Source organism: Haematobia irritans, chromosome 4, assembly GCF_050003625.1.
Source record: "Haematobia irritans isolate KBUSLIRL chromosome 4, ASM5000362v1, whole genome shotgun sequence".
Taxonomy (NCBI): domain Eukaryota; kingdom Metazoa; phylum Arthropoda; class Insecta; order Diptera; family Muscidae; genus Haematobia; species Haematobia irritans.
Window position 1 is genome coordinate 212,898,633 of NC_134400.1, and position 243,104 is coordinate 213,141,736.

Sequence of the window (243,104 nt, forward strand, 5' to 3'; positions counted from 1 at the left end):
TTATGAAAAAGTTTCATACTTTTTATGAAAAAAAATCGCTCTTTTTATGAAATTGGTTCGTACTTTTTACAAAAATTGTTCATACTTTTTATGAAATTGTTTTTTATGAAACATTTTCGTACTTTTTGTGAAAAAAGTTCGTAATTTTAGAAAAAAAAAATATAGTCCAAAGAGCATTTGGTTGTAGTAACAAGTTTGTTTTAGTTTATGAATAATTTTTGGTTTGATTGCTTCCCTTTTATTCATAGCATGCAGTACATTTTCTTCGTAAAATTAACAAAGTGAATTCGTTCGGTGTAGCATAAATTACATTTTCAACTTACCCGGTACAACTAAGAGTTTGGTATATTTGAATCAAGGTGGTGATGGATATTTAAGGTTCGGCCCAACCGAACTTAAGATCGAATATACATGTTCCCTTTACTTTGAATGAGAAACCAAAGTCGAAACATTTCTTTTACAAAAAAGATAATATCTGCTATATAAGCTAAACAAACAAGCACTTATAATTTCTTCATCTTTATTATGCTAAATAAAATGTTTATAATCTACTTAAAACTACAATACATTATGAGACATATTCAGCTGTCAATTTATGCTTGAATGGAATACTCATTCCATATTCGATATTTAAAGATCCAAGTTCTCTTATTATTGGGGGCTCCCAGCTGATAATCTCCAAAGAGAAGTCGTAAACTTCCATTCAAATTCTTACATCGGACTTAAAGGCTAAAATAATACCTGTCTTATTAAGATGCAATAAAGCTGAGTATAAATATAAATAAATTAAATGCATATGAATTCAGGATATTCCAGAGGCTTTCTATTAATTTAGACGCTGAGTTAAAGGGCTCGACTGTATCTTTGATAGACTCAAATGTGAGGTTGCTGTTCGCTTAACCATTGGACTCATTTTCGGATCACTGTTGCATCGTTGACATCTGTAAGAAAACGTTGTGAAATATTAGTACCAAAATAAAATAATTGTAATTTTTTTTTTTAATAGCACAAAAGAACAAAACACAATAATACATGCCAAAGCAAAATGCAATAAATGAAAAATAATTTCTTCTTATATCGAAAAGAGCGTGCTTGGGAGTTACATGAAACATATTACTGGAGGTCAACGTGTATTACAAATGAGGCCTAACAAATCATACCGAATTTGGTAAAACAAAATAAATAAATAAAATTAGATTTCATGTTAGCCTGATACTGAAACAGGCAATTGACGTCCAAATGCATTATATCTAATTATACAATTATTCTTCGAGCTTTATGGACAGATATAGATTAAGGAACATGGTTAATAGAGCCATTGAAAAGAAAACGCCAGATACCAATCTATACACGCCTGGACTGTACATGTTTCGGTTCGGGCGAATGAACCTTTCCACAGCCTTTAGTATAGATCTGGCTGGGAGAGATAACTCAATTTTGGGCCCTTTATGCTAACTCCTTATGGAGAAAACATTTGGGAAATTTCCTCTTACAAATTTGTCCACAAAGCTCGAAGAATAATTGTATAATTAGAAATAAAATTAGTGTACACCTTCCAACAATTTGGCTTGAAAGAATGATTGTCCCATATATTAGTTTTAATAATCCGCTTGACAAAATTAATCGCCAACGAGGATTTTCCATTTGTACACACAAAAACTTAATTATTTACTCCGTAACGAAATTGTAGACTAACGAAGTTTTCTTTTATCAAAAAAATATTGGTTTATTATACCCGTTGCCACGCTTGTCCCCAACGAACTTTGTAACGACTGAAAAGATCAACTTTAACGACAAACGAAAACTTCGTTGGTCTAACATTTCGTTTCCCAGAAAATATATCATTTTGTTTTTTGCATACACAGAAAAAATATCAACAAAATTTTTCCAATTATAAAATTAATTGAAGCTGAAAATCTTTTCAATTATAGAAGTAATGCACGTTTTAATAAAACTCGAAACATTAAGTCAATTACGTTGACCTAATTGAAATTTTTATAATTCTACCATAGGATGGGGGGTATATTAACATTGTCATTCCGATTGTAACACATCGAAATATTACTCTACACAGAAAGAAAAGTTTTCTTTTCTGAGGATCGAAATTTTAAACAAACAAAGTTTTCTTTTGATGCTAAAAAATTTACCTTTAAAGCAAATAAACAAGTATATACAGCAGTAAGTTCGGCCGGGCCGAATCTTAAATACCCACCACCATGAACCAAATATTTGGGTTTCCTTTGAAATTTCAGGAGGGCTTGAGGACTTGAGGACACTTCCCGAAGATAAATTTAAAGATTTCACCTATGAGGACTATATCAGATTCTGGATTTATAAGAACCATTTTAGTTTGAGTTTTAGAGGAATCATTAACATCTCTTGTAAGTGTGCAAGAAAATTATAAAATAACGTCTTGATTTGAAATCTTAAATCTGTAGATGTAAAATCTGGAAATTTTACATTGATTTTCAAGCAATTTTCATGATCAGTACGCCTTCTACACCCTCAAGAAGTGAAGTCGGTCTATATGGAGGCATTACCAAATGAACCAATAAAAACTTAATCCGATACACGTTTTTGTGAGCCTAAAATACCAGAATATTTACAATTTCATGCAAATCAGATAAAAACTACGGTTTCTAGAAACCCAAGGAGTTAAATCGGGAGATCGTTCTTATGGGGCTATACTAAAATATGGACCGATACTCACCGTTTTCGGCACACCTCTTTATGACCCGAAAATACCTCTAGATTTCCAATTTCAGGCAAATAGGATAAAAACTTCGGATTTTAGAAGCCCAAGAAGTAAAATCGGGAAATATGGGGGCTATACCGAAATATGGACCGATACTCACCATTTTCGGCACACCTCTTTATGGTCCTAAAATACCTCTAGATTTCCAATTTCAGACAAATTGGATAAAAACTACGGTTTCTATAAGCCCAAGACCCCAAATCGGGAGGTCGTTTTATATGGGGACCATATCAAAACATGGACCAATACTCACAATTTTTGGCACACGTATTTGTGGTCCTAAATACCTTTAGATTTCCAATTTCAGGTAAATTGAATAAAAACTGCGGTTTCTATAAGCCCAAGAAGTAAAATCAGGGGATCGGTCTATATGGGGGCTATACCAAAACATGGACCGATACTCACCATTTTTGGCACACCTCTTTATGGTCATAAAATACCTCTAGATTTCAAATTTCAGGCAAATTGGATAAAAACTACGATTTCTATAAGCCCAAGACCCCAAATCGGGAGGTCGGTTTATATGGGGACTATATCAAAACCTGGACCGATATAGCCCATCTTCGAACTTGACCTGCCTGCAAACAAAAGACGAGTTTGTGCAAAATTTCAGCACGATTGCTTCATTATTGAAGACTGTAGCGTGATTACAACAGACAGACAGACAGACGGACAGACGGACATCGTTATATCGTCTTAGAATTTCTCCCTGATCAAGAATATATATACTTTATATAGTCGGAAATCGATATTTCGATGTGTTACAAACGGAATGACAAACTTATTATACCCCCGTCACCATTCTATGGTGGTGGGTATAAAAATACCAGAAACAATCGATGAATCGCTTATAACAACTTCGGGTTTATTTGCTCCAAAAGAAAATACATTATAAGAAAGGGGAATTTCGTTTGTCTAAAATTTCGTTCCGGAGGAAAGTATTTTTTCTTTGCGTGTAAGATATAACAGGTTGGCCATAAAATATATAACAGGTTGGCTGATAAGTCCCCGGTCTAGCAAAGAAAAACACATTTTTTTATCAAAAACATTTTTTTTCTGATTCAATCACCAAATTAATTGATCCAATTAATTTTTTAATTGAAATGTCTTCAATCACAAAAATGATAGTATCAATCACAGTTTTAATTGGGCATAGAAAAAATTCTTGATTAAAAAATTAATTGATTTTTTCAGAAAATTTCAATTAATTTTTTAATTGATTCAATTAAAAATTTAATTGATGTTGATTGCAAAACTCAATTAATGTATTATTTAAAAAATTTAACTATTTTTAATTACTTTCTGAATTGGCTTAGAGTTTTTATTTGGATTAACAAATGATTGTTTGAAATACATTTTTAATTAAAAATTTAAAAAAAATAAGCACTTTTTTAACCCTTTCACTACCGATGTCCGCTTTGAAGGACATTCGAAAAAGACACCAAATTCTATTTTTCCACTTAGTTTTGATTTATTTCTCAATGTTATTTTAAAGTAATCTAAATAACCTATAAATATTTTCCATATTGGTGAGGTCCAAAATACATTTTTGTAAACTTCTTTAGAAATAAACGAAAAATACGAAAATTTGAGACAATTTTTCTAATGTATGTTTCTAGTAAATGGACATTCATACGAAAACTATAGCTGACACTATTTCGGGTTCTTTTTTGTATTTTTGCTCACACTTTGAAGGACATTATAGGCCAAATAGCGCTTATTTTCGTAAGGCCACTTGGTCACAATTCAAGAATCAAATTTTCAAAACAAGCTCATATAGCTCTTGAAGTATTTGAAGTAGGTTTTCAAAATGGCAATTTTTGTTCTACATGCTGTTAGTACAAGTAAAAACAGAAGAAAAATTAAAGTTTTTAACATTAGGTTTATTTCGGTAGTGAAAGGGTTAACTGAATTAGTCTTCCGAATTTGATTAAAAAGTGAATTGTATCAATTAATTTTTTAATTAAAAATTTAAAAATTTTCAATCATTGACTTAATTAACTTAATGTTTCAATCATGATTAAAAAGTTAATTGTATCAATTAATTTATTAATTGAAAAAATTTTCAACTTCAATTAACTTTTTAATTGGAAATATTTTGGTGATATTTTTTTCTGTGTTCAAGAGCGATACAACGATTATAACGACCTTCCAATTTTTTGATACCATTTTGGTAGTACTCCTTCGGTTTTGCCTCAAAATAGACCTCAGTTTCGGCGATCACCTCTTCATTGCAGCCAAATTTGTTCCCTGCGAGCATCCTTTTGAGGTCTGAGAACAAGAAAAAGTCGCTGGTGGCCAGATCTGGTGGGGAAACAATTCGAAGCCCAATTCATGAATTTTTGCCATCGTTCTCAATGACCTGTGGCACGGTGCGTTGTCTTGGTGGAACTACACTGTTTTCTTCTTCATATGGGGCCGTTTTGCCGCGATTTCGACCTTCAAACGCTCCAATAACGCCATATAATAGTCACTGTTGATAGTTTCTCCCTTCTCAAGATAATCGATAAAAATTATTCCATGCGCATCCCAAAAAACAGAGGCCATTATTTTGCCAGCGGACTTTTGAGTCTTTCCACGCTTCGGAGACGGTTCACCGGTCGCTGTCCACTCAGCCGACTGTCGATTGGACTCAGGAGTATAGTGATGGAGCCATGTTTCATCCATTGTCACATATCGACGGAAAAACTCGGGTGTATTACGAGTTAACAGCTGCAAACACCGCTCAGAATCATCAACACGTTGTTGCTTTTGGTCAAATGTGAGCTCGCGCGGCGCCCATTTTGCACCGAGCTTCCGCATATCCAAATATTGATGAATTATATGACCAACACGTTCCTTTGATATCTTTAAGGCCTCAGCTATCTCGAGCAACTTCATTTTACGGTCATTCAAAATCATTTTGTCGATTTTTTTGATGCTTTCGTCGGTAACCACCTCTTTCGGGCGTCTACTGCGTTCACCGTCCTCCGTGCTCATTTCACCACGCTTGAATTTTGCATACCAATCAATTATTGTTGAGTTCCCTGAGGCAGAGTCCGGAAACTCATTATCAAGCCAAGTTTTTGCTTCCACCGTATTTTTTGCCCTTCAGAAAACAGTATTTTATCAAAACACGAAATTCCTTTTTTTTCATTTTTTTTTTCACAAGAACAAAAGTTGCTTCACAAAAGACGCTCTATCTCACAAACTAATTGACTAACAGACGTCAAATTTTGACACGAATAATTTGAAGGTTGGTACTATATAAAAATAATATGAATTTAATACTAACGACGCCATCTATGTGCCAGACCGGGGACTTATCAGCCAACCTGTTATATTCCGGGTCGTGGTGAAATTCTGAGTCGACCTAAGCATGTTCGTCCGTCTGTTGAAATCCCGCTAACTTCCGAACGAAACAAGCTATCGACTTGAAACTTGGCACAAGTAGTTGTTATTGATGTAGGTCAGATGGTATTGCAAATGGGCGATATCGGACCACTTTTACGTATGCCCCATATAAACCGACGCTCAGATTTGGCTTGCGGAGCCTCTTGGAGGAGCAAAATTCATCCGATCCGATTGAAATTGGGTACATGGTGTTAGTATATGGTCTCTAATGACCATGCCCAAAATGGTCCACATCGGTTCATAATTATATATAGCACTCATATAAACCGATCCCCACATTTGACCTCCGGAGCCTCATGGATGAGCAAAATTCATCCGATACAGTTGAAATTTGGTATGCGGTGTTAGAATATGGTCTCTAACAACCATGCAGGAATTGCTCCATATCGGGCCATAATTATATGTAGCCCCCATATAAACCGATCCCTAGATTTGAGCCTCTTGGAGGAGCAAAATTCATCCGATCCGGTTGAAATTTAGTACATGGTGTTAGTATATGGTCTCTAACAACCATGCAAAAATTCACATCGGTCCATAATTACATATAGCCCCCATATAAACCGATCCCCCGATTTGGCTTGCGGAGCCTCTAAGAAAACCAAATTTCATCCGATCCGGTTGAAATTTGGTACATGGTGTTAGTATATGGTCTCTAACAACCACGCAAAAATTGGTCCACATCGGTCCATAATTATATATTGCCCCAATGTAAACCGATCCCCCGATTTGACCTTCGGAGCCCCTTAAAGGAGCAAATTTCATCCGATCCGGCTGAAATTTGGTACATGGTGTTAGTATATGGTCTCTAACAACCACGCAAAAATTGGTCCACATCGACCCATAATTATATATAGCCCCCATATAAGCCGATCCCCAGATTTGACCTTCGGAGTCCCTTAAAGGAGCAAATTTCATCCGATCCGGCTGAAATTTGGTACATGGTGTTAGTATATGGTCTCTAACAACCATGCAAAAATTGGTCCATATTGGTCCATAATTATATATAGCCCCCATATAAACCGATCCCTAGATTAGAGCTCCGGAGCCTCATGGATGAGCAAAATTCACCCGATCCGGTTGAAATTTGGTATGTGGTGTTAGTATATGGTCTCTAACAACCACACCCAGAGAAGGAATATGATCACCTCAAACATGTTTTGAGAGCAAAATGTTATTTTTGGGTGGTGACCATGTAACATGTTTTTCGCACCCATGTTATTTTCTCGGAAATCATGTATCTGATTTCGGCAAGCAGGTTATATTTGACGAGAAAATACAATTTTAGTGACAAACATGTTACATGGTCACCATACAAAAATAACATTTTGCTCTTGAAACATGTTTGAGGTGATCATATTCCTTCTCTGGGTGCATGCATACCGGTCTTAATTATATATAGCGCTCATTTAAACCGATCCCCAGATTTGACCCTCGGAGTTATTGGAGGAGCAAAATTCATCTGATCCGTTTGAAATTTGGTACGTGGTGAAATTTGGTACATTGCGCTAGTATATAGCCGCTAATAACCATGCAAAAATTGGTCCATATCGGTCTATAGTTATATATAGCTGATCCCCAGAAATAATATACCAAAATTTTATTTCTATAGAAAATTTTGTCAAAATTTTATTGCTATAGAAAATTTTGTCAAGATTTTATTTCCATAGAAAATTTTGTCAAAATTTTATTGCTATAGAAAATTTTGTCAAGATTTTATTTCTATAGAAAATTTTGTCAAACTGAATTATTTGCGTATTTAATTGTTTAATATATACCCGTATGGACTAACTTACAATTGAGAAGACGCTTTTAAGACCCAAGAAATTCGATTGTGGATGACTGTCGTTAGTACAAGTTTCTATGCAATCCATGGTGGAGGGTACATACGATTCGGCCTGGCCGAACTTACGGCCGTATATACATGTTTTAACTAAAAAAAATAATTGATACAATCATTTGTTTAATCCAAATAAAAACATAAAGTCAATTACACAGCAAAAAAGTGTCCGTAGAAAAAAAAAATATTTGCTTGTAATTAAATTTTATTATTTTTATCGAAATTTTCCACAGCTTAATGAAATCTTACTTTTTTTAAGTATGTCTCAAAAATTTTATGAACTAAACGTGAGTATAAAGTTAATTGACCGTACACATAAGTTCAATATGAACTAACACAAATGAAAATTTTCGTACGATTCCCAAAAATAGTGAGAATGAACTACTCTATGGTTAAAATGGTCATGATTTGGCGCCAATGATTTTCTTCTTTACTTTTAGTTAATTTTTTCTTCTATGAGATGATGTAATTTCGTTAACTGCAGTTAAAAAGTACAACAAATTTTTTAATTGAGATCACCAAAAACCAATCACAAAAGTTAATGGTATCAAATAATTTTTTAATTGGGTCAATAAATATTTTAATTGACTTTCAATTTTTTAATTGATACTATTATTTCTGCGATTGAAAACATTTCAATTAAAAAATTTATTGGATCAATTAAATTCGTGATTGAATCAGAATTTTTTTGTTTTTGTGTATAGCCCCCATATAAACCAACCCACATGGTTGATTTGCGGAACCTCTTAGAGGAGCAAAATCCATCCGATTCGTTTGAAATTTGGTACGTGATGTCAGTATATGCACTCTAAGAACCTTGCAAAAAATAAGTCGATATCGGTTCATTATTATATAAAGGCCCGATTTAAAGCAATCCAGTGATTTGAATGACCTCCGGAACCTCTTGGAAGAGCAAAATCCATTCGATTCGTTTTGAAATTTGGTACGTGACGTGAACCTTGCAAAAATTGGTCGATATCGATCCATAATTATATATAGACCCCCTATGAAGCGATCCCCAGATTTGTACTCCGAAACCTCTTGGAGGAGTACATTTCTTCCGATCCAATTGAAATTTGGAACACGATGTTAGTATATGCCTTTTAAAAACCATGCAAAATTTTGGTCCTCTTAGGCCCATAAATATTTATAACCCCCATATAAAACGATCCTCAGATTTGACTTCTGGAGCCACATGAAAAAGTAAATTTCTCCCGATCCGATTGAAATTTAGAACGCGATGTTAGCACATGCCTCCTAACAATTGTGCAAAAATTGGTGGATATCGGTCCATAGTTACATATATCCTCCATATAAACCGATCCTTAGATTTGACTTCTGTACATGCAAAGAAAAAAAAAACGTTTGGAAAACGTGTACCGAAAACGTTTTTCTTTTGTTCGAGTTTTTTGAATTGCTTCGAAATTTTTAAACTTTTATCACCGAAAAAATTCGTTTGTTACAAAATTTTTATTTTTTCAATAAAAAAAGTTATTTTTGAAACAACAACACAGTCCATTTCGTTTATATCAAACACTGTTCTTTTCTGACTTTAGGTCTTTAATAAGACACAGTTTACAGTTCAAAATTTAAAATACTACAATGTAATGTTGAACATTTTTTCGGAATCTTCCGAACATATCTGGAATATATGTAAAAAAAAAAAAAAAAAACAAAACAAGTATATACGGCCGTAAGTTCGGCCAGGCCGAAACTTATGTACCCTCCATCATGGATTGCGTAGAAACTTCATCTAAACACTGCCATCCACAATCGAATTACTTAAGTTGCGGTAACGCTTGCCGGTAAATTGTATGTAAGTCCATACGTGGTATATATTAAATCAAAAAAGATCGATCCAATACGTATATTCAGTTTGACAAAGTAGACATAAAATTTTGACAAAATTTTCTACAGAAATAAAATTTTAACAAAATTTTCTATAGAAATAAAATTTTGACAAAATTTTCTATAGAAAGAAAATTTTGACAAAAATTTCTACAGAAATAAAATTTTAACAAAAGTTTCTATAGAAATAAAATCTTGGTAGATTATTTTTGGCTCGAGTGGCAACCATGATTATGAACCGAATAAAATTTGAACAACATTTTCTATAGAAATAAAATTTTGACAAAATTTTGTATAGAAATAAAATTTTGACAATGATGAAAATTTTATTATGAACCGAATAAAATTTTAACAACATTTTTCTCTAGAAATAAAATTTTGACAAAATTTTCTCTAGAAATAAAATTTTGGTAGATTATTTGTGGCTCTAGTGGCAACCATGATTATGAACCGATATGGACCAATTTTTGTGTGATTGGACCAATTTTGGTATGGTTGTTAGCGACCATATACTAACACCACGTGCCTAATTTGAACCGGATCGGATGAATTTTGCTCCTCCAAGAGGCTCCGGAGGTCAAATCTGGAGAATGTTTTATATGGGGGCTATATATAATTATGGACCGATATGGACCAATTCTGGCACGGTTGTTAAAGATCATATACTAACACCATGTTCCAAATTACAACCGGATTGGATGAAATTTGCTTCTCTTGGAGACTTCGCAAGCCAAATCTGGGGATCGGTTTATATGGGGCTATATATAATTATGAACCGATGTGGACAAATTTCTGCATGGTTGTTAGAGACCAGATACCAACATCATGTACCAAATTTCAGCCGGATCGGATGAAATTTTCTTCTCTTTGAGGCTCCGCAAGCCAAATCTGGGGATCGGTTTATATGGGGGCTATATATAATTATGGACCGATGTGGACCAATTTTTGCATGGTTGTTAGAGACCATATACCAACACCATATACCAAATTTCAGCCGGATCGGATGAAATATGCTTCTGTTAGAGGCTCCACAAGCCAAATCTGAGGGTCCCTTTATATGGGGGCTATACGTAAAAGTGGACCGATATGGCCCATTTTCAATACCATCCGACCTACATCGATAGCAATTACTTGTGCCAAGTTTCAAGTCGATAGCTTGTTTCGTTCGGAAGTTAGCGTGATTTCAACAGACGGACGGACGGACATGCTTAGATCGACTCAGAATTTCACCACGACCCAGAATATATATACTTTATGGGGTCTTAGAGCAATATTTCCATGTGTTACAAACGGAATGACAAAGTTAATATACCCCCATCCTATGATGGAGGGTATAAAAAAAACTTTGGTCGAAGTAGGGATCGAACCCACAACTCTTGGCATGCAAGTCGGACGTAGCAACCACTGCTCCACGGTGCCAAACTAAATGTTTGTTTCTGTTAAATAAACTTTGTTTATTCGTTTCGTGGGCGCCGCAAGCTATGCTATATAAATATTACTTATATGGATATTTATCTATTGATGACCATAACAGGTACATAGCTCAGTGTATAGTATGTTGGCTTACAAAGTGCATGGTCCGTGGTTCGATTCTCCGTCCAGACGAAAGGAAAAAAAATTTTAAAACTTTATAAAATCGTATTATTTCTTCTACATTGTTGGTATTACAGGAAAAGGTGTTAGGAACTAAAAAACCTCGAGGATGTGAGAAAGATGTGAGGGAAAATGCAATTAGCAAGAAAACAATGTTTTTTTGAGTTTGTCTTTATGAAATTGTTTTTACATCCTGGAAAAGAATAAACGTTCATCACAAAAGGTATATACTTTTCTTCCAAATACACTTCCTTACAGCGAAAAGCAAATGAGAAACGAACTTTGTTTGTCTAAAATTTCGTTTGGGAGGAAAGAATTATTTTTTTTTGCGTCAATTACAGAAATAAGTGATGAGAAGTAAATCAACCACGTGGAAGTGAGAAATATATAAGTGATAATGCAATTAGCCAGAAAATTAAAAAAAAAAATATGTGAGTTAGTCTTTATTAAATTATTTGCACATGCTACATAAATGGGAAAAGATATTTTGTATGCCTAAAATTTCGTTTGAGAGGAAGAATTAAATTTTTACCTGTTTATATATAGAAATATAAATTGATTAGTTAAGTAGCAATATGCACATATAGTTTTATAATAGGAAAAATTAGTAAATGGAAAACAGGTTAAACCATTGTTAGAAGTTTATTTTCTATGTAGTAAAAACAAATAAAAAAGTTACAACCATATACTTATTATTTTCCCAAACAAACAAATAAGTATCTGCAATTTATTGGAGAAATATGCAAGCCAACACCGGAATTTAATGCAAACGAATAGACGTTGTGTGTTTTTTTGTTTTTAATTTGTAAAACATTTAAAATTTTCAATACCTGACTCAATACCGTTTAAAGAAATTTCTTCTTCATTGCATTCAGTATGTGTGGTGTTGTCAATTTCATCACTTTTTGAGAACATTCTTTGGTTCGCGTGTATTTGTTTTAGGCCGAAAATGTTACGAAATTTCATTGAATGAATAAAATATATATAATTTTAAGAACATTAATTTAATTATTATAAAAAGAAATCTCTTCTATATATACATACCTTTTTCGAATCAATGATAGAACCTTTGGTTTCAGGACAAAACATACAAATATCAAAAGTCCCAATATGGCATTCATGAAATCCGATACATAGTACAGGGGATTGGTTAATTCAGGATTCAGTACACCCTCAATGTAGGACAATATATCAAGCAACCATGACACACCCATAATTAGGAAAAGACGTAGAAATAAACCAAAACTGAAAAAGAAGAGAGAAGAAAAAAATTAGAATCTAAATCAACATGGCCATATATTATTGGTTTACTTATTCTTATGAGTCCGCAATTTATGACGACCCTCGTTTGTGTCATTACGTATGATTTTATCAATATCATTTTGCAATGCTGTTATTTTGTAATAGGTCATAGAAAAGAATATAATATCGATTAGCACAATTACCAGATTTATTCCAAAGAAATATATCATTGCCGACCAATCATAAGCTGAAATGAGAAAATATATAATAAAGATAATTAATTTTTCCCAAAAGGAACATTTTCCAGCAAAAATCAATTAAATATTTAATTGAATAAATTAAAAAATTAATGGAATATGTCAAAAAATCAATTAATACTTTAATCAAGAATATTTTTCATTTCGAATTAATTCGAATAAGTTATACTATCATTTAAGTGATTGAAAATTAATTGCATCAAATAATTTCTTGACAATATTTTTTGAACAATACTAACAGATATTGTAGGCAAATTTCACGTCAGGCGAGAAAAACATCGGTATACTTTCCAAATAACAGGTTGGCTGATAAGTCCCCGGTCAAACAAAGAAAAACACATTTTTTTTTTTTGTCAAAATTCGTTTTGCATTATTCAACATAAAGGGTGATTCTTTTGAGGTTAGGATTTTCATGCATTAGTATTTGACAGATCACGTGGGATTTCAGACATGGTGTCAAAGAGAAAGATGCTCAGTATGCTTTGACATTTCATCATGAATAGACTTACGATCTGCCACAACGTCGAATTTTCAGTGAATGGGCCCTAGAAAAGTTGGCAGAAAATCCGCTTTTTTATCGACAAATTTTGTTCAGCGATGAGGCTCATTTCTGGTTGAATGGCTACGTAAATAAGCAAAATTGCCGCATTTGGAGTGAAGAGCAACCAGAAGCCGTTCAAGAACTGCCCATGCATCCCGAAAAATGCACTGTTTGGTGTGGTTTGTACGCTGGTGGAATCATTGGACCGTATTTTTTCAAAGATGCTGTTGGACGCAACGTTACGGTGAATGGCGATCGCTATCGTTCGATGCTAACAAACTTTTTGTTGCCAAAAATGGAAGAACTGAACTTGGTTGACATGTGGTTTCAACAAGATGGCGCTACATGCCACACAGCTCGCGATTCTATGGCAATTTTGAGGGAAAACTTCGGAGAACAATTCATCTCAAGAAATGGACCGGTAAGTTGGCCACCAAGATCATGCGATTTGACGCCTTTAGACTATTTTTTGTGGGGCTACGTCAAGTCTAAAGTCTACAGAAATAAGCCAGCAACTATTCCAGCTTTGGAAGACAACATTTCCGAAGAAATTCGGGCTATTCCGGCCGAAATGCTCGAAAAAGTTGCCCAAAATTGGACTTTCCGAATGGACCACCTAAGACGCAGCCGCGGTCAACATTTAAATGAAATTATCTTCAAAAAGTAAATGTCATGGACCAATCTAACGTTTCAAATAAAGAACCGATGAGATTTTGCAAATTTTATGCGTTTTTTTTTTAAAAAAAGTTATCAAGCTCTTAACAAATCACCCTTTAGTTCCCTTCAAGAGCGATACAACGATTATAACGACCTTCCAATTGTTTGATACCATTTTGGTAGTACTCCTTCGGTTTTGCCTCAAAATAAAGGGTGATACGGTCAAAATTTGGTCAAGGGAAAACGCGGGTAAATCGGTGAAATCGTTTATTTAAAAAATCAAATTAAATTTCTTTTTCAAGTTCAATTAGTATAAAATTCAGGAAAAATATTCAGTTAGGCTTCCGCTTTTCCAAATCCGAATTGCCGGGCCTCACGCTTGACACCTGCCATCAGATTTTGTACAGCCACCTTATCCACCTTCTTCGCCGCAGAAAGCCAGTTTGCCTTGAACTGCTGCTCATCCTTAGCAGGGACGTAGAATTAGCATTGTAACTATGCGTGCCAAATTTGGTTGATCTCGGTTCAGATTTGGATATATCTTCCATATATAGCTTTCGCCCGATTTACACTCATATAACCACAGAGGCCAATTTTTTGCTCCGATTTAGTTGAAATTTTGCACAGGGAGTAGAATTAGCATTGTAGCTATGCGTGCCAAATTTGGTTGAAATCGGTTCAGATTTGGATATAGCTCCCATATATAGCTTTCGCCCGATTTAAACTCATATGACCATAGATTCCAATTTTTTGCTCCGATTTAGTTGAAATTTTGCACAAGGAGTAGCATTAGCATTGTAGCTATGCGTGCCAAATTTGGTTGAAATCGGATCAGATTTAGATATATCTCCTATATATATCTTTCGCCCGATTTACACTCATATGGCCACAGAGGCCAATTTTTAACTCCGATTTAGTTGAAAATTTGCACAGAGAGTAGAATTAGCATTGTTGCTATGCGTGCCAAATTTGGTTGAAATCGGTTCAGATTTAGATATAGCTCCCATATATATGTTTTTCAGATTTCGACAAAAATGGTCAAAATACCAACATTTGCCTTGTAAAATCGCCACTGCTTAGTCCAAAAGTTGTAAAAATGACTCTAATTTTCCTAAACTTCTAATACATATATATCGAGTGATAAATCATAAATAAACTTTTGCGAAGTTTCCTTAAAATTGCTTCAGATTTAAATATTTCACATATTTATACCCTGCGCCACACTGTGGAACAGGGTATTATAAGTTAGTGCACATGTTTGTAACACCCAGAAGGAGACGAGATAGATACATGGTGTCTTTGGCAATAATGCTCAGGGTGGGTCCCTGAATCGATATAACCATGTCCGTCTATTCGTCTGTCCGTCCGTCCGTCTGTCTGTGAACACATTTTTGTGATCAAAGTCTAGGTCGCAATTTAAGTCGCATCGCCTTCAAATTTAGCACATGTTCCTAATTTGGGTCAGAATAGAACCCTATTGATTTTGGAAGAAATCGGTTCAGATTTAGATATAGCTCCCATATATATCTTTCGCCCGATATGGACTAATATGGTCCTAAAAGCCAGAGTTTTGGCCCAATTTGATTGAAATTTTGCACAGGGAGTAGATTTAGTATTGTAGCTATGCGTGCCAAATTTGGTTGAAATCGATTCAGATTTAGATATAGCTCCCATATATATCTTTCGCCCGATATGGGCTAATTGGTCCTAGAAGCCAGAGTTTTTGGCACAATTTGTTTGAAATTTTGCACTCGGAGTACAATTAGTAGTGCAGTTAAGTGTGCAAAATTTGATTGAAATCGGTTCAGATTTAGATATAGCTCCCATATATATCTTTCGCCCGATATGGACTAATATGGTTCTAATAGCCAGAGTTTTGGCCCAATTTGGTTGGAATTTTGCACAGGGAGTAGATTTAGAATTGTAGCTATGCGTGCCAAATTTGATTGAAATCGGTTCAGATTTAGATATAGCTCCCATATATATCTTTCGCCCGATATGGACTAATATGGTTCTAATAGCCAGAGTTTTGGCCCAATTTGGTTGGAATTTTGCACAGGGAGTAGATTTAGCATTGTAGCTATGCGTGCCAAATTTGATTGAAATCGGTTCAGATTTAGATATAGCTCCCATATATATCTTTCGCCCGATATGGACTAATATGGTTCTAATAGCCAGAGTTTTGGCCCAATTTGGTTGGAATTTTGCACAGGGAGTAGATTTAGCATTGTAGCTATGCGTGCCAAATTTGATTGAAATCGGTTCAGATTTATATATAGCTCCCATATATAGCTTTCGCCCGATTTACACTCATATGACCACAGAGGCCAATTTTTTACTCCGATTTAGTTGAAATTTTGCACAGGGAGTAGAATTAGCATTGTAGCTATGCGTGCCAAATTTGATTGAAATCGGTTCAGATTTATATATAGCTCCCATATATATGTTTTTCTGATTTCGACAAAAATGGTCAAAATACCAACATTTTCCTGGTAAAATCGCCACTGCTTAGTCGACAACTTGTAAAAATGACTCTAATTTTCCTAAACTTCTAGTACATATATATCGAGCGATAAATCATAAATAAACTTTTGCGAAGTTTCCTTAAAATTGCTTCAGATTTAAATGTTTCCCATATTTTTTTACTAAAATTGTGCTCTACCCTAGTGCATTAGCCGACTTAAATTTTGAGTCTATAGATTTTGTAGAAGTCTATCAAATTATGTCCAGATCGAGTGATATTTAAATGTATGTATTTGGGACAAACCTTTATATATAGCCCCCAACACATTTGACGGATATGATGTGGTATCGGAAATTTAGATCTACAAAGTGGTACAGGGTATAATATAGTCGGCCCCGCCCGACTTTAGACTTTCCTTACTTGTTTTGGTCTTCTTTAGGTTCCGCTTGACAATAGCCCAGTATTTCTCAATTGGGCGGAGCTCTGGCGTGTTGGGAGGGTTCTTGTCCGTGGGAACCACCTGCACGTTGTTGGCGGCGTACCACTCCATGGCCTTTTTACCGTAATGGCAAGATGCCAAATCCGGCCAAAACAGTACGGAACAACCGTGTTTCTTCAGGAAAGGCAGCGGACGTTTATTCAAACACTCTTTCATGTAAATTTCCCGGAAGCTATGAAAATGCTGCTTTTCAAGCCACAGGTACAGATGGCTTGCCAAACCAGATATTTCTTTGCGAACTTTGACTGTTTTATGTGCTTGAAAATATCTGCTACCTTTCCCCTTCCTTTTGCCGTATGAAACTCCTGTCCCGGAAGCTGCTTGTAGTCGGCTTTCATGTAGGTTTCGTCGTCCATTACCACGCAGTCAAACTTCGACAGCATCGTCGTGTACAGCCTCCGGGATCACGCTTTGGCCGTCGTATTTTGTTTATCATCGCGATTTGGAGTCACTACCTTCTTGTAAGTCGATTGTCCGGCTCGTTTTTTGGCTCGATTCACGGTTGTAGACGATACACCCAGCTTATTTGCGGCATCTCGGAGAGAGAGGTTAGGGTTTCGCTTGAAACTACCGGCAACTCTCTTTGTCGTCTCAGCGGCTTTCGGTTTTCGATTTCCCATCGATCCAGACTTCCTGGCTGTCGACAAACGTTCCCCAAACACTTTAATTACATTTGTAACGGTTGATTTGGCAACTTTTAGCGATTTTGCCAGTTTTGCGTGCGAGTAGCTCGGATTTTCGCGATGCGCGAGCAAAATTTTGATACGCTGCTCTTCTTGCTTGGACGGCATTTTGACAACTGAAGAGTGAATTCCAAAATCAAAATAGGAGCAACATTCTACACACACACACACACCTTCAAAATGAGGGGTGTTCAGGTTTTTTAAATGCAAAATTGAAAGAAATACCAAATTTTGACCGTATCACCCTTTAGGCCTCAGTTTCGGCGATCACCTCTTCATTGCAGCCAAATTTTTTCCTTGCAAGCATCCTTTTGAGGTCTGAGAACAAGAAACAATTGATGGGGGCCAGATCTGGAGAATACGGTTGGTGGGGAAGCAATTCGAAGCCCACTTCTTGAATTTTTGCCATCGTTCTCAATGACTTGTGGCACCGTGCATTGTTTTGGTGGAACAACACTTTTTTCTTCTTCATATGGAGCCGTTTTGCCGCGATTTCGACCTTCAAACGCTCCAATAATGCCATATAATAGTCACTGTTGATGGGTTTTCCCTTCTCAAGATAATCGATAAAAATTATTCCATGCGCATCCCAAAAAAACAGAGGCCATTACTTTGCCAGCGGACTTGTGAGTCTTTCCACGCTTCGGAGACGGTTCACCGGTCGCTGTCCACTCAGCCGACTGTCGATTGGACTCAGGAGTGTAGTGATGGAGCCATGTTTCATCCATTGTCACATATCGAAGGAAAAACTCGGGTGTATTACGAGTTAACAGCTGCAAACACCGCTCAGAATCATCAACACGTTGTTGTTTTTCGTCAAATGTGAGCTCGCGCGGCACCCATTTTGCACAGAGCTTCCGCATATCAAAATATTGATGAATGATATGACCAACACGTTCCTTTGATATCTTTAAGGCCTCTGCTATCTCGATCAACTTCATTTTACGGTCATTCAAAGTCATTTTGTGGATCTTTTTGATGTTTTCGTCGGTAACCACCTCTTTCGGGCGTCCACTGAGTTCACCGTCCTCCGTGCTCATTTCACCATGCTTGAAATTTGCATACCAATCAATTATTGTTGATTTCCCTGGGGCAGAGTCCGGAAACTCATTATCAAGCCAAGTTTTTGCTTCCACCGTATTTTTTCCCTTCAGAAAACAGTATTTTATCAAAACACGAAATTCCTTTTTTCCATTTTTTTTTCACAATAACAAAATTTGCTTCACAAAAGACGCTCTATCTCACAAACTAATTGACTTACAGACGTCAAATTTTGACACGAATCATTTGAAGGTTGGTGCTATACAAAAATAATATGCATTTAATACTAGCGACGCCATCTATGTGTCAGACCGGGGACGTAGCAGGCAACCTGTTAAAATAAAGTTCAGTTGGCATTAGAGCCCATTTTTTCTGGGTGCACTATGTGTCTATCACGTCACCATCTGGATGTTGCAAACATATGCACTAACTAACTAAATACCCTGTTCCACGGTGTGCGGCGCAGGGTATAAAAATGTACAGCTAAAACTACGAAAAACAAAGAATGTTTTTATATGATCTCAAACAAAATTCTGTGAAGTGAAAATTACATTAATCTATAAAAAAAAGGTTTTTTCGATGTACATTAAAAGTATTGACTTTGTAAGAACTTCCAAATGTGTTTACTGGGTTCTTGTTATAAGGACAAATTGCCGATACATAGCTACAATATATGTTTTTTTTTTTTAAATTTCAAGACAATCTATATCAAATAAGGAAACATCAAAGCAGATGTTATATTCAAATATTATAAAATATCAACATACTCACTTTTCAACCAACAATAGTCATCACCGATTCCAGGCTTATACAATTCATCGATATTCGAATTTTGCATGGCAATCACAATAAGCGTTAAACATGCCGGTATGCCCCAGGCATATGATGAATACAAAAGGAATCTCTTACGTTGACCAAAACGTATGGAACCGGTAAGACGGAAATTTTGCCATAAATCAAAACTGATTACACTTAGCCAAAAGAAGGCGCTCATAAAGCTATAATACGCCGTGTAGCCTATATAGAGGAAATAAGAAACATGTACCATCAAGAATATTACAATTGTCATCAGCAAATCATACCCAAAAAACAACATACAAAATTTGAGAAATCCACTTTCGATAAGGTAATTGTCGACAAAATTGTATAGCCAATTGCCAATGGTGTTAAATACGATATTAGACATTTACCATGGAGATTTCGTAGTTCCGGAATGCAAGCATAAACCAAAATGGTTAATATGATGAAGGGTACTGATATGGCCATTGCTGAAAGTATGTTTCAAATGTGTCATAAATTACAAATGTATAGCATAGTTTTAGGAGGTTTTATATTCTATTTTAATATAATGTGCGTGAAGACAAATTGTAAATTTAACTAGCCGAGACACAAACCAGGTAGTTTTTGCCTGCACGCCTAATGGTTTCATTATGTCCAAGAAAGTAGAATTGCCATTTTCGAATTTCGAAAATTTGAAAGTTGTGCTGGATTGTGCTAGGTTTGTGCCGATTTGTGCTGCAATTTGTTTTTTTTTTTTAATTTTATCAAATAGCCGAGATATTTGGAAAAAACATTTTTCAACAAAATTTTTTGCCAGAATCGCCATTTTCGAAATTCGACATTTTGACAGTTGTGCTGAGTTGTGCTAGCCGAGTACATTATTGAGCCGTTTAAATAAAAATTCTATATCTTCTAGTTTTCGGGAAATTCTAAAATTTCGAAAAATTTCCAGAATCGCCATTTTCGAATTTCGAAAATTTTAATATTGTACTAACCGTTGTCGACTTGTGCTAAGTTGTGCCGTTGAGATCACCTTTCTATCTCAAGCCGTTTCCGAGAAACAGCCAAATTAAATTTTTAAAAAAGTTCAACAATATATGTTTGAAAAACGCCAAAATTTAAAATTTTCGAATTTCAAAAAACTTTGTTGTGCCAAGGTTAGTACTCATTTGTACCGTTTGAATCAACTTTCTATCTCAAACCGTTTTGGAGTCGAAATTTTCGAAATTCGAAAATGGCGATTCTGGAAATTTTTCGAAATTTTAGAATTTCTCGAAAACTATAGGGGATAGAATTTTTATCTAATTATACAATTATTTTTCGAGCTTTATGGACAGATATAGATTAAGGAACATGGTTAATAGAGCCATTGAAAAGAAAACGCCAGATACCAATCTATACACGCCTGGACTGTACATGTTTCGGTTCGGGCGAATGAACCTTTCCACAGCCTTTAGTATAGATCTGGCTGGGAGAGATAACTCAATTTTGGGCCCTTTATGCTAACTCCTTATGGAGAAAACATTTGGGAAATTTCCTCTTACAAATTGAATCATCTTTTCTCCCACTGTACATCATCTTTTCATATAACTTACGAGTCCCTTAATCTTATTTTTATTTCGTTTTGTTACATAGTAATGCAACAACACGAAATTTATTTTTAGAAAGCTAATTTGTTAGAATTCACCTAAGTGGTGAACAGTCGAACAATGCTTATTGTTTCTACAGTCAACTACAACATATGACAATTAACAGAAACTGGTTTCCAGGATACAACAACAATTCTAACGCGTACATTAGTCGTGTTTTCCTAGTTTTACGACGGGCTCATCGTTGCTTATTATATTACATGTTAGCCTGATACCGAAACAGGCAATAGACGTCCAAATGCATTATATCTAATTATACAATTATTTTTCGAGCTTTATGGACAGATATAGATTAAGGAACATGGTTAATAGAGCCATTGAAAAGAAAACGCCAGATACCAATCTATACACGCCTGGACTATTAACCATGTTCCTCAATCTATATCTGTCCATAAAGCTCGAAAAATAATTGTATAATTAGATAAAAATTCTATCTCTTATAGTTTTCGAGAAATTCTAAAATTTCGAAAAATTTCCAGAATCGCCATTTTCGAATTTCGAAAATTTCGACTCCAAAACGGTTTGAGATAGAAAGGTGATTCAAAGGGCACAAATGAGTACTAACCTAGCACAAATTGGCACAACATTCAGTTTTTTGAAATTCGAAATTTTTAAATTTTGGCGTTTTTCAAAGATATATTTTTGAACTTGTTTAAAAATTTAATTTGGCTGTTTCTCGGAAACGGCTTGAGATAGAAAGGTGATCTCAAAGGCACAACTTAGCACAAGTCGACAACAATTTAATACAATATTAAAATTTTCGAAATTCGAAAATGGCGATTCTGGAAATTTTTCGAAATTTTAGAATTTCCCGAAAACTAGAAGAGATAGAATTTTTATTTAAACGGCACAATAATGTACTCGGCTAGCACAACTGTCAAAATGTCGAATCTCGAAAATGGCGATTCTTGCAAAAATTTTGTTGAAAAATGTTTTTTCCAAATATCTCGGCTATTTGATAAAATTAAAAAAAAAAAATGCAGCACAAATCGGCACAAACCTAGCACAATCCAGCACAACTTTCAAATTTTCGAAATTCGAAAATGGCAATTCTACTTTCTTGGACATCTTTCCAATATATTTGCGCAATATATTTTGATATTAAACGAAAGATCATGAAGAGCACTATAAATTCAAGTTGTTTTTATTATCGAAAGCATTCCAGAAATGTTAGTTTTGCTGCTATATTTTAAAAGTTAGTTTGTCCAACTTGAAATAAAGTGTAGCTATGCCCACTGAAAGCTCTTGACGAGTACTACAAATCCAAGTGGTTGCCATATTCGAATTCGGATAACGCAACTGAATGAAGCAAATAAATGAATGACAAAAATCTAATTGCAACAATTCATTTGTGCTTACGTCGCCCTCAACATATGTTGCACGTTGTAAGTTTAGACAAACACGAGATGTTCTATTTACAAACACAACAATAGAAAGAGCGGAATCACGACGAGAGCCAAGAGAGAAATGCATTTATAGTAACATACTCATCAAGAGAATTCATTTGATACAAAAATGTAGAGCATTTGGGCACGTGCTTTCGTTTTCCTCAACAAATGTTGCACGTTGTAAGTTTAGAAAAACACGAGACTATACGATGTTAGTCCATATCGGGCGAAAGATATATATGGGAGCTATATCTAAATCTGAACCGATTTCAATAAAATTTAGCACACTTGACTATAGTACTAATTGTTCTTCTTGTGCAAAATTTTAAGCAAATTAGGGTAAAACTCTGGCTTCTGGGGCCATATAAGTCCATATCGGGCAAATATATATATATATATATATATATATATATATATATATATATATATATATATATATATATATATATATATATATATATATATATATATATATATATATATATATATATATATATATATATATATATATATATATATATATATATATATATATATATATATATATATATATATATAATATATATATATATACATATATATATATATATATATATATATATATATATATATATATATATATATATATATATATATATATATATATATATATATATATATATATATATATATATATATATATATATATATATATATATATATATATATATATATATATATATATATATATATATATATATATATATATATATATATATATATATATATATATATATATATATATATATATATATATATATATATATAAATATATATATATATATATATATATATATATATATATATATATATATATATATATATATATGTATGTATATATATATATATATATATATATATATATATATATATATATATATATATATATATATATATATATATATATATATATATATATATATATATATATATATATATATATATATATATATATATATATATATATATATATATATATATATATATATATATATATATATATTTATTTATTTATATATATATATTTATATATATATAGGAGCTATATCTCAATTTGAACCGATTTCTTCCAAAATCAATAGGGTTCTATTCAGAGCCAAAACAGCATTTTTGTTGGCAGAGTCAAGAGCTACAACTTTGTTGAATTACCCAAAAATTAATTCACTGCATTTTTCGAGCTATGGCCATACGCAAATTGCAAAAAGTGCTCAAAATCGAATTTGGCGACAAAAATTTTGAGGCTCATAAAAGACGAACGGCAACCAACCTAGCAAAATCCAGAAATTACTTTTGTCCTCTTATCGAGTACTTTCGGCTGGGATAAGTGATTTTTTGTTTGGAGTCAAAAAGTTGAATTTTCCGTCACAGTGTTAGGTTAGGTTAGGTGGTAGCCCGATGTATCAGGCTAACTTAGACTATTCAGTCCATTGTGATACCACATTGGTGAACTTCTCTCTTATCACTGAGTGCTGCCCGATTCCATGTTAAGCTCAATGACAAGGGACCTCCTTTTTATACACGCAGAGAAGGAATATGATCACCTCAAACATGTTTCAAGAGCAAAATGTTATTTTTGTATGGTGACCATGTAACATGTTTGTCACTAAAATGTTATTTTCTCGTCAAATATAACCTGCTTGCCAAAATCAGATACATGATTTCCGAGAAAATAACATGGTTGCGAAACCCATGTTACATGGTCACCACCCAAAAATAATATTTTGCTCTTAAAACATGTTTGAGGTGATCATATTCCTTCTCTGGGTGTGGCCGAGTTTTACTAATTTTAACTAAATAATTAATTGGATCAACTAACTTCATGATTCCATAACTTCATGATTCACTTCTCTAAGTGATTTCACTGCAATGTGAAACGCCGTTCGGACTCGGCTATAAAAAGGAGGTCCCTTGCTTGTCATTGAGTTTAACATGGAATCGGGCAGCACTCAGTGATAAGAGAGAAGTTCACAAATGTGGTATCACAATGGACTGAATAGTCTAAGTGAGCCTGATACATCGGACTGCCACCTAACCTAACCTAACTTCATGATTGGATCAGTAAAACAAAATTCCAATGTATTGAGTACCAATGACTATGATTAAATTTTGAAAATCAAATAGAGAAGACCCTTTACCGATTTCTTTAATAATTTAGTGATTACAGTAAAACATCTCAAACATGTATACTTTAAAAACCGGACAAAATTGGACAATTGTTGTGAGACGTTTGCTGTATTAAAAATAACCTCTTATAACTGGCCACATCCCCATTTGAGAGGTTTCTGTGTAAATCACCACCTCCAGAAATCTATCCATACTCACCTATATTATTAATTTGCATTGAAAGCGATGCTTGTCTCATAGTAGGACAATTCATGGGATTCAATACCCATTGTCCACTTTCCACTTCCATTGGCATTAAACAATAATCTCTCTTACTCAAATAGGCCATATCAAAATGCCTCAGTATAGTACCATTCTCAAACAGGTCCCATGAATCTTCTTTATCCCATTCAGGGACCAATGAATACGCACCCTCACAAGGTACACCGTGGATGACATTAAATTCGTTAAGTAAATGCTGCCGGACTGAGGTACCATTTGCCAGAATCACATTGACATAGGCATCATATTGTAGTTCATTTTCCACGTCGTCATTGGAACATTTACGCGAATAATTTGCTATTAATTCTTTAGTGGGATGGCAGCAAAATCGTATGCAGCTTCTTGCATGACATGCACACCCCCGCAAATGTGGAGCCCTTGGCAAAAGCTCTCCATCGAAAATCTCTTCGTAGGCATATGTGGCCACCTGATCGGAATGTATTAAAATATTTTCATACAAATAGGAACCGTTGTTGAATTTTTTGGCATTTGTTAAGTCTACGGTATCTTCAAATGGGCAATTTGGCACTTGGGCAGTTTGGCATAGAACAATGTGGGCAAATGACACCAATATGAGCGGTATACATATTTTGGGTTGCATGTTTTAACTGAAAGCAAAAAAAAAAACATACAAACAAATTAACATAAAAGTGTATAATAAGGTAATCAAATAAATTACGATGAAGCCTCTCAAAAGTGGACACTCACGGTCGCCTAAATTTTGGCCACATTTGGGAGGCGTCCATTTATGAGAGAATTTAATTTTAAGGTTGATATATAGCAATCGTCTCAAAAAACTTGTCCACCTTTGCAGAGTATTCAAGTATGAGAGGTTTCACTGTACATGTAATATAAACGCAAAAAAAATAAATTCCTTTCTCAGAAACGAAATTTTAGCTTATCTGGCTATGTCGGTCCATGTTTCGACATAAAGATACATAAACCGATTTCCCCAATTGACGCCGCTAATTCCATCCGATTTTGCTAAAATTGCAAATCAAGAGGTAGTTTAGGTCTATAAGGAGATGTGCTATATCGGTCCATATTTTTATAAAGCCCCCATACATGCAAAAAAAATAGTTCTTTCCTCCAAAACGAAATTTTAGACCAACAAAGTTCGTTTCTCATTTGCTTTTCGTTGAAAGGAAGTGTATTTGGAAGAAAAGTATATACTTTTTGTGATAAACGTTTATTTTCTCTTCCAGGATGTAATAACAATTTCATAAAGACTAACTAAAACAAGTAAGGAAAGTCTAAAGTCGGACGGGGCCGACTATATTATACCCTGCACCACTTTGTAGATCTAAATTTTCGATACCATATCACATCCGTCAAATGTGTTGGGTGAAGGAAACTTCACAAAAGTTTATTTATGATTTATCGCTCGATATATATGCATTAGAAGTTTAGGAAAATTAGAGTAATTTTTACAACTTTTCGACTAAGCAGTGGCGATTTAACAAGGAAAATGTTGGTATTTTGACCATTTTTGTCGAAATCAGAAAAACATATATATGGGAGCTATATCTAAATCTGAATCGATTTCAATCAAATTTTGCACACTTGACTATACTACCAATTGTACTCCTAGTGCAAAATTTCAACCAAATTCGGCCAAAAATCTGGCTTCTGGGGCCATATAAGTCCATATCGGGCGAAAGATATGAATGGGAGCTATATCTAAATCTGAACCGATTTCAATCAAATTTGGCACACATGACTATACTACCAATTGTACTCCTTGTGCAAAATTTCAAGCTAATCGGGATAAAACTCTGGCTTCTGGGTTCATATAAGTGCATATCGGGCGAAAGAGATCTATGGGAGCTATATCTAAATCTGAATCGATTTCAACCAAATTTAAAACGCAAAGCTACAATGCTAAATCTACTCCCTGTGCAAAATTTCAACCAAATTGAGCCAAAACTCTGGCTTTTAGGACCATATTAGTCCATATCGGGCGAAAGATATATATGGGAGCTATATCTAAATCTGAACCGATTTCAATAAAATTTGGCACACTTGACTATAGTACTAATTGTTCTTCTTGTGTAAAATTTTAAGCTAATCGGGATAAAACTCTGGCTTCTGGGTTCATATAAGTGCATATCGGGCGAAAGATATATATGGGAGCTATATCTAAATCTGAATCGATTTCAACCAAATTTAAAACGCATAGCTACAATGCTACATCTACTCCCTGTGCAAAATTTCAACCAAATTGGGCCAAAAATCTGGCTTCTGGGGCCATATAAGTCCATATCGGGCGAAAGATATGAATGGGAGCTATATCTAAATCTGAACCGATTTCAATCAAATTTTGCACACTTGACTATACGACTAAGTGTTATGTTTGTACAAAATTTCAAGCAAATCGGTATAAAACTCTGGCTGCTGGGTCCATATTAGTGCATATCGGGCGAAAGATATATATGGGAGCTATATCTAAATCTGAACCGATTTCTTCCAAAATCAATAGGGTTCTATTCTGACCCAAATTAGGAACTTGTGCCAAATTTGAAGGCGATTGGATTTAAATTGAGACCTAGACTTTGATCACAAAAAGGTGTTCACAGACAGACGGACGGACAGACGGACATGGTTATATCGACTCAGGGACCCACCCTGAGCATTATTGCCAAAGACACCATGTGTCTATCTCGTCTCCTTCTGGGTGTTACAAACATATGCACTAACTTATAATACCCTGTTCCACAGTGTGGCGCAGGTTATAAAAAAATTTTTCCTGGCTAATTGCATTTTCCCTCACATCTTTCTCACTTCCACGAAGTTTTTTCGTTCTTAGCACCTTTTTCTGTAATACAAACAATGTAGAAGAGATTATACGATTTTATACATTTTTAAAATTTTTTTTACCTTTCGCCTGGACGGAGAATCGAACCGCGGACCATGCAATTTGTAAGCCAAAACAGTATACACTGAGCTATGTAGCCGTTATTGTCATCAATAGACAATTACCCATATAAGTTGTATTTATATAGCATAGCTTGCGGCGCCCACGAGCCGATTAAACAAAGTTTATTTAACAGAAAAATACATTTAGTTGGGCACCGTGGAGCAGTGGTTGATACGTCCGACTTGCATGCCAAGGGTCGTGGGTTCGATCCCTGCTTCGACCAATGTTTTTTTTTACATATATTCCAGATATTGTCGGAAGATTGCGTAAAAATGTTCAACGTTACATTCTACTAACATATCCCTCATGGGCTAACTTACAATTTAGAAGATGATGTTAAGAAGTTTCAAGATGCCTTGCCATCGGCCGCAACTCAAGTAATTTAATTGTAGATGACCGTCTTTAGTAGAAGTTTCTACGCATAAGATTCAGCCTGGCCGAACTTACGGCCGTATATACTTGTTTCGTTTTTATTTTTTGTTCACGTCAAAAAAATATTCAAATAAAAAAAATTTAACTAAAATCACATAATCTTCATGAACTAAAATAAAGCTTAGTTGGCATTAACGTCACCTTTTTTGAGTGTGGAACGGTCTTCCGATTTGGCTTCTTCCCCGCAAATTTAAAGATTGATTTTTCAAGTTTCACATTTAACTTCAGAAATCTGTCTTGAGAGAGTGGTATGTTCCATCAAATTTACTTGAAGTTATAATATTACATTTATGGCTTCAAATGTCCATAGCAAAATCCCGATGCCAACTGACTTGTTTTCAAAAAACATGTGGTGGTGGGTATATAAGATTCGACCCGACCAAACTTTTGTCACTGGTGTGGCATACTCATCAGGATGTACGTACTTTGTACATTGCTGAAGTATTTTTGTACACTTTCATGTCGTTGGCGATATTCACTTTTTTATTTGAAATTTTATTGTGCACATCAGTGTTGCCAGTATTTTTCTGGCTCTTGCCCCCAAATTATGATGTTTTCGTCCCCAAAAATCCCCAATTTAAATTTGAATTCCTCACAAAAATCCCCAATACATTTTTGACAATTTTTTGGGAAACAAAAATAAAGCAAAAGCTCTGCTGCAGAAAATAAGTACTAATAAGATTTCGAAACAAAACACCAAGAGACTGGTGATCGTTTCCAAATGCTGGAGACATGAAATTGCGAGTTTGGAGTTCCTTCTATTTATGAATGAATATAGAAAAAAATTGAAAAATTTTATATAGAAATAAAATTTTGACAAAATTTTCTATAGAAATAAAATTTTGACAAAATTTTCTATAGAAATAAAATATTGTCAAAATTTTGTATAGAAATAAAATTTTGACAAAATTTTCTATAGAAATAAAAATATTTCAAAATTTTCTTTTGAAATAAAATTTTGACAAAAATTTCTTTAGAAAGAAAATGTTGACCAATTTTTCTATAGAAATAAAATTTTGCCAAAATTTTCTATAGAAATAAAATTTTGACAAAATTTTCTATAGAAATAAAATTGTGACAAAATTTTCTATAGAAATACAATTTTGACAAAATTTTCTATAGAAATAAAATTTTGACAAAATTTTCTATAGAAATAAAAATATTTCAAAATTTTCTTTTGAAATAAAATTTTGATAAAAATTTCTTTAGAAAGAAAATGTTGACCAATTTTTCTATAGAAATAAAATTTTGCCAAAATTTTCTATAGAAATAAAATTTTGCCAAAATTTTCTATAGAAATAAAATTTTTACAAAATTTTCTATAGAAATAAAATATTGTCAAAATTTTCTATAGAAATAAAATTTTGACAAAATTTTCTATAGAAATAAAAATATTTCAAAATTTTCTTTTGAAATAAAAATTTGACAAAAATTTCTTTAGAAAGAAAATGTTGACCAATTTTTCTATAGAAATAAAATTTTGCCAAAATTTTCTATAGAAATAAAATTTTGACAAAATTTTCTATAGAAATAAAATTTTGACAACATTTTCTACAGAAATAAAATATTGACAAAATTTTCTATAGAAATAAAATTTTGACAAAATTTTCTATAGAAATAAAAATATTTCAAAATTTTCTTTTGAAAAAATTTTGACAAAAATTTCTTTAGAAAGAAAATGTTGACCAATTTTTCTATAGAAATAAAATTTTGACCAATTTTACTATAGAAATAAAATTTTGAAAAATGTTTCTATAGAAATAAAATTTTGACCAATTTTCTATAGAAATAAAATTTTGACCAATTTTTCTATAGAAATAAAATTTTGACAAAATTTTCTATAGAAATAAAATTGTGACAAAATTTTCGGTAGAAATAAGATTTTGACAAAATTTTCGATAGAAATAAAATTTTGACAAAATTTTCTATAGGAATAAAATTTCGACAAAACTTTCTATAGAAATACATTTTTCGCAAAATTGTCTATAGAAAAAACATTTTCGTAAGAAAGATTAAACCGATTTCTCAATAAAATCTCCAAATTTATGGAAATTCCCCGCCAAATCCCCAAGTCCCCAACTCAAAAATTTCATCCCCATTCACGAAAAAATACCCCCAGTTTGTCGAAAAATTCCTAGTATTTGCAACACTGCTGCACATTTATATCATCATTACTCCTCCTTTTTGGGATAGCTCATGGTTTATTGAAATATTTCTAAAGCAAAGTTCCAGCCATTTATAAACACCACAAACATTAAAACATCCCAGCAAAAAAAAGCATTGCCAAAAGCAAGCGACGATTTTCATAGGAAACTAACCCAAATTGAATAAGCTCATCCGGCCAGATCTTACCAAAGACTATGGGAATGTGTATTAGGCAACACTTATGTATATTCAGGGTTGTGAGATTGGTATCAGACATTTTCTTTTCAATAACTTAATAATACCAATTCCTTAATCTTCATGTCTAATAAGCTCGAATTCAAATGATAATGTTCATCATCATTTTTTTTGATCCAGAAGTTTTGCAATTCCATATTAAACTAAAAAAGGCCGATTAAATACGTATATAATTAAGTTTAAAGTTTCTATAGAAATAAAATTTTGACAAAATAAAATGTTGACAACATTTTCTATAGAAGTAAAATTTTCACAAAATTTTCTATAGAAATAAAATTTTGACAACATTTTCTATAGAAATAAACTTTTGGCGAAATTTACTATAGAAATAAAATTTTGACAAAATTTTCTATAGAAATAACATTTTGACAATGTTTTCTATAAAAATAAAATTTTGGTAGATGACTTTTGGCTCGAGTGGCAACCATGATTATGAACCGATATGGACCAATTTTTGTGTGATTGGAGATCGGCTATATATAACTATAGACCGATATGGACCAATTTTGGCATGGTTATTAGCGGCCTTATACTAACACCACGTTGCAAATTTCAACCGGATCGGATGAATTTTGCTCCTCCAAGAGGCTCCGGAGATCAAATCTGGGGAACGGTTTATATGGGGGCTATCTACAATTATGGATCGATATAGACCAATTCTTGCGTGTTTGTTAGAGACCACATTCTAACACCATGTTCCAAATTTCAACCGGATCGGATGAATTTTGCTCCTCCAAGAGGCTCCGGAGGACAAATCTGGGGATCGATTTATATGGGGGCTATATATAATTATGGACCGATATGGACCAATTCTTGCATGGTTGTTAGAGACCATATACTAACACCACGTACCAAATTTCAACCGGATCGGATGAATTTTGCTCCTTTAAGGGGCTCCGGAGGCCAATTTTGGGGATCGGCTTATATGGGGGCTATATATAATTATGGGTCGATGTGGACCAATTTTTTCATGGTCATTAGAGAACATATTCTAACACCATGTACCACATTTCAGCCAGATCGGTTGAAATTTGCTTCTCTTAGAGGCTCCGCAAGCCAAATCGGGGGATCGGTTTATATGGGGCTATATATAATTATGGACCGATGTCGACCAATTTTTGCGTGGTTGTTAGAGCAATCGCAAGCCAAATTTGGGGGTCCGTTTATATGGGGGCTATATGTAAAAGTGGACCGATATGGACCAATTTTTGCATGGTTGTTAGAAACCATTTACTAACACCATGTACCAAATTTCAGCTGGATCGGATGCAATTTGACTCTCTTAGAGCAATCGCAAGCCAAATTTGGGGGTCCGTTTATATGGGGGCTATACGTTAAAGTGGACCGATATGAACCAATTTTTGCATGGTTGTTAGAGACCATATACTAACACCATGTAATAAATTTCAGCCTGATCGGATGAAATTTGCTTCTTTTAGAGCAATCGCATGCCAAATTTGGGGGTCCGTTTATATGGGGGCTATACGTAAAAGTGGACCGATATGGACTAATTTTTGCATGGTTGTTAGAGACCATATACTAACACCATGTAATAAATTTCAGCCGGATCAGATGAAATTTGCTTCTCTTAGAGCAATCGCAAGCCAAATTTGGGAGTCTGTTTATATGGGGGCTATACGTAAAAGTAGACCGATATGGACCAATTTTTGCATGGTTGTTAGAGACCATTTACTAACACCATGTACCAAATTTCATCCGGATCGGATGCAATTTGCCTCTCTTACAGCAATCGCAAGCCAAATTTGTGGGTCCGTTTATATGGGGGCTATACGTAAAAGTGGACCGATATGGACCAATTTTTGCATGGTTGTTAGAGACCCTTTACTAACACCATGTACCAAATTTCATCCGGATCGGATGCAATTTGCCTCTCTTACAGCAATCGCAAGCCAAATTTGGGGGTCCGTTTATATGGGGGCTATACCATCCGACCTACATCAATAACAACTACTTGTGCTAAGTTTCAAGTCGATAGCTTGTTTCGTTCGGAAGATAGCTTGATTTCAACAGACGGACGGACGGACGGACGGACGGACATGCTCAGATCGACTCAGAATTTCACCACGACCCATAATATATACTTTATGGGTTCTTAGAGCAATATTTCCATGTGTTACAAACGGAATGACAAAGTTGATATACCCCCATTCTATGATTCTAAAAACTTTTTGTCCTAAAGGGTGATACGGTCAAAATTTGGTCAATATAAACTTGACGTATTTCTTTCAATTTTGCATTTAAAAAACCTGAACACTCCTCATTTTGAAGGTGTGTGTGTGTGTAGAATGTTGCTCCTATTTTGATTTTGAAGGTAGCGACTCCAAATCGCGATGATAAACAAAATACGACGGCCAAAGCGCGATCCAGGAGGCTGTACACGACGATGCTGACGAAGTTTGACTGCGTGGTAATGGACGACGAAACCTACGTCAAAGCCGACTACAAGCAGCTTCCGGGACAGGAGTTTTATACGGCAAAAGGAAGGGGAAAGGTAGCAGGTATTTTCAAGCACATAAAACTCTCAAAGTTCGCAAAGAAATATCTGGTTTGGCAAGCCATCTGTACCTGTGGCTTGAAAAGCAGCATTTTCATAGCTTCCGTGACTGTCAACCAAGAAATTTAGGTGAAAGAGTGTTTGAATAAACGTCTGCTGCCTTTCCTGAAGAAACACGGTTGTTCCGTACTGTTTTGGCCGGATTTGGCATCTTGCCATTACGGTAAAAAGGCCATGGAGTGGAACGCCGCCAACAACGTGCAGGTGGTTCCCAAGGACAAGAATCCTCCCAACACGCCAGAGCTCCGCCCAATTGAGAAATACTGGGCTATTGTCAAGCGGAACCTAAAGAAGACCAAAAAACTGCTAAGGACGAGCAGCAGTTCAAGGTAAACTGGCTTTCTGCGGCGAAGAAGGTGGACAAGGTGGCTGTACAAAATCTGATGGCAGGTGTCAAGCGTGAGGCCCGGCAATTCGGATTTGGAAAAGCGAAAGCCTAACTGAATATTTTTCCTGAATTTTATACTAATTGAAATTTAATTTGATTTTTTAAATAAACGATTTCACCGATTTACACGCGTTTTCCCTTGACCAAATTTTGACCGTATCACCCTTTACCAGCTTGCGAACTGCAAAAAGATCAAGAATTCGCAAAACTTCACCAGGAGACCGGTGATCGTCTTCCAAATGCTCGAGAAATGAAAATGGGAGTTCGAAAATTTGCCTCTAAATACTGAAGAAATAAAATTGGATGGTACCATCTTCATCACTTCATCATTATTTTTGGGATGAGGGTGCAACATTTATACCCGAGTCCTCATTATAGAAATTAAATAAAATCCGGCACCCTTTTGTACCTTGAAGTATGAAAAAAAAGCATGTAAACTATTTTTGTAAATCTGATTTACTATACCGCACCGATTTCTAAAAGATCTCCAAATTTATAAAACAAAAAAAAATTCCCACCAAATCCTCAAGTCCTCCATCCACAAAAAAATATCCCCAATATAGGGAAACCCCCCAATACTGCCATGGAAGATTATAAGGAACATTTAAGATTCTCTCAGGAACCCCAAAACAAGTATATACAGCAGTAAGTTCGGCCGGGCCGAATCTTAAATACCCACCACCATGAACCAAATATTAGGGTTTCCTTTGAAATTTCAGGAGGGGGACTTGAGGACTTGACGACACTTCCCGACGATAAATTTAAAAATTTCACCTATGAGGACTATATCAGATTCTGGATTTATAAGAACCATTTTTGTTTGAGTTTTAGAGGAATCATTAACATCTCTTGTAGGTGTGCAAGAAAACTATAAAACAACGTCTTGATTTGAAATCTTAAATCTGTAGATTTTCACCCGAGAAGTAAAATCTGGAAATTTTACATTGAGTTCCAAGCAATTTTCATGATCAGTGCGCCTTCTATACCCTCAAGAAGTGAAGTCGGTCTATATGGAGGCATTACCAGATGGACCGATAAAAACTTAATCCGATACACGTTTTTGTGAGCCTAAAATACCAGAATATTTACAATTTCAAGCAAATCGGATAAAAACTACGGTTTCTATAAGCCCAAGAAGTAAAATCGGGAGATCGGTCTATATGGGGGCTATACCAAAATATGGACAGATACTCACAATTTTTGGCACACGTATTTGTGGTCCTACAATATCTCTAGATTTCGAATTTCAGTTAAATTTAATAAAAACTGCGGTTTCTATAAGCCCAAGAAGTAAAATTTCAGGCAAATTGGATAAAAACTACGATTTCTATAAGTCCAAGACCCCAAATCGGGAGGTCGGTTTATATGGGGACTATATCAAAACCTAGACCGATTTAGCCCATCTTCGAACTTGACCTGCCTGCAGACAAAAGACGAGTTTGTGCAAAATTTCAGCACGATGGCTTCATTATTGAAGACTGTAGCGTGATTACAACAGACAGACAGACAGACGGACATCGTTATATCGTCTTAGAATTTCTCCCCGATCAAGAATATATATACTTTATATAATCGGAAATCGATATTTCGATGTGTTACAAACGGAATGACAAACTTATTATACCCCCATCACCATTCTATGGTGGTGGGTATAATAAATAAAAATAAAAAAATAAAAAAGATTAAGCCGAAGCCACTACTACTTTGTATACCCTCCATCATAGGATGGGGGTATATTAACTTTGTCATTCCGTTTGTAACACATCGAAATATTGCTCTAAGACCCCATAAAGTATATATATTCTGGGTCGCGGTGAAATTCTGAGTCGATCTAAGCATGTCCGTCCGTCCGTCTGTTGAAATCACGCTAACTTCCGCACGAAACAAGCTATCGACATGAAACTTGGCACAAGTAGTTGTTATCGATGTAGGTCGGATGGTATTGCAAATGGGCCATATCGGTCCACTTTTACGTATAGCCCCCATATAAAGGGACCCTCAGATTTGGCTTGTGGAGCCTCTAACAGAAGCATATTTCATCCGATCCGGCTGAAATTTGGTATATGGTGTTGCTATATGGTCTCTAACAACCATGCAAAATTGGTCCACATCAGTCCATAATTATATAGCCCCCATATAAACCGATCCCCAGATTTGGCTTGCGGAGCCTAAAAGAGAAGCAAATTTCATCCGATCCGGCTGAAGTTTGGTACATGGTGTTGGTATATGGTCTCTAACAACCATGCAAAAATTGGTTCACATCGGTCCATAATTATATATAGCCCCCATATAAACCGATCCCCAGAATTGGCTTGCGGAGCCTCAAAGAGAAGAAAATTTCATCCGATCCGGCTGAAATTTGGTACATGATGTTGGTATATGGTCTCTAACAACCACGGACAAATTGGTCCATATCGGTCCATAATTATATATAGCCCCCATATAAACCGATCCCCAGATTTGGCTTGTGGAGCCTCTAAGAGAAGCATATTTCATCCGATCCGGTGTTAATTTGGAACATGGTGTTAGTATATGATCATTAACAACCGTGCCAGAATTGGTCCATATCGGTCCATAATTATATATAGCCCCCATATAAAACATTCTCCAGATTTGACCTCCGGAGCCTCTTGGAGGAGCAAAATTCATCCGATCCGGTTCAAATTAGGCACGTGGTGTTAGTATATGGTCGCTAACAACCATACCAAAATTGGTCCAATCACACAAAAATTGGTCCATATCGGTTCATAATCGTGGTTGCCACTAGAGCCAAAAATAATCTACCAAAATTTTATTTCTATAGAAAATTTTGTCAAAATTTTATTTCTAGAGAAAATTTTGTTAAAATTTTATTCGGTTCATAATAAAATTTTCATCATTGTCAAAATTTTATTTCTATAGAAAATTTTGTTCAAATTTTATTCGGTTCATAATCATGGTTGCCACTCGAGCCAAAAATCATCTACCAAGATTTTATTTCTATAGAAAATTTTGTCAAAAGTTTATTTCTATAGAAAATTTTATTTCTGTAGAAATTTTTGTCAAAATTTTCTTTCTATAGAAAATTTTGTCAAAATTTTTATTTCTATAGAAAATTTTGTGAAAATTTTATTTCTATAAAAAATTTTGTTAAAATTTTATTTCTGTTGAAAATTTTGTCAAAATTTTATGTCTACTTTGTCAAACTGAATTATATACGTATTGGATCGATCTTTGTTGATTTAATATATACCACGTATGGACTTACATACAATTTAGAAGATGGTGTTAGGAGGTTTTAAGATACCTTGCCTTCGGCAAGCGTTACCTCAACTTAAGTAATTCGATTGTGGATGGCAGTGTTTAGATGAAGTTTCTACGCAATCCATGATGGAGGGTACATAAGCTTCGGCCTGGCCGAACTTACGGCCGTATATACTTGTTAAACTTGAATTATTACTGCTATTATTTTGACCACTACTGTGTCACATCCCATTTAGACAAATTTGGAAAAAATCACTCATTAAGTAAGACATCTTCTTTAAATATGATGTAGGTTAACATATATGGTATAGGTTATCATATATTCGATTCCAACTGCTATCTCACTCGTTTGTTAATGGAAGAATGATGGATTTCCCCCGACCGGAATCAAAATATCAGAAATGTATTAACTCATATATAAAGAAGTGTAATCAAATATTTCATACCACAATTGATCTGTAAAATTATACAATTAAATTAGACACTTAGAAACAATAAGATCTTTTTTTATTTTTGCAAATCATATTGGGGAAAACAAAAACAAATCATCTAAGAAATACTATTATCGTTTGATGTTATCATTTTAGGGAATTGACGCGAAACATTCATTGAAATTTCATTTACAATTTATTATCGCATTTTTAATTCCCCAAAAAAAAAACAATGATTTTTATCGATCCATATTGTTTAAATATTTCATCACTTTTGTTGTTGATTTTGCTGGTTTCACACATACAAATCAATGACTAAATGACTTTTTGGGGAGAACTCATCAGGAATTACATACTTTAAAAATTTGCTGAGATATTTTGTACTCTGTTTTTTTTATTGTTGATGGTGTTCACTTTAATTTTTTTTTAGAATTTTAGTTTTTATTCTTCACATCTGTATTATTTTCTCTGCCCTGCTGGGGTAGCTCATGGTTTACAATCAATTTAAATATTCGTCATCTCTATTTCGTTAATATGTTTTTTTATGTTTCAGACATTTTTCCATGCAATCATTTATAAGAATTTGAAAAATTATGAAGATGCATTTATGTATTTTTTTAATTTTTAATTTGGTTTAACCTTTTTTACATTTTTACACAAATTCTTTTAACCGCACCAAATTTCAGGCAAGACCGCACATTGTCGCTTTAAACGGAAAACTGACTCGATTTTGAAATATGCAATTGATCTGCAAATATGTGTTCTCTTAAACACTGTTCTCATGAATTTGGTTAGATATCGTATATGTCCATAAGATTCTCACCGTTTACGTTATTGCTCTCTATGCCAAAACAAAGATTTTCTTTCTCTTTTATGATATTCATAGGGATTGCAACTATTAAAAATTGTTTAATACTTGCCAATACATGCCAATGTATCTTAACATAAAACATCTTAAAAACAAACAAAAATGGTTACATATGTTACAGCAGTAAGTTCGGCCGGGCCGAATCTTAAATACCCACCACAATGAATCAAATATAATTGTTTAGCTTTGAAAACTCTTCGTCGTAGCAGGTTACTTGATAATACATAGAATTTCCGAGGTTTTGATGACAAATATTCTCCCAAGCAAACCAGTTAGGAGCCACCGTGGTGCAATGGTTAGCATGCCCGCCTTTCATACACAAGGTCGTGGATTCGATTCCTGCTTCGACCGAACACCAAAAAGTTTCTCAGCGGTGGATTATCCCACCTCAGTAGTGCTAGTGACATTTCTGAGGGTTTCAAAGCTCCTCTAAGTGGTTTCACTGCAATGTGGAACGCCGTTTGGACTCGGCTATAAAAAGGAGGTCCCTTGTTATTGAGCTTAACATGGAATCGGGCAGCACTCAGTGATAAGAGAGAAGTTCACCAATGTGGTATCACAATGGACTGAATAGTGTAAGTGAGCTTGATACATCGGGCTGCCACCCGATGTATTAGGCTCATGCTTTATGGTCCTAAAATACCTCTAGATTTCTAATTTCTGGCAAATTTGATAAAAACTACGATTTTTAAAAGCCCAAGACCCCAAATCGGGAGGTCGGTTTATATGGGGACTATATCAAAACTTAGACCGATATAGCCCATCTTCGAACTTGACCTGCCTGCAAACAATAAAACGAATCTCTGCCACATTTCAGGATGATAGCACCATTATTGAAGGCTGTAGCGTGATTACAACAGACAGACGGACTGACGGACATGCTTGTATCGTCTTAGAATTTCTCCCTGATCAAGAATATATATACTTTATATAGTCGGAAATCGATATTTCGATGTGTTACCAACGGAATGACAAACATATTATACGCCCATCACCATTCTATGGTGGTGGGTATAAATATACAAAATACCTACATATATAAACCACTTTAGTTCTTAGTCAGTTTATATAGAGGACTCCATAAATAATTATGAACCAAGGTCCAATTTTAGAACGGTAATTAGAGGGTCAAATTTCCGTTATGAGGTTTGGACCTGTTTTTGCATATTGGTTAGAGGACATAGATCAATTTAGCGTACCAAATTACAACCGGATCGTATGAAAATTATCAAATATGGTGATCGGCTTATATGGGGGCTTTTTGCATATTTGTTAATCGGATCAGACGAAATATACTCCTCCAAAAAGCTCCTGAAGATGAAATTTGGGATATGCTTATATGGTGGCTATATATAATATATATGGCTCGATATCGACCAATTTTTGCCCGCTTATTTCAATCGGTTTGTGTGATTTGTATACCCTCCACCATAGGATGGGGGGTATATTAACTTTGTCATTCCGTTTGTAACACATCGAAATATTGCTCTAAGACCCCATAAAGTATATATATTCTGGGTCGTGGTGAAATTCTGAGTCGATCTGAGCATGTCCGTCCGTCTGTCCGTCTGTTGAAATCACGCTAACTTCCGAACGAAACAAGCTATCGACTTGAAACTTGGCACAAGTAGTTGCTATTGATGTAGGTCGGATGGTATTGCAAATGGGCCATATCGGTCCACTTTTACGTATAGCCCCCATATAAACGGACCCCCAAATTTGGCTTGCGAAGCCTCAAAGAGAAGCAAATTTCATCCGATCCGGCTGAAATTTGGTACATGGTATTGGTATATGGTCTCTAACAACCATGCAAAAATTGGTCCACATCGGTTCATAATTATATATAGCCCCCATATAAACCGATCTCCAGATTTGGCTTGCGAAGTCTCCAAGAGAAGCAAATTTCATCCCATCCGATTGTAATTTGGAACAAGGTGTAAGAATATGGTCTTTAACAACCGTGGCAGAATTGGTCCATATCGGTCCATAATTATATATAGCCCCCATATAAAACGTTCTCCAGATTTGACCTCCGGAGCCTCTTGGAGGAGCAAAATTCATCCGATCCGGTTCAAATTAGGAACGTGGTGTTAGTATATGGTCGCTAACAACCATACCAAAATTGGTCCAATCACACAAAAATTGGTCCACATCGCTTCATAATCATGGTTGCCACTAGAGCCAAAAATAATCTACCAAAATTTTATTTCTAGAGAAAATTTTGTTAAAATTTTATTCGGTTCATAATAAAATTTTCATCATTGTCAAAATTTTGTTTCTATAGAAAATTTTGTCAAAATTTTATTTCTATAGAAAATTTTGTTCAAATTTTATTCGGTTCATAATCATGGTTGCCACTCGAGCCAAAAGTAATCTACCAAGATTTTATTTCTGTAATTTTGTCAAAAATTTACTTCTATAAAAAATTTTGTTAAAATTTTATTTCTGTAGAAATTTTTGTCAAAATTTTCTTTCTATAGAAAATTTTGTCAAAATTTTTATTTCTATAGAAAATTTTGTGAAAATTTTATTTCTATAGAAATTTTTTTTTGAAATTTTATTTCTGTGGAAAATTTTGTAAAAATTTTATGTCTACTTTGTCAAACTGAATTATATACGTATTGGATCGATCTTTTTTGATTTAATATATACCACGTATGGACTTACATACAATTTAGAAGATGGTGTTAGGAGGTTTTAAGATACCTTGCCATCGGCAAGCGTTACCGCAACTTAAGTAATTCGATTCTGGATGACAGTGTTTAGAAGAAGTTTCTACGCAATCCATGATGGAGGGTACATAAGCTTCGGCCTGGCCGAACTTACGGCCGTTTATACTTGTTTCTTCTTCATATGGGGCCGTTTTGCCGCGATTTCGACCTCATGAACATGCTGTTGTTTTTGGTCAAATGTGAGCTCGCGCGGCATCCATTTTGCACAGAGCTTCCGCAAAACCAAATATTGATGAATGATATGACCAACACGTTCCTTTGATATCTTTAAGGCCTCGGCTATCTCGATCAACTTTATTTTATGGTCATTCAAAATCATTTTGTGGATTTTTTTGATTTTTTCGTCGCTAACCACCTCTTTCGGGCGTCTACTGCGTTCACCGTCCTCCGTGCTCATTTCACCACGCTTGAATTTTGCATACCAATCAATTATTGTTGATTTCCCTGGGGCAGAGTCCGGAAACTCATTATCAAGCCAAGTTTTTGCTTCCACCGTATTTTTTCCCTTCAGAAAACAATATTTTATCAAAACACGAAATTTCTTTTTTTCCATTTTTTCACAATAACAAAAGTTGCTTCACAAAAGACTCTCTATCTCACAAACTAATTGACTTACAGACGTCAAATTTTGACACGAATCATTTGAGGGCACCGTGCCACAAGTCATTGAGAACGACGGCAAAAATTCACGAATTGGGCTTCGAATTGCTTCCCCACCCACCGTAATCTCCACATCTGGCCCCCAGCGACTTTTTCTTGTTCTCAGACCTCAAAAGGATGCTCGCAGGGAAAAAATTTGGCTGCAATGAAGAGGTGATCGCCGAAACTGAGGCCTATTTTGAGGCAAAACCGAAGGAGTACTACCAAAATGGTATAAAAAAATTGGAAGGTCATTATAACCGTTGTATCGCTCTTGAAGGAAACTCTGTTGAATAATAAAAACGAATTTTGACAAAAAAATTTGTGTTTTTCTTTGTTAGACCGGGGACTTATAAGCCAACCTGTTATATAGACATTCGTAGCCTTTTAAAACCAGTATTTATACCCTTCACCACTACTGTGGTACAGGGTATAATAAGTTTGTGCATTTGTATGTAACGCCAAGAAGGAAAAGTCTGAGACCCATCGTTTAGTATTCCGATCGTCTTAGAATTAAATTCTGATTCGATTTAGCGATGTCTGTCTGTCTGTCCGTCTGTCTGTTGATGTATTTTTGTACAGCTCGCAGTTTTAGTCCGATTGTCCTAAAATTTGGAATGGTGTCCTGTTTCGGCTATTGATTTTGGAAAAAATTGGTTCAGATTTAGATATAGCTGCCATATATATTTTTCACCGATCTGGTCATAATTGGCGTGTATATCAACTGATCTTCCTCAAATTCCGTACATCCCAATATTTTATGAGTCTCGAAAAACTTGCAAAATATCATCCAAATCGGTTCAGATTTAGATATAGCTCCCATATATAGCTTTCGCCCGATTTACACTCCTTTGTCCACAGAGGCCAATTTTTTGCTCCGATTTAGTTGAAATTTTGCACAGGAAATAGAATTAGCATTATAGCTATGCGTGTCAAATTTGGTGGAAATCGGTTCAGATTTAGATATAGCTCCCATATATAGCTTTCGCCCGATTTACACTCATATGACCACAGAGGCCAATCTTTTACTCCGATTTAATTGAAATTTTGCACAGGGAGTAGAATTAGCATTGTAGCTATGCGTGTCAAATTTGGTGAAAATCGGTTCAGATTTAGATATAGCTCCCATATATAGCTTTCGCCCGATTTACACTCATATGACCACAGAGGCTAATTTTTTGCTACGATTTAGTTGAAATTTTGCTGCTATGCGTGCAAATTTGGTTGAAATCGGTTCAGATTTAGATATAGCTCCCATATATATATGTTTTTCTGATTTCGACAAAAATGGTCAAAATACCAACATTTTCCTTGTAAAATCGCCACTGCTTAGTTGAAAAAATTACCCTAATTTTCTTAAACTTCTAATACAAATATATCGAGCGATAAATCATAAATAAACTTTTGCGAAATTTCCTTAAAATTGCTTCAGATTTATATGTTTCCCATATTTTTTTACTAACATTGTGTTCCACCCTAGTGCATTAGCCGACTTAAATTTTATGTCTATAGATTTTGTAGAAGTCTATCAAATTCTGTCCAGATCGAGTGATATTTAAATGTATGTATTTGGGATGTATACATAGCCCCCAACACATTTGACAGATGTGATATGGTATCGAAAATTTAGATCTACAAAGTGGTGCAGGGTATAATATAGTCGGCCCCGCCCGACTTTAGACTTTCCTTACTTGTTTTAAATATGTGATATTTGTTCATACTTTTTATGAATTCCATCCTGTTTGTGAATATTTATTATTATTTTTTTGTGTGTGTATATATAAGATATTTATTAATTGAATGTTTACTTTAGTGTTCACTCACTTAATAAAAATAAAATTTTTATCGAAAAGTTCTATAAAAGACTTTTTCTTCTTCTCCGTTATCCAAAGGTCAAAAGAAATCAAAAAGTACCACGTTAAAAGAATCCGAATGAAAACATTGCAAACTTTTTCATATTTTCTCGATGATTCATTTATGGCTATCGGCGTTTTATTGCCTGAATTGAAATTTAAAATGAATGTTGTTTTCGAGGCTTTGTGCTATGAATTTGTCGGACCACTCTCGCAGCTAATAGGACTTTGTGATGTCATCTGACGCCATCTAGTATATTTCATATTTATGTGATCATAATATGTTCCCTATTGTTTTTGCAGACAAAGAAAATATTTACTTTATTAAAGGATGATAAGAAAATAATGTTGAAGTAGTCTCGGAATGTGACATTTTTTTTGCAATATTATTTGTAATCATGACATACATATAGTGGAAAATAAAATGCAGGGTAGCTAACACTAAGTGTCAGCAAATGAAAATTGATATATGTTATTAATTATATTGTTTACAAACCACCAAGAGTTTTTGTATGAGATTGTGCAAAACGAAAGTCTCATTCTTCCTCGATCTGTATAAATTTTAAGAACGGACGTACGGACAGAGATCTACTCAGAATTCAACCATAATCCAGAATATATAGCATTTGCACTTGGGAGCCACCGTGATGCCCGCCTTGCACACACAAGGTCGTGGGTTCGATTCTTGCTTCGACCGAACACCAAAAAGTTTTTCAGCGGTGGATTATCCCACCTCAGTAATGCTGGTGACATTGCTGAGTGTTTCAAAAAGCTTCTAAGTCTCTAAGTGAACTTAACTTGGAATCGGGCAGCACTCAGTGATAAGAGAGAAATTCACCACTGTGCACGCGGAGAAGGAATATGATCACCTCAAACATGTTTCAAGAGCAAAATGTTATTTTTGTATGGTGACCATGTAACATGTTTGCCACGAAAATGTTATTTTCTCGTCAAATATAACCTGCTTGCCGAAATCAGATGAAATCACATGATTTCCGAGAAAATAACATGGTTGCGGAAACCATGCTACATGGTCACCACCCAAAAAGGTTATCATATTCCTTCTCTGGATGTGGTATCACAATGGACTGAAAGTCTAAGTGAGCCTGAAATATCGGGCTGCCACTATATGTAACCTAACCTAGCATTTGCACTTCAAATGAATCCTTTTTCAAATCAAATGAAACCTTTTGCAAATCAAATGAAAACTTTTCCCAACCAAATGAAACCTTTTTCAAATCAAATGAACCTCTAAAATTAAACAATTTTTTTTTCAAGCAAATGAATTTATAATCATCCCACAAAATTATTATCGAATAAATTGTTATATTGCTAAAAGCAAAAATATAATTTTTTTGTATTATGCGCCATCCAGACTATAAGTTTATCCGGAAGCATTACTTTCTTACATGTACCACTGCTAAAATTATTTCTGATCCAAATTTTTTTTTAAGAATGCTAGCATTTTATACCCACCACCATAGAATGGTGACGGGGGTATAATAAGTGTGTCATTCCGCTTGTAACACATCGAAATATTGATTTCCGACTATATAAAGTATATTCTTGATCAGGGAGAAATTCTAAGACGACATAAGCATGTCCGTCTATCTGTCAGAATGACGGTTGTAATCATGCTAAAGCCTTCAATAATAAAGCTACCCTGTAGGAAGACTGGGGTTTAGTGTCTCAAAGTCACCACTTTTGTCAACTGTTATGGTGACATAGTCAACAAATGGTCTACATTTGGTAGACATTTTTGACAGCTGTAAAAAAATAATATGAGCAAAAGAAATTTAAAAAGACTAGTGAACAACAATCGTATAAAAATATCGCAAAAAAAAAACTTCGAGGAGAGGACAGTGAGCCTAGGCAGAGTTCGGTGGACATTTTATTGCGTCTTTGATGGATAGGACCAACAGATATCAGAATTTTTAAGTTAAAATAGTGGTTATTCGAAACAGCATCAACCAGAAAGTGCCCAGAGGAACTACCGATTAAATTAAAGGAGGGAAGCCTAGATCTTAGCGGCTATGATAGGTAAAATCTGTATAAGCTACGTATTATATTATATATTATTAATTTTTCTATTTTCAGTCGTTATTGCCAATTCTGCGGAATTGTCAGATAAATATTTAAGAGATACATGCAAGTAAACCACTAGAAGCAAGTCACAAACTAAGAAAGATGGAAGCGATGTTGACTAAAGGAGCGACAAAGTACTACTGACTCATTAGTTTCAATGTCTCCATATGGTCCCATAAGTACCATCTAGTCAGTAGTTCTACTGTCAGTAGTGGATTTTCAATGACAAGCATATGTTAAATGTCTATAGTAAAATACATTGTGTGGGGTATACTTTGTCAGTAGTACTGGTGACATGGTCAGTAGTGATTCACTACAGTTTCACTATTGACATTTCCTACAGGGTATATTGTTTAATTTTTGCACAATCTCGTTTTTTGTCTCCAAGCATGTCAAGTTCGAAGATCGGCTATATCAGTCCAGGTTTTGATATAGTCCCCATATAAACCGACCTCCCGATTTTGGGTCTTGGGCTTATAGAAACCGTAGTTTTTATCCAATTTGCCTGAAATTGAAAATCTAGAAGTATTTTAGAACCATAAAAAGGTTTGCCGAAAATGGTGAGTATCGGTCCATGTTTTGATATAGCCCCTATGTATACCGATATCTCGATTTTAAATCTTGGTCTTATAGAATCTGTAGTTTTTATCTAATTTGCCTGAAATTGGAAATCTAGAGGTATTTTAGAACCACAAATACCTGTGCCGAAAATGGCGTGTATAGGTCCATGTTTTGGTATATCCCCCATATAAACCGGTCTCCCGATTTTATTTTTGGGGCTTATACCGTAGTTTTTATCCAATATGCCTGAAATGCGAAGTCTAGAGGTATTTTAGAACCGTAAAGAGGTGCGCCGAAAATTATGAGTATCAGTCCATGTTTTAGTATAGCCCCCATATCAACCGATCTCCTGATTTTAAAGGTTAAACTGGCAGCCCGATTAAGATTCAGGCTCACTTAGACTATTCAGTCCATTGTGATCTCCTGATTTTACTTTTGGGCCTCTAGAAACCATAGTTTTTGTCGAATTTTCCCAAAATTGAAAATTTGGAAGTTTTTAGGAGTATAAATAGGTGTGCAAGAAATTATATTATTTTTTGGGATTCTGAAATTGGAAGTCTAGAGGTTTTTTAGGACCATAAATAAGTGTGCAGAATATATTGCATATCCGTACAAGTTTCGATACAGCCCCCTTATTCTAGAACTACAATTACATGTGCTGAATATTCTTTGTATCCGTCCATGTTTTTGGCATAGCCCCCATAAGACCGATCTCCCGATTTAACTCTTTGAGTTTCTAGGTTAGGTGGCAGCCCGATGTATCAGGCTCACTTAGACTATTCAGTCCATTGTGATACCACATTGGTGAACTGCCCTCTTATCACTGAGTGCTGCACGATTCCAAGTTAAGTTCAATGACAATGGACCTCCTTTTTATAGCCGAGTCCGAACGGCGTTCCACATTACAGTGAAACCACGTAGAGTAGCTTTTTGAAACACTCAGAAATGTCACCAGCATTACTGAGGTGGGATAATCCACCGCTGAAAAACTTTTTGGTGTTCGGTTGAAGCAGGAATCGAACCCACGACCTTGTGTATGCAAGGCGGACATGGTAGAAACCATAGTTTTTATCCGATTTTCCTGAAATTTTAAATATCTTGGTATTTTAGACCCACAACAACGTGTATTGGATTTATAGACCGATTTCAGATCTTGTGGGTACAGAATGTGCCCTGATCATGAAAATAGCTTGAAACTGAATGTAAAATTTCCAGATTTTACTCCTCGTAATCATTTAAATAATTGGGGCAATAATCTACAGATTTTAGATTTCAAATCAAATCATCATTTTCTTGTACACATACAAGAGATGTTTATGATTCCTCTAAAACTCATCTAGTCTTCATAGGTAAAATCTTTAAATTTATCTTCGGGAAGCGTACTGGTTGAACTGATCTGCTTGGAAGAATGTATGTCATCATGCCCCTCTGAAATTTTCAAAGGAAACTATAATATTTGATTCATGGTGGTGGGTATTTAAGATTCGGCCCGCCGAACTAACTGCTGTATATACTTGTTAAAAGTAAATTATTTTTTTTATTGAATATACGTAAATTTTATTTTTAAATTTATTAGGGCTTTTAATTAAATTAAAAGCCCTAATGTTCTCATAGGAAATTTCATCCAAATATGGGTTTGCTGACAGTCAAAAATATCCAGTAAAAACTAGCAACAGAGTAAAATAAATTTAATTAATTATATATAAAATAAGCTTAATTATATATATATATACCTAAAATAAGCTTAATTATACGGCATATATTAGCTTAAGCAAAATCAGTACCGTTCTTATTTAGTTTTCAACAAACAACTGTTAATTCTTCCCGGTTTCAATGAAGCATTCTTCGCACTCTACTGAATTTAGGTTTCGGCTCGAACCGCCATAAATTTTATAAACGATATGGCCACACTCAGACAAAGAAATTGCAACTAAATTTTTACGATTATTTCTTATTTCACAGTGACCAAATTGCATGTAAATCAATTCAAGAAAGGGAGCAAACAAATCCAATTAAACACATGAATTGGCGAAAACAACAAAATGTATGAATGAATTTTTATACCCTGCGCCACACTGTGGAACAGGGTATTATAAGTTAGTGCATATGTTTGCAACACCCAGAAGGAGACGAGATAGACACATGGTGTCTTTGGCAAAAATGCTCAGGGTGGGCTCCTGAGTCGATATAGCCATGTCCGTCTGTCCGTGAACACATTTTTGTAATCAAAGTCTAGGTCGCAGTTTTAGTCCAATCAACTTCAAATTTGGCACAAGTATGTGTTTTGGCTCAGAATAGAACCCTATTGAAATCGGTTCAGATTTAGATATAGCTCCCATATATATCTTTCGCCCGATATGCACTGATATGGACGCAGCAGCCAGAGTTTTATACCGATTTGCTTGAAATTTTGCACAAACATAACACTTAGTACTATAGTCAAGTGTGCCAAATTTGATTGAAATCGGTTATGATTTAGATATAGCTCCCATATATATATCTTTCGCCCGATATGGACTAATACGGTCCCAGATGCCAGAGTTTTACCCCAATTTGGTTGAAATTTTGCACTAGGAGTACAATTAGTAGTATAGTCAAGTGTGCACAATTTGATTGAAATTGGTTCAGATTTAGATATAGCTCCCATATATATCTTTCGCCCGATATGGACTAATATGGTCCTAAAAGCAAGAGTTTTGGCCCAATTCGGTTGAAATTTTGCACAGGGAGTAGATATATATCTTTCGCCCGATATGGACGCAGAAGCCAGAGTTTTACACCAATTTGGTTGAAATTTTGCACAGGGAGTAGACTTAGCATTGTAGCTATACGTGCCAAATTTGGTTGAAATCGGTTCAGATTTAGATATAGCTCCCATATATATCTTTCGCCCGATATGCTTATATGGATTTGATATTTCGATATAGCCATGTCCGTCTGTCCGTGTACACATTTTGTAATCAATGTCTAGGTCGCAGTTTGAGTCCAATCGACTTCAAATTTGGCACAAGTATGTGTTTTGGCTCAGAATAGAACCCTATTGATTTTGGAAGAAATCGGTTCAGATTTAGATATAGCTCCCATATATATCTTTCGCCCGATATGGACTTATATGGCCCCAGAAGCCAGAGTTTTACCCCAATTTGGTTGAAATTTTGCACTAGGAGTACAATTAGTAGTATAGTCATGTGTGCCAAATTTGGTTGAAATCGGTTCAGATTTAGATATATCTCCTATATATAGCTTTCGCCCGATTTACACTCATATGACCACAGAGGCCAATTTTTAACTCCGATTTAGTTGAAATTTTGCACAGGGAGTAGAATTAGCATTGTAGCTATGCGTGCCAAAATTGGTTGAAAGCGGTTCAGATTTAGATATAGCTCCCATATATAGCTTTCGCCCGATTTACACTCATATGACCACAGAGGCCAATTTTTTTCTACCATTTAATTGAAATTTTGCACAGGGAGTGGAATTAGCATTGTAGCTATGCGTGCCAAATTTGGTTGAAATCGGTTCAGATTTAGATATATCTCCTATATATAGCTTTCGCCCGATTTACACTCATATGACCACAGAAGCCAATTTTTAACTCCGATTTAGTTGAAATTTTGCAGAGGGAGTAGAATTAGCATTGTAGCTATGTGTGCCGAATTTGGTTGAAATCGGTTCAGATTTAGATATAGCTCCCATATATATGTTTTTCTGATTTCGACAAAAATGGCCAAAATACCAACATTTTCCTTGTAAAATCGCCACTGCTTAGTCGAAAAGTTGTAAAAATGACTCTAATTTTCCTAAACTTCTAATACATATATATCAAGCGATAAATCATAAATAAACTTTTGCGAAGTTTCCTTAAAATTGCTTCAGTTTTCCCATATTTTCTTACTAACATAGTGTGCCACCCTAGTACATTAGCCGACTTAAATTTTGAGTCTATAGATTTTGTAAAAGTCTATTAAATTCTGTCCAGATCGAGTGATATTTAAATGTATGTATTTGGGACAAACCTTTATATATAGCCCTCAACACATTTGACGGATGTGATATGGTATCGAAAATTTAGATCTACAAAGTGGTGCAGGGTATAATATAGTCGGCCCCGCCCGACTTGAGACTTTCCTTACTTGTTTATCCTAATTTGAAGTAATGAAATGAAATACATACAGGCGATTGAATGAAAAACGATTCGTCGAGTCATTAAAAAAATGTGTAAATGGTCTACATGGTCTTATGGATTATTGACCTTCCGCGAATGGAACAAGTCATTACATCCATTCATACAATATTGTTTGGGGGTAAGGGTGCAAGTGCTTGCGGTAACCAGTGTATCATTTCAACAACTTAATGAGAGAGCAATTAACTAATTAATTACCACTATCCTTAACATCCTTTGGAAGGAATATAAATGGAATATGTCTTTCAATCAACAATTGCTTAGGATGAATGAAAATCCTATTTCTAGTTTCTCTGTTAAACATTTCTGACCCACAGTGCATGAAAATCCATTCTGATTTTTAGGATATTTATAGAAAAAAAATTCAGTACAAAATGGTTTATTGGATGGACACTGGGGTTATGGACGTAACGCCTCATTGATATTGGAATTTTCAAATCCTTGGTGATATGCGTATGCGTGGCTCACAAAAATTGTTCACTGTTTGATCTTGTATGCATTTCATATGCTTGATGTTCTTGGAATGCCGTGCTAAATTAAATAACATCTGGACTTTGAATCACGTCATTCGAATCACTTAGGGATAGTAAAAAATACACTAAAGTGGGTGGGCAATCGAAAAGAAATAAGCGAGTAAGGGAAGTATAATGTCCAGCAATTTACTTGAACAACAATATACGACCCAAAGTTCGAACAGGACGAACCATATATCCCCTCTACAGATCGCTTTATATGGCGCTATATATAACAAGTAAGGAAAGTCTAAAGTCGGGCGGGGCCGACTATATTATACCCTGCACCACTTTGTAGATCTAAATTTTCGATACCATATCACATCTGTCAAATATGTTGGGGGCTATATATAAAGGTTTGTCCCAAATACATACATTTAAATATCACTCGATTTGGACAGAATTTGATAGACTTCTACAAAATCTATAGATTTCAAAATTTATGTTGGCTAATGCACTAGGGTGGAACACAATGTTAGTAAAAAAATATGGGAAACATTTAAATCTGAAGCAATTTTAAGGAAACTTCGCAAAAGTTTATTTATGATTTATCGCTCGATATATATGTATTAGAAGTTTAGGAAAATTAGAGTCATTTTTACAACTTTTCGACTAAGCAGTGGCGATTTAACAAGGAAAATGTTGGTATTTTGACCATTTTTGTCGAAATCAGAAAAACATATATATGGGAGCTATATCTAAATCCGAACTGATTTCAACCAAATTTGGCTACAATGCTAATTTTACTCTCTGTGCAATATTTCAACTAAATCGGAGTAAAAGATTGGCCACTGTGGTCATATGAGTGTAAATCGGCCGAAAGCTATATCCAAATCTGAACCGATTTCAACCAAATTTGGCACGCATAGCTACAATGCTAATTCTACTCCCTGTGCAAAATTTCAACTAAATCGGAGCAAAAAATTGGCCTCTGTGGTCATATGAGTGTAAATCGGGCGAAAGCTATATATGGGAGCTATATCTAAATCTGAACTGATTTCAACCAAATTTGTCACGCATAGCTACTATGCTAATTCTACTCCCTGTGCAAAATTTCAACCAAATTGGGGTAAAATTCTGGCTTCTGGGGCCGTATTAGTCCATATCGGGCGAAAGATATATATGGGAGCTATATCTAAATCTGTACCGATTTCAATAAAATTTGGCACACTTGACTATAGTACTAATTGTTCTTCTTGTGCAAAATTTTAAGTAAATTAGGGTAAAACTCTGACTTCTGGGGCCATATAAGTCCATATCGGGTGAAATATATGTATGGGAGCTATATCTAAATCTGAACCGATTTCTTCCAAAATCAATACGGATCTATTCGGAGCCAAAACACATACTAGTGCCAAATTTGAAGTCGATTGGACTAAAACTGCGACCTAGACTTTGATTACAAAAATGTGTTCACGGACAGACGGACAGACGGACATCGCTATATCGACTCAAGAGCCCACCCTGAGCATTTTTGCCAAAGACACCATGTGTCTATCTCGTCTCCTTCTGGGTGTTGCAAACATATGCACTAACTTATAATACCCTGTTCCACAGTGTGGAGCAGGGTATAAAAATCTTAATTTGTCAAAATTTTATTTCTATAGAAATTTTTGATCTAATCTTATTTCTATAATAAATTTAGTCAAATTTTTATTTCTATAATGAATTGGGTCAAAATTTTATTTCTATAGAAAATTTTGTCAAAATTTTATTTCTGTAGAAAATTTTATCAAAATTTTTGTTCTATACAAAATTTTATCAAAATTTTAGTTCTATAGAAAATTTTGTTTATAGAAAATTTTGTAAAATTTTATTTCTATAGAAAATTTTATCTGAAATTTAGTTCTATAGAAAATTTTATCAAAATTTTATTTTCATCAAAATATTTCCAATTAAAAAATTAAATGATTCAACATTTTTTTTTTCATTTAAAACAAATATCAATTCCCAGAAATAATAATATGAATTAAGTTTTAATTGTATCAATTAATAAATTGATACTATCATTTCTGTGATTGAAGACATTTCAATTAAAAATTAATTGGATCAATTAATTTCGTAGTTGAATCCAAAAATTATTTTTTGTGTGTACGAAAGTTGTTTAAAAATCATTGCGTTGACTAAACTACAAGAGTAGTTTAACCAACAGAGGAAAAGAATGTTTGTCAAATTTATTTGGGCAAAGCCCTATAGACTGCAAGATGGTTGGATGGACGCACGTTTCGGAATTACCACATTCCTCATCAGCATCCTCTACTTGCAGCAAAACTATCAACCAATTATCAGAACAAATTCTGGTAGTTCACCAAACCCAAAGTGAACCAAACTTGAACATTCCGAAAAAAGGTCTATGATAGTCGGCTTTTGCCGAAATAAATATGTCTTAACATTTCTCTTTTCCATAAATTATTACAATATTTATTCGAGCTTATTGGACAGGAAGATTAAGGGAATTGACATCATTAAGTTACTGAAAAGAAAATGCCAGATACCCATCTCGCAAGCCTGACTATACATATATGTTTCAGTGTTGGCCACTACACATTTCCATAGTCTTTAGCGAGATCTGGCCGGGTGAGATGACTACACCCTCAAAAAAAATCGCTTCTCTAACATATGTTCCAAACATATTTCGCAGGAAGCACATATATTATTGGATACTGCCGAAACATTAATATGTTTGTTTTATGTGAGCATATTATATGTTTGGAAGCATTTTGAGTCCAAAAATAGTATATGCTTGGAAGAATTCCCCAGAGAAGATTGTGCTCATTCCCTCATATAATTTTCACTTCCACGAAATTTTTGAGTTCTTCGCATCTTTTCCTGTAATACAAATATGTCGGATTTTTTTTTTCAAATGTCTATTCTTTTGGTTCCGAATGTCTATTCTCTTTATTCCGAATACGCATTCTAATATTCAAATTAAATAATATTTAGACTTAAGCATATTAAATTTTTGGCCTTATCGTGAAACAGTTTTCCGAAACAACATACAAGCGGTTTCACAGAAATTGCTCTCATTTCATTCTCTCGCTGTGTTATGTTGATATCTTTTTATTCAACCCTCCCGGTTTCCATCTCTATTTCTTTCTCTATACTAACTCTCTCTCTCTCTCTCTCTCTGTCGCTCTCTGAATAAAGTATCACAACATATATATGTTTACTCGAAATTTGTAAATTTATATATGTTTACATTCACACATATTATTTTTATGAAACATTCATGCCCCAAACATAATATATTCTAACATATTAACATATGTGTTCCAAACATTTTGTGTTAGTTTAGGAACATTACATGTTTGCACTTGAATATATTGTGTTTATGAAAAATATATTGTGTATTGTATATATGAAAAACCTATTTTTCTAACAGTGTAAATTTGCTTCTTTTATGTTAATTTCTTATGAAATATACATACGAGAATTATTCTTCCCAAATTTAACCATTTTTCACCCGCACTGTGCATCATCTTTTTCGTATAACTTTACAATCCCTTAATCTTATTTTTGGATTTCGATTTCCTTTGCCAATTTCAAATCATCGATTTGAATCATGTTCTTTTAACTGCACTCAAGAAAACAGTGAGCCCACCAGAAAGGAAAATTTTGCTTAATTTTAGAAAATTTAAGTTAATAGAAAATTTTAAATAAACTGTATTACAAACACACATGTAATGCCCATTTCACATAACCAAGCAAATATTTTTTTTTCGAATAATTCAAGAATAGTATTAGACATAATTATTTTCCATCAACGATTGCCTCTAATCATATTTATTTGCTTTTAAAGACAATTTTTTTGCTTCAAAAGAAAACTTTGTTTGTCTAAAATTTCGTTCCTCAGGAAAAAAAAATCAGTCGTGCTTGCACACAACAATTCCATAATCTTTAGCCGAAATTTCATAATCGTGACCCTCGCTATTACACATTCTCCATTGTTGGTTTGCAAATACAACAAATCGAGTTTCCAAATATAACATGGCCCTACTAAATGGCAAAATGTTTCCATTTATTCATGGATATTTAAACATATTTTTTTGAACTCAAAAAGCATTTTGCATTTTTTAACTCAAAACTCATCTTGCATTATCTTCATCATTTCATAAGGACAATAATTTCAGTTCCGCCTCTCATATTTTCTTTTGATGATTTGCGTTTTGTTTTTTTGTTTTTCATATTCTTGCTCCATATCATGGCACCAAAATATTACTTGCAATTTAACTGTCTCATAAAGACGTCGTCTTTGGCTCCAATAATTTTTATGAATCTTTCTTCATTATTGTTCATTGTTTGCCAGTAATTTTTCAGTTTGGACGAATTTTATTCATTAAAAACATTGCCATTACGAGTAACAGTGCGAAAAAGAAATGTTTTAATCAACTCATAGAACGATCACAATGGGTGAATATTTGGCACATATTAAAGAAAAACAAGTATATACGGCCGTAAGTTCGGCCAGGCCGAAGCTTGTGTAGCCTCCACCATGGATTGCGTAGAAACTTCTACTGAAGACTGTCATCCACAATCGAATTACTTGGGTTGTGGTATCTTAAAACTTCTTAAGATCGTTTTCTAAATTGTGAGTTAGTCCATACGTGGTATGTATTAGACAATACGTAGAGAGCCAGAATTTAAATATGGGGGTCGCTTATGTGGGCGCTATATACAATTATGAACTTGATATGGACCAATTTTTGTGTGATTGGGGATCGATTTATTTGATGGCTATATATAAATATAGACCGATATGGACCTAGTTAGACATGGTTGTTAACGGCCATATACTAGCACAATGTACCAAATTTCAACTGACTCGTATGAAATTTGCTCCTCCAAGAGGCTCCAAAACCAAATCTCGGGATCGGTTTATATGGGGGCTATGTATGGTTATGGACTGATATGGACCACTTTTGGCATAGTTGTTAAATATCATATACTACCACCACGTATCAAATTTCAACCAGATCGGATGAATTTTGCTTCTCCAAAAGGCTCCGGAGGTCAAATCTGGGACTTGTTTTATATGGGGGCTATATATAATTATGGACTGATATGAACCAATTCCTGCATTGTTGTTGGATACCATGTACTAACTTCAGGTACCAAATTTCAACCGAATCGGATGAATTTTGCTCTTCCAAGAGGCTCCAGAGGTCAAATCTGGGGATCGGTTTATATAGGGCCTATATATAATTATGGACCGATTTCGACCAATTTTTGCATGGGCGTTTGAGGCCATATATTAACACCATGTACCAAATTTCAACTGAATCAGATGCATTTTGGTCTTCCAAGAGGCTCCGGAGGTCAAATCTGGGGATCGGCTTATATGGGGGCTATATATAATTATGGGTCGATGTGGACCAATTTTTTCATGGGCATTAGAGAACATATACCAACACCATGTACCAAATTTCAGCCGGATCGGATGAAATTTGCTTCTCTTAGAGGCTCCGCAAGCCAAATCGGGGGATCGATTTATATGGGGGCTATATATAATTATGGACCGATGTGGACCAATTTTTGCGTGGTTGTTAGAGACCATATACTAACACCATGTACCAAATTTCAGCCGGATCGGATGCAATTTGCTTCTCTTAGAGCAATCGCAGGCCAAATTTTGGGGTCTGTTTATATGGGGGCTATACGTAAAAGTGGACTAATATGGACCAATTTTTGCGTGGTTGTTAGAGACCATATACTAACACCATGTCCCAAATTTCAGCCGGATCGGATGAAATTTGCCTCTCTTAGAGCAATCGCAAACCAAATTTGGGGGTCCGTTTATATGGGGGCTATACGTAAAAGTGGACCGATATGGACCAATTTTTGCATGGTTGTTAGAGACCATATAGTAACACGATGTACCAAATTTCAGCCTGATCGGATGAAATTTTCTTCTTTTAGAGCAATCGCAAGCCAAATTTGGGGGTCCGTTTATATGGGGGCTATATGTAAAAGTGGACCGATATGGCCCATTTGCAATACCATCCGACCTACATCAATAGCAACTACTTGTGGCAAGTTTCAAGTCGATAGCTTGTTTCGTTCGGAAGTTAGCGTGATTTCAACAGACGGACGGACGGACATGCTCAGATCGACTCAGAATTTCACCACGACCCACAATATATATACTTTATGGGGTCTTAGAGCAATATTTCGATGTGTTACAAACGGAATGACAAAGTTAATATACCCCCATCCTATGGTGGAGGGTATAAAAAAAAACAAGTATATACGGCCAGGCCGAATCTTATGTACCCTCCACCATGGATTGCACTTGTACTAAAGACTGTCATCCACAATCGAATTACTTGGGTTGCGTAACACTTTCCGCACTGAAAAAACCCAAATTTTAGTATGCGAAATTTACAAAATATTAAGGACAAATTTCTTTAAAATAATGACATTTTAATTAAAATAAAGTTTATAATCTCTGCTTCAAAAATTTTTTCATGAAATTTAGGTCACAAATTTTGTAAATTTGCGTCCCTCCGTTAAAGTTCCATGTCTTTGAACTAAGGCTAATTTTCCTTGAAGTAAAGAAACACATTTTTGATTTAAAGAAATTGTCCTTAAATTAAGTGAAATATTGAAACTTTAGATTTAAGATAAAAACGCTTCATATATAGGCTAATACTTATTTTGAGGATTTAGCGTCTTTGGTTTAAAGTTTTTTTTGGAATTAAGAAAACATATTTTACTTTGAAGTATCCGTTATAATTTGGATTTTTTAACTGGCATTTGTTTGTACATGAGTACCTTTATTAATAAACCGCAAAACGACAATGACAACTTAATAAATGACATCTGTACCCTAATTTTAATTTTATTGGTCCTAGATTTAAAGCCAGATAGGTCGCAAACAAAATTTCTTTATTTTAAAGAAGCCGCATCTTTGGCTCGGAATCAATACCAAAATCCTTAAGGGGAAGTCAAAATCTTTGGATCCAAGTAAACTTTTCTTTGAGTGCGATGGCAAGGTATCTTAAAACTTCTTAACACCGTCTTCTCAATTGTAAGTTAGTCCATACGGGGACTAACTTACAATTGAAAATAAAATAAAAAAGGCCGATTAGGTTAGGTTAGGTTAGGTGGCAGCCCGATGTATCAGGCTCACTTAGACTATTCAGTCCATTGTGATACCACATTGGTGAACTTCTTCCTTATCACTGAGTGCTGCCCGATTCCATGTTAAGCTTAATGACAAGGGACCTCCTTTGTATAGCCGAGTCCGAACGGCTTTCCACATTGCAGTGAAACCACTTAGAAGTTTTGAAATCGTCAGAAATGTCATCACACTCAAAAAAAAGTGAACCCTATATTTCACTAAAGCTGATTTTATACTCTTTTAGTTCATGGAATTATTACGTTTTAAGAAAGTTTCCATGCCATTAACAATTTTTTGCGTACGTAAGTTAACTTAACTAAAGCAGAAGAAAAAATTATACACAATTGAAGTATAAAGATGAACTAAATTCGTGTCTCCCACAAAATAGTTCAGAATTCCTTAATATTTGTAAATTTTACCAATAATGCGTCCATCATGAACTTCGTATGGCACTAAAGACATTTTTGCAATTTTGAACTCCAATTTTTTCCTTCAAACTACGAAATTTTCTTTAATAAGTGAAAAATAATAATTTTGTCTGATAAATCTTCTCAAATTTGTCGAAATTTTTTTTCTTGTTTTTGCGAAATCGGAGCGACATCTGCGTTTATAATACTGTTTAGTTAAAATTTTCTACAAGTAATCAAATTTTTCAACAATTAACTAAAATTTTCTTTCCTGGTGGGTTCACTGTTTTTTCAGTGCAGCATTACTGAGGTGGGATAATCCACCGCTGAAAAACTTTTTGGTGTTCGGTCGAAGCAGGAATCGAACCCACGACCTTGTGTATGCAAGGCGGGCATGCTAACCATTGCACCACGGTGGCTCCCACGATTATGAGGATGGTTATGCCAAAACATGAACCGAGACACACTCCTGTTTATGGACCTAACGCACCTGCAGATTCCCAATTTTGCCAAATCAGCACGCACAATAACCCAGCAAAAAAAGCGTCGCCAAAAAAAGTAGTGAAAATTTTATTTTTAAATCCGGAAGTGGTGCAAAATTGACGCAGAAGCGATGAATTTAATATGGTTGTCATAGGGCGGATGTCCAGAATTTCAAGAGCCGTTGCACTGAATTTGCATCACTTCTTAATTCAGTGTTTTGGATGTGAATTAAAAATAAGATTTTAATATTTTGCCAAATAAAGAATTTTTACAATTTTTTACGATTTTTTGATGCATTCTAGTGCTTGTCTGAAACATTTGACCTCAAATATTTTATTTCATGGAATTATTATGTTATGAGAAAATTTTCTTGGCTTTGGTAATTTTTTGAGTACATTAGTTAAATGCCCCAAGGAAAAGGGAAAATTTATAGACAAATGATGTATAAAGATTTATTAAATTCATGTCGTCCACAAAATAGTTCAGATTTTTTACAATTTGTAAATTTTACCAATAATGTGACTAATTTGAACTTCTTATGGTACTAACGATATTTTGAACACCAATTTTTTTTCTTCACACACAAACAATAATTATGGCTAATAAAATTTGATAGACTTTGTCGAAAAATATTTACTTATTTTTATGAAATCGGCGTAACATCTGCGTTTCTAATAAATAGAGTTTATTTAAAATTTTCCAAAATTAACCTAAATTTTCTAAAATTAACCAAAAATGTCCGTCCTTGTGGGCTCACTGTTTTTTGAGTGTATGTACTTTATATAGTCGAAAATTAAATTTCGTTGTGTTAGAAACGAATCAACATTCTGTGGTAATGAGTACAAAAGTTAGAAAAAAACACCGTGGAATTAAGCCAACACCAACTTTTCCCTATTATGGATTTGTCGGGAAATGCAATTGTAGTGGATAACCGAATACGTGTGACAATTTCGATTTCTTTTCAGGCCACAATGTTATTTTGAAACAAAGTTTGCAGTGTTTAGGAGAACATATTTTAAAGCCCTTCCGTAAGCCCCGTCGAAAGAAATGTCTGGAGAATATCTTGACCTGCAATGACCATCAATGTAATTTTGCTGAAAATTTTACATTTGTTCAGTGTGACTGACTACTGACTACTTGCCCCATAATGTCTTTTATAAAGCCTCTCCAACATTGCCTTCTCCTATGGGGCTATATTCAATTCTATTTTAGCTCAATAATTTCCCATATGCAAGTATTCCCATTTTCAATAATACTTACCATATGGTATGACGTTATTGTTTTTTTATTTTATTACTTTGGAAAAATAACTTTAAAACCCAATGAATCATATTATCGTTATCTTTATTTTCATGTTCATGTAGGTATTTACTGATTATCATAACAGCATTGTTTTTAATTTTGTTTACATTTCAATTAAACCAACAATATTATTAAATGGTTAACTGGTCTGTACAGAGCAAATATCTCATTGGTTAGTATGCTCTTTATTTATCTCCTTGTGACTCTTTCATTTTCCATAGATTTGCCTTAATAATGCGATGTAAGAGTACGATTTACTCAATATTCCAGCAAAACTTGGCAATGAGAGTCCCATAAAACCACCAGCAGTGAATATGAATGGTCTTTGGGCATTGGTGAGAAAAATTAAAAGAGATTTACCATAACGACGATCGAAGAGATACCATGAAGAGTTAAAACCGCTCGTTCCAAGTGTTTTACTCTGCAAAAAAAAGATAACATAATATTAGGGATGCCATACGGGATATTCCATAGCAATGGGATTTAATTTCATTTATATAAATTTAAATTATTTAAATTTCGCTATACAATCAGATCAGTATCAACCAATCGGATCAGTATCAATTAAGGGTTTTTTGCCAGCGATTTTGCCATATTCTCGCTCTCGCTTTCTCAAGAATTAAGAGTGAGAAATCAGGGGATGTTTTCACAGTACTTTGCATTAGCACCAATAGGGGGTATTAAACGTAGATTTTTTATAGCCTCCACCATAGGATGGGGGTATATTATTATACCCACCACCATAGGATGGGGGCATATTATTATACCCTCCACCATAGGATGGGGGTATATTATCATACCCTCCACCCTAGGATGGGGTATATTAACTTTGTCATTCCGTTTATAACACATCGAAATATTGCTCTAAGACCCCACATATTCTGGGTCGTGGTGAAAATCTGAGTCGATCTAAGCATGTCCGTCCGTCCGTCTGTTGAAATCACGCTAACTGCCGAAAGAAACAATCTATCGACTTTAAACTTGGCACAAGTAGTTGTTATTGATGTAGGTCGGATGGTATTGCAAATGGGCCATATCGGTTCACTTTTACCTATAGCCTCCATATAAACGGACCCCCAGATTTGGCTTGCGGAGCCTCTAAGAGAAGTAAATTTCATCCGATCCGGCTGAAATTTGGTACATGGTGTTTGTATATGGTCTCTAATAACCATGCAAAAATTGGTCCACATCGGTCCATAATTATATATAGCCCCCATATAAAGCGATCCCCAGATTTGGCTTGCGGAGCCTAAAAGAGAAGCAAATTTCATCCGATCCGGCTGAAATTTGGTACATGCTGTTGGTATATGATTTCTAATAACCATGCTAAAATTGGTCCACATCGGTCCATAATTATATATAGCCTCCATATAAACCGATCCCCAGATTTGACCTCCGATGCCTTTTGGAGAAGCAAAATTCATCCGATCTGGTTTAAATTTGGTACGTGGTGGTAGTATATGATATTTAACAACCATCCCAAAAGTGGTCCATATCAGTCCATAATCATATATAGCCCCCATATAAACCGATCCCGAGATTTGGTTTTGGAGCCTCTTGGAGGACCAAATTTCATCCGAGTCAGTTGAAATTTGGTACATTGTGCTAGTATATGGCCGTTAACAACCATGCCTAACTAGGTCCATATCGGTCTATAGTTATATATAGCCCTCAGATAAATCGATCCCCAATCACACAAAAATTGGTCCATATCAAGTTCATAATTGTATATAGCCCCCATATAAGCGATCCCCATATTTCAATTCTGGCTCCCTACGTACCGTGCAAAAGTCCATATCGATTCGTAATTATTTGTAGACTTACATACACATATATTTTTTGTCTAATATATACCACGTATGGACTAACTCACAAGTTAGAAAACGATTTAAGTTACAACAGCCCAAGTAATTCGATTGTGGATGACAGTCTTTCGTAGAAGTTTCTACGCAATCCATGGTGGAGGGTACATAAGATTCGGCCTGGCCGAACTAACGGCCATATATACTTGTTTATTTTTATACCCTCCACCAGAGGATGGGGATGCCCCCATCCGATCCGGCTTAAAATTGGTACATGATGTTGGTATATGGTCTCTAACAACCATGCCAGAATTGGTCCATATCGGTTCATAATTATATATGGCCCCCATATAAACCGATCCCCAGATTTGACCTTCGGAGCCTTAGGAGGAGAAAAATTTATCCGATCCGTTTGAAATGTGATACGTGGTGTAAGTACAAAAATTTGTCCATATTGCTCCATAATTATATATAGCCCTCATTTAACCGATCCCCAGATTTGACCTCCGGAGCCTCTTGGAGGAGCAAAGTTCATCCAATGAAAATTAAATTTGGTACGTGGTGTTAGTATATGGTCGATAACAACCATGCCAAAATTGGTCCGTATCGATCTATAGTTATATATTGCCCCCAGATAAACCGATCCCCAATCACAGAAAAATCACTATTGCCACTGGAGCCAAAAATAATCTACCAAAATTTTATTGCCATAGTAGATTTTATCAAAATTTTATTTCTATAGAAAATTTTGTCAAAATGTTATTTTTAACATATAGAAAATTTATGAAGCGCCTCGTACAAGGGCGGTTCGGAAACTTCTTAGCCTATCAATGAAAGATTACCGCATAATTAACGATATGAACTTTTATATCGGTTCGTAATTATTTCTTTCCTACACTGTTAGAAAAATATGTTGTTCATATGTTCCGATATAAACAAAATGTGTTTCGTGCACAATTTTAAAACACAATATATTTAAGTGCAAACATGTAATGTTCCTAAACTAACACTAAATGTTTGGGACATCTATGTTAATATGTTAGAATATATTATGTTTGGGGCATGAATGTTTCATAAAAATCATATGTGTGAATGCAAACATATATAAATTTACAAATTTCGACTAAACATACATATGTTGTGATATTTTATTCAAAGCGACAGAGAGAGTATAGAGAAAGAAATAGAGATTGAAACCGGGAGAGTTGTCGAAAGATATCAACATAACACAGCAAAAGAATCAAAAGAGAACAATTTCTGTGAAACCGCTTGTATGTTGTTTCGGAAAACTGTTTTATGATAAGGCCAAACATTTGATATGCTTAAGTCTAAATATTATTTAATTTGAATAAAGAGAATAGACATTCGGAACCAAGAGAATACACACAAAAAAATTTTTTTCTGATTCAATCACGAAATTAATTGATCCAATTAATTTTTTTATTGAAATGTCTTCAATCACGAAAATGATAGTATCAATCACAGTTTTAATTGGGCATAGAAAAAATTCTTGATTAAAATATTAATTGATGTCATTAGCAATTTTCAATTAATTTTTTAATTGATTCAATTAAAAATTTAATTGATTTTGAATGCAAACCCTAATTAATTTTTTATTTAAAAAGGTAACTATTTTCAATTACTTTCTGAATTGGCTTAGAGTTTTTATTTGGATTAAGAAATGTTCATCACTTTTTTTAACTGACTTAGTCTTCCGAATTTGATTAAAAAGTTAATTGTATCAATTAATTTTTTAATTAAAAATTTTAAAATTTTCAATCATTGACTTAATTAACTTTATGTTCTATCTTGATTAAAAAGTTAATTGTATCAATTAATTTATTAATTGAAAAAATATTCAACAATTAACTTTTTAATTGGAAATATTTTGGCGATATTTTTTTCTGTGTAGACATTTGAAAAACAAACAGCATATGTTTTCGCCTTGAGAGCAGCATTTTATGTATGTTTGGACATGTGTTTTGTTTATCATTTTGGCATTATGGGCACAATTTTTTTCTTGGTTCGTTAAAAGAAATCAGGGGTCTTCATAAAAATAACGAAAGGGCACTATACTCTTTTTTTTAGAGTTGGGACAGTAAAATGAAATAAGAAGGAAATAGTGAAAAATTACACAGTAAAATGTATAAAAACAAAGTTTAGTTCCTCTTTATTAATACACACAAAAAATTCTTTTTCTGATTCAATCACCAAATTAATTGATCCAATTAATTTTTTAATTGAAATGTCTTCAATCACGGAAATGATAGTATCAATCACAGTTTTAATTGGGCATAGAAAAAATTCTTGATTAAAAAATAATTGATTTTTTCAGCAAATTTCAATTAATTTTTTTAATTGATTCAATTAAAAATTTAATTGATGTTGATTGCAAAACTCAATTAATTTATTAATTGAAAAAGGTAACTATTTTTAATTACTTTCTGAATTGGCTTAGAGTTTTTATTTGGATTAACAAATGATTGTTTGAAATACATTTTTAATTAAAGATTAAAAAAAATCAGCACTTTTTTAACTGAATTAGTCTTCCGAATTTGATTAAAAAGTTGATTGTATCAATTAATTTTTTAATTAAAAATTTTAAAATTTTCAATCATTGACTTAATTAACTTAATGTTTCTATCGTGATTAAAAAGTTAATTGTATCAATTAATTTATTAATTGAAAAAATTTTCAACTTCAATTAACTTTTTAATTGGAAATATTTTGGTGATATTTTTTTCTGTGTAAGTAGTCCACGAGGAGTTGACGGACACCTTCAAATATAAAAGCGGGCATTAAGTTCGCGTTTTGTAGCTAAAACAATTTAAAAAGTTTATTTTCTTTAAAATGAATTATTCACGCCTAATAAATTCACGCCTAAATAAATTTATGTTTATATTATACAATTATTTATGTATGTTTATACTCGACTCCACACCCTCACAAAAAATCGCTTCTGTAACATATACTCCCAAACATATTTTGCTTCAAGCATATACATTTTTTGGTATTGCCCAAACATTTATATGTTTGATCTCTTCCAATATATAATATGTTTGAAAGCATATTGGTCTAAACAATATATGTTTGGGTAGTCTAAGTTCCAAACATTTTGTATTTTTGCATCCAAATTCAATAATGTTGTCTTCCAAAAAACAATATGTTATTATGTGAACATATAATATGTTTGGAAGCATTTTGCACCCAAAAATATTATATGCTTAAAAAAATTTCTCCCAAACAATATTGTGCTCAAAATTTTATTTATTTATTTATATATTTACAATCATAATGAATTATGAAAATAAACAGGTAATATAGGTGCTAACAACATAGGTTTTCGACCTGAATGCTCAAAATTTTGTTTCTGCCTAATTGTATATTCCCCCACATCTTTCTCACTTCCACGAGATTTTTTAGTTCTTAGCACCTTTTTCTGTAATACAAACATTGTAGAAGAAATTATTCAATTTTATGATTTTTTTTTATTTTAATTTTACCTTTTGCCGGACGGGGATTCGAACAGCGGACCACACAGTTTGTAAGGATCAAAGAAGTAGCTGATCAATAACCCAAGGAAAAATAAAATGTTAATTTTGTAATAACAAGCAACAACCACCAACTTAATTCAATATCGCTCCCTGTTAAATAGCGCTCCAAGCTACTAAACACATATATGTTTATAGGCTATTTCTAAATTAATATATGTTTGCATCCAAGCATATTATATTTACAAACATTTTATGTCCCAAACATAATATGTTCTAACATATTAATATATATGTCCCAAACATGTTATGCTAGTTTATGAACATTATATGCTTGCACTCAAAAATATTGTGTTTAAAAATGTGTTTTCCAAACATATAATGTTTATAGCCAAACATATGAAAAACAGTCTTTTTCATCCGTGCACGTTCTTCGTTTGTTACAGTTTTTGAATTCCTTCCAAATTCTAAAGTTTTGTACCAAAAACAGTTTTTTTGTTACAAAATTGTTATTTTTGCAATAAAAAAATAATATTTTATCCAAAAATCAGTCAATTTCGTTTATATCAAGCACTGTTACTGACTATAAATCTTTAATAAACCACATATCGAAGTTTCATTATAAAAATTTAATATAGTATAAATATAAATGTGTAAATTAAAAAAAAAAAAGTGTTCGGTTGGTGTTGGCTTACAAACTGTATGGTCCTCGGTTCGATTCTCCGAAAAATTTATAAAAGTGAATAATTTCTTCAACATTATTTGTATTACAGAAAAAGGTGAAATATTTCGTGGAAGTGGAAATTACGAGTATGTTAGGCAATCGTCTTTGGGAAAAATTCTTCCAAGCACATAATATTTTTGGGCTCAAAATGCTTGCAAACATATAATATGTTCACATAAAACAAACATATTAATGTTTCGGCAGTATCCAGTAATATATGTGCTTCCTGCAAAATATGTTTGGAACATATGTTAAAGAAGTCATTTTGTTGAGGGTGTAGAGAAGCTTTGCAACCCTCAGAAATATCACCAGCATTACTGAGGTGGGATAATCCTAAATTTAGAGTTAGTTTAACTACAGAAATTTTTTTCTGTGTATATTTTTCGCCCGATGTGTACCTAATTGTCTCCAGAGGCCAAAGTTTCGCTTTAATTTGCTATATTTTAATTCATGGAATTATTATGTTTTGAGAAAGTTTCCTTAACTTTAATAATTTTTTGGGTACGAGTAATTTTTATTTTTAAGTCGACCGTTTTTTCTACAGTGTACATGACCACCAATTTTTTCCATTTTTTATTCATATACTATATATGCATTAAATTCAAATTGTTCTGGTTCTAATCATAGATATATAAACATTTTCTTAATTTTTGTACTATCTAATGGAGCAGCTATATTCAGCATGGTTTTCTTTCGAAATGCATAACCCATTTGTCTTCAGTCAAAGGAGGCGATACGATCGCCTCCATAGTCCATTCACATTAGCTTCACTTCCACAAAATTCAAACCAAATTGTCCAAAAGTGCAATGATGATATCACTTTTTTTCTTTTGTTTAAATTTTTATTTACTTATGCCCAAAATTGCATGCAGTCACTGAACTTTTTGGTGAATATTCATACAGTTTTGAGTATAACAGAGAGTAAAGTGTCTTCCACATATTAGAAGTATATGAATGAATGTAGTGCCACTCACGTTCACACAGAAAAAAAACGAAAACATTTTCCTATCTTAATAAAAAAAATGTATGTGATCTAAATAAACAAATGAAATGAATAAATTATGAATATTAAAGGGCAATGCCAGTTATGAATATCTGAAGCCATAAATATTGATAGAAAAATGAGTAGACCTTTCTGGTTTGGTAGATTGGTATAATTCTTTATGATTTCATAGTTTTTGCATAATATTCATCTCCAACTTTCACGAATTATCTACAAAACTACAATTTTGGCAAAACTTTTCTATAGAAAATAAAATTTCTATACAAAATAAAATTTTGACAAAATGTTCTACATAAATAAAATTTTCACAAAATTTTCTATAGAAATAAAAATTTGTTTATAGGAATAAAATTTCGACAAAAATTTCTATAGTAATACATTTTTGACAACATTTTCTATAGAATTAAAATATTGATAAAATTTTCTATAGAAAGTAAAATTTTGAAAAAAAAAATCTATAGAAATAAAATTTTAACAAACTTTTATCAAAAAATAACATTTTGACATAGTTTTCTATTTAAAATAAATTTTGAAAAAATTTTCTATAAAAACAAGTAAGGAAAGTCTAAAGTCGGGCGGGGCCGACTATATGTAGATTTAAATTTTCGATACCATATCACATCCGTCAAATGTGTTGGGTGCTATATATAGAGGTTTGTCCCAAATACATAAACTTAAATATCACTCGATCTGAACAGAATTTGATAGACTTCTACAAAATCTATAGACTCAAAATTTAAGTCGGCTAATGCACTAGGGTGGAACACAATGTTAGTAAAAAAATTGGGAAACATTTAAATCTGAAGCAATTTTAAGGAAACTTTGCAAAAGTTTATTTATGATTTATCGCTCGATATTGTATTAGAAGTTTATTAAAATTAGAGTCATTTTTACAACTTTTCGACAAAGCAGTGGCGATTTTATAAGGAAAATGTTGGTATTTTGACCATTTTTGTCGAAATCAGAAAAACATATATATGGAAGCTATATCTAAATCTGAACCGGTTTCAACCAAATTTGGGACGCATAGCTACAATGCTAATTCTACTCCCTGTGCAAAATTGCAATTAAATCGGAGTAAAAGATTGGCCACTGTGGTCATATGAGTGTAAATCGGGCGAACGATATATATGGGAGATATATCTAAATCTGAACCGATTTCAATAAAATTTGGCACACTTGACTATAGTACTAATTGTTCTTCTTGTGAAAAATTTTAAGCCAATTAGGGTAAAACTCTGGCGTCTGGGGCCATATAAGTCCATATCGGGCGAAATATATATATATGGGAGCTATATCTAAATCTGAACCGATTTCTTCCAAAATCAATAGGGTTCTATTCTATTTGAAGTCGATTGGACTAAAACTGCGACCTAGACTTTGATTACAAAAATGTGTTCACGGACAGACGGACATGGCTATATCGACTCAGGATCCCACCCTGAGCATTTTTGCCAAAGGCACCATGTGTCTATCTCGTCTCCTTCTGGGCGTTGCAAACATATGCACTAACTTATAATACTCTGTTCCAGTGTGGCGCAGGGTATAATAAAATTTTGACAAAATTTTCTATAGAAATAAAATTTTGGCAAAATTTTCTATAAAAATAAAATTTTGACAAAATTTTCTATAAAAATAAAATTTTGACAAAATTTTCTGTAGAAATAAAATTTTGACAAAAATTCAATAGAAAAAAATTTTTGACAAATTTTTCTATAGAAATAACTAAACTTTGTACAATATTTTTTATAGAAATAAAATTTGGACATGTTTTAAAGAAATAAAATTTTGGCAAAATTTTCTATAAAAATTAAATGTTGGCAAAATTTTCTATAGAAATAAAATGTTGACAAAATTTTCTATAGAAAAAACTTTTGAAATTTCTATAGAAAAGAATGTTAACAAACTTTTATATAGAAATAAAATTTTTTCAACATTTTTATACCCACTACCATAGAATGGTGATGAGGGTATAATAAGTTTGTCATTCCGTTTGTAACACATCGAAATATCGATTTCCGACTATATAAAGTATATATATTCTTGATCAGTGAGAAATTCTAAGACAATATAGCCATGTCCGTCTGTCTGTCTGTCTCTCTGTAGTAATCACGCTACAGTCTTCAATAATGAAGCAATCGTGCTGAAATTTTGCACAAACTCGTCTTTTGTCTGCAGGCAGGTTAAGTTCGTAGATGGGCTATATTGGTCCAGGTTTTGATATAGTCCCCATATAAGCCGACCTCCCGATTTGAGGTCCTGAGCTTATAGAGACCGTAGTTTCTATCCAATTTGCCTGACATTGGAAATCTAGAGGTATTTTAGGACCACAAAGAGGTGTGCCAAAAATGGTGAGTATCGGTCCATGTTTTGGTATAGTCCCCATATAGACTGATCTCCTGATATTACTTCTTGGACTTATAGAATCCGTAGTTTTTATCCAATTTGAATCAAATTGGAAGTCTAGAGGTAATTTAGGACCATAAAGAGGTGTGCCGAAAATAGAGAGTATCGGTCAATGTTTTAGTATAGCCCCCATATCGACCGATCTACCGATTTTACTTTTTGGGCTTGTAGAAACCGTAGTTGTTGTTCATTTTGCCTGAAATTTGAAATCTAGAATTATTTTAGGACCACAAAGTGATGTGCCAAAAATGGTGAGTACCGGTCCATGTTTTGGTATAGCACCCATTTGGACCGATCTACCGATTTTATTTCTTCGGCTTATAGAATCCGTATTTTTTATCCAATTTTAATCAAATTGGAAGTCTAGAGGTATTTTAGGACCATAAAGGGGTGTGCCGAAAATGGTGAGTATCGGTCAATGTTTTAGTATAGCCCCCATATCGACCGATCTACCGATTTTACTTTTTGGGCTTGTAGAAACCGTAGTTGTTGGTCAATTTGCCTGAAATTAAATATCTGGAGGTTTTTAGGACTATAAATAGGTGTGCAAGAAATTATTTTATTGTTTTAGGATTCTAGAAACCGTAGGTTTTATCCAATTGGCTTGAAATTTTAAATCTGGAAGTATTTTAGAACAATAAAAATAAAATTTTGAAAAAATTTTCTATAAAAATAAAATTTTGACAAAATTTTCTATAAAAATAAAATGTTGACAAAATTTTCGATAGAAATAAAATATTGAAAGAAATTTCTATAGAAATAAAATTTTGACAAAACTTTCTATAAAATAAAATTTTGACAAAATTTTCTATAGAAATAAAATTTTGATAAAATATTCTATAGAAATAAAATTTGGACAACATTTTGACAAACATTTCTATAGATATTTAAAAAACAATTTCTATATATATAAAAATTTGAAAAAAATGTTCTATAGAAATAAAATTATGACAAAATTTTCTATAGAAATTATATTTTAACAAACTTTTTCATAGAAAAACAATATATACGGCCGTAAGTTCGGCCAGGCCGAATCTTATGTACCCTCCACCATGGATTGCGTAGAAACTTCTACGAAAGACTGTCATCCACAAATTTCAACTCACTCGGATGAAATTTGCTCCTCCATGAGGCCCCAAAACCAAATCTCGGGATCGGTTTATATGGGGGCTATAAATGATTATGGACTGATATGGACCACTTTTGGCATGGTTGTTAAATATCAAATACTACCACCACGTACCAAATTTCAACCAGATCGGATGAATTTTGCTTCTCCAAAAGGCACCGGAGGTCAAATCTGGCGATCGGTTTATATGGGAGCTATATATAATTATGTACTGATAGGAACCAATTCCTGCATGGTTGTTGGATACCATATACTAACATCACGTACCAAATTTCAACCGAATGGGAAGAATTTTGGTCTTCCAAGATGCTCCGGAGGTCAAATCTGGGGATCGGTTTATATGGGGCCTATATATAATTATGGACCGATATCGACCAATTTTTGCATGGTCATTACAGACCATATACTAACATCACGTACCAAATTTCAGCCGGATCGGATGAAATTTGTTTCTCTTAGAGGCTCTGCAAGCCAAATCGGGGTATCGGTTTATATGGGGGCTATATATAATTATGGACCGATGTGGACCAATTTTTGCATGGTTGTTAGAGACCATATACTAACACCATGTGCATGGTGTTAGTTGTTAGAGACCATATACTAACATCACGTAACAAATTTCAACCGAATGGGAAGAATTTTGCTCTTCCAAGATGCTCCGGAGGTCAAATCTGGGGATCGGTTTATATGGGGCCTATATATAATTATGGACCGATATCGACCAATTTTTGCATGGGTGTTTGAGGCCATATATTAACATCACGTACCAAATTTCAACTGAATCAGATGAATTTTGGTCTTCCAAGAGGCTCCGGAGGTCAAATCTGGTGATCGGTTTATATGGGGGCTATATATAATTATGGACCGATGTGGACCAATTTTTGTATGTTTGTTAGAGACCTTATACTTACACCGTGTACCAAATTTCAGCCGGATCGGATGAAATTTGCTTCTCTTAGAGGCATCGCAAGCCAAATTTGGGGGTCCGTTTATATGGGGGCTATACATAAAAGTGGACCGATATGGCCCGTTTTCAATACCATCCGACCTACATCAATAACAACTACTTGTGCCAAGTTTCATGTCGCTAGCTTGTTTCGTTCGGAAGTTAGCATGATTTCAACAGACGGACGGACGGACATGCTCAGATCGACTCAGAATTTCACCACGACCCATAATATATATACTTTATGGGGTCTTAGATCAATATTTCGATGTGTGGAGGGTATAAAAAATTGATAAAATTTTCGATAGAAATAAAATTTGGACAAAATTTCCTATGGAAATAAAGTTTTGATAAAATTTTCTATAGAAATAAAAATTTGACAAAATTTTCTATAAAAATAAAATTTTGACAAAATTTTCTATAGAAATAAAAATTTGACCGACTTTTCTATAGAAATAAAAATTTTACAACATTTTCTACAGAAATAAAATTTTGACAACGTTTTCTATAAAAATAAAATTTTGACAACATTTTCTATGGAAATAAAAAAAAATTCAGTGGATTCATTCTCTTCTCATGAGTCGATTTAGCCTTTGGTTCCCCTCGTTAATCTGTCCATCCATGTCTTTGTATTTCGCAAGATAGAATCGCAGTTTATAACCGATTTTAATGATGTTTTTGCATTCAAAAAGAGAGAGAGGTATTTTGGAAATTTCCTACTTCTGTTTCAGAATTACTACATCTGTGATTTTTTTTATTGTTTTTTTTTTTTTTAGTTGAAGTTCAAGTTGAAGAATCGTGATGGTAATGGGCTGCACGTAGCATTTAACTTCGTCTGCAATGATTATTTTCCCCATTCCCTCCTATTCCTTGGAAATCACGTTTCAGTGAAAAAATAAAATAAAATGAAGAGCTAAACAAAACAGACAGAAAGTCACTGGTTACGATTGACTTTGAGCATTGGAGATTTGAGGCTTCCCGCTAAACTGGTTCTGGTCTGCAAAAATACAACAAAACTTGTTTCCATCACGTGTCCCATAGTGAAGATGAGGCAAGCTTTGATGTTCACACCTATTTTTTCCTGTTGCAGTTGTTGGGGGAAATGTAAATCTCCCCCTCTATAAAAATTCCGAATTCCACTAATGCCTGTTTGTCAAGAGTTGGGCTCATTAAAGTTAGCGATTTTGTTGTTTTCCTGTTAGTTCACACCTCCGCCCCTGCCGCCTAATCATCATCATGGTCATTAGGTATGGTGGGTAACTACTTACCTGTTCAAAGACCTCATTGCCAAACCAGCAATATACGAAAAGTTCACAAAAGATACAACCGCAATAGGCATAAATCAGTACAGCCGCACTGCTGCCACCCGTACGTACTGTGGCCTGGAAACCGGTCATTGCGAATATGATAACGGATGTCATGAACTGCCACAATATGGGTTGGCTAAATATGTCCTCGGTATCTTGACGTAATCTGTAAAACCAAACCAAACAAAACAAAAAAGAACAAGAAAATTCAAAAAACAAAAACCTTTGAGAAATAACGGCAGGAGTTCTACTCCCACACATGCTGACTCACTCTCTTAATAGGCCATGATGTTCGATTATGGAATTCAATCGCTCAATTGGATCATATTTATGCAAGACCAGACTTCCACTCTGTTGGGCCACCATGGGCATGGTATCAACGATGAGTTCATCAAAAGCCAAATTGAGGACATTTAACTGAAAACGAATTTGATTTATAATCGTTACATTTAAATAATCCACAGCAATGATTTGTATGGCAAAAACGATAACGCTTAGGCCCATATACAACAGTTGGATATGTTGAGGCATCCAGGTGGGCAGTACAACACGATAAGGAAATATTTTTCCAGCAACAGCTTCAGGATCTATAAAAGAAGTCATTGGAGTGGTGGGTGAGTAAGTACTGAAAACTTCAAACTATACACTGAAATAAATATATGTTGTTTTTTTATCGACAATTTTTAATTCGATTTTTTTCCAATTTTTTAATTCAAAATTGAATTTTTTTGAAGATTTTATTTGTACCAGAAGGTTGATGGGGCATTTAGTTTTAAATTTTAGCGCCAAGATTTTTGTATACCATCCACCATAGGCATAAGCGTAGTAAGGCCTCTGGAGGGAGGGCTTAGCCCTCCCCTGAAAAAAATTAGGCCCCCCCTAGAATGTGAAAACCTCTATATGATTTTCCATTATATATTGTTACTGTAATATAGATGTCTAGATACGGCAATGATTATAGGATGTGTTTTATCTGCAGGCGTGTTTAATTATTTTTTGAAATTTTGTGTTTTTATAACTTCATATTCTGGAGATTGTTGTTATCTACCCATATTTTGATGTGATCTCTATATAGCCTTGTGTCGTATTTTAATTTATTGGCCCGATATTAAAATGTAGAGTTCTATACACCCCTAAAATGCTGAGATTTGAAGACGAGTCGTATCAAAAATTAGAGTTCTTTTTGACATATACACACGTATGACAAAATAGAATACTTAAATCGGTCTATTTTTGGAACACTATGTTTAGTGTAGTTTTTCACCTTTTTATTTTTTATAAAGGAATTCTTAAAATTGAATTGTATCTCCACTTATTTCTAAGCTTTAAATTGAATTAATTGAATTAGTGAATTATCCTATTAATTTGAATACAACCATGAGTTGTAAAATTGTAAATGAAATCCAAACCAGTATTTTACTCACTACTACTTGCTGTAAGCACACCTCATCTCCTTCCACCTCTGTTGAATAAATGTAAGTTAATAAGAAAATCCCTTTACCACGTTACCACGTTAGTATTTTTTCACTCCTGAGCCTTCTCTGGCATGAGCCTAAGCTCCTCGTCACATCTTTTACACGGTGGTGTGACTCCCAATAGTATTTGAACCTAAGTTCATCTTCAATATTGGTCTTAAGCCAATATACGCAGACTGTCCTTTGGATGGAACCTAAGTTCCGACTTTTTTACTGTAGTATTTTCCTAAGGAGATACTATAGCGTTCAACTATGTTACACCTTAAAATTACAATTGGAATACTTTTAAAATGAGGTTTAGGTACACCACATGGAGTCGACTCCGGAGTCGAGCAAAATTGACTCGACTCCACAGCTCTGGCTGGGATGAGTGATTTTTTGTTTGGAATCAAAAAGTTGAATATTGCGTCAATGTGTATTCTTTCACTGGGTGCAACAACGGTGGGGTCTATGTCGAATATTATCGAGAAACTTCTTAAATAAATTATTGAAACCCAGAAACAATGAATTTTACTTGGCCTTGTCGTACAGCGACAATCTGAATCGATTTCGATGAAATTTTGCACATTCAGTTAGTACTATAGAGGACTAGATCTAGCCAACTTTGAATTAGATCGGTTAATAAATAAGAGTCTTATGACCAAATTTGGCAAAATCGGGCGACACATATATATGGGAGCTATATCTAAATCTGAACCGATTTCGAGGAAATTTTGGAGACATGAAGGGTGATGAAAAAGATTAGCTTGTGCCATATTCATTGCCGTATCTAGACATTTTTAAACAGGGGGCTATAGCCCCCCTATCTATGCTACATTAACAATATATAATGGAAAATCATATATAGGTTTTCACATTCTAGGGGGGGCTAATTTTTTCTGGAGGGGGCTAAGCCCTCCCCCAGACGCCTTACTACGCTTATGGCCAAATTTGACAACGATCGGTTTGTAAAAAAGTGCAGTGTGACCCAATTTGTCGAAATCGGGCTATAAAAGGTTGGCTGATAAGTCCCCGGTCTGACACATAGATGGCGTCGCTAGTATTAAATTCATATTATTATACCCTGCTACACACTGTGTCGCTCCCTTGTCATTGAGCTTAACATGGAATCGGGCAGCACTCAGTGATAAGAGATAAGTTCACCAATGTGATATCACAATGGACTGAATAGTCTAAGTGAGCCTGATATATCGGGCTGCCACCTAACCTAACCTATTGTGAAAAAAATGGGAAAAAAATGAATTTCGTGTTTTGATAAAATACTGTTTTCTGAAGGGAAATAATTCAGTGGAGGCAAAAACTTGGCTTGATAATGAGTTTCCGGACTCTGCCCCAAGGAAATCAACAATAATTGATTGGTATGCAAAATTCAAGCGTGGTGAAATGAGCACGGAGGACGGTGAACGCAGTGGATGCCCGAAAGAGGTGGTTACCGACGAAAACATCAAAAAATCCACAAAATGATTTGTGGATGCATAAAAAATTCAAGCGTGGTTAAATGAGCACGGAGGACGGTGAACGCAGCGGACGCCCGAAAGAGGTGGTTACCGACGAAAACATCAAAAAATCTACAAAATAATTTTGAATGACCGTAAATTGAAACTGCTATCTCGCAGAGGCCTTAAAGATATCAAAGGAACGTGTTGGTCATATCATTCATCAATATTTGGATATGCGAAGGCTCTGTGCAAAATGGGTGCCGCGCTAGCTCACATTTGACCAAAAACAACAACGTGTTGATGATTCTGAGCGGTGTTTGCAGCTGTTAACTCGTAATACACCCGCGTTTTTCCGTCGATATGTGACAATGGATGAAACATGGCTCCATCACTACACTCCTGAGTCCAATCGACAGTCGGCTGAGTGGACAGCTACCTGTGAACCGTCTCCGAAGCGTGGATAGACTCAAAAGTCCGCTGGCAAAGTAATGGCCTCTGGTTTTTGGGATGCGCATGGAATAATTTTTATCGATTATCTTGAGAAGGGAAAACCATCAACAGTGACTATTATATGACGTTATTGGAGCGTTTGAAGTTCGAAATCGCGGCAAAACGGCCCCATATGAAGAAGAAAAAAGTGTTGTTCCACCAAGACAACGCACCGTGCCACAAGTCATTGAGAACGATGGCAAAAATTCATGAATTGGGCTTCGAATTGCTTCCCCACCCACCGTATTCTCCAGATCTGGCCCCCAGCGACTTTTTCTTGTTCTCAGACCTCAAAAGGATGCTCGCTGGGGAAAATTTGGCTGCAATGAAGAGGTGATCGTCGAAACTGAGGCCTATTTTGAGGCAAAACCGAAGGAGTACTACCAAAATGGTATCAAAAAATTGGAAGGTCGTTATAATCGTTGTATCGCTCCTGAAGGGAACTAATGGGTGGTTAAATTGTAAGGGCCGATGTTGAATGTGAACCACACCTTTATCAAAAAATCAGTCAATTTCGTTTATATCAAGCACTGCTACTGACTATAAATCTTTAATAACCCACATTTCAAAGTTTCATTATAAAAATTTAATATAGTATAAATATAAATGTGTAAATTAAAAAAAAAAAGTGTTCGGTCGGAGCAGGGATTGAACCCACGACCCTTTGCATGCAAGACAGACATGCTAACCACTGCTCCACGTGGCAAACAAATGTATGTTTCTGTTAAATAATGTTATGTTTGCATGGGCTCGTGGGCGCTGTAAACTATGCTATATAAATGTAACTTATAACGATAATTATCTACTGGTGACTATAACAGCTACGTAGCCCAGTGGTAGTGTGTTGGCTTACAAACTGTATGGTCCTCGGTTCGATTCTCCGTGCAGGCGAAAGGTAAAATTTAAAAAATTTATAAAAGTGAATAATTTCTTCAACATTATTTGTATTACAGAAAAAGGTGCCAAGAACTAAAATATTTCGTGGAAGTCAAATTACGAGTATGTTAGGCAATGAGCACAATCGTCTTTGAGAAAAATTCTTCCAAGCATATATTTTTTGGGCTCAAAATGCTTCCAAACATATAATATGTTGACATAAAACAAACATATTAATGTTTCGGTAGTATCCAATAATATATGTGCTTCCAGCAAAATATGTTTGGAACATATGTTAAAGAAGCGATTTTTTTTGAGGGTGCAGTGATGAGGCACATTTTCACCTCAGTGGATTCGTCAATAAACAGAATTGCCGCATTCGGGCGAATGAGAATCCAAGAGTGATTGTCGAAAAACCAATGCACCCACAAAGAGTGACTGTTTGGTGCGGTTTATGGGCTGGCGGCATCATCGGGCCGTATTTTTACCAAAATGAGGCCGGTCATGCAGTTATTGTGAATGGTGTTCGATGATAACGAACTTTTTATGGCCCAAATTGGAAGATATGGATGTGGAAGATGTGGTTTCAGCAGGACGGTGCCACTTGCCACACAGCTAACGAAACAATGTCTCTTTTGCGCAACAAATTTAATGGCCGTGTTATCTCACGTAATGACGATGTCAATTGGCCAAGATCATGTGATTTGACACCGTTGGACTTTTTTCTTTGGGGTTATTTGAAAGAAAAGGTGTACGTCGATAGGCCAGCAACAATTCAAGTGCTAAAGGATGAGATAATTCGGCACATTAACGGCACAGAACCTCCATTATGCCTCAGCGTCATCGAAAATTTGGACCATCGGATGAAGGTGTGCCACCGAGGTCGCGGCGCCCATTTGGCCGATATTTTGTTCCATATATAATTGAGTAATACCAATATATCATAATAAAATAAAATTACAATAATTTCCTAAATAGTTTGTGTTTTATTCATAATCAACATCGGCCCTTGAAATTTTAACCACCCTTTATGTTGAATAATAATAATAATTTTGACAAAAAAATGTGTTTTTCTTTGTTAGACCGGGGACTTAACAGCCAACCTGTTATATATGGAAGCTATACGTAAATTTGTTCCGATTTCATTCAATAGCGTTCGTCCTTGTGCCAAATTTCATCAAAATCGGTTAATAATTGCAACCGGAATCCTGTGAACAGCAAATATGTACATGGACAGACAGACGGACGAACACCAAGCGCTAGATCGACTCAGGAGGTGATTCTGAGTCGATCGGTATATATTTGATGGGGTTTAAAATCAATATTTCTGGTAGGCCCATTTTTTAGCAGATCAAAGTTATTATACCCTGACCGCTATGTGGTTTAGGGTATAAAAAGCATTTTTGTACACAGCATGTTTCCATTTGTCGTAGAAAATAATCGCATGCGAAAGTTTTATTAGCTAAATGGCATGTTATTGCCAGATCACAATGTTATCTGCAGCGAAGACAACAATCTGCCAAAATGTGTACTATACAGTTATCATAACTCAATCGAAGTACTGTATGCACCATTCACAATAGGACTAACGTTGCTACACAATAAATGCGTCCATATAGGGTTGCCATAAGGTGTATTTGATGGTTTAGTATAGGCACCAACCATATTATACACGCACACAATTCATTTCCAAACTCAAAATCTCTAAAAACGTGTTAGCCTGAACAACAACCACCAAGGGGAAATAAAATCCCAACAAACACAAGGATGAGTATTTTTCATAGGTAACGCCATATCAATTTGATAGTGAATCCCATCTTAAACATTAATTCAAATGGCCTTGCAAATTGTTTGCTTTCAACAAATTTTCCAATAGGTTTGAAGCATTAAAATGAAATTTAGTTTGAAAAGTTGTTGCTAATAGGTTGAGAAATTGTTGCTAACGTGTTGAATTCTACTGTTGGGGGTAATGCCAGTTTTTTGTTGAGAATGCGATTTTCTCAACAATTTCTCAAATTGAATTTGAACAAATGTTTGAAAGCGTATTGAATATAAGCATTTCTCCAATGCTTGTGTTTATTGTGATCTTATGCAATGACTGATTGTACAACTTCATGTGTCAATCAACTCATTTTTAATACAAACATTTTAAAAAGCACGATGAATGGAATGATTTTCTTCAATGAAATGGAGATACAAATGTTTTAAACTCTGACATATGTACTAGAGGTGTGTACGTGACACGAAATTGTCATGACTCACGCGTTGGTCGTGATTCCGCAAGCCAAATCTGGAGGTCCGTACTGAACCGATATGGCCCAATTGCAATACCATCCGACCTACGTCAATAACAACTACGTGTGCCAAGTTTCAAGTCGATAGCTTGTTTCGTTCGGAAGTTAGCGTGATTTCAACAGACAGACGGACGGACGGGCATGCTTAGATCGACTCAAAATTTCACCACGACCCAGAATATATATACTTTATGGGGTCTTAGAGCAATATTTCGATGTGTTACAAACGGAATGACAATGCGGGGTATATCCTATGGTGGAGGGTATAAAAATTCCAGGCTAGCATTGTCTTATTATACTTACTACTGTACAACATAACCATTCCAAGACATCCGGTAAAGCCCACAAGACTCATGTATACACTAAGCACCAATTTATTTTCCAATTCACCATCATGAAATGCATTCAGCTAGAAATAAAAATACACGTATATTATCTTTAATATTTAAAAATTGTTATACCCTGTACCACAGTAGTGGTGAAGGATATAATTACATTCCGTTTCCGTTTTCAAAAGCTGTATTTGGTACATAGTTTGTATGAAAGGGTCAATAGGTTGGTGGTTTGTTTTCCCTAAGTAAAGTTTCTTTACAACGGATTGTGTGTACTCAACAATATGGTCTATAAAAAGCTTGACTGCTGCTTGACTGTATGTTAGTAGATATAGCCGTAATCGTCTGTTGATGATTTCGTAATTTGGAAATTGTTCTAAAGGCACAACTAAAACGCAATTCAACCGATGTCCTCTTAAATATGTTCTTTATTTTTTTATTACACTGAAAGTTCTTTTAATTATATTTTTTCATATTTTTAATGGGTAATTTTAACTTTTTTTTTTTGTTTTAAGGAATAAGAATTAATAAAATAGTAAAAATTATTTAAATTTGTCAAAAAAAAAAAAAATAAAAAAAAAACGAAAAGACCATTCTAGAAAAATTGCGAATTTTTTAAATATTTGAGGTCCAAAGTTTTTCGGAGCTTCTCTAAGTGGTTTCACTGCAATGTGGAACGCCGTTCGGATTCGGCTATAAAAAAGAGGTCCCTTGTCATTGAGCTTAACATGGAATCGGGCAGCACTCAGTGATAAGAGAGAAGTTCACCAATATGGTATCACAATGGACTGAATAGTCTAAGTGAGCCTGATACATCGGGCTACCACCTAACCTAACCTAACCTAATTTAAAAATCATGTATTAATTTAATCACCTCCTCCCACGTTCTCCGTAAATTTCAAGTAGACCGGAGAAGCTTAAATTTTGCTCTATTGTTTTGAAGGGACGTCACTTTCCCCGATACAATATCGACAAACACCGTGGGGCAAGGAAGGTTCCCTCCCCGTCCAAATACTCAAATGATCTCATAACCTTCCCCCACTGCATTTGTAAATTTCAAGAAAACTTGAGAATTTTTGTTTTTATACCCTCCACCATAGGATGGGGGTATATTAACTTTATCATTCCGCTTGTAACACATCGAAATATTGATCTAAGACCCCATAAAGAATATATATTCTGGGTCGTGGTGAAATTCTGAGTCGATCTAAGCATGTCCGTCGGTACGTCTGTTGAAACCACGCTAACTTCCGAACGAAACAAGCTATCGACTTGAAACTTGGCACAAGTAGTTGTAGTTGTTATTGATGTAGGTCGGATGGTATTGCAAATGGACCATATCGGACCACTTTTACGTATAGACGCCATATAAACCGACGCTCAGATTTGGCTTGCGGAGCCTCTTGGAGGAACAAAATTCATCCGATCCGGTTGAAATTTGGTACATGGTGTTAGTAACAGGTTGGCTGATAAGTCCCCGGTCTAACAAAGAAAAACACATTTTTTGTGAAAATTCATTTTTATTATTCAATATAGTTCCCATCAAGAGCGATACAACGATTATAACGACCTTCCAATTTTTTGATACCATTTTGGTAGTACTCCTTCGGTTTGCCTCAAAATAGGCCTCAGTTTCGGCGATCACCTCTTCATTGCAGCTAATTTTTTTTCCCTGCGAGCATCCTTTTGAGGTCTGAGGACAAGAAAAAGTCGCTGGGGGCCAGATCTGGAGAATACGGTGGGTGGGGAAGCAATTCGAAGCCCAATTCATGAATTTTTGCCATCGTTCTCAATGACTTGTGGCACGGTGCGTTGTCTTGGTGGACCAACACTTTTTTCTTCTTCATATGGGGCCGTTTTGCCGCGATTTCGACCTTCAAACGCTCCAATAACGCCATATAATAGTTACTGTTGATGGTTTTTCCCTTCTCAAGATAATCGATAAAAATTATTCCATGCGCATCCAAAAAAAAGAGGCCATTACTTTGCCAGCGGACTTTTGAGTCTTTCCTCGCTTCGGAGACGGTTCACCGGTCGCTGTCCACTCAGCCGACTGTCGATTGGACTCAGGAGTGTAGTGATGGAGCCATGTTTCATCCATTGTCACATATCGACGGAAAAACTCTGGTGTACTACGAGTTAACAGCTGCAAACACCGCTCAGAATCATCAACACGTTGTTGTTTTTGGCCAAATGTGAGCTCGCGCGGCACCCATTTTGCACAGAGCTTCCGCATATCCAAATATTGATGAATGATATGAGCAACACGTTCCTTTGATATCTTTAAGGCCTCTGCTATCTCGATCAACTTCATTTTTCAAAATCATTTTGTGGATTTTTTTGATGTTTTCGCCGGTAACAACCTCTTTCGGGCGCACGAAATTCCTTTTTTTCCATTTTTTTCACAATAACAAAAGTTGCTTCACAAAAGACGCTCTATCTCAGAAACTAAATGACTTACAGACGTCAAGTTGGGACGTTGGGAGCCACCGTGGTGCAATGGTTAGCATGCCCGCCTTGCATACACAAGGTCGTGGGTTCGATTCCTGCTACGACCGAACACCAAAAAGTTTTTCAGCGGTGGATTATCCCACCTCAGTAATGCTGGTGACATTTCTGAGGGTTTCAAAGCTTCTCTAAGTGGTTTCACTGGAATGTGGAACGCCGTTCGGACTCGGCTATAAAAAGGAGGTCCCTTGTCATTGAGCTTAACATGGAATCGGGCAGCACTGTGGTATCACAATGGACTGAATAGTCTAAGTGAGCTTGATACATCGGGCTGCCACATAACCTAACCTAACCTACAGACGTCAAATTTTGACACGAATCATTTGAAGGTTGGTACTATATAAAAATAATATGCATTTAATACTAGCGACACCATCTATGTGTCAGACCGGGGACTTATCATCCAACCTGTTATATGGTCTCTAACAACCACGCAAAAATTGGTCTATATCGGTCCATAATTAAATATAGCCCCCATATAAACCGATCCCCAGATTTGGATTGCGTGTAGTGGCGTGATTGGTGTTAGTATATGGTCTCTAACAACTACGCAAAAATTGGTCCACATCGGTCCATAATTATATTAGACCCCATATAAAGCGATCCCCAGATTTGACCTTCGGAGCCTCATGGATGAGCAAAATTCATCCGATTCGGTTGAAATTTGGTACATGATGTTAGTATATGGTCTCTAACAACCATGCAGGAATTGGTCCAAATCGGTCCATAGTTATATGTAGCCCCCATATAAACCGATCCTCCGATTTGGCTTGCGGAGCCCCTTGGAAGAACAAAATTCACCCGATCCGGTTGAAATTTGGTACGTGGTATTAGTATATGGTCTCTAACAACCATGCAAAAATTGGTCCATATCAGTCCATAATTATATATAGCCCCCATTTAAACCGATCCCCATATTTGACCTCCGGAGCTTTTGGAGGAGCAAAATTCATCCGATGGTCCATATCGGTTATAGTCATATATAGCCGGTCCCCAAAAATAATCTACCAAAATTTCATTACTATAGAAAATTTTGTCAAAATGTTATTACTATACAAAATTTTGTCAACATTTTATTTCCATACAAAATTTTGTCAAAATTTTATTACTATACAAAATTTTGTCAAGATTTTATATCTATAGAAAATTTTGTCAAAAATTTATTGCTATAGAAAGGTTGTCAAAATTTTATTTCTATAGAAAATTGTATCAAAATTTTATTTCTATAGAAAATTTTGTCAAAATGTTATTTCTATAGAAAATTTTGTCAAAATTTTATTTCTATAGAAAATGTTGTCAAACTGAATTATATACATATTTAATCGGCCTTTTTTTGTTTTTGTTTAATATATACCCCGTATGGACTAACTTACAATTGAGAAGACGGTGTTAAGAAGTTTTAAGATACCTTGCCATCGGCAAGTGTTACCGCAACCCAAGCAATTCGATTGTGGATGACAGTCTTTAGTACAAGCTTCTATGCAATCCATGGTGGAGGGTACATAAGATTCGGCCTGGCCGAACTTACGGCCGTATATACTTGTTTTTTTTTCAGTTTTAGAGGAGGTCCTCCTCCCCGACCAAATATCGAAAAGTGATGTAGCGTATCTTGCGTAAACGTCCCAGAAATTTTAAAGCAAATTATAAGCCCACACCCAGAGAAGGAATATGATCACCTCAAACATGTTTTAAGACCAAAATGTTTTTTTTTCGTGGTGACCATGTAACATGGTTTTCCCAACCATGTTATTTTCTCGGAAATCATGTATCTGATTTCGGCAAGCAGGTTATATTTGACGAGAACATAACATGTTAGTGACAAACATGTTACATGGTCACCATACAAAAATAACATTTTGCTCTTGAAACATGTTTGAGGTGACCATATTCCTTCTCTGCGTGCAATTTTAAAAAAAGCAGGGCAAAGAGCAGCCCCTCTTTCGTCCAAATATCACAAAATGAGGTATCCAGTATTAATTTCATAACCTCTCCCCACGTCATCTGTAAATTTCAAGTAACTTGGAAAGGTTTAATTGTTTCTCTGTATGTACTTAAGAAGCGGATGTCTCCCTATGTCCTTTTATTTTTCCCCGACCAAATGTTAGAAAATCCTGAACCTGATATGAATTTCATAATCTCACACACTTTTTTCCGTAAAATTTCAGTCGGAGGACTTTAGTTTTGTTTTCACTGTACTTTAAAAAAGTCGGGCAAAGGGGAGGTCCCCCTCCCCGACCATATATCGAAAAATAAAGTATCCGTTCTTTCTCTAGACGCCCCCTTCAACCTTCCCTGAAATTTTCAGCAAATCGGATAATTTTGTTCCAAGTTTCAAAAAGTCGGGCAAGGAGGAGGTCCCCCTCCCCGTCCACATATGAACACATCAGGTACCCCATATTAATTTCATAACCTCACCGCATGTTCTCTGTAAATCTCAGATATTTTAGAGAACTTTAGTTGTTCACTGTACTTCAAAAAAGTCAGACAAAGGGTAGGTCCGCCTCCGCAACCAAATATCGAAAAATAAAGTAGCGGCCAACTTCAATCTTCAATGAAAATTTCAAGCAAATCGGTCAACTTTGGTCCAATTTTCAAAAAGTTGGACAAAGGGGAGATCCCCCTCCGCGACCAGGTACCCTATTTTCACCACATGAGCGCCCCCAAGGATCTCTGAAAGTTGCAAGTAAATTGGTTCAGCTTCCGAGCTTACCCGGAACATACAAACATACTTTGAATTTTATATATATAACATAGAAATTTTGCTTTTCCAGCATGAAACACGAACATATAGTTTTTTTTTTACACAATTCAAATCTCACCTGCTTCTCCGATTTTATATAGGTTTTCGTAACGTATTTCAATTGTCCCAAAACTTTACGCAATTGCGGTAAATGAAATATCAAATTTACAGCCTAAAAAAGACATACAATAAAGTAACATTGAAAGATGATATTAGCTCCGTTCGAGAACCCGATAATTTTTGATAATTATTACAAATTTTTACTGGAAGTCGTTCGTTTACACCAAAACGCCAACAAAAGAGAGCCGGAGAGAGACTACATTTGACAGTTATGAGATAGAGAAATTGCAAGTTTTTGCTAGAGATTTTTCCCCCAGTAAAATCTTGCAAACCATAGCATAGTTTGTCAGCTGGTTTATGATAACAAACAAAGTACCAATACAATGTACATGTTCGGCAACTACGATTGGAAGTTAAATATACAGGATTTATTTTTTGTTTTCAATGTTTTAGCAGCTGAAATTTTCAATGTGCAAATAGTTACTGGATACCGTTCGTGTACTTTTCAGCAATTTTAAGCAAAGAGTGTAAAATACACTCTTACTCTCTTGCTAGTTTTTACTGGATATTTTTTACTGGAAAAGTACGCGAACAGACCTAATATTCTTCGGTTTCAAATACGAAATGAATTGATCCAATACATTTTTAATTGAAATTTCTTCAATCACGAAAATTATACTAGCAATCACCGATACCAATTCAAAAATAATTGTTTCAATTACAAATTTAATTGTTTAAATAAACAATAAATTTTTAAATTGAGTATTTTTTCAAATTCAATTAAAACTATAATTGAAAATATATTAACGATATGTTTCTCTATGGTGATTGAATTACAATTGGAAATTTCAAAAACTAAAAGAATTTGGTTCCTTTGTCCAACCTTCAAGGCCCCCGTAATGTGAGTTAACGATAAACAGGTATTTTGGGTTAAACTATCCAAATCATGCCAATTCAAAACCAAATCATAAATTTCAAATCCCGTATAGATAAAAGTCACCACAGCCGTAGTAAATATGCCATAGACAAGTACAAAAGCCTGTATGCCAAATGATTCTTTCTTAAGTCCTATTATGGGTACTCCGGTTATTTGAGCCAACCATATATTCAATTTGACCGAACCGATTTCACCTTCTTCAACTTTTGAAGGAAATATTTCCGTTACGATTTTTTTCAATTTACTCATCGTTCTATGATTTAAGATATACAAGGAGAAACTGTTTATGAAATTGTAGAACTCTTTTATATTTATATAGGTAATCTTTAGTGAACCCCCGAGAAAGGCCACTAGGTGATTAAATTACCTCTTTCGTCGACCACTTAAAACATATATAATCACAGGTTTTCAATTTTCTCAATTAATGACTTTGACCATTACCTAATCTAATAATAAATAATGGTATTGAAAATTCTCTTATGTATAATGGAATGGAAGAAATGGGCGTGTTTAAATGGCAATTAACTTCACTTAACCACGAACGTGTCAACTACACCTTGGAAGGATAAACCAATAATCATTGTTGTACGGTCTCAATTCTCATAAAAACATTGAAAGAGTTTCTAAAATTATTGTACGGTAGGCACAAACTAACTATCGTATAGATGGCAAAAGCGATTTAAAACAAATAGAAAAAAATTGCTTGAATCCAATGATTTTTACCTTTACTTAATGATTTTGTCAGAGACTCCAAGCAAAATATATTTTGACAAAATTACGGAATTTACAATCTTTATAAAAAATACAAATATATACGAATCTGTTTTATTGGCATAACGAAAAGTTTTTATTATAATATTATTTTTTTAATTTATTTAATATTTTGTTGAAAAACGTTGGTATTTTTTATGAAAAGGCTTCGTACTTTTAATGAAAACATTTCGCACATTTTACGGCAAATGTACTTTTTCGGATTTTTTAAGAAAACATTTTTATTGACCAAACTTCCATTGGTATGCAATCTAGCAACACCGACTCGATTTGTACTGATGAGATGTCCGTGATAGAACACCAGCGAAATGATGTTCTGGATAACACATACAAATGCTGCATCCAGTATCAAAAGAAAACTGGCCTATAGTTATGCATTCTAATTTACACTTTATCATTTTTATACCATTCACCACTACTGTGGTACAGGGTATAATAAGTTTGTGCATTTGTATGTAACGCCAAGAAGGAGTAATCATAGATCAACCTTTTAGTATACGGATCGGCTTAGAATTAAATTCTTAGTCGATTTAGCGATGTCCGTCTGTCTGTCTGTCCGTCTGTCTGTCTGCCTGTTGATGTATTTTTGTGTGCAAAGTACAGCTCGCAGTTTTAGTCCGATTGTCCTAAAATTTGGTATAGGGTCCTGTTACGGCTCAAAGACGATCCCTATTGATTTTGGAAAAAATCGGTTCAGATTTAGATATAGCTGCCATATATATTTTTCACCGATCTGGTCATAATTGGCGTGTATATCAACCGATCTTCCTCAAATTCCGTACATCCGAATATTTTATGGGTCTCGAAAAACTTGCAGAATATCAGCCAAATCGGTTCAGATTTAGATATAGCTCTCATATATAGCTTTCGCCTGATTTACACTCATTTGCCCACAGAGGCCAATTTTTTGCTCCGATTTAGTTGAAATTTTGCATAGGGAGTAGAATTAGCATTGTAGCTCTGCTTTCCAAATTTGGTTGAAATCGGTTCAGATTTGGATATATCTCCCATATATAGCTTTCGCCGGATTTACACTCATATGACCACAGAGGCCAATTTTTAACTCCGATTTAGTTGAAATTTTGCACAGGGAGTAGAATTAGCATTGTAGCCATGCTTGCCAAATTTGGTTGAAATCGGTTCAGATTTGGATATATCTCCCATATATAGCTTTCGCCGGATTTACACTCATATGACCACAGAGGCCAATTTTTAACTCCGATTTAGTTGAAATTTTGCACAGGAGCAAAATTCATCCGATCCGGTTGAAATTTGGAACATGGTGTTAGAATGGGGTCTCTAACAAACACGCAAGAATTGGTCCATATCGGTCCATAATTATATATAGCCCCATATAAACCGTTCCCCAGATTTGATCTCTGGAGCCTCTTGGAGGAGCAAAATTCATCCGATCCAGTTTAAATTTACAACGTGGTGTTAGTATAAGGCCGCTAATATCCATGCCAAAATTGGTCCATATCGGTCTATAGGTATATATAGCCGATCCCCAATCACACAAAAATTCATGGTTGCCACTCGAGACAAAAATAATCTACCAAAATTTTATTTTTATGGAAAACATTGTCAAAATGTTATTTCTATAGAAAATTTTGTTAAAATTTTATTTCTATAGAAAATTTTGTAAAAATTTTATTTCTATAGAAAATTTTGTCAAAATTATATTTCTATAGAAAATTTTGTAAAAATTGTATTTCTATAGAAATTTTTTTCTAAATTTTATTTCTATAGAAATTTTTTTCCAAATTTTACTTCTATAGAAAATATTGTCAAAATTTTATTTTGTCAAAATTTTATTTCTATAGAAACTTTAAACTTAATTATATACGTATTTAATCGGCCTTTTTTAGTTTAATATATACTACGTATGGACTACCTTGTAATTTAGAAGACGGTGTTAGGAAGTTTTAAGATACCTTGCCATCGGCAAGTGTTACCGCAACCCAAGTAATTCGATTGTGGATGACAGGGTACATAAGCTTCGGCCTGGCCGAACGTACGACCGTATATACTTGTTATGATTTCATTCTACTGTGCGATGGCTAATGACCGATTATATGTGGATATATCCTCTACATGCAACGATATCCCAGTTTTATATACATACATAACATATGTATGTATATGAATCTCATTCCGACGCGAAACCCGTAGTTTTTGTCCTTTAACATAGTACAAAAAAAAAAACAAATCATATAGCAGGGCCTAAGACATGCACGCAGAGAAGAAACATGATTGCCACAATCATATTCGAAGAGCAAAATAATATGATAGCAGCTATTTTTGCGGCGACCATGTAACATTTTAACCTGCAACCATGTTGGCTCAGTGAACATGGTTCTAAGAAAAATACAATTGTCCTCATCTAAAATGTTATTATATTGATAAAAAGAATTTTGTTTCCATTAAAAGACAATGGTCACGATCTAAAATGTTATGTTATTCGTCAAAAATGTTTTTCTTCTAGTTAAAAGAACATGGTCACAACCTAAAATGTTTTGATTTTTATGAAAAAACTTTTTTCGTCGTCGAAAAAAGGACGCCACTTGAGAAAAGAAACCACAAAATCAACTTTATTTATTTGTTTTTATTTATTTATAAACTAATTCATTGTTTATTTGTATTTATAATGTCGTGCAAGCAAACTTCACATATTTTTACACACTCTAGTTTGGTTCAATTTCAACAATAAGTAATCATTCCATATTTACTTCGTGCCCATCAAATGTACAAACGCAGACATCATGTAACTGCAAATAAAAATTATACCATATATCAAAATGCAGAACAAAAACCAGGTATATTTTTTTTCAATTACACTTTCCATTTTTGTATTCACATAAAACCACGTGCCATTTCTGAATAAATAAATTAACACAAAACACAATAATTCCGTATTCTCCGTCCATTCCAAGAAACAATCAACACACGACTGACGCGCAAAATGAAAATCGTGTGTACCTGCTCAATGTTTTTATAAAATTCTTGTCGCTGCAAAAAAATTAAAAAAATTAAATGGTCACGAAAACAATGTACATGGTCTTTATGGCCATGTAATGGTTGTAGACATGTCTATACGTAAACTATAAAAATATTTTTTTCTCTGCAAAAAAGTCAAAAAATTGAATGGTCAGATACATGATTTTCCTGACCATATAATGGTCTCAAATTCTATCATTTAAATAATAGAACATGTTTGCGGCATTTGAGAACCATTTAAATGCTTATTACCAACATATATTTTTCTCCGCTCGAAAATTATTTTTACAATGACAAAATACATGGTTTTCGCGACAATTACATACTCTAAATAAGCATTAAATGGATGCGGCAACCATGTCCAAACATGTTTTTTCTGTGCGTGTGGTGGAGGGTATATACAGATAAGAGTTGCGCCCAAACCCTTATTTGCTTATTTAAGATTATATATATATAACGCTGCCAAACGTGATTTTTCATGTAATTCCCATTCTGCAATTCCTTCCTATTTTAATCAACCATACACATAATTGCTCTACGTGATTTGATTAATTAACACTGCTTTGGTCAGCAGCATCACGGGGAAACCCCTACAACTCAATGGAATTATAAATTCCCAAGAGATTAGAACAAAGAATTCTCTCTGAGTATGAGACGAATATCCAACATTTCTTCTGATCTCAGCCTATGGCACCAATAAAAACAAAATTCAAGCTTACTTGCATGACACACACACACATAGGTGACAATGGAAATCATCGAATTTTTCTACACCGATATTTTCTATACCCGATCAGTTCAATTTTTTATCTTAAAGACTAAAGATCGATTGGCAAAAACTGCCGCGCTTTTAATTACATTGCAAACAATAAAATAAAATTGAATATTTAACGCATCAATTAAAATGAATTAAAATTGTAAAATTTGCATTGGTCATCGTTCTATGACGTTTTATAAAGGCTTTAGATACGGAAGGAAAGAAGATTTCATCCCATAGTAATTTGATTGTGATCGTTAACAAGTACCGGTAATTTGAGTTGGTTATTACATTATTTTATTATTGTAAGTGGCGGGTACAGTGACTTCAATCAGACTTGGATTTCAGCCAGAGTTTGATTTTACAATTGCGGATGAATGGATAATATAATATTTTTTTATCAACTTTGTCGTTATTTAAAAAGAAAAAAAAAATAGAAAATACAAAATTCACGTTTCAAGAATAATTTTCCCAATCAATTTAGTGATATGGTTCGAAGAAATGAAATTCGTTTGATTTGTTGGCACATAACAGGTTGGCTGATAATCCCCCAGTCTGACACATAAATGGCGTTGCTAGTATTAAATGCATATTATTTTTATATAGTACCAACCTTCAAATGACTCGAATTTGACGTCTGTAAGTCAATTAGTTTGTGAGATAGAGCGTCTTTTGTGAAGCAAATTTTGTTATTGTGAAAAAAATGGGAAAAAAGGAATTTCGTGGTTTGATAAAATACTGTTTTCTGAAGGGAAAAAATACGGTGGAAGCAAAAACTTGGCTTGATAATGAGTTTCCGGACTCTGCCCCAGGGAAATCAACAATAATTGATTGGTATGCAAAATTCAAGCGTGGTGAAATGAGCACGGAGGACGGTGAACGCAGTGGACGCCCGAAAGAGGTGGTTACCGACGAAATCATCAACAAAATCCACAAAATGGTTTTGAATGACCGTAAAATGAAGTTGATCGAGATAGCAGAGGCCTTAAAGATATCAAAGGAACGTGTTGGTCATATCATTAATCAATATTTGGATATGCGGAAGCTCTGTACCGCGCGAGCTCACATTTGACCAAAAGCAACAACATGTTGATGATTCTGAGCGGTGTTTGCAGCTGTTAACTCGTAATACACCCGAGTTTTTCCGTCGATATGTTTGGGCCTCGAATTTCTTCCCCACCCACCGTATTCTCCAGATCTGGTCCCCAGCGACTTTTTCTTGTTCTCAGACCTCAAAAGGATGCTCGCAGGGAACAAATTTGGCTGCAATGAAGAGGTGATCGCCGAAACTGAGTCCTATTTTGAGGCAAAACCGAAGGAGTACTACCAAAATGGTATCAAAAAATTGGAAGGTCGTTATAATCGTTGTATCGCTCTTGAAGGGAACTATGTTGAATAATAAGAACGAATTTTGACAAAAAAAAATGTGTTTTTCTTTGGTAGACCGGGGACTTATCAGCCAACCTGTTAGTCTCGATACACGCAAAGAAGAAAAAAAAAAAACGTTTGGAAAACGTGTACCGAAAACGTTTTTCTTTTGTTAGAGTTTTTTGAATTGATTCGAAAATTTTAAACTTTTATCACCAAAAAAATGCGTTTGTTACAACATTTTTATTTTTTCAATAAAAAAAAAATACTTTTGAGCCAACAACACAGTCCATTTCGTTTATTTCAAGCACTGTTCTTTTCTGACTTTAAGTCTTTAATAAGACACATTTTACAGTTTCATAGTATTCATTTAATATAGTAGTATGTAATGGTTAACACCTTTTTGGAATCTTCCGAACATATCTGGAATATATATAAAAAAACTTTTTGGTGTTCGGTTGAAGCAGGGATGATTCTTGACGTGCAAGCCGGCTCGTGGGCGCCCAGTGGATAATGTGTTGGCTTACAAATTGCATGGTCCGCGGTTCGATTCTCCGTCCAGGCGAAAGGTAAAATGTATAAAATCGAATAATGTCTTCTACATTGTTTGTATTACAGAAAAGGTGCTAAGAGCTAAAAAAAAAAACCTCGTTGAAGTGAGAAATATGTGAGGGAAAATGCAATTAGCCAGAAAAGATTTTTTTTTGAGTTAGTCTTTATGAAACTGTTCTGGAAAAGAATAAACGTTTATCACAAAATGTATATACTTTTCTTCCAAATAAACTTCCTTACAGCGAAAAGCAAATGAGAAACGAACTTTGTTTGTCTAAAATTTCGTTTGGGAGGAAAAAATTATTCTTTTACGTGTATGCAAATACCGAACCACAGGTTTGACTTCCGGACAACCCTGCATAAATCGGTTCATATCGGTCCATAAAGCGATACCCAGATTTGACTTATGGAAACATTGGTCCATATTGATCCATAATTATTAAGGGTGATTTTTTTGGTTATTTACTTTTTTTTTGGTAACGCTGGTTTAAAGAGCTGACGCACGTTTCGTGTCAAAGATTTTCAGTTTGGTCTATAGTTTAACCATGAATTAGTCTTAGAAACGAATAAATGTTTGCAAATTATTGTATTTTATTATCAAAATGCGTGCCCTGTTAAGAAAGTTTAGCACGCGCTTCTGTATTCAGCGACGAAGCTCATTTTTGGTTCAATGGGTACGTAAATAAGCAGAATTTACCGTGAGATGATATCCAACTTTTTTTGTCCAAAAACAAGAGCCGCTGCCAAATGCCATACAGCACGCGTGACAATAGAGTTATTGAGAGGCGAGTTCGGTGAACATTTTATTTCACTTTCGGGACCGGTCAATAGGCCGCCTAGATCGTGCGATTTAACGCCATTATATTATTTTTTGTAAGGCTATGTTAAAGCGAATTGCAAAGATTCTGACAAAATTGGACTAAGCGGATGGACCATTTGAGGCGCAGTCGCGGTCAATATTTTATGAAATATTCTTCAAACATTAACCCTCTAATGCCCCAATTTTTTTGCCACCTGATTAAATTTTCAATGTTAACGACACAAAAGCAAGAGAACTAAGTAACAAAAATGTATACGGTAAAATTCAGCATATGCTGCAAAGCCACTTGAATAGTTTCAATTAAGTTCTCTTTTTATTTTACTCATTTTTGTTGTCTTAAGGTGTGTTTTACTAAAAACTTCCTTATGGATGTTGGGCATTAGAGGGTTAAATTATATGAACCGTACTATCGACTCAAATAAAGATTTCATGCATGTTTTCTCTTAATTTTAAGGGTTTTTTTGTTTCTTAAAAAATTTCCTATAGCTCAAAAAAATCACCCTTTACTAACATTGCACTCCGTCCCAGGGCATTAGTCGATTTAAATGTTAAGTCCTGAGATTTTTATACCCTTCACCACTACTGTGGTACAGTGTATAATAAGTTTGTGCATTTGTATGTAACGCCAAGAAGGAAAAGTCTGAGACCCATCGTTTAGTATACCGATCGTCTTAGAATTAAATTCTGAGTCGATTTAGCGATGTCCGTCTGTCTGCCTGTCTGTCTGTCCGTCTGTCTGTCTGTTGATGTATTTTTGTGTGCAAAGAACAGCTCGCAGTTTTAGTCCGATTGTCCTAAAATTTGGTATAGGGTCCTGTTTCGACTCAAAGACGATCCCTATTGATTTCGGAAAAAATCGGTTCAGATTTAGATATAGCTGCCATATATATTTTTCACCGATCTGGTCATAATTGGCGTGTATATCAACCGATCTTCCTCAAATTCCGTACATCCGAATATTTTATGGGTCTCGAAAAACTTGCAAAATATCAGCCAAATCGGTTCAGATTTAGATATAGCTCCCATATATAGCTTTCGCCCGATTTACACTCATATGACCACAGAGGCCAATTTTTAACTCCGATTTAGTTGAAATTTTTCACAGGGAGTAGAATTAGCATTGTAGATATGCGTGCCAAATTTGGTTGACATCGGTTCTTCAAATTTCGCACAAGGAGTACGTTTGGTAGTATCGGTAATTGTGCCAAATTTGGTTGAAATCGGTTCAGATTTAGATATGGCTCCTATATATATCTTCCGTCCGATTTGCACTCATATGACCAGGGGGCCAAAGTTATACTGCCATTTACGTGAAATTTCGCATAGATAGCAGAATTATTATTCTAACTATACATGTCAAATTTAGTCAAAATCGGTTCAGATTATATATAGCTCCCATATATACGTACACCAGAGTTGGAGAAAAATATAGTAGACTGTTACACATTTTAGACCCATTTTCAATGGAAGTGTCCTCCAATTAACTGGATAGCGTTAGCCGATTTAAATTTTAATTCTAGAGATTTTGTAGAAGTAAAAAAATTGTCTCCTTTATGTTATATAGCTTCCAGCAAATGTGAAGTAGTTGAGATGGTAACACAAATTTTGGCCTACATAGGGGTGAAGGGTATAGTATAGTCGGCACCGCCCGACTTTAGACTTTACTTACTTGTTTTGATTTCTATCTAGTCCAAAAAGGTTCAGATTTAAATTTATAAAAAATGAATTTGAAATGGAAATGTGGATCTACACAGAAAAAAAATATTTACGTGGTATTAAAGACTACACAAACTAGATTTTAGGATGTGATATTTATTAAGGATAAACTTATTTAAAATAATGAATTTTTAACTAAAAGAAAGTTTGTAATCTTTGTTTCAAACAATTTTTTTATTAAATTTAGGACGCAAATTTTAAAGTAAATTAAATTCGTATATCTTTGAACTAAGGCAAAATTTCCTTAAAGTAAAGAACACACATTTTTGATCTAAAGAAATCGTCCTTAAATTAAATGAAATATTGAATCTTTAGATTTAATATAAAAACGCTTTTAATTATAGACTGAGACTTATTTTGAGGATTTTGTATTTGGTTTAAAGTTTTTTTTTCTTTTTTTGAAATTAATAAAACATTTTTTACTTTGAAGTATCCGTTATAATTTGGATTTTTAAACTGACATTTGTTTGTACGATAATACACTGAAAAAACAGTGAACCCACCAGGAAGAAACATTTCGGTTAATTTTAGAAAATTTTGAATATTTTTAGAAAATTTTAACTAAACAGTATAACAAACGCTGGCATCACGCCGATGTCATAAAAATAAGTAAATATTTTTCGACAAATTCAAGAAATATTATTAGACATAATTAAGTTTTTTTCATTTGTTAAAGACATTTTTGTAGTTTGAAGGAAAAAAATTGGAGTTCAAAATTGCAAGAATGTCTTCAGTGACATACGAAGTTCATGATGAACGCATTTTTGGTAAAATTAACAAATTTAAAGAAATTCTGAACTATTTTGTAGAAGACACGAATTTAGTTAATCTTTATCCTTCATTTGTGTATATTTTTTCATCGGTTTTAGTTAATTTAACTAACGTACACAAAAAATTATTAGAGTAGAGGAAACTTTCTCCAAACATAATAATTCCATGAACTAAACGACAGTTAAATTGGCTTTAGTGAAATAGAGAGTTCACTTTTTTTTGAGTGTAGCTTTATTAATATACCGCGAAAAGAGAAGGGAAATTCGATAAATGAGATCTGTATTCTAATTTTGATTTTATTCATCCTACACTAATAGAAACAATTAAGTTCCATAGTCGTGAACGGACGGTGACAAAATAAAACGGAGACGTTCACAAAAAAGCAAAACGGAATGTCCATGGGCGTTCACGATTTCATGAAGGGCATTCGTTTTTCTTTGGCCATGAAAAGTCTTAAAATAATCGTTAGACGTTATTATGGCAACTCCCTCGGTGGTGCAATGTGCTAAGGCGACTGTTAATACGTATGGTGCAGAAGACACAGGTTCGAGTCACGGTAACGGAAATATATATATTTTTTAATTTTGTTTATAAAATCGTAACCATAACGTTTTCAGATCATGAACACTGGTTGTTGTTTTGACACCGCCTGTTCTCCGTTTGACACCACATGTGTTTTGATTCACTTTCATGGACGAATCGTTTTGAAATGAGCACGGCGTGCATGATTTTTTCTATGAGTGTAGATTTAAATACAGATAGGTCTCTAAAATATATATTTATTTTAAAGACGCCGCATCTTTGTCTCGGAATCAATATCAAAATCCTTAATCGAAGGTCAAAATCTTTGGATCCGAGTAAAATCATTTTGAGAGTCTGTACACTCAAAAAAATGTACAAAAAGTTTAATTGCAAATAAGAAATGTTTCCTTTGCTTTCTCGATAAAAAAAAACATGTGTGTATGTTCCCATCTATGGGGCGAAAAGTACCCGATTACCTCATATTCAACATTATTAAAACGTCGCCTTTACAATTGAATGCATCTTTTATGAAAATTTTAATTCACTGTACAAATAGCAGAACAACCAAACTAATGCTGTAAATGCAGTCATAAAATTATAGACTTGTTTTAAAATTCTATAAAAGTTATTAACATAAAATTACTTTGTGATTTCCAGCAAATTGAACAAACAAACACGTGCGATAACATCATGAATCGGGACAAAATTTACGCGATTTTAGTTCTATTCACACTAAACATTGGATCAGTTCAGGAAGTTTATGGCGAGGAAAGCTGTTATTTCAGGGACACTGTAGATTTATCCAATGCCCAAAAATTCGCAAATGGCTCATATCTCTATGACAATGGCATTGTAATTAAACCCGAATATGTTCACATCTACGATTATGTGGAAGTATTTAAAGGAAAACGAATATCGGTCAACCCACATCCTCGTGGTTGTGTGTGCGATGACCAAGGACGTGTTATGGGCGAAGGTAGATTATGCCTTAAATTCTGCTGTCCGAATCCAGTAAGGGAAATAATTTCAAATTCCAGCAAACATTGTGAAGCAGTGAGAGAACACTTACCCTATAGTCCCTATCTCAATGTTACATTGACAAATAGATTATCTGTGCAAACTGATGTGACCAAAGATGCATTGATTATCTCTGGTATACCCTGTGATAAAGCATTTCCCTTGAATCGTATGGGTGATGAAGCACAAAACTGGCATTTACTCGAGAATGGATCTTTATCCCTATTCCATGGAGAAGTCTTACTCGATAAACGAGATTATTGTTTGATGTTTTTGCCCAAGGCAAATGGTAAGGAGATGATTCTGACACCAAGGATTTGTCCTGAACCAGTGGAAAATGAGGAACCTACTTTACATATCATCAGTAGCATATGTGAGTATTGATATTATAATGAGACATTCTAAATATAATTCTATGTTAATATCAATTTCTCATCATCCATTTTAACCGAACACAGCACAGATATATGTTTTAATTAACTATATTTTCACTAAACACCCTTTTCCCTCTTCTTTCAATTGATGACGCTTGTTTTTTTGATCAGCTGATACGACAACGACACGCCATCTTTTGTTTTTTTTTCTGAATCATACGACACGTCTACGTTGTGGAAACGTTAGGTAATCGTTTGTATGGGCTGTCGTATATCAAAACAAACAGCTGACACGCCATGCTATACTTACGTCCCGTTTTTGGATGCATAAACAGGCCTTGAGTCTGATCTTAATTTGTGAAATAGAGAGCCCACCTTGTGGAGGAATAGGTAATACAGAACTCAGCTTGGAAAAGGGGATTGGAAACAAATTAAGGAATTAAGATTTCCCGGAATAATATCAATGAAACAAATTAAGGAATTCAGATTTCCTGGAATAATATCAATGTACAATGGAAAGAACGGGTCTAGAGAGATTAACAAGCCGAATGCTTGGGTGTAGTCAACCGACATGGGACAGGGATACCTGGCTACTCTTTGTAACCTAACCTAATACATGCTTCACACACATCTTCTCCCTCCGAGGGAATTGAGTGTTACGGCCACTTTCTTCGAAACGAATGCTTTCGTTCGACTAGGATGTCCAAAACAGCTGAATTTATAATGAAAATGTTATTTTTTGGCGTTTAAGTCGAACGAAATTGTCCGTTTCGGATATGAAAATTGACTGTTAATCAAAATACTCTACCTATCGACTATGATCTGGGCTCTTATTTCCATATTTCTTCATTGTAAACGTTTAAATTACGCTGTCCACATACCAAGGAGTTGCGCTTGGCTATCGCATTTCTTCAGCATAACCTATTCGGAGTCCCAGTATTAATACTTCCTTCATAGGATAAGTTAGGTATAGTGGCAGCTTATTATGTCAGGGTCATTTAGACTATTCAGTCCATTGTGATACCACACTATGTTCTGCCCGATTCCATGCTCAATGACAAGGGACCTTCTTCTTATAGCCGAGTCGAACGGCGTTTCACATTACGGTAAAACTCCTTTGTGAGAGGATAATCCACCGCTGGTGTTCCGTCGAAACTGGAATTGAACCCAGGGCCCATTGTATGGAAGGCGGACATGGTACCCAATGCAGCGCAGTGGCTCCCATACTTCCTTCTTACGACTATCCCAGTTGTATCACATCAATGTTCCCCATAACTGGAGCAGACTCCTTAAATGTTTTCGGTATTATGTTCAGTTTATCCTTACCTTGTTTTGGATCGCATTGTTAGAAGCACGTATACTCTAATTGGACCAGAGCAAATAGAGTATAAGTTCTCCTAATCTGTTTCAATATTAATCCGATATCACAATTATTTATTTTCAGCCGATTTCATAACGACCATCTTTATCACTCTTACTCTTCTGGTTTATCTCTTCCTGACCGATCGAAAGAATGTACAGGGAAAATGCTTTATGTGTTTTTTAATCACCCTTGCCTTGGGTAGTATATTCCAAACTATAATCGCTTTACCGGATGTGATTTTTTCAAAATTTTCCTGTACTTTTATGGGTAAGTATATATGAATTGTTTATGTACCTGGTAGCCACTTTCTCATCCAATTCACACACACCTTTTATTTGTTATTTTCAAGTTAATGTTTGATTTATTGTTTTCAATTTACGAATGGTAATTATACATTTAAATTCTTCTATTAGTTATGCACAAATATTTAGGATAATTCAATGACTGATTTTAATTTGTGTTCACTAGATTCGCACGTTGACACTTGTTTGCCTCTTGCCTCTTTCAACGATTGCCCTTTTTACACTGACCTACCGCACCAATATATGGGGCAAAGAAACAAAAAAAAGGGATAGATTCCACAATTTGGAATTAGAGAACAAGAGAGAGAGTACGATCTTCGAAAGAGGCAAGAGGGGAGACATAGCGGAGCGACAGTCCACAGACACGAGCATACATACAGATTTCTTGTTTTCTTTTCATGCATTTCTGGGTAATGCTATCTTTGGCCCGTGGCGTGGACATGCCGCCCACCTTGCGACAATTCGCAATGTAAAAATAAATTAAATAAAATAATAAAAAAAAAGGAAAATAAACTACTTTGATGTCGATAAAATTCAATGTTCGACAGAAATTACAGTACTATAATGAGGATTCCTAAGGGAAATAGTAGGCAATATAATTGCGTTAATATAAATACAAATATAAGAAAAGAGTGGTTTAATATAACATGACATTATATAATTCAAAATTTAATAGAATTTAGAAGAAATATTGTTGGTCCAGATTTTTATCAATGGCCATTTGTCCGAAGAAAGCCGTGCCGAAAATTGTCTCTTGGGCAAAAGGAAGGCCATTCTCCCTTTCAGGCAAACCCAAATATGCTACTGCCGCCACATCTGCTCCCAAAACGACTGAGCACGGGTATGGTATATGGAAACCGTGGTCCGCTAAACTTTCAGCTCCATATCTAGCTCTTATGGTGTTAGGCATAAGGTGCATCCCTGGAGATTTTATTGCCGGTTGAACTCTGCGGACCAGGTCAACTGATACAGTGCGCACGTCATTACGCAAGCCCCACAATCTTACCGGCAATATCTCGTTGCATTTTTCCCATTCAATGGGAAAGGTAGCCGTTGGGGTGTAGTAGCTAGTCATGACGTTGGGGTCCAGCAAAACACGGATATGAGAGTGTACCTGTGGTGCGCGGGGTGTCCACATTACGGCCCATGCCGTCATTTGGATCCATGCACTAGTGCCATTGGCTGGAAAGTCATGTAAAAGGGTATGGTGGCGTTTATCGCACTCCCGGCAGACAGCCTTGCTGGTACACTTGATAAGCTTGTGGGACAATGCGAGACAGTTGGTACACCCGTTCTTAGCTCTAATAAACGCTTGCTTCTCAAGCGGAGGCAAAGTGAGGAAGCGTCGACATTTCCGTAAGGGGTGCCGTGAAATGCACAAAGGGCACAGAAAATCATCGTTAAAATCCATTGCTGCGGAGAAAAAGAGACAAACTTAGTGGGAGACAAAACCTTTTGTTGGCTCGAACCATACTGGACCAATAGACATAATTGAGTGTTTTGATTATTCTGCTCGAGGTAAAAGTACTAACTTATGTACTGGACGAGTGACAACCCCAGCTTGTGTTCTAACGTCTACAACCCGTATCTGATTATCTTTTCCCCGGTACAACTTAACTACCCGGCCAAGACGCCAATCGGTGGGACAAATACTTTCGTTTCGTAAAACTACGAGATCATTTAGGGCCAAATTTTCCTTTTGAGATTTCCATTTGAAACGCTTATTGAGTTCAGACAGATATTCAGATTTCCATCTGCGGCAGAACTCTTGTTGAATAATTTTAATTTTACGCCACCGATTTAGTAGAGAAGTTTTCGAAGGAGCTTCTTCTAATTCTGCGGGTAATAGGAGCGAAGAGCCAACTAGAAAATGAGCAGGCGTGAGCGCTGCGAGATCATCTTGACTTCCAGATAGTGGAGCTAAGGGTCGAGAATTCATACAACCTTCTATAGAGGCAAGTATAGTGGCAAATTCCTCAAAGGTGTGTCGTATTTGACCAGATATTTTCTTCAAATGGGTTTTACAGCTTTTGACGCCGGCCTCCCACAGCCCTCCCATATGAGGAGCCGCTGCCGGTATAAAATGCCACTCTATTTGTTGATACCCGTAACGCGAAACAATTTCATCGCGTAGCTCGGCAACAACACGTTTAAGGCTTGTATTTAATTCTTTTGCAGCGCCAACAAAATTTCTGCCGTTGTCCGAGTACATTTTGCGTGGGCATCCTCTTCGCGAAACAAAGCGAGTAAATGCTGCTAAAAATGCCTGTGTCGACAGGTCAGAGACTGGTTCCAAATGAACCGCTTTTGTTACGAAGCAAATAAAAAGGCAAATATATCCCTTAGATATTCGACACCCTCTACCCTGGGTAATTTTAATGTCGAACGGGCCTGCGTAGTCTACCCCAGATGTGGCAAAGGGGCGACCAAATGTTGTCCTTTCATCTGGTAACGGAGCCATTATTTGGCCCTGGCGTAATTGACGCGAAACCACGCATTCCTTGCACCGGTTAATTCTTGCCTTTATAAGATTCTTTGCCCGAATAATCCAACACTCGAGTCTAATTGTCGCTAGAGTCAATTGCAATCCCCCATGCAGAGTTAGGCGGTGTATAAAATCAACGTAAAGTTGAGCAAGTCTACTTTTGCAAGAGAGCACAACAGGGTGTCTCTCATTGTACGTAAGAGCCATTGTAGAACCAAGGCGACCGTTGGCACGAATGATCTGATGTTTATCCAAAAACGGAGTTAATGTAAGGAGGCAACTATTTGACGACAATGTTTGTCTACGACTAAGACAATTGTACTCTACCGGAAAATACATCTTCTGGGACAGAATCATAAGTCGGTACTTAGCTTGTGTCAATTCGGTCGACGACAATTTGAGCGTTTTGTGATCGAAATATTTCCGATTAGAAGGATGAGTATGAGCCAGAAAACGCAAGATATATGCTAACACATGTAACGCTCTCGAGAGACAAGAGAACCGCTCTAGAAAATCTTCCATATCGTCAGACCTAGCAACTAGAACCTGCACCGGTCTAGATTCTAAAGATGTATCAGGAATGGTTTGTGGCGAGGGCCAAAATTGTCTATCCATTTTCAACCAAGGTGGACCCTGCCACCATAAATCACACCCCTTTAATTCCAAAGGGGTCACCCCCCGGGTTGCTAGGTCCGCAGGGTTATCAGATGTGCCGACATGTCTCCAATTACTTCCAACCTTTTCGTGAATAATAGACACCCTATTGGCTACAAAAGTCGTCCAATTGTGAGACGGTTTTTTGAGCCAAGATAATACTATTGTTGAATCGGACCAAGGTATTAGCGCGTAAGGTTGCACGTGAAGCTGAGGCAATAAAACATCGGCCAATTTAGCCAGCAAGAAGGCTCCACATAGTTCGAGCCTTGGAATTGACACCTTCTTTATAGGTGCAACTTTCGATTTCGCGACAAGTAATTTCGTATAAACAGTACCATCTACTTCCACACGAATATACAACGCGGCTGCATAGGCTAACTCAGAAGAGTCGCAAAATCCGTGATACTCAACGAGACACTGTGGAGAATAGTTCAACCATCTGCCTATTTTTATATGGTTTATTCCTTCATAATTTGAGACAAAAGTTTTCCACTTTAATAGAGCCAAAGGTTTGATTGGATCATCCCACCCAATATCGTCGAGCCACATCATTTGCATAAGTACCTTTGCATTGATTATCACTGGTGAGAGCCAACCTAACGGATCGAAAAGCCGTGCTATGATTGAAAGTACTTCCCTTTTTGTAAATGATTCTTTGTGAGCCAATTTCTCAGTTACAAAATAGAAACTATCAGAGGCAGCATTCCATCTTATGCCAAGCGTTTTTACAGAGCTCTTGTCATCAAAATCCAAGAACTGCTCATTAAGTAGATGGTCACGAGGTAAATTCTCTAAAATTTCCTTCTTATTAGAAGTCCATTTTTTGAGCTGGAATCCAGCGGATTTCAAAATAGAAATTAGTTGATCCCGAGCTTCCAATGCTTCCGAGACAGAATGTGCTCCCACCAATGAGTCGTCTACATACATATTGTCCCTTAAAATTCTCGACCCTATAGGAAACCTTTCCTTCTCATCCTCTGCCAACTGCAATAATGTTCTGAGAGCCAAAAACGGCGCGCAGTTGACACCAAAGGTCACGGTATTTAATTGAAAATCTTGGATTTCTTCTTCTGGAGAGGCACGATATAAAATTCGTTGATACGGGGCATGGTCTGGATTGACCAGAATTTGCCTATACATTTTAGTTATATCGGCGTTAAATACGTATTTGTAAAACCGCCAATTAATTATCAAAGAAATAATATCCTTCTGTAAAACTGGGCCAACAAATAATGCGTCGTTAAGACTTTTGCCATTAGCCGAAGGGCAAGAGGCGTTAAACACCACTCTCAACTTAGTTGTAGTGCTTTCTGGCTTAAAAACGCCATGATGAGGCAAATAAAAATAATCACCAGAATCTGATTTAGGAGCCTCAACTTTCTCCATATGTCCAAGAGATAAATATTCTTCAATGACTTCATCGTACATTCTCTTCAGATCTGGTTTACGAGCCAATGATTTCTCGTTCCTTAAAAATTGACAAAGGGCAATATACCGATTGGAGCTTTCCGAAACCAATGGGTTTTCCGGCCTAAAAGGCAAATCTACCATATACCTGCCGCTTGACGTTCGTACCGTCGTACTTTTGTAAATTTCCTCACAGAGTCTATCATCTTCAGAAATAATTCCTTTTCTAGAAACTTCCTCCACTTCCCAAAATTTTGCCAGTTGTTCATCAATTGACACGCGGGTACAATGTGAAACTCGAACCGATTGTTTCGATTTCTTATTATTGGCCGGGCCAGTAACAATCCAACCAAAGACTGTTTGTTGTGCCACTAACGAGCCAAGAACGCCGTGTTTCACCCCACTTAACAAAATTAACGGATACAAATTACCCCCTATTAGGATATCCACCGGGCCAGTTTGATAAAATTTTGGGTCCGCATATTCCAATTCTGGTAGCTGATCAACTGGAAGGTCATCAAATGAATGACTCGGCACGTCGCCAGTTACATCGCACACTACTAGTGCATCAATTTCCACCATGAAATTGTTGTTATGAATTGAGCCGATTTTCAAAAATGCAATTTGCGAACATTTAGCCAACGCACCACCCCCTAGGCCTGTTATTTCAGCTGAGACGGGCTTGGTCGGCAAATTTAGTAATTTCTGAATTTTCTTAGAGACAAATGTTTCATCTGAGCAAGGGTCAATTAAAGCTCTCACCTTGTGAGCCAAACCATCTTTCAAAATATTAATCCAAGCAGTAGCTAACATAGTCTTATTACAGACCGACATATGGTATGCCCTCACATTTTGTGATGTAGACGGCATTTCAGTGGACTGTATACTTTGAATAGCCGGTTGCACATTCGACAAATTATCTACGCTTGGACTATTCTGTTGTACACTTCCTACTATATGCAACATTGTATGATGCTTTGAGCCACATTTCGTACATGTAGATTTACTGAGGCACTTTGCCGCTGCATGTCCTCGGACCAAACAGTTCAAGCAACTCTTATTTTTCCTAACAACCGATATTCTTTGTTTTGGATTCATGTTCAAAAATTTGGGACAAGATTTTAATTCATGTATCTCTTTACATAGTCCGCATTTCGGATTGCTGACTTTTGCATGATGAACTTTTAACTGTCTTGCGTTCTCAAAGTTATTCTTTTTCTGCCGCGGGCCGAAATCGTGAGTATTCATCATGTCAGACACACTTTCCAATGTCTGAAACCTCTCAGTTAAAAATTTACTTAAATCTTCCCATTTTGGATGTTCCGTCTTTTCACCAATGGACTGTTCCCACAGAGACAATGTTAACTTGGGTAACCTTGAGGAACACTGGAAAACAAATATCGGATCCCACGATCCCACATCAATTTTGTAGAGTTTCAATACTGATATACAATTTGAAATATCCCTATGCAACTTCTTGAGACAGCTGGAGGATTCTTGAGAACAGTGGGGCAAGTTAAATAAGATTCGCAATTGGTTATTGATTAGAATTCTCTTATTGTCATACTGGGACTTCAAATTTGCCCACGCAATATCAAAACCTTCCGCTGTCAACTGTACACCGCGATTTATCTCCCTGGCCTCACCACTTGTTTTTTGAAACAAGTGGTACAATTTTTCGACGGGGCTAAGTTTTTTGTTATTAATGTATATAGCGGTGAAAAGGTCGCGGAAGCTGGGCCAAGACACATAATCCCCATGGAACACTTCTGTGTCACACGGAGGGACACTAACGGACGATGAACTCGTCTTGGTTACCACTTGAGAAACAATCGATTTACTCTTCCAGTTACCTAATATAGTCATACAGTTCATGTAACTGGTGTGAACCTCACCCTTTCGCTTTCTAACAGCAGCCTTATTCGATTTGCTGCAATCCGGGTCTGCATTACATTTCTTATAACTATCTTTCAGCTCTGTCCACAATTCTAGCAACTCCTGTTTTTCTGCCTCAATCGTTGAGTCATTATAGTTACTTGAGTCAGCCTCGCTCATTCTCTTTGCATGGGCATCAAAGTCGTCGCATAGACTTAAGTATTCCTCTACCAACCCCATTTCGATAATTACTTTATCTTTATTCACAGTGTGCGGGCCTACAAATCTCTATAAAAACAGTTGTAAGCCTTGAACTTAATCCACGGAGACAGATTATGAGCCAGCTATTTTATTACAACCAATATCTCAAAATGAATCACCAATAAAATTATTCAAATAAAATCCCTTATCCCACTGTGCTTTCTTATTTACTTTAATTTCCGCACGTAGAAATTTGTTGTTGCACAAAATTGTTGCCGACCAAAATATTTGTTATTTTTCAAAACAATTGGATATTTATATTCCACACATTTAACTGCTACACATTCCTTCGGCCTAGTGCCAGCCCGATTAATCCAAAGGAGACAATAATTTTTTACAATGCATGCAATACATAAATATTCATATGAAAAAATTAATTTCCAAATTCCTCTATATTGGTTCAGCGTAACTAATGAAAAACACTATGTTTTCAAATGATTTAAAAACAGAGACAAATTTCGTATGTAAAGCAAATCAAAGGCAATTATTTGCGCCTTACCAAAGGGTTGAAAGAACCAAAATATAAAATATAACAAAAGGTAAACATAAGCTGCATAGTGCTTTTGGTGTGGGACAATATGTTATGCTCTCAAATGTTTCTTTCTCTTAAATATTTGTAGTAATATCCAACGAATGTTCTTCACTCAATGAGTGCAAAAACAAGTGACGTCATTCATGTACAATCATATGCGGTTAGATGGTTGATTTCTCTTTCAACTCTCTTAAAATGTGCGTACTAATGTTTGCGCAGTGACAATGTAAGCTTGCAACAAGCCAACAGCGGTCGGAATATAAAGGCAGAGTAACGACGTCAACAACTTTGACGGCAACGACAGTCAACTACTGTCAACAAAATTCCCAAGCGCACAACTTGTAGGGAGCCAAATTTCTCGGTCTGATAAAGCAGCACAACGACATCAATAACCTTGACGACAACCAACTACGACCGAATGTATTAAAGGCAAATCTATGGTGTTGCTGAATAACAATCCACAAAAAAAAATCTATACACCATAGAATAACTGAGGCAGAGACAGAAAACAAAAGTAACGGTTTCACCAAAATTTTAATTTTTCGGAGTATTTTTCTCTCAATATTTCTACTGATTTTTTTTTTAACCAATGCGCCAACTACGCCATAGAGCCAAACAGAAAAAAATAACAAACAGTGGTGCAACCGTGCAAATATGTTGGAAATATTTTTGGAAATATAAAGCGAGCCAAATATTGTTTCTCTTTTGACAAATCCAAAATTAACACAATTGCTCTTTCCAATATGTATATATGGGCCAGTATGTTTTATTGTATCCGGTTCGAAGGACCAATGTTTATGTACCTGGTAGCCACTTTCTCATCCAATTCACACACACCTTTTATTTGTTATTTTCAAGTTAATGTTTGATTTATTGTTTTCAATTTACGAATGGTAATTATACATTTAAATTCTTCTATTAGTTATGCACAAATATTTAGGATAATTCAATGACTGATTTTAATTTGTGTTCACTAGATTCGCACGTTGACACTTGTTTGCCTCTTGCCTCTTTCAACGATTGCCCTTTTTACACTGACCTACCGCACCAATATATGGGGCAAAGAAACAAAAAAAAGGGATAGATTCCACAATTTGGAATTAGAGAACAAGAGAGAGAGTACGATCTTCGAAAGAGGCAAGAGGGGAGACATAGCGGAGCGACAGTCCACAGACACGAGCAGTGTTGCCAATTTGGTGCTTTTAGCACCAAATTTAGTGCTTTTTGATTTCTAAAAAGCACCAAATTGCCTTTTTGGTGCCTTTTCAAAAAAAGCACCAACTTGGTGCTTTCTGGCATTTTCATTTAGTGCTTTTGGTGCTTTTTTATTTTGAATAGTATTAAGTTTAATTGATACAAAAGTTGGTATTGATTATTTTTTAATTAATATTGTTATTTAGGGTATTCTGTAGGAAAGTCGAGCGATGAGTGTCGAATTTTTGAATTTGGTAGAGATGTCATTAAAAACGTTTGTATTAAATTCACAAAAGCACGCACAACTGAAATAAGCAACAGACTCCTTCCATATATTAATATTTTGAAAGTTGAAAAACATCACTGATCAAAATGTTCGAGTTTTGCCGCTAAAGTGAAAACTATATCAGTAAAAAAGGCATAAAATTATGCATATTTGCTGCAAATTTTATTATAACTTAATGGGGAATAGCCAAAAGCAAATTTTCACAAAGTTTGTATTCCTTAAAATGAATTATTATAGAAAAGTAATTGTGAAAATATGACTATTTTAGCAGCTAACCTCGATCTTAATACCCTCCTAAACTTCTTACAATTCAATTCCCAAAAGTTCTATAATACACCTTCGGAGGGTTTTTTTTTTTTTTAGTAGAGCATTTAATTTTCGATTTTGTGGAGGAAGGTGGTAGAATTTATAATATATGGAATTTATAATATATTTTTGGTGCTTTTTGGCCTTGGGGAGTTGGCAACACTGGACACGAGCATACATACAGATTTCTTGTTTTCTTTTCATGCATTTCTGGGTAATGCTATCTTTGGCCCGTGGCGTGGACATGAATGAAATTAAAGAATTTTTTCCAGAAAAAAATATGGATAAAAAAAGTTGAAAATATGGCAACCTTCGAAAAAATGTATGGCTAATATAATTAGGGTTGCCAGATTCAAATGGCCTATTGTCTGGAATTTTGGGAAAAGTTGGCTGGATTTAAAAAAAATCTGGATTTCGTAAATCGTCAAATATGGGGAATAAAACTATTTATTAAAATATTTAAATAAATAATAAAAACACAACAAAACATTTATAATTCAGTCTTTTCATAAACATAAATAAAATAAAGTAAATTTAATTAAACTAAAAAAAAATGAGAACATATTTTTAATTCAATCTTTTCTTGCAAACTAAATTTACAGAAAAAGGCATAATAGGTTTAATGCAGTTCATATAGATAATAATATCGCACCTATTCTAATTTTTTTATTTTTCAGTAGAGACAAAAACTATAATAAAAAAGTATTAACTCTGAAGACAAGAAAAGAGACATCACGGCATTTTTTAAATGAAAGAATAGTAAAAAATGGGAGAATTTTACAGTGTGTATGGTTTTTTAACGAAAAGTGAAAATTTCAAAATTTTGAGTTACTACGCATTCTCTCTCTGGGTGTGTGCTGGTTAAAAGTAATTAGCACTCAAAAATAACCTTATTGAGAATGAAAAAGATAAATAACTAAACGTATAGTCTCTTCTATTGAAATATTATTGCAAAAGTATATTTAGCTGGAAATATTATTGAATAGCTTATAACTGGACATGACATAAGGTCTGTTTTCTTTTTGCACTGGATACCCTAAGCAGTCACGGACTAAAAGAAAACAGAGTACTCGTTTATCCAGGACATCTCCAAAAAATATGCAACACTGTCATCAGCTGTTTAAAAATAATCACAGAAAACAAGTGAAATCTTAAATTTTTAATGTATGAAATGCTCAAATAGTTATAAATATGTAGTGCTGCGATTATTCATGACACTGTATCACTTTGAATTTCATGATATTCGATAAATTAGTCACAATAAACTGCTATTGTGAATCTAAAAAGCGTCACTTTATCAAAATGCAATCTGGTAACACCGACTCTACTTGCACGGATGAGATGTTCTGGATAGAACACCAGTGCAACGATGTTCTGGATAGCCCATACAAATGCTGCATCCAGTGTTAAAAGAAATCAGCCCTATAGAAAATCTGGAAATTCCAGCCCATTCCAGTCCATCTGGCAACCCTAAATCTAATAGCGACAGAGAGAATAAAAACACAAGAGAACGAAACTGTGAAGCGAAACTGCGTCAGTAGGTGGCAGTCATGAGGAAAATTAATCTAATATCATGCAGTTTTTGCCGGCAGTTCTCACAAATATCATACAGTTTGCGTTGGCGTCACCCAGTTCAGTTCTCTGCCGGATTTACGAAACGTAAGGAAAATAGGATTTAGAAACTAAATTGTAGTAACAAATGTTCTTTTTATACCCTGCGCTACACTGTGGAACAGGGTATTATAAGTTAGTGCATATGTTTGTAACACCCAGAAGGAGACGAGATAGACACATGGTGTCTTTGGCAATAATGCTCGGGGTGGTTCCCTGAGTCGATATAACCATGTCCATCTGTCTGTGAATACATTTTTGTGATCAAAGTCTAGGTCGCAATTTAAGTCCAATAGCCTTCAAATTTGGCATATGTTCCTAATTTGGGTCAGAATAGAACCCTATTGATTTTGGAAGAAATCGGTTCAGATTTAGATATAGCTCCCATATATATCTTTCGCCCGATTTGCACTAATATGGACCCAGCAGCCATAGTTTTATACCGATTTTCTTGAAATTTTGTACAAACATAACACTAGTCGTATAGTCAAGTGTGCAAAATTTGATTGAAATCGGTTCAGATTTAGATATAGCTCCCATATATATCTTTCGCCCGATATGTACTTATATGGACCCAGAAGCCAGAGTTTTGCCCCAATTTGGTTGAAATTTTGCACTAGGAGTACAATTAGTAATATAGTCATGTGTGCCAAATTTGATTGAAATCGGTTCAGATTTAGATATAGCTTCCATATATATTTTTCGCCCGATATGGACTTATATGGCCCCAGAAGCCAGAGTTTTATACCGATTTTCTTGAAATTTTGTACAAACATAACACTTAGTCGTATAGTCAAGTGTGCCAAATTTGATTAATCGGTTCAGATTTAGACTTTCCTTTCAGATCTTAGACTTTCCCGACTTTGGACTTTCCTTTCTTGTTTATTTCTATAAAAAATTTTGTCAAAAGTGTATTTCTATAGAAAATTTTGTCAAAATTTTATTTCTATAGAAAATTTTATCAAAATTTAATTTCTATAGAAAATTTTGTCAACATTTTATTTCTACAGAAATTTTTATCAAAATTTTGTCAAAATTTTATTTTTTCAGAAAATTTTGTCAACATTTTATATCTATAAAAATTTTCATAAAAATTGTATTTCTTAGAAAATGTTGTCAAAATGTTATTTCTATAGAACATTTTGTCTAAATTTTATTTCTATAGAATATTTTATCAAAATTTAATTTCTATAGAAAATTTTATCAACTTTTCATTTCTATAGAAAATTTTGTCAAAATTTTATTTCTATGGAAAATTTTGTCAAAATTTTATTTCTATTGAAAATTTTGCCAAAATTGTATTTCTATAAAAAACCGGGCCTAATAAGGTTGTAAACATTTTTCCCCGACGGAAAAATACAAACGGTCATTGTCGTTCCTGGAAATTGTTGTTAGGTCCAAAAACAATTGGTTGATTGAACGAAACGAAAAATAATAATAATAATAACTATAAATTCCAATTACAGGTTTAAGTGCATATTACAGCTCAATTGCTACCTTTTGTTGGTTAAATATCATTGGTTTCAATATGTTCAAAATGCAACAAGATCCCCAGGATAATGCTGATAGCAATAAAAAATTATTTCTCAAGTATTCTGGATACTCATTTGGATTGCCATCACTGTTAACGCTGATTTTAATTTTAATACAAATTTCGAATATATCAGAGCGATACAAGTCTGGTATTGGTGAAGATTACTGCTGGTTTGATCGTAAGTCACAAATTGTTAGATAGAAATATAAAAAAAACGATATAAAATTAATTTAGAAGTCAAACCTAATAATCGATAACATTCGGTCTATCATCGTTTCAGCCTATAATTGGTCTGCCCTTATATACTTTTACCTTGTCTTTGGTATTCTATTAGTTTTGGGCATTGCCTTCTTTGTTGTGGCATTTCTTAATTTAAGGGCAACACTTAAATCTCATCCCGATTCTAAGATTTTAGTGCTTCAAATGAAATCGTAAGTACATCCAATGAAAAATAAAAATCTATACAAGAATTAATTGATAAAAATTTATCGCAGGGCCAATCGCTATGGAATTCTATTGGTAATCGAAACAATTGTATTATTTGTCGATGTATCAGCAAATATATCGGTATTATTAGAATCGGAAGAATGGAGTGTTTTGTATTATATATCCAGTTTTGTTAATACCATCTATGGTATTATCATATTCTTGATATTTGCCTTAGAGCCCGTAAAACAATGGAGGTATGTATTCTTCAATATTGGCAATCTTAATTCTATGATTTTTTCTATCTCTCTATGACAATTTTCTATTATCTTTTCTAAGACACCAGCGTCAATGTCTACGCAGTGGATATTCTAGAGATGATGATACAAAAGACTTTGAAAATATTGAAATTTCTGCAACTCATTTAACCTAGAGCATAGATTTACTTATGACAATAATAAAAACAAAACAAAAAAAACGGTAACATCACTGAAAGTGAAATCATAGACTTTAGACTTGAGGGCGGTACTATGATTTTCGAATTTGACAGCCAATTTCTCATATCCGAAACGAATGCTTTCGTTCGAATAGGATGCCCAAAACACATGAATTTAGAAAGGAAAATTAGGTGTTTTTGGCATTTCAGTCAAACGAAAGCGTTCGTTTTGGATATGAGAAATTGACTGTAAGAACACTTTTTCAAGGTTGAGAATTGATGGGGGGTACATTAACTTTGTCATTCCGTTTGTAACACATCGAAATATTGATCTAAGACCCCATAAAGTATATATATTCTGGGTCGTGGTGAAATTCTGAGTCGTTCTAATCATGTCCGTCCGTCCGACTGTTGAAATCACGCTAACTTCCGAACGAAACAAGCTATCGACTTGAAACTTGGCACAAGTAGTTATTAAAGGGTGATACGGTCACAATTGGGTCAAGGGAAAACGCGTGTAAATCGGTGAAATCGTTTATTTAAAAAATCAAATTAAATTTCTTTTTCAAGTTCAATTAGTATAAAATTCAGGAAAAATATTCAGTTAGGCTTTCGCTTTTCCAAATCCGAATTGCCGGGCCTCACGCTTGACACCTGCCATCAGATTTTGTACAGCCACCTTGTCCACCTTCTTCGCCGCAGAAAGTCAGTTTGCCTTGAACTGCTGCTCGTCCTTAGCAGTTTTTTTGGTCTTCTTTAGGTCCCGCTTGACAATAGGCCAGTATTTCTCAATTGGGCGGAGCTCTGGCGTGTTGGGAGGGTTCTTGTCCTTGGGAACCACCTGCACGTTGTTGGCGGCGTACCACTCCATGGCCTTTTTACCGTAATGGCATGATGCCAAATCCGGCCAAAACAGTGCGAAACAACCGTGCTTCTTCAGGAAAGGCAGCAGACGTTTATTCAAACACTCTTTCACGTAAATTTCTTGGTTGACAGTCCCGGAAGCTATGAAAATGCTGCTTTTCAAGCCACAGGTACAGATGGCTTGCCAAACCAGATATTTCTTTGCGAACTTTGACAGTTTTATGTGCTTGAAAATATCTGCTACCTTTCCCCTTCCTTTTGCCGTATAAAACTCCTGTCCCGGAAGCTGCTTGTAGTCGGCTTTGACGTAGGTTTCGTCGTCCATTACCACGCAGTCAAACTTCGTCAGCATTGCCGTGTACAGCCTCCGGGATCGCGCTTTGGCCGTCGTATTTTGTTTATCATCGCGATTTGGAGTCACTACCTTCTTGCAAGTCGATAGTCCGGCTCGTTTTTTGGCTCGACGCACGGTTGTAGACGATACACCCAGATTATTTGCGGCATCTCGGAGAGAGAGGTTAGGGTTTCGCTTGAAACTACCGGCAACTCTCTTTGTCATCTCAGCGGCTTCCGGTTTTCGATTTCCCCCCGATCCAGACTTCCTGGCTGTCGACAAACGTTCCCCAAACACTTTAATTACATTTGTAACGGTTGATTTGGCAACTTTTAGCGATTTTGCCAGCTTTGCGTGCGAGTAGCTCGCTATGAGCAAAATTCATCCGATTCGGTTGAAATTTGATACGTGGTGTTAGTATATCGTCTCTAACAACCATTCAGGAATTGGTCCACATCGCTCCATAATTATATGTAGCCCCCATATAAATCGATCCCTAGATTTGACCTCCGGAGCCCCTTGGAAGAGCAAAAGTCACCCGATCCGGTTGAAATTTGGTACGTGGTGTTAGTATATGGTCTCTAACAACCATGCAAAATTTGGTCCATACCGGTCTTAATTATATATAACACCCATTTAAACCGACCCCCAGATTTGACCTTCGGAGCTCTTGGAGGAGAAACATTCTTTCCGATCCGTTTGAAATTTGGTACGTGGTGAAATTTGGTACATTGCGCTAGTATATGACTAACAACCATACCAAAATTGGTCCGTATCGTTGTACAGTTATAAAGGGTGATTCTTTTGAGGTTAGGATTTTCATGCATTAGTATTTGACAGATCACGTGGGATTTCAGACATGGTGTCAAAGAGAAAGATGCTCAGTATGCTTTGACATTTCATCGTGAATAGACTTACTAACGAGCAACGCTTGCAAATCATTGAATTTTATTACCAAAATCAGTGTTCGGTTCGAAATGTGTTTCGCGCTTTACGTCCGATTTATGGTCTACATAATCGACCAAGTGAGCAAACAATTAATGCGATTGTGACCAAGTTTCGCACTCAGTTTACTTTATTGGACATTAAACCAACCACACGAATGCGTACAGTGCGTACAGAAGAGAATATTGCGTCTGTTTCTGAGAGTGTTGCTGAAGACCGTGAAATGTCGATTCGTCGCCGTTCGCAGCAATTGGGTTTGTGTTATTCGACCACATGGAAGATTTTACGCAAAGATCTTGGTGTAAAACCGTATAAAATACAGCTCGTGCAAGAACTGAAGCCGAACGATCTGCCACAACGTCGAATTTTCAGTGAATGGGCCCTAGAAAAGTTGGCAGAAAATCCGCTTTTTTATCGACAAATTTTGTTCAGCAATGAGGCTCATTTCTGGTTGAATGGCTACGTAAATAAGCAAAATTGCCGCATTTGGAGTGAAGAGCAACCAGAAGCCGTTCAAGAACTGCCCATGCATCCCGAAAAATGCACTGTTTGGTGTGGTTTGTACGCTGGTGGAATCATTGGACCGTATTTTTTCAAAGATGCTGTTGGACGCAACGTTACGGTGAATGGCGATCGCTATCGTTCGATGCTAACAAACTTTTTGTTGCCAAAAATGGAAGAACTGAACTTGGTTGACATGTGGTTTCAACAAGATGGCGCTACATGCCACACAGCTCGCGATTCTATGGCCATTTTGAGGGAAAACTTCGGAGAACAATTCATCTCAAGAAATGGACCGGTAAGTTGGCCACCAAGATCATGCGATTTGACGCCTTTAGACTATTTTTTGTGGGGCTACGTCAAGTCTAAAGTCTACAGAATTAAGCCAGCAACTATTCCAGCTTTGGAAGACAACATTTCCGAAGAAATTCGGGCTATTCCGGCCGAAATGCTCGAAAAAGTTGCCCAAAATTGGACTTTCCGAATGGACCACCTAAGACGCAGCCGCGGTCAACATTTAAATGAAATTATCTTCAAAAAGTAAATGTCATGGACCAATCTAACGTTTCAAATAAAGAACCGATGAGATTTTGCAAATTTTATGCGTTTTTTTTAGAAAAAAAGTTATCAAGCTCTTAACAAATCACCCTTTATATAGCCGATCATCAAAAATAATCTTCCAAAATTTTATTACTATAGAAAATTTTGTCAAAATTTGATTACTATACAAAATTTTGTAAATATTTTATTTCTATAGAAAATTTTGTCAAAATTTTATATCTATAGAAATAAAAGGCCGTACACCCTCAAAAAAAATCGCTTCTTTAACATATGTTCCAAACATATTTTGCAGGAAGCACATATATTATTGCATACTGCCGAAACATTAATATGTTTGTTTTATGTGAACATATTATATGTTTGGAAGCATTTTGAGCCAAAAATATTATATGCTTGGAAGAATTTTTCCCAAACACGATTGTGCTCATTCCCTAACATACTCGTAATTTTCACTTCCACGAAATTTTTTAGTTATTGGCACCTTTCTCTGTAATACAAATAATGTTGAAGAAATTATTCACTTTTATAAATTTTTTAAATTTTACCTTTCGCCTGCACGGAGAATCGAACCGAGGACCATACAGTTTGTAAGCCAACACACTATCCACTGGGCTACGTAGCTGTTATAGTCACCAGTAGATAATTATCGTTTTAAGTTACATTTATATAGCATAGTTTGCAGCGCCCACGAGCCCATGCAAACATAACAATATTTAACAGAAACATACATTTGTTTGCCACGTGGAGCAGTGGTTAGCATGTCTGCCTTGCATGCGAAGGGTCGTGGGTTCAATCCCTGCTCCGACCGACCATTTTTTTTTTTGTTTTTTTTTTTAATTTACACATTTATATTTATACTATATTAATGTTTTTAAATGAAACATCGAAATGTGCGTTATTAAAGATTTATAGTCAGTAACAGTGCTTGATATAAACGAAATTGTTCTCTTTTGACTCTTTTGCTGTGTTATATTGATATCTTTCGTCAACTCTCCCGGTTTCCATCTCTATTTCTCTCTATACTCTCTCTCTGTCGCTTTGAATAAAATATCACAACATATGTATGTTTAGTTGAAATTTGTAAATTTATATATGTTTGTATTCACACATATGATTTTTATGAAACATTCATGCCCCAAACATAATATATTCTAACATATTAACATAGATGTCCCAAACATTTAGTGTTAGTTTAGGAAAATTACATGTTCGCACTTAAATATATTGTGGTTTAAAATCGTGCCCGAAACACATTTTGTTTATATCGGAACATATGAAAAACATATTTTTCTAACAGTGTAGTTAATCGGCCTTTTTTTGTTTAATATATAACCGTATGGACTTATTTACAATTGAGAAGACGGTGTTAAGAAGTTTTAAGATACCTTGCCATCGGCAAGTGTTACTGGAACCCAATTAATTCGATTGTGGATGACAGTCATTAGTACAAGTTTCTACACCCTCAAAAAAAATCGCTTCTCTAACATATATTCCAAACATATTTTGCAGGAAGCACATATATTATTGGATACTGCCGAAACATTAATATGTTTGTTTTATGTGAGCATATTATATGTCTGGAAGCATTTTGAGTCCAAAAATAGTATATGCTTGGAAGAATTCCTCAAAGAAGATTGTGCTCATTCCCTCAAATAATTTTCACTTCCACGAAATTTTTGAGTTCTTCGCATCTTTTTCTGTAATACAAATATGCTGTTTTTTTTCAAATGTCTATTTTCTTGGTTCCGAATGTCTACTCTCTTTATTCCGAATACTCATTCTAATATTCAAATTAAATAATATTTAGACTTAAGCATATTAAATTTTTGGCCTTCATGATAAGGTTTCCGAAACAACATACAAGCGGTTTCACAGAAATTGCTCTCATTTCATTCTCTCGCTGCGTTATGTTGATATCTTTCAACGTAACAACCCACCCGCCCGTTTTCCATCTCTATTTCTTTCTCTATACTAACTCTCTCTGTCGCTCTATGAATAAAGTATCACAACATATATATGTTTACTCGAAATTTGTAAATTTATATATGTTTACATTCACACATATTATTTTTATGAAACATTCATGCCCCAAACATAATATATTCTAACATATTAACATATGTGTCACAAACATTTTGTGTTAGTTTAGGAACATTACATGTTTGCACTTAAATATATTGTGTTTAAAAATTGTGCCCGAAACACATTTTGTTTATATCGGAATATATGTAAAACATATTTTTCTAACAGTGTATGCAATCCATGGTGGAGGGTACATAAGATTCGGCCTGGCCGATCTTACGGCCGTTTATTCTCATGGTATGATGCAAACAGAATTAGTAGTTTCGTAGATCATTTCGTAGATCGATTCTTAAAAATCCCAAATCCCGGGATTTTTAAAAATCGATCCCGAATGACAGCCCTAGTATGCATATGTACGATACTAGGACTGTTATTCGGGATCGATTTTTAAAAATCCCGGGATTCGGGATTTCAAAATATAGAATCCCGGGATTTTTTTTTTTTTGAATCCCGAAATTTTCGTGATTCTTTAAGTATTTTAAGTAATAACAATCTACAGCACCAAAAATTGTATAACATTAAACCAATTTAGTGTAATTCAAGTTTATTAGCAAAAAAAACAAAAGAGCATAAGAGTAAATTAAAAGGAAATTTTAAATTGATATCATACTTAACGAACACTCATGCGCTTTACAGACTATCAGTTAATCCGGACGGAATGTCGGTGTTTGTAAAGAATCTTACAGTGTGTCGGATCGATACGACTTGTCGGCGATGACTAAATAATCGGTAAATGTGTTATCGATCCCATAAACATGCAGCAGTATCGATTATGCCTTCGGACTTAACTGATAGGTTAGGTTAGGTTAGGTTAGGTTATGTGGCAGCCCGATGTATCAGGCTCACTTAGACTATTCAGTCCATTGTGATACCACATTGGTGAACTTCTCTCTTATCACTGAGTGCTGCCCGATTCCATGTTAAGCTCAATGACAAGGGACCTCCTTTTTATAGCCGAGTCCGAACGGCGTTCCACATTGCAGAGAAACCACTTAGAGAAGTTTTGAAACCCTCAAAAATGTCACCAGTATTACTGAGGTGGGATAATCCACCGCTAAAAAACTTTTTGGTGTTCGGTCGTACCAGGAATCGAACCCACGACCTTGTGTATGCAAGGCGGGCATGCTAACCATTGCACCACGGTGGCTCCCGGACTTAACTGATAATGTGCACAATATATGGGATATGTTCGACACGAGCACTGTCCTCCGGAATTATTGATAATCTTGAAAGCGCAATAGTCCAACTCAACATTGTTGAGAAAAGAAAAACAGAAATATTATGACAAAAAAATAAAAAGCCATTTCATTTCGCCTCTTACTCAGCAAAACATTTTAAAGATTAGGTTAGATTATGAGTATTTTCATATACTTGTGATAATCCTGTCAGCATTTCAAAGTTCCATTTCATCCTCATCGCTACCACAGACTCGTAAGTGACACTGCAACAATCGACAACTGTGATAGTATTTTGCCATCACTATTTGCATGAAAGTATTTTGCCATCACTATTGTTACAAGAGCCATTTTATATTTTGTGAAACACCAAGCGCAACTAGCTTCCTAGCTTCTTATAATTTATTTAAATAAAAACGATAATAAAGTGTTGAAAACATAGTTATTTCGCTTAAAATTTTGAAAGGTATATTGGTGAACAATTTTTGACTTTCCAAATGGAATAAAGTGAAAGTTTATCAAATATTTTTCCAGACAGTGTTTTACTTGACCACAATGATTCTTTTACAACTATCTTAAAATGCACTTTGTCTGATTGTTTGAAGAGGCTCTTATTGGCGTCATTCTAAATGTATCCAGAAGGGCACCTAATAAATGCACTCATGCGATACTTTTTTGTAGTAACTTGGCGTGGTACAACTTCTCAATAGTGACGGCGCTTTTCCGAGGAGTTTTGGATATCGTATATGACTGTTTTCCACGTAGTGGGGATTCTCAGAAGCGCCCCCAAATTTAAAAAATGTTGGCAGGGAATCCTTTTGTACTTCGATTTAAGTAAAAATATCAAGGCATCCAAATTTTTATCATATAAATGCGATTTTGTAATATTTTCGACGGACCTTTTATCATTGTTTTTTATTTTATGTGGCACGAATTCAATTTCACATGAACTCATTATTCAAAGGACCTTATCGTTTAATTCTATTTTTGATGAAATTGTGCTGTTCAGTGTACCTCATGTATAATAAATTCTTACTCAAGGTGTACCATAAATGTTTATTAACTCAATTTGGCGGGTATGAAATCTGAGGGCCGTTTATACTGAGTGAAGACTCAAATTTATTCATAAATAATCATAAAAATCCACAATTTTAACAAATTGGAATTATTTTTTCGGGATACCGAAAAATCCAGGGATTCAAAATAAAAAATCCCGGTATTCGGGATAAATTGCGGGATTTTATCCTTATAGTCAATTTAAAAACTAGACATGCTTTAAGCGTTTTAAAGCAATGAAGATGCGATGAGTTAATTTTGTGATAAAATCCTTGTGAATAAGTAATTTACTTGTAATTTAATGCATCTTAAATTAATTAAAATTATGTCTAATGTTAATGTTTAAATTTGATCCCATATTATTTAAATAGTGCAAAACAAAAAATGATCAACCAATTAACAATTTTGCTAACTTGCTTCAAAAATGCCGTAAGGCGCTGAGGCCTTAACATTATTGTAAAGTTTTTAATATAATAATAATAAATAATAATAAAAAAAACCATTTTAATGAACTTCACGTACATTTCTAATAATTTAATCAAAAATTGTAAAATTCGCTTATGTAAATTTCTACTGGATATTTCCAATCGCTAATTTTCACGAACAAACCTATTTTTATTCTTTATTTTCGTTTTATTCCCTATTCGTGGAGAAAGTTGAGAACTAACATTTCATTTTGTTGTTTACTTCGTTGAAAACATTTAATTTCTCTATCTCAACCTCATTTGAGCAGAGAACTAAGCCGGTTAGATCGTGAGTTACGTCGATAATTGAAAGACACAAAGTGACGGCTCATTGTCATTACGGTCAGATGCTTTGTAATGCGCTTTACAGTCTATCAGTTATTCCGGACGACAGTGCTCGTGTCGAATATATCTCATATTTTGTGCACTTTATAAGTTAAGTCCGAAGGCATAATCGATTCTGCTGCATGTTTATGGGATCGATAACACATTTGCCGATTATTTAGTCATCGCCGACACGTCGTATCGATCCGCCACACTGTAAGATTCTTTACAAACACCGACATTCCGTCCGGAATAACTGATAGTCTGTAAAGCGCATAAATGGCGTTTTACACCAACTGATGGGCCAAGACAATCTCCTTCTTTTTGACTGGGAGTAACTTTAAATCTTAAATAAATTAATAACTAATGTAGTTAGAAAGCAAGGGATACATTGAATTTCATTCGTATTTTTCGGTATGTTCAGCTATTATTTGCTCTATCCATCTTCTAGGTTTAATATTAATGGTCGTCATTATAACCGGCGTGAATTGATAACAGATACCGGCCCAGTAGTTTGATTACGAGAGAACAACGTCAAACATTTGATTTTATATGCTTTTACCCTGAAAAAATTACGAAATCTCTAATCAGTGATGAGTTATGCAACTGGCACGAAATAGTACCTTAACATAGTGTTTCAAGAATATTAAAATCGTTTAAAGGAATTTGAATTGTTTAGAGGAATTCGTCAGAAATAAAGATATATATCACATATATGTCGTTCATAATTTAAGGTGAGTACTAAGTTCGTGTTTTCCACCACAGCACTAAATTAAAAGTACAAATATATTTATGAAGACGATTATATTTTGATCAAGTCTTGCCAAATAATGAAAGGAAAACATCCTAGGAATTGATTGCAAATAATTTTATATTTCTAAATTAATTTATTAAAAAAAACTAACCTCTGGTTTTCATTGTATACATCTTTGACATACGTAACTACATAATTATTGAGCCAAATTTATAGCAGACCGGATGAAAACTAAGCCTTCGAGACGATCAAGATGTCATGGATCAGATTGGGTTGACTTGTATGGGAACCTTGTCTACATGTTCCAAGAGCATAATGTTACTTTTTCACGGAGATCTTGTGACATGCTTGTCCCAACCATATTATTTACTGGGGAATTATGTATCTGATTTCGACAAGATATTATGTTTGCAAAGAAAATAATATTTTTGCTCAACAATACAACATGTTCTCCGTGAAAAGTAACATTGTGCTCTTGAAACACGCTTAGGTTGATTATTTCTGTATGACTTTATGAACCAATTTTACTGGAATGTCTGGAAAGCGCCCTGTTACGAAATCCAATTTTTGTGCGAATGCTTTATCCCCTAGCATTCTAAAGAACGGATGCAACACCTATTGTAAAATGAGTTTGTAGTAATAGCCAATAGCTCATTAGATTGGAAAAAGCCAAGGAGTTGCTTTGCTTGCACAAAAGTGTCTAACATAGTTACAGAATTTGGTTCTGTCCGACGAGAAGCATTCCAAGTTGAGCAGTTTGTAAATGGATTTACAGCTGAAAATTTACACATTCAATTGGCCATCAGAATTCAAGCGCCGTCGATAGTAATGGCGGGGAGGTTCCTCGCTAATACTAAGAGTAAGGTTGGCACTAATACTAAAATCATCTTCGCCGGGAATGTGCCAAAATGCCACAAAACCACTTTCGTACAGCGTAACAGGTTAGCTGATAAGTCCCCGGTCTAACAAAGAAAAACACACTTTTTTGTCCAAATTAGTTTTTATTATTCAACATAGTTCCCTTCAAGAGCGATACAACGATTATAACGACCTTCCAATTTTTTGATACCATTTTGGTAGTACTCCTTCGGTTTTGCCTCAAAATAGGCCTAAGTTTCGGCTATCACCTCTTCATGCAGCCAAATTTTTTCCCTGCGAGCATCCTTTTGAGGTCTGAGAACAAGAAAAAGTCGCTGTGGCCAGATCTGGAGAATACGGTGGGTGGGGAAGCAATTCGAAGCCCAATTCATGAATTTTTGCCATCGTTCTCAATGACTTGTGGCACGGTGCGTTGTTTTGGTGGAAGAACACTTTTTTTCTTCTTCATATGGGGCCGTTTTACCGCGATTTCTCGCGATTCCTTCAAACGCTCCAATAACGCCATATAATAGTCACTGTTGATGGTTTTTCCCTTCTCAAGATAATCGATAAAAATTATTCCATGCGCATCCCAAAAAACAGATGTTATTACTTTCCCAGCGGACTTTTGAGTCTTTCCACGCTTCAGAGACGGTTCAACGATCGCTGTCCACTCAGCCGACTGTCGATTGGACTCAGGAGTGTAGTGATGGAGCCATGTTTCATCCGCTTTCACATATCGACGGAAAAACTCGGGTGTATTACGAGTTAACAGCTGCAAACACCGCTCAGAATCATCAACACGTTGTGAGCTTGCGCGGCACCCATTTTGCACAGAGCTTCCGCATATCCAGATATTGATGAATGATATGACCAACACGTTCCTTTGATATCTTTAAGGCCCCTACTATCTCGATCAACTTCAGTTTACGGTCATTCAAAATCACTTTGTGGATGTTTTTGATGTTTTCGTAGGTAAACACCTCTTTCGGGCGTCCACTGCGTTCACCGTCCTCCGTGCCCACTTCACCACGCTAGAATTTTGCATACCAATCAATTATTGTTGATTTCCCGCGTCTTCAGTGCATCATAACGAAAGAGCCATTACAATTAATGTGTGCTCGAACACATCTTAAAGAAGTGCTGATTCGGATTTTGCAGTTTGAGAATCAACTAAGCTGTTAACATATTTAATAATTCTTTTTCTATAAATGCTATTTACTTGTTTTTCTCTTTGCAGATAAATAATAGCCAATGCGATTATCGGCCGGATGTTTGCGATACATCGCAATCAAATACATCGCTTTTGGGTCAATTTTTGAACACCCTAAATGTTGACAGGGAACAAGTAAGTGAATAAACTGATAATGAGAAAGAAAAAAAGCTTTCTATAAAATCGATAACTTTTCGCCAAGACCCTTGTCGATTGGTAAACCTCTTTTTGGGTTCTGGGAAGCAATAAAAGTAAATTATCAGTATTTGTATATATTGGCAAAAACTGTACAGTGTGTTCCTGCGTGGAAAGAGCATTCTCTGTTTTAAATTGGAACTGAGCGACCTGCGTTCTCCTCTCTCCTGCAAAGAGTTTTATTTTCCGAAGAAAAAAATAAAACTCCAAAAAAGAGTATTACTTTCTGAAGAAAAAATTAAAAAATAAATAAAAAACAATTGACCACGAACTTCGTTGCACAAATAAGTATTGAAATCCACATGTTTTTTTCGTTGTATATTAGGGTAGTGTTTTGTCTAAGTGTTCTCATATTATCTTCAACGCCTTTTCAATGATTTCGTCAACATTTTGGCAAATTGGGAGTAATTCGCAAACAATTTGAAAATGTATTGAAGATGAGCTGTTTCAAGTCAAGTTGAATTTATGTTGAAAATTATATTTAAAGTTGAGTTACATACCATGTGTGCGTCAGTTGATTGAAGAGTTGCATTTTCTCTTTGAAAGCAAAAGTTTTGGTAGAGTGCTTCAAACTGAACAAAATAAAACGTTTCCATCAACGCACGGATTAACGCATGATATGTAACCCAACCTTTTCCCTCGAACTGAAAAGTTGTTGCATTTGAAAAACGCCCATTCTGTGTTTATTGGGCAATTGCTTCATTATTTTGAACAAAATGAACATATTCCCATTCTGCCTTATACTATATTCGGATGTACCAAAAATAGTACATTTGTTTAATATTTTCCATCACTGTCATCTACGACAAAGAAATTGTGCTGTGTTAATCAAGTAGTACTCTCTGACATTAGTGTTATTGTTGCTGCCATCATATAAACAACGGGTTGTCGGTATTGTGCTGCGTTTGTGTTAAAGAAAATTGTTGTTCTTGTAATTGAGAGTGATTCGACTACTTTTATTACTATTATGCTGCTGCATTCATTTGAAGTGAAGTGAATAAAATACATATTTATGTTTGCAAAGTACCAAGAAATAAATAATTTTGCTAAGAAGAATATCTAAATTCTGCAAACAGTGGAATATACGACTCGATTGTTTTGAAGAATAAATAATTATAGAGTGTCTTCTGAGATAAATATCGTAGAAAAAAGGCGCAGAATCAAAACTACGCCTAATAGGTATAAAGATTTGAAGAGATTTCTTTCTTGTCTTCTTACTTTGTCAATGTTAATGGAAGCGTGAATATTCTGGCAGATTGTTTTAAAAATGAAGTTAACTTAGAAAATCTAAAGAAAAGTAATCGTACGTGTTATTATGAAATAGAAATTTTGTCATGTGTAAAAATTAGATCTCGCCTGTATTTGGTTTACATCTATCTACAAATCATTTCATTTGCCAAACAAATGAAAATAGATTTTCACAATACGGTGTGTAAACAATAAAAGTGAGAGAAATTATCACAAGCCAGAGGAAATAAAAAAATCTAAACTAAATTTTCTGTGGTGCAATTGAAATTTTTTTTAAAAACAAAGTTATCGTAAAACAAAAAGGAATAAAAGCCAAACACAAAACAAGTATAAATCAAAATAAAGAAAACAACAACAAAAAATGTATGAAAAGAAATAAACGAAAGAAAAGCAAAAAAAACAAAAACCCCAAAAACATTAAACAATTTCTGTGGGTAAATGAATGTGTGTGTGTGGCTGTAGTTGGTTTGGTGCGATAGTGGTGAAACTGCTGATGTGGTTGTTGTTATTATTGGTGAAAGATAGCTGGTAGGAGTGCTGTCAGTTTTCTGTTTTGGTTTCTTCTTTGTTTTGTGTTGTATTCTTAACAGCAGCAACAACAAGAACAAATAAAAACAACAACTACCAGAAACAAAAGAAAATAAACGAAACAAGAAATCCAAGCCATTCATTGTAAAATACTCAATCACCATATCTACTCACACCACGGTCGCAGTCACGCAATTCCAAAAAGCAGCAAATAAAAACGAACATCGCCGACGTCGCACGCACACAATATCTCAACGCAACGTATAATTGATTTCTCCCACATCGCAACCTCTTCTTCAACCATCCAACCCGTACACAATGCATAATAGCAACGGTAATTTCTCCGTTGGCCGTCAGGGTAAAGAGAAACGTTTTTCCATCCATGACGCCTTCGAAGAGGAGACTGATGAGGCTATACGTGTGTACGGGTCCACAGTGATATCGACGCCTATGCGTTCAAAACAACGTTCCACAGATGATGTTTCCATACGCATCCAAGATCCAAAGTAAGTATTATCCAATATGAGTATCTCTAGAAGGAATTTGATAAGAAATGTGTACGACTCAATCACGAAATTAATTTGTTCAATTCCTTTTTTTTTGATTGAAATGACTTCAATCACAAATTACAAAAATTAATTAAAGATACAGTCGATTAGAAAATTAATTGAAAACTAATTACTTCAACATTAATCATGAAATCAAAATCAATTGCTTTAATGGAGAATTTACGAAGAATTGTGGTAATGAACAATTTTTCGTAAAAATCACGAAGAGAAATCTTTCGATGTATCTGCCCTTTGTTTACCGATTGGACTTGAAGCAAATCAGCTAACTCGAGCTGCCAAGTGCAAAGTCTACTTCACCACAAAACAAATTAAAACATGGCCTCCAATTCGTAGCTTAATCTTATTTCACGTATTCGGGACGGATCGAAAGAGTGGTGACATCAACTGTCCAATTATACAGGAAATGACGTACCTTGCATATACAAGAAGTTCAGTTAATTCAAATTTTTATAAAACGCTTTTTTACATTTTTAATGGGTAATTTTAACTTTTTTGTTTCAAATACATAGAAAATTGTTTTCTTATTCAATCACGAAATTAATTGTTCCAATTATTTTTTTAATTGAAATGTCTTCAACTACGATTCAAAGTTTTAATTGAGCATAAAAAATACTTGATTAAAAAAATAATTGATTTCATTAACAAATTTCAATTAATTTATTAATTGATTCAATTAAAAGATTAATTGAATTTGATTGCATAATTCAATTAATTCGTTTAATTTAAGACGTAACTATTTTCAGTGTCTTTCATATGTGACGTAGTGTTTTTATTTTGTTTAGATTATTGATTGTTTCAAAGAAATTTTTAATTAAAAATTAAAAAAAAAACATAATTTTTAATTGACTTAGTCGGAGTTTTATTTAAAAAATTATTTATTTAAAAGTTTATTTTAAAAATTGACTTAGTCGGAGTTTTATTTAAAAAATTAATTAAGATTTTAAAAATTTTTAATCATGAACCTAATTGATTTCATGCTTCTAGTTTGGTTAATTGTGTCAATTAATTTAAAATACAGTACATGGGACTTTTGATTTTATATTTTTGTCCTGACTATTATCTATCACTGGGATTTGCTTTGGTTAATTCCCCATCCAAAGAATCCAAAGATTTTGACCTTTCCTTAAGGATTTTGGTATTGATTCCGTGCCAAAAATGATTTTTTTTAATAAAAAAAGGAAATTTTTTAGCGACCTATATGGTTTTAAATATAGAATCAGCAAGTAAGGAAAGTCTAAAGTCGGGCGGGGCCGACTATATTATACCCTGCACCACCTTGTAGATCTAAATTCGATACCATATCACATCCGTCAAATGTCATTTGGCCACAATGGCCACTGGAGGCATCCTCTCCAGAATATTATAAAGAATTTTATTTTTCTCCAAAACTGACCGGCGGATGTAAAAAATTCTTTCTAATATCGATAGAGCTCTTCAAGCTCCTTCATATGGTGTATGGGTCATAGTGGATGTGCGTGAAGATAAATTCCGAATTTAATTAGTACAGACACAAACCATTTTTTTTGCAGAGCTCTGTTAATTAGTTAACAGAGCTTCATAAAGGAGCTAACAGAGCACTGTAAAGAGTTAACAGAGATATTTTCTGTCCTAACCAATGACAGATTTATTTTTTGATCACCAGGAAAAATATTAAATGGTCTTCCTGACCAATTTACTTTATCTAAAACTAAACCACCCACTTGTGGCATTGTCACTCACAGCTACATCCACACATATGTCTAAAAATTTTGCAGAAAATTGAGTTTTTAGGCAAAATTTTTTGGGAGGATGGGACTCCAGTGGCCATTGTGGCCAAATGGACAATTGTCCCACTATAACCCATACACCATATGAAAGAGCATGAAGAGCTCTATCGATATTTGATAGAATTTTTTAGATCCGCCGGTCAGTTTTGGAGAAAAATAAAATTCTTTATAAAATTCTGGACAGGATGCCTCCAGTGGCCATTGTGGCCAAATGGACAATTGTCCCACTATAACCCATACACCATATGAAAGAGCATGAACAGCTCTATCGATATATGATAGAATTTTTTAGATCCGCCGGTCAGTTTTGGAGAAAAATAAAATTCTTTATAAAATTCTGGACAGGATGCCTCCAGTGGCCTTTGTGGCCAAATGGACAATTGTCCCACTATGACCCATACACCATATGAAAGAGCATAGAGAGCTCTATCGATATTTGATAGAATTTTTTAGATCCGCCGGTCAGTTTTGGAGAAAAATCAATTTCCTTGTAAAATTCTGGACAGGATGCCTCCAGTGGCCATTGTGGCCAAATGGACAATTGTCCCACTATGACCCATACACCATATGAAAGAGCATGAAGAGCTCTATCGATATTTGATAGAATTTTTTAGATCCGCCGGTCAGTTTTGGTCTTTCATATGGTGTATGGGTCATAGTGGGACAATTGTCCATTTAGCCACAAAGGCCACTGGAGGCATCCTGTCCAGAATTTTATAAAGAATTTTATTTTTCTCCAAAACTGACCGGCGGATCTAAAAAATTCTATCAAATATCGATAGAGCTCTCTATGCTCTTTCATATGGTGTATGGGTCATAGTGGGACAATTGTCCATTTGGCCACAAAGGCCACTGGAGGCATCCTGTCCAGAATTTTATAAAGAATTTTATTTTTCTCCAAAACTGACCGGCGGATCTAAAAAATTCTATCAAATATCGATAGAGCTCTTCATGCTCTTTCATATGGTGTATGGGTCATAGTGGGACAATTGTCCATTTGGCCACAAAGGCCACTGGAGGCATCCTGTCCAGAATTTTATAAAGAATTTTATTTTTCTCCAAAACTGACCGGCGGATCTAAAAAATTCTATCAAATATCGATAGAGCTCTCTATGCTCTTTCATATGGTGTATGGGTCATAGTGGGACAATTGTCCATTTGGCCACAAAGGCCACTGGAGGCATCCTGTCCAGAATTTTATAAAGAATTTTATTTTTCTCCAAAACTGACCGGCGGATCTAAAAAATTCTATCAAATATCGATAGAGCTCTTCATGCTCTTTCATATGGTGTATGGGTTATAGTGGGACAATTGTCCATTTGGCCACAATGGCCACTGGAGGCATCCTGTCCAGAATTTTATAAAGAATTTTATTTTTCTCCAAAACTGACCGGCGGATCTAAAAAATTCTATCAAATATCGATAGAGCTCTTCATGCTCTTTCATATGGTGTATGGGTCATAGTGGGACAATTGTCCATTTGGCCACAAAGGCCACTGGAGGCATCCTGTCCAGAATTTTATAAAGAATTTTATTTTTCTCCAAAACTGACCGGCGGATCTAAAAAATTCTATCATATATCGATAGAGCTGTTCATGCTCTTTCATATGGTGTATGGGTTATAGTGGGACAATTGTCCATTTGGCCACAATGGCCACTGGAGGCATCCTGTCCAGAATTTTATAAAGAATTTTATTTTTCTCCAAAACTGACCGGCGGATCTAAAAAATTCTATCAAATATCGATAGAGCTCTTCATGCTCTTTCATATGGTGTATGGGTTATAGTGGGACAATTGTCCATTTGGCCACAATGGCCACTGGAGGCATCCTGTCCAGAATTTTACAAGGAAATTGATTTTTCTCCAAAACTGACCGGCGGATCTAAAAAATTCTATCAAATATCGATAGAGCTCTTCATGCTCTTTCATATGGTGTATGGGTCATAGTGGGACAATTGTCCATTTGGCCACAATGGCCACTGGAGGCATCCTGTCCAGAATTTTACAAGGAAATTGATTTTTCTCCAAAACTGACCGGCGGATCTACAAAATTCTTTCAAATATCGATAGAGCTCTTCATGCTCTTTCATATGGTGTATGGGTCATAGTGGGACAATTGTCCATTTGGCCACAATGGCCACTGGAGGCATCCTGTCCAGAATTTTACAAGGAAATTGATTTTTCTCCAAAACTGACCGGCGGATCTACAAAATTCTTTCAAATATCGATAGAGCTCTTCATGCTCTTTCATATGGTGTATGGGTCATAGTGGGACAATTGTCCATTTGGACACAATGGCCACTGGAGTCCCATCCTCCCAAAAAAATTTGCCTAAAAACTCAATTTTCTGCAAAATTTTTAGACATATGTGTGGATGTAGCTGTGAGTGACAATGCCACAAGTGGGTGGTTTAGTTTTAGATAAAGTAAATTGGTCAGGAAGACCATTTAATATTTTTCCTGGTGATCAAAAAATAAATCTGTCATTGGTTAGGGCAGAAAATACCTCTGTTAACTCCTTACAGTGCTCTGTTAGCTCCTTTATGAAGCTCTGTTAACTAATTAACAGAGCTCTGCAAAAAAAATGGTTTGTGTCTGTACTAATTAAATTCGGAATTTATCTTCACGCACATCATAGTGGGGCAATGGTTCATTTGGCCACAATGGCCACTGGAGGCATCCTGTCCAGAATTTTATAAAGAATTTTATTTTTCTCCAAAACTGACCGGCGGATATAAAAAATTCTATGAAATATCCATAGATCTCTCCAAGCTCTTTCATATGGTGTATGGGTAATAGTGGGACAATGGGTCAGTTGGCCAAAATGGCCACTGGAGGCATCCTGTCCAGAATTTATTAAAGAATTTTATTTTTCTCCAAAACTGACCGGCGGATCTAAAAAGTTCTTTCTAATATCGATAGACCTCTTCAAGCTCTTTCATATGGGGCATGGGTCATAGTGGGACAATGGTCCATTTGGCCACAATGGGCACGTGAGTCCCATCCTCTCAAAAAATTGTGCCGAAAAACTCAATTTTCTGCAAAATTTTGAGACACACAGTATGTCAAGAAAGTGTTTTGACAATAGGTTAAAAATTATGTTTTGTTCCAAAATTAAATATAATGAAATTTAAAAAAATATTTTATTATGTATTTTGCAAAGTATACATACGTACACAGCATTGCTGCAAAAAAATAAAATATTTAATATTTCAATCATTTCTGGAATTTGAAATATTTGGCAATGTCAAAAGACTTTCTTGACATACTGTATGTGTGAATGTAGCTGTGAATGATAAAGCCGCAAGTGGGTGGTTTAATTTTAGATAAAGTAAATTGGTCAGGAGGACCATTTAATATTTTTCCTGGTGATCAAAAATAAATCTATCATTGGTTAGGGCAGAAAATACCTCTGTTAACTCGTTACAGTGCTCGGTTATCTCCTTTATGAAGCTCTGTTAACTAATTAACAGAGCTCTGCTCACTGAATAGCCTAACATAACCTAGGCTATTCAGTCCATTGTGATACCACATTGGTGAACTTCTCTCTTATCACTGAGTGCTGCCCGATTCCATGTTAAGCTCAATGACAAGGGACCTCCTTTTAATAGCCGAGCCCGAACGGCGTTCCACATTGTAGTGAAACCACTTACAGAAGTTTTGAAACCCTCAGCATTACTGAGTTGGGATAATCCACCGCTGAAAAACTTGTTGGTGTTCGGTCTGCGCAGAAATTTCTTCCAAATTCAATAGCGTTCGTCCTTATACCAAAAAAACACTCTGCACCAAATTTCAGTTCGGTTAAAAATTGCGACCGGAATCCTGTGAACAACAAATACATGGACAGACGGACGGACACCAAGCGCTAGATCGACTCAGGAGGTGATTCTGAGTCGATCGGTATATATATTTTATGGGGTCTAAAATCAATATTTGTGGTAGGCACATATTTTGGCAGATCAAAGTTATTATACATCCGTATAGAAAGGGTATAAAAAGTACATCCGTTTCCATTAGCAGATGCATTTTAATTAGCTACCTTTGACTTGTGTCACAATGACAACTGACATAGAAATCAAATGTTCCATTCATCGTGTAAAGGAAGTCATAAGTGTGTCAACAGTTTGCGTGTACGCGTCGTTTAGAATGACGCTTTTCCTTCGTTTGTTTGTGTTTGAGGCTTTTTGTTTAGACCGCTGTTCCGCTATCAGCTCGATAAAAATCTTTTATAATTCTACTAGACGAGACTACTGACAATCAACATTTCATTCAAAAGTTTTTTTTTTTATGTGAACACAGCTGAAATCCCTTAGATATTTACATACACGTTGTCTTTCATGTCAACGAATTTATAAAAAAAAAGATCTATTCGTACTTGATGGTTATGCAATGAAAACGTATCTGACCTAACAAATAAACAAAAAACAGAAAAACAATAGGCAGATGTAAATGAAAACAAACCGAAACATTTATTGACTATTTTCAATGTACGAGGTATGGCTTGAAAGTTTTTACACACGCAGAGAAGGTATATGATCACCTCAAGCACGATTCAAGACTATTATTTTTGAACGTGGAACATGGAAAAGCTATGGAATGAGGTTATGACGTGAATATATTTACGTGATATTAAAGATTACGCAGCCTAAAATTTAGGATGCAAAATTTACAAAATATTAAGGACAAATTTCTTTAAAATAATGAAATTTTAATTAAAATAAAGTTTATAATCTTTGTTTCATTAAATTTAGGATACAGATTTTGTAAATTTGCGTCCCTCCGTTAAAGTCCATTGTCTTTGAACTAAGGCTAATTTTCCTTAAAGTAAAGAAACACGTTTTTGATTTAAAGAAATTATCTTTAAATTAACTGAAATATTGAATCTTTATAAATTAAGATAAAAAACGCTTCAAATATAGACTAAGACTTATTTTGAGGATTTAGCCTCTTTGGTTAAAAGTTTTCTTGGAATTAAGAAAACATTTTTTACTTTGAAGTATCCGTTGTGATTTAGATTTTTAAACTGGCATTTGTTTGTACGTGAGTACCTTTATTAATAAACCGCGAAAAGAGAATGACAATCTGATAAATGAGATCTGTATCCTAATTTTAATTTTATTGGTCCTAGATTTAAAGCCAGATAGGTCGCTAAAAAATTTTAAAGAAGCCGCATCTTTGACTCGGAATCAATACGAAAATCCTTAAGGGAAGGTCAAAATCTTTGGATCCAAGTAAACTTTTTTTTTTTAGTGTATATTCTGAACCACGTCATGTTGTTGTCAATCCCGCATTACTAATTTGAAAAATATTATTAGTTGGTTCAATTAGTTTTTTGATCAAAACAATAAACATCCACAAATGTGTATAATTTCCATTAAATTTTTAAATGTTCTAATTATTTTTTACTTTGAAACTGCTTCAATCAAAGAAATGATCATATCACTGTCAATCATCTTCAGTTTGGTCTATAATTTAACCATGAATGATCCTACCAACCAACAACCCATACAAATTATTGAATTAAATTAACATCAAAATGTGTGTTCATCGCGCAATTTTTACTGCAAATTTTTGTTCAGCGATTAAGCTCATATTTTTCTCAATGTGTACGTAAATATACCGAATTGTAGATTTTGGATTGAAGATCTGCCAAAAGCAATGTAAAATCTACCAAGGCATCCAGAAAAAGTATTCCTTCATATATGATACGAATCATAACGAAACTGTGAATGGTGAGCGCTACCGTGAGATGATATTGAACTTTGCTTGCCCAAAATGCAAGAGCTTGAATGACTTGCATGACATGTGGTTTCAACAATACGGTGCCGCATATTACACTGCTCGCGCACCAATGGAGTTTTTGAGAGGCGAGTTCGATGAACGTTTTATTTCTCCTTAGGGACCGGTTGATTGGTCAACTATTTCTCATATGTTTCGGTGTAAAAATTATATGTTTGGAACCAAATCTTTACAACATTATTTTTAAGTACAAGAATGTAGAGTTAATAAATTAGTATAACATGTTTGGGACATATATGTTAGAAAATATTATGTTTGGTGGGATATCACATATATAATATCTCTGTATGCAAACATATATTAATTGGGAATTTTCACATAAACATATATGTATATGTTTAGAAATGTCAGATGGTGCATGAGAGAATAGAGAAAAAATATAAAGATTGCGATGGAGATAAATAACAAAAGACATCAACGTAACACAGTGAGAAAATTAAATTTGAATGATACTCAGCTTGAGAGACATATTTTTTATGACATATATTTTATGATGAATGCAAGCTCATTTATCAAATGACCTTGACCAGACTATAAGCCTTAAAAAATATGTTTTGGGTTAAACATAAAATATGTTTGCACAGTACAATTTTTTGTTTGCACAAATTCTGCTTGAAGTAGAATATGTTTGGGCAATTTTTTTGAGGGTGTAGATCGTGCGATCTCCCGCCTTTAGAACATGTTTTGTAGGGCTGTGTTAAAGCTCATGTCTACACAAACAAAAATTTCACGAAATTTCTTCTAATTAAAATCTTAATTGAGTTTACAAATTATTCAATTAAAAATTTCATTGATTCAACAAAGTTTTTAAATTGAATCAAAAATCAATCACAAAAATGTTACATTTCAATTAAAAATTAATTGGAACCATTAATTTCGTGATTGGAGACAAAAATATTGTTTTGGGTGATACAAACAAGCACGTTCAATTGACGCATTGGAAGACAACATTGAAGCATTGAAGAGTTTGCCAAAATTAGACTAAGCGGACGATCTATTTGAGGCGTAGTTGCGGTCAACATTTGCATGAAATAATCTTCAAACTTTAAATTATATGGACCGTTCTATCGATAAATATAAAGATTTTATGTAACAGGTTGGCTGATATGTCCCCGGTCTAACAAAGAAAAACACATTTTTTTTTTCAAAATTCGTTTTTATTATTCAACATAGTTCCCTTCAAGAGCGATACAACGATTATAACGACCTTCAATTTTTTTGATACCATTTTGGTAGTACACCTTCGGTTTTGCCTCAAAATAGGACTCAGTTTCGGCGATAACCTCTTCATTGCAACCAAATTTTTTCCCTGCGAGCAACCTTTTGAGGTCTGAGAACAAGAAACAGTCGCTGGGGGCCAGATCTGGAGAATACGGTGGGTGCACGGATGAAAAAGACTGTTTTTCATATGTTTGGCTATAAACATTATATGTTTGGAACACAAATTTTTAAACACAATATTTTTGAGTGCAAGCATATAATGTTCATAAACTAGCATAACATGTTTGGGACATATATGTTAATATGTTAGAACATATTATGTTTGGGACATAAAATGTTTTTAAATATAATATGCTTGGATGCAAACATATATTAATTTAGAAATAGCCTATAAACATATATGTGTTTAGTAGCTTGGAGCGCTATTTAACAGGGAGCGATATTGAATTAAGTTGGTGGTTGTTGCTTGTTATTACAAAATTAACATTTTATTTTTCCTTGGGCAATTGATCAGCTACTTCTTTGATCCTTACAAACTGTGTGGTCCGCTGTTCGAATCCCCGTCCGGCAAAAGGTAAAATTAAAATAAATAAAAAAAATCATACAATTGAATAATTTCTTCTACAATGTTTGTATTACAGATAAAGGTGCTAAGAACTAAAAAATCTCGTGGAAGTGAGAAAGATGTGGGGGAATATACAATTGGGCAGAAACAAAATTTTGAGCATTCAGGTCGAAAACCTATGTTGTTAGCACCTATATTACCTGTTTATTTTCATAATTCATTATGATTGTAAATATATAAATAAATAAATAAAATTTTGAGCACAATATTGTTTGGGAGAACTTTTTTTAAGCATATAATATTTTTGGGTGCAAAATGCTTCCAAACATATTATATGTTCACATAATAACATATTGTTTTTTGGAAGACAACATTATTGCATTTGGATGCAAAAATACAAAATGTTTGGAAATTGACTACCCAAACATATATTGTTTAGACCAATATGCTTTCAAACATATTATATATTGGAAGAGATCAAACATATGAATGTTTGGGCAATAGCCAAAAATGTATATGCTTGAAGCAAAATATATTTGGGAGTATATGTTACAGAAGCGATTTTTTGTGAGCGTGTGGGGAAGCAATTCGAAGCCCAATTCAGGAATTTTTGCCATCGTTCTCAATGACTTGTGGCACGGTGCGTTGTCTTGGTGGAACAACACTTTTTTCTTCTTCATATGGGGCCGTTTTGCCGCGATTTCGACCTTCAAACGTTCCAATAACGCCATATAATAGTCACTGTTGATGGTTTTTCCCTTCTCAGGATAATCGAGAAAAATTATTCCATGCGCATCCCAAAAAAACAGAGGCCATTATTTTGCCAGCGTACTTTTGAGTCTTTCCACGCTTCGGAGACGGTTCACCGGTCGCTGTCCCCTCAGCCGACTGTCAATTGGACTCAGGAGTGTAGTGATGGAGCCATGTTTCATCCATTGTCACATATCGACGGAAAAACTCGGGTGTATTACGAGTTAACAGCTGCAAACACCGCTCAGAATCATCAACACGTTGCTGTTTCTGGTCAAATGTGAGCTCGCGCGGATCCCATTTCGCACAGAGCTTCCGCATATCCAAATATTGATGAATGATATGACCAACACGTTCCTTTGATATCTTTAAGGCCTCTGCTATCTCGATCAACTTCATTTTACGGTCATTCAAAATCATTTTGTGGATGTTTTTGATGTTTTCGTAGGTAAACACCTCTTTCGGGCGTCCACTGCGTTCACCGTTCTCCGTGCTTATTTCATCACGTTTGAATTTTGCGTATTTGCATTATTGTTGATTTCCCTGGGGCACAGTCCGGAAACTCATTATCAAGCCAAGTTTTTGCTTCCACCGTATTTTTCCCTTCGGAAAACAGTATTTTATCAAAATACGAAATTCCTTTTTTCCATTTTTTTTTCACAATAACAAAAGTTGCTTCACAAAAGACGCTCACAAACTAATTGACTTACAGACCTCAAATTTTGACACGAATCATTTGAAGGTTGGTACTATATAAAAAATATGCATTTAATACTAGCGACGCCATCAATGTGTCAGCCAATCTGTTATTTTCTGAATTTTATGTGTTATGTTTTCCTATTGCTCTTAACAAATTACCCTTTATAAACGCCTCATAATAGACCCCACCCCCAATCGATAGGGTGTTACCATAACATCATTGCAAACACCTAGTACATGTCTTTATGGGAAAACATAACTACCAGAGGCACATTTATCCATTTGTACGTCATAATAGACTTGTAACAGATTTAAAGGCTTTTTTGTACACAGTTTAAAAATGTGTGTTAGATGGAGGAAATGTTTTCCTCCTTGGCTGTTGGTATGATATATAATCATAGAAACATAGAGACATTGGACTACAATGGTACCTTAACAATACCAACATTGATTATTCACGTTTGGAGGCTTCGATATCCAGCTGTCACATGCTATTTGTCGTTAAGTAGTTATCGAACATTAGCAATAGACGACACCTCAATACATCAACTAGCCAGCATTGACATAATGCCATCAAAATAAACCTAAACAAATAATAGACACAATTCAAATATAGGTGTAGCCCATATGAAATGGACTAATATTGGGTTTGGGAGACATTTGGACTACGACCGGTGCAAAATGTATCTGCGTAAATAAGCTTCCATAATAGATAATTAATAATCACACTCATTGACTGATGTATATTTACATTGACCAATGTGGTTTTGGCAGAACAACGCCTTTATTTAAATATTTGGTCGTTTTATCCCACGGAAACAATGAGAGAAACAATTTGTATACTCTCCACGATATCGATTAAATATTTAATACTACGAAAAAAAATTTAAATTCAATTAAATGGAATGGAAATAAAATACAATTTAATCTTGATCAAAATCCATTTGTGGATATTAGAGCTCGACCGAAGTGTTTTTTTTTTTGCCGAAGCCGATGTTCGGCCAAAAAAAGCAATAATCGGCCGAAGCCGATTATTTTCCTCAAATTTGTAATTAAAGAAATTTGGTGGTTTTTACTTCAATATTAGAATATTTTTTTAAACAAATTCATAAATACAAACAATAAAAGGTTATTCATTTGATATTATAGTGACAAAACAAGATTTTTTTAATTATTTTTTATTTATGTATTATTTGTACTGGGTGTTTTGACTGAGACAAATTCAACACTTGGACAATTCAATATCAAATAAATTATTCAAAAAGCTTCGGCTTCGATTATTCAGCATCTTCAGACGCCGAAGACCGATTCGTGGCCGATTATCGATTTTTGGCCGAGTGCCAAAACCGAAGTCGATGCTTCGGTCGAGCCCTTTTCATGTCAATTCACATAATTCAAAGTACATATTTAATATACAATATAAAAGCTACTCAATTAATATAAAATAAAATTAAGATTTAAATAATAAATTAAATTAACTCAAAATTGAATGAAATTGAATTTTAAAATTAATTCACAAAAAAACGAACAAATTAATTTAAATTGTAATTAAATAATTTAAATAAAAACAAAATAATTCAATTTGCAATGAAACTTAGATTCAAAGTAAAACATACATCTGATACAAATTGTGCCAAACACAACTGGAGAAATGAAATAACATAAGATAACAGCATAAGGTAAATTAAATTTCTATACCCTCCACCATAGGATGAGGGGTATATTAACTTTGTCATTCCGTTTGTAACACATCGAAATATTGCTCTAAGACCCCATAAAGTAAATATATTCTGGATCGTGGTGAAATTCTGAGTCGATCTAAGCATGTCCGTCCGTCCGTCTGTTGAAATCACACTAACTTCTGAACGAAACAAGCTATCGACTTGAAACTTGGCACAAGTAGTTGTTATTGATGTAGGTCGGATGGTATTGCAAATGGGGCATATCGGACCACTTTTACGTATAGCCCCCAGAGAAACCGACGCTCAGATTTGGCTTGCGGAGCCTCTTGGAGGAGCAAAATTCATACGATCCGGTTGAAATTTGGTACATGGTGTAAGTATATGGTCTCTAATAACCATGCAAAAATTGGTCCACATCGGTTCATATTTATATATAGCCCCCATATAAACCGATCCCCAGATTTGACCTCCGGAACCTCATGGATGAGCAAAATTCATCCGACTCAGTTGAAATTTGGTACGTGATGTTAGTATATGGTCTCTAACAACCATGCAAGAATTGGTCCATAATAATAAGTACCCCCATATAAACGGATCACCAGATTTGACCTCCAGAGCCCCTTGGAAGGGCAAAATTCATCCGATCCGGTTGAAATTTGGTACATGGTGAAATTTGGTACATTGCGCTAACAACCATGCCAAAATTGGTCCATATCGGTCTATAGTTATATATAATAATCTACCAAAATTTTATTTCTTCTTTTGTCAAAATTTTATTATTATATAAAATTTTGTCAAAATTTTATTACTATACAAAATTTTGTCAAGATTTTATTTCTTTAGAAAAGTTCGTCAAAATTTTATTTCTACACAAAACTCTGTCTAAATTTTATTACTATACAAAGTTTTGTCAAGATTTTATTTCTATAGAAAATTTTGTCAACATTTTATTGCTAAAGAAAATTTTGTCAACATCCCAGCAAAAAAAAAGCGTCGCCAAAAAAGTAGTGAAAAAGTTCTTTTTGGATCAGGAAGTGGTGCAAAATTTGCGCAGAAGCGATGAATTTAACATTGGCTTGTCATAGGACGAATGTCCACCATTTTAACAGCCGTTGCACTGAATTTTGCATCACTTCTTAAGGTGTGATGCGACTTCAGTGTTTTGGATGTGAATTAAGAAATTTTGTGATATTTTGACAAATAACTAATTTTAAAAATTTTTTTATGAGTTTTAATGCATTCTTACGCTTTTGTGGAACGTTTGACATCAAATATTTTAAAAAATTCGCAATTCTTCTAGGATAGATTTGGCTTTTTTTTTGGCAAAATTTAAATAATTTTTACCATTTTTATAATTCTTAATATATTTTTAACCCATTGGAAACAATTTTTTTTTATTTCTATAGAAAATTTGGTAAAAATTTTATTTCTATAGAAAATTTGGTAAAAATTTTATTTCTATAGAAAATTTGGCAAACTGAATTATATACGTATTTAATCGGCCTTTTTTGGTTAATCTATACCCCGTATGGACTGCCTACAATTGAGAAGACGGTGTTAAGAAGTTTTAAGGTATCTTGCCATCGGCAAGTGTTACCGCAACCTAAGTAATTCGATAGTGGATGACAGTCTTTAGTCTATGTTTCTATGCAATCCATGATGGAGGGTGGTACATCAGATTCGGCCTGGCCAAACTTACGGCCGTATATACTTGTTTAAGATGAATTAATTGAATAAAAACTTGATGATATTAAATTAATTAAAATTTTTATGTTCACAGAAAAAAATTTCACGAAAATTTTTCCAATTAAAATTTTAATTGAGTTTTAAAAAATATTCAATTAAAAATTTAATTAAAATCAATCACAAAAATTAATAGTATAAATTAATTTTTTAATTGGCCTTCAATTAATTTTTTAATTGATACTATAATTTCTGTGATTGAAGACATTTCAATTAAAAAATTAATTGGATCAATTAATTTCGTGATTGAACAAGAAAAGAAAATTTTTGTGTGTTTGCTGATATCAATGCAGGCTGTTTATTCGCCCAAATTTATTATTCTCCATATTATTACAATTTACATACAAACTTAAGAAATTCGTATTATTAAGTTATTGAAAAGTAAATACCACATACAAATCTGCACACAAAAATTTTCCATTTAAAATTTTAATTGAATTCTAAAAAATTTTCAATTAAAAATGTAATTGGTTCACGAAATTTTTAATTGAAACAAAAATCAATCAAAGAAATTAGTAGTATCAATTATATTTTTAATAATATAAATTAAATTGTTAATTTGATCCATTCATTTTTTAATTGACATTCGTGATTGATACTATCATGTCTGTGATTGAACATTGAATTTCAATTAAAAATTAATTAAATAAATTAATTTCGTGATTGAGGACAAATAATATTTTTTTTCTGTGTACACAAGTCTAGGCTATACATATGTATGTGTCATCGACAACAAACTCCAATTTCCTTAGCCTTTAATATAGATCTGACGGTGGGAGATGATTCATCTTGTGTCCTATATGCTAACTTCTAGTGGAAATTACATACGAGAATTATTATTCCCAAATTGAATCATTTCTCAACACAAGTGTGCATCATATAACTACATTCTGTTAATATTATTGTCCAACAAGCTCGTATGAAAATTCTAATAATATGCAGAAAAATAAATTAAATTTTTTACTAAATAATTTAATTTAAAATTATTTACTTCATTTATAATTCAATGTTAATATAAAGTAAAACATAAATATCAGAAAATGTATATATGGTGGCTATATTAGATTGTGGATAAGGATACAAAAGTCCACAATCGACATTTTGACTTTTTGTAAAAAAAGATTATGTCCATTTTATGTCGTCATTAAAATCTTTGAATATTTTTTGAGAATCGAGTCAAATTGACTAGATGATGTTTTATTATGACCAAAATCGACTAATCGAACTTTAACAAAGATTTCTTTTGAAAAAAAAATCTCTAAAACATATAAAATGGTTTAGAGACAATCAGTGAATCGTTTGTCACAATTTCGTGTTTAATTGTTCTCAAAGGCAATACTTTATAAGAAAGGGTAATTTCGCTTATCTACAAAAATTAGGCTTTTCAATAATGACAACATTTGAAAGTTTGAAAGTTTTGCAATTTTAAAAAAAAAAAACAAAAATTTTTTTAAAAAGTCGAAAAATTGACTTGTAATTTTTAAAAAGTCGGAAAGTTGAAAAATCCAATTTTTAATTGGCGAAAATTGCAGATTTAAAAAAAATCGACTTGGTATTTTTCAAATTTCGAAAAAATTGAAAAGTTGACATTTTTCACATTTTTAAAAAGCAGTCAAAAGGTCAAAATTTTAAAGTTTTTCAAATTTTTTAAAAAGTCGAAAAATCGACTTGTAATTTTTGAAAAGTCTGAAAGTTAAAAAATCCAATTTGCAATTGTCGAAAATTGTCTTTTGCATTTTTCAAGTTTTGCACTTTTCAATGGAAAAGTTGAAATTTTTCACATTAAAAAAAAAGTCACATTTCGCATTTTTTAAAAGTTTAAAAAAATCCTATCCTAAAGTCAAATTTTTGAAAAAATCGCAAAGTCGACTTTTTAATTTCCATTACAATCCATAATTCTAGAACTATATAGACGGTTCAGAATTTTAGGACTAACAGGAAAATTTAAGTTTTTTTTTCCATCTCAAAGTAATTTGTAAATGTTTTCAATAACCGGCATAAACCTTGTCTAAATGCTTAAAATACTTTACTTTAACTTTAGTTTTTTCCCCCTCAGTTTTTCCCCTTTAGTTTTTCCCCTTTAGTTCCCCCCCCCCCCCCCTTATAATGCTTTAGTTATATTTTATCCATTGTTTTAATGACTATTGTTTACACTGTATTTTTTCGAGTATTTTGACATTTTTATGTTAGAATACTGAAAATGCTTAGTTGTTGATGTTGACATTAGGGATGTCACTGTCATGTCACTCATGTTATGGTTGAATTACACTTTAAAGTTCAATTACATTTCACACTTGAAAATGCTATTGTTTTGCATCGTCATTGTATCTAAAGAGGATACAGAGCCAATTGCTAATGTGCATATTAATTTTTTCCGAAAGTTTTTTTGTGTTTTTTTTCTATCCGCAAGCATAGGGTGGGAATATTGCTTTGATATTCCCTAATAAGGGCATATACCTAATAAAGGGTGTGTAACATCACTATATTTTTCAAAATCAGACGGTTTATCCTAATTTGCAGCTCTCTATGGTATATTAAATTGCAGGGAAAAAATTCTTATGACGGACTGACGCATTATACGTTTTCTTTATTATTGAGAATGGGTGCCCTACATACACACGGATACAATCACGAAATTAATTGATCTAATTAATTTTTTAATGGGAATATCTTCAATCAATGATTGATACTAATCACAGTTTTAAATGGACATAAAAAATATTTAATTAAAAAATTAAATGATTTCATTAGCAAATTTCAATTAATTTTTTAATTGATTCATTTAAAATTTTTATTGATGTTGATTGCAAAACTCAATTAATTTTTATGTTAAAATAGGTAACTATGTTCAATTACTTTCTGAATTGACATAGTTTTCATAGTGTCACAATCGTGATATAGTGAGTTTGTGCAAAATTTCAGCACGATTGCTGTGTAGCGTGATTACAACAGACAGACAGATGGGCAGACGGACATGATTATATCGTCTTAGAATTTATCCCTGATCAAGAATATATATACTTTATATAGTCGGCAGACAGACAGATGGGCAGACGGACATGGTTATATCGTCTTAGAATTTCTCCCAGATCACAGTATTAAGCTCATTTATAGATTTCAGGCAAATTGGATAAAAACTACAGTTTTTATAAGCCCAAGACCCCAATTCGGGAGATCGGTTTATATGGGGACTATATCAAAACTTTGACGGATATAGCCTATCTTGGAACTTGACCTGCCTGCAAACAAAAGATGTATTACAAAGGGAATGACAAACTTATTATACCCCCGTCATCATTCTATGGTGGTGGGTATAAAAAAGTGGATACTATCTCTGATATTTTAGCAAGAAATTTGGCGGATGCAAATAAAGGTAGTGAACGACTAATAATGGTAAACCTACACCATATTATGGTATTGGATGTAACTTCTACTCTTTTTCTCACTGCGTTTATAAAATTAAATTTCGAAATTTACGAATGGTACGTTCTTTTGTAGTATATTATTTATGTTTTGTTGAACTTCTACATATGTGTTGTTTTAACAAATTCAATGATACAAAAGCTGCTCAACCAAGAATGACGCTGCGCCCCTCTAGAACCTCGTGGTGCCCCCTAGGGGGGGGCGCCCCCCCATTTGGGAATCACTGCTCTAGTGCATATCATACGTATATTCACAAAGTACCCATTGTCTCTGGTATAATTGGCACATCAAATTTCAATAAAATATAATTCCTTTGGTATCAATCAGTTTTCCATTACTAAGCACAACAATCCATTTACCTTAGAATAAATTAGTGGTCTACTAAAATTTTCTGATGCGAGAACAACAAAACACCAACATTCTACAGGGAAAAATGTAGCTATACAAATTGTTTGTTTATTACCATAGAAATTGACGTTGTTTTAATGGGCAAAGTCATAAATTTTCAGTATATCTGCAAATTGAAATAATAACGATAATATTACATTACACCCAGTGCAAAGGTGTAGAATTCAAATCGATTGAACAATGTTTGATAGTAAATGCAAATTACATCATCACAGGACAAAATGTGTTAATATAATTGGCAATGCATTAAAAATTTAAGAGGTGTAGACCCGTTAATAAGGTCAATAATAAATGCTATACACTCGTGAAATAATTTTAGATATAGCTAAAGAAAAAAATGCTTTCCCACGAAATATTAGACTAACAAAATTTCCAGTGAACCGTCTCCGAAGCGTGGCAAAGTAATGGCCTCTGTTTTTGGCATGCGCATGGAATAATTTTTATCGATTATCTTGAGAAGGGAAAAACCATCAACAGTGACTATTATATGGCGTTATTGGAGCGTTTGAAGGTCGAAATCGCGGCAATACGGCCCATATGAAGAAGAAAAAAGTGTTGTTCCACCAAGACAATGCACCGTGCCACAAGACATTGAGAACGATGGCAAAAATTCATGAATTGGGCTTCGAATTGCTTCCCCACCCACCGTATTCTCCAGATCTGGCCCCCAGCGACTTTTTCTTGTTCTCAGACCTCAAAAGGATGCTCGCAGGGGAAAAAATTGGCTGCAATGAAGAGGTGAACGCCGAAACTGAGGCCTATTTTGAGGCAAAACCAAAGGAGTACTACCAAAATGGTATCAAAAAATTGGAAGGTCGTTATAATCGTTGTATCGCTCTTGAAGGAAACTATGTTGAATAATAAAAACGAATTTTTACAAAAAAAATGTGTTTTTCTTTGTTAGACCGAGGACTTATCAGCCAACCTGTTATTAATTCAACAATTTATCAACTTCAACCAACTTTTTAATCGGATAGTAATTTTCAAATAAAATTTGCAATTATATTTTTAATTGGCAATATTTATTTATATAATTATGGTATTAATTGAGATAATTAATATTCAAATTGTAAATGTAAAAACTTAAAAACATTTTGTTTTAATTCAATTATCAAGTCAATTGTATCAATTAATTTTATATTAAATATTTTCAATTGATTAAGTTTTCAACTTCAATAAACTTTTTAATTGGAAATATTTTGGTGATATTTTTTCTGTGTAAACCATTAAACCGTGTCTCTTTCAATCACTTAAATTTAGATTCATAATTTTCATTTGATTCTGTATATCGCAAAATCGATTTTCAAGACTCTCGTGCCAGTTTAGTGTATCATCCCAAAACACGTGAAATACATTTGTCTACATTGGACTCATTCCAATTTCTAAATTCCCAAGAAAAACCACCCTACTTGTGGTAAAAGCCTTTAGTTGTTAGGTTCCCTGTATAGTTTTCATGATAACAAGAAATGCCTCAAACACTAGCCATGACATCCTTAAGAGGTTCACACTCTTGCTATATCAAGTGAGTCCTTAATGCAAAGAATAAAATTGACACCAGTGTCAAGCAACACAACAATCAGTTCATGACCTCCATAATTGAAAAATCAAATGTTCTAAGGAAACTATTTCGAAAGGATTATTGGTAAGGGCTCTTGTGATAGCAACAATTTGTTTTGTTTTTTATTAAAGTGGCCTTGAATAGACTTGAATTGTAACCCATTTTCTGAAACTATTATTTTCCCATGCTTGAAAATGTGCTCCGAAGGTAACAAAAATTATTATATATTTTGATAGACAAATTGAATTGCATACCCATCATCTTAAGATGGTGGTTATAAAAAAAATATTTATACGATCATCGCAATCTCTATTGGAACATTCATTTGGTAAACATTCTGTATCATATAAATGAATTTGTTGAAAAAAAGCAATTAAAAGTTTTTATGTTTGCTCACAGTTTGTCATCAATTGAAAATGCATCTCACAATGACTACCATCAATGCTTTGCCGCACATTGACCTATGGATTGAAATAAGTGAGTGATTGTTAACCTTCGTCTGGCAAAATATCAGGCTAAGTGCAGTGCATTTTGTGACTATTTATGAATAAAATAAAAGTTTTATAAACACGAGAGTTAATGGTAAACAAAGGGTGCTTTATTAAAACAGAGCTACAGAAATTTTATTTAATATTGATGGAGGGGATAGAATGGTATTCACCAACATTGTTAAGTTTTTTGTTAAAGTTTGATTAAAAATTAAATATTCTATAAAAATGTTAATAGAATTATTTTTTAAATTTAATTATTTTTTTTTAAATTTAAGCAAAGTAAAAATTATTATTTACATTCATTTAAATGTAGCTTATTACAATTAAATTAATTTAAATTAAATTAAATTAAATTAAATTAAATTAAATTAAATTAAATTAAATTAAATTTAAATTTAAATTAAATTAAATTAAATTAAATTAAATTAAATTAAATTAAATTAAATTAAATTAAATTAAATCAAATTAAATTAAATTAAATTAAATTAAATTAAATTAAATTAAATTAAATTAAATTAAATTAAATTAAATTAAATTAAATTAAATTAAATTAAATTAAATTAAATTAAATTAAATTAAATTAAATTAAATTAAATTAAATTAAATTAAATTAAATTAAATTAAATTAAATTAAATTAAATTAAATTAAATTAAATTAAATTAAATTAAATTAAATTAAATTAAATTAAATTAAATTAAATTAAATTAAATTAAATTAAATTAAATTAAATTAAATTAAATTAAATTAAATTAAATTAAATTAAATTAAATTAAATTTAATTTAATTTAATTTAATTTAATTTAATTTAATTTAATTTAATTTAATTTAATTTAATTTAATTTAATTTAATTTAATTTAATTTAATTTAATTTAATTTAATTTAATTTAATTTAATTTAATTTAATTTAATTTAATTTAATTTAATTTAATTTAATTTAATTTAATTTAATTAAATTAAATTAAATTAAATTAAATTAAATTAAATTAAAATAAAATAAAATAAAATAAAATAAAATAAAATAAAATAAAATAAAATAAAATAAAATAAAATAAAATAAAATAAAATAAAATAAATTAAATTAAGAAGTCGATTTTCACAAGCCTCTCTTGAACCGAAGTTTTCTACGTCATGGACGGTAGCACCTCCCCACCAAACTCCCGATGATTTTGGCGAGTCACTACCGATGTATCTGGAATGACATTTTCCAGATACATCGGTAAATTGGTCAAAGCTGGATGCTTCTAGGCCGTTGGTTCCTTCATTAGTTTTGTCGTATGTCAACCGATCACAGAAACGATTGTCCTGCCAATCCCACCAAACATACAGAATAATCTTCCTAGCCTTCAATTCTGGCTTCGCAACCGATTTCACCACGACCATTTTTGTTTGACATTGTCGTACAGGTATTGTGACCACTGTTGCCACAGCTGGTAGAAAATTGTAGATTTTTTACTGTTTGATAGAATCCTTGAAGTTTTGGTAGATTTTCATTTTTTTTTTTTTAAGAAATACAATATGGCAAAATCTTCTAAAGAGATAACATTTTGACACAATTTTCTACAGAAAATTGCGAAAATTTTCTATAGAAATAAAATTTTGGAATAACGTTCTATAGAGAAAAAATTTTTACAAAATTTTCTATAGCAATAAAATTTTGAGAAGATTTTCTATAAAAATAAAATTTTGGCAAAATTTTCTATAAAAATAAAATTTTTTATAGAAACGAGTAAGGAAAGTCTAAAGTCGGGCGGGGCCGACTATATTATACCCTGTACACTTTATAGATCTAAATTTTCGATACCATATCACATCCGTGTTGGGGGCTATATATAAAGGTATGTCCCAAATACATACATTTAAATATCACTCGATCTGGACAGAATTTGATAGACTTCTACAAAATCTATAGACTCAAAATTTAAGTCGGCTAATGCACAAGGGTGGAACACAATGTTGGTAAAAAATATGGAAAACATTTAAATCTGAAGAAATTTTAAGGAAACTTTGCAAAAGTTTGTTTATGATTTATCGCTCGATATATATGTATTAGAAGTTTAGGAAAAGTCATTTTTACAACTTTTCGACTAAGCACTGGCGATTTTACAAGGAAAATGTTGGTATGTTGACCCTTTTTGTCGAAATCAGAAAAACATATATATGGGAGATATATCTAAACCTGAACCGATTTCTACCAAATTTGGCACGCATAGCTACAATGCTAATTCTACTCCCTATGCAAAATTTCAACTAAATCGGAGCAAAAAATTGGCCTCTGTGGGCAAATGAGTATAAATCGGGCGAAAGCTATATATGGGAGATATATCTAAATCTGAACCGATTTCAACCAAATTTGGCACGCATAGCTACAATGCTAATTCTAGTCCCTGTGCAAAATTTCACTTAAATCGGAGCAAAAAATTGGCCTCTGCGGTCATATGAGTGTAAATCGGGCGAAAGCTATATATGGGAAATATATCTAAATCTGAATCGATTTCAACCAAATTTGTCACGCATAGCTACAATTCTACTCCCTGTACAAAATTTCAACTAAATCGGTCTAAAAGATTGGCCACTGTGGTCATATGAGCGTAAATCGGGCGAACGATATATATGGGAGCTATATCTAAATCTGAACCGATTTCAATAAAATTTTACACACTTGACTACACTACTAATTGTACTCCTAGTGCAAATTTTCAACCAAATTGGGGTAAAACTCTGGCTTTTGGGACCGTATTAGTCCATATCGGGCGAAAGATATATATGGGAGCTATATCTAACTCTGAACCGATTTCAATAAAATTTGGCACACTTGACTATAGTACTAATTCTTCTTCTTCTTGTGCAAAATTTTAAGCAAATTAGGATAAAACTCTGGCTTCTGGGGCCATATAAGTCCATATCGGGCGAAATATATATGGGAGCTATATCTAAATCTGATCAATAAGGTTCTATTCTGAGCCAAAACACATACTTGTGCCAAATTTGAAGTCGATTGGACTAAAACTGCGACCTAGACTTTGATTACAAAAATGTGTTCACGGACAGACGGACATGGCTATATCGACTCAGGAGTCCATCCTGAGCATTTTTGCCAAAGACACCATGTGTCTATATCGTCTCCTTCTGGGCGTTGCAAACATATGTACTAACTTATAATACCCTTTTCCACAGTGTGGCGCAGGGTATAATAACATTTTGTGAACGTTTTCTTTAAAAATAAAATTTTGTAAAAATTTTCTAAAGAAACAAACTTTTGCCAAAACTTTCTAAGGAAATAACATTTTGCAAAAATGTACCATTGAAATAAAATTTTGACAAAATTTTTTATAGAGATAAAACTTTGCAAAAATATTCTATAGAAATAAAATTTAGACAAAATTTTCTATAGAAATAAAATTTTGACAAAATTTTCTATAGAGATAAACTTTTGCAAAAATTTTCTATAGAAATAAAATTTTGCAAAAATTTTTTATAGAAATAAAATTTTGACAAAATTTTCTATAGAGATAAAATTTAGACAAAACACAAAATTTTCTATAGAAGTAAAATTTTGCAAAAATTTTCTATAGAAATAAAATTTTTCCAATTAATGAATTATTGATAAAAACGAGCTCGAGGTCGGTGCTTATAATTTATTTTTATTCAATATTTCGTCTTTTCATTGAAAGACTTCATGGGGAAATTTTTTCTGAGTGTACAAAAAGAAAAGAAAATATATACACAAACATTGAAATACGTACAAATTTGATGTTACATTAAAAATTTTCCCGATGAATTCTTGTAACGAAATAAAATTTGGACAAAATTTTCTATAGAATAAAATATTGACAAAATTTTCTATGGAAATCAAATTTGACAAAAACTTTCTATAGAATGTAAATTTGAACAAAAACTTCATTATGTAAATTTGGTAAATTCTTCTTAAAAATTTTGGTATATTATTGTTGGCACAAATGCCAATTGTGATTGTGACAGCCCGATATTATTAGGTTCACTTAGACCAGAGATTCCCAAATGGGGGTCGCAACGTCATTTTTGGTTGAGCAGGTTTGAATGGTTAGAATGCAATAATTGCTAGGTCAGTCAGTGAGGATGAAGCTTAAATATTCTCTATAAAACAATGATATCGGTGCACTTTATTTAAAATGAATGTGCCACCGTTTATTTCTTTTACTTTTTGTGCCACTTTTTAGAAATTCCCTGTGGTAGCGCTTACTATAACTAATATATACAAGTGCTCTATATTTGTATATAATTTAGATTGAACATCATTTCCATTATATAATATTCCGTTGTTGGTTCACTACGAGTCATACAATCGAAAATCCCACGATATAATTTTAAGAATAAGTCCAAACGCGTGATTTTATGTGAATTTGTTAGACAACACTACCCAAAAAAATCAATTCGTGTCCATAAAAAATTTTGATTGGAGCAAATTGGAAACAATTCAACCATTTTATGAAACTGGCAAAGCAAATTGTTTAATTTCAATTGTATTTAAAAATTAGAGCGCAAACGAAAACAATTAGTTCAGAGGTTTAGTGGGTACAAATTAAATAATATCGAAACTAAACAATGTGAATGCATGCAATTTCATCTACCCATACCAGCATAGCCATGACCGACCAATGGAGGCTTTAAAACATAGCTGACATAGATCTCACTCGTCAATTCGAAAATTTTCAACTATTTTCCACTAGAATTATCATATAGAGCCCCCACCAGCACGACATAGAAAGAAACAAAGTTCAATTTTAACTAAACCAAAAAAAAAATCATTGACACATTTTCTATGCTGTTGGTTGTGTTGCTGATATAGTGTTTGCTGTGGCCAAGTACAAAATGCACAAATGAATTATTCAACGTTGAATGTTGAACTAATCTGAATATTAGAAAAAACCTAATGTAACTAGCGCCATCTATATCTGTAAAGAATGAACTAACAAAACAAATTCTAATTCAATCACGAAATTAATTGATCCAATTAATGTTTTAACTGAAACTTCTTCAATCACGAAAATGTATCAATCACAGAATTAATTAGAAATAAAAAATATACTTGATTAAAAAATTATTTATTGTGCTATTATTTATTTATTTATAATTATTTTTACTTTAGATGAAATAGTTTTATTGTAATTTTAAAAGAATTTATAATTTTTTATAATTTTTTCGATTATAATTGTAGTTGTAGATTATAATTGTAGTTGTAAGATTTGTAATAAATCATTTCCAAACGAAATTTTCAATTATATTTTTAACAGGTTGGCTGATAAGCCCCCGGTCTAACAGAGAAAAACACACTTTTTTGTCAAAATTCGTTTTTATTATTCAACATAGTTCCCTTCAAGAGCGATACAACGATTAACGACCTTCCAATTTTTTGATACCATTTTGGTAGTACTCCTTTGGTTTTGCCTCAAAATAGCCCTCAGTTTCGGCGATTACCTCTTCATTGCAGCCAAATTTTTTCCCTGCGAGCATTCTTTTGAGGTCTGAGAACAAGAAAAAGTCGCTGGGGCCAGATCTGGAGAATACGGTGGGTGGGGAAGCAATTCGAAGCCCAATTCATGAATTTTTGCCATCGTTCTCAATGTCTTGTGGCACGGTGCGTTGTCTTGGTGGAACAACACTTTTTTCTTCTTCATATGGGGCCGTTTTGCCGCGATTTCGACCTTCAAACGCTCCAATAACGCCATATAATAGTCACTGTTGATGGTTTTTCCCTTCTCAAGATAATTGATAAAAATTATTCCATGCGCATCCCAAAAACAGAGGCCATTACTTGGCCATTACTTTGCCACGCTTCGGAGACGGTTCATTGGTCGCTGTCCACTCAGCCGACTGTCGATTGGACTCAGGAGTGTAGTGATGGAGCCATGTTTCATCCATTGTCACATATCGATGGAAAAACTCGGGTGTATTACGAGTTAACAGCTGCAAATACCGCTCAGAATCATCAACATGTTGTTGTTTTTGGTCAAATGTGAGCTCTCGCGGCACCCATTTTGCACAGAGCTTCCGCATATCCAAATATTGATGAATGATATGACCAACACGTTCCTATGATATCTTTAAGGCCTCTGCTATCTCGATCAACTTCATTTTACGGTCATTCAAAATCACTTTGTGGATTTTTTTTATGTTTTCGTCGGTAACCACCTGTTTCGGACGTCCACTGCGTTCACCGTCCTCCGTGCTCATTTCACCACGCTTGAATTTTGCATACCAATCAATTATTGTTTATTTCTCTGGGGCAGAGTCCGCAAACTCATTATCAAGCCAAGTTTTTGCTTCCACCGTATTTTTTCCCTTCAGAAAACAGTATTTTATCAAAACACAGAATTGCTTTTTTCCCATTTTTTTCACTATAACAAAAGTTGCTTCACAATAGACGCTCTATCTCACAAACTAATTGACTTACAGACGTCAAATTTTGACACGAATCAGTTGAAGGTTGGTACTACATAAAAAATAATATGCATTTAATACTAGCGACGCCATCTATGTGTCAGACCGGGAACTTATTAGCCAACCTGTTATTAGTTGGTTCATTAAATTTTATCTCAAATCAAAATAAAAATTCCACTACAATTATAATCGGAAATTAATTAATCCAATTAAATTTGAAATTGAAATGATGGTATCAATCACAGTTGTAATTGTGATTAATTAATTTAATAAAAAAAAATATTTGATTAAAAAATTAATTGATTTCATTAGCAACTTTCAATTGATTCAATTAAAAATGTAATTGATGATTGCACAACTCAATTAATTTTTTAATTAAAAACTTAACTATTTTCAATAACTTTCTTAACTGACTTTGTGTTTTTAGTTTGATTAAAAAATTGATTGTTTGAATAAAAATTTTACTTAAAAATTTATAAACAAAATCCATAACTTTTTTAAGTGACTTGTATTAATTAATTTTTTAATTAAAATTAAGAATTTTTCAATCTTTGACTTTCAAAAATTAATTGTTTGAATAAACATTTTATTTAAAAATTAAAAAAGTCCATCACTTTTTTAACTGACTTAGATTTCCGAGTTTGTATAAAAATTTAATTGTATCAATTAATTTATTAATTGAAAAATATTTCAACTTTTTCATTGGAAATATTTTGGTGATATTTTGTTCTGTGTAATTATAAATAAATAAATAATAAATAATTGATTGGCTAATTTTAAAAATGTATTGAGTTTTTCGACATAAATCAATTGTTTTTTTTTTTAATTGAACCAATTAAAAAAATAATTGAAAGTGCCGAAGAAATCAATTATTTTGTTAGTCAAGTATTCATTCATCATTTTTATACTACCCACCACCATAGAATGGTGACGGGGGTATAATACACACAAAAAAATTTCACAAAAATTTTTCCAATTAAAATTTTAATTGAGTTTTAAAAAATATTCAATTAAAAATTTAATTGATTCAACAAATTTTTTAATTGAAACACAAAAATAATAGTATCAATTAATTTTTTAATTGGATCAATTAACTTTTTAATTGACCATCAATTAATTTTTTAATTGATACTATCATTTCTGTGATTGAAGACATTTCAATTAAAAATTAATTGGATCAATTAATTTCGTGATTGAATCAGAAAAAAATTTTTTTGTGTGTAAGTTTGTCATTCCGTTTGTAACACATCGATATATCGATTTCCGAATATATAAAGTATATATATTCTTGATCAGGGAGAAATTCTAAGACGATATAACCATGTCCGTCTGTCTGGATGTCTGTCTGTTGTAATCACGCTACAGTCTTCAATAATGAAGCAATCGTGCTGAAATTTTGCACAAACTCGTCTTTTGTCTGCCGGCAGGTCAAGTTCGATATCAGTCCAGGTTTTGATATAGTCCCCATATAAACCGACCTCCCTATAGGGGGTCTTGGGCTTATAGAAGTCGTAGTTTTTATCCAATTTGCCTGAAATTTTAAATCTAGAGGTATGTTATGACAATAAAGAGGTGTGCCAAAAATGGTGAGTATCGGTCCATGTTTTGGTATAGCCCCCATATAGACCGATCTCCCGATTTTACTTCTTGGGCTTATAGAAAATGTAGTTTTTATCCAATTTGCCTGAAATTGGAAATCTGGAGGTATTTTTGAACCATAAATAGGTGTGCCAAAAATTGTGAGTATCGGGTCATGTTTTGGTATAGCCCCCATATAGAGCGATCTCCCGATTTTACTTCTTGGGCTTCTAGAATCCGCAGTTTTTATTCAATTTACCTGAAATTCGAAATCTAGAGGTATTTTAGAACCATAAAGAGGTGTGCCAAAAATGGTGAGTATCGGTCCATGTTTTGGTATGGTCCCCATATAAACCGACCTCCCGATTTGGGTCTTGGGCGTATAGAAATCGTAGTTTTTATCCAATTTGCCTGAAATTTTAAATCTAGGGGTATTTTATGACCGTAAAGAGGTGTGCCAAAAATGTTGAGTATAGGTCCATGGTTTGGTATAACCCCCATATAGACCGATCTCCCGATTTTACTTCTTGGTTCTACAATCCGCAGTTTTTGTTCAATTTACCTGAAATTCGAAATCTGGAGGTATTTTAGAACCATAAAGACATGTGCCAAAAATGGTGAGCATCGGTCCATGTTTTGGTATGGTCCCCATATAAACCGACCTCCCGATTTTACTTCTTGGTTCTACAATCCGCAGTTTTTGTTCAATTTACCTGAAATTCTAAATCTGGAGGTATTTTATAACCATAAAGACATGTGCCAAAAATGGTGAGCATCGGTCCATGTTTTGGTATGGTCCCCATATAAACCGACCTCCCGATTTGGGGTCTTGGTCTTATAGAAACCGTAGTTTTTATCCAATTTGCCTGAAATTGGAAATCTAGAGATATTTTCGGGCCATAAAGAGGTGTGCTGAGTATCGGTCCATATTTTAGTGTAGCCCCCATAAGAACGATCTCCCGATTTAACTCCTTGCGTTTCCAGAAACCGTAGTTTTTATCTGATTTGCCTGAAATTGTAAAATCTACAGATTTAAGATTTCAAATCAAGACGTTATTTTATAATTTTCTTGCACACTTACAAGAGATGTTAATGATTCCTCTTAAACTCAAACAAAAATGGTTCTTATAAATCGAGAATCTGATATAGTCTTCATAGGTAAAATCTGTAAATTTATCTTCAGGAAGTGTACTGGTTGAACTGCTCTGATTGATCTGTCCTCAAACCCCCCTGAAATTTCAAAGGAAACCCTAATATTTGATTCATGATGGTGGGTATTTAAGATTCGGCCCGGCCGAACTTACTGCTGTATATACTTGTTGTGATTAAATTCAATTAAAAATCAATTGGATCAATTTATTGCATATAATTGACGATTTCAAAATTTTTAGGAATTTTTCTGAATTATTAGAGCTAAGTTGGCCTTGGTACAATATAATTTTCTTACATGAAAATATACCCATTTTTAATCACTCAACTATAAGGCTAAACGGCTTCCTTGAAAAGTTGATTGAATTTTGGACAAGGAAAAGAACTTTATATAAGCGAAATGCGTCTTCTATGCTAGGCAAAGTTCGAATTTGTATTTATGTAGACCACCCCCTAAGTCATTGCATTCCTTCAGAAAATTCTGTTTGCAATTTTCTATTTAAACGTCAAATGTAATTTTCGAAAACCCATTAAACCGTCTTTCTTTGCTAAATGAGTCGATAAATTCCACCACTATCTAGAAGTAAACCATACAAATTATGCATTCCACTGCAAAGAACAAGATAAATTCATCGAAAGGGTATTCCATGTTCATAATTCCATTCCATTTCGCCGTCATCATACATTATCATAAATTCTCGAATAAAACCAGAAATATGTGGTCTTTGATGAGTGAGTGGTTGGTTGGCTCGTGCGTTTCTATTTTTATTGACACCTACGCCATGGTATCCAATGGTATCACAGCCGCTACAATCCTCTGGGGGACATGACAGCTACCAGAAACAGTCATCAATTGATGTTAACTGTAAAAAGAATGAAAACGAGACTTGTTATTTTTCTTCTTTACTCTTCAGATTTTATAGGATTTTGCTGTCCATGAGCGTTTAGCGTCTATGCTGTTTGTGTACATAAAAAACGGATGCGTAATGACTGTGCTTTGTATGTTGCTGATTTAATGTAACCGAAGTTGCACTGAAGATTGAAAAAGGAGGTTGCCTGCCTCCAACAGCACTGCTTATTTTCTTTCCAAAAACAAAACAAAAAAACAAACTTCATTGAACAACAGCACACGGAACTATGCCACGAAAACAAATTGTCTCAGCCCATCCGTTCTACCAGTTGAATTGGATGCAGAACAAAGACACTTTTCTTTTTTATTCTTGACTGATTCTTTCGGTTTCTTTATTTGGAAAATTGTCCGCATTATGATGCCAGTATATTTAGTAGCAAGGACTGTGGCATATAGAAAATGCTTTGGAATATGAAAGCGAAATTTGTCATTAAAATTGAGACAACGATAAAATTCATAAATATAATGAAACATTTCATATTATTAATGAACATGTTCATGTCTATTAAAATAAATTGTAACGGATCTCGGTATAAAGCCACAAAACGAGCGCCCCCCCCCCCCTATATGTCAAAATTGAAACTAAGTTATGTTATATTATAACCACTTATTCCAAGTTTTCTAGACGAGAAAAAATAAGGTGGCCATACCACCAGGGAAAACTTGTACCTTTTCCTGGCCCTACAGGGGTTTCTTCACTTTTTGCAGCGATAGGAGTATTTATATCTAGAACCATTACATGGTCACAAGTACCAAATTAAAAATGCTAACTAAACAAGGAGTTAATTCAATAAATTTTCGAAATTATCTTCATTCTAAACGATGGCCATGGCCCTGTTCCGTAATACATCACGGCACTGTAGTTAAGTTGGTTGCCTTTTACATATCGGGATTAGAGAACAAAAACAAATATTAAACATCGACAATTGAACTCAAAAATATATTGTTTATCTTCAATCATGAAATTAATTGATCCAATTAATTTTTAATTGAAATTTCTTCGATCAAAGAAATGATAGTATCGATCACCCAAGTCGATTAAAAGGATAATTGTTCAAATTAAAAAACTATTTGATGCAATTATTTTTTGTGATTGATTTTTGTTTCAATTTTGTTGAACCAATTAAATTTTTAATCGAATATTTTTTGGAATTCAATTAAAATTTTATTCGAAAAAATTTTGGTAATATCTTTGTCTGTACGCTTTATTGTATTTCAAAGTATTCCGCATTAAGATCTACAAAAGTTTGCATTAGTTTGAAGAAATTTTCAAAGCACTTTTGCCACGCTGATTGAGGTATCTCCAAAACGTGCATTCTGATCGCATCAACCGCTTCTTCAGGTATGGGAAAACGTTGACTTTTATTTTTATACCCTCCACCATAGGATCGGGGGTATATTAACTTTGTCATTCCGTTTGTAACACATCGAAATATTGCTCTAAGACCCCATAAAGTATGTATATTCTGGATCGTAGTGAAATTCTGAGTCGATCTAAGCATGTCCGTCCGTCCGTCCGTCTGTTGAAATCACGCTAACTTCCGAACGAAACAAGCTATCGACTTCAAACTTGGCACAAGTAGTTGTTATTGATGTAGGTCGGATGGTATTGCAAATGGGCCATATCGGTCCACTTTTACGTATAGACTCCATATAAACGGACCCCAAGATTTGGCTTGCGGAGCCTCTAAGAGTAGCATATTTCATCCGATCTGGCTGAAATTTGGTACATGGTGTAAGTATATGGTTTCTAGCAACCATGCAAAAATTGGTCCATATCGGTCCTTAATTATATATATACCCCATATAAACCGATCCCTAGATTTGGTTTCCGGATCCTCTAAGAGAAGCGAATTTCATCCGATCCGGCTGAAATTTGGTACATGGTGTCTTCGCATGGTCTCTAGCAACCATGCAAAAATTGTTCCTATGGGTCATTATTTATATATAGCCCCCATATAAACCAATCCCCAGATTTGTCCTCCGGAGCCTCTTGGAGGAGCAAAATGCATCCAATTCGGATCCGGATGAAATTTGGAATGTGGTGTTAGTATATGGCGCTAATAACCATGCCAAAATTGGTCCATATCGGTTCATAATCATGGTTGCCACTCGAGCCAAAAATATTCTACCAAAATTTTATTTCTATAGAAAATTTTGTAAAAATTTTATTTCTATAGAAAATTTTGTTTAAATTTTATTTCTATAGAAAATTTTTTCAAAATTGTATTTCTATAGAAAATTTTGTCAAAATTTTATTTCTATAGAAAATTTTGTCAAAATTTTATTTCTATTAAAGATTTTGTCAAATTTTTAATTCTATTGAAAATTTTGTCAAATTTTATTTCTATAGAAAATTTTGGCAAAATTTTATTTCTATAGAAAATTTTGTCAAAATTTTATTTCTATAGAAGATTTTGTCCAAATTTTACTTCTATAGAAAATGTTGTCCAAATTTTACTTCTATAGAAAATGTTGTTAAAATTTTATTTCTATTGAAACTTTTGTCAAAATTTTATTTCTATAGAAACTTGTTTTTTGCCACTCGAGCCCAAAATATTCTACCAAAATTTTATTTCTATAGAAAATTTTGCAAAAATTTTATTCCTATAGAAAATTTTGTCAAAATTGTATTTCTATAGAAAATTTTGTCAAAATTTTATTTCTAGAGAAAATTTTGTCAAAAATTTATTTCTATAGAACATTTTGTCAAAATTTTATTTCTGTAGAAAATTTTGTCAAAATTAATTATATACGTATTTAATCGGCATTTTTTAGTTTAATATATACCACGTATGGACTACCTTGCAATTTAAAAGACGGTGTTAAGAAGTTTTAAGATACCTTGCATTGACAAGTGTTACCGCAATCCAAGTAATTCGATCGGTCTTGTCGACTGCTGTTCACTTTCGGGCTCATACGGGTAAACTCACGATTTATTACCTGTCACGACGTTTCATACACATGTTTCGATACACCGCGATCATATTTTTGGAGCATTCCTTTCGACCAATCGACATGAGCCGTTTTTTGAGTGATTAAAACATTGTGAAAAAAATGTTCAGGGTCAAATGTTCATGATTATATGCTGCTCCCACTAATGCATAAGGTTGTCTCAATCTTACGATCTTGCAATATCAGTTGGCGCACATCGTCAATGCTTTCCTGAACAATAACTGATTTTGGACGACCTTCACGAATTCACCATACCATCGATAAACACTGGTCCTTGACGGAGCTTCATTGCCAAAAATTTAATTAAGTTCATCGATGCACTGTTGTTGAGGTAATTCAAAATGTAAAAATGTTCACGATTTAATTTCATTTTTGGGACGAGATGAATGAATAAGTTGCAGTAAATAGCACAAATATCGCTCGTATATCAAAACATTCTGAGTTCTTATTACCTACATCAAGCTTTACGATAGAACTGTCAGTTGGCAGATTGCAACACTAGGGTTCCCAAATCACGATATATAAAAGGCCACCCTCGTACCTCTAGATTTTCAATTTCAAATAAATCCGGTAAAAGTTGCCGATACACATCATATTCTGAAAACCAATTTGTGAAAATACTTCTAGATTTCCAATTTCAGTCAAATCGGGTAAAAATTGCAAATTCGAGCCGTTTTTTGGACCAAAACTTTGTATAAACTGTGGTTTCTAAATGACCAAGAAAGCGAATCGGAAGATCAGTCTATATCGACACTATACCAAACCATGGTCCCCTACACACCAAATTCGACTCATGTCGTTTTGACTCTAAAATATCTATAAATTTTTTAATTTCAAGCCAATCGGATAAAAATTGCTGTTTATAAAAACCCAAGATGTCAAAACGGTAAATCGGTCTGTATGGGTGTCTATCGATCTAAAACATGGATCGTATATCGACCATATTCGACAGCCTTATTATTCGGCCCACCTATTTATGAACCTAAATAACCTCTAGATTTCAAATTTCAAGCAAATGGGATAAAAATTGCGGTGTGTAAATACTCAAGACCCCTAATCGGGGTGTCGGTTTATATGGGTGCTATATCAAAACCTGAATCGATATGACCATATGCGAACTTGACCTGCTGGCAGACCAAAATCGATGATTGATACCGACACACGGACATGGTTATATCGTCTTAGAATTTCTCCGTGATGAGAATATATTATATTATTATATAGTTATATAGTCGGAAATCTATATTGCAAACTGAATGGAAAACTTATCTATTGTGGTGGGTATAAAGATATAAAGTTCGGTAAATAATATTTGAATTCTAATTTTCATTTAAAAACCTCAAAATATATTTTTGTAAAGAAATCGCATTTTTTACTTTTGAGGACATGAAAGCTTGTGTTATAATGGCAATGGTAATGTTTGGTGAAGTGTATGGAACTAATCAACCTAAAGGGTGATACGGTCAAATTTTGGTCAAGGGAAAACGCGTGTAAATCGGTGAAATCGTTTATTTAAAAAATCAAATTAAATTTCTTTTTCAAGTTCAATTAGTATAAAATTCAGGAAAAATATTCAGTTAGGCTTTCGCTTTTCCAAATCCGAATTGCCGGGCCTCACGCTTGACACCTGCCATCAGATTTTGTACAGCCACCTTGTCCACCTTCTTCGCCGCAGAAAGCCAGTTTGCCTTGAACTGCTGCTCGTCCTTAGCAGTTTTTTTGGTCTTCTTTAGGTTCCGCTTGACAATAGCCCAGTATTTCTCAATTGGGCGGAGCTCTGGCGTGTTGGGAGGGTTCTTGTCCTTGGGAACCACCTGCACGTTGTTGTACGGAACAACCGTGTTTCTTCAGGAAAGGCAGCAGACGTTTATTCAAACACTCTTTCACGTAAATTTCTTGGTTGACAGTCCCGGAATCTATGAAAATGCTGCTTTTCAAGCCACAGGTACAGATGGCTTGCCAAACCAGATATTTCTTTGCGAACTTTGACAGTTTTATGTGCTTGAAAATACTACTTTTCCCCTTCCTTTTGCCGTATAAAACTCCTGTCCCGGAAGCTGCTTGTAGTCGGCTTTGACGTAGGTTTCGTCGTCCATTACCACGCAGTCAAACTTCGTCAGCATCATCGTGTACAGCCTCCGGGATCGCGCTTTGGCCGTCGTATTTTGTTTATCATCGCGAGTTGGAGTCACTACCTTCTTGTAAGTCGATAGTCCGGCTCGTTTTTTGGCTCGATGCACGGTTGTAGACGATACACCCAGCTTATTTGCGGCATCTCGGAGAGAGAGGTTAGGGTTTCGCTTGAAACTACCGGCAACTCTCTTTGTCGTCTCAGCGGCTTCCGGTTTTCGATTTCCCCCCGATCCAGACTTCCTGGCTGTCGACAAGCGTTCCCCAAACACTTTAATTACATTTGTAACGGTTGATTTGGCAACTTTTAGCGATTTTGCCAGCTTTGCGTGCGAGTAGCTCGGATTTTCGCGATGCGCGAGCAAAATTTTGATACGCTGCTCTTCTTGCTTGGACGGCATTTTGACAACTTAAGAGTGAATTCCAAAATCAAAATAGGAGCAACAGTCTACACACACACACCTTCAAAATGAGGGGTGTTCAGGTTTTTTAAATGCAAAATTGAAAGAAATACGTCAACTTTATATTGACCAAATTTTGACCGTATCACCCTTTATCATATTTCTTGTGATTTTGTACCATCTCGCTACACTGTGCATTGAATAAGTATACAGAGAGGATTTATTGCTTGATATACACAGAGTATAGTAGTGTAAATAGCGGTAGTAGTAGCACCCATTAAACATAAAGAGAAAGAAAAATTTTTGTCTGAAATTATGATGCTAACAATTGTGAAAACATGAAAAAGGAAAAATATACACATACACACACACTCGCTCACACAATACAAAAATACAACAACAAATACCACCAAAGTATATTAAACAAAGATGACGTACAATGAAAACGACGCATTTAAACAACGGCGTTGAACAATTGCTTTAGCAGTGGCATCAATGCATCTGCAGCTGTTGCCACTTATTTTAGGTTGCCTCTGTTCATCTTCACTGATATTGTACTTCTGATGCTGTTGCATAAAATTGTTATTGCCATAGATATGGTCTGTGTATCAATGGAGTAGGTTCCATATGGTTTGTCATATAAGTTAATAACGTTTGGCCGAATATATTGATAAGGAGATGGCCATTGGCCGAATATAAGAATTTGGTAGGACAAGAAAAATATTTCTATGAAATTTTCTCTTTAAAAATAAAATTGCGATGAAATTTTTCTATAAAAATAGAATTTCGATGCAATTATCCCTAGAAATAAAATTGCGTTGAAATTTTATAGAAGTAGAATTTCAATAATTTTTTTTTTTTTTTGATAATACAATTTCGACGAAATTTTTATGTAGGAAGATAAGTATTTGGTATGGCAAGCAAAATAATACATTGATGGCTATTTTTCATGCCACTAGCAGTAATGTGAACTACACAGAAAAAAATATCACCAAAATATTTTACACTAAAAATGTTATTGAAGCTGAACACAGAGAATTCTAAAATTACTGTTAGGTCCCCTTAGAAACTTTGGCAAATATAACTAACATTACTCAAAGCCTCGAATTTGGGCTGCAACCACTGTTGCCACTCAACCCAAAAATAATCTACCAAATTTTTTGGAGAAATTTGTTCCAAAAAACTACTAAACAAGCAATCTTATTTTGCAAACTATTATTTCTATAGAAATTTTTGTCAATATTTCTTTGCTATATATTTTTTTCTCTGCTATAGAAAATTTTGTCAAATGTTTATTTCTATAGAAAATTTTGTCAAAATTTTATGTCTATAGAAAATTTTGTCAAAATGTTATTTCTATAGAAAATTTTGTCAAAATTTTATTTCTATAGGAAGTTTTGTCAAAATTTTATTCCTATAGGAAATTTTGTCAAATTTTTTTTCTATAGCAATTTTTTCAATATTTCTTTGCTACAAAATTTTCTTCTTTGCTATAGAAAATTTTGTCAAAATTTTATTTCTATAGAAAATTTTGTCAAAATTTTATTTATTTAGAAAATTTTGTCAAAATTTTATTTCTATAGAAAATTTTATTTATTTAGAAAATGTTGCCAAAATTTTATTTCTATTGAAAATTTTTTCAAAATTGTTTTTCTATAGAAAATTTTGTCAACATTTTATTTCTATAGAAATATCAAAATTTTATTTCTATAGAAAATTTTGTCAAAATGTTGTTTCTATAGGAAATTTTGTCAAAATTCTATTTCTATAGAAAATTTTGTCAAAATTTTATTTCTATATATAACTTTGTCAAAATGTTATTTTTATAGAACATTTCTTCAAAATTTTATTTCTATAGAACATTTCTTCAAAATTTTCTTTCTATAGATAATTTCTAAAGAAAATTGTGCTAAAATTTTATTTTTATAGAAATATCAAAATTTTATTTCTATAGAAAATTTTGTCAAAATTTTATTTCTACAGGAAATTTTGTCATAATTTTATTTGTATAGAAAATTTTGTCAAAATTTTATTTCTATAGGAAATTTTGTCAATTTTGTTTTTTCTTTAGCACTTTTTTCAATATTTCTTTGCTACATAATATTTTTCTTTGCTTTAGAAAATTTTGTCAAAATTTTATTTCTATAGAAAATTTTTGTCAAAATTCTATTTCTATATAAAATTTTTTCAAAATTTTATTTCTATAGAAATATCAAAATTTTATTTCTTTAGAAAATTTTGTCAAAATGTTGTTTCTACAGGAAATTTTGTCAAAATTCTATTTCTATAGAAAATTTTGTCAAAATTTTATTTCTATATATAACTTTGTCAAAATGTTATTTTTATAGAACATTTCTTCAAAATTTTATTTCTATAGATAATTTCTAAAGAAAATTGTGCCAAAATTTTATTTTTAAAGAAATATCTTTGTGATAAGAATTTTTTCAAAATTTAATTTCTATAGAAAATTTTCTCAAAATTTCTTTCCTATAGACAATTTTGTCAACATTTTATTTCTATAAAAAAATTTTGTTACAATTTTATTTCTATGGACATTTTTGTCAAAATTTTATTTGTATGTAAAATTTTGTCAACATTTCATTACTATTGGAAATTGTGTCAAGATATTGTTTCTGTTAGAAATTTTGTAAAAATTTCCTTGCGATAAGAATTTTTTCAAAATTTTATTTCTATTGAAAATTTCTATGCATAATTTTGACAAAATGTTATTTCTATAGGAAATTTTGTCAAAATTGTATTTCTATAGAAAAATTTTGTCAAATTTTTATTACTATAGAAAATTTTGTCAAAATCTTATTTATTTAGAAAATTTTGTCAAAATTTTATATCTATAGATATTTGATAAAGAAAATTGTGTAAAATTTTTATTTTTATAGAAATATCAAAATTTTATTTCAATAGAGAAATTTTGTCAAAATTTTATTTCTATTTGAAATTTTGTCAAAATTTTATTTCTATTTGAAATTTTGTCAAAATTTTATTTCTATAGGAAATTTTGTCAAAATTTTATTTCTATAGAAAATGTCGAAATTTTATTTTTACAGAAAATTTTGTCAAAGTTTCTTTGCTATTCGAAAATTTTGTCCAAATTTCATTTCTATTGAAAATTTTGTCAAGATTTTTTTCTGTTAGAAATTTTGTCAAAATTTCCTTGCGATAAGATTTTTTTTTCAAAATTTAATTTTTATAGAATATTTGGTCAAAATTTCATTTCTATAGACAGTTTTGTCAACATTTTATTTCTATAAGATTTTAAGATTTTTTTCAAATTTTAATTTTTATAGAATATTTGGTCAAAATTTCATTTCTATAGACAGTTTTGTCAACATTTTATTTCTATAAAAAATTTTGTTACAATTTTATTTCTATAGAAAATTTTGGTAAATTTTTATTTATATAGACATTTTTGTCAAAATTTTATTTGTATGTAAAATTTTGTCAAAATTTCATTTCTATAGAAAATTTTGTCAACATTTTATTTCTATTAGAAATTTTGGCAGAATTGTATTTGTATAGAAAATTTTTTAAGGTACCTCTTAGTTAAAGGGCAATATTTCGCAAAATCTACGAAAACATCAAGAAAAATTTTACTAGTCTACCATTTTTTGGTAGAATTCTACCATTCTACCATTTTTTGATAGAATTCTACCAACTGTGGCAACTGTGTGTGTAGACAAATGGACTACCACACAGATTCCCATGCCTGCCGTGCTACTCTTTTCCTACATCATGACAATTTTGTATTCTCGTCATCATCTCTATATCCCAATCCCTAGTCATCATCATATGTGCCAAGAGGAATGACCAAACGACAATAACATTTGTGTGACAGGGTCTTTATTGTTTTTGGCATTGTTGATGCACGTCGCCTACATCAATATCAACACTGTCATCATAATAATGGCTTGCCATAAAGCCCACAAATTCAACCAAATAGTGAAATAGTGGAATATTGCTTACAGTTGGGCGCCAGTGGTCATTGGATGACTGTGAATATATGACTTGAAACTTTGCATAAAAAGTTCTTTGGATAGGGGTCATATCGGAACGCAAACACAATAAAAACATTGTCTTACGAGGGTTGCTTTTTATTTGACGTGATTGAGCAACCCTGGTGTTGCGATCTGCCAACTGACAGCTCTATCGAAAAGCTTGACATTTTCGAGGTACTCAGAATGTATTGACATACGAGCGCAATTTGTGTTGTTTATAGCAACTTTAAATATTCATCTCGCCCAAAAAATAATTTACAATATCCGTGCCACTAAAACAACGCAGAACAGTCAATTCTGAGTGCTACACAACCATTTGGTTGCCACTTGTCTACCAAGAAATCAAGAAAACCAACCTCCGAAGTGCTCGATGAGATTTTTTTTAGAAATAAAATTTTGATGAAATATTCTATAAAAATAAAATGTCGACGAAATTTTTATAAAAATAAAATGTCGACGAAATTTTCTATAAAAATAAAATTTCGCCGAAATTTTCTATAAAAATAAAATTTTGATGAAATCTTCTATAAAAATAAAATTTCGATGAAATTGTCTATAAAAATAAAATTTCAATGAAATTTTCTCTAGATCGTAATGGGGAATATTTTTAAAAATAATCCCGAAATATAAAAGACAACCCTCGTAATAATTATTTTATGTCTTTTTAATAATTAACTTCTTTTTGAGAGCGATTTTCTTTCTTATACGATATTTTTACATAATTTATTAAAAGTAAAATTTTTTGCTACAAAAATATTTTTTTTTCAATGAAACTAAACTAAGGTTCACAGAAAAAAATTTTTAATTTGATCAATAAAATTTTTAATTGACTTTCAATTAATTTTTTAATTGATACTACATTTCGAGATTGAATCAGAAAAAAAATTTTTGTTTGTTGAATAGCCTTCTTAATTTATGGCTGAGCGATATTTGACACAGATTATCTGTATCCTTCTTTTTCGTAAATAAAACCTTGAATAAATGCTACTTCCTTTCTCAAAACAATAAATTCATTCAAAGCTGTATGAGTTTCGGTCAGCTCAAATTGTAGCCGAATTTATTCGAGATTTTTTCTTCACTGATGTCCAAAAATAGTTTGCAATTCATGTCAGTTCAGCTCTCGAAGGCCACTTGAATATTACGTTTCTTGAAAGATGAAATATCATAGGTCAATATCTCAAGTATGTGCAAGCACTTGTATCTCTAAATGTTATGGCAGAAATTTTGTTAAGGCGGAAGTACGAGTGATTGCTTGACATTCACAGTAAAGAAAATAAATATCCCGATAGGTCACAAAGACCTTAGGATATTTTAAGCCCTGTGCATTTTTAATAAGGATGTACGATGTCATTCCATTATGTTTCTTAATGGGATATAAATTCATCCCACTGACTTGAGATATAAAAAACTTTACTACTCCTTCCATACAAGGCTTCCTGTTTGTATTTTGATTTGCAAATGATTTTCAGGCACATCCCTTTTCAATAAAACCATACTGTTGGTTGGTTTTTGACTTGTCTCATAAATATATAAAGGATACGAGTACACTGTGTAAGCTTAATGTACATATAAGATACCTTCCAGCTATATTTGACTTTGGGTTTGGTTCGAAATGCCAATATTAATATTGATGACAATGCCAGTACGTATATACGTTACTGAACGGAATTGGACATTGAAAATCGAAATCCGACAACAGTTTTAAACTTAAATATTATAAAAATGAATCTGTTACGAAATTTTCTTAAAAAAATAGAGGTTTTCTATAAAACTCAAATTTCGATGAAATTTTTCTAAATGTACAGTTTCGATGCATTTTTTTCTATCAACACAATTTTGATGAAATTTTTAGAGAAATAGAACTTCTATGAAATTTTCTCTAGAAATAAAATTTTGATGAAATTTTCTCTTAACATAAAATTTTGATGAAAATTCCGATGAAATTTTCTCTTATAATAAAATTCCGATGAAATTTTCTCTTAAAATAAAGTTCCGGTGAAAATGTCTCTAGAAATAAAATCTAAATGAAAATTCCTATAGCAATAAAATTTTGGATGGAATTTTCTATAAAATTAAAAATTCGATGATATATCCTCCAGAAATAAAATTTCAATGAAATCATCTCTAAAAATAAAATTTCAATGAAATTTCCTCTACACGTAGAGAAGGAATATGATCACCTCAACCATGTTTCAAGAGCAAAATGTTATTTTTGGATGGTGACCACGTAACATGTTTATCGTAAACATGTTGTTGTCTCGCCAAACATAAAATGCTTTTCGCAAACAGATACATAATTTCCTAGAAAATAACATGGTTGCGATAAAAATGTTACATGGTCACCGTCCAAAAATAACATTTTGCTCTTGAAACATGTTTGAGGTGATCATATTCCTTCTCTGGGTGTATAAATGAAACTTAGATGAAATTTTCTCTAGAAATAATATTTCGATGAAATATCTTGTAGAAATAAAATTTTGACGAAATTTTCTCTAGAAATGAAATCTCGATGAAATTTTCTATAGAAATACAATTTCGATGAAATTTTGTCTGGAAATAAAATTTCAATGGAATTTTCTCCAGAAATATATTTTTGATAAAACTTTCTCCAGAAATAAAATTTCGATGAAATTTTCTCTAGAAATAAAGTTTAAATGAAATTTTTCCTAAAAATAAAATTTCCATGAAATATCCTGTAGGAATAAAATGTTAACGAAATTTTCTATAGAAATTTAATTTAAATGAAATTTTCTCTAGAAATAAAATCTGTATGAAATTTTCCATAGAAATACAATTTCGATGAAATTTTGTCTGGAGATAAAATATCAATGGAATTTTCTCCAGAAATAAAATTTCTATACACTTGTCGCTATAAATAAAATGTCGATGAAATTTTCTCTAGAAATAAAGTTTAAATGAAATTTTTCCTAAAGTTTAAATGAAATTTCTGCAGAAATAAAATTTCGATGAACTTGTCGCTATAAATAAAATTTCGATGAAATTTTCTCTAGAAATAAAGTTTAAATGAAATTTTTCCTAAAAATAAAATTTCCATGAAATATCCTGTAGGAATAAAATGTTAACGAAATTTTCTATAGAAATTTAATTTAAATGAAATTTTCTCTAGAAATAAAATGTCGATAAAATTTTCTGTAGAAATAAAACTTAGGTGAAATTTCCTCTAGAAATGACATTTCGATTAAATATCCTATAGAAATAAAATTTTGACGAAATTTTGTTTAGAAATTAAATTTAAATGAAATTTCCTCTAGAAATAAACTTTAGATGAAATATCCTCTCAAAATATAATTTCCATGAAATTTTCTCTTAAAATAAAATTTCGATGAGAATTTCTCTTAAAAAAATTCCGATGAAATTTTCTCTTAAAATAAAATTTCAATGAAATTTTCTCTAAAATAAAGTTCCGGTAAAAATGTCTCTAGAAATAAAATCTAGATGAAATTTCCTATAGCAATAAAATTTTGGATGGAATTTTCTATAAAAATAAAATTTCGATGAAATATCCTCCAGAAATAAAATGTCAATGAAATCATCTCAAAAAATAAAATTTCAATGAAATTTTCCCTAGAAATAATATTTCGATGAAATATCCTGTACAAATAAAATTTTGACGAAATATTCTACATAAATAAAATTTTGACGAAATTTTCTCTAGAAATGAAATCTCGATGAAATTTTCTATAGAAATACAATTTCGATGAAATTTTGTCTGGAAATAAAATTTCAATGGAATTTTCTCCAGAAATAAATTTTTGATAAAACTTTCTCCAGAAAAAAAATTTCGATGAAATTTTCTCTAGAAATAAAGTTTAAATGAAATTTTTCCTAAAAATAAAATTTCCATGAAATATCCTGTAGGAATGAAATGTTAACGAAATTTTCTATAGAAATTAAATTTAAATGAAATTTTCTCTAGAAATAAAATGTTGATAAAATTTTCTGTAGAAATAAAATGTAGGTGAAATTTCCTCTAGAAATGACATTTCGATTAACGAAATTTTCTATAGAAATTAAATTTAAATGAAATTTTCTCTAGAAATAAAATGTCGATAAAATTTTCTGTAGAAATAAAATGTAGGTGAAATTTCCTCTAGAAATGACATTTCGATTAAATATCCTGTAGAAATAAAATGTTGACGAAATTTTCTTTAGAAATTAAATTTATATGAAATCTTCTCTAGAAATAAACTTTAGATGAAATATCCTCTCAAAATAAAATTTCCATTAAATTTTCTCTAGTTATAAAATTTCAATACAATTTTTTCTAGAAATAAAACATTGATTAAATATCTTGTAGACATAAAATGTTGACGAAATTTTCTATAGAAATTAAATTTCAATGAAATTTTCTCTAGAAATAAAATCTGTATGAAATTTTCCATAAAAATACAATTTCGATGAAATTTTGTGTGGAAATAAAATATCGATGGAATTTTCTCCAGATATAAAATTTCGATGAACTTGTCGCTATAAATAAAATTTCGATGAAATTTTCTCTAGAAATAAAGTTTGAATGAAATTTTTCCTAAAAATAAAATTTCCATGAAATATCCTGTAGGAATGAAATGTTAACGAAATTTTCTATAGAAATTAAATATAAATGAAATTTTCTCTAGAAATAAAATGTCGAAAAAATTTTCTGTAGAAATAAAATGTAGGTGAAATTTCCTCTAAAAATGACATTTCGATTAAATATCCAGTAGAAATAAAATTTTGACGAAATTTTCTTTAGAAATTAAATTTAAATGAAATTTTCTCTAGAAATAAACTTTAGATGAAATATCCTCTCAAAATAAAATTTCCATGAATTTTTCTCTAGATATAAAATTTCAATACAATTTTCTCTAGAAATACAATATTGATGAAATATCTTGTAGACATAAAATGTTGACGAAATTTTCTATAGAAATTAAATTTAAATGAAATTTTCTCTAGAAATAAAATCTGTATGAAATTTTCCATAGAAATACAATTTCGATGAAATGTTGTCTGGAAATAAAATATCAATGGAATTTTCTCCAGAAATAAAATTTCGATGAACTTGTCGCTATAAATAAAATTTCGATGAAATTTTCTCTAGAAATAAAGATTAAATGAAATATTTCCTAAAAATAAAATTTCCATGAAATATCCTGTAGGAATAAAATGTTAACGAAATTTTCTATAGAAATTAAATTTAAATGACATTTTCTCTAGAAATAAAATGTCGATAAAATTTTCTGTAGAAATAAAATGTAGGTGAAATTTCCTTTAGAAACACCATTTCGATTAAATATCCTGTAGAAATAAAATATTGACGAAAGTTTCTTTAGAAATTAAATTTAAATGAAATTTTCTCTAGAAATAAACTTTAGATGAAATATCCTCTCAAAATAAAATTTCCATGAAATTTCTCTAGATATAAAATTTCAATACAATTTTCTCTAGAAATAAAATATTGATGAAATATCTTGTAGACATAAAATGTTGACGAAATTTTCTATAGAAATTAAATTTCAATGAAATTTTTTATAGATTTTTTTTTCTAAAATTTTTGATGAAATTTTCTATAGAAATAAAAACATCGATGAAGTAAAATTTCGATTAAATATCCTCCAGAAATAAAATTTCGATGAAATTTTCTCTAGAAATAAAATTTCGATGAAATTTTCTCTAGAAATAAAATTTCGGTGAAATATTCTGTAGAAATAAAACGTTGACGATATAGAAATACAATTTAAATGAATTTTTCTCTAGAAATCAAATCTCGATGAAATTTTTTATAGAAATACAATTTCGACGAAATTTTGTCTGGAAATAAAATTTCAATGGAATTTTCTCCAGAAATAAAATTTTGATAAAACTTTCTCTAGAAATAAAATTTCGATGAAATTATCGCTAAAAATAAAATTTCGATGAAATTATCGCTAGAAATAAAATTTCCATGAAATTATCGCTAGAAATAAAATTTCCATGAAATATCCTGTAGTAATAAAATTTTGACGATATTTTCTCTAGAAATAAAATGTTTATGGAATTTTCTCTAGAAATAAAATTTCGAAGAAAATTTCTCTAAAAATAACAAATTTATCCCATGCTACCATCAACCTTAATATAGGTTGGCGTGTATGTAATATAACAAATTTATCCAATGCTACCATCCACCTTAATATAGGTTGGCGTGTATTCTATCCTCAGTATATTTCATGGTTTATGCATGCGATCTCTCGCATAATTTTCATTTTATTTACAATGGCAAACTACTTAAACTCTTGAATCTCATGACACCATGAAATGAATACAGACAGTAATCTGACAAAAAGAGAAGTAGAGACCATCAGACATATAACCGGATGGGTAAAGATTGAAAATTTTCAACTCGCCTTTGTACTGGAAGATTGACCTACCCGATGATGGTTTTTTATTTTGTAGTTCTTTAAATCCATTTATATTAAACATGGAAGTTTTTGTTTGTCCAACCGTCCGCCCGTCCGTCATCCATTGATCCACCCCGGAGTGTGTGTTCTTTATATTCCTTACTACGTAGTGTACTGCGTGTTAACTGTGGAGCATGGAATATTAATAACAACACCATTATTGTCCAATATCCATTATCCATTCCAAGAGTCCGTAACATGGGTATTCGACCACACATTTGTAACCTATCTGTCGTCGCATGCAATTCTTTGCCCCAGGACTGGATTTCTTAGCTCCCATTATGCATCACTTCCACCCCACATATTACTACTCCCCATTGCTGTGGGAGCGTGAATGTGCGATGGACAGATATGTGAAGGTACTTACATTAATGGGAATACAAATTTATTTCATGATTCACAACACCGAAAGAAGCCATTGTATTCGCTCTTGGTCGTTTTTAGAAATGTAAAAAATGTCGAAATATGAGTTTAGTATCTATTTTTTTTTTTGTTTTTTTTTTTTTTTTTGTTTAATGAAAAACTCAGGTTTAGAAGTAAAAGTCAAGAGTTACAAGTTTGGGTTATTATAGATTTTTTTTGCTGATATTCTTACCGCTTGAGATATAGAGAAGAATAGAACGATTTCAGTTGATTTAACGAGCCCAGAAAGATGTGCTCAAAAAACACTGACCCCAACGCGAATGAAAATTTTGGTAATTTTGGGTAAATTTTTGAAAATTTTAACTAAACTGTATTACAAACGCAGATGATCTCCCGTTTTCATCCAACTTGCCTGAAATTAGAAATCTTGAGGTATTTTTGGACCACAAAGAGATGTGCCATAAATGGTGAGTATCGGTCCATGTTGTGGTATAGCCTCCATATAGACCGATCTCCTGATTTTACTTCTCGGATTTATTAAAACCGTAATTTATATTCGATTAGCCTGAAATTTTAAATATCGGATTTAGTTTTTATCGGTCCATTTGGTAAGGCCTCTATATAGACCGATTTCAGATATTGAGGGGACAAAAGATGCACTGATCATGAAATTGCTTGAAACTGAATGTTATGTTTCCAGATTTTACTTCTCGTAATCATTTAAATAATTGAGGTAATAATCTATAGATTTTAGATTTCAAATCTAGGCGTTATTCCATCATTTTCTTGCACACTTACAAGAGATGTTAATGATTCCTCTAAAACTCAAACAAAAATGATTCTTATAAATCCAGAATCTGATATAGTCTTCATAGGTAAATTCTTTAAATGCATCTTCGGGAAGTGTACAAGTTGAACTGTTCTGCTTGGGAGAATATCTGTCATCAAACCCCCCTGAAATTTCAAAGGAAACTATAATATTTGATTCATGGTGGTGGGTATTTAAGATTCGGTCCGGCCGAACTTACTGCTGTATATACTTGTTTTTTGTATATTTTGGTTCCAAATCCAGTTAAGATTACGGAAGTGATCGGTGTGCTAAGAATTAATCGACTTTCGATCGAGTTGAATATTATTATGTTAGCAATTTATTTTTTTTTTACCATAGTGTTTTCAGTGGACAAGTGTACCATCTAAAAGTATTTAAAGAAACAAATTTCGTATTTGATAAATTGAGTTAATATTCAGGATAATATTAAATTTCAAAGAGTTTAGCAACAGAAATCTCAATGAAGAGTCTGCAAAACGAGGTCTTACATTATCTTACTGTATTAGTTGGGAGCCACCGTGGTGCAATGGTTAGCATGCCCGCCTTGCATACACAAGGTCGTGGGTTCGATTCCTGCTACGACCGAACACCAAACAATTTTTCAGCGGTGGATTATCCCACCTCAGTAATGCTGGTGACATTTCTGAGGGTTTCAAAGCTTCCCTAAGTGGTTTCACTGGAATGTGGAACGCCGTTCGGACTCGGATATAAAAGGAGGTCCCTTGTCATTGAGCTTAACATGGAATCGGGCAGCACTCAGTGATAAGAGAGAAGTTCACCACTGTGGTATCACAATGGACTGAATAGTATAAGTGAGCCTGATACATCGGGCTGCCACATAACCTAACCTAACCTAGTTGGCATGTAGATGGCGCTAACCATATTACATCTGAATAACGTATATTTATTTGAATATTAATATTTGTCATTTAATCAATGGAAGCCTCCAATTGAGTTTACCCGAAACCTGTTTACACCATATTTAAAATAGAATTATTTGTACTGTTTGTTTTCTCTTTTCCGGAATTAAATTAACTTGTATCCTGTTTATATTTTATTGCCTCTCATCATTTCAAATTATTGTGCCATAATTTAAAAAGATCTCATGCTTTCATTAACTCATAAATTGTAAAAGTAAAATTAACAAATAAATTTGAATTTGTTTATATTCTTTATTTATTGGTTTCTAAACAAAAATCCATAAATACTCGCATAATTGCCCTGCCCTATACATTACGCTATTCCCATAAAGATGATTTTTATTTCTTTGCAATAGCTGGCATATGGATTTTCCATAAATAAAAATTTGATTTTATAACATTGTAATTCCAAATATTCACCTCTAAGACTTTAGGGGGAGGCCTTAATGACAACAATGCTAAATAAAGTAAACGAAAATCGATGGCCTAGTAGCTGAACTACAAGCCCTATACTCAAAGACGAAATACAATCACCTCAATCATGTTTCAAGAGCTTAATGTAATTTTTGGACGGAGAACTGGACACATTTTTGTCCCAAAACAACATTAACAGGTTGGCTGATAAGTCCCCGGTCTGACACATAAATGGCGTCGCTAGTATTAAATGCATATTATTTTTATATAGTACCAACCTTCAAATGATTCGTGTCAAAATTTGACGTCTGTAAGTCAATTAGTTTGTGAGATAGAGCGCCTTTTGTGAAGCAACTTTTGTTATTGTGAAAAAAATGTTTTGATAAAATACTGTTTTCTGAAGGAAAAAAATACGGTGGAAGCAAAAACTTGGCTTGATAATGAGTTTCCGGACTCTGCCCGAGGGAAATCAACAATAATTGACAGCGACCGGTGAACCGTCTCCGAAGACTGGAAAGACTAAAAAGTCCGCTGTCAAAGTAATGGCCTCTGTTTTTTGGGATGCGCATGGAATAATTTTTATCGATTATCTTGAGAAGAGAAAAACCATCAACAGTGACTATTATATGGCGTTATTGGAACGTTTGAAGGTCGAAATCGCGGCAAAACGGCCCCATATAAATGTGTTTTTCTTTGTTAGACCGGGAAGTTATCAGCCAACATGTTATACTCTTGAAACATTTTCTACGTGTTAAGTTAGGTTAGGTTAGGTGGCAGCCCGATGTATCAGGCTCACTTAGACTATTCAGTCCATTGTGATACCACATTGGTGAACTTCTCTCTTATCACTGAGTGCTGCCCGATTCCATGTTAAGCTCAATGACAAGGGACCTCCTTTTTATAGCCGAGTCCGAACGGCGTTCAACATTGCAGTGAAACCACTTAGAGAAGCTTTGAAACCCTCAGAAATGTCACCAGCATCACTGAGGTGGGATAATCCACCGCTGAAAAACTTTTTGGTGTTCGGTCGAAGCAGGAATCGAACCCACGACCTTGTGTATGCAAGGCGGGCATGCTAACCATTGCACCACGGTGGCTCCCTACGTGTTAAGTTAAGAAACTCCTATCTGAACACTCAGGATCAATGTCACAATTTAGGTTAAACTTAACTTCTCAATTATCAAGGTACATTCAGAAATTTCAGTGTAGAAATGTAACCTAAACTCTTAGTAAGTAACTGCACAATATCTTTTTGAAATATCCGTAGAGCCACAATTGAAGAACTGAATTCTGTTGGGCGAAAAATTAGTGGAGGAAATTGGAAGGGATAAAGGACACAACGATGCTCAAAGTCTTGGTCCTAAAAATACAGACCAAGTACTCAGTAGGGAATCTGCCAAGCAATGTTTAGAAAATAGTCTCTGCAGACTGATATACCAATAAAGGAACTGTAAACTAATGTTTTAGTGAGGTACCTATCATGATAAGCTCAAAGAATGAATAAAGGATTCCAACTCTAAGGGAGCCGCCGTGGTACAATGGTTAGAATGCCCGCGTCGCAATGGTCATGGGTTCAATCCAACTTTCGACAAGAGATGGATTATCCCCTTCCAGTAGTACTGGTGAGTTTTCTTTCAAAGCTTCTCTAAAAGGTTTCACCAAAAAGTGAATAACCTTTAGGACATGGCTATAAAAAGAAGGTCTCTTGTTATTGAGCTAAACGTAGAATCAGGTAGCACCCATTGATAAGAGAGAAGAGATTTTCAAAATAAACTCCTAGTGGCATTACTTCGAAACGAAGTCACAGTAAGAGCAAGCAGAAGTTTCGGTATGAGAAAAACAATCTAAAAGGAAATAAATACCAAGTCGCAGTAATGCACGACTCTTGACAAATTGCGGGTTTCACTAAATGTAGTATCCCACTACAGAAAGAGAACAGGATAAAAGCGAATCTGTGCATGAATTTACATTCAGGCAACAAACTTCGTTATAATTATTATACAAGGTCCCATAGTTATTGTGAATTAATATCCTTTAGAAAAATATTTGACCCAAGTCAACATATCTTCGAAAAATTCCATTCACAATGACTTCATAGAATGTTGTTTATGTAATCTAGCAAAATAAATAGATTTAATTTGCACACATTTATTGTACAATATTCACATAATCATTCAAAATAGTCCACTACTGTGCCTAGACCCAATGACAATCCCACAATTCCAGCGGGTATGTCAATACATGAAATATGTGCATATTTGGTCTTGTGTGTCCATTCACAATAATCCACTATTGCGAATCAATGAATTGTGAATGTAGAATCTATAATGTATAGACATCTTTTGACAATTCACCATGATTTTGTTTATCGTTCCACTCAATTGCGCAGTCAAATGACTCGAATTTCTTTTTGGAAAACGGGTATTACCGTACAAATCAGTCAATTTGCATTAAGAAAAAGGTGTGAATTTTCACAATTTTATATGTTTTTACAATATTTGGTGTTTCATCAAGACAACAAGGAAAGAAAACAAATTAAAGCCAAATTAAAAAAATCACTCATTTGCAGACGAAAAAGTGCCATCTACGGTGTGCAGACAAACCACAGCGCTGTGAATTCACATGAGACGTCTATATCTTTCTTGGTGTATGCCAGTGTTGCTAGCGAAATTTTTCGGTTTACCCTACAATGACAAAAAAAGTTCCCTACTTTTCCCTACATATCCGAAAAATTTTCCCTACAGTTTCCCCTACATAACCTAAAACTTTTCCCTACAGTTTCCCCTACTATATTTTTCGTTAAATTTAAACCAAATTTACAAAACAAAAATGGTTATTTTTATTATCTTAAAACATATATTACGTAAAAATAAATTTATATTGCCACCACGGTTGTCACAGTGTGTATAATTCTAGATTGGTACAATTCTTTATGTTGTCGTAGATCAAATCTCTAGGAAAAAGTTTATATAAAAACAAGTATATACGGTCGTAAGTTCGGCCAGGCCGAAGCTAATGTACCCTCCACCATGGATTGCGTAGAAACTTCTTCTAAACACTGCCATCCACAATCGAATTAGTTGGATTGCGGTAACGCTTGCCGATTGCAAGGTATCTTAAAACCTCCTAACACCGTCTTCTAAATTGTAAGTAAGTCCATACGTGGTATATATTAAATTAAAAACGACCTACTAAATACGAATATAATTCAGTTTGACAAAATGTTCTATAGAAATAAAATTTTGAAAAAATTTTCTATAAAAATAAAATTTTGGTAGATTATTTTTGGCTCGAGTTGCAACCATGATTGTGAACCGATATGGACCAATTTTTGTGTGATTGGGGATCGGCTATATATAACTATAGACCGATATGGACCAATTTTGGTATGGTTGTTAGCGGCCATATACTAACACCACGTTCCAAATTTGAACCGGATCGGATGAATTATGCTCCTGCAAGAGGCTCCGGAGGTCAAATCTGGAGAACGGTTTATATGGAGGCTAAATATAATTATGGACCGATATGGACCAATTATGGCACGGTTGTTAGAGACTATATACTAACACTATTCACCAAATTTCAAGCGGATCGGACGAAATTTGCTTATCTTTAAGGCTCTGCAAGCCAAATCTGGGAATCGGTTTATATGGGGGGCTATATATAATTATGGACCGATGTGGACCAATTTTTGCATGGTTGTTAGAGACCATATATTAACACCATGTACCAAATTTCAGTAGGATCGGATGAAATTTGCTTCTCGTAGAGGCTCCGCAAGCCAAATCTGGGGATGGGTTTATATGGGAGCTATATATAATTATGGACCGATATGGACCAATTTTTGCATGGTTGTTAGAGACCATATACGTACACCATGTACCAAGTTTCAACCGGATCGGATGAATTTTGCTCCTCCAAGAGGCTCCAAATCTGAGCGTCGGTTTCTATGGGGGCTATACGTGAAAGTGGTTCGATATGCCCCATTTGCAATACCATCCGACCTACATCAATAACAACTACTTGTGCCAAGTTTCAAGCCGATAGTTAGCGTGATTTCAACAGACGGACGGAAGGACATGCTTAGGTCGACTCAGAATTTCACCACGACCCAGAATATATGGGGCCTTAGAACAATATTTCGATGTGTTACAAACGGAATGACAAAGTTACAATACCCCCCATCCTATGGTGGAGGGTATAATAAAATTTTGGATAAAGCTTCTATAAAAATTTTTTTTGAGAAAATTTTCTATAGAAATAAAATTTGACAAAATTTTGTATAGATGTAAAATTTTGACAAAATTTTCTATAGGAATAAAATTTTGAAAAAATTTCCAATAGAAATAAAATTTGGACAAAATTTTCTATAGAAATAAAATTTGGACAAAATGTTCTATAGAAATAAAATTTGGACAAAATGTTCTATAGAAATAAAATTTGGACAAAATGTTCTATAGAAATAAAATTTTGAAAAAAAATTTCCTATAGAAATAAAATTTTGAAAAAAAATTCTATAGAAATAAAATTTGGACAAAATTTAAAAAAATTCCATTAGAAATAAAATTTGGACAAAATGTTCTATAGAAATTAAATTTTAAAAAATTTTCTATAGAAATAAAATTTTGAAAAGAAATTTCTATAGAAATAAAATTTTGACAAAATTTTCTATATAAATATTGGTGTGGTAGATTTCTGGTAAAATTTTCTTCAAATTTTGGTAGATTTGTTTTTTTTGGCACGAGTGGTAACCGTGGTTACCACACGTTGTTAAAGATCAAGCCTTACCGGCATCCAATTTCCTCCGCTAGAGCCAACAAAATGTAAAAATTATTAATGATTGTGTTGAGTGAAAATGTCCCTACATTGTGCCCCTACGTCCCTACAACACGCTAAATATTAGAAAAGAAACGCTTGGACAAAATGTTCTATAGAAATAAAATTTGGACAAAATGTTCTATAGAAATAAAATTTTGAAAAAATTTCCTATAGAAATAAAATTTTGAAAAAAAATTTTCTATAGAAATAAAATTTTGAAAAAATTTTCTATAGAAATAAAATTTTGAAAAAAAATTTCTATATAAATATTGGTGTGGTAGATTTCTGGTAAAATTTTCTTCAAATTTTGGTAGATTTTTTTTTGGCACGAGTGGTAACCGTGGATCAAGCCTTGCCGGCTTCCAATTTCCTCCGCTAAAGCCACCAAAATGTAAAAATTATTAAAGATTGTGTTGAGTGATAATGTCCCTACATTGTGCCCGTACGTCCCTACAACACGCTAAATATTAGAAAAGAACCTACATGTAGGGAATTTCCTCTACTTCTGGCAACACTGGTCTATGCTATAATGAAAGAAAATAAAATAACTTTATTTCTCAGAGCTATTGTGAATTATTGTCAGTAAATAGTTCATCGATCACATTTCTTTTACAATCAAATTTTCTTCGGGAACTATTAACTTGATTGTGTTCATCATTCTCAACAGCGTACTATTGTAATTTGCATCAATAACAATTCCTCGAAAACATTTTTTAATCGATAAAATGTTATGTATTACTGTTGTTTATTAATCTTTCATTAATTTTTAATGGTGTTACTTACTACAACTGAGAACAAAATGACTCCAATAAAAAGGTTATAAGTTTGAATCATGCGTAATTTAGGGACAACAATTCTTTGTTCTTACAACAATTTTATGTTAAGTGTCTGCAATAGTAACATATATCTCAAAAAAATAAAACATATATCTCAAAAAAATAAATAAAATAAAAAATTTAAAAATTTTTTTATCGAATTCAGCAGCTCAAAATACACAAGAAAAGTTGCTTTTCATCAAGGGTACATGGATTTTTTTTTTTGTAAACTAGTGTAATTGCACGAAAATGACCTAGTGACATTGCAATAAATATTTCATGTATTATTTTTAATGTTTTCCTTGTGTGACAATCCCATGACTAATAAGCCATCAATATACTCGGCATTTCACAACATTTGACGCCTCTTCAATTTCACAAGAATATTTCCTTATCCACAATTGAGTGTATTTCGGTTATTTACTTATTTGTGGATTATTTTTAGAAAACTTTAAGTAATGCATTATTTTCTATTGCTTCTCGGAACTGTTTTCAATCATACCCCTCCTACGCACAAATGATTATTGATAAAAGAGTTTTTTTATTATTGTGTGTGTGTTTTTTTTTTCAAATTGTGATCAATTTGTCTTGTACGTCATCTACTAGACAATTTGTCAATTGATTAAAAAAAATGTAAGCGAGTGCAACAACCCACATAAATAGTAACTAAATTTTACTTTCTTATAACTTGATATATATGGTATGTGTATTGGGGTGTAATGAAACAAACAAAAAAAAAATATTTAAAAATAACCAACAGGTTCTTTTGGTAAAAAATAAGCACCTAAAGTTGGCTCATGTGGGTTTTGAGAAATTACCATTGGTACTACCATAACTTTTGCTGCTCACTGTATTTATGATTTTGTTGTTTCTGTCAACCCGTGTTCAAATTGGGGGATCTAATTAGATATGATTTCAAAATTGGCCCCATTGATCTAAGTAGATTTACCCAGATATGATGAGACAAAATCAAATATAATTATATATAATTTTATATATGACGAGATCTAAGATCAGATCCAATTGTATGGTATATAAGGATAGATATAATTATTACTAAGACATTACATCTGGGGCAATATTGAGATCTGATCAGATCTTATTCCATAGTAATTAGATATCAAATTAGATCTCACAATATTTACTCGAAAAGCTGATCTTATGTACTGTGGCGTGCAGAAATGAGTATGAGGTGGTTCAATTTCAAGGGCCGATGTTGATTTTGAATAAAACACAAACTATTTAGGAAATTATTGTAATTTTTTTTTATTATGATATATTGGTATTACTCAATTATGTATAGCACAAAATATCGGCCAAATGGGCGCCGCGACCTCGGTGGCACACCTTCATCCGATGGTCCAAATTTTCGATGACGCCGAGGCATAATGGAGGTTCTATGCCGTTAATGTGCCGAATTATCTCATCCTTTAGCTGGCTGTTGCTGGCTTATCGACGTACACCTTTTCTTTCAAATAACCCCAAAGAAAAAAGTCCAACGGTGTCAAATCACATGATATTGGCGGCCAATTGACATCGCCATTACGTGAGATACCATGGCCATTGAATTTGTTGCACAAAGGAGCCATTGTTTCGTTAGCTGTGTGGCAAGTGGCACCGTCCTGCTGAAACCACATATCGTCCACATCCATATCTTCCAATTCGGGCCATAAAAAGTTCGTTATCATCTCACGATAGCGAACACCATTCACAGTAACTGCCTTACCTGCCTCAATTTGGAAAAAATACGGTCCGATGATGCCGCCAGCACATAAACCGCACCAAACAGTCACTCTTTGTGGGTGCATTGGTTTTTCAACAATCATTCTTGGATTCTCATTCGCCCAAATGCGGCAATTCAGAAGTGAAATCTGGAAACTATAATTCAGTTTCAAGCAATTTTCATTATCAGTGCACATGAACCGATATTCACAATTTTCGGCACACCTCTTTATGTTCCTAAAATACTTCTAGATTTAAAAATTCATTCAAATTTGATAAAAACTATGGGTTCTAAAAGCCCAAGAAGTAAAACGCCATTTTCGGCTCTCATATTTAAGGTCCTAAAATACCTGTAGATTCATTTCAGGCAAATTGGATAAAAACTACGGATTCTAGAAGCCTAAAAAATAAAATCATTTCTTGCACACCTATTTGTATTCCTAAAAACCTCCAGATTTTCGATTTCAGGCAAAGTGGACAACAATTACGGTTTCTAGAAGCCCAAAAAGTAATATCGGGAGATCGGTCTATCTGACGGCTATATCAAAACATAGACCTATACCCACCATTTTCGGCATACCTTTTTATGGTCCTAAAATACCTCTAGATTTCCAATTTGAGGCAAGTTGGATAAAAACTACGGTTTCTATAAGCCCAAGAATAAAATCTGGAGATCGGTCTATATGGGGGCAATATAAAAACATGGTCCGATACTCATCATTTTTAGGACTGCTCTTTAGGGTTTTAAAATACCTCTAGATTTCTAATTTCAGGCAAATTTGATAAAAACTACAGATTTTAGACGCCCAAGAAGTAAAAACTGGAGATCGGTCTATATGGGGCTATACCAAACATGGACCAATACTCACCATTTTCGGCACACCTCTTTATTGTTCTAAAATACCTCTAGATTTCCAATTTCATGCAAATTGGATAAAAACTACGGATTCTATAAGCCCAAGACCCCAAATCGGGAGATCGGTCTGTATGGGGGATATATCAAAACCTGGACCGATACTAACCATTTTTAGCACACCTCTTTATGGTCCTAAAATACCTCTAGATTTCAAATTTCAAACAAATTGGATAATAACTACGGATTCTAGAAGCCCAAGAAGTAAAATCGGGAAAGCGGTCTATATGGGGGTTATACCTAAACATCAACCGATAGTCACCATTTTTGGCACACCCCTTTATGGTTCTATAATACCTCTGGATTTCCAATTTCAGGCGAATTGGATAGAAACTATCGATTCTAGAAGCCCTAGAAATATAATCGGGAGATCGGTCTATATGGGGGCTATACCAAAACATGGATCGATACTCCCATTTTTGGCACACCTCTTTGTGGTCATAAAATACCTCTAGATTTCCAATTTCAGGCAAATTGGATAGAAACTAAGGTTTTTATATGCCCAAGACCTCAAATCGGGAGGTCGGTTTATATGGGGGCTATATCAAAACTTTGACCGATATAGCCCATCTTCGAACTTCGACCTGCCTGCAGACAAAAGACGAGTTTGTGCGAAATTTCAGCACGATTGCTTTAGTATTGAATGACAATGAATGACAAACTTATTATACCCCGTCACCATTCTATGGTGGTGGGTATAAAAATAATTACGTACTCATTTCTGCACGCCACTGTATATGAGTGAATTTATATTTCATAGTTACATATATTAACTATAGGGCTGTTTTCTTTTAGCACTGGATATGCTAAGCCGTTAAGGACTAAAAGAAAACAGAGTACTCGTTTATCCAGGACATCTCCAAAAATATGCAACACTGTCATCAGCTGTTTAAAAACAATCACAGAAAAGAAGTGAAATCTTGCATTTTTAATGTATGAAATGCTCCGATTAGTAATAAATATTTACTGCTGCTATTATTTATGACACTGTATCACTTTGAATTTCATGTTTTTCGATAAAAAAATAGTCACAATAAATTGCTATTGTGAATCGAAGAAGCGTCACTTTATCCAAATACAATCTGGCAACATCGACGCGACTTGCACTGATGAGATGTTCTGGATAGAACACCAGTGCAACAATGTTCTGGAAGCTCATATAAATATTGCACCCAGTGCTAAAAGAAAACAGCCCTTATGATGATCTGTAAGCACAGCTGAAAAATATACTTTGGGGCATTAATGAATTCAAATTTGAAATAAAAAAGGAAAGGAACCCTTTTGAAATTTGTATGAGATAGAGAAAAATAAAATTTGAATTTGCATTGAGGAATTGGAAATAAAATATATTTTCTTTATACCCACTCTAATATATATGCATATGGAAATATCATAACTATAAAGTAAACTTTTTTTTTCGTTAATCATCATTGCGCGGGCACCTAATTGGCAAAAGCTAACATTTTAAACAGTTGATATGTGACACATGAAATACACAAAAGTGTCTTTAATGGAAAAAAGGAAGACTTCATGATCGTCTATACGGATACCAATTTATTATCCATTTCCGCTCATATTCATACCCCGTACAATATTGAATGGTCTCTATAGGCTTCTTTCTGTCGTTGAAATTACAACCCATCTAAATAGTTATGACAAATGATTGTTAAACTTTTACTCGACTCGACGGATAAATTTACTATTTACCTTAGTGCAAGAAAGCGCAGTCCATACACTTAGAAAATAATTATTAAATATTTTAGACGAATGACATGCACGCAGAGAAGAAACCTATTTGAAGAGCAAAACAATATTTTCGTTTTCGTTGTATTCATTAATTTTTCATGGTGTACTCTGTATGTTACAGCTGGGGATAAAATAATTCCAATGAAATGGTTAGAAGTTTGAATCATCTATAATTTTCGGACAAGAAATCATTGTTCCTACTACGATTTCTTTGTTCAGTGCCTGGCAAGAAAAAATACATAGTATGTCTGACTTTCAAATTATACAATAATTTTGCTAATGTTTTTTTTTATGACGACAATGATAGACCATAGACCAATTAAATATAGAGACATACTTTGATAATTCACCATGGTTTTGTTTATTTGCAGTGCGCAGTCATTCCACACAATTGCGCAGTCAAGTGACTCAATTTCTTTTTGGAAAACGAGAATTACCGTGCAAATCAGTCAATTTGCATTACAAACAAGTAAGGAAAGTCTAAAGTCGGGCGGGACCGACTATATTATACCCTGCACCATTTTGTAGATCGAAATTTTCGATATCACATCAGGCTATATATAAAGGTTTGTCCCAAATACATACATTTAAATATCACTCGATCTGGACAGAATTTGATAGACTTCTGCAAAATCTATAGACTCAAAATTTATGTCGGCTAATGCACTAGGGTGGAACACAATGCTAGTAAAATATGGGAAACATTTAAATCTGAAGCAATTTTAAGGAAACTTCGCAAAAGTTTTTTTATGATTTATCGCTCGATATATATGTATTAGAAGCTTAGGAAAATTAGAGTCATTTTTACAACTTTTCGACTAAGTAGTGGCGATTTTACAAGGAAAATGTTAATCTTAATCCTTAATCTATATCTGTCCATAAAGCTCGAAAAATAATTGTATAATTAGATATAATGCATTTGGACTTCAATTGCCTGTTTCGGTATCATGAAATAAAATGTTGGTATTTTGACCATTTTTGTAGAAATCAGAAAAACATATATATGGGAGCTATATCTAAATCTGAACCGATTTCAACCAAATTGGGCACGCATAGCTACAATGCTAATTCTACTCCCTGTGCAAAATTTCAACTAAATCGGAGTAAAAAATTGGCCTCTGTGGTCATATGAGTTAAATCGGGCGAAAGCTATATATGGGAGCTATACATAAATCTGAACCGATTTCAATCAAATTTGGCACGCATAGCTACAATGCTAAATCTACTCCCTGTGCAAAATTTCAACCAAATTGGGCCGAAACTCTGGCTATTAGAACCATATTAGTCCATATCGGGCGAAAGATATATATGGGAGCTATATCTAAATCTGAACCGATTTCATCTACAATCAATAGGGTTCTATTCTGACCCAAATTAGGAGCATGTACCAAATTTGAATGCGATTGGACTTAAATTGCGACCTAGACTTTGATCACAAAAATATGTTCACAGACAAACGGATGGACAGACAGACGGACATGGTTATATCGACTCAGGGACCCACCCTGAGCATTATTGCCAAAGACACCATGTGTCTATCTCGTCTTCTTCTGGGTGTTACAAACATATGCACTAACTTATAATACCCTGTTCCACAGTGTGGCGCAGGGTATAAAAAGGTGTGGATGTATAGAAACGCCAATATTTGGCGTTTCATCAAGAAAACAAAGGAAAGAAAACAAATTAAAGCCAAATTAAAAAATCATTCAATTACAGACGTAAAAGAGCCCTCTACGGTGTGCAGACAAACTACAGCGCTGTGAATTCCCTTGAGATGTCTATACCTTAATTGGTCTATGACGATACTCAGTAAATTCCATTGCCTTTCCATTGCAGTCATATGTTTTAGACCTTTTTGAGAAAAGTTGTTTTCCTTATAAAGAATTAAAATAAAACACTTTTTTCTCTCTTTTGTTTTCAAATCCATTTTATAGTTGTTTGACGACATGGTCGTCATCACACTATCTACTTTTGATATCTACAGGAAATAATTCATTGACATGTATTCTACACAGAAAAAAAATTCACGAAAATTTTTCCAATTAAAATTTTAATTGAGTTTTAAAAAATATTAAATTAAAAATTTAATTGATTCAACAAATTTTTTAATTGAAACAAAAATCAATCACAAAATTTAATAGTATCAATTAATTTTTTAATTGGATCAATTACTTTTTAATTGGATCAATTAATTTTTTAATTGATACTATCATTTCTGTGATTGAAGACATTTCAATTAAAAAATTAATTGGATCAATTAATTTCGTGATTGAACCAAAAAAATGTTTGTGTGTATATAGAAGAATACAATGTATAGTTCTAACATTCCCAAAGACTAGAAAGAATTTAGGAGAAATATATTAATTTTATCAAATTAATTTAGGACTAATTGTGGTTATTTATATATTTGATAAAATTTATAAATTTTTCAATATTCTAAATTTAATATATTTGTAGTTTCAAGTGGTCTATAGGGGAATGTTGTATTTCCACAGACTTAAATAAATAAATTTCCTTTCGGAGATACGAAAATCATTTCCTTTTTTACTCCCTATTTTTTTATATTGCATATTTCGATTATATACAATTTAATTTATATAAATATGTTTTCTTTCTCTTATCATTCTAGGTAAGTTCACAAATATTTAAACACTCGGGGTAAGAATACATGACATATACAAATAAATTAAACTCCAAGTCAATTAATCAAGGATTAGTTGTACGCAAACATCTCATTTATAGGATTAAGTTATTATCATTAAGTCAAATAAATGTTCAATATGAAAATAGACACATTCATTTATATTCATTTTGATTTTGTCCATTAATAGATATTGACACAATATTAAATTAATTTATCGAAATGACATGGACATTAATATCTTGTACACTTTTTGATATTAAATGACTTCGTAAGTGAGCCATTTAATTTTAGCTCAATGGTTACAATGCTATATATACACACACTTCATATCTCATGTATCGCAATATTTTTATAGAAAGCAATCATGGGAGAAAGTATTAATTAGTCCCAAAATAATTGAAAGCCTATGTATAGAATATCCTTTGAGAATAACATTACCGAAGAAGTATTAAGTGGCAATTAAAAGTTTTCGACATGTTGACTTTCCCAATAAAACAATTGTTTTTTATGTTTGTGTAAAAATAAAATTTACCTGAAATTGATTAGAATACGGTATCTATTTTAAGGAATTATTAAATGGTGATTTTTTTAGAAATAACAAGTAAGGAAAGTCTAAAGTCGGGCGGGACCGACTATATTATACCCTGCACCACTTTGTAGATCTAAATTTTCGATACCATATCACATCCGTCAAATGTGTTGGGGGCTATATAAAGGTTTGTCCCAAATACATACATTTAAATATCACTCGATTTGGACAGAATTTGATAGACTTTTACAAAATCTATAGACTCAAAATTTAAGTTGGCTAATGCACTAGGGTGGAACACAATGTTAGTAAAAAAAAATATGAGAAACATTTAAATCAGAAGCAATTTTAAGGAAACTTCGCAAAATTTTATTTATGATTTATCGCTCGATATAAAGGGTGATTTATTTAGGTGGTCCATTCGGAAAGTCCAATTTTGGGCAACTTTTTCGAGCATTTCGGCCGGAATAGCCCGAATTTCTTCGGAAATGTTGTCTTCCAAAGCTGGAATAGTTGCTGGCTTATTTCTGTAGACTTTAGACTTGACGTAGCCCAACAAAAAATAGTCTAAAGGCGTCAAATCGCATGATCTTGGTGGCCAACTTACCGGTCCATTTCTTGAGATGAATTGTTCTCCGAAGTTTTCCCTCAAAATGGCCATAGAATCGCGAGCTGTGTGGCATGTAGCGCCATCTTGTTGAAACCACATGTCAACCAAGTTCAGTTCTTCCATTTTTGGCAACAAAAAGTTTGTTAGCATCGAACGATAGCGATCGCCATTCACCGTAACGTTGCGTCCAACAGCATCTTTGAAAAAATACGGTCCAATGATTCCACCAGCGTACAAACCACACCAAACAGTGCATTTTTCGGGATGCATGGGCAGTTCTTGAACGGCTTCTGGTTGCTCTTCACTCCAAATGCGGCAATTTTGCTTATTTACGTAGCCATTCAACCAGAAATGAGCCTCATCGCTGAACAAAATTTGTCGATAAAAAAGCGGATTTTCTGCCAACTTTTCTAGGGCCCATTCACTGAAAATTCGACGTTGTGGCTCGTTAGTAAGTCTATTCATGATGAAATGTCAAAGCATACTGAGCATCTTTCTCTTTGACACCATGTCTGAAATCCCACGTGATCTGTCAAATACTAATGCATGAAAATCCTAACCTCAAAAGAATCACCCTTTATATGTATTAGAAGTTTAGGAAAATTAGTCATTTTTACAACTTTTCGACTAAGCAGTGGCGATTTTACAAGGAAAATGTTGGTATTTTGACCATATGAGTGTAAATCGGCCGAAAGCTATATATGGGAGATATATCTAAATCTGAACCGATTTCAACCAAATTTGGCACGTATAGCAACAATGCTAATTCTACTTCCTGTGCAAAATTTCAACGAAATCGGAGTTAAAAATTGGCCTCTGTGGTCATATGAGTGTAAATCGACCGAAATCTATATATTGGAGCTATATCTAAATCTGAACCGATTTCAACCAAATTTGGCACGTATAGCAACAATGCTAATTCTACTTCCTGTGCAAAATGTCAACGAAATCGGAGTTAAAAATTGGCCTCTGTGGTCATATGAGTGTAAATCGACCGAAATCTATATATTGGAGCTATATCTAAATCTGAACCGATTTCAACCAAATTTGGCACGCATAGCAACAATGCTAATCCTACTCCCTGTGCAAAATTTCAACTAAATCGGAGCAAAAAATTGGCCCCTGTGGTCATATGAGTGTAAATCGGCCGAACGCTATATATTGGAGCTATATCGAAATCTGAACCGATTTCAACCAAATCTGACACGCATAGCTACAATGCTAATTCTACTCCCTGTGCAAAATTTCAACTAAATCGGAGCAAAAAATTGCTGTGGTCATATGAGTGTAAATCGGCCGAAAGCTATATATTGGAGCTATATCTAAATCTGAACCGATTTCAACCAAATTTGGCACGCATAGCTACAATGCTAATTCTACTCCCTGTGCAAAATTTCAATTCAATCGGAGCAAAATATTGGCCTCTGTGGTCATATGAGTGTAAATCGGCCGAAAGCTATATATTGGAGCTATATCTATATCTGAACCGATTTCAACCAAATTTGGCACGCATAGCTACAATGCTAATTCTACTCCCTGTGCAAAATTTCAACCAAATTGGGGCAAAACTCTGGCTTCTGGGACCGTATTAGTCCATATCGGAGCTATATCGAAATCTGAACCAATTTCAATAAAATTTGGCACACTTGACTATAGTACTAATTGTTCTTCTTGTGCAAAATTTTAAGGAAATTAGGGTAAAACTCTGGCTTCTGGGGCCATATAAGTCCATATCGGTCGAAATATATATATGGGAGCTATATCTAAATCTGAACCGATTTCTTCCAAAATCAATAGGGTTCTATTCTGAGCCAAAACACATACTTGTGCCAAATTTGAAGTCGATTGGACTAAAACTGCGACCTAGACTTTGATTACAAAAATGTGTTCACGGACATCGCTATATCGACTCAAGAGCCCACCCTGAGCATTTTTGCCAAAGACACCATGTGTCTATCTCGTCTTCTTATGGGTGTTGCAAACATATGCACTAACTTATAATACCCTGTTCCACAGTGTGCCGCAGGGTATAAAAACTACAGAAAAATGCCGAAACCTTTATTTGAGTACGACCTAGGTCACAATTTGCTCAATCGACTTCAAATTTGGTACAAATATATTTGTTTTGGGTCAAAATAGAACCCTATCGATTTTGAAAGAAATCGGTTCAAATGGACTTCTTTGGCCCCAGAAGACAGAGCTTTACCCTGATTTGCTTCAAAAAATATACAAGGAGTACAATTGATCGTATCGTAAAGTGTGCCAAGCGCGATTTACGTAAAATTTTGCACAAGGAGTAGAATTAACATTCTTATTATGCATGCTAAATTTGATTAAAATCGGTTCAGATTTAGATATAGCTCCCATATATAGCTTTCGCCCCGATATGCACTTCATTGACCCCAGAAGCCTGAGTTTTACTCCTATTTATGTACAGACAGCAGAATTAACATTCTAAAAATACTTGCCAAATTTGGTTGAAATAGGTTCAGATTTAGATATAGATCCTGATTTGCCCGATTTAGACTCGTATGACCACCGGAAGTCATAATTTCACTCCAATTAACTTGTAAACTTGAGCAAATAAGGCCTTTGTAAAATGGCCACTGCAAAAACAAGAGCTTTTAAATATGAATAAAATTGTCCTATACCTATAGATCTACAAAGTGGTGCAGGGTATAATATAGTCAGCCCCGCCCGACTTTAAACTTTCCTTTCTAGTTTTGAATATGAGGAAGGATATAAAAAAACCAATAAGTCCACTGCTGATACGTTTCATTATTAATTACTTTGGCAAATTCTTTGTTTATCGAAATGCAATAAATGGCATATGCTGCCCGTGTGGGACCAAAATAAATACCCATGGAATATAAATAAAAAATGTACCACCCCATATCGATATCATTCATCCATCAACCTGTATGCCGGCCAATGGTCAGTCACCTAGCAGATAGTGAATAATCGAATGAATTGCCTTCCAACAACAACAACAGAGTCTATAAATAAATGAAAAAAGTAAAAAAAAATAAAAACCTGCAATAAATGTCTATTTGTATTTAATCGAAAACAAAATAAATAAGAATATTTAACTGAGCCCCATCCCTCCCACCCCTCTGGTCATATTTTTGCTTCGAATAATGGTCATAAGTAATTCCTTATAACTGATTTTACACAAACGATGTATGAGCGACGGATATGGAAAAGCTTTAAAGCGGAAGTTATTAAAAATTATTATGAATGTTTTCACAGCAAAAATAAACAGACGACAAAAAAACTTCGTCCACACTAAACAATAACGGAAGTCACACCTTCATACATTTGTCGTATTTTTCAATTTATTTTCTCCCCCAAAGTTAAACGATCTACTGACAAGAATTCTCGTATATTCGTAGGGAAAGGGAAGGTTTAATGGGCTTATTTTGTCAATTGACAAGGGGTCATAAATGTATATACAAACAAAGAAAACAAAAGTTTATTCCTATAGAAAAATTTTGTTAAAATTGTATTTCTATAGAAAAGTTTGCGAAAATTGTATTTCTATAGAAAATTTTGTCAACATTTTATTTCTATAGAAAATTTTGTGAAAATTGTATTTCTATAGAAAATTTTGTCAAAATTTTATTTCGATAGAAACAGTTTGTCAAAATTTTATTTCTATCGAACATTTTGTCAAAATTGTATTCCTATACAAAATTTTGTCAAAATTTTATTTCTAAAAAAATTTTCAAAATATTATATATACACACAAAATTTGATTTCTATAGAAGATTTAATCAAAATTTTATTCCTATCGAACATTTTGGTAAAATTTTATTTCTATTGAAAATTTTGTCAAAATTCTATTAATTTTGTCAAAATGTTATTTCAATCGAAATGTCAAAATTTTATTCCTATCGAAAATTTTGTCAAAATTTTATTCCTATAGAAAATGTTGTGAAAATTTTATTCTAAAAAAAATCGTCAAAATATATATACACACAAAGAACACAAAATTTTATTTCTATAGAAAATTTATTCGAAATTTTATTTAAATAGGAAATTTTGTCAAAATTCTATTTCTATAGAAAATTTTGTCAAAATTTTTTTTCTATAGAAAATTTTGTAAAAATTTTATTCTATAGAAAATTTTGTGAAAATTTTATTTCTATAGAAAATTTTGTTAAAATTTTATTTCTATAGAATATTTTGTCAAAATTTTATTTCTATAGACATTTTTCTCAAAAGTTTATTTCTATAGATAATTTTGTCAAAATGTTATTCCTATCGAACATTTAGTCAAAATTTTATTCCTATTGAAAATGTTGTCAAAATTTTATTCATATCGACCATTTAGTCAAAATTTTATTCCTATAGAAAATTTTGTTAAAATTTTATTTCTATAGAAAATTTTGTCAAAATTTTATTTCTATAGAAAATTTTGCCAAAAGTTTATTTCTATATAAAATGTTGTCATAATTTTATTTCTATAGAAAATTGTATCAAAATGTTATTTCTATAGAAAATTTTGTAAAAATTTTATTTCTATAGAAAATTTTGTCAGTTTTATTCCTATCGAAAATTTAATCAAAATTTTATTTCTATAGAAATTTTGTTAAAATTTTATTTCTATAGAATATTTTGTCAAAATTTTATTCTTATTGAAAATTTTGTCAAAATTTTATTTCTATAGAAAATTTTGTCAAAATTTTATTTCTATAGAAAATTTTGTCAGTTTTATTCCTATCGAAAATTTAATCAACATTTTATTTCTATAGAAAATTTTGTTAAAATTTTATTTCTATAGAATATTTTGTCAAATTTTTATTCTTATTTAAAATATTGTCAAAATTTTATTTCTATAGGAAATTTTGTCAAAATTTTATTTCTATAGAAAATTTTGTCAACATTTTATTTCGATAGAAACAGTTTGTCAAAATTTTATTTCTATCGAACATTTTGTCAAAATTTTATTCCTATAGAAAATTTTGTCAAAATTTTATTTCTAAAAAAAAATTCAAAATATTATATATACACAAAATTTGATTTCTATAGAAGATTTAATCAAAATTTTATTCCTATCGAACATTTTGGTAAAATTTTATTTCTATTGAAAATTTTGTCAAAATTCTATTTATATAGAAAATTTTGTCAAACTTTTATTCCTATAGAAAATGTTGTGAAAATTTTATTTCTAAAAAAAATTGTCAAAATATTATATAAACACACAGAGAACACAAAATTTTATTTCTATAGAAAATTTATTCAAAATTTTATTTAAATAGGAAATTTTGTCAAAATTCTATTTCTATCGAAAATTGTGTCAAAATGTTATTTCTATACAAAATTTTGTAAAAATTTTATTTCTATAGAAAATTTTGTAAAAATTGTATTTCTATAGAAAATTTTGTCAAAATTTTATTTCGATAGATAATTTTGTTAAAATTTCATTTCTATAGAAAATTTTGTCAAAAGTTTATTTCTATATAAAATTTTGTCATAATTTTATTTCTATAGAAAATTATGTCAAAATGTTATATCTATAGAAAATTTTGTAAAAATTTTATTTCTATAGAAAATTTTGTCAGTTTTATTCCTATCGAAAATTTAATCAAAATTTTATTTCTATAGAAAATTTTGTTAAGATTTTATTTCTATAGAATATTTTGTCAAAATTTTATTCTTATTGAAAATTTTGTCAAAATTTTATTTATATAGAAAATTGTGGGTGTAAAGCGGAATTAAATAAGAACACGATTAAGTACACGAGTAAAACAAAACGATCTTTATTCAAGGAGGTTTACAAAAGGAGTGTTTTAACAAGATCAAAAAGAATAAGACAAAAGTACAAAGAGGAGAATAGTATTGGGATTGTAATAGAGGGGAATAAGGTGACCAGATTCTTACAAAAATTTTGTCAAAATTTTATTTCTATAGAAAATTTTGTCAGTTTTATTCCTATCGAAAATTTAATCAACATTTTATTTCTATAAAAAATTTTGTTAAAATTTTATTTCTATAGAATATTTTGTCAAAATTTTATTCTTATTGAAAATTTTGTCAAAATTTTATTTCTATAGAAAATTTTGTCAAAATTTTATTTCTATAGAAAATTTTGTCAACATTTTATTTCGATAGAAACAGTTTGTCAAAATTTTATTTCTATCGAACATTTTGTCAAAATTTTATTCCTATAGAAAATTTTGTCAAATTTTTATTTCTAAAAAAATTTTCAAAATATTATATATACACAAAATTTGATTTCTATAGAAGATTTAATCAAAATTTTATTCCTATCGAACATTTTGGTAAAATTTTATTTCTATTGAAAATTTTGTCAAAATTCTGATTATATAGAAAATTTTGTCAAAATGGTATTTCAATCGAAATGTCAAACTTTTATTCCTATCGAAAATTTTGTCAAAATTTTATTCCTATAGAAAATGTTGTGAAAATTTTATTTCTAAAAAAAATTTTCAAAATATTATATAAACACACAGAGAACACAAAATTTTATTTCTATAGAAAATTTATTCAAAATTTTAAAATTTTATTTAAATAGGAATTTTTGTCAAAATTCTATTTCTATCGAAAATTGTGTCAAAATGTTATTTCTATAGAAAATTTTGTAAAAATTTTATTTCTATAGAAAATTTTGTGAAAATTGTATTTCTATAGAAAATTTTGTCAAAATTTTATTTCGATAGATAATTTTGTTAAAATTTCATTTCTATAGAAAATTTTGTCAAAAGTTTATTTCTATATAAAATTTTGTCATAATTTTATTTCTATAGAAAATTATGTCAAAATGTTATATCTATAGAAAATTTTGTAAAAATTTTATTTCTATAGAAAATTTTGTCAGTTTTATTCCTATCGAAAATTTAATCAAAATTTTATTTCTATAGAAAATTTTGTTAAGATTTTATTTCTATAGAATATTTTGTCAAAATTTTATTTCTATAGAAAATTTTGTCAAAATTTTATTTCTATAGAAAATTTTGTCAGTTTTATTCCTATCGAAAATTTAATCAACATTTTATTTCTATAGAAAATTTTGTTAAAATTTTATTTCTATAGAATATTTTGTCAAAATTTTATTCTTATTGAAAATTTTGTCAAAATTTTATTTCTATAGAAAATTTTGTCAACATTTTATTTCGATAGAAACAGTTTGTCAAAATTTTATTTCTATCGAACATTTTGTCAAAATTTTATTCCTATAGAAAATTTTGTCAAAATTTTATTTCTAAAAAAATTTTCAAAATATTATATATACACAAAATTTGATTTCTATAGAAGATTTAATCAAAATTTTATTCCTATCGAACATTTTGGTAAAATTTTATTTCTATTGAAAATTTTGTCAAAATTCTGATTATATAGAAAATTTTGTCAAAATGGTATTTCAATCGAAATGTCAAACTTTTATTCCTATCGAAAATTTTGTCAAAATTTTATTCCTATAGAAAATGTTGTGAAAATTTTATTTCTAAAAAAAATTGTCAAAATATTATATAAACACACAGAGAACACAAAATTTTATTTCTATAGAAAATTTATTCAAAATTTTAAAATTTTATTTAAATAGGAAATTTTGTCAATATTCTATTTCTATCGAAAATTGTGTCAAAATGTTATTTCTATAGAAAATTTTGTAAAAATTTTATTTCTATAGAAAATTTTGTGAAAATTGTATTTCTATAGAAAATTTTGTCAAAATTTTATTTCGATAGATAATTTTGTTAAAATTTCATTTCTATAGAAAATTTTGTCAAAAGTTTATTTCTATATAAAATTTTGTCATAATTTTATTTCTATAGAAAATTATGTCAAAATGTTATATCTATAGAAAATTTTGTAAAAATTTTATTTCTATAGAAAATTTTGTCAGTTTTATTCCTATCGAAAATTTAATCAAAATTTTATTTCTATAGAAAATTTTGTCAAAATTTTATTACTATAGACATTTTTCTCAAAAGTTTATTTCTACAGATAATTTTGTCAAAATTTTATTCCTATCGACCATTTAGTCAAAATTTTATTTTTATAGAAAATTTAGTCAAAATTTTCTATGCAAAATTTTACATTTCTATAGAAAATTTTGTCAAAAGTTTATTTCTATATAAAATTTTGTCATAATTTTATTTCTATAGAAAATTTTGTTAAAATTTTATTTCTATAGAATATTTTGTCAAAATTTTATTTCTATAGAAATTTTTCTCAAAAGTTTATTTCAATAGATAATTTTGTCAAAATGTTATTCCCATCGAACATTTAGTCAACATTTTATTCCTATTGAAAATTTTGTCAAAATTTTATTCATATCGACCATTTAGTCAAAATTTTATACCTATTGAAAATTTTGTTAAAATTTCATTTCTATAGAAAATTTTGTCAAAATGTTATTCCTATAGAAAATTTTGTTAAAATTTTATTTCTATAGAAAATTTTGTCAAAATTTTATTTCTATAGAAAATTTTGTCAAAAGTTTATTTCTTATAAAATTTTGTCATAATTTTATTTCTATAGAAAATTGTGTCAAAATGTTATTTCTATAGAAAATGTTGTCAAAATTTTATTCTATTGAAAATTTTGTCAAAATTTTATTTCTATAGAAAATTTTGTCAAAATTTTATTCCTATAGAAAATTAGGTTAAAATTTTATTTCTTTAGTGTCAGCTACCCTGCTTACAACAAACACGTTTACCTGTTTATGACCCCTTATCCATAACCTACTTGCATCATTTATTATTTAACTTGACTTGGAAGCTATGTAAGACTATATATTTGTACTGTAGTCTTTATGAACTTGTTAGGATTCATTTTAGTAAACAAATGACATACAAAAAATGTTTCGTAATTATGTGGTTGAATTTGTGGCAAGTGATATAGTATATATACAAAAATTAATTTTTAAAAATTATCTTATTACTAAAAGTTTGAGGTGAGTAAAATACCCCCATGGAGTTTTAAAATTCATTTAAATCATTGGCTGAATTTATATTGACACCATATGTGGCTTTTCTTTTGGTGTTGGGAATTACATAGATTTATAACTACGCTACAGATTTAATTCTATTTCTCATTTTCAAATACAACTGTAACATTTTTAACCTTGTACCATCGTGTTAATATCAACTAAACCACAAAATTTAAATTGTTTATATTCTATAGTGTATAACTATATGACGAGTCGAGTCTAAAGTAGCAATGTAAAATCAATTTTTTACAATTGTATTTATTAGATGTGAATAAAAACAAATTGTCCGTTTCGACTTACAATTGTACCAAAACAATATACACGAAGCCCGTGGTGATGGTTTTATACCCTAATTCCATAGGCAGTACCACTGTTATAACTATGGACCGATGGGGACCAATGTTTGTATGGTTGTTAGAGTCGATATACCAACACCGTGTTCCTAGTTTCAGCCGGATCGGATGAAATTTGCTTCTCTTAGATGCTCCGCAAGCCAAATCTGGGGATCGGTTTATATGGGGGCTATATATAACTATGGACCGATGTGGACCAATTTTTGCATGGTTGTTAGAGACCATATACCAACATCATGTACCAAATTTCAGCCAGATCGGATAAAATATGCTTCTCTTAGAGGCTCCGCAAACCTAATCTGGGGGTCCGTTTATATGGGGCTATACGTAAAAGTGAACCGATATGGCCCGTTTGCAATATCATCCGACCTACATCAAAAACAACTACTTGTGCCAAGTTTCAAGTCGATAGCTTGTTTCGTTCGGAAGTTAGCGTGACTTCAACAGACGGACGGACGGACATGCTTAAATCGACTCAGAATTTCACCACGACCCAAAATATATACACTTTATGAGGTCTTAGAGCAAAATTTCGATGTGTTACAAACGGAATGACAAAGTTAATATACCACCCATCCTATGGTGGAGGGTATAAAAAAACGCTGTCTGCAGTATTCCCGCTTATTATTACAAACATGAATAATATCTAATAATATTTCGCCTTTGAATACCACAAACATGTTTATCGTAATCATATTTTTGATTGGGTGTAGCTATTGTTGAGAGTCGAGATTTTCAAACGACGACTCTTTTGTTAATAACATTTGTCTTTATTCTCGGGCCTTATAAAATGTATTTAATTCCATAACGAAGTCTTCCGCTAATGATATACACAACACAAGCCCACTTATGACAAACACTTAATTCATTCATGACGAATTTAATATTCGCACGTTTAACAGCAGCGTTTGTACCTCATAACGTTGACGTCTCTTAATCACCCACAAAAAAGTAGCATTGTGGCAGCGACGACCACTTAACCAACAACACAACAAGTGTAGCCATCGGCATAAGAAAACGTTTTGAAGTTTCTTTTCCAGTTACATTGGTCTACATATGAATACATGAATGAATGATGGCAGAATCGATAATTTTTAAAATAACCTAAGCGTATAAGAAAAAGCGATGGTGTTCGACAACGAACGTTGATTAATTGCATTTAAGTAAAATTATATTAAACAAAATTAGAATTAAATTAAAATGAATTACAGTGCAACGAAAAAAAAGTGAACTGTTTTATAGGAAGAATGAACTACTTCGCACGAAAATTGAACTAAATTTTACTCCACATTTTGAGATTTCCACAAAGCGATGTTAAAACCAGGGCTGTGGAGTCGAGCCAATTTTGCTCGACCCCGACTCCAGCATTTTTCATCAGCTCGACTCCGGAGTCGACTCCGGGTAATATAACTAAATCTCATTTTAATACCACTAATATGTAGTTCTATTGTGGGGGTACCGTAAGTGGATCGATATAAAGTATCGTATTTATTTATGTATGCAAAAAAGGTCTTAATTTCACATTAGATGCCAATTGAACTCTATATTTCAAATTTAGGGCAATGTTTAATAAATAAAAAAGTGATATAAATACCCATTATAATATGATAAGATACCAACAGTATATGTATTTGTGGACCAAAATTATTGATACTATCTCAAATCCTTTAAATTTGTTTTCGACTTAGCAGTGAGTGTCAGTGAGCATACAATTTTGGAAAAATTAGTAAATAAAATTTTGCAAATTTTTATATAAAAATAAAATTTTGCTAAATTTTCTACAGAAACAAAATTTTGACTAAATTTTCTATAGAAATAAAATTTTGGCAAAATTTTCTATGGAAATCAAATTTTGACCAAATATATAGAAATAAAATTTTGAATAAAATTTTTATAGAAATAAAATTTGGCAATATTTTTTATAGAAATTAAAGTTTGGAAAAATTATCAATAGAAATACAATTTAAAAAAAAAATTGTGTAGCAAACAAAATTTTGCAAAATTTTCTATAGAAATAAAATTTTGCAAAATAATCTATAGAAACAAAATGTTGACTGAATTTTCTATAGAAATAAAATTTTGACTAAATTTTATATAGAAAAAAATTTTTCTATAGTAATAAAATTTTGAAACATTTTTTATAGCAGTGAGTATCAGTAAGAAAAAAAATGAGAAAATTTGCTATAGAAATAAAATTTGACAATTTTTTCTTATAGAAATAAAATTATGAATAAAAATACAATTTTGGAAAAAATTTTGTGTAGTAAATAAAATTTTGCAAAATATTCTACAGAAACAAAATTTTGACTAAATTTTCTATAGAAATAAAATGTTGACCAAATTTTCTAATAAAAAAATCTATTACTATAAAATGTTGGCAAAATTTTGTATAGAAATAAAATTTTGACCAAATTTTTTAATAAAAAAATCTATTACTATAAAAATTTGGCAAAATTTTCTATAGAAATAAAATTTTGACTTAAATTTTATTTCTATAGAAATAAAATTATCAATAGAAATAAAATTTTGAAAAAATTTTTGTGTTACAAACAAAATTTTGCAAAATTTTATATAGAAATAAAATTTTGCAAAATATTCTATAGAAATAAAATGTTGACTCAATTTTCTATAGAAATAAAATTTTGACTAAATTTTCTATAGAAAACAAATATTTCTATAGTAATAAAATTTTGAATAAATTTTTTATAGAAATAAAATTTTGACAAAACTTTTTATAGAAATAACATTTTGACAAAATTTTCTATAAAAAACAACTTTGAAAAAATTTTCTGTCAATATTCCACACATGTATATGGCCTTAAAATAAAATAAAAAAAATAATTTCGATTGTTCGAAATATTTCAAATAAATTGATATGGGCATTAATATGGATCGATCCAGCCCATCTGCTAGTCTAACATTCTAGGAAACATAAAAAGATAGCCGTAATTGGAAGTTGATTTTCATTTACAATCATGCTGTACATTGATCGAATGAATAACGCAATGGAAACTAATTTGCGTAAAAACTTGCTTAGTTACAAAAATGTGAAGTGTTTTAAAAAATTTGGTTTAGCCGAAGTCGGAGTCGAGCAAAATTTTTACGACTCCGACTCCAGCAAAATCTTCAGACTCCGTCTCCGGCTCCATAGCCCTGGTTAAAACCAGGAAAATTTAATGCTCTGTTGTACTTTTTAACTGCAGTTCACGAAATTAGATCCTCTCATAGAAGAAAAAATGAACTAAAAGTAAAGAAGAAAATCATTCGCGCCAAATCATGACCATTTTAACCATACAGTAGTTCATTCTTACTGTTTTTCGGAATCGTACGAAAATCTTGTTTTGCTTTAGTTCATATTGAACTTGTGTGTACGGTCATTGAACTTTATACCCACGTTTAGTTCATAAAATAGTTGAGAAATACTTAAAAAAAAGTAAGATTTACTTAAGCTGTAGAAAATTTCGAAAAAAATAATAAAATTTAACTACTAGCAAATAATTTTTTTCCAGTTAAAAATAGCGTTAGTTTAACTACGGATATTTTTTCTGTGTGTAAGCTTATATGTAGTGCAACAAACTAAAGTGATATATGTTTCCTTGTTTTTTAATTTTATTGTTCAAAAGCAAAAATGTCGATAATATCACATCAAAATTTCGAATCAATTTAAATTTTTTTCAAATTGGCTACCTCTGACATGAATTAAACGGCCGACAAAGCCATCCCAAAAGTGATTATTCGGTATTTTGCCCCATTCCCGGCGAGATGGTCGACATTTTAGTATTTTTTAGTGCGAACCACCTTACTCTCCAAAATGTTCTAGGCACAAAAGTCTAACTGATCCGGAAATTTTTATGGTCATTATGCGGTAGAGATGAAGCGAGCTACCTCTTTTTTAGGCATTCTTGGTTGACGCGTGCTGAATGCAATGTTGCTGAGCCTTATTGGAATGTCCATGATCTGCAGCCGAAATGTTTGTCTGCCCAGGGCTTCTATCTGGTTTTAGGACATTTCACCTATAATATTCGATGAAGCAAGCGGGAAACAACCATCGGCCGTTACGGCGACCCACACCCTTTCCATTGGCAACGCTTGAGTTCTGGTGGCCCATAGAAGGTGTACATTTTCAACTGACCTGCCTTTGTTCACAAACTGTTCAACTTGGAATGGATTCTCATCGGAGAAAATCAAATTCGGTACCTGACCACTTTCGTGCTAGCGAAGCAAGTCCTTGGCTCTTTCCAGTCTAACTTTTTTTGTGCATCGGTGAACTCCTGCACTTTTTGGAACTTCAATGGCTCACACAACATTTTTTTCAGATTCAATCACGAAATTAGTTGATCCAATTCATTTTTTAATTAAAATGTCTTCAATCACAAATTTATAATTGAATATTTTTTAAAACTCGATTAAAATTTTAAGTGGAAAAATTTTGGTAATTTTTTTTTTTTTTGTGCTGCAGTCCAAGTTTTCTACCACTGTGGCATGGATTTCGATCAAACCTGATCTTCACATTTCGGATAACTTCTGGTGTTTTTCGTCCAATCATGGTAACGAGCAATGGTACGAGAAACAAAAGATTTATTGACATTTAAATGCTGGAGGGCTCTAGCGAGAACCACTTATAGTTTTCCAGTCAAATATAAAGAAATCACACTCTTGAAATCCATCACTACACAGAAAGATTTTTTTCTGATTCAATTACGAAATTTAATCGGAAGTAATTTTTTACTTGAAATGTCTTCAATCACGAAAATGATAGTATCAATCAAGATTTTAATTAGACTTAAAATATATTTGATTAAAAATTAATTGATTTCATTAGCAAATAATGTTCTAATTGATTCAATTAAAAATATAATGTTGATTGCAAAACGCAATTAATTTTTTAATTAAAAACATAACTATTTGCAATCACTTTTTCGTTTTATTTCATTCCGATGGTCCACATCGGTCCACAATTATATATAGCCCCCATATAAACCGATCCCCAGATTTGGTTTGCGGAGCCTCAACGAGAACCAAATTTCATCCGATCTGGCTGAAATTTGGTACATGATGTTGGTATATGGTATCTAACAAGCATGCAAAAATTGGTCCACATCGGTCCACAATTATATATAGCCCCCATATAAACCGATCCCCAGATTTGGTTTGCGGAGACTCAAAGAGAAGCAAATTCCATCCTATCTGAAATTTGGTACATGGTGTTGGTATTTGGTATCTAACAAGCATGCAAAAATTGGTCCACATCGGTCCATAATTATATATAGCCCCCATATAAAACGATCCCCAGATTTGGCTTGCGGAGCCTCTTGGAGGAGCAAAATTCATCCGATCCGGTTCAAATTTGGAACGTGGTGTTAGTATATGGTCTCTAACAACCATGCAAAAATTGGTCCACAACGGTTCATAATTATATATAGACCCATATACCAAGATTTGGCTTGCGGAGCCTCAAACAGAAGCAAATTTCATCGGATCCGGCTGATATTTGATATATGGTGTTAGTATATGGTCTCTAACAACCAGGCCAGAATTGGTCCATAATTATATATAGTCCCCATATAAACCGTTCTCCAGATTTGGTTTTAGAGCCTCTTGGAGGAGCAAAATTCATACGATCCGGTTCAAATTTGGAACTTGGTGTTAGTATATGGCCGCTAACAACCATACCGAAATTGGTCCATATTGGTCTATAGTTATATATAGCCGATCTCCAATCACACAAAAATTGGTCCATATCGGTTCATAATCATGGGTGCCACTCGAGCCAAAAATAATCTACCAAAATTTTATTTTTATAGAAAATTTTGTCAAAATTTTATTTCTATAGAAAATTTTATTAAAATTTTCTTTCTATAGAAAATTTTGTTAAAATGTTCTTTCTATAGAAAATTTCATTAAAATTTTCTTTCTATAGAAAATTTTGTTAAAATTTAATTTCTATAGAAAATTTTGTCAAAACTTTATTTCTATAGAAAATTGTGCCAACATTTTGTTTCTATAGAAAATGTTGTCAATATTTTATTTCTATAGAAATTTTTTTAAAAATTGTATTTCTATAGAAAATTTTGTTAAAATATTATTTATATAGACAATTTTGTCAAACTGAATTATATACGTATTTAATCGGTCTTTTTTTAATTTAATATATACCACGTATGGACTTACTTACGATTTAGAAGACGGTGTTAGGAGGTTTTAAGATACCTTGCCAAGTAATTCGATTGTGAATGGCAGTGTTTAGAAGAAGTTTCTACGCAATCCATGGTGGAGGGTACATAAGCTTCGGCCTGGCCGAACTTACGTCCGTATATACTTGTTTTAACTGACTTAGACTTCCGAGTTTGATTAAAAAAGTTTATTGAACCAATTGATTTTTTAATTAAAATTTTAAAAATTATTTGTAGAGACGAGATATATACATGGTGTCTTTGGCAATAATGCTCAGGGTGGGTCCCTGGGTCGATATAACCATGTCCGTCTGTCCGTCCGTCCGTCCGTCTGTCTGTGAACACATTTTTATGATCAAAGTCTAGGTCGCAATTTAAGTCCAATCGCCTTCAAATTTGGCACATGTTCCTAATTTGGGTCAGAATAGAACCCAATTGATTTTGGAAGAAATCGGTTCAGATTTAGATATAGGTTAGGTTAGGTTAGGTTATGTGGCAGCCTGATGTATCAGGCTCACTTAGACTATTCAGTCCATTGTGATACCACAGTGGTGAACTTCTCTCTTATCACTGAGTGCTGCCCGATTCCATGTTAAGCTCAATGACAAGGGACCTCCTTTTTATAGCCGAGTCCGAACGGCGTTCCACATTCTAGTGAAACCACTTAGAGAAGCTTTGAAACCCTCAGAAATGTCACCAGCATTACTGAGGTGGGATAATCCACCGCTGAAAAACTTTTTGGTGTTCGGTCGTAGCAGGAATCGAACCCACGACCTTGTGTATGCAAGGCGGGCATGCTAACCATTGCACCACGGTGGCTCCCAGATTTAGATATAGCTCACATATATATCTTTCGCCCGATATGCACTAATATGGACCCAGCAGCCAGAGTTTTATACCGATTTGCTTGAAATTTTGTACAAACATAACACTTAGTCGTATAGTCAAGTGTGCAAAATTTGATTAAAATCGGTTCAGATTTAGATATAGCTCCCATATATATCTTTCGCCCGATATGGACTTATATGGCCCCAGAAGCTAGATTTTTGGCCGAATTTGGTTGAAATTTTGCAGTAGGAGTGCAATTAGTGGTATAGTCAAGTGTGCAAAATTTGATTGAAATCGGTTCAGATTTAGATATAGCTTCCATATATATCTTCCGCCCGATATGGACTAATATGGTCCTAAAAGCCAGAGTTTTGGCCCAATTTGGTTGAAATTTTGCACAGGGAGTAGATTTAGCATTGTAGCTATGCGTGCCAAATTTGGTTGAAATCGATTCAGATTTAGATATAGCTCCCATATATATCTTTCGCCCGATATGGACTAATACGGTTCTAATAGCCAGAGTTTTGGCCCAATTTGGTTGAAATTTTGCACAGGGAGTAGATTTGGCATTGTAGCTATGCGTGCCATGTATATCTTTCGCCCAATATGGACTAAATGGTCCTATAAGCCAGAGTTTTGCACTAGAAGTACAATTAGTAGTGCAGTTAAGTGTGCCAAATTTGGTTGAACTCGGTTTAGATTTATATATAGCTCCCATATATAGCTTTCGCCCGATTTACACTCATATGACCACAGAGGCCAATTTTTTACTCCGATTTAGTTGAAATTTTGCACAGGGAGTAGAATTATCATTGTAGCTATGCGTGCCCAATTTGGTTGAAATCGGTTCAGATTTAGATATAGCTCCGATACATATGTTTTTCTGATTTCGACAAAAATGGTAAAAATACCAACATTTTCCTTGTAAAATCGCCACTGCTTAGTCGAAAAGTTGTAAAAATGACTCTAATTTTCCTAAAATTCTAATACATACATATCGAGCGATAAATCATAAATAAACTTTTGCAAAGTTTTCTTAAAATTGCTTCAGATTTTAATGTTTCGTATATTTCTTTTACTAACATTTGTTCTACCCTAGTGCATTAGCTGACTTAAATTTTGAGTCTATAGATTTTGTAGAAGTCTGTTAAATTCTGTCTAGATCGAGTGATATTTAAATGTACGTATTTGGGACAAACCTTTATATATTGCCCCCAAACACATTTGACGGATGTGATATGGTATCGAAAATTTAGATTTACAAAGTGGTGCAGGGTATAATATAGTCGGCCCGGCCCGACTTTAGACTTTCCTTACTTGTTTTCAATTGAAAAAGTGTTCAACTTCAATCAACCATTTAATTGGAAATATTTTGGTGATATTTTTTTCTGTGTAATAACTATTTCTAAATGTCATAGACGAAAAAGCTTTTGTAGGCTGGCAAACAATAAAATCAACTGCCGCTGGAATAAATCTGCCAGCTGTCAATCGAGCGGCTTAGAAATGATAGCAATCTGAAGATGCTTTCAATACATATCAGCCACTCTGTATATCAAATAAAAATGCACACATACATATTTTCTATTTAGCTAAAAGGCACATGCTCTTCTTAACTTATTTTTGTATTTTGATTCTCTATATCAATTCGTGCATCTATATAGTGTTCAAATAATCGATATTGTATGTTAGTTAGAAGCACGTATACGCGCTATTGTGCATATAAAAAAATAGTGTAAGATCAAATAGAACAAAACATCTATAACGACTGGAGTAGCTCAGAGCCGAAGATTCTTTTCCAATCACACCAAACTATTGGCATAACATGGTATTACAATTTAAAACGAGTTTATTGGACATGAAGGTCCTTTCGAGTCTTCAATTATGACTTGCCAACCATTTGTTGAACTTTATCGTAACATTTTTTTTAATTTTTCCGAATTATTTTTTTTTTTTATTTAAATGACACAATCAAATTGGTAGCACTAGAGATAGACGACTATAACGATATCTATTGAAAAATGTTAATACGACTTAACACATTTTCCATATTTCTCGTTTCCTCTCATCATCTTCTGTAGGGGAACTATTCGTTGCATATGTAATGTGGCAGCAACATCAATGATTTACAAAAAACATACACAGCACCTTTTGATGTCATTAACCTTTTGTGCTTCCAAAAGTTGAAGTACTTCATTTAAATATGAGGTAGCATCGTAACAGAAATATATCTACATATAGGAACACTATGATGAACCAGACATATTCATTTATTTATGCACAAAAGCAAAAATGGGTCACCAGATATGATTTACTACACTCAAAAAAAAAAAAAAAATACAGTGTATCAGAAGCCTGTAAGCCTGCTAAATTAGCAAAGAATTTGTCGAAAGAAAGACATCAGAGAACGATTCCGTAAATAAGAGACTCCCAAACAATGATCTACCGCTATGATTTTGTTCACTTTAAACAACTTTGATAAATAGTTCTTACACAATGTATTTCCATTTTTATTACAAAATTTGAGGTTCGCTTCTCGAAAACACGAGTGTTGTCGTTTTTTCGAGAAGTCTTTCCAGTATTAGAAGAAAGCATGTCTAATATCTTTCACCTCTTTCAATTAATTAATTATTAAATTATTTACAATTAATTAATTTTTATTTTTTATTATTTTTTGTTTGTGGATAAACGAGCGACCAATATATCTTTATTCCTTAGATTTTTTTCTGATTATTTCTAATATTCCTCCGTTATCTTCCAATTAAAAAAAAAAACATAGCAGATTTTTTTTAGGTGGATAATAGCTTTTATGTTTACTTTTCATTACAAAAATAGGGTATTTCCATATTAAAGTGATAAAACGATTTCTATGTATGTGGACTATTCCCACATGAGACTATGCGAATAAAACAAAATATGTTGAATCTTTTCGTGAATGCGTACACAAAGAAAAAATTATTTCCTCCGGAAGGAATTCCCCCTTTTTGTTATAATGTATTTTCCTTAATACCTAATAAACCCAATTTATTTTCTCTTATATATTTTATACCCGTCGGCACACTGCGAACAGGGCATTATAAATTAGTGCATATGTTTGTAACACCCAGTAAGAAACGAGATAGATACGTGGTGTCTTTGGTAATAATGCAGGGCCGGCCCATAAGTTCCTCAATCTGTAGACACATTTTTGTGATCAGAGTCTAGGTCGCAGTTTCAATCCAATCGAAAAATCATGTGTTTTGGGAAAAACTAGAACCCTATCAGATTTAGATATAGCTTCCATATACATCTTTCGCCCGAAATGCACTTATATGGATCCGGAGCACGGTTTCACTCATGCCAAAAATAATTTTCCAAAATTTTGACAACATTTTATTCCTATAGAAAATTTTCGCAAAATTTTATATCCATACGAAATATTTTCAAAATTGTGAAGAAAATTTTGTCAAAATTTTATTTCTATAGAAAATTTTGTCAAAATTTTGTTTCTATAGAAAATTTTGTCAAAATTTTATTCCAATATAAAATTTTGTCAAAATTTTATTTCTATAGAAAATTTTATTTCTATAGAGAATTTTGTCAAACTTTAATTTCTTAGAAAATTTTATTTCTATCGAAGATTTTGTTAAAATTTTATTTCTATAGAAAATTTTGTCAAAATTTTATTTCTATAGAAAATTTTGTTAAAATTTTATTTCTAAGAAAATTTTGTCAAATTGTCAAAAAGGAAAAGAGATATGCTGGCAAATTTGTTTAGGCAGTAGCCGACTATCAAACCCTTTTTCGGGAGGTTCAAGTTCACTTTGGGTTGAGTGAATTACCCGAATTTATTCTGATAATTGGTTGATAGTTTTGCTGCAAGTAGAGGATGCTGATGAGGAATGTGGTAATTCCGAAACAGCTGTACATCCAACCATCTTGCAGTCTATAGGGCTTTGCCCAAATAAATTTGACAAGCATACTTTTCCTCTGTTGGTTAAGCTACACTTGTAGTTTAGTCAATGCATGGCTTTAAGCTGAAATCAAAAACAACAATAACGATTGAAGAGAAGCCAAATAATAACAAACAAAACGAATAAATTTTTTTTTCTATAGAAATGTTGTCAATTTTTTTTTTCTATAGAAAATTTTATTAAAATGTTATATCTATAGAAAATTTTGCCAACATTTTAATTCTATAGAAAATATTGTCAAAATTTTATTTCTATAGAAAATGTTGTCAACATTTTATTTCTATAGAAAATTTTATTTCTATAGAAAATTTTGTCAAAATTTTATTTTTACAGAAATTTTTGTCAAAACTTTATTTCTATAGAAAATGTTGTCAAAACTTTATTTCTATAGAAAATATTGTCAATTTTATATAAAAATATTTATTTATTTATTTTTATAGAAAACTTCTTCAAAATTTTATTTCTATAGCAAATGTAGTTAATCAACATTTTATTTCTATAGACAATTTTATCAAAATTTTATTATTTGGTCAATATTTTATTTCTATAGAAAATTTTGTCAAAATTTTATTTCCATAGAAAATTTTGCGAAACTTTTATTTCCATAGAAAATTTTGCGAAAATTTTATTTCCATAAAAAATTTTGTCAACATTTTATTTCTATAGAAAAATATTGTCAACATTTTATTTCTATAGACGATTTTGTTAAAATTTTATTATTTGCTCAATATTTTATTTCTATAGGCAAATTAGTCAACAATTGTTATTTATTACCGAAAATTACACTCACAAAAAAAACATGTTTGGACATGGTTGCCGCACCCATTTAATGCTTATCTAGAGTATGTAATTGTTTCGAAAACCATGTATTTGGTCTTTGTAAAAATAATTTTCGAGCGGAGAAAAATATATGTTGGCAATAAGCATTTAAATGGTTCTCAAATGCCGCAAACATGTTCTATTATTTAAATCATAGAATTTAAGACCATTACATGGTCGGGAAAATCATGTACCTGACCATTCACTTTTTTTTAATTTTTTGCAGGGAAAAAATAATTTTTATAGGTTACGTATGACCATTACATGGTCATAAAGACCATGTACATTGTTTTCGTGACCATTTAATTTTTTTTTGCAGCGAAAAGAATTTTATAAAAACATTGAGCAGGTACGCACGATTTTCAGTTTGCGCGTCAGAAGTGGCACGTGGTTTTATGTGAACACAAAAAAGGAAAGTGTAATTGAAAAAATATACCTGTTTTTTGTTCTGCATTTTGATATATGGCATAATTTATTTTTATTTGTAGTTACATGATGTCTGCGTTGGTACATTTAATGGGCACGAAGTAAATATGGAATGATTACTTATTGTTGAAATTGAACCAAAATAGAGTGTGTAAAAATATGTGATGTTTGCTTGCACGACATTGTAAATTCAAATAAACAATTAATTAGTTTATAAATAAATAAAAACAAATAAAAAAAAGTTAATTTTGTGTTTTCTTTTCTCAAGTGGCGTCCTTTTTTCGACGACGAAAAAAAAAGTTTTTTCATAAAGATCAAAACATTTAAGGTTTTGACCATGTTCTTTTAACTGGAAGAAAAACATTTTTGACGAATACCATAACATTTTAGATCGTGACCATTACGTTTTAATGGAAACAAAATTCTTTTTATCAATATAATAATATTTTACATGAGAACAATTTTATTTTTCTTAGAACCATGTTCACTTAGCCAACATGGTTGCCGGTGAAAATGTTACATGGTCGCCTCAAAAAAAGCTCCTATCATATTATTTTGCTCTTCGAATATGGTTGTGACAATCATGTTTCTTCCCTGCGTGTAGTTTCAGAGAAATGTTTTTCCAAAACATCAAGAATTCTACCAATCTACCAAATAGTAAAACATCCACCATTTTTGGTAGAATTCCACCAATTGTGGCAACCATGTACACACTCTATTTTTATACCCCCCATCCTACACCCAGAGAAGGAATATGATCACCTCAAACATATTTCAAGACAAAATGTTATTTTTGTATGGTGACCATGTAACATGTTTGTCACTAAAATGTTATTTTCTCGACAAATATAACCTGCTTGCCGAAATCAGATACATGATTTCCGAGAAAATCACATGGTTGCGAAAACCATGTTACATGGTCACCACCCAAAATAACATTTTGCTCTTAAAACATGTTTGAGGTGATCATATTCCTACTCTGGAGGGTATATTAACTTTGTCATTCCGTTTGTAACACATCGAAATATTGCTCTAAGACCCCATAAAGTATATATATTCTGGGTCGTGGTGAAATTCTGAGTCGATCTAAGCATTTCCGTCCGTCCGTCTGGTGAAATCACGCTAACTTCCGAAGGAAACAAGCTATCGACTTGAAACTTGGCGCAAGTAGTTGTTATTGATGTAGGTCGGATGGTATTGCAAATGGGGAATATCGAACCACTTTTACGTATAGCCCCCATAGAAACCGACGCTCAGATTTGGCTTGCAGAGCCTCTAAGAGAAGCAAATTTCATTTCATCCGACTGAAATTTGGTACATGGTGTAAGTATATGGTCTCCAACAACCATGCAAAAATTGGTCCACATCGGCTCATAATTATATATAGCCTCCATATAAACCGATCCCCAGATTTGGCTTGCGGAGCCTCTAAGAGAAGCAAATTTCATCCGAGTCAGTTGAAATTTGGTACGTGGTGTTAGTATATGGTCTCTAACAACCATGCAAAAATTGGTCCACATCGCTTCATAATTATATATAGCCCCCATATAAACCGATCCCCAGATTTGGCCCCCGGAGTCTCATGGATGAGCAAAATTCATCCGAGTCAGTTGAAATTTGGTACGTGGTGTTAGTATATGGTCTCTAACAACCATGCAGGAATTGGTCCATATCGGTCCATAATTATATGTGCCCCCATATAAACCGATCACCAGATTTGACCTCCGGATCCCCTTGGAAGGGCAAAATTCATCCGATCCGTTTGAAATTTGGTACGTGGTGAAATTTGGTACATTGCGCTAGTATATGGCCCCTAACAACCATGCCAAAATTGGTGCATATCGGTCTGTAGTTATATATAATAATCTACCAAAACTTTATTTCTATAGAAAATTTTGTCAAAATTTTATAACTATACAAAATTTTGTTATTATAGAAAATTCTGTCAAAATTTTATTACTATACAAAATTTTGTCAAAATTTTATTACTATACAAAATTTTGTCAATATTTTATTTCTTTAGAAAATTTTGTAAAATTTTTATTTCTCCACAAAATTCTGTCTAAATTTTATTACTATACAAAATTTTGTCAACAATTTATTTCTATAGAAAATTTTGTCAACAATTTATTTCTATAGAAAATTTTGTCAACAATTTATTTCTATAGAAAATTTGGTCAAAATTTTATTTCTATAGAAAATTTTCTCAAAATTTTATTATTATAGAAAATTTTGTCAAGATTTTATTTCTTTAGAAAATTTTGTCAAAATTTTAATTTCTATAGAAAATTTTGTTAAATTTTGTCAAAATTTGTCAATGTATCAAAATACATTGCGCTAGTATATGGCCGCTAACAACCATGCCAAAATTGGTGCATATCGGTCTGTAGTTATATATAATAATCTACCGAAATTTTATTTCTATACAAAATTTTGTCAAAATGCTATTATAGAAAATTTTGTCAAAATTGTATAGCTATACAAAATTTTGTCAAAATTTTATTACTATACAAATAACATAAAACAAATACATAATAAGCCAAACATTATTACATTCTTTTACATTGACTTCTCTTTTGAATAAATAAATAAAAACACAAAGACCTCGAGCTTGATTAATCATTTCATTAAAGATTTTATTTCTTTAGAAAATTTTGTCAAAATTTTATTTCTATACAAAATTCTGTCTAAATTTTATTACTATACAAAATTTTATTATTATAGAAAATTTTGTCAAAATTTTATTACTATACAAAATTTTGTCAAGATTTTATTTCTTTAGAAATTGTTGTCCAAATGTTATTTCTATACAAAATTCTGTCTAAATTTTATTACTATACAAAATTTTGTCAAGATTTTATTTCTTTAGAAAATTTTGTCAACATAGAAAATTTGGTCAAAATTTTATTTCTATAGAAAATTTGGCAAACTGAATTATATACGTATTTAATCGGCTTTTTTTTTTTGTTTAATATATACCGCGTATGGACTAACTACAATTGAGAAGACGGTGTTAAGAAGATTTAAGATACCTTGCCATCGGCAAGTGTTACCGCAACCTAAGTAATTCGATTGTGGATGACAGTCTTTAGTGTATGTTTCTATGCAATCCATGGTAGAGGGTACATTCGGCCTGGCCGAACTTACGGCCGTATATACTTGTTATTTTTTGTTTTAATTCTCTTATAAATTAAATGCCTTTCATGGAAATTCAAATCAGCCGGCTTTATTATCTCTAGTTCAAATAAATGATGATGCTTTGATGCTTGATGCGACAAAAATATTCCATGGACATTTAATGGCCTTAAATCGCCTAAAGCAATAAGCAAATGTAACTTATTTGTATCGATTTGTTGAGTATTTTTCTTCTATGCAAATAAATCAAAACGATATGATATCGTATTTTATAATTCAGGCCTCATTCATTCAGCCAATGACGCAATTTCTATATTGCGAACAATTTTGTTCAGCGCCCCAAATAAAAAATCAATACCCAGAATGTAAATTAAATACGCCAACATTCCATCCCTTCTTTCGGCTAAAACAAATTTGCCAAAATCCACAACTACCGAAATTGAAACATGTTTCACAGCCCACATATTGACGGCGGTGTCGTAAAGAGTCAACCAAATATAATCCTAAACGTATGCGATTGGTTTAAGTGTTAAAATATTTGTTTTCCTTTCTAAATAAAACTATATTAAATTGAAATTATTTTAAAAATAAAAAAATAATTAGATTGTATTTCTTTTCTAACTACAAAGTGGATGGAGCATGATAAAGTTGTAAATTTATTTTTTAACACAACGAAACTCCGATTCCCCACTGTACACTGAGGGAAGAGTTTTCTTTTCTGGGGAAAGAAAACAAACGTTGCATCATTTGCGAGTTTAGGTGCTCTTGTAAGACGATCTAACTATGTCTGTTTGTTGTAAACTCGCTACAACCTTCTTTAAAATAAAATCAAAAAATGAAATAACAAATGGGAATTCTTTCGGTGTATCACATCTTTGTCCATTAGATTATCAGTGTAGCATTTAATATATCTGATCTGTATTCATGAAACCACCAGTATCAAATACATATTTAAATTGCAAAAAGTTCAGACAGAAATAAATTTAATATGCCATGCTAGCTACTAGCACTTGTCCGTCTCACCGTTCAATTAATCCGATTGATGCAAATGCAAAAACCTTATGAGGAGGGAAAAGATCGAAAAGGCAATGGAGACTAAAGCGAAGCAAGTCATTGTCTATATTAAATACAATGGAATTTATTGTAGAAAAATATGCGTTCCATTTAAATCTTGAAATATGTATCACAAGTTTCATACACTGAAAAAAAAACTTTCTATAGAAATAAAATTTTGTGTAGAAGTAAATTTTCGACAAAATTTTCTATAGAAATAAAATTTTAACAAAATAAAATTTTAACAAAATAAAATTTTAACAAAATAAAATTTTAACAAAATTTTCTATAGAAATAAAATTTTGAGAAAATTTTCTATAGAAATAAAATTTTGACACAATTTTCTATAGAAATAAAATTTTCTATAGAAATACTATTTTGACAAAATGTTCTATAGAAATAAAATTTTGACAAAATGTTCTATAGAAATAAAATTTTGACGAAATTTTCTATAGAAATACTATTTTGACAAAATGTTCTATAGAAATAAAATTTTGACAAAATGTTCTATAGAAATAAAATTTTGACAAAATTTTCTATAGAAATAAAATTTTGACAAAACTTTCTATACAAATAAAATTTTGACAAAATTTTCTAAAGAAATAAAATTTTGACAAAATTTTCTATAGAAATAAAATTTTGACAAAATTTTCTATAGAAATAAAATTTTGTCAAAATTTTCTATAGAAATAAAATTTGACAAAATTTTCTATAGAAATAAAATTTTGACAAAATTTTCTATAGAAATAAAATTTTGACAAAATTTTCTATAGAAATAAAATTTTGACAACATTTTCTATAGAAATAAAATTCTGACAAAATTTTCTATAGAAATAAAATTTTGACAAAATTATCTACAGGAATAAAATTTTGACAAAATTTTCTATAAATAAATTTTTGACAAAATTTTCTATAGAAATAAATTTTTGACAAAATTTTCTATAGAAATAAAATTTTGACAAAATTTTCTAAAGAAATAAAATTTTGACAAAATTTTCTATAGAAATAAAATTTTGACACAATTTTCTATAGAAATAAAATTTTGACAACATTTTCTAAAGAAATAAAATTTTGACAGAATTTTCTATAGAAATAAAATTTTGACAGAATTTTCTATAGAAATAAAATTTTGACAAAATTTTCTATAGAAATAAAATTTTGACAAAATTTTCTATAGAAATAAAATTTTGACAAAATTTTCTATAGAAATAAAATTTTGACAAAATTTTCTATAGAAATAAAATATTGACAAAATGTTCTATAGAAATAAAATTTTGACAAAATGTTCTATAGAAATAAAATTTTGACAAAATTTTCTATAGAAATAAAATTTTGACAAAATTTTCTATAGAAATAAAATTTTGACAAAATTTTCTATAGAAATAAAATTCTGACAAAATTTTCTATAGAAATAAAATTTTGACAAAATTTTCTACAGGAATAAAATTTTGATAAAATTTTCTATAGAAATAAATTTTTGACAAAATTTTCTATAGAAATAAAATTTTAACAAAATAAAATTTAAACAAAATTTTCTATACAAATAAAATGTTGACAAAATTTTCTAAAGAAATAAAATTTTGACAAAATTTTCTAAAGAAATAAAATTTTGACAAAATTTTCTATAGAAATAAAATTTTGACACAATTTTCTATAGAAATAAAATTTTGACAACGTTTTCTAAAGAAATAAAATTTTGACAGAATTTTCTATAGAAATAAAATTTTGACAAAATTTTCTATAGAAATAAAATTTTGACAAAATTTTCTATAGAAATAAAATTTTGACAAAATTTTCTATAGAAATAAAATTTTGACAAAATTTTCTATAGAAATAAAATTTTGACAAAATTTTCTATAGAAATAAAATTTTGTCAAAATTTTCTATAGAAATAAAATTTGACAAAATTTTGTATAGAAATAAAATTTTGGCAAAATTTTCTATATGTTAGAAATGACATTTTGACAAAATTTTCTATAGAAATAAAATTTTGACACAATTTTCTATAGAAATAAAATTTTGACAAAATTTTCTATAGAAATAAATTTTTGACAAAATTATCTATAGAAATAAAATATTGCAAAAATATTCTATAGAAATAAAATTTTGACAAAATAAGAATTTTTCTTTGGTAGTTTGTTTGTAAAATGTTCTCCAAATTTTAGCAACATGGCTTGTGTATGGAATCATAACGCAGAACTGCAACCAATACTGAATTGGACCTCAAAGAGGGAAGCTACATTTTTCCATACTAATATTTATTCATTTTACAATATAGTTATTTATATGTTATTTTAATTATAATTGTAATCAAATACACATATACATATTAATAACAATACTATAATAATCTAACCATGTTACTTCTACTACACGGACGAAAAAGACTGTTTTTCATATGTTTGGGTGTAAAAATTATATGTTTGGAACTCAATTTTTTAACACAATATTTTTAAGTGCAAGCATATAATGTTCATACATGTTCACAAATATAATATAATTAAATGCAAACCTATATTAATTTGGAAATAGCCTATATAGCATATATGTGTTTAGAAAGAGAGACCTACACGCTCACAAAAAATCGCTTCTGTAACATATACTCCCAAACATATTTTGCTTCAAGCATATATATTTTTGGGTATTGCCCAAACATTTATATGTTTGATCTCTTCCAATATATAATATGTTTGAAAGCATATTGGTCTAAACAATATATGTTTGGGTATTCTAAGCTCCAAACATTTTGTATTATTGCATCCAAATTCAATAATGTTGTCTTCCAAAAAGCAATATGTTATTATGTGAACATATAATATGTTTGGAAGCATTGTGCACCCAAAAATATTATATGCTTAAAAAAAATTCTCCCAAACAATATTGTTCTCAAAATTGTATTTATTTATTTATATATTTACAATCATAATGAATTATGAAAATAAACAGGTAATATAGGTGCTAACAACATAGGTTTTCGACCTGAATGCTCAAAATTTTGTTTCTGCCCAATTGTATATTCCCCCACATCTTTCTCACTTCCACGAGATATTTTAGTTCTTAGCACCTTTTTCTGTAATACAAACATTGTAGAAGAAATTATTCAATTTTATAATTTTTTTTATTTTAATTTTACCTTTTGCCGGACGGGGATTCGAACAGCGGACCACACAGTTTGTAAGGATCAAAGAAGTAGCTGATCAATTGCCCAAGGAAAAATAAAATGTTAATTTTATAATAACAAGCAACAACCACCAACTTAATTCAATATCGCTCCCAGTTAAATAGCGCTCCAAGCTACTAAACACATATATGTTTATAGGCTATTTCTAAATTAATATATGTTTGCATCCAAGCATATTATATTTACAAACATTTTATGTCCCAAACATAATATGTTCTAACATATTAACATATATGTCCCAAACATGTTATGCTAGTTTATGAACATTATATGCTTGCACTCAAAAATATTGTGTTTAAAAATTTGTGTTCCAAACATATAATGTTTATAGCCAAACATATGAAAAACAGTCTTTTTCATCCGTGTAGAGAGTAACAGGTAAAATAATGGAAGTAACCAATTGGCGCCTTAAAAATATATCCACACAATGAAAATTTCATTCAAATTTTTTACTACCAGTGTATGAAACATAATATGTTTGAACAATACAAACAATATTTTGTTTGCACCAATCCTGAAAAAATATATATGCTTGAAGCAAAATGTGTTTGGGGTATATGTTACAGAAGCGATTTTTTTGAGTGTGTATAATTTATAAGATGTAATTTTATTGTTATGAAAATAACATTCAATAAATGAAAAAAAGTATGGCATATACGGTCATTTTCACGTAACTCCGTTAGGCTTTAACTGCCACTTCACAGAAAGTAGCAGGTATCGTCTCTCCGATTAAATTTAAGTGAACAAATTTCAGCAGTTACGTTCCTCACTGGCATATGGAATATATAGGCAGGATGACACATATGTTTATAGTGCGGTTTAAAAGTTCGTTAGCTAGCGTAGCACTAAGGGAGCTTCATGAAAATGGGGGATAGTGACACATTAAAAATTTGGCACAGCTTGGCTCAACGGCAGCACTGCCTCACAGAATTTTATATTTTCGCAAAAGCTTAAACACATAAGCGAATAAAATGGAATCTTCTAAAGCCCTCAATCCTTTTCTTGATGACTTGATTACCTATGTACAATAATCTGCCATATAATTTCTCCCTCATCTTTCACATAGTCTATACACACTAGCTGACTCTATGGCAATCTAGTGATTTGTTTTTTTTTTTTTTTTTTTGTTATGGAAAACATTCCTTCTTTGCAAATAATTTATTCATTTAGAAATTCAACGTTAAACCAATTTTCTACAAAGTCATACAGGATGTTTGAAATGCCTTTTTTAAATGAATGAGCTGAAAATGCACTGCGCCACAAGTCCACCAATATGATGAGTAACCACTTAGCAATTTGAGAGAATATTTTTCACTTTGTCACTGATTGTGATTACTAAAAATCATGATAAATCATTTGTATTTTGACCATGATTGCACACAAAAAGCAAGTAATCTGCATAAGCAAAAATTAAGATTATCAAACTGAAATTTCTTGAATAAGGAGGAATGAAAGTAAATCTAACTATTCCTAATATAAAAATCTGAAAGAATGCACACGGAAAAAATATAACAAAAAGATATAACAAAAAAATTATTCAAATTTAAATTTTAATTGAATATTAAAAATATTCAATTGTGATAAATACGAATTTTTATGGTCAGAAAACAATAACAAACGGGAACTTCTCGTAAAAATTCATTTGGAACCAACAATTGAATTTGGTGGAGTTAAAATTTATTAAATTCCATTAGAAAATTTGGAAAATTTCTTCTTCTATTCCTTCCACTAAAGGTTTATTGTATCTTTGTTTTTTACTATATCATTGTTTGGAGTGTGCATAATAAAAAAATACCGTTGGTTTAACTTCTGATGCTATTGTTGTTGTAAAAAAATCGACATAAGAAGAATCCCTTTGCAAGCTCCAAAACAAATAAAAGGGTTATAAGCTAGCTTACAAACAATTAAAAGACGAAAATAATTTAGCTGTCCATAGTCCAAGAAAAGTCACTCTCCTTTCAAAAAAAAAAACATGTATCGAAAAGAATAAAGTATGCCCAAGAGGATTTCCATTGGTCAGTACAGAAATGGAGGAACATTCCCCAGTACAGAAATGGAGGAACATTGGATGGATGAGTCAAAAATTGTGCTTTATGATTGAAGAGGATCCCGTCTATATGTTCGGCAACCTAAAAACACTGAGTACAGTACCAATTTTACGACAAAAACTGTAAATCACGATGGTGCTTTAATTTATTTGCTACTACTATTATTTTGAGCGCAGCTGTACATGTCCATAGTACGGTTAAAAAGTTCGTTAGCTAACGTAGCACAAACGGTGCTTCCTGAAAATGGGGGTAAGTCCTTATTCTTAATCCTAGACAGTAAATTTTATTGGATTACTCAGATTACGACAGTATCTTCATCATATGGGTATCTGGACATTACCGATATATAAAGGAACGTATCCGAAAAAAGTTGACTCGGGAGGTGACCGGCAACAAATTAGGGAATTCGTTAAAGAAACCGAGTACCATAACTGTTACAAACAAAGGTTATTAAGGAAAGAAGAAATTAGAACACACAACAAGCCGGATACTGCTCAAGAGGTGTATATCAGCCGATATGAAATAGGGAAATTTAAATCAACTTTTCAACCTTCACAGAAAAAGTAAACACAATATTTGCAATCAACATTTCAATTGAATTTGAAAAAGAGGAGCCTCTTGGAGGAGCAAAATTCATCCGATCCGGTTGAAATTTGGTACATGGTGTAAGTATATGATCTCTAACAACCATGCAAAAATTGGTCCATATCGGTCCATAATTATATATAGATCCCATATAAACCGATCCCCGATTTGGCTTGCGGAGCCTCTTGGAGTAGCAAATTTTATCCGATCCGGCTGAAGTTTGGTACATGGTGTTAGTATATGGTCTCTAACAACCATGCACAAATTGGTCCACATCGGTTCATAATTATAATATAGCCCCCATATAAACCGACCCCAGATTTGACCTCCAGAGCCTCATGGATGAGCAAAATTCATCCGAGTCAGTTGAAATTTGGTACGTGGTGTTAGTATATGGTCTCTAACAACCAAGCAGGAATTGGTCCATATCGGTCCATAATTATATGTACCCCCATATAAACCGATCACCAGATTTGACCTCCGGAGCCCCTTGGAAGGGCAAAATTCATCCGATGCGGTTGATATTTGGTACGTGGTGAAATTTGGTACATTGCGCTAGTATATGGCCGCTAACAACCATGCCAAAATTGGTCCATATCGGTCTATAGATATATATAATAATCTACTAAAATTTTATTTCTATAGAAAATTTTGTCAATATGAAAATTTTATCAAACTTTTATAACTATACAAAATTTGGGCAAAATTTTATTATTATAGAAAATTTTGTCAAAATTTTATTATTATACAAAATTGTGTCAAGATTTTATTTCTATAGAAAATTATGTCAAAATTTTATTCCTATAGAAAATTTTGCAAACTGAATTATATACGTATTTAATCGGCTATTTTTTAATATATACCCCGTATGGACTAACTACAAGACCGTGTTAAGAAGTTTCAAGATTCAAAATGTCCCAGGCGTAAAAGTCCTATAGATTGAAATCCGGTGGCCATTGTGCACTAGAATTGAATCGATGAACCTGCCTTTTGAGTCATTATTGGCGGGGATTTCGATCAAATCTACCTTTCAGTTTTCGGATAATTTGTATGTTGCTTTTACCGTTTTTTCATCCACTACCAAACAAAAAAGTCTTCCATGGAAAATGTTGTCAAAATTTTATTTCTATAGAAAATTTTGTCAAAATTTTATTTCTATAGAAAATTTTGTCAAAATTTTATTTCTATAGAAAATTTTGTCAAAATTGTATTTCTATAGAAAATTTTGTCAAAATTTTATTTCTACAGAAAATTTTGTCAAAATTTTATTTCTATAGAAAATTTTGCCAAAATTTTATTTCTATAGAAGATTTTGACAAAATTTTATTTCTATAGAAAATTTTGCCAAAACTTTATTTCTATAGAAAATTTTGCCAAAATTTTATTTCTATAGAAAATTTTGCCAAAATTTTATTTCTATTCATTATTGGCGGGGATTTCGATCAAATCTACACAGAAAAAAATATCACCAAAATATTTCCAATTAAAAAGTTAATTGAAGTTGAAAATTTTTTCAATTAATAAATTAATTGATACAATTAACTTTTTAATCATGATAGAAACATTAAGTTAATTAAGTCAATGATTGAAATTTTTAAAATGTTTAATTAAAAAATTAATTGATACAATTAACTTTTTAATTAAATTCGGAAGACTAATTCAGTTAAAAAAGTGCTGATTTTTTTTTACTTTTTTAATTAAAAATGTATTTCAAACAATCATTTGTTAATCCAAATAAAAACTCTAAGCCAATCTAACTAAGTAATTAAAAATAGTTACCTTTTTTAATTAATAAATTAATTGCGTTTTGCAATCAACATCAATTAAATTTTTAATTGAATCAATTAAAAAATTAATTGAATTTTGCTGAAAAAATCAATTAATTTTTTAATCAAGAATTTTTTCTATGCCCAATTAAAACTGTGATTGATACTATCTTTTTCGTGATTGAAGACATTTCAATTAAAAAATTAATTGGATCAATTAATTTGGTGATTGAATCAGAGAAAATTTTTTTTGTGTGTACCTTTCAGTTTTCGGATAATTTGTGTGTTGCTTTTACCGTTTTTTCATCCACTACCAAACAAAAAAGTCTTCCATGGAAAATTTTGCCAAAATTTTATTTCTATAGAAAATTTTGCCAAAATTTTATTTCTATAGTAAATTTTGCCAAAATTTTATTTCTATAGAAAATTTTGCCAAAATTTTATTTCTATAAAAATTTTGCCAAAATTTTATTTATATAGAAAATTTTGCCAAAATTTTATTTCTATAGAAAATTTTGCCAAAATTTTATTTTTATAGAAAATTTTGCCAAAATTTTAGTTCTATAGAAAATTTTGCCAAAATTTTATTTCTATAGAAAATTTTGCCAATTTTTTTTTTATATATAGAAAATTTTGCCAAAATTGCATTTCTATAAAAAAAAAAAAAACTTGCCAAAATTTTATTTCTATAAGAATTTTTGCCAACATTTTATTTCTATAGAAAATTTTGTCAAAATTTTATTTCTATAGAAAATTTTGCCAAAATTTTATTTCTATAGAAAATTTTGCCAAAATTTTATTTCTATCGAAAATTTTGCCAAAATTTTATTTCTATATAAATTTTTAAAATTTTGGCAAAATTTTTTTTCTATATAAATTTTTAAAATTTTGGTAAAATTTTCTATAGAAAATAAGCCCTTACTTAACAAAATCTAACAACAAATAGCGGACTTATAATTTTGGTAAAAGACCGAAAAGACCCAATCACCGCCCAAAACAAAATGAGTAGAAACAAAGATATAACTGTACATTTTATGCCATGTGGAAAACAGCGTTGATGCGTTGATTTGGTCTTTTCGGTCTTATACCAAAAAAATTATAAGTCCGCTATTTGCTGTTAGCATCGTGTTTTATATTTTATATGAATTTTTATATGTTTTTTTTCTGCCACATTTTTACTAAAAAACACCGTTTTTTTAACCTTTTTAAGCCGCCAACATCCAAACTACTTACCCGATTTGAAAATTTTCTGAGAATGAGTTGTAGACGGCTAAATTTTCTTTAATTTGAGTAGCACTAGTATCTCGAAAACCAATCGACAGAAAATTTTTTAAAACTCATTTTCGTGTTTAGTAGGTCAAAATCAATGAGAAAAACAAATGCACAAACTTATTATACCCTGTACCACAATAGTGGTGAAGGGTATAATTATGTTAGAACCAATTCACAAAACGACTGTTGGCTAGTGTAATTTAATGTGATTTAATTTAATTTCAAATAAATGTTAACATTTACATTGTGTATTATATATTTCAGATTTGATATTCCCTTCATTTCTTTTCTTTCCAGGGGTTATAACAAATATACCGAAGATACCACATCCCGTGACAGTGATTCTCTGATACAGGAATACGGTAACATCTCCACAGACGAAGTAAGCACCTATTGTTGGCGACATCCAAAAGTACGCGAAAACTGGCGTACTGTCTTGGCGGCTGTCACCCTCCTGATTGTTGGTACTGGCCTCTTTGTGATGGGGACATTTGCTGTAGCTGATCCAGCGAATACATCACAGGGAGTTGTATTCTTTGTGGCAGGACTAATATGCTTTATACCAGGTGCCTATCATGTGGTTTACATATGGCTGGCAGCCAAAGGCTATCGAGGGTTTGATTTTTATCATTTGCCATTGTTTACATAAAAACGAGTCTTTAGAATATTAAGATACACACATTAAAACATTAAAAAAAAACAAAGAGTTTATAAAGTAAAAGAAGAACAAAATCTTCCCCCGTCCCCCAAAAACTCACACATGCTCGAAGTGAAATCTTCTTTTCGTATGTTTTTCTTTGTACATTTTAAATTAAGTTTTGAAAAATAACGAATTTTTTTCAATGGTGGTTAGAGAATAAGGGATATTTTGAAAAATGGCAAAACAAAATATTATGTTTGTATTAAAAAAAAAACCAAGAAAAAAATTATGGTTAATTTAAAATTTACCCACCTTTATTTTATAGAAACCGAAAAATAATTAAATATCATTTAAGAGTGAAAGATATTGTCGATTTTAATGCTTTCGTTTGGTAAAATCAAAAATATACTTAAAAAACAAAAATTAATTTCTTCTAAGAGATCGAATGTAAACCCCATTTTGTGGGAAAAACGCAAGCAAATATAAAATGTGTATATCATAAAAATTATTATTTGTAAAATATGTTATACTCTTTTTTTTAGAAATTAATACGAAAGACTATATATTTTTTAAATACTCTAAGGCATAGTTTAAATAAACAGGAAAAATTATATGTATAATTACAATTAATTAAATAGTAACAAAATGCATGAACAAATTTAATAACAAACACTCAATTTTCATTCAAATAAATAAAAAATAAAATATTTCAATATTTGAAACTATAAAAAAACGTTAAAGAAGAGAAATATATATATACAGGAAAGCTTCTCAAAATTGGACACCGTGAAAAGCAGACAATTTTCGTAAGAGGTTTGCTATATTATTGCATTAAAATTAAACTCTCATAAGTGGGAACCTATCAAATATGGACAAAATTTAGACGACCGTGGGTCCCCATTTCTGAGTGGTGTTACTGTATATAAATAAAAAATATATGGCTTTATTTCCTTACAATTCAAAATCAATATACACTACTATTGACACAAGTCATCCCCATTCATACTTCCATTTTCTACTTCTATTATGTCAGCGTACACAGAAAAAAAATTCACGAAAAATTTTCAAATTAAAATTTTAATTGAGTTTTAAAAAATATTCAATTTAAAATTTAATTGAATCAACAAATTTTTTAATTGAAACAAAAATCAATCACAAAAATTAATAGTATCAATTAATTTTTTAATTGGATCAATTAATTTTTAATTGACCTTCAATTAATTTTTTAATTGATACTATCATTTCTGTGATTGAAGACATTTCAATTAAAAAATTAATTGGATCAATTAATTTCGTGATTGAATCAGAAAAAAAAATTTTGTGTGTATAATCAGAGTGGGCAAATATTTTTATAGAAATCTAAATGAATAAATCCTTAACGGAAAGTCAAAATCGTTGGTTCCAAATAAACTTTTTTTCTTGTGGGATAATGATCTGATTATTATATTTGTGATATATAATATTAACACGAACAGATAAATATTTGTTTAAAAATCCAAATCAAAACAGTTTTACTACATTAAAGTTAAAGTTTTGTTTTTTTTTTTTAATTAAAAAAAAACGAAAAGAATATAATGACATACCGTCATGATTTAAAGAAATATTTTTTTATATCTTTTGATTTTGTGTATTCAAATAAAAAAATCTATACCACAATCCTTAATACAAGCTATTCACAATAAACTGCTATTGTGAATTGAGGAAACGTTAAATAATGTATCTGGATAGTTCATACACCCATAGAAAAAAAACCATGAACGATGTGGTCACTTCAAAACGATCCGTTCATGAAAGTTAATCAACACACATGTGGTGTCAAATTGAGAATAGACAGGGCCAATCTGACAACGTTGTCAAAACAACAACGTAATGGTTACGAATTTATAAACAAATTAAAAAAAAAATTTTCCGCCACCGTGACTTGAACCTGTGTTGTCTGCACTATACGCGTTAACAGTCGTCTTAGCACATTTCACCACCGGCGGAGTTACCATAACAACGTTTAACGAGAATGATGAATTTGTATATCGTTATTGACAATAACATATCGATGTTTAACTATTTCGATAACATTAATGTTTTTTTATTTAATACTGACCTGGCTACCGTGATGGGCTTAAAAATACAGCTCGTTTATCCATAGGCCATATCCGGTGTTCTATTCAGAATAACTCATCAGTGGAAACGTCACCGGTGTTGCCAGGATGATTTTTTGTAAAGTGACGTTTTTTATTCACAATAGCTATTTATTGTGATTCATTTGTCCAACGAGTACAGTAATCCCTCGATTTACGTCGTGATTGGTTCCGGAATTTGACGACGTTAATCGAAACGACGTAAACCGAATTAAAAATTGCTCATACTTACACCTAATCCATTTATGTATGTATGTGCGTGTACATAATAAAAAAACTTCAAAAATAAAGGTAATTCAGTAATTTCGGTAAGAATCTCAGAAAAAAATGTTTCGACGTCATCATCCTTGATACTTATGTTACTTATGGAAGGCGTTTCTGATAAAGTGGACAAAAAAATTTGAAAAATTTTAAAAGTTTGATGGAACAAAAAATTTGACGACGTAAATCGAAACAACGTAAACCGAGACGACGTAAATCGAGGGATTACTGTATTGTGTTTTCTATTAGTCCCTCACGGTTTGGTTATCAACTTCAATTGATTACAGCTAAAAAAAATGCGTAACACTTGCATCAGCTCTTCTTTGTGTTATTATTTGCAATTCGTTATCATAGACCAAGAAAACTATAGACGTCTCATGTCCATTCACAATTATTTTCTGTTTTCTGCAAGTGACCCAATTCATTTTTGGAGAACGAGAATTTTCCCACAAATCGGTCAATTTGTATTAAAAAAAAGTGTAGTTGTACAGAATTTTCTATTATTTTACAATATATGGTGTTTTATGAAAAGAACAAAGGAAAGAAAGCAAAAGACAAATTAAAAATCAATCATTTGCGAATGGACTTGATCCGTCTATATCTTTCTCGGTCTATGTACTGCTCATCTTATTGAACAAAATTTATTCACAATAAACCGTTATTGTGAATCATGAAAGTCACTATGAATTTTCAACCAATTCCAACATGATTTGCACTGGTGAAATGGTCCGAACATAACACTAGCGCAACGATATTCTCGATAGCGTCAACCAAGACTAAAAATAGATTTGCTGATTCCTTACCTTTAGGAAGACCTAACCGTAGATTAGAAATCATGCCATAATCCTGATACGACATATAGTCGTTTCTGACACATTGACCCAGCCGGCCCAGGGGTGCTTAAGATAAATCCCGAAACTGGCATGGCGGAAGCGTGCTATATGCCGAACCACTAGTGCGGAAGCAAACAAGTGCGAATGCGCGAGTGTGGAAGCAAACTCGATTCTGAAACAATTGAAAACAATCTTGTTTCCTAAATATCTAGTACGGAAGCAATGCAAAAATTCAGACAAAGATGAATTTCTGCAACATTTCGATTTGAATGGGAAACGGATTGGCCGTATTGCTCGTACCCCTTATTATCGGGACAATTGTTGAAAATTTTGTATCCATATGTTTGTTAGTAAGAGAAAGTAAGTAGTAGAATCAGGCAAGTAGTGCTGAAGCAGCGAGAGCGGAAACAACTAGTGCGGAGACTGAAGTAACTATTATGGATTCACGCAATGACAAATGCACAAGTGCGGAAGAAAGGTGCTTGTCTAGTGCGGAAACTAAAGCTACTAATGTGGAATCGTGCAATGACAAATGCACGAGTGCGGAATCAAGGTATTTGTCGAAGCAACTAGCGGGAAGTCAAGCACGAGTGCGGAAACAAGTTAGAAGCCGAATCAAAGAATGCGGAAGCAAGCTAAGTGCCGAAGCAACTAGTACCGAACCCAACAAGCCACAATGCATAAGTGCCGATTAAAAAGCTAGATCACGAAGCAACTATTGCGAGAACCGATTAAACTATTGTGGAATAATTTAATGGCAAATGCAGTATGTAATGACAGCGAGTTCATAAACATGGACTTCATTACGAAAATTTAACTAACGGCCAATATCCCAGCAAAAAAAAATTTGGAAATTCTTCTCAGGGCACAACTTTAAAAAAAAACCTCAAAAAATGCTCTTCCAAAGATGTTCTTTATTTTAACAACAGAGGAAGTTCATTTGAGTAACTTTCTTTATAACTCGCTTTTTTCATATTTTTAATGGGAAATATTTTTTTTTTGTGTTTCAAATAGGTTAAAAACAGGTTAAGAATTAATAAAATAGTACAAATTATTTAAATTTAGCCGAAAAAAATGCTAAATCGTCTGTAGAAAAATTTCGAATTTTTGAAAATATTTGATCACAAAAGTTCCAGACAAGGGTTATAATGCATTAAAAATCATGAAACATTTTAAAAATTATTTATTTGTCAAAATATCACAAAATTTCTTAATTCACATCCTAAACACTGAATTCGCCTCACACCTTAAGAAGTAATGCAAATTCAGTGCAGCGGCTTTTGAAATGGTGGACATCCATACTATGACAAGCCCATGTTAAATTCATCGCTTCTGCGTCAATTTGGCACCACTTCCGTATCCAAAAAGAATATTTTCGCTACTTTTTTGGCGACGCTTTTTTTGCTGGGGATGTTTTATCGGGACAATGGATATTTGCTTATTTCGTTATATGGACTGTTCATACTGGAAGTATATTTGTGCAATAATATCGATATCGAATTTTTCCATTGAAATTCTAATTATTGACCATAAAATAATTTATGTTTGACAACATCAAGTAAATATAAGAATAAAAATGTCCACAGTTCTTTTAGGGATTTGTTAAATAGATCCATATTTAATAACAACATTTAAATTAAAAAACAAAAATGATATAAGCAATTATGGACAACTGATCGCTGACAGATATCGAATACTGATTTAGAGGAATATCGAGGATAATACCACTAACATATCTATGTATATAAATTCTGGGGCTTTTCCTGTACGGTTATCAATTGTTTCCCATTTAAAAGAAATAAATTCAATTTAATCAGGTTCATTGTTATCCTCTTATATATCACTTTTAGAATTTTCAATTGCAATGTATATTGTAGTACGCCTGGGTTTTAATTTTAAATTTCTTAGAATAACAATTTAATATGGGTTGTATAGAAAAGAAAAATAAAATCATTAATTTATTAAATAAGTATAATTATGCATACACACATTCAAACAAAAATTTAAAAATTCATTGATATTCGATTAGAGATGTAGACCTACGATACATTTTTTTAACTATTTCGCATAGAATTTATTTTTGTCATTTAAACAAAATATTATTTTTTTTTTTTTGAAGGTTCTGTTCATATTAAGGTTTATACATTTATTTATATAGTTTAAAATATGTTACTAAACATTTAGAAATACAAAAAAAAAACACATGTTTTGTTTATAATTTTAATGAAACGAAGAAATATGAAACCAAAACAATAGAAACACCAATTTATAAAAAGAAATAATAACGATAATTTTTTTTAATTTAAATTAAAATTTATTTTTGTTTTATTTCTCATTTTGGTTTTTTAAAGTGAATTTTTGTGTTTGCTGAATTTATTTGAAGTAAGTATCAGATTTTCGATTAAATCTATAAAAAATCAGCTAAATAAATCGAATTAAATACTCTAAAAAAAAAACAGTGAACCCTACCCTCCGACCACATTAACTACATTTTAGTTCATGAAAATTATTGTGTTTTAGTTAAAATTTCCCCAATATGAGAAAGTTTCCTAGACTTTAATAATATATTCTCCACTTTAGTTAAATTTACTTAAAGAAAGAAAAATCTCTACCCATGTTAAGAATTTACTAAACTCGTATTTCACACAAAATTGTTTAGAATTTCCATTTGTTTAAATTTTACCAAAAATGCTTCCATCAGAAACATCCTATGGCGCTAAAGGCATTTTTCCATTTTTCCCTTCACAATTCGAAATTTTCTTGAACCATTGAAAGAAATAATTATGTCCAATAATTTTCTTGAATTTGTCGAAAAATATTTACTTAATTTTGTCATATCGGCGTGATATAGGCGTTTGTAATACATTATTATACCCCAGCAAAAAAAGCGTCGCCAAAAAAGTAATGAAAATGTTCTTTTTGGATCCGGAAGTGGTACAAAATTGACGCAGAAGCGATGAATTTAACATGGGCTTGTCATAGGACGGAAGTACTCCATTTCAACAGCCGTTGCACTGAATTTGGATCACTTCTTTAGGTGTGATTCGAATTCAATGTTTTGGACGTAAATTAAAAAATTCTGTGATATTTTGTCAAATAAATAATTTTGACCTCAAATATTTTCAAAAATGCACAATTTTTTCAGATTGGATTTAGCATTTTTTTCGACAAAATTGAAATGATTTGTACCATTTTATGAATTCTTACTCCGTTTTTAACGTATTTCAAACAATAAAAAAATTAAAATTACCCATTAAAAGTATGAACAAACCAAGTTATAAAAAATTGAATTAAAAGAACTTCCTGGGTAGTTAAAATAAAGAACATCAATGGGAGTGCATCTTCTGGAAGTGCTTTTAAAGTTGTGCCTTTGGAAGAACTTCCAAATTTTATTTCAGGGACTCTCCACCATAGGATGGGGGGTATAGTAACTTTGTCATTCCGTTTGTAACACATCGAAATATTGCTCTTCTATTCTGAGTCGATCTAAGCATGTCCGTCCGTCCGTCTGTTGAAATCACGCTAACTTCCGAACGAAACAAGCTATCGGCTTGAAACTTGGCACAAGTAGTTGTTATTGTTGTAGGTCGGATGGTATTGCTTGCGGATCCTCTAAGAGAAGCAAATTTCATCCGATCCGGCTGAAATTTGGTACATGGTGTTAGTATATAGTCTCTAACAAACATGCAAAAATTGGTCCATATCGGTCTATAATTATATATAGCCCCCATATAAGCCGATCCCCCGATTTGCGGAGCCTCTAAGAGAAGCAAATTTCATCCGATCCGGCTGAAATTTGGTACATGGTGTTAGTATATGGTCTCTAACAACCATGAAAAAATTGGTCCACATCGGTTATATATAGCCCTCTTATAAACCGATGCCCAAGATTTGACCTCGGGAGCCTCGTGGCAGAGCATAATTTATCCGATTCGGTTGAAATTTGGTACATGGTGTTAGTATATGGTCTCTAAGAACCATTCAAAAATTGGTCCACATCGGTTCATAATTATATATAGCCCCCTTATAAACCGATCCCCAAGATTTGACCTCGGGAGCCTCGTGGCAGAGCAAAATTTATCCGATTCGGTTGAAATTTGGTACGTGGTGTTAGTATATGGTCTTTAACAACCATGCAAAAATTTATCCATATCGGTCCATTATTATATATAGTCCCCATATAAATCGATCCCCAGGTTTGACCAGAGCACCTTGGAGGAGCAAAATTCATCCGATCCGGTTGATATTATGTAATTTTAGCACCTTTTGACTTCGAAAAGTACACTAAAACAAAAGTTTACTTGGATCCAAAGATTTTGATCTTCCCTTAAGGATTTTGGTATTGATTCCGAGCCAAAGATGCGGCTTCTTTAAAATAAAGACATTTTTTGGCGACTTATCGGGCTTTAAATCTAGGACCAATAAAATTAAAATTATCAAATTTTCATTCTCTTTTCGAGGTTTATTAATAAAAGTAGTCACGTACAAATAAATGCCAGTTTAAAAATCCTAATTATAACGGATACTTCAAAGTAAAAAATGTTTTCTTAATTCCAAAAAAAAACTTTAAACCAAAGACGCTAAATCCTCAAAATAAGTCTTGGCCTATATTTGAAGCGTTTTTATCTTAAATCTAAAGTTTCAATATTTCAGTTAATTTAAGGACAATTTCTTTAAATCAAAAATGTGTTTCTTTACTTTAAGGAAAATTAGCCTTAGTTTAAAGACATGCGACTTTAACGGAGGGACGCAAATTTACAAAATTTGTGTCCTAAATTTAATGCGAAAAATTTTTGAAGCAAAGATTATAAACTTTCTTTTAATTAAAATTACATTATTTTAAAGAAATTTGTCCTTAATAGTGTGTAAATTGCGCATCCTAAAATTGAGGTTGCGTAATCTTTAATATCATGTAACTATTTTTCTCAGTGTACATTTTTAGTACTTTTTTCCTCAACATCATTTAGCAGCCCTGTGTCTAGATCACAACAATCGACCTTCGACTTTTCTATTTTTAATGTAATCAATTTAATTGAAACTTTAGGTAATTACATTTTGGGTGCTACGTACACGTGTGTTCAAAAAAATATATGCATATTTTAATAAATTATTGATTTTTTAAATCGAGAAAAAAACAACCAACCAACAACTAATAATAAAATTCGGCTTTGGCTATTCGCCCTCATCACGCTGAAGGCCAATTCCTGCCGGTTATCAATTTTTAGCCGAAATCCGAAGTCGAATCTTCGGTCGAGGACTGACACATAAAAAAAACACTACAGCAATCCAATAAAAAAATCTAAAAAAAAAATGCGGCCCATATTCCCTCAAGAAATAAAATTGGGAGATCGATCTCCGTGGGAGCTATCAAAACATTGACCAATATAAACCAAATACATGTCTGTTGTGGCCGAAAAATATCTCCAAGTCGGAAAGTCGATCTCATATCATGCCTTAATTTTTTCTAGTCTGTTATTCGAATTTGCTTCCATGACTGAGTACGTTGAATATAGAGACTATCGGAACATTGACTGGGATGCATTGGCTTTATATGTGGATTCATTTGAATCTAGTCGAATTTTTAATGCTACTGATGTTGATACGAAATGCACGTTTTTGTCTGCTCTACTTAGTGATCTTTTTAATTTCGTACCAACTGTTAGGAAGAAGCTTCGCAGGGATGAAGATTTGATGAATTCCTCCCATATAAGGTTGGCCAGATCACTTAGGGATCTTTCGTTTTCCGCCTTTCTATCTGATAGATCCCAGGAGAATTGGATAACGTATCGTAAATACCGAAATAGGGCTAAGGCTATGATTCGCAAAGCGAGAAGGTTGCACTTTTCTGCTCGGTTTGAATCTTTGGACTCATGTGGCATGTGGAGTTCTGGGTGTGGAAACTAATTTGGATGTCGAATGTATCAATTCTTTTTTTGCTAACGGTTCAGCTCTTGGCAGCCGAATTGAAGAATTTGATTTTGATAGTTTCCATGAGTCAGATTCGCCGTTTTCTTTTCGTGGTGTCAATGAGCTTGAGCTTCTTAAAGCGATGGGAAAAGTTAAATCGAGGTCGGTACACGGATGAAAAAGACTGTTTTTCATATGTTTGGCTATAAACATTATATGTTTGGAACACAAATTTTTAAACACAATATTTTTGAGTGCAAGCATATAATGTTCATAAACTAGCATAACATGTTTGGGACATATATGTTAATATGTTAGAACATATTATGTTTAGGACATAAAATGTTTGTAAATATAATATGCTTGGATGCAAACATATATTAATTTAGAAATAGCCTATAAACATATATGTGTTTAGTAGCTTGGAGCGCTATTTAACAGGGAGCGATATTGAATTAAGTTGGTGGTTGTTGCTTGTTATTACAAAATTAACATTTTATTTTTCCTTGGGCAATTGATCAGCTACTTCTTTGATCCTTACAAACTGTGTGGTCCGCTGTTCGAATCCCCGTCCGGCAAAAGGTAAAATTAAAATAAAAAAAGTCATAAAATTGAATACTTTCTTCTACAATGTTTGTATTACAGAAAAAGGTGCTAAGAACTAAAAACATTCAGGTCGAAAACCTATGTTGTTAGCACCCATATTACCTGTTTATTTTCATAATTCATTATGATTGTAAATATATAAATAAATAAATAAAATTTTGAGCACAATATTGTTTGGAAGAATTTTTTTTAAGCATATAATATTTTTGGTCACATAATAACATATTGTTTTTTGGAAGACAACATTATTGAATTTGGATGCAAAAATACAAAATGTTTGGAACTTAGACTACCCAAACATATATTGTTTAGACCAATATGCTTTCAAACATATTATATATTGGTAGAGATCAAACATATAAATGTTTGGGCAATACCCAAAAATGTATATGCTTGAAGCAAAATATGTTTGGGAGTATATGTTACAGAAGCGATTTTTTGTGAGCGTGTAGGATTGGATGGTGTGCCTATTCATTTTATTAAATCTATTTTCCCGCTTGTATCAAACTTTATTTTGGATTTGGTGAATTGCAACGTCCACTTTTCCTTCCGCTTGGAAGAAAGCTCGTGTAGTTCCTATACCGAAGTCTCGAGTTGTTCCTGAACCTGCTGATTTACGTCCTATTTCGATATTACCTGCAATTTCTAAAATTGTTGAGCATATTATGAAGGGGCAGATACTTATGGCTACTTCTAATCTTATTCATGAGTCTCAATATGCGTTTCGCCAAGGTCTAAATACTACGCATCTGCTCTTGTCACTGACGGATCATGTCCGCACAGATATTAACAATGGTTGTTCGAGCGCTCTTGTTTCTCTTGATCTATCATCTAAGGCCTTCGACTCCGTGAGTTATGCTAGATTAGTTGCTAAACTTGGTTGGCAGTTTGGATTTTCGTTATCGGCGTGTAAGCTTATTTATTCATATTTGAGAAATAGGGAACAATTTGTTGCTATGAATGGTGCAGAATCTAGTTTTCTTCCAATTGCTTCTGGTATACCTCAGGGTTCGGTCTTGGGCCCACTCTTATTCATCCTGTATGTTAATGATATCCACTGCTACACTGATTCTAGGGTGTGTAGAACGTTCGTTTTTGCGAATGACGTTTTCTTGTTGTTTAGCGGTTGTGGTTCTTCTACTGAGAACTTTGAGATTGAGATTAATGCCGGGTTGGATCGTTTTAGACATTGGGCGTTGATGAATGATTTATTGGTTAATGTGGCTAAGACTAAAGCCTTGATGTTTAGGTCGAATAGGGGGCTCTCTCAATTACCCAATTTGTTCCTTGGATATGAACGCATTGAGTTTGTTGATAGGCATCGTTGTTTGGGTGTTGTACTTGACTCGGGGCTCTCGTTTCAATTCCATATTGATGCTCTGTCTGGTAGGATCTGGTCTACATTGCGTAGGATTTCTTCATCGAATTTATTTTTACCACTCAATGTCAGACTCAAATTGGCTCACTCGCTCTTAATTTTTCAAGTTCTATATGGTCTTGAAGTTATCTCAGGCTGCTCTGGACAACTTTTTGCGAAGTTAAGACGAACTGTGAATGTGATTGTGCCCTTTGTTTACAATGTTCGAAGGAGGGATTCTATTTCTGGGTGCGTAAGGCGTTTTCTTGGTCTCTCTTTTCGCAATTTTGTTGACTATCGGAATCTGATTTTATTTTATATGGTTATATATTACTCTAGGCCTGTATCTTTACGCTCTTCCTTCTCCTTTTCGCGCTCGTCGAGGAATCCACAGCTATTTGTTCCTCGTATTAGGAGAAGTATTTTTGCTAAATCTTTTCAAGTGAGAATTGTACGTTGTTGGAATGGGTTACCGCATGATTTGCGAATATTTTCACAGTGTAATAACTCCTTTCGGTTGAAACTGATGCAGTAAAGGGTGATACGGTCAAAATTTAGTCAAGGGAAAACGCGTGTAAATCGGTGAAATCGTTTATTTAAAAAATCAAATTAAATTTCTTTTTCAAGTTCAATTAGTATAAAATTCAGGAAAAATATTCAGTTAGGCTCTCGCTTTTCCAAATCCGAATTGCCGGGCCTCACGCTTGACACCTGCCATCAGATTTTGTACAGCCACCTTGTCCACCTTCTTCGCCGCAGAAAGCCAGTTTGCCTTGAACTGCTGCTCGTCCTTAGCATTTTTTTTTTTGGTCTTCTTTAGGTTCCGCTTGACAATAGCCCAGTATTTCTCAATTGGGCGGAGCTCTGTCGTGTTGGGAGGGTTCTTGTCCTTGGGAACCACCTGCACGTTGTTGGTGGCGTGTTGGGAGGGTTCTTGTCCTTGGGAACCACCTGCACGTTGTTGGTGGCGTACCACTCCAGGGCCTTTTTACCGTAATGGCAAGATGCCAAATCCGGCCAAAACAGTACGGAACAACCGTGTTTCTTCAGGAAAGGCAGCAGCCGTTTATTCAAACACTCTTTCACGTAAATTTCTTGGTTGACAGTCCCGGAAGCTATGAAAATGCTGCTTTTCAAGCCACAGGTACAGATGGCTTGCCAAACCAGATATTTCTTTGCGAACTTGGACAGTTTTATGTGCTTGGAAATATCAGCTACCTTTCCCCTTCCTTTTGTCGTATAAAACTCCTGTCCTATATATATATATATATATATATATATATATATATATATATATATATATATATATATATATATATATATATATATATATATATATATATATATATATATATATATATATATATATATATATATATATATATATATATATATATATATATATATATATATTGATAGTTTTGAAAATCATTACAAATCGACCATAAATTTCAACATTTTTAAAAAGTCTACCTTTTCGTTATGTCTAATTTTCCAAATTTTAAAAGTCCACATTTTAATATAAATTCATATTAATTGTTTCTAGTTTCCTTTAATTTTATAATAAAATCGAAATTGGGAATTTTGGTCCTCTGAAGGGAATATTGGTCCAAAATAACAATTCGTTGTGGCTATTTGTGATGAGCGGATTCCAAATTTATGTACTTCTTATGGATAAATCAGTGGTTTCTTTTAATCCCTCATAGATTGCATAGCCAGTACTTAAATAAAAAATGACTAATATTATATTTAAAAATTAAAATTCTATCAATATGAATGGGGAGGACTTGTTTTATTATTATTATTTTTTTTTTAATATATGCTCATACAAAATGTGCCAAAATTAAAGAATATTGTAAATACTTCAAGATACACCTTCCTGTGCAGCATTACCCTTAACATTTTCCCTCTCAACCTCTAAAATTCTAAAAAAAAAAACAAAATAAATAAAACAAAATATTACATAAAATATAATTATACTTAAGCATTGTATACCGCATTTTTGTGATGATTCTTAAATAAGAAGAACAAAAAAAACCAATTCGCAACACAACAAAATTTAACACCAAAAATTATACACTGACAAAAAATATACTATATACACATTTATTATAAATTCTTCATAACATAACTGTGACGAGGGAATATTGTAGTCATATAAGTACTAAAATTACTACGAGCTTCATACCACAGAAATAATTTGCGTTTAATGTTTTATACAATGAAATTTCATTTCTACCAAAGAAGAAAAAAGCACTAAAATTTAATATGTGCAATAAATAGGCCAATATAAAAAAAATAATAAAACAAAGCAAGCTATACGTACTAATTAAGTAGGATTAACAAATAACAATTCCAAACGAATAATAAAACCTTTAAGGAAGTATAGGCGAATAATTTATTAAGAGGCTTTATGGTAAGTATACATGGTCAGGATCCCATACACTCAAGCGAAAAGGTTTGTAATAACTATTTTGGTGGTAAGGATTGAGGTCATTTAACAAACCATATGAATTTTTTTTTGTTTTTAATATTTTTTTAAAGAATTTTCCAAAAATTTCGATTCGTTGTTCTTTGTCTGGAAATCGGACAATTTAAGACAATTTACAAAATAGTATATATATGTTGATTTTTTTAGCAGGTTTTGTCTACCGAAAAATGCGAAGAGAGCCATACTGCATGCTTGAGAGTAATGACTTACCATCACCGGACGGTTTCGTTTACCATATATCGGATTTTCATTTTTGCTTACACATAGCAATGGATTTGTTATTCATTTTGCTCACTGGTCCCATCTCATCCCTACACCTATTCAATATGAATGCAATATGAACAGCCAATTTGAAACGCACACTGAAAAAAAAGCATACACGGTTCCAAAGATTTTGTCTTGACTTTAAAAAATTTGGTATTGATTCCGAGCCAAAGAAGCGGAGAATACCACACCGAAAGAATTTTCTTCGTAAAAAGAACGAAAAATTTCGTTAAAAGTACGAAATTTGTCATTGTTTTACAACCAAAGAAACTTTTCATTAAAAGTACGAAATATTTCGTACTTTTTACGAAGAAAAGTTCTTCCAAAATTTTCGTAGTTTGTAAGAAAAAAATTCGTACTTTTTATGAAGAATCTTCGTACTTTTTATGAAAAATCTTCGTACTTTTTATGAAACAATTTCGTTCTTTTTATGAAAATGTTTCGTAGTTTTTATGAAAAATATTCGTAGTTTTTATGAAAAATATTCGTACTTTTTTCTGAAAAATGTTCGAACTTTTAGAAAAAAAAAATTATAGTCGAAAGTGCATTTGGTTGTAGTTGCAAGTGTGAAAAATGACATCACTACTTTACATCTTAAGGTTTTGAATAATTTTTAGTTTTATTGCTTCACTTTTATTCATAGCGCGCTATCACCCAAATGAGAAGTAGCATAGACTTGCATAAAAAATAGAATAAATGAATACACTCAAGCACATTATAAAAGACAATTTAATGCCGCGAACGGAAATTTTACAACTTCAATGAAACTTCTTCGTTATTTCAAAGAAAATGTTTCGTACTTTTTATGAAGAAATTTTAACGCAGAATGTTTCGTAAAATATTCGTAAAATTCATGAAATATGAAGAAAGTTTCGTTAAAAGTACGAACTTTTTACGAAGAAAAGTTAATGTAGAATGTTTCGTAGAAGTTTCGTATATTCGTAAAATATTCTTCATAAAATTTACGAAAATGAATGAAAATTTCGTTATTTTATTGAAGAATTCAAGAAGAATAGTTAATGAAGAATTCTTCGTAAAATTTACGAAGAGAATTCTTTCGGTGCAGTAAGGATACTTTTAAGACACAATTTTCTTTTAAAATCGGGTTTTGTGTACTTGCTTCTAGGAGGCAAATTTTAATTATTCGCTTTTTCAGCTTTTTTTCTTCATATGCTATCAAAGTCCTTTAAAAACAAGTTAACGACGACTTTATTTTCCAAATTAAGACTCGACTTCTAGTAGACATTATGCTGTGTTTCAAGTAAAAAACGTCTTTAAAATAAAGTGTTGAAAAACATGTCCTATATTTGAACGATTTTTTGCTTTGTATTCAAGATGCAAAAAGACAACAAATTTAAAGACAATTTCATTAAATTTAAAGATTTTTTCTAAATTATTAAAATCAAGTTGACCTTAGCCCAAACATTTTTCTTTCATGTTATGATATCCATTTTTAAATCAAATCACTTAATTATAAGGACAATACGACTTCATTGAAAAGTTTATCGACCTTTGGTCAAGGAAAAAACGTTATACTTGAGAAATGCGTCCTCTATGCTAAGTAAAATTTGCATTCGTATTTTAAAGACATGAAATCTTTGACCTCACGACAATATTTTTTTCAGTGCATGTAGCGATGATCTGAGAAGCTAAATCTTGCCACTCAGGGGCCAAATCACCGCAGTCGTTATCAAATTGTTTCAACTCGAACACTATAGGTAGCATGCTATCGAAAACGAAGTATGTACACACTCAAAAAAAAGTTTACTTGGATCCAAAGATTTTGACCTTTCCGAGCCAAAGATGCCGCTTCTTTAAAATGAAGACATTTTTTGCGGACCTCCCTCGCTTGCTTTAAATCTAGGATCAATAAAATTAAAATTGGCTACAGATCTCATTCATAGAGTTTTTAGTTTCTTTTTGCGATATAGTAATAAAGGTATTTTTGTACAAACAAATTCCAATTTCAAAATCCAAATTATGCCAGGTACTTCAAAGTAAAAACAGTTTTCTTAATGCTAAAAAAAACTTTTAACCAAAGATGAAGCGTTTGATTTGAAGCGTTTTTATCTTAAAATCAAAAATTCAATATGTCAGTTAAGTTAAAGACGAGTTCTTTAAATTAAATTTTTATACCCTCCACCATAGGATGGGTATCTTTGTCCTTCCGTTTGTAACACATCGAAATATTGCTCTAAGACCCCATAAAGTATATATATTCTTGGTCGTGGTGAAATTCTGAGTCGCTCTGAGCATGTCCGTCCGTCCGTCTGTTGAAATCACGCTAACTTCCGAACGAAACAAGCTATCGACTTGAAACTTGGCACAAGTAGTTGTTATTGATGTAGGTCGGCAAATGGGCCATATCGGTCCACTTTTACGTATAGCCCCCATATAAACGGACCCCCAAATTTGGCTTGCGAGGCCTCTAAGAGAAGCAAATTTCATCCGATCCGGCTGAAATTTGGTACATGGTGTTAGTATATGGTCTCTAACAACCATGCAAAAATTGGTCCACATCGGTCCATAATTATATATAGCCCCCATATAAACCGATCCCCCGATTTGGCTTGCGAGGCCTCTAAGAGAAGCAAATTTCATCCGATCCGGCTGAAATTTGGTACATGGTGTTAGTATATGGTCTCTAACAACCATGCAAAAATTGGTCCACATCGATCCATAATTATATATAGCCCCCATATAGACCGATCCCCCGATTTGGCTTGCGAGGCCCCTAAGAGAAGCAAATTTCATCCGATCCGGCTGAAATTTGGTACATGGTGTTAGTATATGGTCTCTAACAACCATGCAAAAATTGGTCCACATCGGTCCATAATGATATATAGCCCCCATATAAACCGATCACCAGATTTGACCTCCAGAGCCTCTTGGAAGACCAAAATTCATCTGATTCAGTTGAAATTTGGTACGTGGTGTTAATATATGGCCTCAAACTCCCAAGCAAAAATTGGTCGAAATCGGTCCATAATTATATATAGGCCCCATATAAACCGATCCCCAGATTTGACCTCCAGAGCCCCTTGGAAGAGCAAAATTCTTCCCATTCGGTTGAAATTTGGAACGTGATGTTAGTATATGGTATCCAACAATCATGCAGGAATTGGTTCCTATCAGTCCATAATTATATATAGCTCCCATATAAACCGATCCCCAGATTTGACCTCCGGTGCATTTTGGAGAAGCAAAATTCATCCGATCTGCTTGAAATTTGTTACGTGGTGATCGTATATGATATTTAACAACCATGCCAAAAGTGGTCCATATCAGTCCATAATCATATATAGCCCCATATAAACCGATTCCGAGATTTGGTTATGGAGCCTCTTTGAGGAGCAAATTTCATCCGCGTGAGTTGAAATTTGGTACATTGTGCTAGTATATGGTCGTTAACAACCATGCCTAACTAGGTCCATATCGGTCTATAGTTATATATATATATATATATATATATATATATATATATATATATATATATATATATATATATATATATATATATATATATATATATATATATATATATATATATATATATATATATATATATATATATATCCCTCAGGTAAATCGATTTCCAATCACACAAAAATTGGTCCCTATCAAGTTCATAATTGTATATAGCCCCCATATAAGCGACCCCCATATTTCAATTCTGGCTCTCTACGTACCGTGCAAAAAGTCCATATCGATTCGTAATTATTTGTAGACTTAACTATACATAACTGTTTTGTCTAATATATACCACAATCCAAGTATTTCGATTGTGGAAGACAGTCTTTCGTAGAAGTTTCTACGCAATCCATGGTGGAGGGTACATAAGATTCGGCCTGGCAGAACTTACGGCCGTATATACTTGTGTTTTCTTTATTTTAAGGAAAATTTGCCTTACTTCAAAAATCTACAACTTCGGCAGAGAGACGCAAAATTTCAAGATTTGTGTCCTACGTTTAATGAAAAAAAATTTGAAGCAAGGATTATAAACTTTCTTTTTATTTAAAATGTCATTGTTTTAAAGAATTTTGTCCTTTTCATTGCGTAAATTTTGAGTCCTAAAATTTAAGTTGCATAATCATCCATATTAGGTCAATATTTTTTTCAGTGCACAAAAAAAATTTCTGATTCAATCACGAAAATAATTGATCCAATTAATTTTTTAATTGAAATGTTTTCAATCACGAAAATGATAACAGGTTGGCTGATAAGTCCCCGGTCTGACACATAGATGGCATCGCTAGTATTAAATGCATATTATTTTTATATAGTAGCAACCTTCAAATGATTCGTGTCAAAATTTGACGTCTGTAAGTCAATTAGTTTGTGAGATAGAGCGTCTTTTGTGAAGCAACTTTTGTTATTGTGAAGAAAATGGAAAAAGATGAATTTCGTGTTTTGATAAAATACTGTTTTCTGAAGGGAAAAAATACGGTGGAAGCAAAAACTTGGTTTGATAATGAGTTTCCGAACTCCGCCCCAGGGAAATCAACAATAATTGATTGGTATACAAAATTCAAGCGTGGTGAAATGAGCACGGAGGACGTTGAACGCAGTGGACGCCCGAAAGAGGTGGTTACCGCCGATAGCATCAAAAAAATCCACAAAATGATTTTGAATGACTGTAAAATGAAGTTGATCAAGATAGCAGAGGCCTTAAAGATATCAAAGGAACGTGTTGGTCATATCATTCATCAATATTTGGATATGCGGAAGCTCTGTGCAAAATGGGTGCCGCGCGAGCTCACATTTGACCAAAAACAACAACGTGTTGATGATTCTGAGCGGTGTTTGCAGCTGTTAACTCGTAATACACCCGAGGTTTTCCGTCGATATGTGAAAGCGGATGACACATGGCTCCATCACTACACTCTTGAGTCCAATCGACAGTCGGCTGAGTGGACAGCGACCGGTGAACCGTCTCCGAAGCGTGGAAAGACTCAAAAGTCCGCTGGCAAGGTAATGGCCTCTGTTTTTTGGTATGCGCATGGAATAATTTTTATCGATTATCTTGAGAAGGGGAAAACCATCAACAGTGACTATTATATGGCGTTATTGGAGCGTTTGAAGGTCGAAATCGCGGCAAAACGGGCCCATATGAAGAAGAAAAAAAGTGTTGTTCCAACAAGACAACGCACTGTGCCACAAGTCATTGAGAACGATGGCAAAAATTCATGAATTGGGCTTCGAATTGCTTCCCCACCCACCGTATTCTCCAGATCTGGCCCCCACCGACTTTTTCTTGTTCTCAGACCTCAAAAGGATGCTCGCAGGGAAAAGATTTGGCTGCAATGAAGAGATGATCGCCGAAACTGAGGCCTATTTTGAGGCAAAACCGAAGGAGTACAAAATGGTATCAAAAAATTGGAAGGTCGTTATAATTGTTGTATCGCTCTTGAAGGGAACTATGTTGAATAATAAAGACGAATTTTGACAAAAAAAAAAGTGTGTTTTTCTTTGTTAGACCAGGGACTTATCAG

General features: G+C 32.9%; 4 protein-coding genes across 16 annotated transcripts; 2 read left to right on the forward strand and 2 right to left on the reverse strand.

Moving 5' to 3' along the window:
- Positions 1–503: 503 nt before the first annotated feature.
- On the reverse strand, positions 504–38,161 carry LOC142234223 (G-protein coupled receptor Mth2-like). 6 transcript variants are annotated; one of them, XM_075305313.1, is made up of 8 exons: positions 38,077–38,161; positions 24,989–25,659; positions 19,893–20,078; positions 19,582–19,827; positions 12,738–12,915; positions 12,471–12,671; positions 12,257–12,342; positions 504–941 (listed from the first exon to the last, which is right to left on the reverse strand). In XM_075305313.1, the coding sequence occupies exons 2-8, from the start codon at positions 25,650–25,652 to the stop codon at positions 910–912; spliced, it is 1,593 nt and encodes a 530-aa protein (XP_075161428.1). In that variant the 5' UTR covers positions 25,653–25,659; positions 38,077–38,161; the 3' UTR covers positions 504–909. The 6 variants fall into 6 exon arrangements, with proteins under 6 accessions (XP_075161428.1, XP_075161431.1, XP_075161429.1 ...); XM_075305316.1 differs by having other exon boundaries at positions 38,086–38,155; XM_075305314.1 differs by having other exon boundaries at positions 37,794–38,139.
- Positions 38,162–60,207: 22,046 nt separating this feature from the next.
- Positions 60,208–86,405, reverse strand: LOC142234418 (odorant receptor 13a-like). Its single transcript, XM_075305544.1, has 6 exons — positions 86,087–86,405; positions 85,223–85,315; positions 79,867–79,972; positions 73,262–73,577; positions 72,952–73,156; positions 60,208–60,603 (listed from the first exon to the last, which is right to left on the reverse strand). The coding sequence occupies exons 1-6, from the start codon at positions 86,387–86,389 to the stop codon at positions 60,391–60,393; spliced, it is 1,236 nt and encodes a 411-aa protein (XP_075161659.1). The 5' UTR covers positions 86,390–86,405; the 3' UTR covers positions 60,208–60,390.
- A 4,321-nt stretch (positions 86,406–90,726) lies between these two features.
- Positions 90,727–123,755, forward strand: LOC142234417 (G-protein coupled receptor Mth2-like). Of its 3 annotated transcripts, XM_075305542.1 has the most exons (8): positions 90,727–90,935; positions 97,072–97,804; positions 99,250–99,435; positions 111,551–111,796; positions 111,899–112,049; positions 112,113–112,301; positions 121,238–121,520; positions 123,639–123,746. In XM_075305542.1, the coding sequence occupies exons 2-7, from the start codon at positions 97,105–97,107 to the stop codon at positions 121,302–121,304; spliced, it is 1,539 nt and encodes a 512-aa protein (XP_075161657.1). In that variant the 5' UTR covers positions 90,727–90,935; positions 97,072–97,104; the 3' UTR covers positions 121,305–121,520; positions 123,639–123,746. The 3 variants fall into 3 exon arrangements, with proteins under 3 accessions (XP_075161657.1, XP_075161658.1, XP_075161656.1); XM_075305543.1 differs by lacking the exon at positions 121,238–121,520 and having other exon boundaries at positions 123,639–123,755; XM_075305541.1 differs by lacking the exons at positions 121,238–121,520; positions 123,639–123,746 and adding an exon at positions 112,384–112,545.
- Positions 123,756–124,655: 900 nt separating this feature from the next.
- LOC142237293 (uncharacterized) lies at positions 124,656–224,404 on the forward strand. Of its 6 annotated transcripts, none has more exons than XM_075308695.1 (3): positions 124,656–124,794; positions 125,645–126,088; positions 223,416–224,404. In XM_075308695.1, the coding sequence occupies exons 2-3, from the start codon at positions 125,901–125,903 to the stop codon at positions 223,765–223,767; spliced, it is 540 nt and encodes a 179-aa protein (XP_075164810.1). In that variant the 5' UTR covers positions 124,656–124,794; positions 125,645–125,900; the 3' UTR covers positions 223,768–224,404. The 6 variants fall into 6 exon arrangements, with proteins under 6 accessions (XP_075164810.1, XP_075164811.1, XP_075164812.1 ...); XM_075308696.1 differs by having other exon boundaries at positions 124,668–124,799; XM_075308697.1 differs by having other exon boundaries at positions 124,668–124,794; positions 125,648–126,088.
- Positions 224,405–243,104: the final 18,700 nt, after the last annotated feature.

Coding starts and splice junctions, on each gene's coding strand:
- LOC142234223 (XM_075305313.1), bottom strand. CDS start 25,652: ATGCAACCCAAAATATGTATACCGCTCATATTGGTGTCATTTGCCCAC. Junction 20,079..24,988: donor AATGCAAATTAATAATATAG/GTGAGTATGGAT, acceptor ACATACTTTCAG/CAATGGCCATATCAGTACCC. Junction 19,828..19,892: donor TTTTGTATGTTGTTTTTTGG/GTATGATTTGCT, acceptor TCCTCTATATAG/GCTACACGGCGTATTATAGC.
- LOC142234418 (XM_075305544.1), bottom strand. CDS start 86,389: ATGAGTAAATTGAAAAAAATCGTAACGGAAATATTTCCTTCAAAAGTT. Junction 73,578..79,866: donor AATGGTTATGTTGTACAGTA/GTAAGTATAATA, acceptor CTTCTTTTATAG/ATCCTGAAGCTGTTGCTGGA. Junction 60,604..72,951: donor GCAATGAGGTCTTTGAACAG/GTAAGTAGTTAC, acceptor TTTTTTTTGCAG/AGTAAAACACTTGGAACGAG.
- LOC142234417 (XM_075305541.1), top strand. CDS start 97,105: ATGAATCGGGACAAAATTTACGCGATTTTAGTTCTATTCACACTAAAC. Junction 97,805..99,249: donor ACATATCATCAGTAGCATAT/GTGAGTATTGAT, acceptor ATTTATTTTCAG/CCGATTTCATAACGACCATC. Junction 112,050..112,112: donor TTAGTGCTTCAAATGAAATC/GTAAGTACATCC, acceptor AATTTATCGCAG/GGCCAATCGCTATGGAATTC.
- LOC142237293 (XM_075308695.1), top strand. CDS start 125,901: ATGCATAATAGCAACGGTAATTTCTCCGTTGGCCGTCAGGGTAAAGAG. Junction 126,089..223,415: donor ATACGCATCCAAGATCCAAA/GTAAGTATTATC, acceptor TTTTCTTTCCAG/GGGTTATAACAAATATACCG.